Genomic DNA, 285,306 nt, shown 5'->3' with positions numbered 1-285,306 from the left:
AGGTAAGCATTTTTTACATTTTTTCTTTTACATTTCTTAAGGCTAACTTGTCACACTTAAATTATACCTCGTCATTGTAAAGCAATTATACTCCAATAAAGATGTTAAAAAAATAATAAAATAAATTATACCTGGTTTTGCACATATTTAATTAAGCATTGTCCGTATCTTTCAGTGCCATCATGTGTTGATGGCAAGAACTGTGCCTAAGAATATATTTGAATTTTATTTTTGTGTAAGGAAGAAGGAATCTGTACAATTCAAAGTAGTCACTTGGGGTCAGCTGTACATTCATTTAAATGATGCTGCCACTGCTTAACACATTTTTGGAGCTCTAAAGAAAACTATCAAAGCCAGATTGAGCGAGCAAGCAAGCATATCAGGTGTTACGTAGATTTGGTTCTGAATTACTGTTAGTTCCAAAAATCAGATTCACTTGCTACCATTGAGAATCTACAAAAAAAACTTGCCAATTAAAATTTTTCCCTTGAATTCATGCACTTTTCTCCATCTACACTATCACCAGTACTCTTAGCCCAGCTGCCATCATCACTAGCCTGGAACACAGCAGTCATTTCCTAACTTATCTCCCAGTATCCATCCACTCAGCTCTCCTCAGATGCAGCCAGAGCGATATTCTTAGAACGCAGGACTGGTCATGTTATCCCCATCTGAAGTCTTACGGCTCTCGGGACAATTTCAGAACTCTCTTACAAGACCTACACAGCCAGGCATGACCTAGCCTCCCCTACAATTTCTCCATCCTGCTCCTTACTCCACAGGGCCTTTGCACACTCAGTGACCTCTGTGTTCCCTCTCCTTTTACCTTGGTAACTCCTGATCATCCTACAGATCTTACCTTCAGCATCACTTTCTCAGGGAAGCTTTCTTTGACCACAACACATCATCTCCAGGTCTTCATGTACCCCTCCTTCCAGCACTTTGTCACATTTGCAATTTTATATTTCTTCTTTTGTCTACATACTGGCCTCTTTGGTCCATGAGGGGAGGGACCGTTGCTGGTTTTGCTTACCATTTTATTTCCAGGCCCTGATAAAGTACCTTTTATAGGCACCAAATATTTGTGGAACAAATGAACAAATAAGAGTTTCAAAAGAGCTCTAAGCAACATTAGTGTCACTGGAGTAAAAGTATGGTCCTCCATGATGATTGCTTTGAAAGATGAGACAGTACTCACTTGGGTGTACAAATTCTGCTTAAGGAGTTGCCTTTAAACCTGTCACGTTATCATTAGTCCTAACTAAAAAGGCCAGGCTAACATAGCAGGCATTATATGGTGGTGAATAAATGGTGGACTGAGTTAGTCCTAGATTTGAGTCCTGGCCGTCATTTATTAGCTATGTGATTTGTCAACCACTACTTAAAATTCGTAATCTTTAAAACAATAATAGCCCCTACCTTATATGGCAGTTGTGAGGATTAAACATATAGTGCCTATAATAAATACATTTAGCAGTTAGGGTCTCCTAAGAGTTTGAGAGGGGTACAGATCACTGTTCTTAGAGGATCCCACATTAAAAATTGTGGCAATATTTAAATATTTGTAGATCTTCTAAACTCTTCACTGGGGAAAACAGAACATAACACAATGTAAATGCAATGATAAAGTTAATAAGCTAATTACCAGGTTTCCTTTAAATGTGATCCTTAGCGGACTGCAAGTTTTTTTTTTTTTTTTTAAAGTCATTTGCTTATTTTTATTTGAGAATATCCAGGAAAAGTAAGAACGGAAAGAAAATAAAGACCGAATGTTTTAAGTTTTTCATGTAAAATGTGTTGAAATTGTCTTTCTAGCTTTTTAAAATTTGTATTTAGTATTTATAATTAAAGTGATTCAAAATTCAGGAATGTTTATGCCAGTGATTTAAGTAATCATTTACGATAAAATAAAAATATCCTGACACACGAATGTTTAAGTGAAATAAAGTAGTGTAAATGGTTTTTTATAATGGTTTCTTTCCCTAACAACAACAAAAAAAACCAACAAAAATCTTCAAATTGCCTACAGATAAGAAAGAAGTGGTTTGTACCTCACTAACTTTAGGAGTGTTTCTATTACTTTTTAAAATAAAGCAATTAGTTGCTGATGTAACTGAAAAGTTAATCTGGTGCTGGGACAGTTTGACAGACAGACAGATGAGACTTGCCCCTCACCTCACGCGATATTCAAAAGTCAAGTCCAGGTGGACTGAAAGCCTAAACGTGAACGGCCACTGTAGGACGACAACCCAGGAAAATACCTTTATAATCCAGGAGCAGGAAAGATGTCTTCAACTGGACGCGCAACGTGCTAACAATAAAGGAAAAGACTGATACACAGTTGACCCTTGAACATGGTGTGGGGAGGGCGTTTAGGGGCCAACCCTCCCTGCCGTGGGAAATCCCCGTGTAACTTTACAGTCAGCCCTCCTACATGTAGTTCCTCCGTGTCTGTGGTTCCACATCTTCAGATTCAGCCGTCCAGAGATGGTGCAGTACTGTAGTATTTTCTGGTACAGGTGGGGAAACAAGACGCGGACAGGAGGCGACGTGCACCCACTTGGCCACAGACCCGAGCTTTGGGGCGGACAGGGCCCTGCCCTGCGCTTGCCCCAGCGGGCGTCTCTCCCCGGCAGGGGACTGGACTGTAAGTTAGTTATTGTATGTCTCTCAGTTGTGAATGTATATCATCTCATTTGGCCTTGTCACAAGTCTAAATGCGAAGGAAGCGCTCTGTGATTGTGAGACTTCCTGGCCACCCCCAGGGCAGGCCCCGAGCACGATGTTTGGCACATAACAAGCACTGAAAATGGTAAGAGCTAATGTTTATCATTTAATTTTTGGTTTCAGACAGCTTCTAAGGGTTCAGAAGGCAAGTCTGCTACTAAAGCCTGAACTATGTCCTGGTTGCTTTTAATAGTGGATTTGCTACTCTGAAAAGTGCAAGCCATTTAACACCTCTATGAAAATCAGGGTAACTGGCATGTATGATCTCTGAGGCATTCAGCATAGCTCTGACTCTTCTAGTAATCATCAAGACCTGAGTCCTGGGGAATTCCCTGGCGGTCCAGTGGTTAGGACTCCGCACTTTCACTGCCAAGGGCCTGGGTTCAATCCCTGGTCGGGGAACTAAGATCTTGCAAGTCACGTGGCATGGCCAAAAGAAAAAAAATTCCATTAAAAAAAAAAAAAAAGACAAACCTGAGTCCTGGCACCAGCCATGGCTTCTCATGAGCTTCCTCCAAAGCACAGTTTACAAAGAAACCTCACCTATGATTATCTCATATACAAAGTTTCCTTTTGTCCTTAGGAGTTTGAAAACCCTTAAAATCTCGAAGCAATAATTTATCTTGGGCTAACTTAGTAATTTACATACATTCTTACCATATAAATTGGGAAAGAGAAATCTCCTGAAACCAGAAGACTCATGTTACTAAACTTTGAACAAGCTGGATAGACTTTTAACCAAGTTGAATTTCTCAGCACAGTGGCCTGCTGATACCATGATTACTGGCTTTATAAACTGCATTTGCAGAAACTTTTCTTTTAGAAATGTTTCTCATGACCACAAAATATGTACTGAGCACTTATGGAGTGAAGCGCTGTACTAAGTGCTATCTAAAGGACAGAACTCATTTAAATAGAATTACAATGAAACATTTGTGGAAAACATTTAATAATAATAAACTGAAGTTTGCACAGAAGTACAACAACAAGTGCTAAGGGTAATGCTGCAGTGATTGAAGTAACAGGTACAAAATGAGGATTAGAAAAAGTTACAGCCTTCAGAAAGAGGGAGGTCTAGAGTGTTTTGAAAGAGAGACGTTATTCATTTGGTTCTAAAACTGAAAGGAGTGGCTTTGAGACAGAGGCATATATTGTGGATGGGTGACCCTAAGAAGATGCACATAATTGTCCTGTAGGCTATCAATGTCAGTTATCTGGAAGGGTAACCAAAACGTTTATATAATTTGGTAGCAATTGGAGGCTACTACAGATTGCTAGAGAGTAGTTTTTTAAAAGCGGAGACACTTGAGGCAGGGGGCTCTTGAATAATCTGGATGCAGGATCACTGGAGCTGCGAATGAGCATAAAGATGTCAGGCCAAATTTTAAAAAGTAGTAAATCTTGATGATAGGATGAGGACTGAAGGAGCTGGGTTAACATGAGTCTAAGGGTATAAGCCTTGGAGGAGCCATATGAAGACAGCAGCTGTTAAGCACAAGGGGAAACTGAGTCGAACCAAGGAGCTCTTGTGAAGATAGTGAGTTCTGAAAAACTAGTGCGGAAAAATAACAACAGGACTGGTAGGAAGGAGCAGGTATGCAGACCAAAATGAAAGTGCAGATTTGGAGATGCACTGGTAAAAAATGCCAGAACTCCTAGGGGGTGTGTACTATGAAGAAAGAACAGGCCATGGGCAAAAGTTCATGGGCAAAAGGGGAAGAAGCTTCACAGGTGAGAGATGACCCAAAACCATTACCAAGGTTAACATGGATGAGTCCTTAACATGGAAGCCAGAAAGGATGGTATTCTGATGTGTGTCTCCCTGGCTGTCAGTCATGGTTCCTCTGACCTTATCCTGAATTCTCCCAGACTCCTCAAGAGTTACCAAAGGCAGAAAAGATGTGTTCCTCCCATGAGTCCAGCTTTGAACCAATGTCTTCAGAGAGAGGAGAATAGGTTTCAAAATTCTGAGCTTGGGAGCTAGGGTCGGAGATGTCTCCTCCAATCTTGTTGGGATCCGGCAGGCAGTTCACATCTACCTCCAGAGGCAGCTGGGGCTTCAAATATTCTGCTTCAGTTTCACAAGCAGAGTGGTGGAGGAAAAGCTCTGGCCTGGCTGAAGGCTGAAAGGATTTCCCGCTCTGACGACGCGACTTGGCGCGCCTGTTCTGGAACCACACCTGGAAGGGGGGAGAGAGAAACTGCTTTTGGTTGGGTCCTCATGCTACTATTACACCTTCATAGTTCATAATAAGTTCCAGTTTAACATGCCCTGGCTCCCTGCTCCCAAACCTTATGGTTTTCACAGAACACTTCACAAATCAGAGCACCTAGCTTTCTCGGCCTCACCATTCCCAGATGCAAAATTGGAATAATACCTAGTTCTAGCTATACTTTATATAGGGACATCTGCAATGAAAAATGAGGACGCAGAAATAGCAGCACTTAAGAATTTTAGAGAAAAAATGCTACTATGCTTAAAGATGATAGCCCTTAAAAGAATTTGGAAAATTAGTTTTTGAAAGTGTACTCCCTTGTCAAATTATTTAAGTAGGCATTTTGCCCAGTGGACTTCATTCATTTATATGAATAAATTTTTCAGCTCACTATTTCCCCACAAATACCGAGGAACCTGTCCTTATTACTTTAGGCAACAAACGCACCTTGCGCTAGATTTTTCAGACTGTGACGAGAAGCTCCATATGCTTCAGGCTTTACCCCAAGACACTACATCCTTTACAACCCACATTGCAGACCCAATACCTGCCAAGAAAGTGGCCTAGGGGCCCAGGGGGGCAACTTGGTGAGCCAGCAGGAGGAAACACCAACTGTGCCTCATCTGTCCCTTCTTCCTGGATAAGGAAAAAGTGTGAAAATACTTCCTATTACCTTCCTGCTGAGGATTTACTTTCTGACCATTTCAAGAGACCAGCTAGCCTCCTCGGAGGGGCCCTTATTATCCTCAGCAATGAGAGGCAGAAGTCACTGAGCGTGCGGCTGAATTATTTCATTTAAGCCTCACAATCACCGTAGGCAACAGGTACTGGTTTTACAGCCTAGGACACCGAGGCTCAAGGGAAGGAACTTGCCCTACGTCAAGCAAGTGCCACCGGCGAACGTGCCGGCCCGCCGCGGCCGCTCACCTGGATCCTGGACTCCGGGAGCAAAGTGAGCGCGGCCAGGCGCTCACGCAGGTGGATGTCGGGGTACATGGTCCGGCGGAAGACGAGCTCCAGCAGCTGCAGCTGCTCGGGTCTGAACGACGTGCGCTTTCGGCGCTGCGACGCCGACGGGACGGCCGCGCCTTTAGGGGGCGCAGGCGGGCCCAGGGCGGCGGAGGGCGGCGCCGCGGGCCCGGGACCCCTCCCGAGAAAGCCGGCGAAGGCCACCGGGGCGCCGCGCTCCGGACCGGGGCCCGAGGGACGCGCGGGGAGCAGAGCAGCGGCGGGGTTCGGGGGCGGCAGGAACGCCCCGCCGGGGTGGGCGGGCCGGTAGGCGGGGGGCGCGGCGATCTCCCCGAACTGGAGCTGGCTGGGCTCAGCTGCGGCCATTGCTGCCGGACCCCAGTGCGCCGCCGGGAGGGGCACGGCCTCTAGTTATACCGGCCCCGGGGCCGAGGGAGGGGGCCCGGTGTGGCGGCGCGATCAAAGGGGTGGACGCCCGTGTCTCTTCGGGGTGCGATCCCGCCCCCCGCCCCGCCAGACGCCGGTGGGGAATAATCGCTTCCGCTGCCCGTGGGATGGAGGGAGGGAGGCGTGAACTTGGGCCTGGGCCCCCTCCGACCCCTCCCCCGTTCATCCGCCCCGCCAGCCCCGCCACCGCCACCGCAATCCACATCCCCCAGAGCAGGTCTGCCCCGGGAGCGCGGCGGCTAGGGGCCCCTCGAGTGCGTGGGCGGAGTGCGGGCGGAACCGCCCTCCTCTGGGGTCGGGTCACCCGCTCAGGGCGGCGAGGGCCGGGGGCAGCCTCTCTCTCGCATGGCCAGGTCAGTGAGCCTTGCCCGCTGCCCCGTCTGTCGTCATCAAAGGTATTTATTTACCCCCCCTGCTATGTGCTAGACCCTGTACCAGGTTGGTCAAACAGCCCAGCCCCTGTCCTCCGCAAGCCTCCCTAACAAATCCTGAATCAGAAGAAGGGGGTGCAGATAAAGAGACCTCAAAGAGAGGCAGTAAACTCACCTTGGAGGGGAGGAGACCTTTTGTCTGGAATGTCCCTGTAGGCCTAGGAATAAGGGTACCCTAGGCACAGCAGGGTTGAGAATGTGCCTTTCTAGACTCATTTATTGACTCCTGATCTGGCCTTTCTGGAGATACCCAACAATGCTCAAGACGCGTCTGAGCTGGAAGGGAGGAGATGAAAGGGGCACCACCAAGTTTCCACTCTCTCTTGCCTCTGCCCTTTGGTCCTCATTTAAGGTTCCCGTTTTACCCTGATTTGTACTGTGGTTATGGTTTATGTATCTGCTTCCCCTCCTAGATTGTAAAGTCTTAACAGGAACCACTTCTCTCGTTCAAGTCTGAGTGTCTGCTTTGTACATCTACTATGCATAAGGCGCTATGCATAAGGCTCCAATTAACATCTGTTGAATTGGATGCCACTGAATTCACTTTATAGAAACTCATGGTCCAGTATGGGAACCGCTCCACCAGAGTGCATGTCCTCAGGAGAGGAGCCCAAAGGCCTGGGTCTTCTTGCTCCCAGAACCTGAGCCCTGATTTCACCAGGGCCATTTACTGTCACTGACTCAGAGAGGGCTCTGAGTTGGGAGGGTCTCTTAGGCTACAGTCCCCACCTGTCTCTATCCATTCTAGAATGCTACAAGACAGCCTCAGGAAGAGCTTGGATATTTTCGTCCTGGATGGACTTTCCAGGTGTCAAAGCAAAAAGGATTCTTGGGGCAGCTGCAAAGAGGAGCCCTGTGCTTGATGCTCTCCCTGTGGGGGTAGGGGATAGGGTCAGGGACTGTGTCCCAGAGCCCTTGCGCAGCCCCTGAGGCTCTTGTAGGCAGTCCGACCATTCTCACAGCCCGCTGCTTCACCTGCACCCACCCCTTACCCCGTCCTTCTTTTTCTCCCTTCTCCTCCCTTCCTCCTTTATTCCTTAGCCAGGTCATTGGGGTTTTTAGGCAGAGGATGTATGGGATGGGAGGTCAGACCCTCTTATTTTACTATGCTCCCTCATTCTTTCATTAATTCAAAAACCATCTTTGTAGTGTCACTGTGCTAGGCTGTGCTTTACGTATGTACCTATGAAGTAGCTATTCCTATCCCAGTTTTACAGATCAAGAAACACTCCACAATCTAGACGAGGCCCAAATGACTCCAAAGGCACTGTGCCGAGCTGGTCTCCAGACATGACCCCCAGGCCCCCTGCTGAGCTCCCCTGCCAGCCTCAGAGGAGGGTGAAGCCCCCTGGCCCTCTCCAGTCTCGGGGTTGTTCTCTTCCAGGCACATTGGGCCCATTGGGTTCCCAGTCACAGGCAGAGGTGGTGGAGCCAGATCCACGCAGACCCCGAGTTCCACTGCTGTCGCTCTGAGATCAGGAGGCCAACTACGCAAGGAAAGCAGAGGTTTGCCAGCTGCTGGCTGCCAGCTGAGGTTTAAGAGCCAGATGGCCCAGCAACCCAGAAACTCTGCCCAGGGGTCAAGAGTCATCAGAATTCTCCGGCCTGTGTGGAAATCCCCCAGTCCTTTGTCCAAGCCTCGTTCCTCTGCTGCTATCTGCTCACTTGTGAGGGGCCCACGAACCTGCCTGTTTTGCAGTTTTGCCAGGAAAGTGGACCTGCAGACACGAATGGAGTGCCTGGGGACGATTTGATGAAGGAATCTAAACATGTAAGACAGTCTTTTCTCTGTCTTTTAAACTGGTGGTAAGAAATTGCAGTGTTCAATTTGCAGCTTGATAATCCTCCAAACTGACTAAATGAGCATTATCTTCTTACGACTTTTCCTGAGAGTCTGTGTGGAATTGTAATCCTCTATGTTGAAATAAGATTTCAGCCTTTCCCCTTCTCTCCTCCTTTTGCTCTAAAATGAAGTTTTAATGGTGTGTGCTTGCATATACCTAAAAAAAAAAAACCTCACTGAGGAGACAGTAGAAACCCAGGGTTGGAATTTGGAGTGAAGTGTTATAGTTGGAGACTTTATTTTATACCCTTCGGTGTGCTTTATTATTTTTTTAATTATGTGCCTGTATTATTGTTATAAGTTCATTTTTAAAACCTAGTTTTTTGATGACTAAATGCAGTGTGGTATTCTGAGTTGGATCCTTGGAAAAGGAAAAAGAACGTTAGTGGAAAAACTGGTAAAATCTGAATTAAAAAAAAACTAATTTTTTAAAACTGAAGCAAAGAATGCAATGTAATATATCTGAAAAGAGGTGCTACTGCACAGTAGGAACGGTTTTCCCAGTTCTCTTGGGCTTTTCATTGACTATGGTGAGCAATCTGTAAGCCTCTACAGGGTCTCTACAGAGTACGTTCACTCTAAAGTTATTTTCTGCTTCTCTTTTGCTTGACAAACACCTAAAAAATCATAAGTGGTTTTCACTAAATCCAAGTTCTAGATTCCTTACTCATTTACCTTGCTGCGAATGCACAATGAATATTTGTTCATTCTTCTATACCTGTTTCTCCAAATGCAAAATGGAAAGAGCCCGATCCTTGGCAATATCTTAAAAAATAATTATTGCAAGTTCTTTCCCAAAATAGATAATCTGTGAAATTTAAGTACCTTTTAAACAAGCTCTGTAAAGTACTTTCTTCTACCAAAGCAAGTCAGTTTACCAGTTACAGAATAGCAAACCAAAGTTCAGGGTTAGCCGAAGACAAGGATCACTGAGGTCAGGGGTCAGATTCCCCCTCACTAACACGTGGGCTCTGCTCCTCACCACTTGATTTGCTGAGCGCTTTTGGCCATTATTTATATTTGGTCTGTCAGTAACGCCTATTGAAATAGACACACAAAGGAAGGGCAAGGTGAAATAGAAGACAGTTTTCAGAGATGCTTCCTGTATAAGGAAAGCTGGTAAATACAAGTAAAAACGCAGTAGAAAAGCGACACATAAAGAAAACATTATTCTCTGGAGCCAAGACTGGCTCTATAACAGCCCAGGCTGGGGAGGATGAAGCCATGTGGGGTCCCCATCCTGTTCTGCTTCCTCCACATTTCCCACCACGGTTCCTGTCACTGACTCCCCCAAACATCACAGAGGCCTGCCTTTCCTCTCCAAGTGCTAAGTACTCTCTTCCCCTCTGCGCTGCCCTAAGGCCTGGCTCTGGAGCCCTGGGTGTTTATTAAAGAGAGAGCCAGGAAAAGGCAGCCGAGGGGCGTCGATGGCTCTGCTTTCACCTTGAGATCCGAGAGCTGTTTGCCCCTTTGATCCTGGCCTCGCTTTGATTTCATCTCCTCTTCTGCCCAGGCCTCTTCAGTTTCTGAAGTTTATTTCAGAACCAGTGGTTACAAGAGATCGAGAGACAACACCCCCAAAAGGTATTAATGTGCCAGGAAAGTGATAAAATGTTAAGAAGCTTTTTTAGTTGTTTAGTCAGCGTCATATAAATTCAAATAACAAACACGAAACAGATTTTGAACCCAGCGTGTTGAGTTTTTTTAAAGGATGATTCCTTTTCTTCTTTCAGTGATTTTTACCCAAAAGCCTCTGAGCAGGAAAGACTCTTCTGTATGTCTTTCACGACCCCGATTCACATAGCTATGCAATAAAGTTAAAAGAACATTTCAACCTCAGAGAAAGGAAAACATAAATTTTCCAAGTTTATGTCTACACACTTGAAAAGAAAAACTGAAACAACTAGCAGAGTATTTGGTCCTCACACCTGGCATTTGTCTGACATTTCTTTCTGCAATGTGCCTACTGAGCACTTTAAATGGGGCTGGTGCCCCCAAGGAACTGAATTTTTAATTTTATTTCAGTTTAATTGATTTAAATTTAGCTACATGTGGCTAGTGGCTATCATATTTAACAGCTAAGCTCTATATCATCATCCAGCAAATCACTCTTCTTTGATAATTTCTTTTTTCATCTGAAAATTTTTTATTTGGTAAGTGCTAGATTTTGTAGCTTAAGTTTTGAAATTTTCCGTATTTTCATTGTCCACAGTCTGTTTGTCTATACTCCTCTTTGTTTTGGTTTTATTTATTTTTAATTGAATATATAGTTGATTTGATATTTTTTATTGAAGTATAGTTGATTTACATTGTGTTAGTTTCAGGTGTACAGCAAAGTGATTCAGTTTTATATATATAAATATATGTATATATCAATATATATATTCTTTTTCAGATTCTTTTCCCTGATAGGTTATTACAAAATATTGAGTATAGTTATGAGGACCTTGTTGGTTAACTATGTTATATATATTAGTGCATATATGTTAATCTCAAACTCCTAATTTATCCCTCCCCCCTCTTTCCCCTTTGGTAACCATAAGTTTGTTTTCTGTGTCTGTGGGTCTATTTCTGTTTTGTAAATAAGTTCATTTATATCATTTTTTTAGATTCTACATATAAGCAACATCATATGATATTTGTCTTTCTCTGTCTGACTTTCTTCACTTAGTATAATCATCTCTAGATCCATGATAATTTTTTTTTTTTTTTTTTTGCCACGCTGCACGGCTTGCGGGATCTCAGTACCCCGACCAGGACCAGGGATTGAACCTGGGCCATGGCAGTGAGAGCCCGGAATCCTAGACACTAGGCCACCAAGGAACTCCCCCATGATAAATTTTTATATGTAGATACAAAGAGATATTCAGTTGATACAAAATCATACACTAGATTTGAATTCTAGAATCTCATTTTTATTGTTTAAACAGAAGTCTAGATCATCAAAATGATTACCTCATTTTCCTACTGGACAGTCTCCTATAGATTTGGCTGAGCAGTGTGTGAGGTACTCCTGTAGCATTCATGAACGGTGTTTCTCCAAAGTGATGATACGAGAACACTGCTTATGATACCGTGAGTTTCTTCAACGTTGTCAGTTGACTAAACTCCATCTCATTTTGATCATTCTGTTCTCTTCTAAGCAGGTAATGAAACTTAGCTTCAGAATTCCCTGACTCTCTGTGGGGTGTGGCATGGTATTGAATTAGCACGTATCACGTGTCTTGCACAGAGTTAAACTGAACCAGGAGAAGTAAAGAGAGAGGTGTCAGGAGAATACAGAATCTGCCAATACCTGTCTTTTCTGCCCCCAAATAATTTATTACGTGATAGCAGATACCCAAAGTAACCTAAGATCAATTCTGGACTCTGTGTCCCACCCAGCATGTATTGGGTCTGTATTTCCAATATATTGTCATTTACTGGATATATTATAAGCCTATAATAGATGAGAAAAATCTGTGCAAGTAAAATACCACCTAAAGTTAGTCCAATCAAGCACAGATTCTTGGTGGATATAGGATATAATAAGGCACCGTCGAATGGATTCCAATCCATTTTAGTGTGCACCAGGAAGGGTTGTTTTAAATAAACAGATCCACTCTCTCCAGCAATTGGGCATTTACCTCTTCACAGTCCCGGCCCTCGGACTCCTTTGGACAGAACAGTAAGTAACCTTGACCTCCTCTCCTTTCAGACAGCGCTCATGTGCTCCAGGCACCGAGCTGCAGTACCATGAGGAGAATCTCCTTACTGCTGGGCCTTTTGCTTTGCAGCCTGGCTGCTTGGGCTAGTGGCCATTCTGCAAGAATGAAGCCCACCCCACGCAGCTGACCCACCACTCCGAGACCCCAGCCATTGACCCAGACTCAGCCCACTCCCTTTTATTGCCCCCAAATATGCTTTTGCCTTGGGTTGATCACTTGTACATAGTGCCAAAGGGGGCCCTGCTTTTAATTTGGGTTTCTTATTCTGGGATTATTTAAACTCATTAGCACTGAGACTTTGGTCTCTACATACCATTTCCTATTAAAAGGAAAAAAATGCTTCATTGGGAAATGGCTCATTCTAGGCCTGAGACAGCAAATGTATGAGTCTAAACTATTTAGTCATATCTGAAAATGACAAAACTATTAAGCACTACTGAGGGAGCCCTCCCAAGAAACAATCTGAATAGGCTCCTGCTGACCAAACATTGGGACAGTTTGAGCATCAATAAGAATCCTGAAAGTGGACTTCCCTGGTGGTGCAGTGGTTAAGAATCCTCCTGCCAATGCAGGGGACATGGGTTCGATCCCTGGTCTGGGAAGATCCCACATGCCTCGGAGCAACTAAGCCCGTGTGCCACAGCTACTGAGCCTGCGCTCTAGAGCCCGCGTGCCACAGCTACTGAGCCCGCGTGCCACAACTACTGAAGCCTGCACACCTAGAGCCCATGCTCCACAACAAGAGAAGCCACCGCAATGAGAAGCCTGCCCACCGCAACGAAGAGTAGCCCCCGCTCGCTGCAACTAGAAAAATTACCAGCGCAGCAACGAAGACCCAGCACAGCCAAAAATAAATAAGTAAATAAACAAACAAAAAAATCCTGAAAGCAAAAACAAAACAAAACAAAAAGTCAAAAAAAAAGAATACAAAAGCAATAGATTGAAACATACCAAGTATGTTAAAAAACTTTATTTCATAATGATCACAAAAACCAAAAATTGGTCACCTTTGGAAAAACCCTTTATTCTGAAGACTGGTAAACAGAGAAAGAAATAAGTATTTATCCTTCCTTTCCTGTATGACTGAAACTCAAGGGAAACGCACTCTTTTTTTTTTTTTTTTTTAAAGAGAGCATCTAGTGCTTCTTTTATTTTTTTTATTTTTTTATTTTTGGCTGTCTTGGGTCTTCGTTTCTGTGCGAGGGCTTTCTCTAGTTGCGGCAAGCGGTGGCCACTCTTCATCGCGGTGCGCGGGCCTCTCCCTGTCGCGGCCTCTCTTGTTGTGGAGCACAGGCTTCAGACGCGCAGGCTCAGTAGTTGTGGCTCACGGGCCCAGTTGCTCCGCAGCATGTGGGATCTTCCCTGACCAGGGCTCGAACCCGTGTCCCCTGCATTGGCAGGCAGATTCTCAACAACTGCGCCACCAGGGAAGCCCGGGAAACACACTCTTGACAAAGAAAAATTTCTCCTTATAGAGGTGTTTTGCTGATACATGAAGAAGGAATGATAGAGTTAGAATAACCCCGTTTGCAACTTCTAATGAAATAGTGGACCTACGCGGTGATCGTCATGACTGCTAACTCTCCGTCCTTGTAGAAATGCGCATCGCCACCTACGAATCACTCTTGCCAAAATTTAGAACCAGAATTTCATTCAGCCGTTAGAGCTCCCTACCAGTTCCAAAGAAGTACAGGAGCAGGTCCCACGTCACCCACAGGGATACACTCTACAAAACCCAGAGCGTGGAAACCTCTGCACACGACAAACCAACAGCTGCTTCATCAAATAAAGTGCAGAGAGAGAGAAAACCTGAGACCAAAAGAAACCAAAGAGACATATCAACCCAATGCAACATTTGGGGAATGATACCAACAAACCATCTGTAAAATTTCATTTCTAAAACAAGGTGGGACATTTCAACGTTAGATAGGATACGATATTAGGGAATTGCTGTTAATATTTCTTCAGTTATGGTGATTTTGTGTTATATTTTTAAAAGACTCATTGTCTTTTAGAGATACCTGGAAATATTGGCAGATGAAATAATAAGATGTTTGGGCTTTGCTCTCAAAATAATCTATTTTGGGGGTCGGGGAAGAGAGGGGAAATATAGAAGAAACAAGATTGGGTATGAATTGATAACAGTTGAAGTTACGTCATGATCATTCACGATGCTATTCTCTCTACTTTTGTGAATGCTTGAGATTTCTCCAGAATAAAAAGTTTTTAAAAGCAATAGGCAGTATTTTTGAAAGAATGGAAGATAGATACTGAGGCTGAGGACAGAAATACCACTTTGGAGAGGCAGGGTCTGCTGGCCTGAGGTGGCACTTGCTTTATGAACCCAGGGGAGAGAAGATCAGCCGCAGTCACCCCGTTTGGAGCTGGAAGCAGAGGAAGGGGGCGGTGCCGGAGCTGAGCGTGGTCTGTAGCTGGGTCTTCCCTCTGGGTAATCTGCCACCAGCCAGGCTGCCCAAAGCGCAGCCACTGAGTCAGTGTGTTTATTGCACGACCACAGAAGGCTTGGTCATGCTGCTTTATCAAATGAAGGGAGTACTGGGGGGAGAGGGAGAGGACGTGGGGGAGAGGCAAGGCTGGGCTTGGCAGGTGCAGGAACACTTCCTGGATGAAGGGTGGCCGGGCTGAGCCTTGCAGGCGGGCAGACGGGCTTTAGGGAGGCCGTGAGAAGGACTTTGGGAGAAGAGGGCATGAACACAGGTACAAATGCAGGAATAAGCAAGGCCTGTCAGGGAGCCTGGATCCCCAGCACCAGGTATCAGCCTGGCGACAGGGACCCCCATGGCCAGGGACTCCAGGGGAAGAGCTAATACGCCAGAAGAGGGAAAATCAAGCCTCTCATTCCACTGCTCTCGAGGAACTTCCTCTGCTTCTGCAAACAGCTCTTAACCTTTTTTCTCCCCCATCATCCTGGGCAAGTTTCTGGGGACTCTGGGTTGAGTTATGAGGCATCCCCGGGAATTCTGACTCATCTGTTGCTAAGTCTTCCCCAGAGGACGAGTTGCTGGAAGTCGTGCCCACCCTGGTGGCAAAGAGCCAATCAGAGGTCAGCTCAGGACCGTTCCACTGCAAGTCTGGGAGGAGACTCCGCAATTGCAGCCACAGCCCTAAAAATGTCCCTGAGTGGGGTTTAAGAAAACAGCCCCCTTCAGGCCGGCCCCTCTCCGACCTCGGACACTGGGGCCGAAAGTGCCTTGGGCGTGTGCACTGCTGGGGGAGCTCCCCCTTCCTGAGGGGCGACAGGGGACCTCTCCCGGAGAGGCTGAGCTCAGGAGCCCACCCTGGGAACTCTCCAGAGTCGGGAAGACCCGCCTCAGCCTGTCTTCGGTGACAGAAGACAGGCTAACGGTGGGCTTACCAGGCCCGGCCCGGCCTGGAGCTCCCCGTGTGGAGACTGCGCAGATGTGATCTCACGGAACCTTTCCTGCCCGAGTCTCCCTGGGGTGAAGGGTGACTCAGGGAGGGGACAGGCCCGGGAGGCCTGAGATGGCTGGAGTCAGAGCCAGGCTGACCCAATCCAGGGCCTGGGCGTCTGCTCCCCCTCAGGCCACCCGTCCTCATCTCTCAAACCCCTGTCCTTCTCGGGAGTAACTTGGTTCCGCCTTCTGATATTTGTTCCAAATCCCACCCCACCCCCTGCCGGTCCGGGTTCAAGTCGTCCTCCCCCCGGGTCTGCCCCAGCTGCCACCATTCCTTGGTTATGTGTGTGGGGCTCTCCAGTCAATTCATGTGAGTCCTAGTTTCTGCAGAGGTCAAATGTAAACCACAGAAAAAAAAAAAGACCCAATAAATAAATCTATCTGAGGTCAGCCATTTATCAACCCTTTCGGGTAAAACCTTTTCTGTGTAGGCACGTGTGTATGGGTGTGTGTGTCTATACATATATTTATATAATTTCATGTATAGTTTTTCTGCAGTCGGATCTTGTTTCCCTAGCCAGACTATAATTTCTTTGTTTGATATCACTATGCCCCCGTGTGCCTAGCACACTATAAAATCTGTCAGACGCCGGAGAGAAATCACAATCTAAAATCTGTGTGTGTGCCCATCTGTGTGGGAAGTGGCGCTGGACGGGGGAGAGAGACTTTCACACTTTTCCTTACAGACTTTAACAGTATCTGTATTCATTGTACAGCGATCATTCTCAAACTCTCGTAATCTCCTGTGTGTTCTGCATTTGGAAGGACTCAGGATATGTCCGAGGATGCCCCGGGGGAAATGCCTGGATTGCTCCAGCTCTGGGAAGACCCCGCTTTCCTGGAGCCAGCCCTACTTTGGAAGCATCTGACACTGACTGTGGGAGAAGAAGGTGATTTAGCTCACTCCAGGAAGGGCCTGAGTGAGATCTGGTCTGAGCCGAGCCCTCGGGCACAGCTTTTGTCTTGACGCAAAGATGTTTTACAAGCCTTTGGGTTAGGAGAGGTTCAGCAACTTGAGCACGCCTATGCCTCCCAGCGCGTCCAGAGAGGAATGAGGTTGAGTGGAGAGCGTGGTTGAGTGTGCATCTCTTCCTTGGGGGTCCCCGAGGCACCTTGAGTCTGAGGGCTGAAGGGGTGGAGTCTGCAGGGGCCTGGATGAGGAGGGGCTGGCTGAGCTGTTTGGGGAGCACCTATCTCAGACTCTAAAAGGCCTCTCCCTGTTTTAGCCCCAGCTTTTCCTCGAAGCAAGAGCCTGTTCAGGTATATTACTGCGCTGTGCCGGAGCGTATTTCGCAGCCTGGAGCCACACACAGGCAACAATCCCCACGCACAGCCCCATCCGGGTGACCCCCCCCCTTTCTTCGCACGCAGTCACTGAAGTTCCTGACCTGCGCTAGATGGCCTGGGGTTCTGGCCCACGTAGAAGTGTGGTATGAACACCCAAAAGGAGCCCTGAGCCCAAGACCAGGGCACTTGCTCCCAGCCCTCCTGTCTACACGCTGCCTGGGACGCCTGTGTAGTTGTCCGCCTTCCCTGGGAGACTGGCGGAAACTGGATCTGACCTGTTCTCCACTCACCCAACACCAGCCTCGTAGCCGGCACACAAGAGGGGCTCGGTGAACATTTCATTATGATAAGCAGGCGGGGGTCAGGGGGTCTCTGTGGCTGGCACGCTGCACAAGTTCGGGGTTCCCGCCCACTCTGGGTCAAGTCTCCAGCCCCAGAAGGGTGCAGATTCTTGAATCTGTCTTCACTTGAGTCCTCGATTAGTTGCTGGACCTTGGGCGAGGGCTTTCACGTCTCCAGGCTTTGGTTTTCTCCTCTGCAAAGTGTGCCTGTGGAGAGCAGAGGTGCTTACCCCCGAAAGGGCTTTTTAAGCTGGCTAGCCCAGGCCAGGTGCAAGTCTCGGCTGATGCGGCAATGAACACTGCAAAACACCGCCCGTGGAGCATCTGGCTGATCCTTACGACATTCCTGGCAGTGCTGCGGGTTAAGTGAGGTGGAGGGACACCGTGCACTCGCTTTGGCTCTGCCCGTGCGCCCTCCCGCCCTCCGTGGTCCCTCACTGCCGGGTCTACCACGTCTCACCACTGCTTTGCAAAGTCAGTGTTTTCTCAGGTATGCTCATCTCGGCTCCCATCTGGCCTGCGAGCTCCCGGTGGGCAGGGCCCCCGGTGTCTGCCGAGCTCTGGGGCCAGCTCAGACGTGTCTGGGGTTGTATGAGTCCGGGGCCTTGAGCTCCTGAAGGCACAAAGGTACGGAGTATAGCACCCACCCAAGGTGCTGAGACACAAGAGGACAGGGGAGGCCGTCCATGCAGAAGCAACTGTCTGGTCCGTGTCTCTTTCTGGAAGACTCAGTGGGGTTTCTTTCAGCCCCTGCAGGTTTCTGTCAACTGATTTATCTCAAGAGGAACTGGAGGGCTCAGGGGGGCAACTGACAGCTTCTCCCAGAGCCTCAGTTTTGCCAGCAGTGAAATGGGGAAAGTGGTACCTGCCTCCTACCTTCTTCCTGGGGGTTCTTTGATAGTTGAAACTTTTCACTTTTAAAAGGCTCAGATGAAAGGCACTGATGGGATGAAAGGACCTTGGGGCCATATTAAGTTTCTCCACAGTTTTTGAAGCCTCGGAGGGGGGGCTGGAGGAAGTGGTCAGCTGACAGGGACTTGTGAAGCCACCCAGAGGGTGATGCCGGGGGAGAATTAGCATGCCAATCAGCCACACCTAGGGCGTGAGGGCAGCGGGGAGCAGAGCCCTTATCAGGGGCAAAATCTGTCATTTCCCTGAGGAGGGGGGCTTTGGGTAACATGCTGAGGAGACTGGGCCCAAGGGCAAAGCCCAGAAAGGCAAAGCCTTGAGTAAGCTCTCCCCTCTCTGGGCCTCAGTTTCCTGATGTGTAAAAGGAGGAAACTGAGGAGAGATGTGACCCCCAAGCTGGCTGCACACTGTCGTCTCCTGGGGAAATCTTTAAAATCCTGACTCCAGACTGCACCTCACATGGAATAAATCTGAGCCTCTGTGGTGGGACACTGGCATCAGAGTTATTAAAGCTCCCAGGTGATTCCAATGTGCAGCCAAGTTTGAGCACTAGAATAAAGGATTTCTAGAATTCTGTGGTTCGCTAATCATAACCCACCTTCCCACCAGTGAGGAGTCTCTGAGGGACTGAGAAATTCAACCATATATCTGAGTCTTTTTTTTTTTTTTAAATGATGAATTTTAGGAATTTTTTTTAAAGTTTATTTATTTATTTATTTTACTTATTTTTGGCTGTGTTGGGTCTTCGTTTCTGTGCGAGGGCTTTCTCTTGTTGCAGCAAGCGGGGGCCACTCTTCATTGCGGTGCGCGGGCCTCTCACTATCGCGGCCTCTCTTGTTGCGGAGCACAGGCTCCAGACGCGCAGGCTCAGTAGTTGTGGCTCACGGGCCTAGTTGCTCTGCGGCATGTGGGATCTTCCCAGACCAGGGCTCGAACCCGTGTCCCCTGCATTGGTAGGCAGATTCTCAACCACTGCGCCACCAGGGAAGCCCTATCTGAGTCTTTTGGAGCCCCCTCTGTGTGCAGAACCCATTTCCAACCACTTCTCAAATATAAGATTTCTCTAGTACTCTTTTTGGTCAGGTTTTATTCTCTTCCTCAAAATTCTTTTCTAAGACACAAACTTAGAAAACAAACTTACGGTTACCAAAGGTGCAGGGGGAGGGATAAATTAGGAGGTTGGGATTAACATACCCACACTACTATATATAAAATAGATAATCAACAAGGACCTACTGTGTAGCACAGGGAACTCTACTCAATACTCTGTAATGACCTATATGGGAAAACAATCTGAAAAAGAATGAACATATGTATATGTATAACTTAATCACTTCGCTGTACACCTGAAACTAACACAACATTGTAAATCAGCTATACTTCAGTATAAAATAAAAATTAAAAAATTCTTTTTTTAAAAACAGAGTTGCAAGTGGAGAGAGGCAATATAGGGGTAGGGGAGTAAGAGGTACAAATTATTAGGTATAAAATAAGCTACAGGGATATATTGTACAATATGGGGAATATAGCCAATATTTTATGATAACTATAAATGGAGCATAACCTTTAGAAATTGTGAATCACTATATTGTAATCCCGTAACATATAATATTGTACAGCAACCGTGCTTCAATTAAAAATTTTTTTAATAATTAATTAATTTAATTTTAAAACCAGAGTTGCAAGTAGATAATCGCATTAGACGATTTGAGTTTTCAATCTCCTGCCATTTCTCCTGACCCTCTTTGGTGGAAACCTTGGTGAACAGTGAGATAGGGTCCGAAAGCCAGCAGCCAGGAGAGGGGGAGCAGGGATGGCCCACAGCAAGGATCACTCAAAGCATCACAGGTAGGAGGGGTTTCAGCCTGAGGCCAGCTCCTCTCCCGCTCTCTGCCCCGGGAACTCCGAGTCCATAGGCATCATCCTTGCCCAGCAGAGACTTAGGGGGTTTCAGGTTCTCGCCAAGTCCAATGAGGGGGCTCTGGACCTGGCCCAGGACCCTGTGTGTGGAGAGGGAAACTGTAGTGCCTGAGGGTGACAAGGATTCCTTGTTTGACCAAACTTTAGTCAGGCTCCTGAAGCTTCTCCTAGGCTCCTCTGTGCACCTCCTCGTAGAATCCAGTTTTAGCAAGAACCCTGCTAAGTCAGTTTAGCAGGAACCCACCCCCCCTTCAAATGTCTGATCAGGTTCTTCATCCTTCACCATCCCCAGGTGATGTCCAGTCACCCTGGCCTGTCTTAGCAAGAATCTTGTTAGCTTAGTTTAACCAGAATCCCCCTTTCCCCTGATGTAATATTAGTAATTACCTCTTAGTAATTTTCCATCCACTGACTCCTACCCTGCTCCTTGGCTGTAATTTCCCCCCTGCCCATGCCGTATTTGGAGTTGAGACCAATCTCTCTCCCTCCCCTGCAAAATTCGATCATAGTGGTCCCTATTTCTATCAAGATGGTCTTGAATAAAGTCGGCATTACCATCTTTAACAAGTGTCATGAATAATTTTTTTCTTTAACATAGAGGCCGTTCAGAGAGGAGAGGACCTCAGGGGTCTGCCCACAGCTGTGCACTGTGCAGGGGCCTCCGGACTCAGGCCATCACCCCAGACACCTAAGGGAAATGGACAAACAGCTAGTGCTGGGTTTGGAGTTACAGGGACAGAGGGGACAGACAGAGGTGGCCAGATGTCCAGTGGGCTTTTCACTTGTACCAAGTTCTTTGGCACCTGGCCCCTCATGGTGCTAGGATCACCGTGTGCCCCCTTGCTGATCCCACCCCACTGTCTGAAGCTTTGTAGCAGGACCTGAGTCCCGCCCTAGTTGTGCATCATGCCCTACGACAAGGCTTGGCAGACACGAGGCAGCAACCCTCACCCCCACCCCTCTGTTGGGAGATACAGCCATGGTTTTATCAGACTGCTAATAAAAACCCTTGGGATGCAACATACTGGGCTTTTACTACAAAATCTTTTCATGGCCTCTGACCAATAGTGCACTTCACGTAGACCCATGTTAAACCCTCTTATGAGACTTAGCTCTCTTACACATCTACTTAGAAACCAACGGAGACTCAGCACAATCCAGTTAAGCCCTCTTCAGCCTCACTGAAAGGGGGAGGAAGGAGTATCCATGCTGGGCCAGGCACTTTTCTAACTGCTCTGTGCATATAACCTTAGTCGTTTCCCCAATAATCCACTCTTCATGTGCCTTTTCTCCCATTTTACAGGTGGGGAAACTGAGGCTCTGAGCATGTAGATGACCAGCCCAAGGACCCACAGCTTGTATGTGGTGGGGAGGGGTCTGCCCACACCTCCAAACCCCATGCAGTTCCCACCACCACTCTGCGGCACCCAGCACTCCCCTCTAGACGATGGGAGAGCCAGAGCCCTCTTCCTCAGCTTCCCTGCCTTCTTTCATCCATCTGGGAGCATCTAGGAACCAAGGTGTTCCCTCGCACAAACCCCAAAGGGACCAAGTCTTGAGATGACAACCCGGTCCTCAGACAACCAATCTGGGGACAAAACAGATGTTCCCTGGCTCTTCTGGAGCCTGCCATCTGGTCAGTGTGCCCTCCCTCCTGCCCTTTCTTGGCACACTCGCCTCAGAAGTTTAGGATTTCTGAACCCACGAGGCTCCTCGTGAGCCCCAGACACTCTCTGGCCCTGTCCCCACTCCCAGCACAAATCTCATGGGAGACATTCTGGCCTCCCGACCTGACTCATCCAGAGGTGTTCCGGGGGTACCTAACATCAGTTCAGCACTGTCCCAGGCACTGGGAACACAGCAGCGAGCCAAACAGCAAAATTCCTGGCCCCCATGGGGCTCTGATTGAGAGGCGACAGACGATAAGCAAAATAAGTGATTCATTATATAGTAATTTGGTATGATGTTAACTACATAGTTTGGTAGAAGTGTTATAAAGGGTAGGGAAGGAGGATAGGGTGGAGATGACACTCTTCAATAGGACGGTCAGAGAGGCCTGGAACAAACGCTGAAGGTGACGGCTGTGGAGGGAAAATCTAATGCAAAGGTCCTAGGGTGGCAGTGTGCCTGGTGGGTGGCAGGAACCCCAAGTCCAGTGTGTGAAGCAGGGGAAGCAGTAGGAAAACAGGCCAGGGAGGTGATGGGCCCAGATTAGTTAGTAGACACAGAGTAATGGCTTTGGCTTTTCTTGGGGGCCCAAGCCCTGGAAGGCTTTGCTCAGAGGAAGGACTTTGTAACCATAGCTGATAGTGAGTTCTTTTCTGTGCTGAGTTCTGCATTCAGTGCTTTCTTTTTCTTTTTTTTTTTTTTTCGGTCACACTGCCGCAGCATGCAGTCTCTTTTTATAAATTTTATTTATTTATTTATATTTATTTATTTATTTATTTATTTATTTAGGCTGCATTGGGTCTTCGTTGCTGTGCGTGGCTTTCTCTAGTTGAGACGAGCAGGGACTACTCTTTGTTGCAGTGCGAGGGCTTCTCATTGCGGTGGCTTCTCTTGTTGCGGAGCACGGGCTCTAGGCGCGCGGGCTTCAGTAGTTGTGGCTCGCGGTCTCTAGAGCGTAGGCTCAGTAGTTGTGGCGCACGGGCTTAGTGACTCTGCGGCATGTGGGATCTTCCCGGACCAGGGCTCGAACCCGTGTCCCCTGCATTGGCAGGGGGATTCTTAACCGCTGAGCCACCAGGGAAGTCCCCAGCATGCAGAGTCTTAACCACTGGACTGCCAGGGAAGTCTTAATGCTTTCTACAGTTTATCTCACTTCACTCTCATAGCCGCCCTATGTGGTAAGTACAATCACTGTGACCATTTATTTTATTTAAGGAGTGAAATTCACAGAACACAAAACTAACCATTTTCCAAGTGTACAATACAGTGGCATTTAGTACGTATACAGTGTTGTGCAACAATCTCTTCTATTTCCAAAGGATTTCATCACCCTCAGGGAAGACGCTGTGTCCACTAAGGAGTTACTACTCCTTCTCGCCTCTCCCAGCCTCTGGTAACCACCAATCTACTTTCTTTCTCTATGCATTTGCTTATTCTGGATATTTTATAAAAACAGAATCATCCCGTCTGTGATCTTTCACGTCTGACTTCTTTCACTTAGGTGTAATATTTTAAAGTTCATCTAATGCTGTGGCATTATCAGCACTTCATTTCTTTCTCACGTCTGGAAAATATCCCATTGTGTGGTTGTCACCAGTTATTTTATAGATGAAGAAACTGTGGCTTGGACTTCCCTGGTGGCCCAGTGGTTAAGAATCCACCTGCCAATTCAGGGGACACGGGTTCAAGCCCTGGTCCAGGAAGATCCCACATGCCGCAGAGCAACTAAGCCCGTGTGCCACAACTACTGAGCCTGTGCTCTAGAGCCCACGAGCCACAACTACTGAGCCCGTGTGCTTAGAGACCGTGCTTCACGCAAGAGAAGCCACTGCAATGAGAAGCCAGTGCACCGCAGCAAAGAGTAGCCCCTGCTCGCCACAACTGAAGAAAGCCTGTGCGCAGCAACGAAGACCCAACGCAGCCAAAAATAAATTAATTAATTTAAAAAAAAAAAGAAAAAGAAACTGTGGCTTTGGGCACAGGACCAAATAACTTACTCAAGACCTCCTTACCCAAGCTGCTTAGTGGCCCAGCCTGGACCCAAGCCCAGGTCTGCCAGACACCACAGTCTAACCTCACCATGACAAGCCTCCATCCATCCCTTCTCTCAACTCCAGCACATTTATAACCTCCCAGCATAGCGATACACGGTCTCTTTTTTTTTTTTGGCCGAGCCGCATGTGGGATCTTAGTTCCCCGACCAGGGATCAAACCTGCGCCCCCTGCATTGGGAGCGCGGAGTCTTAACCACTGGACCGCCAGGCAAGTCCCTCCTGTCATTCTTGATCTGTGTTTGCAGATGTTTGGTTTCCGGAGGACAGGAGCCGAGACCCACACTTCTGCCCTCCCCTCAGCGAGTGCTGGACACAGAAGGAAATACAGGCTGGTTGGTAACTTGACTCTTCTACAGTTGATTTGATTACAAACCAGCACCAGCAGACGATTGGCTGGATAAATTGTGGTACATTCATAAGATATAATGTGATGCAACCATTGAAAACTGTGATGTGAAGTAACATTCATTGTCATGAGAAAATGAAATATTGCCCCCCCCACAGAGGGTGAAAAGCAAGCTACATGACAAACAATATGGAAAATATACCATTTTCTAAAAATAAAAAAATACACAAACATAGATTCGCAGAAAAGCTTCTGGAGGGGCATTTTCAAAAATATTAACTCTGCTTATTTTTAGATAATGAGATCATAGGTTGTACTCACTTACTAAATTTTGGGGGGAAATACTCCAAGAAATCCGTTATTTTAAAAATCCGTCAGACAGATGGAGTCACTCCCCAAAGAAGCTACATCAAAGGCCGCTTGCTGCTCTGACCCAGTTCTCCGTGAGGCACAAGAGGAGGCCCCTCTCAGCAGTTTTCAAAGGTGCTCCCAGACCAGGAGGCTGGATGGTGGAGTGTGAGGCAGGGAGGGACTGATCCCATAGGGTGGGCTGGTGTGTCAGCTGGGCTGGGGGACTTCGGGTCAAGTATGGGACCTTCCACCAGCTGGCGGTGACTTGGGTCAACACAAGCCCTCAGGTTTCTCATCCATATAGTGTGGGCACTGGACTCTTAGGTCCCTTGCTATTCCAGGACTGAAACCCTTCCCCGGCCTGCAGTGGGAGAAGCGATAATGACACAGCACAGCCTCCTTCTGGAATGCGGCCCCTCTGCCCTTCCCCAGGTGAGCCTGAGAGACTGCATGGGTGAGTGCCTCTTGTCTGGTTTGCTGTGCCCTCCACCCTGCTTAAATAAACTGGGGTATGTTGGTTCAAAGGAGATCTAGACCCAAGCAGAAAGAATTTGTAGCTCTAAATGTACTATCTGGAAAGAGGTCCCCAAGATATTGTGAAATGAAAAAAGCAAATTGCCAAACGAGTTGCTACTATAAGCACATGTGTATGTTTTTAAAGAGGCTCTGTAGTGTATTTACATGTATATATTTGCATATGCATAGAAAAAATTTCAGGGAAGGATACTTGAGAAACTCTGACCTCTAGGAGGTGGGACTGGGGAGTTTAGGAGTGGGGCAGGGGAATTTAACTTTTCACTTTATACCCTGCAGTGCTGTGTGAATATTTTTCACCACAAATCTGTGTTATTTTTGATTAATTTAAAAGTAAATATATTAGAAAGAAGTCAATAGGAATAAAGAATATTCCTTTATTAAGAATGAATTATTATTGGTATTTATATAATTATATTAATGATTATATTATAACAATATGATATATTTATCTTTTATATTTAAAAGATACACCATATATTGAAGTTTATAAATTATAATTAATGTTAGTAAGGATTAGTACATAAAATTCAGAAGGAGTAAAAGTAAGAAGAATAAAATATTGCCTGGTCCCACTACCTTTTGACTATTGAAATGTTCTCTGGGCCTCTCGCCCTGTTACACACCTTTACACAAGAGCTGCCATGGCCCTGCTTTCCAGGCAGCTTTTTAAAAGTTTGCTTTTTTCTTTTCTTTTTTTACCTTTGGCCATGCCATGTGGCCTGCTGGATCCCAGCATCCCGACCAGGGATTGAACCTGGGCATGGCAGTGAAAACACAGAGTCCTAACCACTGGACCTCCAGGGAATCCCCCAAAAGTTTGCTTTTTAAAAAATAAATAGATACAGCCTTGCACACAGCCCTGTGCCATGGGGGAGGGTATAGCTGGCACACTCTTGGTACTTATTTTAAGGCCCTTTATAATGGGGGTTTTATTTGATTATCACCTTTATATCTGCCTCAGCCGGAATCCTGCTGTCTGGCACCTGGAAAGCCGACACCCTAGTCCCTGCTCTGGGGCTTGCACACCACATTTTTCCTGGGTGTCGGGACTTCCTGTTGTTTGAAGATATGCAGTGTGATTGGGCTGGTTCTGACTCTTCAGTTTCTGCCTCTGAAGCCTCCCGTGGCAGCCTCTGGACCTGGTATTCTTAGTATCTCCCCTCGAGCGTTTCTGCTTTTCTCACCCATGGGGGCGATGAACCTGGCGATCCGTGGGCAGGGCGGGTACACTCGATGTCCTGCCACTCACGGTCAGGTTACCCAACTCCCACATCCCGCTGGATGGTCACGGAGACAAAAAGCCAGTCTGTAATTATCCAAGCACAGAACCTGAATTTTACAAAGAAACACAGTGAGTTTTTGCACTAAAATTTCCAGGGAAGTATCTATGTATGAGCTAATTTTTTTTCTCAAGAGTTGTTCACCATTTCAAAAAGCACATTACCAGCAGCAACAGCATTATCCATCTGCATTTTTAGCAGATGTTTTCAAGGTGGTTCCATGTATGCATGCAAGCATCTGACCACTTCATTATTGCCCTAGAAGGCATGCTCAAACAGCCACAGTTTTGTTATTAATTGCTTTTCCTGCATTTCTCCTTTATACTATATTTAGGACATAAAAAATGACTGTGTAGATATGATGTTTTATCTATGGATTTCTTTTAGATAGGAAGAGGGATACTAAAAGTGATCTGTTTTATGAAGAGGTTCGGGGTCTGATAAGGTTGAGATCCATGGCCCTTGGACCTCTAGGTCCCTTAGAGCAGGGATCACATCTGTTTGCCCCTCCACCTGGAATACATGATAGGTGATGAATAAATATTTGTTGACTTAATAACTATTTAGCTATGAAAATAATTTGGGGAAGTTAACACCAGCCCCTTGCTCTGCCTTGTGCATATAGTAAGTGAGCAATAAATATTTCCTGGTTGAATGTGTGAAAATGTTTGAGCTTTTGGGTAGAAGAGGAAGGCTGCAAAGGTTACATTTAAGATAAACTTCTCTTCAGAGATTGTGGGAGAACTTCAGGGGCTGAGCTCTATGAGTACAGTGAATTGTCTCCAACAGATTCACCAAATTTATTCATCCACTGAATAATTTATTCAGTATCTACTATGTGCCAGGCATGAGGATGGTTGGCAGTCCTGGTAGCCATAATGGGTGCCACCTCAAAAATTCCTAAATTAGGCTTTGAAAAAAAGTTAATTTTTTAAAAATTTATTTTATTGAAGCATAGTTGACTTACAATGTTGTGTTAATTTCTGCTGTACAGCAAAGTGATTCAGTGATACATATATATACAAAAGGTTAATTTTAAAAATACAAAAATAGGGAATTCCCTGGCAGTCCAGTGGTTAGGACTACGCTGCTGGGGGCCCAGGTTCGATCCCTGGTTGGGGAACTAAGATCCTACAAGCCGGGCAGCGTGGCCAAAAAAAAAAAAAGAGTATTTGTAATACAGGAGTAGAAGATTCATGTGTTTTTTTAATATAAGAATACACAATGAAAAGATTTTAAAAATTAGCCGTAACCCTTCCTTCCCAGATAATCCTCAGTGACATTTTTTTTTTTTTTTTTTTTTTAGCTGCGGGGCTTGTGGGATCTTAGTACCCGGACCAGGAATAGAACCCGTGCCCCCTGCAGTGGAAGCGTGGAGTCCTAACCACTGGACTGCCAGGGAATTCACTGTGATATTTTAAAATAATGCCCATATAAGATTAGAACATTCAAACAGTACAGAAAGGTAGAAAATGAAAGGTTAAAACCTCCCTCATATATCCCATATATATTGATTTCTTTAGCTATATAAATATTTTAACCTAAAAGAACCATACTATAAATGTGGCTCTGTAACATAGTAACATATTTTTTGAGATCTTTCCATTTTGGGGCATTTTTTTAAAGTAGCTACTAAAACTCCATCGAATGGATGCACCATGATGTATGTTGCTTGCCTCTTACTGCTGGGCACTTTGGTTGCTACTAATTTTTTTTCTATTATAAACGCTGTTGTAATAAACATCCCTGTGCCTATGTCTTGGTACCCTTTTGAGGGGCTCTGTGTCTCTTATCAAGAGGCCAGTCTCAGCCTACAGCCATACCACCCTGAGCATACCTCATCTCTTCTGAAATTGGAAGGTAAGCAGGGTCGGACCTCATTAGTACCTGGATGGGAGGCCACGTTCAAATCTTGTCTCACCTGGCCTGCCCCAGGCAAAACAAGGGGACTGCAAAGGAGATTTTGTCTCTCAAATAGCAGCCTCTGCTGGGCTGGGTCAGGAGAGCCTGCCATTAGGAGATAATGCTAATACGGTTAATAGAACTTGTGTAATAGTGGTTCTCTGGGTGGCAGAATTCTGCCTGATTATTTCTTTATATTATTATATGTTGACAGAATTTTCTATAACAAACATGTACTTCTAAAGTTAAAAAAAAAAAAAAGCAACCTCAACTTTATCTTAAATAGTTTTATGGCACGTCCTGGAGGGAGGTAGCAGTATCTTTGCTGCTTCTTTTTCAAATTTTTAAATTTATTTTTATAGAGGTATAGGTGATTTACAATATTATTTTAGTTTCAAGTGTACAACACAGTGATTCAAAATTTTTATAGATTATACTCCATTTAAAGTCATTATAAAATACAGCTATATTCCCTGTGCTGTACAGTATATCCTTGCAGCTTATTTCTTTTATACATAGTAGTTTGTATCTCTTAATCCCCTACACTTATCTTGCCCCTTCCCCCTTTCCTCTCCCCACTGGTAACCACTAGCTTGTTCTCTACATCTGAGAGTCTGTTTCTGATTTGTTATATTCATTCGCTTTTTTTTTTTTTTTAGATTCCATATATAAGTGATAACATACAGCATTTTTCTCTTATTTCACTAAGCATTATATTCTCTAGATCCATCCATTTTGTTGCAAAATGGCAAAATTTCATTCTTTTTTTTGGCTGAGTAGTATTCTAGTGTGTGAGCGTGTGTGTGTGTGCATCTTCTTTATCCATTCATCTGTTGATGGACATTTAGGTTGCATCCATATCTTGGCTATTGTAAATAATACTGTTATGAACATTGGGGTGCATGTATTTTTCCGAATTAATGTTTTCACTTTCTTAGGATATACACCCAGGGGTGGAATTGCTGGATCATATGATAGTTCTATTTTTAGTTTTTTGAGGAACCTCCATACTGTTTTCTGTAGTGGCTGCACCAATTTACATTTCCACCAATAGTGCAAAAGTGTTCTCTTTTCTCCACATCCTCACCAACATGTTATTTCTTCTTCTTCTTTTTTTTTTTTTGGGCTGTGCCGCACGGCCTGTGTGATCCCAGTTCCCCCACCAGGGATTGAACCCGGGTCATTGCAGTGAAAGCATTGAATCCTAACCACTAGACCGCCAGGGAACTCCCAACATTTGTTATTTCTTGCCTTTTTGGTAATAGCCACTCTGACAGATGTGAGGTGGTATCTCCTTGTGGTTTTGATTTGCAAAACCCTGATAATTAGTGATGTTGAGCACCTTTTCCTGTACCTGTTGGCAGATCTTACCAGGCAGGGCCTCCTCAGGGGAAAGGCTGTGCATATTCTGCATATGAAATGCAAGGGCCCCACGGGTCAGCAAGATGCTTGAAGTACTGGCAAACCTTCAGGGTGCGGTCAGCTGTGGCTTTGGGGTCAGGCAGACCTGTCTGCAAGTCAAGGCTCCTCCACTGGCTCTGAACGAGGGTTTGTGACTCTGTGCACGTAGCTTAACCTCTGTAACTCAGTTTCCTCATTTTTAAATGTGGATGACGATGCTTATTTCAAGCAGCTACTGTAAGGCTTAAATGAGAAATGTACATAAAGAGTTTAGCCTAGTCCGTGACACGTACAACATGTTCAGTAGCTATTATTGGTGTCCTTCAATCATAAGTTCTAATTTTTAGGAAGTTTTTCCTCTTATTGAGCTAAAATTTGTTCCTATAACTTCCTTGCATTGCTATGAAATCTGCATGCTCTTTTTTTTTTAATTTCTTTATAATGTTTTTTATTTTTGCATGCTCTTTCAGTCATTCAACAAACATGAATTGGTTGTTTCCCTCGTGCCAGGGGCTGGGCCAGGTCTGTGAGCACAACTGAGAATAAAGACCAGTCCCTGTATGTGGGAGAAGTACCCCTCCTCCACATGAGAGTCATTGGGATATGTAAGGAGAATAATCACTGCTTCCTTGACATACTTCTTTCCCAGGCTCAGCCTCCCTCTCCCACATCCATTTAGCTGTACTTCTTGCTCTTGTTGCTTGTTGATTTTAATCAAGGCTCAAAATTATCCCTTCTCCAGGAAGTCTTCCCAAACCGCACTAAGCAACCGTGTCCCCCTGCCCCAGTTATCTTGTCAGCCCTTGGGGACCCAGTTTCCATTCTTCCTATTTGTTTGCACTTGCCAGGTTTTTGGTGTGTTCCCACTTTTTTGGAGAGCAACCCAAGGCTTCCAGGCACTGTGCAAGGAAATGGAAGACAGCAGTCCCGAGCCACAGCCAGTGTCCCTCAGGAAACCTCAGGCAGTCTTTGGCTTGGCCACCAGGGAGCTGAAGCGCACGTGCAGGTAAAGGAAGGTTGCGCTGCACGAGTGTGTGCTGGAGCTGGAAGGAGGCTCAGGCTGGATCCGAGATACAGGACCACAAGTGACCAAGCCAACCTGGAAGTCTGGTCTCTCGGCTTTAGTTCTATGCTCTTTGGAGAGCAGTCCTCCAGTACACCCAAGCAAGGGCACGTCCAGGCCTGAAGCTTGTTCAGTTATGGGGGGAAGGGGAGCTCTTAAAGAAAAAGGATAAAAAAATTAGGTACAAAAATGAATGCTTAATTAGAATGAGAAATGAAACCACAATGAATCACAAATGCTAAAAGAGCTGATTAGTGTGACAAAATTGAAATGACACAGTTGTAACAACAGCTATTACTGTTATTTGATTCCCCAATACATCTCTATGCTTATTTTTCTTCCTACATTTTTTTGGCTGCATACTTCTTGTTCGCCATATGATACCAATTTCATAACTTAGTTTTCTACTGAGAGAATGGAAAGATAATTCAGTCTTTCCTCTAGCATGGCTGATCAAAACTTGGTTTTTATATTCATTTCGAAAACTTTCATCATCTGGGCAAACCTGCCCAAAGCCCCAGGCTTCATCCTGGCTCTCCAGCTCCCAGGCGGGGCCCCAGCAGCTGCTCGTCTCGCTGCCCGCATCCCTCTCCCCCGACCCAGGAGATGGCTACAGGGCCGCGGGTGTGGCGGCGAGCCTGGCAGTCCCAGGAGCACACCGCGTGGAGAGTGAGCCCGGCTGGGGCCGCGCTACCGTCTCCAGCCAGCAGGTGGGGCTGAAAAGCCCCTGAAGCAAAAGCCTTAGTCTCGGAGCATCTTTTGAATAGATCCTTGGAATCAGGGGCCTCCATTCCTAAACATTTAACGTCTTCTTACTGTAAGTGGAGGATATTACTTTATAATCATCATCATCATTATTATTATATGAATATGATTATTTTCAATACAAATGAAAATTGTCTTTCATTGCTAATGTTGATTAGATCTCAGTAATGGGATTACGGAAGCGTTTTTTTAAGATACAAATGTCTGTCTTTGACTTCTTTTTTTTTTTACTATAATAAAGGAAAAATGCTCTTTTATTAATCTGATGTCCATTAAATATCTTTGCAGCTGTTACATGAATGTTAGGTGTCTGGCGCATAAATGTATACACACTGCCACAGTTGATAGATTTACTCTGTACACTAGTCATCCCTGTCTGACTTCTTCTATTAGACTCACTTTTACTTTTGAACCTGAAGAAATATATATCATTTCATAATGGAAAGTGCCCCTTAAGAGTGTTTTGGATGTGAAGGCCTGAGAGGAATGATAACAGCAGCTATACTAATCATATCTTATCTGTTCAGGAATTTTACAGTTTCTAAAGCACTTTCACAGATATAAGTTAATTTAGGCCTTTCAACATCTTGTGATGGAACCAAGGCAGAAACAACTTCTACCTTTTATAGATAAAGAGATAGAGGTCCAGAAAATGGTCTTAAGGTCACAACACCTAAAAAGTGACAGGTTCAGTCCCTTGCCCTTACCTACTCTGGCCGGCTCTGTTGCACATCTCTTTGGAATCCATCTCTTCCTTGTCATCTCCCTATGCTGCTCCTCTTCAGGATCACATGGTCTTCTCCTGGGCTAACAACTGCTTCTTTCTGAGCTCCCTACTGCCAGCCTCCCCTCCAGATTCTCCTTCCACCGCCGCCCAAGTTATTTGTGAAACTCCCTTGCATAAAATCCTTCAATGGCTCCCCATCACCTTCAGGACCATCTCTGGCCTACCCTTCTAGGCTCTGCACATCTGACCCCTCCTACCTCTTCAGGCTCATCTCCTGTCACTCCTCCAAGGCTAACCAAACATGCTGGTCTCTCTTAACCCTCAGGAAGTTAGCAAATGGTATTCCCTCTGCCTAGAATTCTACTTTCTTCAAATGTAAACCTGCACAATGATCATACTTATCTCCTCTCTGAAGCCATCTCTAAACCCTCCTGGCAATATGCCATTCTCTTTCTTCTGCATTAGGGAGTTCCAAACACAAATGCCTACAGTGGCCAGGCAGGTAACAATATAAATAGAGTTGGTGTAAAATGATCACTAGCACCAGCTACAGGCCCATGATAAACATCAAGGACAGTGTCTGTCACAATGGGCTGGGGAGATTCTCGCAAACTCGAGAGCACGTGCCCCTTCTTAAGAAGGCAGCCTCTACATAATTCCAGCTCGTGGATGTCCAGCACCAATGCCAGGCCCAGTGTCACCAAATTTCTTAATTTTTAAAGGTAACTCAGAAATCTGGACTTTTACATTAAAATTCCAGATTTGGGGGGAACTCCCTGGCGGTCCAGTGGTTAGGACTCGGCGCTTTCACTGCCATGGGCCTGGGTTCCATCCCTGGTCAGGGAACTAAGATCCCACAAGCCGCGCAGCAAGGCCAAAAAATAAACAAAGTAATAATTCTGTTAAAAAAATATTCCAGATTTTGAAATGCTAGCAACTCATTCAGATTTAAAGCACTACAGGGGCCAACTCTTGCAAGCCAAGTAAAAGACATTAGTGGGCAGGGTTCATCCAGTGGGCCTCCAGTGTGCAATCTTTCTTCTACAACTTTTTGGCTGCGTGGCTTACTTCCCCGACCAGGGTTTGAACCTGAGCCCTTGGTAGTTAAAGCACGGAGTTGTAACCACAGGACCACCAGGGAATTCCCTTTCATCTACATTTTTCTTTTTTTTAAATAAATTTATTTATTTATTTATTTTTGGCTGTGTTGGATCTTCGTTTCTGTGCGAGGGCTTTCTCCAGTTGCGGCGAGTGGGGGCCACTCTTCATCGCGGTGTGCGGGCCTCTCACTGTCGCGGCCTGTCCTGTTGTGGAGCACAGGATCCAGACGCGCAGGCTCAGTAGCTGTGGCGCACGGGCTTAGTTGCTCCGCAGCATGTGGGATCCTCCCAGACCAGGGCTCGAACCCATGTGCCCTGCATTGGCAGGCAGATTCCTAACCACTGCGCCACCAGGGAAGCCCTCATCTACATTTTAATGGAACATTGTACATAACAGTGGCCAAAAGGTACTAAACACTCACTATGTGCCTGGCAGGTCCTTTTCTAAGTGCTTTACGTGTATTCATGCATCCAGTCTTCCCAACAGCCTGAGAGGTGGTTACTATTATTATCCCCATTTTACAAAGGAGGAAGCAGAAGTTAAGTAACCTGCTCAAGGTCACTGAGTTGGTGAGTGCATTCCAGTACTGGCAGCCCGCCTGTAATATAAATGCTTCTCTCGTGATCTCACCTACTGGACCATGATTCCTTTGTGGTCCACAGCCTCTCATCTGTGTATTTCCTACAATGTCTAGTATAGGGGGCACTCCCTAAATGTACATTGAGCTGAACTGATATTGCAGGTAATAGATGTAATTATACCTTCATTCATTCACTCAGTGAGACATTTGGAGTGCCTACCATGTTTCCTGTCCTGTGTTAGGGACTATGGGAGTCCAGGGACATAGCCTTTGCTCTCCAGGTGCTTCCAGTCAAGGAGCACAAAATAATTATCATTACTAAAGTGCAGTAATTATCATGACTAAATTAGACTAACTGCAAAATTTTACCAAGGACCGATTATGAATTCACGAGATAAAGCAGGGAGTGTACAATTCAACCCAGTCTCTGTCTGGTGATCTAACCGTATTTCAGAGAAGATGAAAATATGTGGAGGGAACAAAGGGAAAGGTTGATTTTAGGGAAGAAACTTCAAAAGCATTTCAGCAATGGTAATACTTCATCTGGCAAATGACTGAAAGGGATGGAGCTTAACTGAAATTCACACAACAAAGTTGGTTGATTGAAAAGCACTCTCTTTTGTATAGGAACAGACTTGGGGAAGATATTTGAAAGGTTTCAGAAAATATACCTTTTTGCTGACTCTGTGTCTCCTCACATATAAAAGACAGGAGTGGGGAAATAGAGGTAGCTTCTCTGAACTGTTTATAGAAATCAAATTCTACTGTGACAACACATTCTAACAAATACCTATTGAGATGGCTTGGGGGAGGGAGGCATTACAGAAAGGGTGAAGGACATGTCATCTTGATTGCGGTGATGGGTCTGACAGGTATACGTGTATGTTAAAACTCATCAAATTGTAAACTTCGAGTACTTGCAGTTTATTTGACGTCAGTCATAACTCCATAAAGCTGTGGAAAAAGTATCCTAGACTCTTGCTGTTCAAAATGTGGTCTGTGGACAGCAGTATCAGCCCAGAAAGCTTATTAGAAATGCAGACTCTCAGGCCTCCCTCCTGAGTCAGAATCTGCAGTTTAACGATACCCTTGCGTGGTTCTCATACACATTAAATTTGACCTCTTATAGTGAATGTCTGGAACTCATTTCCTACCGTGAGTTGTTAAAGGAAAATTATATTTCCTAATCTGTTTTAGGTCACTAAGAGCAACTACCTACAGGGCATTCTTTGATGGTTATATTAGGAAGAGGTTTATGTGCTTGATCTAGAGGACGTGCAGATTTTTCAAGAATATTCAATATGTTAAACTCTAAAACAATAAAATGTCAATAATTACCACTGTATCATATTTTACCTGTCCATCATCCTAGGTGTGTTCTGTAGGTTTTAATATTTACACTAAATTTAAAAAAAAATTTTTTTCTGATTACAAAAGAAATGCTTACTGTAGAAAACTTGGAAAACAGAATCTGTAATTCCAGGAAGTAGAGTTATATTTACCCATCTCATTATCACCCTCAAAAGTTATTGAGTACTAAAGATAGAATACAAAAATGTAGTGTATTTATGACTTCTTGGAGGTTAGGCCTTGTGATATGCATATCTTTAAAGTAATTAGCGCTTCCCTGGTGGCACAGTGGTTAAGAATCCTCCTGCCAATGCAGGGGACATGGGTTCAAGCCCTGGTCCGGGAAGATCCCACATGCCGTGGGGCAGCTAAGCCTGTGCACCACAACTACTAAGCCTGCGCTCTAGAGACCGTGCTCCACAACAAGAGAAGCCACCACAATGAGAAGCCCATGCACCGCAACAAAGAGTAGCCCCCGCTTGCTGCAGCTAGAGAAAGCCCATGTGCAGCAACAAAGACCCAACACAGCCAAAAAATATAAAACAAAACAAAACATTAAAAAAAATAAAGTAATTAAAGCTAAATCTAAAGATCCAAGCTAAGTGAAGGAAAATCACTGGGCTTAGAGTACTAGAGTTAGTTTTGAGATGTGGGTTTACCGTAGATCAATGAAGCTTAAGCTTCAGGGCCCCTCACTTGCACAGGCCACTTCCAAGGCCCTTGGAGAGGCCCTGGCAATATATTTACCAGATCAAATGTTTCTGTAAAAGTTTCTAAAGTAAGATATTTAAGACCACTGTCACATTGTATTCAGACTTCCATCACTTCTCTTCTGCATTAAGTGGTGCAGGAATGGCCACTGGTTTTTTGAGACCTGGCTAAGGGAAAAATGATTGAATTAGGGATACATTTCATTTGGGTTTACTGGCGTGCATTTATGGTTTGCAGTCATTTCTGGCTACTGTTAAATTATTACTCACCGTGGGTGTAGGAATGGCTTTCTGGAATACACCTACTGCCCATTATGCCAGCTCAGCCAGCACCATGTCACAGAGGTGCAGGACTAGGGGGCAAAAGAACTCTGTGATGCCTGGCACAGGAATGTGATGCCATGGGCAGCAGAGGAGAAACAAGATTTGAAAGAAAAGGAGAAACTAGCCCATAGAAAATCCTTCCGACTATCAGAAGTAAAAAATCCTTCCGACTCTAAGTAGGGGATCAAATCTCTCAATGCCTAACCTAAAATGGAGGTTCTCACTCATCAGGAATCCAAGTAATGTCATATATACAATTATAAGTGCACCATACTTATTTTTGTTTGTATGGAATGGAATGGAATATATTAGAATTCTTGTATTTGTGGGACACAAACTTGCAGTTGTACTGTAGTGAGTCTTTATGTGAAGTCACATGTTTTATTCATCTTAATGGAGGAGATTCTGTCTTAACATAGCAGATAAATCTTGTCCTGAAAATCGCTGGAGATCCAGTAAAAACCAGGCAAAAAATTGCCATTGAAGCAGCCAGACAGTCCTGAAATATTATAGCTCATATGTGAGAGAAACTTGACACGTTTTCCCAAATCTGACAATAACCCTAAAAACATACACAGCAATTCAGTAATAAGTTGTGAAGCTAAAATTTATAAGCAATTAATAATAAAAAAAGAGAAAGGATCACCATGCTAAAGACTGATTTTTCTATTTTCCTTATAGAAAACATTACAAAATAATTATCATAGGAAAAGCTGATCAAAAGTATACAGCCAAAAAGTGTGGGGAAAATGATCATAAATGGTGCCCATAAAGTCTAGGAACACAGATAAATATACATAATGTTGTCAAGAGCTTTTTCAATCTTTAAAAAATAAATTAAATAATTATGTTCTGGATTTTTGGACGCCCTGTAGAAGTGTCAGGCAGTTAATAAAAATTTTATGGTTATCTGTGTGATGTTTGTAAGTTTTGTTAACTTTTCAAAATGTCACTTGTGAGTTCTTTCTCATTCTATATATATATTCACTTTCCTACCTCTCTGCTCGTAATTTTTGTGTTTTTTACTTAATGAGGGCCCCACAAATTGTAGGAGCTTCAGTTCCCGAAAAAAACAGGATGTGCCCTTCCACGACAGTCTCAGAAGCCACGGAATTTCTCTGCAGCCTCAGTTTCTTCTTAAAAAAAAAAAAAAAAAAGGCATTTGCTCGGCATTTCCTTAGAATTGCCAGAGTTCCGCCAACCACACAACTCTCTACAAATGCGGAGGGTCTGACTGGAGGGGTTGGGCGCTCACCAGCAGTCACCCTCCCAGCACAGACCTTACTCGGGGTCCCTCTGACCCCGCCCGACCCCTCCCCTGCCGGACACCGCGAGCCGCCGGAAAAAACGGTGGGGCGGGGGCCGCTGGGCCGTAGTACCCTCCCTCCGGGAGAAAAGAAGGCCGGAGGGGAACCGGGTGAAGGTGGGCGCGGGCCACTCGGGACCCGCAGGGCTAAGGGTCGGGGCGAGTGGTGGCAGAGCGGGACCGACCGACTGATCGGGGTGGGGGGCGGGGCACCATGCCCGGGAGCCCTAGATCCTACTCAGCGGCGGAAGTTCCGGTGTCGGTAGGCGGAGGTCAGAGGTCAGCAGGAAGTCGATACGTGGCCGCCGCCTGTCCCCGCCGAGGAGGCGCAGCAGGCGGAGATGGCGGCGGTGCTGAACGCAGAGCGACTCGAGGTGTCCGTCGACGGGCTCACACTAAGCCCGGACCCGGAGGAGCGGCCCGGCGCGGAGGGCGCCCCGCTGCTGCCGCCGCCGCTGCCGCCGCCCTCGCCTCCCGGGTCCGGCCGGGGCCCGGGCGCCGCAGGGGAGCAGCCGGAGCCCGGGGAGGCGGCGGCTGGGGGCGCGGCGGAGGAGGCGCGGCGGCTGGAGCAGCGCTGGGGCTTCGGCCTGGAGGAGCTGTATGGCCTGGCGCTGCGCTTCTTCAAAGGTGAGCCGGGCAGGCCCCACCCCCACCGCCTCTGCCCGCCCCCGGGGAGACTGGACCCGTCTCGTCCTCACCCACCCGTGCGGGATCGCGGTGACCGGAGCTGGGCTCTGTCCTTGGGGTTACCCGAAGTTTGTCACTACCCGCTTGGCCACTAGGTCCCACCCGTAGGGGCCTGGAACCTTGGTTTAGCAGTCCGGGTCCCGCCTCCCCGAGGTTACCGGGGCATCTTACCTGATTTAGCTTCTCGGTTTTCCAGGAGCCTGGGTGGAAGAAAGAGCCCTCTCTCTCTTTCCCAGAGGTTCCCGTTCAGGAATTTTTTTTTTTTTTAAACTGTCGCATTCCTTTTCCTGTTTCTTATGGCTTGGCACGTCAGAACCACCGATTTTTGCCCTTTTTCCACAGTGGAAGAAATCTTTCCATGGGTTTCATACATACACTTTCCATTCATTCTGGAGAGCCTAGGACTTGATCACCTGGCAGTATTGATGTGGCAGAGAGGAAGAAGTAAAGTATTAATCCCCTTGGCTTGTCAAACTCTGAAGAGAAAGGATGCTCACCATGTAACTAGTAACTTCTAGATGGTTAAAATTTTACCTTATAAGCAATGTCCAAGAGTGAATTCTCAGATTAAGGCCTAAAAGTACCCTCTGTACTTCTCACAGAATTAATTGTAATAAATCTTGTCTTAGAGCTAGATTGTGGTCTGTGGGTTTTTTTAATTGGGTGATTCACGTAGTCAGATGGTGGTGGTACCAGTCACATGACCTTGTCAGTGGGAAAAACTGATGAGAAGAGATACTTAGATCTTGTGGGGTAGATGAGCAAGGAGAAACATCGGCAAATGAAACTTTAGACGTGGTTGCTAGGTTCCGTATACGTTCCAGAACAGCATATTTATGACACTTTTCCCAGAGGGAGTACCTTTTGGAGTACATATTTTACTAGCTGAAGTTGAGTCGTTGAAAGTAGTGATACATTCGAAAGTTATTTGTTTTCTCTGAAAATGACTCTAATTGTGCAAACTAATGAAAGTCTTTTATAAATTTTCCAGAATATTTGGTCATTCCCTTTCATTGCATTTTTTATTAAAAAGTTTACCCTTGAAATATTCATCGTCATTGCACGATGAGTTCAGCCCTCCGTGCCAGCTTGGGGAATTGGTAATGGCTAATGGGTTTTGGATCACTTGACCCTTAGGTCACTGGCTTGAATTTAGAGTTTCCTGAGGTGATGATATACTACCACTTATGTAAAAATCTGGTGGTTTCTGTACAATTCATATAACTACATTTTACTTAAAATTTTTATTCTTGGAACTTACTTTTCCGGTGTACAATAAGATTAAAGTATATTGTAGCAGAATAACGGGTAAGAATAGAAAATAATGAACTTCTAATCCTAATTTTCGCCATATAACTAACAAAAAAATCAATGGATAATTTTATCTTCTGAGCCTGTCTTATTTGAAGATGGTAGTAATGTCTTCTTTGAAAGGTTAAAACACTCTTAATGTGCAGTAAATTTAGCATTGCTTGGGAGTCAGGAAGCTCTGGATTCTTTTTTTTGGGCTGTGCCGCGCAGCCTGCGTGATCCCAGTTCCCCCACCAGGGATTGAACCCAGGCCACGGCAGTGAAAGCGCCAAGTCCTAACCACTGGACCTCCAGGGAATCCCTCTGGATTCTATTTACCATGTACTCCTAGACAATTAACTTTTCTCTTCCAGACTCAGTTTGTTTATATATAGAGATATAATATGGCTGGATTAAATGAAATTTGACATCTCAGATTTAAGGTTTAGTGCTCTAAACCTAACATTATTTTAACATGTTTGTTGAGTGGTAGGACTCCTAGGGGAACCTGTAATTTGGGACCTAGTTATCAGTCACCTTAAAGAAAAAAGCTACATTGATAGTTACGATTTACTAAGTTCCTAAATTAAGCTCTCAAAGCAATATCCAAGTACTTAAAAGGAGAAATAACAGTCTAGCGATCAAAAGCTCCCTTTCTGCATGGATCATTACATGTTAGCAATGAAGAAGCTATTAGTATATGAGGTTCCTGAGTTGGGATGGAGGGGAAGGATCTAAAAACAGTCAGAAGAATTATGGAAAGTAGGGTGAGTCAAGTGTTGCTGCCTTTGTTTTAATGTGTGAATTTTTCCTGCATAATACTTGGCATTTTTATCAGTCTTGCAAGGACTTTAATAAATCACTATTTTGTGGTTTTGTATCTCACATGAATTAGAAATAACATTACACTTTATCTTTTGCTGTGGAATAAATATGAATCTTGAAAGCATGGGTGTCTGTTTCCATTGAAAATAACTTGGATTGGGAATTAGGAACCCTGTTTCTCATTCTATCCCTGTCACAGTGCTCATAGGCCAGTGACTGAACCCATTGTGTCAATTACCTAACCCTCTTAGTTTTTGAAGGTAAAAGTGAAATAATAGATGAAAATACTGGAAAATGTAAGTTAGCATTTTACCATCTAAGCTCCAGACATTGTTGAATCCTTATTATGGATCAAGTTTTATAAAAGGTTACCACTGTAAATGAATAGTATATTCCCTTTTGCTATTACGGAACTTAGAGTCCAAAAGAGGAGTTAAAGACCCAGTGGCTACTGCAATACAATGTGGAGGATCCAGAGAGCAAATGTCATTCCAGAGAAGGGGGGAGGCCAAGAGCCATGCAAGGGCAAGGCATGCGTGTCGGGGAAACGGCAAATAGGAAGTAGGTACTGTAGTTTGATGGAGAGAGCTGGGAAGGTGAGTTGGTGTCAGATCCGTGGAAGGACTGGAATGCTATTGTAAGTAGCCTTTTTGACAGCAGACAGTGAGGAACCATTGAAGGTTTTTAAAAGGAGGAGCAGAGTTGCCCAGTTCTAGTTTAGGAAGATTAAGCTGGTTTTCTTATCTCTTTGGGTTAAGGAATGAATCAGCTGGCTTTATTGTAGCCTTTATACTTCTTGGATAGAGTTAACCTGGGGAGTTGTGTTTTGGTTTTTAGAGTTCTTGGGGGTGAGTTTTTCCTCCTCTAATACTTTGTTGCCTCACTCCATTAAGCTGGTAGATGGTTGCATTAATTTAAAATTCCAGAGTGATAATTGCCACTAGTGATTGAGCAGATGTTCACTAAATATCAGGTACTATTTTGAGAGCTGTATATATACTGTTTTGTTTAATCCTCTACAAGCCCTTCAGTGGGGGTGTTATCCTGGCTTCTTAGTTGAGAAACTTGCCCTAGGCCCATTAGTTATTAGTAGTAAGAGGTAGAGCTGGTCCTGGGTCTGTCTGATTCCAAAGGCAGTTCTTCCCACTATAAGAGATGAAAAGCAAATAGGAACCTTGCTTTTTGATGGTGTTCCTAGGAAAATATTCAAAACTACCTACCTTGTTGCCTTATCACATTTTAGAACTTCTTTAATATATTTGCATGAAAATGTTAAGAGCGAATGGAAAGATATTGTTTTTCTGCTCATGATCACTTTATCGAGAATCTCTTCAGATATCTGGAAAGGTAAAGTGTGGGAGAATCATCTACTCTAAACTCCTACATAACATTGTTACCCGGTTTCCAATTTTGGTGGTTATGAAAAAATCCCCTCCAAAGGACTGAAGTAAATGCGCCCATCAAAAATATTGATAAATGCTAAATCTCATTGCTACTAATACATTATTAGACCTTTTGAGAGGCCTGCATTTAGCCAACATAATGATTGTGTTTTAGTCTTGGTAAATTGAAAATGGATGTGTAATTCATTAGCAATTGAAAAATGATAATATTCTAATTGTCTTTCCTTCACTGTAATACTTTTCCTCACATGCTATTTGGTTTGGGGTACAGCTTAAATAAGAAAGAAAAGATAAATGCTTCTTTCCCATTATTAGTTTTCAAAATAATGAGTTGTTTCCCTTAGCAGCCTCAAAAGGTGACAGTTTTCAAAATGTTATATACTCATGCATGTAAACCTTTTTTTTTTTTTTTTTTACTTAGGCTCTTATTATTGATGCTCAAATTGTACCATCTTTAGCAAGTGGTAGCCTCTTAAGATGGGCTCCTAAGTTCCTTTGACATGACTAGTAGTCTTCTGTAGCTTCCTTGGTATCTGGTATGATGAGACGTTCCAGATTCATCTTATGCATTTCCTGCCTCCATAGGAATCAGCCATTTCTCCAAAGAGACATGGTTCCTTTAGTGGGAAGTGGCATTTGAAGAGCCGTAATCTGGGTGTTAGCAGTGGGCGCTCATTGCTACTGGATTGGTCGTTATTTCAGTAGACAGATCTAGGGTGTGTGTGTGTGAGGAGAGTGATAAGTTTTTGAGGGTGTGATATGTGAAAGGAAGCTGTTGTTGAATTTGGAGGAACTTAAGTCTAGGACTCAGTTTCTCTGTGGAATTGTTAATGAATTTCCACTAGCATTGCTGTCGATGACACTGTGTTATGTTGCTGATAGCAGAGAAGCAATCATATGGACATACTGAATAGTTCCATTTCCTTTTGTCCTCTTGAAACGTACGCATCTCCAAGAACTTTTATAAATGGCTCCATTAATATTTTAAAATACTGTACAACTGTAATTTATTCTTTGGTAACATAATAATTAGTGTGTGCCTCCTGGACTTAAGTGGACTAGCTTCAGATAATTTCAAGTTTAATTGTTACTATTGAATATCTGTTAAACTTTGAGTTTATTTTTCCCTTCTTTCTTTATTGTCTTTATCTTTAGGTATACATGTATAGCGTAGGAGGATGTAATAGATCTAAGAGACACTTATAAGAAAGAAAATTATAGCCACCAAGAATAGTAATGCCTTTTAAACATCTACTTTTTTAATTTGCTATTTCATATTAGATTTGAGCTGAACTAAAATTTTCCTTTGAATACTGGATTCAAGGATATGTTTATATACGTGTTTGTATATGTGTATTTTTTGTATATATTTTGTATATGTGTATATTTTAGTGTAACTGATTTTAACATTTGCCTGAGGCCTCCCCTTTATTTACTGCACGTGCAGAAAAGTACACAAATCATAAGTGGTGCTTGATGAATTTTTACAAAGTGAGTACACTTTGGTAACCAACAACCAGAAGGAGGTAATGTTTACTTTCATCAGTTAGCTAAAACAAGAGCTACTCTGGCTCAGTATTTAGGAAGTTGAGTTCGAGAGTGAACACTACCTGGGGTACTTTTTCCTAGTTTTGCCACTCACTTGTTTAAAATCTGCCTTCCTTTACTCAAATTGTTGTAAGAATTATATATATATATGTATGTATGTGTATATATATATATATATATATATATAACTCTTAGCAGAGTACCTAGCAGTTGGTATTCTGTGACTGCTTATATTGTTGAAGAGGAGAGATTACCAAGAATTTATTAGAGAGTGTGTTGAATTAATGGGGGGGAGATCAACTTTTATTAAGCACTTTGTACATGCTAGACAGTTTCCAGAGTTTCATACTCATTAACTCAGAAATACTGCATTTATTATACTTTCTTATAAGTAGTATAAGAATGTATCAGTTTTTTTCTCAATTGAACATGGACGAGATGTGGTTTTAATTTTAATATTTCCAAAAGACGGATTTTATTCAAAGTGTATTCTCTGCCAGGCAACAGTGATAGGGCCATGAAAGAAAACAGCTTTGAGCTTAGGCTGCTTTGGGGGAAATTCTGTATCTGGAATGAGAGAAGGGAGAGGTGGTCCTGCTATCTTCCACACAGTTCAGACAATCCCTGGATACTGCTTTCAGTTTGAGGCATCATTCTTTAGGGTTAAAGACAAAATGGAGCTCATTCAGAAGAGAGCAACTTGTATAGTGTGGGAATTCGAATCCCTGCCATCATTATCATAATAGCTGCTCTTTAGTAAGTGTCTGCTCTACTCAGGCACTGTATCAAGACTTTGGAACACATTATTTCTAACCCTCACAAGAAATGTGAGAAGTTATTATCTCCATTTTATTGATAGCAAAACTGAGGCTCAGAAAGGTTATCTGTGTCTGTGTTATATACTTAGTAAATAGCAGAGCTGGGTCTTTAGGAAGTATGTATGAGTGAATAAGCTGGGAATATTTAGCCTGAAGAATAGAGAACTCAGGGCAAATATGATGTACAGTATTTTGTGGCTTTTTTTGAGGTCTGATCTGTTAGATGTGTTTTATTTAATGCCAGGGACTAGAAATAGACCCTGTGGATAAAATTGAGACAGATCTACTCAGAATAAAGAGCTAAAATAAAAATCACAGCTATCCAAACATGGAATAGGCTGTTTGAGACAATGAATTCCCATCACCAGGAAGTGTTCAAGCATACGTTAGCAGTAACTAGGTGGGTATGCTTTGATTTCTTTATCTTAATCTTTTATGTATCTACTTCTGGTTTTTTCTTTGTTGTTACCGTGAGGCTTATATAATATAGTTATACTATAAAATACTATACTGTAGTATAAAAGTACACTATAAGTTAAGCTGATAACTTCCATAGCATACAGTAACTCTATTCTTTCACTTCTCCCTCCCTCACATTTTAGATTATTGATGTTACAATATACATCTTTTTATATAGTGTGTCCAATAACAAATTATCGTAGAGCAAGTGGTTATGTAGAGAGGATTTGAACTTTGGTTGTGCAGTTCAGTCGTCTATCTTTAATATCCTTTCCAACCCATAGGTTTTATTGGCTTTCATTTCATCAGATAAAGGCTAGAAGGAACATTGAAATAATTTGTTACCTTCCTCTATCTTTACCTACAGAGAGAAGAGAAAAATATTTCTCAGTAAACTTACTCTAACAGTTGACATGTGAGACTAATAACCTTTTGTTTAATTAATTTCAGATGGAAGGGTAATCTTTCAGATTACCCTTGATAATCTTGGTAACTGTGATTATAACGCTATTATCAAATTATTTATGCTGTCTTCCTAGAACTGTAAAGTTAGATACTTATGAATTTAATAGAAATGTAATCTAGAAGCCATTTCTGTCTTTATTGGGAAAATGTGTTACCACAAATTTAGTGGCTTAAAGCAGCACATACTGTTTTATAGTTCTGGAGGTTAGAAGCTCAAAATGGGCCTCACGGGGTTAGAATCCAGGTGTCAGCAGAGCTCTGTTCCTTCTGGAGGCTCTAGGGGAGAATCTGTTGCCTTTTCCAGCTTCAGGAGGCCAGCTGCATGCTTTGGCTTGTGGCCCCTTCCTCCATCTTCAAAGCTAGCAGCATAACATCTTCAAATCTCCATCTGACTCTTCTTGCTCTCCCTCCATTTATAAGGACTCTTGTGATTACTTTGGGCCCACGTGGGTAGTCCAGGATAAGGTCAGCTGCAATCTTAATTCCCCTTTTTCATGTAACCTAACATATTCACTGGGATGTAGATTCTGGGGATTAGATGTGGATATCTTTGGGAGGGTGGTATTACTATGCCTACCACATGTTATAATGTCTTATGAGCTGATTACTGAAATTGAGCATATGAGTTTACTCCTTTTACCTTTTTATCAAAGTGAAAACCAAGGCAATTTAAAAGATCAAGTTGTACTATAAAATTTATAAGGAAAAATAGCCAACCCCGTCTCTCTCTTTTCCCATCTCCAAGACCTTCTCCCCCAAGGCAACCACTTTCCATTATTTTAACTGTTTCTTCTGGTATTTGTCTCCATTTTCCTGCTGCTGCTTTTAATTTATTAATTATTATTATTATTTAAATATTTATTTAGTTGGCTGCGCCAGGTCTTAGTTGCGGCATGAGGGATCTAGTTCCCTGACCAGGGATGAAACCCAGGCTCCCTGCATTGGGAATGTGGAGTCTGGACCACTAGGGAAGTCCCTGCTTCTTTAATTTAAAAAAGAAAAAAAGTAACTTACACATGTATGCCTCTCTCTTCCTCCTTCCCAAACTCTTAATTTTATAATATCACATTTGTGATTAAATCAGTGTCAGTTGTTTCTATTTGTGTTATTCATACCTGAGACAGATCATGCACTTTGATTATATTTTGGTTCTTATGCAAACTCTTTGTCTTTTGTGTAGTTAGAGGTAATTATCATTTTTTTCTCTGTCCTCAGGTAAACTCTTTTTTTTTTTTTTATAAATTTATTTTTTATTTATTTATTTTTGGCTGCATTGGGTCTTCGTTGCTGTGCGCGGGCTTTCTCTAGTTGCAGTGAGTGGGGGCTACTCTTCGTTGCGGTGCGTGGGCTTCTCATTGCAGTGACTTCTCGTTGCGGAGCACAGGCTTCAGTAGTTGCAGCACGCGGGCTCAGCAGTTGTGGCTCGCGGGCTCTAGAGCGCAGGCTCAGTAGTTGTGGCGCACGGGCTTAGTTGCTCCGCAGCATGTGGGATCTTCCTGGACCAGGGCTCGAACCCGTGTCCCCTGCACTGGCAGGCGGATTCTTAACCACTGAGCCACCAGGGAAGTCCCCAAACTCTTTTTTTTAAGAGACATCTCTCCTAGATATCCTTAAATTTTTGATTCAGTCTTAGCTTTCTACCTTCTGAGTTTCTCCCCACTGTCATCCTGAAAATTACCTTCACCTCTCTGTGGTGTTGGAATTCCTTCTCCTGGAATTCCTTACTTTCTTTTAGACTTTCTTTTTTTCTGTTGGGAAATTTCTTTCAGCCTTTTTTTCCCCCCATGTTGGGAGCTTTCTCAAATGTCCGGTGATCCTTGGGTATTCATTCTTGTTAAAGGGTGAGGCACTGGAGAGCCAGTTGTAACCTTGAGTACAAGCTTTTATTGTAGATAATGAGGCAGAAGTTTCATCGGGGAACCCTCAACATCAGTAGCTTTCAAACTAGTATGTGTAAGTCTTTTATTTTGGGCCAGTTTTTCATGAAATATTCCTGTCTCCTGCCTGGAATGTATGAATCTAGTTGGCCAGCATTTAGGCACTAGACAGGAGAAGGGAGGGTGGGTGGAAGTTGTTTACCATTTACTAGCGTAACTTTCATTTCGTTTCTCTTTTTAGTCCTGCAGTTCACTCTCAGGCTGGTGTTCTCCCACCTGGAGTATCTGTGATTCGTGTTCTCTAGTATACACATCCAGACCTCTGCTAAGTAGGGGCAGGGTAGCCATCTGCCTGCTTGGGATTGCCAAACAAAATGGGAGGTAGGGGTACCTGCTTTTTAGATAGTTTTTATTTATATACATATATATATTTATTTGTTTGTTTGTTTGTTTTACTTCTTGGCCACGCCCCGAGGCATGTGGGATCTTAGTTCCCCAACCAGGAACGAATCCTAGCCCCCTGCATTAGAAGCGTGGAATCTTAACCACTGGACTGCCAGGGAGGTCCCTAGATAGTTTTTAAACCAAAACCCCTATTTTTATCTAGACTTCAGCGTTTAAAGAACCTGGTACCTTCAATTCCTGAGCCTTTCCAGGGTTCTCTGAATTGGCTTCCTTTTTCCTTTTAGTGGGGTTTCATTGAGGATCAGATGTAATTGTCTGTGTTCAATTCACCATGTTTAACGGGAAGTTGAATTTTATGTTTTCAATCCTTTTAATTATATTTGAATTTTTAAAATATTTAGAAATCATTTGGCTTTTGCATTTACTTCTTCCTTTAGTCCAGGGTCAGTAAACGTTTTCAGTAAAGGGGCAGATAGTAAATATTTTAGGCATTAAGGACCATATATGGTCTGTGTTCATATTCATTGCTTTTTGTCTATTTCTGCTTGTTGTTGTTTAACAATTCTTAAAAAAGATAAAAACCATTCTTAGCTCACAGGCCTTAAAAAACAACTGTGGGCAGAGTTGGTCTAATTTGCCAATCCCTGCTTTAGTCTGTCTCCTTTAGGTAAAATAGATTTTTAACCTGACTTTTGGTCTTCAATTTTATAGAAAATAAACTTTTTAATATAATTGTTACTGGACAGATGCCAACAAGTGATCCCTTTTAGTCCATTTGATTGAAAATGGCTAGCTTTGTACTCACGCTTCTCCAGGTAATAGAGATGGTCATTTTCTGCTTTTCATTGATGTGTTTTCACACAGTTGCATCTGAAAAATAGCTCTGCAGCTTCTTTCCAGCATAATTTATATTTGTCTTTTTGGTTGCCATAGAAAGCACCTTTCCAAATTGATTGAATTTAATGACTTTGTACTAATTAACTCTGTAAGTGCAGGGACCGAGGATGATGCTGCTCTTCCTTACCAGCAGGACTGAAAGAGCTTTCCTTTAGGAATATGGTCTTGGCTAAAGATCTTTGAGTTTCAGCAAGGCTTTTCTGTCTATTGTGGTTATGGTAGTTATAACTTCTTTCCTGCTAACTACGTTTAATGCCCTTGGAACCAGAAATAATTTTAGGAGAGGAAATTCCCTGGCTGTTGAGTGGTTGGGACTTGGTGCTTTCACTGCCAGGACCTGGGTTCCATCCCTGGTCAGGGAACTAAGATCCCGCAAGTCGTGAAACAAGGCCAAGTTAAAAAACAATAATACTAATAATAAATAAAATATATTTTTTAAAAAAGAAATAGTTTAGGAGAAAATTATTCTCATCTAACGCAGAAAAACTAAATAAAACAAACCTTCGTGGTGTGTGAACTAGAGCCATCTGAAGAGTAGGAGAGAAGTAACTTTTCTGTAATACTATAATAGTCTGCCTAATGATATTGATTGTGAAGGGTTTTCATCTTCTGTTTTCGTTGAAGTTTAGAATGTCAACATGATGTGGGCTGTCCTGTACTAAAGGTGGTTGGGATTCTTAGTATATCCTCCTGGGTTTTGTATATTCCTCAGGAGAGAATAATTGATCTGTTAATCTCATCCCAAAGGCTGAAAGCTAAGTTGCCTTGACTTTTTAAAAATGTTTGTTAAAAAAGAAAAAACATATGTGTATTTGATATAAAAGTACATATGCACACTGGAAATCTGAGGAAATAAAAAATGAATAAAGAAAAAATCTGTAGTCCAATCTTTCAGAAATAATTATTAGAATTAACATTTTGATGTGTTTCCTTTTCTTTGGTCTGTGTGTGTGTGTGTGTGTGTGTGTGTGTGTGTGTGTGTGTGTGTGTTTTAAGACAGATTTAGTTCCCAGCTAGAATAATGATGAATAATTTGAAGATTCAGTAATACGTATTAAAGGAAGGATTATAGAGCAAGTCTTAAAACTAGCAAATGCATACAAGATTCTATGGAAAGGCCAGTAAAATTCACAAGATTGGATGTTCTGTTTTGCTCATTTTCACAGAACTTGACCTGTACAGTCAGTTTCTTCTTTAGAGAGATTTATTGGGCGTGGTTTTGGTGTGGTGAGTGCCTGTTAACAAAGCGTGTGCTTAGTTCTGGCGTTCATGGTGGTGAACAAATTTATGTGAGTGCTTGACAAAAACTTACACTTAAAAACATATTGCCCTTTTGAAAAATTAATTCCGTCAGGCATAAAAAGGGCAGATGTTAAAATGACATCCAAAAATCCTGAAACCCCCCTCCCTCTGTTGATGAGTCACCTTTTAGGGTCAAAGTTAGACTAACACCTTGCTGAATAACGGGTACAGTTTCCTTGTTGACTCACCCTCTCCCATGGTCCCCGATTCTAGTTTGAAATAAAGGAGCAAATTTATCACCTCATAAGAAGTGGACCCTCCCTCCATTAGAATAATTTTATAGTAGTCATGTTTTTAAAATATTTTTTTCATACCCACTAGTCCTATCTGTTAGCTTCAGATCATCTCCCTAAAGCAAATAAGAATTCTTGTGTGTGTATGTTTGAAAATTGCTGTATTACATGACTACTCAGAAAAGTGTTTGGTCTTCCAGTGAATAAAGTTTCTATCTGATTTTATCTTTATTGACGTTTATTTGGGTCAAAGCAACCACTTTCATAGAATTTAGACTTTTTTTTTTTAAAGGAAAAAACAAAACAAAATCTCAGGGATCCTGATTGAACAAAACAAGGAAGTTGTATTCTGCTATGCACTCTATCCCCACTGTACACTACACCTTTTTTTTTCTTGAATGACTCACTATACCTTTTTTTTTCTTGAATGACCAGCAGCATATTTTTCTTTTATAAGGCTCAAGATAAAATGAATAGTTAGGGTGGTGCCATTTTGGTTTTAAAAAACAAAAACTTTCTAAATAATAATCTTTCAGTTAATAGGCTGAGATCAAGGTTGGAGCTGTTTTTCAGATCATCACTTTTGGGGGAAGTAAGAAGAAAGTTGTTTGTGCTATGTTTCTCTGAGACATAATTAGCATAAGAAAACTTTTGGTGATTAATATGTACAAAATTAAGGTAGATGGTAAAGGTAGCTTATGGGCATCTTTAAAATTGGAGAAAGGCTTTTTGGTAAAAAGTTGCCACTATTGTTTCACACTTTTTAGCACCCTAACATCTTAGAATACAGAGTTCTGGCAAGCTAATTTTATAAGAAAAAATCTTAACTAATTTTTAAAAAGAAAGATCTATATGTGTAATCACCCATTTTTACATGGTTATAAACCTAGTATCTAATTTTTTATTCTACTTATTTAAATTAATACATCATAAATATATTCTCTGAAATGCTATATAGCCCTTATATTGTCATTTTAATAGCTGTATAATCTATTCAGTGGATTACTATAAGCATTGCGTTATTGTTGAATAATTAGATTTTTAATTTTAAATAATGCAGCAGTGAACAGGTATAACACCGTGTTTCTTGCTAAGATAATTGTTCAAGGCTGTATTTAGAAAAGATTCATTGGGAAGTGAATGAAATAAAGAGCACCTCTTTTAGGCTTGTTTTTATTTTTTATTTATTTTTAAAAATTAACTTATTTATTTATTTTTGGCTGCATTGGGTCTTCGTTGCCGCACGCAGGCTTTCTCTAGTTGTGTCTAGCAGGGGCTACTCTTTGTTGCAGTGCGAGGGCTTCTCATTGCTGTGGCTTCTCTTGTTGCGGAGCACGGGCTCTAGGCACATGAACTTCAGTAGTTGTGGCACACGGGCTCAGTAGTTGTGGCTCACGAGCTCTAGAGCACAGGCTCAGTAGTTGTGGCACACGGGCTTAGTTGCTCTGCAGCATGTGGGATTTTCCCGGACCAGGGTTTGAACCCGTGTCCCCTGCATTGGCAGGCAGCTTCTTAACCACTGCGCCACCAGGGAAGTCCCTAGGCTTGTTGGCTTTTACATGAAAGATGTTGTAAAGATGTATTTTGGTTTTGTAAGCTCTCATCTATTTTGCTTTATTTTGATTATATACTATGTTGGAATTAAACGTAACTACTGGCCCAACCTAAAAAGTTAGAACAAGTCATTTTATTACCTCTCTGACATAATTTTATTTTTTCCTTAACTCTAAAATAATCGTTCCTTTATCTCAATATAATTTTTAATAATTTGTTTGCAGTATATATACCTGAAATATGCACCTAAACACAATTGTATACTGTATTGCCAAGCTATACATTTTTAATTGAGCTCAGTAGTTTGTAAACTCCAGGAGGGCGATGAATCCTAGTGTCTAGCACAATGATTTGCATACAAGGGCCCAATAAATATTTATTAAGTTGAATGAATGAATGTAAAAAAGGGCTTATAATTTCCATCATTGATTGAAATAGACTTCTAAGAGTTAGATTTTAAAATGAGGATTGCCTTTTAGTTGGTAAATACAGACCTATGGATAATCCTGTTCTAAAAACTTTAGGGGAAATTCCTACTCTTCGTGAATTGTTTAGTGATACTGTTTGCTCAGTAGCCAAGACAGATGGCAGGTCCACAGGTTTCTGAGTTGTTTTGATTTTTATTACATAAGTAAGGTCAGTGCCACAGTTTTGTCTTTTTTCCAAATATTACATGAGTTTGTTCTTGTTGAAAAAAATGCAGATAGAAGTACGTATGTATAATTCTCTTCAGTTCCCACCCACAGTTTTGCCAATCACTTCCCCAGAGGCAGTACCTCTTAACAGTTTAGTTTGTTCTTCCACATATTTTCCTTTGAAAGATTAAAATGTTTCTAGTTTGGGGACTTCCCTGGCGGTCCAGCGGTTAAGACTCCACACTCCCAATGCAGGGGACAAGGGTTTGATCCCTGGTCCGGGAGCTGAGATCCCATATGCCACACGGTGTGGCCTAAAGAAAAAAAAAAGAACTATAAAATGTTTCCAGTTTTCAATTTTCTGATCACCACTCCTGATCTTAGCCCCTCCCACTTTCCCATTCGTATCTTTTTAGTGTGACTCCTTCTAGATCTTTTTCTTTGCATTTACATTCATATAAATGTACCTATAGAATATATATGTGGTATGTTGACATGATGTATTTCATCAATTCTAAGACTTACTATTATGTAATTTAAGAAAGAAAAACTGCCAATTATAACTAAAATACAGTAGATTGTAAAAGCTAATCTGATTTTAGAGATGTTAAAAGTGTGGGTGGCAGAAGTACTTAGAATTGAGGATATATATTTTGTGTATGATTGTATGTAGTTTTCTACAGTTTGCTTTTTTCATTTAACAGTGTTCCCTTTATGTGCTTCATTTATACCACAGGCTGAATATGACACATTATTTAGCTGTTCCCTTACTGATGAACTTTTAAGTTGGTTACAGTAACAAGAAAAGAGTGCTGCAAGAATACCCCTATATCCACTTCCTTCTGTGTATTTGAGAGTGCTTATCAAGGGTAGATGATGAGAATTGGAATTATTGGACCATAGGGCATCTACGTTTATAATTTTGGAATATATTGCCAAATTTCCTTCCAAGATAACTGTAAGTTTATACTTTGAACATTAGTGTATGAGAATGGGTACCTGTTTGTCCTGTTCTTAACAACTCTTGATGTTACTTAACTTTTTTTAACCTATCTGATGGCAGAAAGCGTCTTAGTATCTAATGGTTTCACTTTCCATTTCCTTGGCTAGGGAAATTGAGTATCTTGGCATGCTTATTGGCAACTTCTGGTTTTTTCTTCTCCTCTGAGTTTCCTGTTCATATCCTTTAAACCATATTCTTCTCCCATCATCAGTGATTTTCTTTTGGTGACCTCTGTGTACATGGATAAAATTTGTAGGCAATATATACTACTTTCTACCTCCTTTCTTGTTTGTTTGTTTTGAAATTTGGTAATCTCTTATTATCATTAGAATCAACCAGTAATTAACCCTGCCATTTATCAAAGAAGTAGAACTATTCTGTAAGGACTTCCCATTTACCCAGTTTCATACTACTTTGGAATGTTGTTGGTGGTAGTTAAGTCTCTACAGGTCAAATTGGCTTCTCTCGTAATTGCCCATTGGAAATCTGCCAGAGCCAGCCATAATACGAAGGAAGTAAAGGGATCTAACAGTTATTACCATTAATACTATCCTATTACCTCTGAAGTGTCAGGGGACTTTTCAGTTTATTGGTAAACAGACTAAGAGGTTAAATGGTCCTACAGCTAGGAAGTGTCTGAGGTGAGATCTAAACCTAGGCTGTCTGATGCCAAAGCCCCTTCTACCACATCATAGTGCCTCAGTGGGATGGATACTTTTTGAATATAGCCTTTCAAAGTATATGTAATTGTCTCTTATGTTAAAAGTGCTTGATATAAAATTATTTTTTAAACTACTTTAAGAAATGATTGCTGAACATTTTTAACATTTGTAAAATATGTCAAGTGGTACACTAGTATGTGTGTCCCTACTGTAGCTTGACAGATTGGTTTTTCTTTAGTAGCGGCTTTTTTTTTTTTTTAATTTAACTGTAGTTGATTTACTCTTTGAAGTAGTTTTAACATAAATATCAGTACTTAAGCTTTATTTAAAAAAAATTAATTCAGCATAAAGTGTTTCTATCTTGGCTTTGACTATTAAAATTTAGTACTTGAAATTAAAATCTCCCTATAGTGGTGTTTATATATATCACAGGCAATTTGTGATATACCTTACAGCAAAATTTCAACATATAATGCTGAAAATTAGGTATTTTGCCAGTGCTAATTGTTTTCTTTGTATTTATTTTTCTTAAAGAAAAAGATGGCAAAGCATTTCATCCAACTTATGAAGAAAAACTGAAGCTTGTGGCACTGCATAAGCAGGTTCTTATGGGTCCATATAATCCAGACACTTGTCCTGAGGTTGGATTCTTTGATGTGTTGGGCAATGACAGGAGGTAACGGTGTTTTATTGTATAATGAATTTAATGAGAGTAATGTTGAAAAGGGTACAAAGTAAATTGATTAAGATGTAAATAGCTGGCTCATTAGCTTTAGAATAAGAACTAAACAAACATTTTTGCTTGCAGCTTTTGGAGTCTTCAGACGTTTATCTGTTTTTGGCTCGGAGATGTTTATGGCTAAATATTGTGGAAGAAGTTTACTCATCTGTTTATGAACATACGACAAGTACAGCTTCATTTGATTCTTCCTAAATAATATTTAAAAAGCCATTTACAGTATAGTAATTGATTCCCTTATTGGGACATACAGAGTTGTGACAAGAAAGAATATATTAAGCATTTTATTCAGTTAAGGCTAAACTATGATATAAGAAAAGTAAAACTTTGATACCTTTTACTGGTATGGAAATTATCAGCAGTGCAGTTAAATTGTGGTTTACGGCAGTAAGTTTGGTTTGTATGTGGCATATCTAATTTAGTAAATCAGTACATGCTTGTTGAAGTTTTGAACCTTTTGTTTATAGTAGAATCATTCTTCATTTTAGTTATAATTGAGACTTGTTCATATTTAGGTTTAAATGAAATCAAATTCTCATTCTATTAAGAAGAGGAAGTAACTTTTCTTGTTATTCTTTACAGGAGAGAATGGGCAGCCCTGGGAAACATGTCTAAAGAGGATGCCATGGTAGAGTTTGTCAAACTCCTAAATAGGTGTTGCCATCTCTTTTCAACGTATGTTGCATCCCACAAAATAGAGAAGGAAGAGCAAGAAAAAAAAAGGTGAAGTTTGAGGGCACAGAATACTTTATCCTTGAGCAGCCTACTGCATAGTATACTGATGCTTTTGCTTTATGGAATGTCTGTTTTAAATCAGGTGTCTTACTTCCATTGGATCCCCACTTCTTATGGCAATTGCTCAGACTTTCCGATGTGAGCAGGTGTTTTTATTATGAGTTTTGAGGGGAGAGGGTTTGCTGCTTCCGTCTGGCTGTACCTTTAAAATTAACCACCCATCCATCATGGCAGCATTCCCTTTGTGTCATGAGCAAGCACAGTAAGCTCAGCCACCCCCCTCCTCCTTACCCTCTGGTTTCTGAGCAAGCACAGTAAGCTCAGCCACCCCCCTCCTCCTTACCCTCTGGTCTGATACACCCTTTGCTGCTGCCTCCCTTGGGTTTCTAGAATATTCATACTCCATATCATGGTTATCAGCTGTGCTACATGGTAGACCTTATATAGGCATTTCATATTGGCTATGGCTTCCAGATGGCTTATTATTTCCAGAGGTTGCATGGGGAGCTGTGGAATGTGCTGTTTGTATGTTTATGGGATTCTCTGTCATGATCGTGAACTCAACAGAATTATAGTTAGCCCTTTATTTATTTATTTGTTTATTTGGTTGCACCAGGTCTTAGTTGCAGCAGGCGGGCTCCTTAGGTGTGGCATGCAAACTCTTGGTTGCGGCATGCATGTGGGATCTAGTTCCCTGACCAGGGATCAAACCCCGGCCCCCTGCATTGGGAGCACGGAGTCTCAGCCACTGTGTCACCAGAAAAGTCCCCCAGCACTTTATTTATCTAGAGGTTATATTTTCAAGAACTTTGACAGTCCAAAATTTCTAGGTAATGAAAATAATGCTGTAACACCAATTTTCCCTCAGATTATATTATACTTACTTTAGAAACAGTTGGTTCCCTGGTTTCCCACCCTAACCTGGATTGGAAATAACATTAGAAGAGAAAATAGCCTAACAGTGAGGGAGAAGACAGAAACCATGAAAAATAGATGCAAGAATGATAAAAGTGTGGCAGTCAGGGCTAATGTGAAAGTAAACTCTATATCACTGTATTATGACGTGTACAATTTTTATGCTTGCAGTTATAACTCCTGAGTTATCAAGAGACAGAGTATTAGGTATAATTTATTTCTCTTTAAGAGAATAGAAAATATCTTAATACATTTCCAGAAGATACTTATCCAAAGGAACATAGTTTATAGCCAGAGAAAAACTTTTGATTCTTATGAGAATGGAATGAGGTTCCTTTACTGTAATCGATTTATGTGCTGCAGTCCATTGTGTAGTGATATTGGATCATTGAGGTGTAGCTGTGTCTTTGGAAGTAGGATATATTGCTTTTTAAGGTCTTTTTTAAAAAATTTATTTATTTATTTATTTATTTGGCTGCGCCGGGTCTTAGTTGCAGCATGTGGGCTCTTTTAGTTGTGGCATGCAGGATCTAGTTCTCTGACCAGGGATTGAACCTGGGCCCCCTGCATTGGGAGCACAGAGTCTTAACCACTGCACCGCCAGTGAAGTCCCTTAAGTTCTTTTTTACTGATAAATTGAATATTTAAGTTACTACTCAACATGTAAAACTGTATTTTTCCTTTTAAAAATATACCTTTGTCATGAGATGAGGTCCATGTAGAATTCTTTTAAAGCATTTAAGACTAGACTTCCTCTATCCTGAAGCTTAAGCTCTGGTTTATGGAACATCTTGCCCCGTGTACTATCTGTGACATATAAAAAGTAGGTCATGTTATATTGCTGTAGTTTGAGACTTGGTCATGGCTCTGGTGTGTTAATCACGTATAGAAGTTTGGGGAGAAAAGTGGGGTAACCCAGACACTTCTCATGGTAGGGCCATGAAATGGTGTCTTCTCTGAGACCCCTCAGAAGTCTTCTCTTTCATCCCATCGTCAAGCTCCCTGCACTCCTCACAACTCTCAGCCTATATGGCATCCATTCCTAGTGCAACCGAGTCTGCTCTCCCTCGGGAGAGGGGCTGTGGGGGTGAGCAAGAGCTGGCTAAGGGCTGCACCTAGATCTCCAACTGTTCTTTTCTTTTTTAAAATTAAAAGCTTTAATTTTTTTTTAAATTTCAGAAATTATACAGGAATATAAGCAATATAAATGATTTTCCATTTATGTCAGTATATGAAGCACAAACTGAAAACCTTCCTTCCCACCTTACTTTTAGTCTCACTCTTCTCTCCGTAGATAATAGCGGACAGATTTAAGGTATATCTTTCCAGGCCTTCTTCTATTTATTTACCTGCTTTTTCCATTAAACATATATATTAAATGTCTTTACATATTGGGCCATGTAGTCCTATTCTTTTTGTATGGCTACATGGCATTTCAGGGTGGATTATTCATTTCTCTACACATTTATTGCGTGCGTATTCTTTCCCACACTGTGGTAAGCCCTGAGGATATAGCAGTGTGAGATGGGCAGTCTCTGCCCTTATGGAGCATGTACTTTAGTGAGTAAGGCAGATGTATTGCTAGCTTTATCACACAAATTTAATTTCAACCACAGCAGGTAGTATGAAGGAAAAGCTTGTGGTGCTGTGAGCATATCTTAAAAGGGAGGTTTCAGGGTATCATAATGTTTTAAGTGGTACCATACTGATGGACTCCTTTTTCTGTTGCTGTGCAGCAGTCATTGTTTTTGCTGTGATCTGTATATTTTGAGATTGACTCCATATGATAAATTTCTCCTCATGAAGTATGTGTATTTCAAATTGTGATAAAATTATCACATGATTCTCTAAAAAGCTTGTGTCAGTCTTCACTGGGAAATAGTCTTAAATTATTTTTAAACGGGATTCTTTGTTTAGGGTTCATTCTCTCGGTCCTTTACCTTGTAGGAAGGAGGAGGAAGAGCGAAGGCGGCGTGAAGAGGAAGAAAGAGAACGTCTGCAAAAGGAGGAAGAGAAACGTAGGCAAGAAGAGGAAGAAAGGCTTAGACGGGAGGAAGAAGAGAGGAGGCGAATAGAAGAAGAGAGGCTTCGGCTGGAGCAGCAAAAGTACGCATGTTGTGTGGCTTGTGTTTAACAGTGAGTGATGGATTGCCACACTGTTGTGCTTGACCGTTTACCATTGTGTGCCTTGGAATAATTCTCTGATTTGTTTGACTGGGAAGTAGACCAGCATTAGCTACTGGCCATTTGTACCAATGATGTGTTACCAAGGAAGGCCTCATCTTAAGCATCATTTGGTTGTGAATGAAGAATGTATTAGAAGGATTTGGGATTTGCTCCCAGAACCCAGGCACTAGAATAGGAGCTGAGGTTGCTTGCTTGCTCTCTGTCTTTGGGTCCACACAATCTCTTGTCTTTGCTTCTCTCAGCTATGTCTCTGTTTCATTCTTCCTGTTCTCTGCAAATTGTCACTCTGCTTTGGCATATGCAAGGCTATCCTAGCCAAGATTTATGTGGTCTTTGTTTTCATGCATCTGACAGAGACTGGCTGGCATATGAGAGACCCAGTTACAGATTCCAAGGCCAAAGGATCTAGTTGGTTCAGGCTGTGTCGGGTGTCTGTTCCTAGTCTCCTAGTACAGAACTTGGGAGCTGAAGCCATTTCTTATTCAGTAAGGGCTGTGAGAGCAGCTATCTCAGAAGGGACTGCAGAGGGAGCCGTGGGAATAGGAGGAAGGGATTAATGCCCATAAAACACTGTGGGAGGAAGGCCTAGGGTTCTAGAGGTGGCGTGGCATATAGATTAAACCAGAGGACATGCGGGTGCATTGTTTTCTCCCCATTATTTCTGAGTGGTTCCTCAGAAAAGCTTCACACTGCCCCAGGGCCTCAGTCTACCTTGGAGAGAGACTATGACTCCTACTCTTTTTGAGGGGAGAGGGGTGCCCTAGATGGACCCAGTGTCATGTTCTATTCAGGAGTTTGTGAGATTCTGCTTTGTTATTATCTGTTAACAGATGGCTTTGAGGTGTTTATGTTTGGTCACATGACTGAGTTAAGCATGTGGTTCCTCTGGAAAAAAAAAAAAAGAAAAGTAATAGTTTACAGAAATCAGTATCTCTAAACCAAGTGTGCCCAGGTATTATCTTCAGTATTCCTATTTAAGGCAGGCTTTACATTAAACGCCAAGGGCACTCAGATTTTCACTCGCTTTCGTTATACTTACCAGAGCCATCTGTAACATCTTTTAGCTATTCTGCCTTTTCATGTATTTAGGTAGAGAAACCATGGCCAACAGTTAAATATCTCATCTCTGCCATAGATGACAACCCATCCTCTTACAACATCATGTTTAAAGAGTATAGGCTGGAGCCAGACTGCCTAGACTTGAATCCTGGCTCTGGCATCTACTAGCAGTGTAATCTCAGGCAAGTTACTGAACTCCTCCATTTCCCGCTTTGTGAAACCCTACCTCTGAGGGTGGTTGTGAGAACTAAGTGGGTTAGTGCATGGAAGTGCTCTGAACACTGCATGGCACATAGTAAGGGCACAATAAATGTTAGCAGTTACGATGGTGATGATGTGATGGTGATGATGATATGCTTATTATTCTCCCTCTTCATCCCAAATCTTCCTTGAAAAACCTATGTGAAAAATTAGGGGCTGAGTTTATTTTCTTAATCTTTCTCTGGACCTAGGACACACGTTGATTGGTATACATTACTCCCTTAGTCATTTTTAAGAGTTATGCATTATAAAAATCAATAACAAGGACATTCTGTTTTGTCATGCACAATCAATCTCCTGTAGTCAGACTAGTGTATATTTTTTAATGTTTTTAGGCAGCAGATAATGGCAGCTTTAAACTCGCAGACTGCCGTGCAGTTCCAGCAGTATGCCGCCCAGCAGTACCCAGGGAACTACGAGCAGCAGCAGCTTCTCATCCGCCAGTTGCAGGAGCAGCACTACCAGCAGTATATGCAGCAGCTGTACCAAGTCCAGCTTGCACAGCAGCAGGTACGACAGCTGACCCCGAGCGCAGCCTCACACAGGGGTTCACTTTCACTGGAACGCAAGGTCTTTTCTAACAGTTGCTGATGGATTTTGCTTTAGTTAGACTCTCAGGTATAACGTAACTTTTAGATGACCTTTATTAAGGGAGATTTTAACATTGCACTGGCAGTTATGAAAGGAAGCATATGATATCGAAGCAACAAATGATGTGGCCACTATTATATTGTCATAAATGTATTTGGGATTTGTATGGACCTAGTGTTATTCCAGTGAGTTTGACATAGATTCTAATAGTGGTCCTGGAACCATGAGGACTTGGGTGAGGGTGATTCGTGCCCCCACAGGCTTTGCTTCCACATAGGAATATGTGGTTGAGGGGAAGGACATGCGACTGGAGGTCACACACCACTTGGATTCTGTCCTGGCTTCGCCATTATCTTGTTTGATCTCAGGCAAGTTACCTATTGCTCTGATTTTTCCACCTTTTCTCCCAGTCAGTAAGAATGGGCTATAAAATCCTGGTACTTGTCTTGTTAACCTCACAGGACTATCAGAGGAATGAAATGAGAAAATAGTTACTCTGTGAAAGTATTTGGTACATAGGGAAGATAACTGATTTTACATTCATTTTTTTACATCTTGCAGAGGCATAAAATGCCTCCTTAAAGTTAACCAAGCTAAGTTTACGTATTTAATTAATTTTCACTTATAAAGCAGTTACTACCTGTCCAAATACCTGAGTGAAGTAAAGTGTTGCAGGGAATTGCCTGGCGGTCCAGTGGTTAGGACTCGGCACTTTCACTGCCAGGGGCCCAGGTTCGATCTCTGGTCAGGGAACAAAGATCCCGCAAGCCACATGGCATGGCCAAAATAATAATAATAATAAAAAAAAAACCAAAAAACACAAACTATGTTTCTCTGTAAATTTAATAAAATGTTTTTAAAAAAAAAAAAAAAGGAAGAGAAGTGTTGCATTATAGTTGCTCCACATTTCTTGTTAGGTGAAGTAATCTTTGTTGTTTTGCCAAGCTCTTTAAATTCCTTGAAAATTAATATCCTCACCTAAAATACATTTTCCCCTGAGTCTTTAGCATTTAGTGAGCATCTAAAAGGCACTGCAGGTTTTGTATAATCCATGAGAAGAGGAAAAGGATGTCAAACTAGAGTTACAAGATAATAAGTGGTATTTTGGAGGGATTTCTTTTCTGTCCTCTAAAGCCTGTTTCTACTTTAGCATATCACTCCCTGTTTCCTGCTTCTTTGATGGGCACTGATATAATTTTTTAATAGGCTAGCTCATACACACTGTCCTGCTTATAGGTTGCTATCACTTAGTCATAACAAAGTCAGTCATATAGGGGAAAACCAAAAATCTTTGAAACAGAATTGGAAAGCCATAGTTTAGATTGCAGTGAACAAACTCAAGTTTATCAAATTGATTGGTTGTCTCTGGAAAGAGAGAAGGAGAGGGACTGGGGAAGGAGCAAAGGGAACTTCAGTCCCATAAAGTATTAATTTTTTTAAAAAATTTTTTATATATATATATTTTTTAATTAATTTATTTATTTATGGCTGTGTTGGGTCTTCGTTTCTGTGCGAGGGCTTTCTCTAGTTGCGGCAAGCGGGGGCCACTCTTCATCGCGGTGCGCGGGCCTCTCACTATCGCGGCCTCTCTTGTTGCGGAGCACAGGCTCCAGACGCGCAGGCTCAGTAGTTGTGGCTTACGGGCCTAGTTGCTCCGCGGCATGTGGGATCTTCCCAGACCAGGGCTCGAACCCGTGTCCCCTGCATTGGCAGGCAGATTCTCAACCACTGCGCCACCAGGGAAGCCCCAAGTATTAATTTTTATATAAATACTGAGCAAAATAACAAAATGGGAGTACTTGTTAATTTGGGGATGTGGTTACATGGGTGTTTGTTACATTGTTCCTGTGCCTTTCTGTTCTTTTAAAAACTTCCTGGAGTATAGAAGAGAGATTATGTAAATACATAATTACAATCTATTACATGTAATAGATGTATATTCATAGGCAGTGGGATCCCAGGGTAGGGAGTTGTTCATTTTGCTAGAGAGTTTCAAGAAAGGCTTGAAATGGAGAGGGACCATTTGAGCTGACCAATTGATCATCAACAGAAATGCATTTTTTGCTTTCGTGTCATGCAGTGAATGTTCTGAGTGTGCTGACTTGTTTTGGTTGTATGCCCTTCTTCTGGAAGCTGGTACTCTTAGAAAACTGATGTGGAAATTACTGAGAATCTAGGCCTTGGAAGAAGGTATTTTAAACTCTTAAGTGTTTTGCCAACCTGCACTAGCAGCAGAGAGAGGCGTTGCTGATTAAGTAACTGGTTTATAGATGAGATGTTAAATGAAGTGTATATGCAGATATGCCAAAATATATCATTATCCCTAAACCATGAAATTATATTATAAAGGCTTTTTTTCCTATGTTTTCTTTCTTTTTTTTTTTTAACTGTTGTAAATGTATGCTTACTTATTATAACTTAGTGTTTTAGTTTAAAAAGTTACTGAAATGCCCCAACACTCAACAGTAGATTGGATAAATAAATTTTGTATTCTCACAGTGGCATATCCTGTCGCAATGAGAACAAACAAAATACAGTTATAATTACTTGTGACTTAATAGATGAACCTCACAAACAAATGTTGAGTAAAAGAAGCCAGACACAAAAAAGAGTGTATATTATACAATTTCATGTATGTGAAGTTCAAAAACAGGCAAAGCCAAATCTGTAATATTACAAGTTAGAATAGTTGTTACCCTTGGGGGACTTTCTGGAAAGGGGTACCAGGAAGGGTTCTGACATGCAGATAATATCTTTTTTTTTTTTTAATTTTATTTATTTTTTTGGCTGAGTTTGGTCTTTGTTGCTGCGCGCGGGCTTTCTCTAGTTGCGGCGAGCGGGGGCTACTCTTCTTTGTGGTGCACGGGCTTCTCCTTGCAGTGGCTTCTCTTGTTGCGGAGCATGGGCTCTAGGTGAGCAGGCTTCAGTAGCTGCAGCAGGCAGGCTCAGTAGTTGTGGTTCGCGGGCTTAGTTGCTCCGTGGCATGTGGGATCTTCCTGGACCAGGGATCGAACCCATGTCCCCTGCATGGTCAGGCGGATTCTTAACCACTGCGCCACCAGGGAAGTCCCACAGGTAATGTCTTGATCTGGGCATTGGTTACATGTGTATGTTTGGCTAATGAAAATTGATCAAGCTGTACATTTATGATTTGTATACTTTTCTATATGTACATTATAATTCACAGTTCCCCCAGAAGTTACTCAAGTAATATTTAGGCATTTCTTGTAGTATTAATATTTATTCATCTTGATAGGAGAGGAATGTCCTAAAGTAGTTGTCCTTTAGATTTAAGATGTTTTTATTTTCCATTTTGACTCAGAGGACATTTTGATTTCATGTTTATGAATATACATGTTTTAATCATAATTATGTAAACAGTGATGAATTTTCATTAAGAAAGTATTTTGACCTCAAACTCCATTTTATAAGCTTATTTAATTTTTAGGTCAATATTTTTTACATGATTAACACTTTTTAGTTTAATCGTGATAAGAATTTTTCTGTATATAGTTTAGAGTGAAGATTTAATTTATTGATTATTTTTGTCAATATTTGATTTGTTGGTCACTTTGGGGGCCCTTATCAGGTTTCACCAGTTATAGCTTCTGCCTTTATGAATTTTCTTCTGTGACCATTTATTTCTACCAAGTTTAATTTTTCTGATTCAAATTTTATGTATCTGAATTTTATCAAGATTTTCTTTTCTCAATTTTAAGAACAGATGTTACTGTGTTCAGTTTTTACCTATAATGATTTTATTTTGGGTTGATTATTTCTACCTACTTTAATTTTTCCTGGTTAGTTTTTCTAGTGATCCTCAGGTCACAAAAATGTGATCCTCAGTTACAGTTTTTTTGTCCACGTTAATATTTTGACATTTTTAGCTATCAGTTTGATATTGTGATACTAATATTCATTATAGATAGGATAAAAACTGATAAAGTTTATTAGTAATTTCTTGGAGCTACTTGATGGGGCAAAAACATAGGGTCAGAATGCATTTCAGGGCAAATGTCTGGTTTATTAGCCTTCCTGGTCAGTGTATCTTAACTTTTTCTTGACTTACAGGCAGCGTTACAAAAACAACAGGAAGTAGCAGTAGCTGGGGCTTCTTTGCCTACATCATCAAAAGTGAATACAACTACGCCAAGTGATATGATGTCAGTGAATGGACAGGCCAAAACCCACACTGACAACTCTGAAAAAGAGCTTGAACCAGAAGCCGCAGAAGAAGCCCTGGAGAATGGACCAAAAGGTATGGTTTGGCATATGTGCTCTTCCATCCACATGCTGTAATTCAGACCTCATGAAAAGCAAAAGTCAGGAAGTCAGGTTAATTAGCTTTTGAGAGCAATTACATATTTGTGAGAGTTGAATGCTTTTTCACTCTTTAATCTGAATCTGGTGCTTCTGGTGACTCTTTGAATAGTTTAGAAGAGCAAATCAGATGTCCTTTGGACACTTTGGGTTGTCTTGTTTTAGATATTGGTTATCTATTGCTATGTGACACACTGTACCTGAATTTAGCAGCTTAAAATAATAAACATTTATTATCTCTCACAGTTTCTGTGGGTCAGGAATTTGAGAGCTGCTTAGTTGAGTGGTGGTGGCTCTGGTCTCTCATGAGGTTGTAGTCAAGGTGTCGGCTGGGACTGCAGTCATGTGAAGGCTTGACTGGGACTAGAGGCTCTGCTTCCACAGTGATTCCCTCCCATGACTGGCAAGTTCGTGCTGGCCATTGGCAGGAGGGCCTCAATTCCTTGCCCCATGAAGCCTCTCCAAAGGGCTGCTTGAGTGATCTCAACACAGTGGCTGGCTTCCCCCAGAGCACGTGATGCAAAGGAAAACAAGGCAAAAGTGTCAGTGTCTTTTATGCCCTAGCTTTGGAAGTAATACATCTGCACTTCTGCCATATTCTGTTGGTCCTGATGCATTTTGGGTGGTAACCTTACAAGTACATGAATACCCACAGGTGCGGATCACTGGGGGCCATCTTGTAGACTGGCTACCATATATTTACAATATATTTGTGAGACAAAAGTACCGTGTTACCAATAAGAATTTAGATTTTCAAAGGTCTGCTTACCTTTTCATGGACAGCTCATTCATTCATTCAACAATTGGTTGAAGATTTTCTGAGTGTTGGGCTACAATGGTGAAGCAAAATAACACACATAGAATGTAAATTGTGGCTATGGTAAGTACTGTGCTGGAGAGAAAGATCTATTATGATGTGAGAACACATAATATGGGGGATATGACCGAGTTAGAGAGGTCACCAGAGGTTTTCCTGGGGGAGGGGACACTTGAGCTGAGAGATCTGAAGCAAGAGCAAGAGTTTACTAAGTAAAAAGTAAAAGAGAAGTAAGAAGGAGTAAAAAGGAAGAAGAGAACATTTCAGTGATGGTGATCAGAGATGGTGGTGTGGTTCATAAGAAAGTTGATTTCAGAGTTCTTCCTTGTTCTTTTTAGAACAAGTAACAAAATAGTTTCAGAAAAGACCTTGAAATACCTTGGTTCACACAGCCCCCCCTTTTTTTTCCTATTAAGAGCTTATCAGTATTTTCAAATGAATCTTTTGTCAAAGGCTCTGTGAATAACTCTGGAAAACCTGTTGAGTACACATAGATACTGCTCAGTAACAAGACTTTACCCATTTTTACTCAGTCGCTAGTGGTTCCATTCCTATCCAAGTTTTTCTCTTTCTTTGAGTTCTTTTAGAATAGCCCCTCCCCTAGAACTTTGGTTACTCTGAGGTCAAGACTTTTTTCTGATAGAGAGACTGAAGTCAAAGCCCAGCTTTCTTTGTTTACATCCAAAAATGAATTTATTTCAAGTCCAGATCTCTCTTCTTTGTTAGAATGTTTCCCTGTCTCCAGCTAGGAAGTTTCCAAGGTCATTCTTCAATGCCCATATGCAATTAGAGTGTTGGAAAAAATCCTGCTTAAGACTGTGGATTGCATTTGTTACTTAAAGTGGTATGATGACCTCTGAATACCTGTGGCGTTGTTAAATGTAGTAATTTGGGGGGAGACTTCCATGGGGAGGCTTTTAAAGTCCTCGATCTAAGGTAGACCAGATTGCACTTGGTGCCTTCATGTGGCTGAGCAGGTCGTCCTATGCAAATGTTGCTGCCTACAGGTGAAGGCTCATCCTCTTTAGCCTTTGTAATTCCTGTTGCCTTTAGAATCTCTTCCAGTAATAGCAGCTCCATCCATGTGGACACGACCCCAGATCAAAGACTTTAAAGAGAAGATTCGGCAGGATGCGGATTCCGTGATTACAGTGGGCCGAGGAGAAGTAGTCACCGTTCGAGTACCCACCCATGAAGAAGGATCATATCTCTTTTGGGAATTTGCTACAGACAATTATGACATTGGGTTTGGGGTGTATTTTGAATGGACAGACTCTCCAAACACTGCTGTCAGCGTGCATGTCAGTGAGTCCAGCGATGATGACGAGGAGGAAGAAGGTAGAGCCATTGGTCCATATTCAGTAGCTGGGTTGTGTGTTGGCAAACATGGTAGCAGTTCAGATGTCAGCCAGCCATATGCTTCCTAATTAACACTTCCTGGATGGGAATCAGTCACTTCATTAGTGGGACCTTGGGCTGAAAAGATTGTGAGAGAAGCTAGCCTCTTAAGGGACTGGGGCCTGAACGTGAATTTTTTTTAACACCAGGAAGGTCTGTTTGACAGTTTACCACTTTCTAAATGCTGTTTTACTTCCAGCCTTGTGTGTTGAAAAGCCAGATGTGGAAGGCCATTTTGAAAAATTTTAAAAGAGCAAGCAAGAAATTCTGCCAACTCTTGAATTTATTTAAATTTATATTTCTGATATCAGCTTTTTAGGTTGTTATTCTAAGATTTATTTTCTCTAACTAGACAAAATAGACTGTTTCCAATGACCGTCTAAACTATCTTGGTCTAGGAAGAAGGTTGTGAAATGTATTGCTTACTAATTGAGAAGATGGTCTCTCCAGTTTTGTTACTATCCAGAAAAGTTAGAACGCAGGGCTTTTGTACACACCCAGTAAGCACTTATTTGTTGACTTGACTGAGAGTAATATGGAAAGAGTGCCCTGACTGGGAGAATGGAAAAGCACCTTCAATTCTTGGCCCTAACTAACCTTTCAGGTGACTTGTAAACAAACTGCTTATTCTTGAAGAGTGTTGGTAATCACGGAGACTCCGTTGGGATACGTTTAAAGAGGTAGTTGTTGAAGGTGCATGGAGGGGGGCTAAAAGTTCAATCAGCTTTTGATATACAAGTTCAGTTATATCACCAAGACAGTCTAGGCCCTTTAGGGTCGTGTATGGCAACACACACACATGGGCTAGTGTCATTTAGCAGCTACTTTGTCTAACATGGCGTTTTGTTTTCAGCAATCTTTAGTTCTAAGTACCACCAGCAAGGTAAAGCATTGCCCATAAATACTACTAACGGAACCAGAAAGAAAAAAAATGTAAGAATGGGGGGAAAAAAAAGAAGAGGTGAGAGAGAGACCTGAGATTGCAGGGCAGGTGTGACTACCATTGTCTTAAGTGCCCCTCAGCAACATCAGGACCTGTAACTAAGCCATTTACTAGCCTTTCTGATGCACACAGGGACTCATTAAAATCAGATGATTTGCAAATGTTTGGGAAGGGAAGTTTGGTTTTTTTTCTTTTTTAATTTAATATTATTTATTTTTTATACAGCAGGTTCTTATTATCTGTTTTATCTGTTTTATACATATTAGTGTATACATGTCAAGGGAAGGGAAGTTTTTGTTGCATGTGCAAATTACTGTACTTTGTGAATAATAAGAGAGAATTCTCTGTTAAGAAATGGGTTGAGGTAAAATATTTCTCCTGGCTTGTAAGCTAGGTAGCTTTTAAAGGAGATTACTTCCTAGTCTGAACCCTCAGCTGATTATCATTTTGGGGTTGTTGCTGTTGGGAAGAGCACTGGTAAAAATGGCTGGGGTCCAGTGCCTGACTAGAGGTAAGACATCCTTGACCTTTGCTCTAATGTATGATAGCCCTCAAATGGAAAATGGCATTACCTATCCTTGTGCTGTTCCTAATCATAAAATGATTTGCAACTAAAACTAACCCATTAAAACCTCTACATTAACAGTAACGACAGTGAGGGGAGTTCCCTGGTGGCCTAGTGGTTAGGATTCCGGGCTTTCACTGCCATGGCCCAGGTTCAGTCCCTGGTCAAGGAACTGAGATCCTGCAAGCTGTGTGGTGTGGCCAAAAAAAAACCAAAAAAAACCCGCAACACTGAGGATTTATTGCTCCCCAGAATTGTTTCCTAAGAGTGAGCCTGTCTCCTTTTTGAAGATTTATCTCACAAATGGCTTTTAGTCATATGCCTCCTTATGGAGGCTCCTGTGCCACCATGTCTTATCCACATTGTGTATTTTATTTTATGGGGGGTCCTTTTAGGCTTGGTTTAAGATGGAAGAGGAATCCAGTTTTTTTGTTTGTTGCTTTAGTTTTTCTCCATTAGGTCTTGAAAGATTGAAAGATGGAGGAGTTTGTTTCCTCTGAAGAAAACATAATGGTAATCCATCCTCCTGCTGTAATTCTCCACTTGATTATTTCCAGGTCTCAGGTCTTTGCTTAGATTGATGAAAGATGCATTGTTCATCTATCCCAGTAACCTTTAGTTTTACAGATTTTGAACAAAATTTGGATCTTGAATTAGTGGGGCCTGATAACCTGTTTCATGGATATTCTTATGGGCAATAGTCTATAATTTGAATGGGTTGTGTTTCTCATTTGCAAATGGAGGACATTTAATTTTCAAGTAGTATTGCTGTGATAAAGCAAATCTGATTTGGGCCCGTTTATAAGAGTGTCATCTACTTTTTTTAAATAAACTTTTCATTTTAGAATAGGTTCAGATTTACAGAAGTATTGGAAAGATAATACAAAGAGTTCCTGTATACCCGACAACCCAGTTTCCCCTATTATTAACATCTTACATTGTACTGTGGTATGTTCACCATAGCTCATGGACCAATATTGATATATTATTAACTAAAGTCCATATTTATTCAGATTTCCTTAATTTTCCCTAATGTTCCAGGATCCCATCCAGGATGCCACATTACAGTTATCATGTCTCCTTAAGCTCCTCTAGACTGTAAGAGTTTCCTAGACCTTCCTGGTTTAAATTCCTAATAGTGGCCCATTGATAGTCGTCACATAATTGACTCATGTCTCTCTAATTCATTCTGCCATGTTGTAAACCTGAAAGGCTTTTAAAATCTATGCTAAGTATTCCCTTGATTTATTTTCCTTGAGGCTGTTTATATTTAATATGTTAAACTGAGACTTTTAAACTGGTTCATAGTTCTCATTCCTATAGGTTTCTACAGGTATTTTTTTTTTCCTAACCTCATATCATTACAGTTCAGAAAACTATTAACTGGGGCAAACCTAGAATCAGAGCTTATTTTTTGCCACTGAGATCATACCTGGGTTTCACAGGCCTAGTGAAAATAATTGAATTTTCAGAGTGTCTGTGAATGTCTACCTCTCTAGTGTGGCTTTCTCATTTTACTCTTTATATTTCAGATAAATAGAAAAATAATAGTCCTCATAAGCTCCCTTCCCACCTTCCTAAAACAAGAGAGGACTTTCATATTGTTGAGAAGAGGAGAATCAGAGTAACATTTTCCCTGGTCTCAGATCAGTGAGATTCCACCTGTTGGGAGGAATTAGGAATTGAGTGGATGTGGAAGGGAAAAAGTGGGGCTCATAAATAGGAGCAATGGTCTGAGTACAGAGAGGGAGAGAGGATGCTGACTGCTGCCACCACCAGATGTTTGCCACTGGGCTCCCAGGGCCCAGACAATGCTTGGTACATAGCAGCTGCTCAGGTATAGAAGAAGTCAACACATGTTTGCCTGCACGTAAGTTGTAGAATGGATTGAGAGAATTCCTAATGAGCAATTTCTCAAAGGATGGAGTTTAAGATGCCTGAGGCAAATGTGGTTTTCCTGGATCTGTTCACACTGACATGTCTCCATTCTTTCTCACAGAAAACATCAGTTCTGAAGAGAAGGCCAAAAAGAATGCCAACAAGCCTCTACTGGACGAGATTGTGCCTGTGTACCGGCGGGACTGTCATGAAGAGGTGTATGCCGGCAGCCACCAGTATCCAGGGAGAGGAGTCTACCTCCTCAAGTTTGACAACTCCTACTCTTTGTGGAGGTCAAAATCGGTCTACTACAGAGTCTATTACACGAGATAAAGATGTTACAGAGGCTGGAGTCTAGGGTTGGGCAGAAGATGGCATTTAATTTGGAAATATCTTTTGACTTTGGTGGAGCATTGCAGTCTGTGTTTACCCTATTGATTTCGGTCTGATGGTTTGTGACTCTTCTTGGGAATCAGGATTTCCTTGAAACTCTTGAGCATTAGTACTTCGGGGTTAAAGGGACTCCTCAGACTCATCCAGCCCTTTGGTGCTGACCAGCAGAGTCACAAGTGGATGCTGATGTTACATGAGCTACATGTTAAATTTTTAAAGTCTCTGAAATAAAACAGCTCCACATTGACCCCACCTGGCTGATGGTTAGTGCATTGCTGCCTGCTCTATCTGTGTTTTATGAGAGCACATAGTTCCTTTACAGTGCCCTCTGAGTTGAAATCCTGTGTTAATAGTCTACATGAGGTACATCTGACTTTGATCGAAGGTCACCATTTTTAAAACTTAAAAACCTAAGACCTCACGGATTATAATAGAAAAAGAAATTGCCTCAACTTGATCTTGTTCTGAATGACCCAGATTGTTTTTGCTTTGGGTGCAGCTGTTTAGTTTGGAGTTATATTACAGATAATTATTTTCTGAATAATCTTAATATAGAATGTTCAAACCTGATTGATAATTGAAGTATCAAGATACATAGAACACTTCAAACATCCATCTTAGCACGCCTCCACAAACTCTTGGCCCTTTTCTCTTCATCTGGTATTCATAACTACCAGTAGCAATGCAAAATTGATTCATTTTTGCCTTGATTTGGCTTTATAGAGCATCTCAAGTTGAAACTGTTTTCTACACAAGCATATAGTTAGGGATTTTGTAAACTTAAAATGACACCTACTGAATTAAAATATATAAAATCATTTAAATATAATTCAGTGTATGGGGAATAACATTGCACTAATATGGAAATCACTGCCAGAGATAGTCCATTTTCTTTTGATTTGATACTATTTAGGCATACACCCTACATGATTCCAGTGGGGAATTACGAGAAAGAGTTGGAAATGCGTATGCCTGTACTTAAATTTTTTTATAGCTTTAATCTGTATTATGTCTTCATTGATGGAAAGAGGTACATCTTTGTTTTCCTTACTGAAAACAAATATGGATTAATTGCCTCAAATTTGTATAAGTGATTGACTCGTCTGGAGATTCTTGTTTTCAGAAGGGAGGGTGGTATAGATAGAAAAATCACAAAGATGGCAATATACACATAATGCTGTTATTATATGTTGTTACTGAAATACTTAGATTTTTAAAATTTCAAATCACAAATCACTTCTTGTAGGAGGGTTTCCATTGATTAGCTGCAGCGTATACAATTCACTACATATGAGGCTGTTTGTTTTTTGTGTGCTGCATTTCTTTCTGTTTTTCAATACCTGGTTTTGTACATATCTAACTCTGTTGTCTTTTGGTTGTTCAGAAACTGGATTATTTTCTCCTAAGCGATGCTTAATGTGTGCTTTTTAATTTTGATTTCAGTAGTCCCAGCTTATGGATGTCCGTACTGTTACACCAGAAGGTTTGTCAAGCTGTCCATCAGCTCTCATGTGTACATGGTGTAGAAACCTTGGGGTTAGGCACTTCCTGGCTTTTTTTTTTAATGAGAAAACACTGTATTTAAAATGTAAAATAAACTTTTAAAAAGCAGGCACTAATATATATTTCTTCCAGCCTTTGATTACAGATTTCTCCTTGCACATGTTAAGATGAATTATCCTCTAAAAATATTGTTCTTGGGAGCAGTGTATGTTACTTGACATAGAGGCAATTCCTGTCACATGTTCATGTCAGAACATTTTTGGTTTTAAACTTTTTTATTGCCTTTGGCTGTTGATTAGTATATTACAAGTGCGATTTCAAAAAGATCTTGAGAATAATATATTTAATCAATTAAAATGTTTATCTGTATCTTGTTGATGTTTCATTAATATAGTTACTCTTTGAAGCATTAGTTCTATATTTCATCATTTGGGTAGGACAAGAAATGTTTTAAATGATCTTTTCTGTTTTAGAAAGTTAAACAACAACAAACTATTTCTGGCTAATTATTTAGTTTCTGCTGTGAATTACCCTAGTTTGTTAAAATAGGTTAACAGTTTTTCAGACTTCTTGATGGAAGGGAAAGCACTGACTTTTCTAATTGACAGTGATGTTATAAAAGTATTTCCCCTTCCAAACCATTTGTGTACCTTGTTCCTTGAAGACGGAATATGCTGCTTTAAAATATCTCCTGAGGTGTGGCGCCTGGGAAACAGCAATGAGAGGCATGCCCCAGTCAGTGTGATGTGGAGTGCCGCAAACTATTCTAAAAATGACCTCCCCCCCCACAAATAAATAAATAAATAAAAATGACCCCACTGAAATGCACGGTCACTTGGACATTAATTTTTTTTTTCCCCTTTGGAAATTTGGCGAGGCTAGATGAGGTTACCGTCTTTTTTTTTTTTTTTTTCCTGTCTGTGTAGTTTGTTGCTACCATGAAGGCAGATCATGGAACAGTTAAGGAGAGTTGTTGATGTGTGAGCACGTCTTAGAAACCATGCTACCGAGTCTTGACCATCTGTTTTATGGAAGAGAAGAAACAATTAGTTCAAAATAGCAAATGATTGCTAATAGTTCCTTGGGACTTAGAGTGCAGGAGTCTATAGCCAAAGCCATCTTTGTTTGTGTCCCCAGCTTCTTCACAGTTCAGCAACCTAAAAATGTATGCATGTATTCTTGGGGTAGCACAAATCCTAATTTCATTTCCATTCACTAACTTTTCAAAATGTGTATGAATCAATATTGGACTTTTATCTCCATACATTTGCCTAGGGTTCCTCAACTTTCTTATTGAAAGTTTTTTAAGACCAAGTCGATTATTGTCCTTTCAACACCTTTATTTTGAGTTTATTACATTTTTTCAGTTGCTTATTATATTGCTTGATTTGTTTTGTAATTAGAGATGTAAGCACTAGCTCTATTTTTATTAGTTGACATGTCACTTGTAAGTTGCAAATTGATTAGGGTACTTAATTTAGTACAGAAAACTAAGTGGCTGACTTTTTCAGAACTGACACTGGCATTTGGGCTCAGGCAGTCCAAACATGGGGTGAACGTGTAAACTGAGCAGTTAACTCATCTCTGTTGAAAGCTTGTGTGTGGTTGCTTAGTTCAACCCTACGGTGAACTGGTGATTTGCAAGTCTATTTCTGAAAAGAGCAAGTACAAATTTGATTACAAATGCCGATTTTTTAAACCTTTCTTTATGGCATATCTGTACAATTATAACAATTTTTACCCTTTTCTAAGATCATTAATTTAAATATATATATTTTCTAAGATCATTAATTTAAATATATGTTTGAAGATAACATAACTTTGGGGGGGGCCTGGCAAAATGCAGAAATATAAACATGTTTTTCAAAAGGTCTACATTTTGCAACTTAAAATTTCAGGTTGCATTTTGGAGAACATTTCCTGTTAGTAGGTATGGGTCTACTTTGTTCTTTCAATCTGCTCTATGTTCTTCTGTGGAGTGGCTCTTTGGCCGTTTTTTGTTAGTGAACATTTTTGGTTACTTCTGATTTTTTTCTTATAAATGGTGTTCCAGTGAACACTCTCTTATATGTCTCTGCATATGTGCATGACTTTTTCAAGAGTAATACCAAGTAGTGGAATAGTGGAATTGCTGGATAAGTTCTGTGCTTTTTTTTTTTTTTTTTTTGGCCGCATCACGTGGCATGTGGGATCTTAGTTCCCCGATTGAACCTGTGCCCCCTGTATTGGGAGCACGGAGTCTTAACCACTGGACTGCCAGGGAAGTCAAGTTCTGTGCATTTTTAATTTTAATTGTCCTCCAAAGTGGCTGAACTAATTTTCCCTCTAATACACTATGGTGGGTAGCGTCTGAGAATACTGTTTTTTTCTCTTTTAACACTTGATATTATCAGACTTAAGTTTTGGTTAATCCGATGGGTGAAAAATGAAATTTCATTTTGTGTGTTTCCCTGATAACCAGTAAGATTAAGCATCCGTTTTTATTGTTATATGTATTTCTTCTCCTATAAATTGCCTGTTTATGTCCTTTACCCATTTTCAGCTGGGTAATCTTATATTGATTTATTAGCATTTAAAAAAATAGTTCGTATACTAATCATACATTATATATAAGTATTTTCTCCCAGTTTATTGCTAGTCTGTTCATTTTGTTTATGGTGTTTTTGGTGTGTGTATATGTCTGTTTGGTCATAGAAGTTATAAACTGTGTTGTCAATTTTATTCAGTTTTTTCCTTTATGGCTTTTGCTTATTTCCATATATATATGAGTTTGTCTGTGAACTTTGTTCCATCTATCTGTTTGACCATGTATGTGCTAATACTACACTTTGAATTCCTGTAGGTTTAAAATATATTTTGATACAAGGCAAATCTCCTCTGTTCTTTCGATAGTTTTTCTTGGCTATTTTTGTACGTTTCTTCCATATGAATTTAATCATTAGGTTGTCGTATTGATATTTCATGAAAAATCTTGTTGGGATTTACATTACAATACTGTGTTGAATTTCTGGATTAATTGGTGGAGGTTCAGCCACTGATTTTTAGTGTAGTTTAGATTGCCTTTCTAAAGAAAAATGGATAGTTCTTTGTTCTTAAATGGTAATTTCAGTAGAAGAAATGGAAAATACAACCCTTAAGTGGTCTTTCCTGCCATAATTAATTAGAATAGTGGCTAATCTGGGACAACAGAGACTCAAAAATAAAGTAGTTCAGATAAGATAGTTGCTGTCTCATACAGGCCAAAGGAGGCAAGTGTTGCAGGGCTGGTGGGCTGCAGTACTTGGTGAAGTGATTGAGAGCCCCAGATTCCTAAAGTGTTACTGCTCCACCGTCCTGGGGGATGGTATTGTTTCTGTGTGCATGGTTAGGCTCAGGCTTGCTGGGATTACATTCCCCATTCAGCTAGGGTGGGGGGAGGGGTTCATGACTAGTTTTAAAGGGAAAACCCCTATTTCTTTTCATCTTCCATTAGCAAGTACTTAAGTTACATGGCTGTCCCTAGCTGGGCGGTCTTGTGCACAGCCAAAACTTGGAACTTGGAGAGGGGTGAGTGTGTTTATTATGAAAAGGAAATGGATCCTAGTAGACAGTGAGCAGACTTGGCTTTATCAGGTGAGGTTTTTTTTTTTAACAGTATTTTATTTTTTTAAATTATTTTATTTTTGGCTACATTGGGTCTTTGTTGCTGCATGCGGGCTTTCTCTAGTTGCGACAAGTGGGGCTACTTTTCATTGCGGTGCGCGGGCTTCTCATTGCGGTGGCTTCTCTTGTTGTGGAGCACGGGCTCTAGGCGCGAGGGCTTCAGTAGTTGTGTTGTGCAGGCTCAGTAGTTGTGGTGCACGGGCTTAGTTGCTCTGCGGCGTGTGGAATCTTCCTGGAGCAGGAATCGAACCCTTGTCCCCTGCGTTGGCAGGTGGATTCTTAACCACTGCGCCACCAAGGAAGTCCCCAAGTGAGTTTTAAAATATGTAACTTTCATTGATTTTTTTTCCATTATAAAAGCCATACCCATTTATTATAGAAGATTTAGACAGTATACATAGGTGAAAAGAATAAAATTATAAACCTACCACTAGGAGATCATAGTTATCATTTGGGAATTTTCTTTCTGGTCTTTTTTTCTAATTTTCAATTATAATATAATTCTAGTGTACATTAAAGTATAGAGCATAACATGACTACTCATGTACCCAGCACCCCCTTTGGTCATATTTGCCATTTTGCCTTACTTGCTTCAGATCTTGTCTAATTAAATAAAACATTAATGAAAGAGTTTGAGCCTTGTGTACCTTTCCCTGATTACCAATCCTCTTTCTTCCTCCCAAAGATAATCATTATTCTGATTTTTATGTTTATCATTCCATATGCCTTTTTTTTTTTTTAAATAAATTTATTTATTTATTTATTTTTGGCTGCCTTGGGTCTTCGTTGCTGCACACGGGCTTTCTCTAGCTGCCGTGAACGGGGGCTACTCTTCATTGTGGCGCACAGGCTTCTCATTGTGGTGGCTTCTCTTGTTGTGGAGCACGGTCTCTAGGCATGCGGGCTTCAGTAGTTGTGGCACGCGTGCTCAGCAGTTGTGGCTTGCAGGCTCTGGAGCGCAGACTCAGCAGTTGTGGTGCACGGGCTTAGTTGCTCCGCAGTATGTGGGATCTTCCCGGACCAGGGATCGAACCCGTGTCCCCTGCATTGGCAGGTGGATTCTTAACCACTATGCCACCAGGGAAGCCCCCATTCTTTTTTATAAATATATATGTCATTGGATAGACCAATGTATCTTTTTCTCTTTTTATTAGATGAAAATCACATAACATACAATTAATCATTATAAAGTGTACAATTCAGTGACATTTAGTGCATTCACAGTGTGCAACCACTGCCTCTAAAATATTTTCATCTGCCCAGCAGAACACCCATACCCATTAAAAATCACACCATTTCCTGCTCCTCCCATCCCTTGGTAACCGCTAATCTGTCTTCTGTCTCTGTGGATTTGCCTATTCTGGATATTTCATATATAAGGAATCACATAATATGTGACGGTTTGTGTTTTTCTTCTTTCGCTTAGCATATGTTTTCAGGGTTCATCCAAGTTGTTGCATGTATCAGTACTTCATTGCTTTTTATGGCTGAATGATAATCCATTCTTTGGCTAGACCACAGTTTATCTGTTCATTTGTTGATGGACATTTGGGTTGTTTCTACAGTTTGGCTGTTGTGAATAGTGTTGTTATGAACATTTGTGAACAAGTATTTGTTTGCATACTTGTTTCGGGTTCTTTTGGGTATATATCTAGGAGTAGAATGGCTGTGTCATATGATAATTCTATGTTTAACTTCTCGAGGAACTGCCGAATTGTTCTCTGCAGCAGCTGCACCATTTTACATTCCCATTGACCACAAATGAGAGTGCCTATTTCTCCACACCCTCTCCAACACTTGTTGTTATCTGTTTGGGGATTTTTTTTTATGGACTCATAGTGGATGTGAAGTGGTATCTCATTGTGGTTTAGATTTGCATTCCCTTAACAACCAATGATGTTGGTTATCTCTTCATGTGCTTGTTGGCCATTTCTATATCTTCTTTGGAGAGATGTCTATTCAAGTCCATTGCCCATTTTTAAATTGGGTCATTTGTCTTTTTGTTGTTGAGTTGTAAGAGTTTGTTATGTATTCTGAATATTAAACCCTTACTAGATTTGTAAATATTTTTTCCCATTCTCTAAATTGTCTTTTCACATTGTTGATAATGTCCCTTGGATACACAAAAGTCTTTCATTTTTATGAAGTCCAGTTTATCCTATTTTTTATTTTGTTGCTTGTGCTTTTGGTGTCAAATCTAAGAATCTACTACCAAATCCAAGGTCATGAGGATTTACCTCTATGTTTGCTTCTAATAGTTTGATAGTTTTAGGTCTTACATTTGGGTTTTCGATCCATTTTGAGTTAATTTTTGTATATGAAGTGAGGTGGGGTTCCAGCTTCATTCTTTGGCACGTGGTTATCGAGTCGTCCCAGCACCATTTGTTGAAGAGACTATTCTTCATTGAATGGTCTTGGAATCCTCATTGAAAATCAGTTGGAATCCTTGTTGAAACCATAGATGTTTCAGTTTATTTTTGGCCTCTCAATGAATGGATTGTACAACTTCAGTAATAAAGGATATTTAGGTTTCCAATCTTTGCCATTAGAATTTTGCAGTAAATGATCATGTACCTACATCATTTTGCATATGTATCTCAGGGTAATTTCATTTGTTTCTTAAGTAAATCTTTAAATCTCTGATACTTTTTTGGTGCTATTATAGGTTATCTTTTTTTTATCTTTGTCGTTTGTTGTTTTTTTTTTTTTACTTATTTATTATTTTTTTTTTTTTTGGCTGTGCCGGGTCTTCGTTTCTGTGCCAGGGCTCCCTCTAGTTGCGGCAAGTGGGGGCCACTCTTCATCACGGTGCGCAGACCTCTCACCATCGCGGCCTCCCTTGTTGCAGAGCACAGGCTCCAGACACGCAGGCTCAGCAATTGTGGCTCATGGGCCCAGTTGCTCTGCGGCATGTGGGATCCTCCCAGACCAGGGCTCGAACCCATGTCCCCTGCACTGGCAGGCGGACTCCCAACTACTGCACCACCAGGGAAGCCCTCTTTGTCATTTTTTAAATATCAAGTTTATATTGAGGCTTATTGAGGTATAAATTAAAGGCAGTAAAATGTACCCTTTTGAGTTGTACTGTTAGGTGTCATGATGCCAAATTTTTTTACCTTGTCCCATTGGAGTCAGTCCCCTTTCGCTGCCTCCTGGCAACCACTGGTCTGATTTCTGACCCTGTAGATTTGCCTTTGCCAGAATGTCATATAAATGTCAACAAGTGGAGCTTTTTCTGTCTGGATGTTTTTATTAAACATAATACATTTGAGACTCATCCTTGTAGATATACAAGTAGTCTATTTCATTGCTGAGAAGTATTCTCTTGTATACCATAGAAGTATTCTATTGTTTATCCATTCACCTGTTAGTGATATTTGGGTTTTTCCAATTTTTGGTAATTAGGAATAAAGCTGCTGTAAACATTCATGTATAGCTATCTGTGTGGATATATGTTCTCATTATTCATGGGTTAATATTTAGGCGTGGGTTTGCTAAGTTGTTTAGTAAGTATATGTTTAATTTTTTTTTTTTTAACAAACTGCCAAACTGCTTTTCAAAGTAGCTCTGCCATTTGCATTCCCACCAACACAGTTCTGTCTAGTTGCTTCATATCCTCACCAGCACTTTGTATGTCATTTTAAAAATTTCAGCCATTTAATAGGTAAGGCTCTCATTGTGATTTTCATTTGTAGTTCACTAAGGACTAGATGTTGAGCATCTGTTCATGCTTATTTGCCATCCATATCTATCATTTGATGAATTATCAGTTCAGATCTTTTGCTCTTTTTTGACTGGGCTCTTTTCTTACTATTTACTTGTAAGAGTTCCCTATATTTCAGGATACAAACCCTTTAAAGGAATGTGTTTTGCAAATATTTTCTCTCATATTTTGGCTTGTCTTTTCATTTTCTTAACAGTACCTTTTGATGAGCAGACATTTTAATGTAATGAAGTTTTAGTTATCAGCTTTTTTCTTGTATGATTTGTGGTTTCTGTGTCCTAAGAAATCTTGGCCTAACTCAAGGTTTTCTGCTATATTTTCTTCCAGAAGTTTTATAGTTTAGGTTTTATATTTTAGTTTTATGATCCATTTCAAGTTGATTTTTGTATATAATGTGAGGAAACAGTTTTTTTGTCTTTGTACATAAATGTCCACTTATTCTACCACCATTTATTAAAAAGATTCTTTCCTCTTTTGAATTACCTTGGCACCTTTGTCAAAAATTAGTTGACCATATACAGGTTTCCCCCACTGAAAGTAGAGTATTCCTGTGAAACCTTTCATAAGCCAAAGTGGCATAAAGTGAAAAAGCAGTTATGTTAGGACATATCTTACTAACGTGCAAAATAAATCGAGGTAAAGTGCAGATGTTCACAGACACAGTTCACAGCTCTGGTGGCTTGATGCTGAGTGTAGTTTCCAAGGAAGGAGCTTGGCAGTGCCACTCTTACTGCTCAGGGTGCACACTGCCTCTATAACGGCTCAGCTCCCTGCAAAACACTCCTTTTAAAAGGAGTAATAAGAGTAGACATCCCTGCTTTAGTCCATCTTAAAGAGAAGACATTTAGTCTTAACCATTAAGGATGATGATAGCTATCGGTTTTTCTTTATCAAGTTGAGAAAGTCCCCTTCTGTTGGTTTGCTGAGAGTTTTTTTTTTTTCTTTTTTTCTTTATTTATTTTTGACTGCATTGGGTCTTCGTTGCTGTGCTGGGCTTTCTCTAGTTGTGGCGAGCGGGGGCTACTCTTCATTGCGGTGCACGGGCTTCTCATTGCGGTGACTTCTCTTGTTGTGGAGTACGGGCTCTAGGCGCACAGGCTTCTGTAGTTGTGGCACACGGGCTCAGTAGTTGTGGCTCACGGGCTCTAGAGCGCAGGCTCAGTAGTTGTGATACATGGGCTTAGTTGCTCCGCAGCATGTGGGATCTTCCAGGGCCAGGGCTCGAACCCGTGTCCCTGCATTGGCAGGCGGATTCGTAACCACTGCGCCACCAGGGAAGTCCGAGAGTTTTTATTATATGTTGAATATTGCCAAATGCTTTTTCTTTGTCTATGGAGATGAGATATACATGACTTTCCTTTATTGGCCTATTGATATATTGAATTATATTGATTACTTTTCCAATGTTGAGCCAACTTTGCATTTCTGGGATAAACCCTACTTGGTAATGATCCTTTTTATATATCACTGGATTCAATTTTTAATATGTCTGTGTTCATGAGGGATGTTGATATGTAGTTTTGTTTTCTGATAATATTGTTGTCTGGGTTTGGTTTCAGAGTAATGGAGGCCTCATAAAATGAGTTGGGAAGTATACTCTCATCTATTTTCTGAAAGAGCATGTGTAGGCTTGTTATTATTTCTTCCTTAATCGTTGGTGGAATTCTCCAGAGAAGCTGTCTCAGCCTGGAATTTTCTTTCTTTTTAACTGTAAACTTACTTTTTTGATACATACGTAGAGCTATTCAGGTTATCTATTTCTTCTTGAGTGAGCTTTGGTAGTTTGTCACTTTCAAGGTGTGTGTCCATTTTACCAAACTATCATTTACTGATATAAATTTATTCATAATATTTCCTGTTGTTCACTTAATGTCTGAGGATCTGTATAGAGTTGTCTCCTCTTTCATTCCAGTTGGTCTGTATCTTCTCTCTCTCGATCTGATTGGCTAGTGATTTATTTATCTTTTTAGAGAATCAGCTGTTTGTTTCATTGATTTTTTTTTAACATAATTGATTTTACCTCTTACTATTACTTCTTTCCTTTTGCTTGTTTTGGGTTTAATTTGCTCCCATCCCTCCACCCCCCAGTTTCTTAAGGTAGCTTATTAGGTTTTTAATTGGAGATCTTTCTTTGTCTAATCATTTGAAGCTATGAGTTTCCCTCTAAATGCTGCTTTATCTACATCCCATAAATTTGGTATATTGGTAAATTTGGTATTTTTGCATTTATTTAAAATATTTTCTAATTTTCTTTGTGATTTCTTCTTTGATATATAAGTTATTTAGAAGTGCATTGTTTCATTTCCAAATATTTGGAAATTTCCCAAATGTTTTCTGTTGTTGATTTCTAATTTAATTCCATGTGGCCAAAGAACATATTTTATATGATTTCAATCCTTTTTAATTTATTGAGACTTGTTTTAGATCCCAGAATAGTCTCTCTTAGTAGATGTTCCACGTTCACTTAAATAGAATGTGTTATCTGCTCTTGGTGGGTAGAATGTTTTGTAAATGTCAAGCAGGTCAAGTTGGTTGATAGTAGTATTAAAGTATTCTATATCCTCACTGATTTTATGTATGCCCTATCAATTACCAACAAAGGAGTATTAAAGTCTTCGACTAAATTCTGAGTTTGTCTATTTTGAATCCTTTTTTTTTGGTCGATTTTTGAATTATGTATTTTGAAGCTCTATTATTGGGTGTCTGCATTTATGGTTGTTATGTCTTGATGGATTGACCTCTTTTTTACTATGTAATGTATCTCTTCATTCCTAAGTTTTATTCCTTGTCCTAAAGTCTGTTTCATCTTGTATTAATATTGCCACTTAAGCTTTCTTTTGATTAAAGTTTACAGGGTATATCTTATTCCATGTTTTTACTTTTAACCTGTCCATGTCTTTATATCTAAAGTGGGTTTCTTGTTGATAGCATATAGTCGGATTTTTTTTTTTCACACACACACACTATTTTATTTTTACAAGAGATAAATAGACTGACACCAAGCATTGTAAATGGATGACCACAACAAAAGCAACAATGATTGCAATTACCAAACACAAAACACACTCATGCTATGTCATAATATTGACATTCAGTCCAGTAATCCTCCACTGTAACAGCTCCTTTACTTTGCAGTGAAAATTGATTTGTATATTCTTTGCCTCTGAGTCCTTGTGGGATTTTTTTTTTTTAATTCAAACAGAAAGTCACAAAAATTATAATCATCCTCATCAGTTCACTCAGTCCCGTGTAATTAATTTTTTTTCATTTTGATCTTTTGTTAGCACTTTTATGAGTTCATCAGTTTTTCATGAGAGTTCTGAAAATGCTTATTCATTCAGTTCAGCAGTACAGTCAGTTACCAGAAACCTGTACTTGTCAGTCTTTTCCATGAATTCCTTGAAGATGAAACCCTTTTATAGGAACATATTTGCAAAAGCATCAGAGTACACACAGAACTGTCTGTAAATGACAAAAGACTTAAAAATGACCATGGTTAAAGATTTGATGAAAGTTAATAATAATGCAATTGACAAGGAAATTTAGTTATTTCTGAGATATGCATTTTAAAGTAATAACTAGAATTATGACATAACATTATACCAGAACATATAAGATTTTTAGAAATTTCATGTAATGTCTGAAAATATTAACATATTTCCATACAAATAACCCAATAAAAGTTTAGTATTAGTTGTTTTGTTTGTTTGTTTTATACTGCAGGTTCTTATTAGTCATCAATTTTATACACATCAGTGTATACATGTCAATCCCAATTGCCCAATTCAGCACACCACCATCCCCACCCCACCGCAGTTTTCCCCCCTTGGTGTCCATATGTCTGTTCTCTACATCAGTGTCTCAACGTCTGCCCTGCAAACCGGCTCATCTGTACCATTTTTCTAGGTTCCACATACATGCGTTAATATACGATATTTGTTTTTCTCTTTCTGACTTACTTCACTCCGTATGACAGTCTCTAGATCCATCCACGTCTCAGCAAATGATTCAATTTCGTTCCTTTTTATGGCTGAGTAATATTCCATTGTATATACGTACCACAACTTCTTTAACCATTTGTCTGTTGATGGGCATTTAGGTTGCTTCCATGACCTGGCTATTGTAAATAGTGCTGCAATGAACATTGGGGTGCATGTTTCTTTTTGAATTATGGTTTTCTCTGGGTATACGCCCAGTAGTGGGATTGCTGGATCATATGGTAAATCTATTTTTAGTTTTTTAAGGAACCTCCATACTGTTCTCCATAGTGGCTGTATCAATTTACATACCCACCAACAGTGCAAGAGGGTTCCCTTTTCTCCACACCCTCTCCAGCATTTGTTGTTTGTAGATTTTCTGATGGTGCCCATTCTAACTGGTGTGAGGTGATACCTCATTGTAGTTTTGATTTGCATTTCTCTAATAATTAGTGATGTTGAACAGCTTTTCATGTGCTTCGTGGCCGTCTGTATGTCTTCTTTGGAGAAATGTCTATTTAGGTCTTCTGCCCATTTTTGGATTGGGTTGTTTGTTTCTTTGATATTGAGCTGAATGAGCTGTTTATATATTTTGGAGATTAATCCTTTGTCCGCTGATTCGTTTGCAAATATTTTCTCCCATTCTGAGGGTTGTCTTTTCGTCTTGTTTATGGTTTCCTTTGCTGTGCAAAAGCTTTGAAGTTTCATTAGGTCCCATTTGTTTATTTTTGTTTTTATTTCCATTACTCTAGGAGGTGGATCAAAAAAGATCTTGCTGTGATTGATGTCAAAGAGCGTTCTTCCTATGTTTTCCTCTAAGAGTTTTATAGTGTCCGGTCTTACATTTAGGTCTCCAATCCATTTTCAGTTTATTTTTGTGTATGGTGTTAGGGAGTGTTCTAATTTCATTCTTTTACATGTAGCTGTCCAGTTTTCCCAGCACCACTTATTGAAGAGACTGTCTTTTCTCCATTGTATATCTTTGCCTCCTTTGTCATAGATTAGTTGACCATAGGTGCGTGGGTTTATCTCTGGGCTTTCTATCTTGTTCCATTGATCTGTGTTTCTGTTTTTGTGCCAGTATCATATTGTCTTGATTACTGTAGCTTTGTAGTATAGTATGAAGTCAGGGAGTCTGATTCCTCCAGCTCCGTTTTTTTCCCTCAAGACTGCTTTGGCTATTCGGGGTCTTTTGTGTCTCCATACAAATTTTAAGATGATTTGTTCTAGTTCCGTAAAAAATGCCATTGTTAATTTGATAGGGATTGCATTGAATCTGTAGATTGCTTTGGGTAGTATAGTCATTTTCACAGTATTGATTCTTCCAATCCAAGAACATGGTATATCTCTCCACCTGTTGGTATCATCTTTAATTTCTTTCATCAGTGTCTTATAGTTTTCTGCATACAGGTCTTTTGTCTCCCTAGGTAGGTTTATTCCTAGATATTTTATTCTTTTTGTTGCAATGGTAAATGGAAGTGTTTCCATAATTTCTCTTTCAGATTTTTCATCATTGGTGTATAGGAATGCAAGAGATTTCTGTGCATTAATTTTGTATCCTGCAACTTTACCAAATTCATTGATTAGCTCTAGTAGTTTTCTGGTGGCATTTTTAGGATTCTTTATGTATAGTATCATGTCATCTGCAAACAGTGACAGTTTTACTTCTTTTCCAACTTGTATTCCTTTTATTTCTTTTTCTTCTCTGATTGCTGTGGCTAGGACTTCCAAAACTATGTTGAATAATAGTGGTGAGAGTGGGCAACCTTGTCTTGTTCCTGATCTTAGAGGAAATGCTTCCAGTTTTTCACCATTGAGAATGATGTTTGCTGTGGGTTTGTCATATATGGCCTTTATTATGTTGAGGTAGGTTCCCTCTATGCCCACTTTCTGGAGAGTTTTTATCAGAAATGGGTGTTGAATTTTGTCAAAAGCTTTTTCTGCATCTATTGAGATGATCATATGGTTTTTATTCTTCAGTTTGTTAATATGGTGTATCACATTGATTGATTTGCGTATATTGAAGAATCCTTGTATCCCTGGGATAAATCCCACTTGATTGTGGTGTATGATCCTTTTAATGTGTTGTTGGATTCTGTTTGCCAGTATTTTGTTGAGGATTTTTGCATCTATATTCATGAGTGATATTGGTCTGTAATTTTCTTTTTTTGTAGTATCTTTGTCTGGTTTTGGTATCAGGGTGATGGTGGCCTCATAGAATGAGTTTGGGAGTGTTCCTTCCTCTGCAATTTTTTGGAAGAGTTTGAGAAGGATGGGTGTTAGCTCTTCTCTAAACGTTTGATAGAATTCACCTGTGAAGCCATCTGGTCCTGGACTTTTGTTTGTTGGAAGATTTTTAATCACAGTTTCAATTTCATTACTTGTGATTGGTCTGTTCATATTTTCTGTTTCTTCCTGGTTCAGTCTTGGAAGGTTATACCTTTCTAAGAATTTGTCCATTTCTTCCAGGTTGTCCATTTTATTGGCATAGAGTTGCTTGTAGTAGTCTCTTAGGATGTTTTGTATTTCTGCGGTGTCTGTTGTAACTTCTCCTTTTTCATTTCTAATTTTATTGATTTGAGTCCTCTCCCTCTTTTCCTTGATGAGTCTGGCTAATGGCTTATCAATTTTGTTTATCTTCTCAAAGAACCAGCTTTTAGTTTTATTGATCTTTGCTATTGTTTTCTTTGTTTCTATTTCATTTATTTCTGCTCTGATCTTTATGATTTCTTTCCTTCTGCTAACTTTGGGTTTTGTTTGTTCTTCTTGCTCTAGTTCCTTTAGGTGTAAGGTTAGATTGTTTACTTCAGATTTTTCTTGTTTCTTGAGGTAGGCTTGTATAGCTATAAACTTCCCTCTTAGAAGTGCTTTTGCTGCATCCCATAGGTTTTGGATCATTGTGTTTTCATTGTCATTTGTCTCTAGGTATTTTTTGATTTCCTCTTTGATTTCTTCAGTGATCTCTTGGTTATTTAGTAACGTATTGTTTAGCCTCCATGTGTTTGTGTTTTTTACGTTTTTTTCCCTGTAATTGATTTCTAATCTCATAGCATTGTGGTCAGAAAAGATGCTTGATATGATTTCAGTTTCTTAAATTTACTGAGGCTTGATTTGTGACCCAAGATGTGATCTATCCTGGAGAATGTTCCGTGAGCACTTGAGAAGAAAGTGTAATCTGCTGTTTTGGGATGGAATGTCCTATAAATATCAATTAAATCTATCTGGTCTATTGTGTCATTTAAAGCTTCTGTTTCCTTATTTATTTTCATTTTGGATGATCTGTCCATTGGTGTAAGTGAGGTGTTAAAGTCCCCCACTATTATTGTGTTACTGTCGATTTCCTCTTTTATAGCTGTTAGCAGTTGCCTTATGTATTGAGGTGCTCCTATGTTGGGTGCATATATATTTATAATTGTTATATCTTCTTCTTGGATTGATCCCTTGATCATTATGTAGTGTCCTTCCTTGTCTCTTGTAACATTCTTTATTTTAAAGTCTATTTTATCTGATATGAGTATAGCTACTCCAGCTTTCTTTTGATTTCCATTTGCATGGAATATCTTTTTCCATCCCCTCACTTTCAGTCTGTATGTGTCCCTAGGTCTGAAGTGGGTTTCTTGTAGACAGCATATAGATGGGTCTTGTCTTTGTATCCATTCAGCAAGCCTATGTCTTTTGGTTGGAGCATTTAATCCATTCACGTTTAAGGTAATTATTGATATGTATGTTCCTATGACCATTTTCTTAATAGTTCTGGGTTTGTTTTTGTAGGTCCTTTTCTTCTCTTGTGTTTCCCACTTAGAGAAGTTCCTTTAGCATTTGTTGTAGAGCTGGTTTGGTGGTGCTGAATTCTCTTAGCTTTTGCTTGTCTGTAAAGCTTTTGATTTCTCCATCAAATCTGAATGAGATCCATGCCGGGTAGAGTAATCTTGATTGTAGGTTCTTCCCTTTCATCACTTTAAGTATATCATGCCACTCCCTTCTGGCTTGTAGAGTTTCTGCTGAGAAATCAGCTGTTAACCTTATGGGAGTTCCCTTGTATGTTATTTGTCGTTTTTCCCTTGCTGCTTTCAATAATTTGTCTTTAATTTTTGCCAATTTTATTACTATGTGTCTCGGTGTATTTCTCCTTGGGTTTATCCTGTATGGGACTCTCTGCGCTTCCTGGACTTAGGTGGCTATTTCCTTTCCCATGTTAGGGAAGTTTTCGATTATAATCTCTTCAGATATTTTCTCTGGTCCTTTCTCTCTCTCTTCTCCTTCTGGGACCCCTATAATGCGAATGTTGTTGCGTTTAATGTTGTCCCAGAGGTCTCTTAGGCTGTCTTCATTTCTTTTCATTCTTTTTTCTTTAGTCTGTTCTGCAGCAGTGAATTCCACCATTCTGTCTTCCAGCTCACTTATCCGTTCTTCTGCCTCAGTTATTCTGCTATTGATTCCTTCTAGTGTAGTTTTCATTTCATTTATTGTATTGTTCATCTCTGTTTCTTTGTTCTTTAATTCTTCTAGGTCTTTGTTAAACATTTCTTGCATCTTCTCGATCTTTGCCTCCATTCTTATTCCGAGGTCCTGGATCATCTTCACTATCATTATTCTGAATTCTTTTTCTGGAAGGTTGCCTATCTCCACTTCATTTAGTTGTTTTTCTGGGGTTTTGTCTTGTTCCTTCATCTGGTACATAGCCCTCTGCCTTTTCATCTTGTCTATCTTTCTGTGAATGTGGTTTTTGTTCCACAGGCTGCAGGATTATAGTTTTTCTTGCTTCTACTGTCTGCCCTCTGGTGGTTGAGGCTATCTAAGAGTCTTGATGGGAGGCTCTGGTGGTGGGTAGAGCTGACTGTTGCTCTGGTGGTCAGAGCTCTGTAAAACTTTAATCCACTTGACTGTTGATGGTTGGGACTGGGTTCCCTCCCTGTTGATTGTTCTGCCTGAGGCAACCCAACACTGGAGCCTACCTGGGCTCTTTGGTGGGGCTAATGACAGACTCTGGGAGAGCTCACACCAAGGAGTACTTCCCAGAACTTCTGCTGCCAATGTCCTTGTCCCCATGGTGAAACAGAGCCACCCCCCGCCTCTGCAGGAGACCGTCCAACACTAGCAGGTAGGTCTGGTTCAGTCTCCCCCGGGGTCACTGCTCCTTCCCCTGGGTCCCGATGCACACACTATTTTGTGTGCACCCTCCAAGAGTGGGATCTCTGTTTCCCCCAGTCCTGTCGAAGTCCTGCAATCAATTCCCACTAAGCTTCAAAGTCTGATTCTCTATGAATTCCTCCTCCCGTTGCCAGACCCCCAGGTTGGGAAGCCTGACGTGGGGCTCAGAAGCTTCACTCCAGTGGGTGGATTTCTGTGGTATAAGTGTTCACCAGTCTGTGAGTCACCCACCCAGCTGTTACGGAATTTTATTTTACTCTGATTGCACCCCTCCTACCGTCTCACTGTGGCTTCTCCTCTGTCCTTGGACATGGGGTATCCTCCTTGGTGAAGTCCAGTGTCTTCCTGTCGATGATTGTCCAGCAGCCAGTTGTGATTCTGGTGTTCTCGCAAGAGGGAGTGAGAGCACGTCCTTCTACTCCGCCATCTTGGTTCCTCCCTAGTCGGATTTTTTTTAAAAAATCATTTGCTCTTAATGGGAGTGTTTAGACAATTTACATTTAATGTAATTGTTGGTAGATATGCATTTAAATTTATACTCTTGCTGTTTTCTCTTTGTTGCATCTGTTCTTTGGATGATTTTTCCCCTCTTACTGCCTTCTTTTGGAATTCTCCTATTGACTTATTCTTTTATTTTTACTTTTTTTGGTTTACTTAGTGTTTGTGCTAGAGTTCATAATATATGTCTTTAATGTGTCACAGTCTACCTTCAAATATATTCTACCATTTCATGTACAGTATAAAAACATTGTAGCAGCATACTTCATGTCCTCCCTAGTGGCTTTAGAATAGATTTTTGCCTGGGCTGTGGAGGAGAGAAGGATTCCTGGGAAGGAGGTGGGTTTTCACATCTGTTCCCCCAGAGCAGACTATCACTCCTGCATGCATGTGCCGCCAAGGGTGGCTCTCTCCATCCTCCTGGTCTGTACCACTGGAGGCCCAACCCAGAAAAGAGCTTGCAAGTGAGTGTGAGTTCTCCTTTTCTGGTCCTCTCTGCTGTCAAGATTGACACACTAGCCCACACTTGGCCTTTAAAAACTTGTTAAAATTTTAGTTCATTTCTTCTTCCTTATCTCCAATGGCACCCACCTTTTTCTTCCATGACCAGCATAATATGACATGCTCAGTGCATCCCTTTCTCTGCTTGGATGGGTTTATTACCCTTTGGAATTCAGTTTATTTGGTTCCTTTGTAATAGCTCTGAGATGGGCCCAAGGAAAGTTATGATTTTTGAATGTTATTCGGTTTTTCTTCCATTGTTAATGTATTTCTACATCTTAAGAATGGTGAACCTAGAAAATATATTTTTAAAATATCTTTTTTCGTGATTTGTTGCTACTTGTTTTGCATATTGATCTTGTATCCAGGAGTCTTTTTTTTTTAATATTTATTTATTTGGTTGCACTGGGTCTTTGTTGCGGCAGGCGGGCTCCTTAGTTGCAGCAGGTGGGCTCCTTAGTTGTGGCATGCGAACTCTTAGTTGCGGCACGCATGTGGGATCTAGTTCGCTGACCAGGGATCAAACTTGGGCCCCCTGCATTGGGAGCACGGAGTCTTAACCACTGCACCACCAGGGAAGTAGTCCCCAGGAGTCTTTTAGAATAAGTTATTCTATCCTGAAAAGATTTCACATTTTTTCTCTCCAGCCTTAGAACAAGATTATTTGATACTGGTATTGAGACATGACAGTTGCACCAATCTGGTGACAGATTGATTTTTTATTTATTTTTATTGTAGTAAAATATATATAACGTAATATTTACCATATTAACCATTTTTAAGTGTACATTTCAGTGGCATTAAGTATATTCGTGTGTTGTACAAACATCACCAATATCTCTAGAAATTTTTCATTATCTCAAATTGAAACTCTGTCCCCATTAAACAGTAACTCCCCCTTACCCTCTGGCCCAGCCCCTGGTAATCACTATTCTACCTTCCTATCTCTATGAATTTGACTCCTCTGTATACTTCATATAATTGGAATCATGCAATATTTGTTCTGTTTGTTTCTGGTTTATTTCAGTTAGCATAATGTCTTCAAGGTTTACCCATGTTGTAGCATATGTCAGAATTTCATTCCTTTTTAAAGCTGAATCTTACTCCATTGTATATCTGTGTATACCACATTTTGTTTATCCATTCATCCATTGATGGACATTTGTGTTTCCACATCTTGGCTGTTGTGAATAATGCTATGAAGATGGGTGTGCAAATATCTCTTCAAGACCCTACTTTGCAAATCTTTGGGGTATATACCCAGAAGTGGAATAGCAGGATCTATTTTTCATTTTTTGAGGACCATCTGTACTGTTTTCTGCAGTGCCACCATTTTACTCTCCCACCAGAATGCAATGCACAAGAGTTCCAGTTTCTCTCCAATGCCTGTTTTATATATTTATGAAACAGCCATCCCAATTGGTGTGAAGTGGTATCTCACTGTGGTTTTGATTTATATTTCCCTAATGATTAGTGACCTTGAGCATCTTCTCACATGCCTGTTAGCTTCTTGTATGTCTTCTTTGGAGAAAGGTCTATTCAAGTCCTTTGCCCATTTTTTAACTGGGTGGTTTGGTTTTTTGTTGTTGAGTTGTAGACGTTCTTTATATATTCTGGGTATCAATCCTTTAACAGATAAATGGTTTGCAAATATTTTCTCCGATTCTTTGGGTTGGACATACTGATTTTTTGAAGGCTTTTGCTTTCTTACCTGTGGCATAAGCAAGATTGCTGAACCTTTTAAACAGTAAGTGCAGAGGGGATAGAGAACAGATAACACTCTCCACATCCATCCACTGGGCTTCAGGATTATATTGAGAACTAGCTTCAGAGTCCAAGGTCTGATGAGGACAGATTTGTCACAGCCAGCTGGTGATTATACTTTGAGCTGTGCATGCAGTAAGCCTCTCTGTGGTCTCAAAGACCTTTATTTGGCTACTCTTCTGGAGTCTTCTGTCTGCCTTTTTTTTTTTTTTTTTAAAGGCCCTTTTCTTAGCGATCTGTGAGGAGACTGAGAGGTTTCTGCCTGCATCGTCCCCCCACAGTGATTGTCAGGAACCCCTCAGAGTTCAGCCTTTTCCAAATAAGGCAACCAGCAATAGCCTGGAGCCTCAATTAATTGTCTCTGGGGACAGCTGCCTGTCCCCAGAAACCTTTTGCCGTGAACTGGCTGTGAAAGGGGAACAGAATCTTTCCTGGAACAGATTCATTTAGCTCTTTAATATAATTAAATCCCTTAAAGAATTAAAACTTCTGTGGCATCTGTGGCAAACACTGTCTTTATGTTCTATTTATTAATATCCTGTGAATACTATTTCTGCCTAAGGGATTGTATACCTGTGTAGCATCTTGGGGAATGTCTTTATATTACACAACAAAGCACTGAGTACACATACAGACAGGCAATCCATGGGGATCACAGAAAATTAAAGTGAAGATTTTTGTTTCTTCTGGCCCAAAAATGGGTGTACCACAGAATCTGTGTAATGCTTTCTGGCTTCACGTACTAACTGCCAGTATCTGAACAGGCTGCCTCCCTCTTTTCTCAGTTTCCCTGTCTTTCCAAGACAGCCCTACCCACCTACCCTGCCCCCATTGTGTAGGGCACACACGTGCTGCCACCAACTGTGAGATTAACAAAGACGCAGCTTTTCTGGGCTGACTTGTATTTCTTATCTGTGAAATGGGAGGTTTGGACCAGATGAACTGATCTCTGAGATGTTTTGTGACAGAATTTCTTCCCTCCTGGGCAATTTTTTCATGCTGGGAGCAGACATATTTCCTCCTGGTATCCCTACTACGAAGATCTCCATCCTGGCCAGAAAGAGCCCCAAATTCTGGAGACAAATTTAAAGGAAGAATGAGTGGCTAAAGCCAAGCTCCAGACTTACAACAGTCCCCAGAGGGGGAGTGGCCACTGCTGGTGGAGGCCTGCTGCCAGGTCAGGGCAGCATGACTGGGGTCAGAGCCGCCAGACTGCATCCCCGCAGCTGTCCCGAGGGTTGCTGACTCACGGAAATTTCTCAGGCTCAAAGCCTCAGAGCCCAGGGAGTCTGCAGCTCTCTAGTTCCACTCCCTTTTAACAATAAGTTAAAAAAAAAAAAAAAAAAAGGAAATGGCACACCTACATAAAAGCATATAATCATTTGCAGCAGAACCAAAACTAGATTTGGAGCTACCCAGTCATCTTACTCGGAAACTGTGTTTTAATACTCTTGGTTTCTCCAGTCATTTTGCGAGAGGCCTTGGTATGTATGCTTCAGTGGGACTGTACTATTTTTTTTCACCTGTAAATGTAGACCCATGACACTCTCCCCCCCTTTTTTTTTTGGATAGTATTTTTGGTGGCTTTTATGGAAGAATTTTCTTCTATCCAGCGGGTTTTATTGTTAAAGCCAGCTCTCGTGGAGCCATACTGCTAAGCAAAGTAATGACAAGACTGTTGCCTCCGTAAAATGAGGGTTTGGAGGAGGAGGAAAACAAAACCCTCGAATCTGTTTGTACACTTGGGCTGACAAGTGCTTCTGGAGAGAAAGTCTCCTGCTCCCTCTCGAGGGTGTTGGTCCAGGTCACGTGGCCTCAGGGCCCTCCACTTCTTTGCACAACCCACCCTCGCTCCCCTACAGCAAAAATTACGGCCCTGCCGCTGCCCCTTGACCCCCAACTCCAGCAAGTGAGCTCGCTTCCCGCCAACAAGTGAGAAGGCCCTTCATCTCCGCTCTGCATCACCTCACGTTGCTGCCTTGCTTCCCACCGATCCCGTTCCATCCCCTGTCCCCCGGGGCCTCCCTGCATCATTTAGGTTCTCTTCCTGGCCTGGCCGCCTTTCTCTCCCATGTGAGCATGCTCACATCCCATCTCAAAAGGAAAAAGGCTCATGTCCCCTGAGCCCTATGAGCTTTTGCCCAATCTCCCTTCCATCACAGGCACAAGCTACTCAGGAAGAAGTTCCAGGCTCCTTGCGTCTACAACGCCTGGCTAGCTTCTGCCCTCACCAGAATCACCAACAATCTCAGTGGTTAACCACTGACACCTCTGCAACCCGGACTGCTTGGCAACACTGACCCTGTTTACTACTTCCTTCTTGAAATGCTTTGCTCCACTGGCCTCCAGCGTCCTCTCTGGACTTCCTTCTGAGCCTCTGGGCACTTTCACCCTTGCCTTAGCCTCCGCTTCCTCCCATCTGTCTCCTGAAGGCCAAGGTTCCCAGGATTCTGGCCGCAGCCCTCCTTCCCCACACACCAGGGGAGGCGCCCAAAAAACAGGAGCTCCTCCTGCAGGGCTTTCTTAGGTTTAATGAGGGCCTGTGTGTAGTAAACCATGTTAGCAGTTTAGAGAATCGGAGGGAGGCTCCTGATTCAGTCTTTGGACCCCATGGAGAGGCCGTGGCGGCACAAGGACACTGGAAGCCTGTGTGCGAGATGTGGACTCATGGCTGTGCTCTCAGCTCTCACCCTGTCCTCCAGTGACTGACCCAAGCTAGCGCCGCCGCTCTGCTCTGGACGGCCTGTCCCCCTCCTCTAGCTCCCACCAGCTCGTGGCTTCACTGCCAAAGTGGAGTAGGAGTAGGGGTTCCCTAAGAGGAGTGTCCTCTCCACAGAGCAGGACGTGGAGCAGACTTGGGCACTGGGAGAGGAGAGAGGTGCTGGCCGACTGGCGGGGAGGGCCATGCAGGAGGAGACTGGCACGGAGAGCAGGCTGTCAGAGTCTCACTCCTCTACCTGACCCTTGTCACTAGGTGCTGTCTTCAGGTCAAGGGAGGTCACCAGGCTGCCCAAATGCCAGGGCTCAGAGGCAGTTTGCACCAGGGGCCCTATAGCATTAACAGTTCATCAAACAGATGCTCCTCGAGCACCTATTCTCCCGGCGCCAGACGCCGGTGATACTGGGCCATTGAGCCCAGTAAGGGCCCTGCTGTCAGACAGCTGACATCCTGTCAGGCAGAGACAGACCAAGGAAGCAAGGAAACAAGATAATGTCAGATAATGAAAGAGCGACAAAGAAAGTAGAAGAAGGTGATGGGATACTGAGGCTGGGGCCACTAATCTAGCTTCGGGGGGGGGGTCAAGAAGGCTTCTCTGAGGGGATATTTTGTCTGAGGCCTGAGTGCTAAGTTAGCCCATGCAGATAGAGGGGTGTTAAACCAAGGTGTGACATGATCTGGTTTGTATCTTGAAAAGATTTCTCTGGTTGCCATATCGAGAGTGGGGAAGGCAGAGCAGAGGCTGGCCGACCAGTTAGGAGGCAGTGGTCCAGGTGAGGCGCTGGTGGCTTGAACTGCGGTGGTGCAGTGGAGACGGGAGGGTTGAGTTCAGGATAGATTTTGGAGTCAGAGCTGGCAGGTGACAGGACCTGTTCTGAGTGGCAGTTTGCAGAGGACTGCGGGGCCATGATTCATAGCGAGGGCCACCCCACCGGATGTGCTGGGGCCCTGAGCAGTGTTAGCAAGTCCTACGGGATTCACAGCTGCAGACAACAGTACCCACCCCTTTGGAAAACTAATTTATTTATGGCTGTGTTGCTGCGCGCGGGCTTTCTCTAGCTGCCGCAAGCGGGGGCCACTCTTCGTTGCGGTGCGCGGGCTTCTCACTGCGGTGGCTTCTCTTGTTGCAGAGCACGGGCTCTAGGCATGCGGGCTTCAGTAGTTGTGGCACGTGGGCTCAGTAGTTGTGGCACACGGGCTCAGTAGTTGTGGCTCGTGGGCTCTAGAGCGCAGGCTCAGCAGTTGTGGCATGCAGGCTCAGTAGTTGTGGCACGTGGGCTCAGCAGTTGTGGCTCGTGGGCTCTAGAGCGCAGGCTCAGTAGTTATGGTGCACGGGCTTACTTGCTTCGCGGCATGTGGGATCTTGCTGGCCCAGGGCTCCAACCCGTGTCCCCTGCATTGGCAGGCGGATTCTTAACAACTGCGCCACCAGGGAAGCCCCACCCTTTAAGCTGAGTAGGTTTTCAGTCTTAGTCACATGGGAGAAGGAGGGTAAGGTATTGGGGGAGGAGGTTTGAGTGACATACTTAGAAACAATGTGCCTGCTACTCCTGCTCAAGGTGGTAAAGGGAGACGCCACAGTTACACGATGCTATCCACGTACCTTCTGGATTCTACTGTGGATGTGTCGGAAACCTTCCCCAAATCTGCCCTCCTCCTCAATTCCCCATGTCAGCAAACTGTGTCCTCTTTAGAGTCTCCCCTCATCAGCCCCCAAGTCCTGTTGGTTCCCACTCCAACGCTCTCCTCCCAGGGCCGGCCCCTGTTCTCCCTCCGCCCTTCTCCTGGCCTCCCCATCCACCCATCCATTCTCTGCAACGCAGCCAGAGAGCTTTCCAAAAGGCAGATCTAATCATGTCCCTCAGCTTAAAACCCTTTGGATCCCCAGAGGATTCTAGACAAAAGCCAAACTCTGAAAGCCGGCTAATTACAAAGCTCAGCATCATCGGCTCCACCTCCCCACTTCTCCCCACTTGCCTCCAGGACACACCCCCAGAATTCATCCCAGTTACCCTGCAGGGCCTTTCCTCTGGGGACACTTCTACTTCCCCTGGCCAACTCCCGGTGACCTTCAGGACTCTGGAACCCCCTCTGCTGCCCCTGTCCTTGCATAGCCTCCTACCATAGCCCAGGCACTGGGACCAAATCGGCTCTTACCCGCCCTCCTCTGCAGACTGGAACCGAGAATCCTAGAGCGCCTTTCATCTGTGTGTCTCACGGTTCCAGCACAGCCTCAGGGATCCATCACGGGATGAAGGTCATCCCTTCCCAGGAGGGCAGAAGGCAGGATGGCAATAAGAGAAGAGAGGAAGTCTTTTCAGAAGACTTGACAGACTTGGGACGTCGTGATGGGTTTGTTGGGTGACACTGGGTGGCATGGCTGAAGGGGAGTCGCGCCCAGCAGGAGCCACCTGGCAGACCTCAGTGCCACCAGCACTCCAGTGCACACGCAGTCACTGGTCCCCAGCCTGTGCCCACAAGCTGCTTTATGAGCATGAATTTGGGCAGGGGGCGGTGTTGGCGGACGAAGGGCAGAGGTGGTTCCTCCATCCCCTCAAGCCATGTTTCCATGCGGCAGCCCAGCCTGCCCTGTGTTCCTGGATCTCCATTCCCACCTACGAGGCCTCTGGGATCGCCCTGGTGGCTCCTGGCGGTGGGGAGGGGAGAAGACCCGCGGGTGAGTCGGTGTGTCCACTCTGGTAGGTCTCCCTGTGAGTCGGGGCTGCAGCCAGGGAAGCAAACAGGATCAAGCTCGGCAAGCTTGCTCGCTTGGGGCCCTGAGGCCTCCCCTAGCCGGGCGCTTCCTGCCCCAGGGCCACGCTCTCCCTGCCTGGCTCACCTCCTGTTCCTCTCCCCACACCCGCCCCAGGCTCTCCCCAGCACCCCATAGCTCCTCCTGGATTTTCTGAGCTTCACTGCAGGAGGGGTGGGTGGGGAGTAGGTACAATCCCATGAGAGGCAACGGGTCCCTGCGGAGTGAGGGAGGATGGTTATAGAAGCCAGTAAAAAAGGAAGTGGAGGGAAAGACTAGGGGGAGACCGTCCGTGAGTGGAAGCTACCGTCTGAAGTTCAAGTGCACCTGACAGAATAATGATGGTTAATGCTGAGTGTTCATTTGCTTCGTACCAACTATGGTGCTAAGTGCTTTAAGCATGCGCTCATCTACTATCCCCATTTTACGGGGGTGAACACTGAGCCTAAAGAGGTGAAGTAACTTTCCCGGTATAGGCAGCAAATACTTGGCAGAGCTGAGATTCAAATTCAGCCGAATGTAATTAAGACTGTGGTTTCCAGAGTCAGACACTGCCTGAGGTCAAACCCCAACTCCGACCACTCGCTGTGTGGAAACTTGGGCAAGTTACTTAAGTCTCTGTACTTCTGTTCCCTCATTTGTAAAATGGTGATTAGAACCTACCTCAGGTCCCCACTGAGGAGTGAAGTTAATACCCGAAAAGTGCTTGGCAAAGGGCCTGGCACGTGATAAGTAATCCACAAATGTGGTTATCATGATTCATCTTCATTGTCAGGATGCAGCCCTGGAAGTGGCCAGCTACTGTTCTGCTGGGCTAAGTGGACCTTAGCTTAGTCACCCTAGTCCAGACACAGAGGGAAAGGCCCTGCTAGATTTGCCTTCTTCCTGGAGCCAGAAGATGACACATGTGCGTTCTTCTTATCCAGTCACTTGTTGGGAGGCTGAGTGGATGTCACTAGATCCTCAGCCCCGGGACCGAGCCCTCCCACACTCCTGGCGGGCTCTAGTATTGCTATCAGGACCAGTGTTACTGATTTTCCCTTTTGCTTCAGGCTCCAGTACAGTTCAGACCATACTGAGCCTGTCTTTATTTAAAAATTTGATATTTTGTTCATCATGGATTTTTTTGCATGAATTTTCATTTTTAAAATATTACTTTAAAATGTCTATCTTGATAACTGACTTTATTGGCAACCCCTTAAATTCTGAGCCTGAGGCAAGTGCCTCACTCACCCTCATCCCAGGCCTGTCCCAGAGGGCTGATTGAGTGCCTCACAGTATGGCATCTGGCTCCCCCGGAGCCAGTGACCCAAGAGTGAGCAAGGAAGAAGCTGCAATACTTCTTAAAGCATGACCTTGGAAGACACTCCATCACTTCTGCAATATCCTATTCATCACACAGGGCAGCCCTGTTCAAAATAGGAGGGGTACATAGGTACATGAATACCAGGAGACAAGAATCATGGGACCGTCTTGGAGGCTGGTTGCCATACCAGGCAGCCTGACTCATATACCAGATTTGCAGGTCTCCTGCCCTGAGTCTCAGTGGTTGGGAGAAGCCTCCACAGACTGGAACCAAGACCTCCCTTCTTTACCACATTTCCCTCTCTCAGACCCTGAGCAGTACTGACCAGGCTGGGCAACTGGGGCCTGCGTAAGATCCTACTCGCTGGTCCAGGGAGAAGCACCTGACCCAATCAGCCCTCCCCCAGAGTTTCTTAATTTGGGAGAGTGAGTCGATCCCCTGGTGGAAGATGTGACCTGTGGGTAATTATGTCCAGCTGGATGGAAAAATTAGCCATGAGAATCAAGAGAATTCATCCCAGGCCTCAGCTCCCACTGTCCATGAGGCCAAATGACATCCTTGCTCTGCTTTGTCTATTGTCTGGGTTTTAGAACCAGTAATAAATTCCGGCTTCCTCCCAAGTGTATTTGAGTCAGGTTTCTGTCACCTCATCACCTCTTTGTCGGTGGCCTTCTGTGGAAGACGCTGCTAGGGGGTTGCTTCTCAGAGTCTGGCCAACGCGACCTGCATCCAAATCACGTAGGGCTCTTGTCGAAACTGTCGGTGCCTGGGCCCCATCACAGACTCTCGGGGGTGGGTCCAGGAATCTGCAGTCTTCACACTGAAGCTTGGGGCCCTGCAGGAAGGCAGCAGCCGCTTTCTAGCTTTCCTCTGCCCGGGCCTGCAGCTCCTGGTGGCTGGTGCTGATGTGGACTGAGACGCTCAAGATGTGGAGGGGGGCACATGAGGGGGAGGTGGGTTCACGGCGTAGGACCAAGTCGGGTGAGGAGCTGTGGGCATCCAGGCTGAGCTGGGGCCAGAGTCTGAGGCAGGAGGGAGCACGACCCAGGAAGGTGGCTGGGAGGGGGCAAGCTTCTGACTGCACCTCGCCCTCGACGGGTGGTTGGCTGGGAGGGGACAAGCTTCTGACTGCACCTCGCCCTCGACGGGTGGTTGGCTGGGAGGGGACAAGCTTCTGACTGCACCTCGCCCTCGACGGGTGGTTGGCTGGGAGGGGACAAGCTTCTGACTGCACCTCGCCCTCGACGGGTGGTCTTGGCAAGTCACGTCAACACACAGCCTGCTGCCCTGCTCCCCCCACCCCGCCCAGTTAAAAGAGGAGGTTGGGGCTTCCCTGGTGGCACAATGGTTGAGAGTCTCCCTGCCAATGCAGGGGACACGGGTTCGAGCCCTGGTCTGGGAAGATCCCACATGCCGCGGAGCAACTGGGCCCGTGAGCCACAATTACCGAGCCTGCGCGTCTGGAGCCTGTGCTCCGCAACAAGAGACGCCGCGATAATGAGAGGCCCGCGCACCGCGATGAAGAGTGGCCTCCACTTGCCGCAACTAGAGAAAGCCCTCGCGCAGAAACGAAGACCCAACACAGCCATAAATAAATAAATAAATAAATAAATAAACAAATAAATAAATAAACCCAAAAAGTTAAAAAAAATAAAAAATTAGAAAAACTTTAAAAAAAAAAAAAAAGAGGAGGTTGGCCCAATGATGGCAAAGGTCCCCTCTAGCTACAAAACTCAAGGCCCTGGGAGATGCGGGGTTTCCTTTGCAGAAGCTTGTCCTCAGGTTGCTCTGGGTTGCTTCCTGAGGGGTGGGGACCTGCAGGCACCCTCCCTGGCCGAGGGCTGCTCCCTGCTGTTTGTTTGTTCACTTCGCTCCTCCCCAGGGGCTGAGGCTCCCTCTGGGAAGCAGGTGCCAAGGAGCCTGGGCACTTCTGGGCTTAGCCTTGTTTCCACAGCACCCAGCCACCCTGCCAGGAAGATGTGGGTTTCTCCTGGTTGACACCCAGAGGACCTTGGCCTCCTCCATTTCCTGCCACACTGCTGGATCGCACAGAGGATGAAGTAGTGGGACATGCAGTAAACTGGGATTTGCAGGTCCTGAACTCAGCCTTGCATTCAGGCCAGTCCTTCTGGAAGTTTGGGCTCCAACCAGCAACAGGGAACTTGTTAGAAGTGCAAATTATTGGACCCAACTCTAGACCCACTAAATTCTAGGGGTAGGGCCCAGCCATCTGTGTTTTAATAAATCCCTAGGTGTTTCTGATGCACACGAAAGTTTGAGAACCACTGCTTTATCCGTGTGCCTGGGACCCTCCCAGTGTCAGCACTGAATGTCTTGAGTCCCAGAAACCTCTCAGTTCCTGGCAAACCGGGATGGTTGGTCACCCCAGCTTTAGGTCTTGGGTTTCATTTTCTGTTGCTGTGAAACAACACCGCCCCCAGAATAGAGTGACCCAAAACAATATTATTTTGTTAATGAATCTGCAACTTGGGCAGGGCCAGCCCATCTCTGATCCACTCTGTGTTAGCTGGGCAGCTCAGCGTCTGGGGTTTGCTGCATCATCAGAAGGTCTGGCTCCTGGGACTTCCCTGGCGGTCCAGTGATTAAGACTCCATGCTTCCACTGCAAGGGGGCATAGGTTCGATCCCTGGTAGGGGAACTAAGATCCCGCATGCTGCACGGCGCAGCCATAGAAGGAAAAGAAAAAAAAAAAGTAAAAAGGTCTGGCTCCTGTGCTGAGACTGGAATAGTGAGGCCCTTGGCATCTCTGGCTACACGTGGTCCCTCCAGCCTGGTGGCTTCAGGGTAGATGGCCTTTTACCTGCCAATCAGGGATCCCAGGGGGCATGTCCCAAAAGAGAGAACACAAATGGGAAGTCTGTTGGGCTTCCCTGGTGGCACAGTGGTTAAGAATCCACCTGCCAATGCAGAAGACATGGGTTGAAGCCCTGGTCCGGGAAGATCCCACATGCCGCGGAACAACTAAGCCTGTGCGCCACAACTACTGAGCCTGCGCTCTAGAGCCCGCGAGCCACAACTACTGAAGCCCACGTGCCACAACTACTGAAGCCCACGCACCTAGAGCCCGTGCTCCACGGCAAGAGAAGCCACCGCAATGAGAAGCCCGCGCACCACAATGAAGAGTAGTCCCCGCTCTCCGCAACTACAGAAAGCCCGCGTGCAGCAACAGAGACCCAACTCAACCAATAAATAAATAGTAAAAATTTTAAAAAAACAAAAAAACCAAATGGGAAGTCTGTCATCAGAGAACATCACTTCCGAAGCAGTCACAGGCTCCCCAGATTCCAGGGGAGGAAACAGACCCCATGCTCCGCGGAGGGTGTGACGTCACCCCCGTGTGGTGGGAGATGCTCATCCACAGTCAGAAAACCCACTCGGCCACACCTCGTCTCCTGCCCCAGCACAGAAAGCTAAAGGAAGGGAACTCTGATCAGCCAGAGCCCATTCTTCCTCCCTGCTTCCTTCTTCCGACTCTACAAAGTCCATCGAGCACCTACAGTATGCTAGGAACTGGGGCTGGAGGCTAATGTTTCTCTGCAAATTCATTTACTGTTTAAAGAGTCAGGCCTGAGCTCCAGTCCTGGGAGCCTGGGGCAGCTTCAGATGCTGGGAGTGGAGCAGCCTGGACACTGCTAGGGGGGCTGAGCAGCAGGGTGGGCTCTGAACTTAGGGACAGTGAGGGGGTGGGAGAGAGAAGAGGGAGGGAAGGAGGGAGAGAGATTCTGCTATTGCTGCTGCTGCTGCTGCTTTGAAGCTTTTCTGGACAAATGGCGAATTATCCCACGCGGAGGAGGGCTTTAGGTGTTTCAGAGCACCTTCCCTCACATCATCCTATTTGATTCCAAATGGACCATTAGAGCAGTGCCATAACAAATTGCAATTTGTCCAGTGTCTATTTCCTACTTGACGGTGAGCTCCTTCGTGGGGCAGGACTGTCTACAGCCATCTCGAACCTTCAGTGGCCAGCAGAGAGAATCCTTTTGCCATCCGATCCCATATTTTTTCCAGGAGCTGGGTTCCTCTGCAGGTACTAGCAATATGGAACACGGGGCTGTATTACTGGAACTCCCGCCCCGCCCCGCCCCCGGCCACTGCAAGCGCTTTCTGAACTTGTAGGAATGAGAAGAAAGCAGCCCCTCCCCTGGGCTGTCACGGCCAGTCCCACAGCCTGAATTTCAGCCCCTGTGTTGGCCAGAGCCCCCGGGCAGGGCTTAACCTGTGCAACCATTCACGGCTGCCCCCTCCCCACCGCGCAACCTCCAAGGTGTTTGAGGCAGCTGGTGCCTTAGGAGAATCTTCACCTGTCTTCTAGGGGCGAAGGGGTCAGACGCTGGAACCACTTCCCCTGCAGCGATTGGGGCTTCCGAAGCCCAGGTCTCGTCTTACTGGCTTTGGCGCCATCTAGTGGACATGTCTGGGCCCTCCTGGCCCACAGACCTTTCTGTAGCCCAAAAGCAAAACCAGCGACCTACCTGGCCACACGGGTGCCTCTGGACTTTTTTTGAGTCCCAAATCCACAGGCCAGCCGCTCTCCCACGTGGCTTAGCGTGCAGTGGGGTGCCTGCTGGATGCCAAGTCAACACTTTTTCCCCTGAGATGGGCAGGGATTCACACGGAGACTCTCCCCTTCTAATCCCAGCCCTGCACTCAAACGTGTGCACAAAAGTGTGCATAATTAGAGCAGAATGAAACAACCCAAATGTCCGTCGAGACGGTGAACACTGTAGGAAAAAGAAATATGAGGGGCAGAGGGAAAGGTTAGCAGCTGGCAAGAAAGTGGCATCCTGTCAATCAGGGCTCACCTTCTCCTGTTCCAGAAATTGCCTCATGGAGAGAAAAGTAAAATAGGAAGAAAACTGACTTTCTTTTCAAAATAGAAAAGGGAGGGAATTCACCAGCGGTCCAGTAGTTAGGACTCGGCACTTTCACTGCCGTGGGCCAGGGATCAATCCCTGGTTGGGGAACAAAGATCCCATAAGCCACGTGGTGCAGCCAAAAAAAAAAAAAAAAAACCAAAAACAAAACAAGTAAAATAGGAAGGGAAAATATTTTGAATGAGATTAGCACAAGTAAGAGACTATGCCTGCAATGGGAAATGGTGAAATGAGAAACCAATCAGGTGTGCCTTTCATCCAGCAGCCATCAGGAATTTATTGTTGCAGCTGCAGTAATGGGAAGTTCACAGATTTTTAATTTCCTTCTTAGGGAGTGATAGAAAAACCGAATGAGAATGCTCATAGCTCTCTCCATCATAACTTCCCACTTTCATCTCCTTCTCCCTTTCTAGCTTCCCATCCAATTGTTTTTAATATTTAGAAGAAAAGGTAACCACCTTTCGAAGACATCAGTGCAGGTAGACTCAGGATTGGAGAAGTGTGCTGCCAGCTGGCAGGTGGTCCAGCAGGTGCTGGAGGGCGTTCCCAAATGCTTTTGGAAAAACCAATGAACCCCTTTGATCAAGACCTTGTTTGTTTTTGCTTTGGTTTTTGGTTTGGGTTTTAACCCCACCACGTGGCTTCTGGGACCTCAGTTCCCTGACCAGGGATGGAACCCAGGCCATGGCAGTGAAAGCGCTGAATCCTAACCACTAGACCACCAGGGAACTCCCGATCAAGACCTTGTTTTAATTTTAAAACAAAAATACTGATATTTCATCCTCCCAACTCATGGGGATTTTATGGGGATTCAACCTGAGAGGGATTGAAGCATTTTCAAAGGTGGGGGAATTCCCTGGCAGTCCAGCGGTTAGGACTCTTCGCTCTCACTGCTGAGGGCCCGGGTTCGATCCCTGGTTGGGGAAATAAAATCCCATAAGCTGCATGGCGCAGCCAAAAACAAAACAAAACAAAACAAAAAAGCATTTTCAAAGGTGGGACAGAACTGCAAGAAATAAATGACCCAAACAGGGAAGGGGGAAAGTCACTCCTTTCAGAGCATGTCGTCCTAGGATGGCTGTTAAGGGGGTAGAATTATAAAAAGCATCAAGGTAGTGTGAGGACTGGGGCATGGGTCTGGATCTTCTGGTGACTCTCAGTGGCATCTTAAGCAAGGCACTTTCAACTCACTGGCTATGTTTTCCGTAACTTTCAATAAAATCATCTGGTTATAATAGAAAAAAAAAGATGAACACTGATTCTATGGAATGTTATGTAGTGGCTAAAAGGAGTATGCAGGACTGGAAACATCTTCAACAAGCACATCACAGATTAACATATACAGCACAATGCCAGTTACTAAAAGAGACCAACCCAAACCTGACCTACGGTTTACACATCAGTTTGAAAATGTATAGGAGGACTGGTCAGGACACACGGCCTGGTGAAGGGGGGATGGGGAAGTGTGAAGGAGGCCTTTCGTTTTACACACCTTTACTGTACATCTTTTTCAGTTTTTAAGAAGTAAATAAAGAAACAAACAAAAACCTTCTGTTGCCAGTATCTGAGTCCCTGCTGCTCTCGCAAAAGGAACAGCCGTGACCTTCTGATCCAACTCCCAGCCTCCACCTCCCTGGGCCTCCAGGCTCCCCAGTGGCTCTGCCCCCCTCCCATCAGGATGTCCTTCTCAGCCTCACACCTGGCAACTGGAACCGTGCTCTGGCTGTGGCTGCCCAGTCCCTCGCCACGACATCATCCCCAGCCAGGGGGCAACTTCAGAAGCTTATGTGGTCCGGCTGCTCCTGTTGAAGACCCTTCACAGCTCTCAGCAGCGAACACTTGGTGGGCTGTCAGCTTCCACACCGCCTTCCCAGTGGGGGCAATCCGCATTGTGCAGGGCCTTTCCTCCCACTTAGCGGCTGAAGGGCTCCAGCGCTCACCTCCCCCTCTCCTGGGGTGCAGAGCACAGACCAGGCTTGGGCAGAGGGAGCTCCGCCAGGAGCAGAGCCTACAGCTGAGTAATGGCAGCAGGGGCTGAGTCCAGCAGCGCTGCAGCCCAGTGGTGGCGTCGCTGACTAGGCTCCCTTGGTCCCTCTTTGTTTTCTGAGCCCCGGTCCCCTGACTCCCAGGCAGCTCCTCGAGCTGAGCTCCTAGTTCCCTCCCAGTAACTCCTTTTGGGTGTCCCTTTCAAGTGTCACAGGTACCTGTGTGAGGGACCCTGATAAATGTGCTAACCTGTGGTCCATGCAGCTGGTGCAGCAAGAAGTTGCATCAGGACCCAGATGTTTAGAGTCAGCAAATGTGCCATTCTAAAGGCAGTTTCTACAACCACAGGAGATGACTTTGCTGGGGTTTCAAGGTATATATGGGGACATGAAGGGCTTGGTGAGCTCCCACTTGGGCCTTTCCTGGCTTGGCAGGGCCTCACCGGGAAAGGCGGGCCATGGCCACCACCACTGAGCACCCCCCAGGGAGGAGCTGGAGAGACGAGCAGCCGGACTGGGCAAACATTTGCCGGCGGCGTGTCTTCTGTGGGTATTGCCAAGTCAACGGTCACTTTTACAAGCAGTGAGCTCCAGCACTCAGAGGGGCCACTTCCCAGGTGCCCTCACCACCCTCTGAGACCCTCTGCCAGCCCTCAGACCCTCCTCAAACTCATCCCCGCCCGGCCAACCTTCTCCAACCCAGACACAGCCTGGAGCCTCTCTCCTCCAGGCGGCTGGCTCCTCACTGCCCGGCAAAGCCCCTGGGCTGCCAGGCTCAAAACCGTCCCCTCAGATCTTTCCAGTCCTCTCTGCTCAGCCGGAGTTCACGCAGCTCAAGTCCCACCTCCATCCTGCAGCAGACACTTAGACATTTATTTATTGAGCCCCTACCCTGTGCCAGGTTCTGGCGCGTGCCTACTCGTCCCCCATCTCCCCCCGCTCTGAATCTTCCAGCAGCGCCCGGCTTCCGCACCACCTTCCGCAGCTCCCCGGGACAGCCCTGTCTATCCAGCTTCTGTCCCCGGACTGCAAGGCAAGCCCCGAGCGCTGCACTCGCTGAATCCTCCCCTCCCCTGCCTGGGCTGCAGCCGCCCCTCAAGTAAGTGCTTGTCTTCTCAAGGCAGCACCGAGGAGCTGGGACCAAACCCCCAGAAGCAGCAGCAGCAGCAAATCATCTTCTCCCTGTTCTGATTTCACAGTCCAGGAAGCGGCGCCTCTGGCTGGGCTCTGCAAATAAAGGCGATTTTTAAAAACCAGAGGGTGCTGGGGATTTAGCCAGCAAACTGCCTCCCGCACAGCGACTGGGACGGCCCTTCCCCGCCTCCGGGCCTGGACCCCCCAGGGACAGGGCGCGGGGGCGGGAGGGGTGCGGCTCCCACGTCTGTGGGAGGCTCACGCTGGCCCCGCAGACCTGGGTTCGGGTCCTGGCCGTGCCGTGTGACGAGCAACCAGTCACCTCCCCTCCTAGAGAAGGTTTTCTCGGCGGCCGAGACGGGCGATCACATTCCCCTGCTTTTCTCACCCGCGAGGGCCGAGGCGGGCGGGGCGGCGGGCACCGGGCGGGCGGAGTCGCAGGGGCGGAGGGGCGGGGCTCGGCGGCGGACAAAGGGCGGCTGACGCGACGGGCCAGCCTAGCCGGCTGGGCCCAGGCCGGGATGGGGGTGGGGTCGGGGAGAGTCCTTCTCGACCCCCGCCCCGCCCGGGGGCCCCGCGGCCGCGCCCCTCAGCGGGTGGCCGGAGCGGAACCGCGCGCCGCCGCGACAATAGCCACCATTTCCGCTCGGCGCGGCTTCCCCTGGCTTCTCCCTACGGGTCCCGAGCGCCAGGGCGCCTCTCTCGTTTTATAGACCGGGTGTCCCTGTCGATTTCATTGATTCTACAGAAGTTCGGTTTTACCCCAAACGTGCTTCCTTTTTGTGGAAAAGGGGAAGCGGGCGCGAGGCCCGGACGCCGCTTCATGCGGGGGGGTCCTCGGCCGCTGTCGCCCCCGCCCGGCGGCGGCGGCGCGGGGGACCAGCGCTCCCGCTTCCGCCCGCGGCGGCCACCAGAGGGCGCGCGGCGCCGTCCCCTGGTCCTCCCCCGCCCCGGCCGCCGAGACCCGGCCGAGCGCGCGACCCAGGCTCTGGCCGGGGGACTCCGAGGTCCGCGGCGGGAGGGCCACCCCGCTCCTGCGCAGGGCAGCGGGGACGTGCTGGAGGAGGGCAACCGGCCTGGTCTGGCGGGGAAGGGCCTGGAGTGGGTGTGTGCGCCTTGGGGGATAATCGTGCAGACCCTGTCCCGGCCCGAACCTCCTGAGGCCACCAGAGAACCAAGCTGGGTCGCCGTGTGACCTCGGGGCAGGTGTTGGCCCTCCTGGGGACTCGGTTTTCCGCCTGTGGACGGAGAATGAGCACTGCCCCTGCGCGTGCGGGGCGCGGTTGCGAGGCACCCCGAGGCCACCCGGGAGGGGCCCGGCGGGTGGGCTTTCCCAGAGCAGCACGGACGAAGTGGTACAAACTGCCTCGTTACTGTATTTAAAATCGAAAGTGGGTGAGAGTGGGAGCCAGGTCCTCTCATTCCCCGGTGCACCTACCCCCCGGCGCTGCGATGTTGTCGCTACTCGCTACCAGCCTGGGCAGTCCCGAGCAGCCCTTCCTTTGAGCACACTCCGTACAGGGAAATCTGGCATCAGCTTAACAAAGGGATCCCTGCCCTTACAAAATCGCTTGCAGTGGGATTTCTCTCAATGAGTAAGCTGTAGGAAAGTGTTCCTTGTAAATAGAATATCTATAACAGTCCAGGGGACTTGAAAATCAATCCTTTTGTAAAATAAATACTTCCCTGGTAATAACAGATACAGGGCCGAGGGCGGGCATGTGATGGGGGAGCTGACTCAGGGCTCAACTGATAGGTGCCCTGACCTGCCGCTGAGGGTCAGTTCTTTCCCACTCACTCTGTAGCTGGGATTCTGCCTCACCTGGCCTGGGGATACTAAAGCTGGGCCCCTTCCTGCCTCAGTTTCCCCTCCTGACCCCACCTCCTCGCCCCTCACCCCCAGGACAGATTATCTGGCTGCTCCACGTGCCTCTGCTGGAAGAGAACTAGAGACCACACAGGGAGCAGCTTCACTGGCCGGTCAACCCATGTGTGCTGACCAGGGCCTCCCACCCTGGCTGGGTGCTCCTCTTGGGGACTCTGGCTTGGGGACAGCCACCCATTCCCTACTCCCACCCACAGAATTCCTGAACTCAGCGGGGCATCTCTCTGGATGCTGGTGGATGGAGGAGAAGGCATCTCGGGCTCCAGGACTTCGTGTGAAGTGTGGACCATCTGTTGGTCCACCAGCCCCAGGCCACCCTGCTGCAAGGAAAGACCCAGCCACCCAACGTTGGGCAAGTAGGTGACACAAGCCTTCTTCTTCCCTGGGCCATTTGGTGCTGGGCAGAGACCGATGAGTAGCAGGTAGCACTGCTCACTCGCTGCTTTTAAATCCTCTGACCTTTGTGAATTTTTCATCGAGTCCAAAGAGCCAGGCGAACACACAGGCGCTCACCTCCCTTGGCTGAGCAGAGGCAGAGCCAATGAATGTCAGGGTTTCCCATTTAGGGAAACCACCCACCACCTCAGCAGCGCTGGGCCTCCCTGACCACAGCGGCCCCCCTCCCCTCCTCCGCAACTGGGGCAGGCTTAGAGCCTATTCAGCAGCGATGGGCTCCATCCCTTGGGCAGCATGTGCAGAAGGCACCTCAGTAAGCAGATTTCAGTCATTGTTTTCTATTTATTCTTCACTTATTTGTTCTGCACACAGTTCCTGACACCTTTTTTTTTTTTTAATTATTATTATTTTTAACATCTTTATTGTTGACACCTATTTTGAATCAGGCTCTCCAGTAGAGGTGGGGGTGGAGACCTAAAATATATTTCTTTTTTTTTTTTTAATAAATTTATTTATTTACTTTTGGCTGTGTTGGGACTTTGTTGCTGTGCATGGGCTTTCTCTAGTTGCGGCGAGCAGGGCCTGCTCTTCGTTGCAGTGCGTGGACTTACTGCAGTGGCTTCTCTTTTTGTGGATCACGGGCTCTAGGCGCGTGGGCTTCAGTAGTTGTGGCTCGCGGGCTCTAGAGCGCAGGCTCAATAGTTGTGGCGCACGGGTTTTTTTTTTTTTTTTTTTTTAAATGAATTGACATGTTTTTATTTATTTATTTATTTATTTATTTATTTATTTTTGGCTGTGTTGGGTCTTCGTTTCTGTGAGAGGGCTTTCTCTAGTTGCGGCAAGTGGGGGCCACTCTTCATCGCGGTGCGCGGGCCTCTCACTGTTGCGGCCTCTCTTGTTGCGGAGCACAGGCTCCAGACACGCAGGCTCAGCAGTTGTGGCTCACGGGCCTAGTTGCTCCGTGGCATGTGGGATCTTCCCAGACCAGGGCTCGAACCCGTGTCCCCTGCATTAGCAGGCAGATTCTCAACCACTGCGCCACCAGGGAAGCCCGCGCACGGGTTTAGTTGCTCTGTGGCATGTGGGATCTTCCTGGACCGTGGCTCGAACCCGTGTCCCCTGCCTTGGCAGGTGGATTCTTAACCACTGCGCCACCAGGGAAGTCCAAACATATTTCTTAAAATATGTATTATTTATTTATTTTCCTTATTTTTTTGGCTTCAGCACACAGGATCTTTGCTGAGGCGTGCGGGACCTTCTTGTTACAGCGCACGGTCCCTTTGTTGCGGTGCTCAGGCTTCTCTCTAGCTGTGGTATGCGGGTTTTCTTTTCTCTAGTTGTGGCGCCTGGGCTCCAGGGCGCGTGGGCTCTGTAGTTTGTGTCATGCAGGCTCTCTAGTTGAGGCACGTGAGCTCAGTAGTTGTGGTGCGTGGGCTTAGTTGCCCCGCAGCACGTGCGATCTTAGCTCCCCGACCAGGGATCGAACACGCATACCCCACGTTGGAAAGCAGATTTTTTACCACCGAACCACTAGGGAAGTCCCCCTAAAACATATTTTTATAGGATTCATGAAGAGTGCTTCTTACTTCCTGATACTGAGGCGAAGAACTCTGACTTCACCACTTACCAGCTGTGTGACCTGGGGCAAGTCACTCAACCTCTCTGAGACTCAGTTTCTTCAACTGAAAAGTGAGACCAAGGGCACCTTGGTCGGATACCTCCACTATGAGTCTTGGCCATAAAGCTGTGAGAGGTCCCTGTAGAACTTTCTCTGGCCACAGTAGAAAGACAGCCTGAGGCTCTGGGGGTGGAGATTAGCTCAGACCCTCCTCCCCGAAGGCCCTTGGTCTCCCTCCATCTTCCCTCACCCTCCAGGGCTCCTCCAGCCCACCAAGCCTCCTCATCAGTCTCTTCCCTATTGTCTGGAGACATGCAAGCGTGTGCTGCCCGCGTGATTGGTAATTGATTGACTGAATGCCAAGGACCACCGAGGACTCCTGACCAGGACAGGGGCAGATATCCCACGACGAAAGAAAGGGGTCCTCCAGCTCCCCCAAGTCAGGAGGCCCCCCCATATCCCGGCTCTGCCTCTGGTGGCTGTGTGTCCTCCTTTCAGGGCCTTACCCCATCCCATGAGGGTCTGCTCCTCATACCTCCCTGTAGTCAACCATCAGTCAGGAGAATTCATCTGGACCCTTCATCTCCTTCCTTAGAAGTACACCCCCCCCACGCAGGAAAATTCCCTATCACAGTGGGAAGGGCTACCCATCCTCCTCCCGGCCTCCTCCCCACCAAAGTAGCCCACCCAGCAGCCAGGGTTCCTGGGCTTTAAGAAAAAGCTGATGTCTCCCCTCCCCTGCCACTCCCTTTCCTCCCTCTCTTCTTCTCCCTTCCTCCATGCACTGGGCAGCAGCCCAAGGTCAGAGGGGAGACAGACACCACAGGCCTCCTGCCCCCCACAGCAATTCTAATCACCTGATGAGCCTAGACAGAGGCCGCCAGAGGCGGGGAGACTTGCGTGGGGCTGGCACCGTCGAGAAGACACACGGTTCAGCTCACCCACATTTGTCATCATTATTCTTCACCTCCTCTCTGTTATTGTCAGGGGCTTCTTTAATGAACCTTCTAGCAGACAGTTGATGCTACTCCTCCAAGAAGCGACATTCCCCTGCTGAAATGACCATATGATGAGGGAGAACTCCCTCCTCCCGCCCACTTCTGACCTAGTTCTACAAACACTAAAAGTCATCTGGAATACTGCTGGCATTTGCCCCCCACCCAAAGGGCAAGAGAGGAGCCCTCCCCCCAGGGACGGGGTTCTGTCCTCAGGAGCTACATGGTGGAGGGGGTCAGGTGGACCCGGTGTGGAGAGATTTCCCAATGCTTGGGGTCCCTGACCAGCTGGAGCAGAAGGGGAGAGGGCTTTGGGACACACGGGAAGGATGAGTCGATGCCCTGCCAGGCCCAAGAAAGGGAGGGTGTCTATGCTTCCAGGGAGATGAGATGTGCGTAAGGCCACCAGCACCTCTCCTCACTGGGGCAGGCAGAGCCATGGGACCCAGAGGAAATGGGGAGCGGGGACACCATCCTGTCTGGGCCCAAGACGGGCCTCAAGCAGCACACTAGTGCCTTGAGAGTCAGGAGGAGCTTGATGGTGGGGCCCAGGCAGCTGCAGGTCATGATGTTCCAACAAGAGGGACATCCCCAGCCCTGGGTTGGCAGTGAACAGTGTCCCAGCTTTCCACTCCCTCGCACCTGCTGAGGGCTCTCCCCCCTCTCAGGGGCCCTCTCCACTAGCCCCCAGGCCTCTATCCCGCCTCGGTCCCTCCCGGTTCATTCTCCCCTGTGCTCCCTCCAAGCCAACTTATCAAGGCCCAGCCTCCTGTTGCTGGTTTCTCCCAGCCTCACCCAGGCCCTCAGACCCACTCTGGCCCTGCCCTCCACTGGCCTTGGCTGTAATTGCCATCCACACCCATCAAGCTAGAGCTCATGTTGCCTTGTGGGGTCTTGTCCTCACAACACATCCAGATGGGGGCATCCTGAGGGCAAAGACTTTACATTCTGAGAGCTTCCCATTCTGAGAGTTTAGCTTCACGGACCTCCAGGGGTTGAGAGAAAAAAATGGGCTTTGGGGACTACAGTTACAATTCTGGATCAGCCCTGTGATGGTTTTAAAATGTGTTCACAAGTGCTTTGGCATAGCTCCCTTCCAAAGATGGAGCAAAATCCCCTCCCCTTGAGTGTGAGCTGGACTTGACCCAATAACTTGCTTATAATGAATTGGATGTGGTGGAAGTGACATGTGACTTCCCAGACGAGGTCATAAAGAGCATTGCAGCTTCCCTGTGACACCCCCCCGCCCCCAGATCACTGGCTCTAGGGGAGGCCAGCCAGCACATTGTGAGGCCACTGAAGCAGCTTTGGAGAGGCCCGTGTGCGGGTAGCTGAGGCCTTCCACCAGCAGCAGCACTAACTTGCCAGCCACATGAGTCAGCAGCTTGGACGCAAACCCACCAGCCCCACTCAAGCCTTCAGATGACTGCGGCCCTGGCTGACATCCTGACTCTAATTTCATGAGACATCCTGAGCCAGAATGAAGCTACTCCTGAATTCCTGAGCCACATAAAATGTGAGTGATAATAAACGTGCATTGTTTCAAAGCCACTGAGCTTTAGGGTAATTTATTATCCAGCAGTATAAAACCAATAAAGCCACTTATAAGCTGAGCGTGCTTGAGTGTTCTGAGCCTCAGTTCCCTTATCTGTAAAATAAAGATCATAAATGTACCTCAGAGTTTTGAAAGGATTAGAAATAAGACATGTTAATGCTATGCAGCAGTCCCCTAATATGTGGTAGCTGAATATTAAATAATGTTGATCCCCTGTCTGCCCATTCCTTCCACAAACATGCACTGGGTTCTTGATGGACAAGGCATCAAGTCCTGCTACAGTCAAGACAGTCCTGCCTCCACGGCTGGGACTGGAGGTGCTCCTGACAGGTGGACCCATATACCCGCTGGCAGGGAAATGTTTGTCGTGTAGCTCGGAGCTGAAACCTTTCAGCTGGAACACAGAGCTGAGTCTGCCTTTACAGACAGGAGCAGGGTTGCTGGGGCCTGGGAATGGGGGGAGTTTGTCCCCGAATACCTTTTTTGTGCCTTTTGAATTTTGAACTATGTGAATGTATCATCTACCTGACAAGTAAATAAGTCAAATACTTATAAAAAGTGAGGCATAGGGACTTCCCTGGTGGTCCAGTGGTAAAGAATCCACCTTCCAATGCAGGCGACGCGGGTTCGATCCCTGGTCAGGGAACTAAGATCCCACATGCCGCGGGGCAACTAAGCCCACGTGCCACAACTACTGAGCTCGTGCGCACCTCAACTAGAGCCCACGTGCCACAAACTACAGGGCCCATGCGCTCTGGAACCCACGAGCCACAACTACAGAGCCCACGCACCCTGGAGCCTGTGAGCCACAACTAGAGAAGAGAAAACCCGCATGCCACAACTAGAGAGCCTGTGCACCATGACAAAGAGCCCGCGTGCCTCAACGAAAGATCCCGCATGCCTCAATGAAGATCCCGTGTGCCACAACTAAGACCCAATGCAGCCAAAAAAAAAAAGTGAGGCATAACAAAAACAAAAAATAAATAAATCACAACAGAGTAACATATTGTGAAAAAAAGGAAGGCAACAGCCCCACATGGAGTTACTTATGCTAGGCCCTATGTCACCAATCCGAGACTTAATTATGGTTTCGGCTCTCCCAGAAATGGAATCTTAAACCAGTCCATCAGGAAACACCCAGTCAGCGCTAGTGAGGTCATCTGCCTGGCAGAGCCCTGCCATTCCCTAAAAGTGACCTTGCCATAGCCAACCTGCTTTTTGGCCTCGTATAACTGTTCCTGCTCCCTTCTATAAAAGTCTTCCCTTTTGTACAGCTCCTCTGCTAGATTGGATGCTGCCCAATTTGAATTGATTTTTGCTCAAATAACTTAAAATGTTTAATGTGTCTCAGTTTATCTTTTAACAATACACATCTTAGAAAATCCACCAATGAAAGGACCAAAGTGTGATGATCCAGGCAGGGTTCATTGGTGGCGGATGGAATGCGGGGGGCATACAGAGAGCAGGGGGAGCGAGAGGGGGAGACAGAAGCAAGGGAAGCCAGGCGCTCCCTCATCCTTCGGGGCCCAGTGTCCCCCACCCACACTCTGCCATGGGGTCCGCCCACCCACACTCCCACCCCACTCCCCCTCTGCTCCCAATCAACCTCCTGCCCCCCTCGGTTAGGACACCTAGGGGACTGTCCTAGAGCTAGTCACTTACCCGGCTCCCTTCCCCACCTGAGCCCTGAGTTTCTGGTACCTGAGTTTCTGGTACCTGTGGTCTCTTTCCCCCAGGCCTGACCCGCTTACTGGTGAAGGGGAGGAGAAGTGAGAAGGCCGTGTAGAATTGGCTTGGAGCAGAAGTCTTCACTTTTCTGTGAGGGCAGGAAGACCCCAGCTGTCCCCTCAGTACCTCAGCAGTGGAGCTCAGGCCTCTGGGCTGTGCCTGAGGTCCGAAAACAGGCATCCTTCTGGGTCATGGCAATAAGGGACCTAACACTGGTGACCAATGACCTCGTACTCCGACCCCTGGAGGAGAGAACAAGGAGGGCTCTTCTCATCAGTGTGTAGCCTGCCTCACATCCTGTGTGGTCTGGAGGCTGCCTGCAGGCCCAAGGCTGCACCACTCCAGAGAGACCCGAGACGGCCCTGGCTCTCCACACATCCTTGGCTGAATGCATGCCTTGCACACATGTGGAAGAGACACAAAAGGCCGTGGCAGAAAGTAAAGGCAGGGTCAAACTTGCACAACTGCCTGAACTTTGAATGCATTCCTCTGACCTACACACAGATCCATCGGCGAAGGGTGGAAGCCTTACAGGCTCAAAAAGTGTGGGCATAACCTCTGACCAATCACTGGCTCACAGGGACAGCCTCTAGAAAGGCCAGATTAAACATCAAAACAATCTAGGGGCAGGACAGGAATAAAGACGCAGATGTAGAGAATGGACTTGAGGACATGGGGAGGGGGGAAGGATAAGCTGGGACAAAGTGAGAGAGTGGCATGGACATATATACACTACCAAGTGTAAAATAGATAGCTAGTGGGAAGCAGCCGCATAGCACAGGGAAATCAGCTCAGTGCTTTGTTACCACCTGGAGGGGTGGGATAGGGAGGATGGGAGGGAGATGCAAGATGGAGGAGATATGGGGATATATGTATATGTATAGCTGATTCACTTTGTTATACAGCAGAAACCAACACACCATTATAAAGCAATTATACTCCAATAAAGATGTTAAAAAATTTTTTTAAATTAAAAAAAAAACACAAAACATCAAAACAAGAAGAAAAAACGGAGTAGAGAGAGCAGTAGCTGCACACTGCGGGGAGACAGACTCTACAGAACTGGTCTGAGCAAGCCCATAAACAAACACACCCAGCAGTAACAAGGGCGGGCAGCAGGGGTGGGGTGGGGTCCAAGTCCAGAGCCGCTACAATATATGACCTCCAATAGCCACTTGTCAATTAAAAAAAAAATACAGGATATGCAAAGAAACAGAAAATTGTGCCCTGTAATCTGAAAAAAAGGAGTCACTAGAAATTCACTGAGGGGGCCCAGATGTTGGGCTTTGTCTCTCTCCTTCCCTCCCTTTCTCTCTGTTCCAATTTCCAGGGAAGAGCCTGGTCGGGCCAGGTGTCCACCCCAATCCTATCACCTGAGAGAGATGCGGAGGGGGGGTGGGGGGTGCGGGTAGAGAAAATTTGTAACGTCATAGCAGGTAGGAACTACCTCCTTGACCCTACATGGATGAGGATCAGTTCCCAGAGAAAAGAGGGGTCATTGATTCCAATCCAGGCAGTGTTAAAAAATCAGTGGAGACATATTGAAAATTGTAAGTTTGTTTAAGCAAAAACCCATTTGAAGGGGACAGGGTTAAACTGGAAGTGGTTAGGAGCACTCCTCCAGGAGCTGGGGACAGACAGAAAGAGAGACTTATTTGTGGAAGCGAAAAAAGGAAATCATTTGCTTGGCTGTAGCTTACAGCCTAGTTGGCTGTTTGTGATGAGTTGTCTTTATAGTTCTGATTTCAGAACCTTGAAGCATTTACAGGCTTAGATTTTGGTCTGCCTAGGTAGCCCCCAAAGCATTAGAGCCGCAGTCAGTCTAATGGCCTCCTTGTTTAAGTAATTTAACAGTAGACACCCACAAAGGTGTCTGCCACCCTTGTTTCCCTTCTGAAAAGGTAAGCAGTGATGCCCACAGGAGCCCAAAGGCACTCGAATTTGTTTCCTCCCATCAGAGGAGGGCAGCATCCGCTAGCCATTCCTCAGGCAGGTGCTTTGCAAACGTCCATTCTCCCCACTGTGGGGCTGCGTGGGAGTTGGATGGGGGATGGGCAGTGGGAAGAGGGCTCATCACCCCTAAGCTCCTTCGTAGTTATCATGCCTCAGAAATCATGCCATCATTCTATTTAATAATATAAATTGCACTCAAATAAATGGCCGTTGAGTCTTCTTCCTTTTCTTCCCTCTATTCACTCTGACTGTTCCTGCCAATGATCAAGATTGGGCCGTCCGTCCACAGGACATGGGTGGGGGGAGCTCTGACAACACTCAGGGTGGGCCCTGTGTGAAATGCAGCTCCCAAGTTGCAAGGGAAGACAAAAGAACTAGGACCAAGAAAAATAAAAGGTATTAAAATAGGCTTAGCTACTTTGGGGCTTTCCTTTGTATGTATTTTTAGCAAGGATTGTGTGCCTAACTCTGCATTAAAATAGCTGATGCTACCAGTCATTGTTTCAGGCCCTTGCACACTGCAGCCTGGCAGGCTTTCTGCAGCCAAAAGTGAAAGCAGCTGGCAGGGCTAGCCCACCCAAGCTGGGGAGAGGGCATGTGTTTCACCGACAGCGCCCCCCTCCCTCACGAAAACCTCAACGGTGGGAATGCAAACAGAAGCAGGGTGCTTTGGGTATGGCCCAGGGCTGGGAGAGAAAGCTCCCAGGAGGCAGCCATGCTTGAGGACTTAAGCCTCCAAAAAGCACGCCCTGCTGACTGTAGCCAGCAGAGGCTGAAATTCCTCCATTGCATCACCAAGGCTGGCATCCCAGCAAGACAGATGTGACAGCCAGCTCTCCACACCTCTACCAGGGGGTTTCCTATGAGTACTTGTCCCAGGAGACGCGGTCAGGGAAGGCTTTCTAGTCAGCAAGTCCTACCTAAAGATGCCTGAATCTGTCACATCCTCCCCTCTGGTCCAAGGCCAGTGGGGCTCTGGCCACCTGGGAGAAACACATGTAGCTGGGGAGGGGGTAAGAGGGTGGAAGGGGGAGGGGATCCTGGAGACTAGAGTGAGAAGGTGCCTGAGACAAACTTCCCCTTGCCCAAGGGTTTCCAAGTCTTGGCCCTGGAGTGAGTGACTTCCATGCAGGGCTGGACAGAGTCCCTCAGCAGAGTGGGGCTGATAATACTGAGAAGGAACGCTGCCATAGTGTCTACGACTGACTTTGCAATACTGGGGACAAGGCAGTGCCGTGTTGCTGTGCGTGAGGACTTCAGTTTTTACCGTGGGGATGTTAGCATTTGAAGTAACCTTTCCAGGAGCCACACTTCAGAGGTGGCTATGCCAACCGCTTCAAATCTCTTCATCTGCATATGCACCTGAGGGATGTTAAAAATAAGTTTTCTTTGGCGAAACGACAGGTGTTCCGGACGTGTGATTGGCTAGGAAGCCTGAGCAGGCACTTCTGCGGTGAATCAAAGGGATTCTGAAAAGCTGGCAAGTCCAGGTGCTGTGGGTCTAGAGTTCTACTTGTTCCCGTGGTTCCCCTTAGGGGACGATCCTGTGGGCGGTACTATAGGAAGAACAGCGTTGCATTTGCTTCCAAGGGACCACTTCTTGCAAGATATGTCAAAAATCGGGGACCTCGCTGTGGGGCAGCAGCACTGCGATCGCGAGGAGGTTATTTAACTTCTCTGAGCTCCATTTTCTCAGGAGCCTTGCAGGGTAGTTGCGAGGAGTATCGAGCTTTAAAAGATCAAGTTTCTGCAGCAGCGCCCTCGCACTGCGTGGCTGGACCAAGGTCAGAAAGGGCGTCCCGACCTCTTCAGGGCTCTGGGCCTCACCGTCGCCGGTTCCCCGCGAACGCAGGTGGCGGCCGAGCCGCAGGCACCGGGCGGGCGGCCCCTCGCTTGCGGGGACGCGCCCTCCAAGCCGGGGTGCTCCCGGCGCCGCCTTTCCTTCCTCCCCGCCCGCGTCCGCTCCGCGCCGACATCTGCTGGCTGAGCGGCCCTCCCCGCTCCCTCCACCGCCCCCGCTCTGGGAACCCGGAGCTGGCGTCCCCGCTCAGGTCGCAGACTCGGGGGCCCGCCTCTCCCCCCACTGCCCCCAAGCGCGACGCTCCCGAGGTCACCCGCCACTGTCGTGCCCGCGCCCCACGGGGGTCCGGGTAGCTCCTGCCTCCGGCGGAGAGGGACGTGTCTCGGAGGCGCGGGGACTGCCCGTCGGCCCCACCGCCTCAGGCCTGCCGAGAACAGTCGGCCGCGCTCAGCAGCTCCCTCTCTCGCGGCATTGAACTTGGCCCTTCCCCCACCCCCACCCCCACTCCCAGGCACTTAAAGCAGCTGCCAGGAACTGAAATATTAATAGGTACAAACTTCCTGGAAAGATTTGCTGCTCCAAGATAGATGACCCCGCTTTCCTCCATCAAAATAAATAAATGAAGGGCAGCTCGGGGCAAGCGGCCGTGGAGCCTGGAAGCCTGGAAGCCTGGAGCGGCTCGCAGGCGACCCCTCCCCTTGGTGCCGGGGCCGCGGCTGGCGCGCGGGCGGCGGGGCGCCCGGGAAAGGATCTCCTTTGTGAGCACGGCCCGGGCGCGCGCCGGCAGCGCGGACGTACTGGAGGCGGCGGCGGCGGCGAACCCGGGCACGCGCCCGCGCCGAGCTGCCCCGGGCTCCGGAGGCCTCGCGTCCGGCTCCGAGCGGTGGCTCGGGCCTGCACTGTCCCGGCGGGACCGAGGACTGAGAACATTCGCACGCCACTCTGCGTCCTCGGCCGCCCTCCCGGGCCTCACCGCCCACGGCCCGGCGGTCAGCCCCTTTTAGCGGAGCGGCGCACTGGCGGCCACGTGATGCGCGCTCTTCCCCAGTCCGCAGCTCCTCCTCCCGGGACAAAGCCCGGCCCGCCTTCCGCGCTCCTCCGTGGGGGCAGCTGTCATTTAGGATCCTCCACACAAATCCCCAGCTTGAGTTTAATGACACGTTTTGCTTCCTCAGAGTTCTTCGACATTCGGATCTCCCGGGCTTCCCTGGGCCGGGGGGGAGTGGTGACGGAGGAAGCCAACCCGCCTCTGCCTTTCTGCCAGCCTCTCGGGAGGAGATCACAGACCCGCCGCTTTACCAAGACTCTGAGCTTCCGGAGCCCGCTCCCATCTTGCAGATAGCAAAGTTTCAGTGCCCACCCACGACCCAACCTCAACCGGGGGGGTGGTCTGCCCTACCCCCCGCTGCTCCCCAGTTCCAGCTTCAGGCTTCTCAAGGTAGCAACTGCCCTTGGATTTGCTCCAGCTTTTCTCCCTGCCTGGAAGTCATTCATTTAAAATATTTCTTGAGCTCCTGATAGGTTCCAGGTACTATTCTAGGCACCGGGGTTAGAGCAGCAAAACAAACACATACGGAAGTCCCTGCCCTCCTGGAGCTTATATTATAAAAGAAGAGACAGAACGGCATAAGTGAAATATAGAATGTGTTAGTAATTAGGCCTAAAGGCAAAAAGGCAGGGAAAGCGGGTATGAAATGTACATGTAGGAGAACAGCGATTTTTGAGTAAAGGACTGAGTGAGCCAGCCACGCAGATATCTGGTGGCCTACAGTGTTCCAGGAACAGCCAGGAGGCTGGAGCAGAGTAGGGGGAGGCACCTAGGAGAAGCTGGGGATGAAGGGGTCAGGGTGGATGATCCGATGCGGGAGGGCCTTATGGGGCCATTGTAAGGACTTGCGCTTCTCCCCTGGGTGAGGTGGGAGCCCTGCAGGGTACTGAGCAGAAGAAGGATGTGTCTGACTTCTTTTAAAAGCAGCATTCTGAATGGGAACAGACTGCAGGGGCAGGACCAGAGCCAGGAGGCCCTTCAGTAATCTAGGAGCCATGAGGGGGCATGTCCAAGGCTGGTGGCAGCTGAAATGACCAGAAGTGGTGGGATTCTGGAAATACTTCGATGAGGAGACTGACCAGATATGAGGTAGGAAAGAGAAAAAGGACGAGGAGAGTACCAAGGCTTTGGTCTGAGCAACAGGAAGAAAGAGTGGTCATTAACCAAGATGGAGAAAAGTGGCCTTGCCAGTTTGGTGGGTGGGAGTGGACCTCTCTGGAGCACAGTTTTGAACAGGTTAGGTTGGAGGTGCCCATTAGACATCCAGGTGCAGGGTTGAGTAGACACTGGTTAGACAGGTCTGCAGTGCCAGACGAAATGTACAGGCTGGAGATAAAAATGGGAAGTCATCAGCAAGATCTGCTGGTATTTAGAGCCATAATTTTCTGAGATGATCTAGCTCTGTGCTGTCTGATGCAGTAGCTGCTGGCCATATGTGGCTACTGAACACTTGAAATTAGTGGAAATTGTGCAGCTGAAGAGCTAAATTTTAAATTTTAGTTAACTTAAATTTTTAAAACTGATATTTGATTGAATTATTGGAAATTTTTTAATATGTTTGGAACAACTTGGGTATACAGATCTACTTTTTCAGCTGTAGAGTTTATAAAATCTAAATACAGATCAAGAACTTCCAATGAAAATTTGGTGTCCACATTGAGATATGCTGTGTCAAATATACGCTGTGTTTTGAAGATTTAATACAAAAAGTTAAACGTCTCATTAATAATTTTTATATTGATTACATGTTTAAATGATGCTATTTTGGATATATTGGGTTAATAAGATGTTATTAAAATCAGTTTTACCTGCATTTTTACTTTTTAAAAAATGGCTTCTAGAAAAATTTTAATTACACATGTGGTTGATATTAAACTTCTGTTGGATAGTTTCAATCTAGGGAGGGAATGTGGTTAGAGAAGAGAAGGGGTCCACGGATTTATTGAGCCCAAGGGCACTCCATTATGTAAAAGCCAGCAAGATGGGGAGGAACGGGCAGAAAGCCTGGGAAGGAGCAAAGAGACAGGAGGAAAACCAGGCAGGTGTGGTGTCCCAGAAGACCCTAGAAGAGGGTGATACCAGGAGGAGGGAGTGAGCATCTGGCAGAACGTTGCTGCAGGGTCAAGTGATGAGGACAGAGTGTGGACACCGGGTCCAAACCAGGAGGTCACTGGTGATGTTGGCAAGAGCAGTTTTGGAGGAGCAGTGGGCCCAAAGCCTGATTGGAGTGGCTCCAAGAGAGGAAGGGAGGAGAGGGATGGACAACTCTTAGCAGAGTTTGCCTGTAAAGGGAGAAGGGAGAGGGAGCTGGAGAGGGAGGTGGGACAGAAAGAAGGGAGAGGAAGCTGGAGAGGGAGGTGGGACAGAAAGAAGGGAGAGGGAGCTGGAGAGGGAGGTGGGACAGAAAGAAGGGAGAGGGAGCTGGAGAGGGAGGTGGGACAGAAAGAAGGGAGAGGGAGCTGGAGAGGGAGGTGGGACAGAAAGAAGGGAGAGGGAGCTGGAGAGGGAGGTGGGACAGAAAGAAGGGAGAGGGAGCTGGAGAGAGAGGTGGGACAGAAAGAAGGGAGAGGGAGCTGGAGAGGGAGGTGGGACAGAAAGGGCTCTTTTTAGCTGGGAGAAATGGCAGCATGTGTTCCTGCTGATGGGGATGAGCCAGTGGGGAGGGGAGGGCAGCTGCAGCAATGTCCTTGAGTAGATGGGGAGAGCGGAGGCTTTTGCTGGGGCCAGGAAGGCTCCACAGGTACCAGAGAGAAGGCAGAGTTCTCCAGCCCAGAGACAGAGAGGTAGGTGAGGTGGTGGAAGCTTATGGATGTTCTGTTCTGATAGCTGCAATTTCGTCCACTTGATTTGCCTCTAAACAGGCATGCCCACTTTGCAATTATCTACTTGCCCATCCCTCTATCAGAACTCTTCTTTTTACTACAAGACTCAAAGAAACAGCACCTGGGGAATATACCTTCGCTTTTGCTTCCTGTACATCCCAGGGCCGCAGCAGTGCTGGCTCCACTCGTTCCACTTCCGGGACCCCTCTTGCCTCCCTCCACAGGGCTGGGCACTCCTCAGGACACAGGTAAACTCCTGCCATCCTCCCTCTTATCCATCTGAGGAGAGTGTGGTTGGGAGGGGATATAGGATGGGAGTTCTTCTCTCAGTTAAGACATCTGCATTCTCATTAGCCCTACTCTGGACTTGCCTTTCTAGCTGCTAATGAGGATGTGGATATGTTTGTGCTTTACTCCTTTGCCATCCTCTTCCTAAAACCAAAGGTGCTTCCTGTCTTTCCTCCAGAGCCCAGCCCAGTGCCTGGTGGTCTGTAATGAAAAGGAGCTGAGTCTTTGGAAGATTTGATGCTTTAACCTAATATTTCTCAAGTGTGTCTAGCAGGTGCTCATTCAGCAGTTGAAGCTGAGAGTCCCCTGTGCATGCGCTCACCCAAGTCCTTAGCTATGGGAATTAGGCTTGGCAGGGCCTGGAGCAGTGAAATATGTGTAGACACTTTTCCTAAATGGATTTGACCCTGGACCTTTTAAAAATCAGAATGCTTAGGGGCTTCCCTAGTGGCGCAGTGGTTAAGAATCCGCCTGCCAATGCAGGGGACATGGGTTCAAGCCCTGGTCCGGGAAGATCCCACATGCCGCGGAGCAACTAAGCCTGTGCGCCACAACTACTGAGCCCGCGTGCTACAAACTACTGAAGCCCGCGCGCCTAGAGCCTGTGCTCCGCAACAAGAGAAGCCACTGCAATGAGAAGCCCGCGTACAGCAATGAAGAGTAGCCCCCGCTTGCTGCAACTAGAGAAAGCCTGCACGCAGCAACGGAGACCCAGTGCAGCCAAAAATAAATAAATAAAATAAATAAATTTATTTAAAAAATTAAAAGGTTAAAAAAACCCCACTTTGTCACATTAAAAAAAAAAAAATTCAGAATACTTATTAACAACACCCAAGGCCATGAAGGTACTTGGGAAGATGCAGTCTCTTGCCTCTGGGGAGAAACTCCCCCCAGGGAGCCATTTAGATCAGCACACACTGCCCTGGATGCACCCTGCTCCCGTGGGCTGCCTCTGTGCTACCAACCCAGCTTCAGCACCCGTTTCAATGGTGGGCAGTAACCAGGGGGACTGAGGATTTTCTGGTCAGCCCCCTCATCCTAGGTTCCTGGCCAGCAGGGCCTGCCTCTGGAGCCATCTCTGTCCAGGGCACTGACCGCTCCCTCCAGGGTAGATGGGGAGGTCATCCCCCCTCAACCTTGGGCTGCCGTCACAGCCTCTGCTCTAGGAAATGCAAGGTCACAACACATTAGGGGTGGTTATTACACTGATCTTACAGAAAGATTCTTCTCTTTGAAGTGCCTCTTTGGGACTTTTAAGCATTGTTTACTGGTCATTACCCAACTGACTGAGGAGTGAAAAATTTGAAAAACTTAAAGCACTGGTTGAGTGTCACTGATAAATGAATACTATATCAAAGTCATCTCTAAAATTCATGAAGTAAGTCAATGGGGAACAGTGACTAGATTTGTGAAAATATGGTTTGCACAGAATATTTTAGGAAAACATTTTTTAGGACCCAGGATCCTCCTTGGTGTGGAAGTCAATGACTAAAAATTTTATTTGAAAAGCAGTTTTTTAGGAAGACACTTCTGCAAAATGAAGTCAAGTTCGATCCAGTTATGTGTATCTGTCTCTTACATAAAAAGTCCAGAGGTAAGAATTCCAGATTGGATGGCAGCTCCACGATCATAGGAACCCAGGCCTCGCCATTATTAGCTCATGTCTTCTGTTCTCAAGGTTGTCTTTATGGTACAAGATGGCTGCTGGTGCTCTAACCCTCACCTCTCAGTTCCAAGAAGGAAGAAGGTGAGAAGGACAAAAGGGGCTAAGTTCCCTGTTGAGTTAAACCCCTTTAGAGAGCTTTCCCAGAAGCCCCACCCAATGACTCCCACTTATATCTCCTTGGCAACCCCTATCTGCAAGAGAGGTTAGAAATGTAGGTTTTTAGCCTCATCCCTCATCAACTATACAACAGTCAGTTACCAAGGAAGAAGGGGTAAGTGGACACTGGGTAGGCCACAAGCAACCTTCGCCACAGCGTCTGAGGTGAATTCTCTGTGTGGCTTGTCTTCTCAGGAGCCTGGAGGGGAATGGTTCTACACTTGACTTCAGCCCTCAGACGCCCTGTGCCAACCTGGCAGCCAGAGACAGAGCCGAGTGGCCCCTGGGGACTTGGGCCTGAAGGTGAGGGCACATCTGGAGGTGAGGTGAGGTAACCATTAAAAGGAGCAGAAACTAAAATGGCAAGTGATCAGGGTGAGGGTGAGGAGCAGACACAAACAGCGTGTGGCTGCCTGGGTCAGGTGCCACAGGAACAGGAGGGCTCAGGGGGCTGAGGGACGCCTGGGACAAGTCTTCACTGTCGGCCTCAGCCCTGCCTCTGTCACAGGAGAGACTGCCTACTCGGCCTCCATCATCATGTCTTGAGAGCACAGAAGGCAACGGAAAGACACAGAGACACTCTTTCCATGTAGAAGCACTGGATCTCCATGACAACCCCCTGAAGCGGGCAGACAGCTATTACTGTCCCATTTTACAGATGTGAAAACTTGTTCAGTGATACTGCACTCCTAAGAGGCAGTGCCAGGATATTGAGATACTGAGCCCAGGCCCTGGGGCTCTTGGTGCCTTGGGGGAGTTACAGATGTGAGGCAGTGTAGCCCCAGGGCCTGGGAGTCCATCCGGACCGCTCTGGCTGGGCAGGCTGGTCTCTCCCTGCCTTTGTTTCTGGGTGTCTGGGGCCTGAGGAGTGAGGAGTCAGCAGCAATGCTTTTCAGCAGCGGGGCAGGGCGGCCGTGCTGGGGAGCAAGCAGTGTGGATCACACCCAGTCCTCTGGTCAGCAGGCCTGCCCCCTGGACTCGCTTTAGAGTCAGCCTTTCCAAATGGACCAGCTTCTGCCGTCATTTCATGGGAAGAGTCCACAGCAGCATGGCACCAACTTGGATGGTACACAGCTTCCTCCCTTGGGTGACCTGGGGCGAAGGGTGCTTTGAAGCCTCTTCCTGGGTGCCTGCCTCTCCCTCCACTCCCGGACCCGTGCCCTCTCTTCTCCACCAATCGGGGATTTGCTCACTGGCAGCTCTGCCCTTCTCGTTGTCCTCATGGCTCTGCTCCTTCAGTCTCAGCTCTGGGGGCCCCGCTCGCCCGTCTCCGGGTTGTGTCACCCGTGATGCCTTTCTGCAGCTCTTCCTCCTGCTACTATTGCCTGTCCGCAGCTAAAGGTCTCTGGCGAGGATTTGATTGGCCCAGCTCATCCTCGTGCATCAGGCTCCTCCTCATAGGCTGCTGCCAGGCCGCATGTTGGCCATTTCGGGCTAGTCAGCTGTCGTTGGGAGGGAGTGGAGTCCCATGGTCGGCCTGGGGCTGGCCCGTCAGTGGGGGGCTCTGGGCTGGGCAGTGTCACTTGCAGGAGACTGTGGGGGTGAACTGTGAGAGGAACCGTCACAGACGTGTCTGATACGCAGATGCTACGGTGTGGAAGAGTCTGGAAGCTTTTATGGATGAGGTGATACCTGAACTAGGCCTGGAAGAATGGGTAGGATTCCAATGAGCAGAGATGAGGCAGAAAGAACATTACAGGAGGAGTAAAGGAAATAAAGCAGATGTCCACAGAGCAGCAGGGAGTGTGGTGTGGCTTGAGAGGGACTCATGGTGAGGGTGGGGGAGTGGAGGGAAATGAGGCAAAAAGCTGGGCTGAGGCCAGACTGGGTAGAGGTCGCGTTCTGCAGGAGGGGGGAGCAGTGGGGCTGACGCTACCAGAGCTGTGCTCTAGGAAGCAGGGCGCAGGCGGAGGGTGGAGGCACCTGGGAGGGAGCCCACACCTCCCCCTGCATCCTTTGTCATCCATCTTTCTGTGTCTAGGCAGGAGCCAACCTGCTCTTGACCCCGGCACTCACCAGGCTGAAAAGACACTGGCCACTGAGCGCCTGTGGGCTTTCCACCTTGCCAAAGTCCTGGCTGCTGGCCAATGGGCCGTCGCTGGCGGTGACCTGTGTCAGTTCTGGGTCAGAGTTCTCTACGCCCTCTCTTCCCACGCCACTGTGACTGGTGATTGTCCAGATGGTGGTTCTTCTAGCAGCCTGGATCCCTGAGATGCTAGGTGGAGCGGAGCCCTGCCGTCGCCCTCTCCCCCTGCGCTGGGCATATAACGTGACTGAGCAAGAAACTTTTACTGTGAAGTCATTGAAGTTTGGGGGCTGATTTACTGCAGTAGAACCGAGCCTAACCTGACTAATATACCAGCTCTGAGGGGACCTCCCCTCTCAGCAGCACAGAGGTGGGCGGGGCATGGGTAGAGCAAGGAAGACATCAGGAGTTAGTGCCCCGGGGAGGATTTGGCTGGGATGTGTCCAAGCACAGGGCTCACTACTGCTGTGGGGCCACTGCTGGGCGGCGCCTGCATTGCCTAGGCACAGATACCAACGCTGTGGTGGGCAGGAGGCACCTGGAGAGGATGCGGGGAGCCTGTCTGTAGAGGGTCTGCCAAAGGCGGCAAAAGAAGGGGGAGTGTGTCCGATTCACCAGCTGCTCAGCCCAGCAAGGACCCTGTCCCAGGAGGGAGTGAGGCTGGAGGCCAGACTCCACTCTCAAGGGAATAGCCTCCTCCCGCAGCCCTAGGCTGGGAGCTCTGAGCAAGGCAAACTTGACCATATTACTTCCCCACTTCAAAACCAAGGGAAGGTCCAAGTACCCTAGTGGAGATTTCAATGTCATTTACAACCCGGCCCCTTCCTTCTGCTAAGCCAGCCACTCTCTAGACCGTCTCCTCCAAACTCCTTGAGAGAATGCCTAGAATGCCCCGCGCCCGCCCCTCCGTGGCCCGACCCGCTCGGGCTCTCGCCACGCCACCGTCTGCAGGCTCTGCCTTTGATTCACGCTGACCAGTGCTCCTCTCTGTGCTGGAAGCAGGGCCCTGTCGTTATGGCCTGGAGGCCCCCGTCCACAGTCTCTGTCACCCGTCTGAGTTGCAGACAGGGAATGGTTCCCTCCACAAACTCTGTGCCAGGCACGGTGCTGGGTGCTGGTTCAGAAGTGAGCAAAATAAACGTGGCCTTGCCCTCTTGGAACTGACTGTCTTGGGGGCGGATGGATGTTAAACGCATAATCAGACAAATACACCTATAGATTCCGCCTGGAAGGGAAAAACAAGGTGGGAGGGATCTCTTTTCGTGTGGATTGGGGGTTTCGAGGGAAGGTCTCTTGGAGGAGGTGTTTTTTAAACTGAGGCTGAGGCTGAGGGGTGAGGCCTTGCCAGGCAGGGGCGGGGAGGGTGCAGCTGGCAGGGGGAGAGCGCAGGGTGGGAAATGAGCAATGCCAGGAAAGCCTAAACTGCAGGCCCTGCAAAACCCAAGGTGTTCTTGTTTCCCCTGGCACTTCCCTCTCTTGCTTTTCTTTTTTTCTCCCTCTCTCTTTTTTTTTTTTTTTTTTTTAATATTTATTTCATTATTTGGCTGCCCTGGGTCTTAGCTGTGGCACGCGGGATCTTCATTGCTGCATATGGGATCTTTAGTTGTAGCATGCGAACTTCTTAGTTGCAGCATGTGGGATGTAGTTCCCTGACCAGGGATCGAACCCAGGCCCCCTGCATTGGGAGCGCAGAGACTTAGCCACTGGACCACCAGGGAAGTCCCTCTCTTGCTTTTCTTTCTTTCCTCCTTGCTGTTCTCCCACCAGCCCCATCTCCTCTGCCTGGACTATAATAGGTACTGCAGGTGCGCCAGGCACCGTGCCCAGGCCTCATGCCCAGGCCTCTGCACACATTCATCCTCCAACAACCGTGGGAGACAGGTGCAATGGTGCCCATTTTACAGACAAAGTAACTGAGGCTCAGAGAAGTTAAGAGACCTGCCCAGGTCACTGACCAGCAAGTGCTGAAGCGCATATTCAAATCCAGGCCAGGTGCTTGCGCTGCCTCCTCTGGCCCGCAGGGCTCTGGAGCTTGGCCTGTGCCCCCAGAGCGCTGCCTAGCAGGGGTGAAATGCCCTCCTGCCCTCCCTGTACCCTGGGGGGTTGTGGGAGTAGAGGAGGCTGTGACCCCAGGGCCAGGCTGCCCTCTGGGGCCCTGCACCCCACACATTGGTAATGCAAGGCCCTGAAGGTGCAGGCTGTGTATAAGTAAATGGTTACAGCCCCAAACCACTCAACGGCCACTGTTTTTGCTGCCAGGCCCGATTGTGTCTACCAGCATCTCAAAGAAAGTAAAAGTGTCGCCATAAATCAAGGGGGCAGGCCCTCATTCAGGCCTGATGACTTGCTGACAACATCATTTCTGGGATTAAAATGGAGCCCAGGTGAAGGCAAAGCAGCCAGGTCCAATCGCAGTCCACGCAGTTACGGGGAAAGGGCAGGAGCCGGCCCTGCTGGTGCCCCACCATCCAGGTGCTGCCACCACCGACATTCCGTTCATCCGCAACAGTCCCTGGAGAGGTAGGGGTGAGGGAAGCTCCGTTTCTACAGCAGAGACACTGTGGTTCCTGAAGTCACACAGCCCGCACACGCCGAGCTGGGGTTGGAACACTGGGCTCTCTGACCCGAAGCCCATGTTTCTTTCCAGCGGGCCTGGCAGCGGCCGGGAAAGGGAGCCAAGGCCCCGCGTGGCCACCTGTGGGAGCTGAGTCCAAGCCCTGTGCTGGAGGCCTTCTTAGAAGCTTCTTTCTGGGTCGAATGTTTTTGCCAGTGACTGAGCATCTCGATACGCCGAGGGTCACTATGCTGATGGCCGAGGTTGGTGACCTCCAGAGGATGAGGAGGGAAGAGGACAAGTGTAGGGCTGCATAGAGGAGACTCCTGGGGATGAAACCAGCTTTCCAGGAGGTGAAAGCAGCCTCACTTCTTTATATTTCTGAGATCTTTTACTGCCTCCAGGACCAGTCTAGGAGACTGTTGGTCACTAACCTCTTAGTTTGTGTGTGTAATGGTAGTGGTGGGTGGAGGGGTGGGCGGGTTGACCAGTCTCCTGAAGTCCTGTCAGTCTGCTCTCTGTAGACAAGGACCCTCTCCTGCTGTCTCCTGCTGGACCCTGCACAGCTTAACTGACCAGAGTAGTTTCTAGAAGCAGTGCTTGCTAGGTACCATAAAAAAAGACAGCACTGACCCTTCTGGTTCCCCAAGAAGGGGTAGCTTTATGAATTTAGGTACCCGAGCCCGAAGCAGAGCTGAGAAGAGTCACCGTTTCTTTTTTTTTTTCAACTGAGGTATAGTTGACGTACAATATTATATAAGTTTCAGGTGTACAACATAGTGATTCACAGTTTGTAAACATTATGTTCCATTTATAGTTATAGTAAAATATTGGCTATATTCCCTGTGTTGTAAAGAGAGTCACCCTTTCTTAAGCAACCACCATGTTGAGAAACTATTCTAGACATTTTACATCTTTTTAAAATAACTTTGTTGAGTCCTACTTTACATATCGTATAATTCACTCATTTTTAGTGTCCAATTCAATGAATTTTTTAGTAAATTTACCAAGATGTGCAACCATCAGCATAAATCAGTTGTAGAACATTTCCATCACCCCAATAAGATCCCTCACACCCATTCACTGTTAATTCCTGTTTTCTCCCTGCACCGGGCAACGACTATTTTCTGTCTCTATATAGATTTGTCTTTTCTGGACATTTTTTCACAATTGAAGCATAGTTGATTTACAATATTGTGTTAGTTTCAGGTGTACAGCAAAGTGATTCAGTTTTATGTATAGATATATATTTTCAGATTCTTTTCCATTATAGATATTACAAGATATTGAATACAGTTCTCTGTGCTATACAGTAAATCCTGTTGCTTATCTATTTTACATATAGTAGTGTGTACCTGTTAATCCCATACTCCTAATTTATCCCTCTCCTCCTCCCTTTCCCGTCTGGTGACCAGAAGTTTGTTTTCTATGTCTGTGAGTCTGTTTCTGTTTTGTATATAGATTTGTTTGTATTCTTTTTTAGATTTCACATATAAGTGATATCATATATTATTTGTCTTTTCTGGACATTTCTTATAAATGGAATCGTACAATATGCAGTCTCTCGTGTCTGGCTTCTTTCACTTTGCAGAATGTTTTCAAAGCTCATCCATGGTATAGCATGTATCAGTACTTCATTCCTTTTCATTGCTGAATAGTATTCCATCATTTGGATATACCACATTTTGCCTATGCATTCACTGGTTGATGGGCACTGAGGTTGTTTCCAGTCTTGGGCTATTATGAATAACGCTGCTAAGAACATTTGTGTTCTTTACTTTAAATTTGTGTTCTGATACTTTAAATCTGTTATTACTAATCCTCCCAATCCTGTGAGGTGGGTATTATCGTCCTCGCCTTATAGATGAGGATACTGAGGATAATAGATATTAAGTAACTCATCCAAGGGCCCACAGCTACCATATTTCATCACTTCTAGAAAGTACTTTTTCATATTTTCATATTTCTGAAACCAGGATGCATCTAATGAATGGCTCATCATAGCTTATTCGGCAGCACTTCCCCCTTTCTCAGTGGTATGTAAAATACATTTTACAATCAAAGGCATCTTAAATTTGATGAGCTATGGTATTAAGTGGCTGATCCTAGTAGCCTCCCTTATATATAGTTCACCCTTGTGTCAGGACTCTTGGTTGCAAGTGACAGAAATCCAGCTCAAAGGGGAACTTACCCTCAATAATCGGGAAGGATCCTGGGACTAAGTCATTGGACTGAAGGAAGAGCTGCAGAGACGCTGAAAGTAGGACTCAGCACGGTTCGATCTCTGTCCCTATTTCATCTCTGCTCATCTTTGCCTATGGGTTCTCTTCCTCCGTGGGGGAGACCCCAGCTTAATAGTCCTGAGAGTAAAATAACTCCCAATCCCTCTCTACCTACCTCTGTGCATCAATCCTAAGGAAGAACTCTGATTGGCACTGCTTAGTCACATATCCATCACCGTTCTAATCACTGAGGCCTGGGGAATGGTGTACTACAATGGCTGACATGCCTTTCTTCTGGCCAGAAAGTCTGTTACCAGAAGAAGGGGAGTAGGAGTAAGTGAGCTGGGTACCACCACCCTCACTCCCTTAGGCCACTTTCACATGGCATCACTCAGTATCACTGCAGACGTTACAGACTAAGAGGTATTTAGAAAGAATAGCTGAAGTTTATGATTCATTCATTCTCTTGTGAGGTAATGTTCTAAAGAGTTTAATTATACTTCCAAGAACTGTGTCGTTTGAAGGATTTAATAAAGCAATGAAATATGCATGTAATATACTAGACGTAATTATGTTTAAACTTCTCATCAAGTAAAGATTTGTTTGCAGACAGTTCTCTAATAGAAACAGGAAAGAATCTTTTAGGATACTAAACCTGTGAATTTGCCACGTTGAATTTAAGCCCCAAAGTACTGGCTTAGAGTTTAAAAGCTCTACTTTTAAACTGCGTACTATCTCTTCTGCATCTCTCCCAAAAAGATCTGTCATCTTCCTATCTCCACATTTTGGCTCACTTTCCCTTTATCTGAACTTCCCATACCCCATTTCCATCTATCCAAATTCTACCTTCAGTTTAATGCCACTGTCTCTGCAGGAGTCTTCCATAATAGTTCCATCTGAAGGCAATTTCTCCTTCTTCTAGGTTCCCATAGCTCCCTTGCTGGGACCAGTTACATGGCACTCATCAGAGAAGACCTTAGAGCAGGATAATTTCCTGAGCATTGGTTGCGATTTTCCTCCCTGTGTTTTAACTCCCATTTTAGGAAAGTAGCCAAGCCCTTCTGTGCCCTTGTCTCAGGGAAGGTTAGGTCACAGGGCTTGAGACACTTACTTCTAGTATTATTTGGGTAGAGACTAAGCTGCTATAACAAAGAGACCCCAAAGTATAGTCATTCAAACAGGATATAAGTTTACTTCTCTCTCATGTGCCAGCTGAGGTTCAAGAAGGATAAACTGCTCTGCTCCACAGGATTATTCAGGGCCCCAGGCTTCCTCTAAGCTGTTGTTCCTCCGTCTCCTAGGCTGTTATCCTCATCTGCATGGTTGCAGCTGGGACATCATCCCATCTGTGATCCAACCCATTGAAAGGGGAGAGTTTAGAAAAGCACATGCCCAAGGCTTAGCAGTAGCGCACATCACTCACTCACATTCCATTGTCTGGAATTAAATCAAGTGGATACATCCCGCTGCAAGGAATGCTGAGAAATGGCATCTCTAGCTGGAGCAACATGTGCTAACCTAACTCGATTACTCCAGAGGAAGGGGAGAAGATATTTTGAGGCATAACTAGCAAGTTGCCACATTGTCCTTTCTGGCTTTAGTTTTCCCAAAGCTGGTGATGTTGAAGAGATTACGCTGGGTGCTCCAGCCGGTGGGGAGGGGTGACAAGCAGTAAGGCCCAGAGGAGAGAGTCTGGGGAAAGAAGTTATCTGCTGTTCCGGTTATCTGTTGCTGCATAATAAAATACCCCAAAACTTAGCATTATACAATGACACCATTTATTTTGCTCACAGATCTGCTACTCGGGCAGCGTTTGGTGGGGACCGCTTGTCTCTGTTCTGCTCGGCATCAGCTTGGACCTGGACTCAAAGGCTGGGGCCTGGAATCACTGAGGCCTCAGTCACATGTCTGGTTGATGCTGGCTGTTGGCTGGGACCTCACTTGGACCTGTAGGCGAAACACCTACATGTGGCCTTTCCATGTGGCTGTTGGGATTTCTCACAGCATGGGGCTTGGGTTCCAAGAGCAAGCATCCTGGGAGAGAGCCACAAGGAAGCATATTGCCTCTTCTAATCTAGCCCCAGAAGCCACGCGGCATCAATTCTGCCACATTCTATTCACTAGAAGCGAGTTGCCAAGGATGGCCCAGGTTCAAGTAGAGGGGAATCAGATTCTACTCTTTGATGGAAAGAGTGTCAAAGAATGTGTGGACCATGTTTGGAAATTGCCACAGGTCCCATGGAGCCTACTTGCTGTCAGCTGCAGTGAAGGGGGTAGTGTTTCAGAGAGCTGGCTGCTTGTAACACCAGGGAAGGCAGATCCTAGATGTGGGAGGCCCAGCCTCACCCAAGAACCCCAACTTCATAAGAGGCATGGAAGCAACAGCACCTCCAGACCCTTAGGGACCTTGTGAGCTGGGGTCATGGGCGTCACTGCTGATGGTACTGATGAACCTAGTCGCAGGGCAGGAATAAAGAGGTAGATGTAGAGAACGGACTTGATGACATGGGGTGGGAGGGCGAAGCTGGGGGGAAGTGAGAATAACATCGACATATACACACTACGGAATGTAAAATAGTTGGCTGGTGGGAAGCAGAAGCATAGCACAGGGAGATCAGCTCGGTGTTTGCGATGACCTAGAGGGGTGGGATAGGGAGGGTGGGAGGGAGGTTCAAGAGGGAGGGGATATGGGGACATGTGTATGCATATGGCTGAGTCACTTTGGTGTACAACAGAAACTAACACAGTATTGTGAAGCAATTATACTCCAATAAAGATCTATTTTTTAAAAAAAGGGAATATGGATACATACCTTATACCCTTCACAAAAACTACCTCTAACTGGATCACAGACCTAAGTATAAAAGGTAAAACTATAAAACTCCTAGAAGATAACCCTGGAGAAAATCTAGGTGAACTTGGGTATGGTGATAGCTTTGTAGGTACAACACCCGACACTGGCTTGTCCCGTGGAATGGCACGTGAGAGGCTGGGCTGGAGCGGGTTCAGAAGACACAAGTAGGTTGTGTGTGCAGGTGGCTCAGATGCCTGTAACAGAGACTCTTTCTTCATCGCCTGTCTTCCCTTAATCCCAGGACTTCATAGAAAGTTCCTTGTGATCAGTTGGCTGAGAAGGAAAAAATTCAGGTCTGGTTTACAGAAGGTTCTACATGATCTACTGGCACCAACAGAAAGTGGGCAGCCGTAACCCTACAGTCGCACGCCAGGGTGGCTCTGAAGGACAATGAAAGAAAATCCTCCTAGTGGGCAGGGCTTCAAGAGGCACTTTGCCCACTTTGTCTGGGCTGAGAGACGGCCGGAAGTATGGGTCTATATGGATTCATTGGCAGGGATGTGGAAGGAATACGATTGGAAGGTTGGTGACAAGGAGGTCTGGGGAAGAAGTATGTGGACGTGTCTCTCCAAACGGGCATGGAATGCCAGGGTATTTGTGCCCCATGTAACTGCTCACTAAAGGGTATTCACTGCAAAGCAGGCTCTTGCCAATCAGGTGAACAAAGCATGTTCTAAGGATGTCAGTCAGCCTCTTTGCACAGCTACCCCAGTGCTTGCTCAAGGGGCCCATGCAACCAAGTGGCCATGGTGGCTGAGTTTGAGTCCAAGTCTGTGCACGGGCTTCCCCTCACCAGTGCTGACTTGGCCGTCTGCCGTCTAATCAGCCAGCAGCAGATACTAACACTGAGCCATACTGGGGGCCCCAGCCAGCCACCTAGTGGCAGGTTGATTACATTGGACCCTTTCCATAATGGAAGAGGCAGAGATTTGTCCCCAGTGGGCTATACACACATTCTGGATATGGACGTGCGTTTCCTGCTCATAATGTTTCTGCAAGCAACCCCATGCATGGATTGGCGAAGTGCCTCGCTCACGGTCCTGCTGCTCCGCACAACACTGCTTTGGATCAAAGAAGTCACCTCACGTCAGAAGAAGAGCAGCAAAGGGCTGATGCCCGTGGAGTTAACCAGTTTAATCACATACCCTATCACTCAGAAGCAGCTGACCTAATAGAAGGGTGGGATGACCGACTGATGACCTAGGTATGGTGCCCGTTGGGAGTCAGCACTCTGAAGGCGTGGGGTTCTGTCTCACAGGCTACAGTGGGTGCTTTGAGTCAGAGAACATCACGTGGCGCTGTTTGTCCCACAGCCACGACAGCCGGGCCTGGGAATCAGGGTGAGAGTGGCTCCTCTTGCTTTTATCACACCTAACACTCCACTCGTGGTCCCAATTTCTGTATCAGTCAAGGGCCAGTCAGGAGACGGAAGCCACAGTAGTTTTTTTTAACAGAGAAAATTTACTGTAAAGAACTGTTCATTAACACGACATTGTAAATCAACTCTACTTCAATAAAATAAATTTTTAAAAAAAGAACTGTTAAGTAGGTAAACATTTAACTAGTAAGTGAAAGAGTAAAAAGAAAGCTTTAAGGTATCACAAAGGGAGCAACTGCAGGAAGCAGCCGCCACTCTAGAGCTGGGAGAATTAAATTAAAGTGCTCAGAATGATGAAAACAGAAACTCACACGAGAGGCCCAGAGCTGACGCACAGACCTCAGAGAAGGGGGTACTGCTCGGCTGGTGCTGGCGTCTCTGAGCTGGGAAGAAGGGCCCTGTGGGTCTGGAACCCAATCTTCTGAGGAGGGGGCGTTGTCCAAATAGTGCTGAGATCTCCGGTAGGTGAGGGGGGCGGGGGGTTGCGGTGGTACATGATGAGGATGTAGGAGAAACTCTGCAAACTGGGTTGAGCCGCTGCCACAGGAAAGAACTGCTATTGCTGGGCTGAAGAACTGAGACCGGGGTGATGCCCCCAGAAACTGGAAGCAGATGGAAAGCCCACAGGAAGCCTCCGGGAAGAAGTCAGTCCCCTTTGCCCCCTCTAGGCTGGTAGTCTCCTGCCCTGCTCCCCGGTGGGGTCTACAGGGGAGCCAGCGGGAAAGCAGAGGCGCTGCCCCGCACTGCAAAGTGGAAATGGCACAGGGCAACCCAAGGGGTTGGGGTGCGTTGGTCATTCCCGTTTGGAAGACCCTGCTTACTAAACTTGCGGCTGGGTCCATGTTTGTCCTTATATGCTTCCCAAAACCTAACAAAGGTTTCATCCATTTCCTAATTATCTAAATTTCTCCTTCTACCAAGATTGAAGTCAAGACCTGTCTTATAATTCTGATTCTGCCCCTCAATAGCTGTGTGATTGGTGCCCGTCATTTCATAACTCTGAGCTTCAGTTTCCGTATCTCTAAAATAGGGAAAACAATACTTATTGTATTGCAACCTCAGGGTTGCTCTGACGACGTGAGAATGAAAGCTTAGCATGGTGCTTGGCTCATGGTGAAGAAGATATTCAAGCACATCTCTTCACCCTGAATATGAAGCCAAATATCTCCCTTTAAATTATTTGTCCACCGTTTTCAACATTAAATTCCAGGGTCCTAGAACTCTTGGGTTAATCCATCGTTCTTTATTTCCCAAGAACAGACTACTGGGAGGCTTCCAGAGTGTCCCCACCGCTCAACCAGCAGATGGAAGGGAGAGAGGCTCTGCGGAGATCCCAGGTGGCACCTACCTGAAATCCCCAGGATTGGAGGTGGCATCGTCTCTCTGGGTGTGCCCTTTCCTTAGAAAATTATTCCCCTGCTGTGCTGAGGACTGTTTTGACCTGCTCTTTCTCTCAGACTCATTGCCAAGTGCTTGATTCTGTGAGGAGGGAGGAAATGGTCCTGTTAAAACCTCTGGGCAGGGGCTGGGGTGGTACAGAGGCAAAGCTCCGTTGAAGGTGGTGTTCGTGCTTGGGTCCCCACCCAGGTCGTCCCAGGCCTCCTCCCCAGCAAGTGGGAGAAGCTGAGCTGGGCCGTTAAGGCACCCTTGGGAGACAGCCCCCATCCCAGGACCCTTCTACATTTGGTGTCCCCAAGATGACTCCTCCAGGACTTAGGATTCCCTCTCCCCCAGGGGCAGCTCCTCAGGCCTTGCCCTGACCTCATAACTGATCACTTTGCGACAATCCCACATGACTGATTCCTAAGTAAAATCCCGTCCTACTCCCCGGTTGCCTCTCCTGACCTGTATAAATCTTGCTCATCCTCGAGGGCACGGGGAACGCTAACCTGGACGACCGCCCCCCGCCGCTTCCCTCAGCACTAGCTCCCCTCTCCTGAGTGTCCCCTAAGGACTCGCCTTCTCCGGACCAGGAACAGCCTGGTCATCCTTTCTACTAGCTCCCAGCGGGGCGGCTGAATCAAAGACCGAAGCTCCGGGTAAAAAAAAAAAACTTAATCCGGAGCACTGGGAATAGGGCCGGTCCGGGCGAGCCAGGGAAGCGGTCCCCTCCGCCACAAGGGAGGCTGGGGCGCAGTGACTGCGCCTCGGAAGCCTGCGGCGTCCTGGCGTTTTCTCCGACAGCCCTGCTTCCTGATCAGTTTCAGCCAGGTCCAGGTGGGTTAAAGGCTGAAGCCCACCTTCGAGGGGCAGAAGGAGGCGGCTGCCGGAGACGACTGCGGGCGCGGCGGGACCAGCAACTCATGCTCCTCGGGAGCCGCGGCAAGAATAAACGCAGTTTACATGCTCATGGCTTCTCCGTTCATAAATGTTACATTTTCATCCACAGTTTTCATCTGAGGCAGCTGAGCACTAACCAGCTTCGTTTTCCAAAACGCCAAGTGTAACCCCTCGGCGGGACGTGCGGCGTCTTCGGGGCCGCAGCTGCAGCTCGCGGGCCTCCAGATGGCCACGAGGGCGGGCCGGGGGCGGGGAGGCCCTGAGCTCGGAGCCGTGCGGGCCGCCAGCCCCTCGTCGGGGAAACGGGTCCCAAACCTGAGGGCCGGGAGAAGCTGCGGGGACAGCGAGCCCGGGCCCTGCCCCCCGGGGAGGCTGAGGTCTGGGAAGCAGGCCTCATCGTGGGCGCGTGTGGCCCTGGCAGGGACGGCAGGGGGCGTCCAGGATCTTCCCTGCTGGGCGGGCGGGGAGTGCGCTGCAGAGCCGGGACTCCCAGCGCTAGCTCACCTTCCGGAGCTCCAGAAGAGCAGCCGGCGCGGAGGGGCGTGGTCTCGGAGGGGCGTGGACTCGGAGGGGGCGTGTCGGGATTCCGAGGGGCGTGGTCTGGGTGGGGCGGCCTCCAGTGACAGCGGAGGAAGGCGGCGGTGCTGTCCGCCGGCCTGACGTTAGGTTGGAAAGGGCTGGAAAGATCAGCTTGGCGTCGTAGGAAGGTCCCTCAGGCGCTGGACAGTGGGTGGGGAGGGAGAGATCGCAGGGAGAGAGCCCAGGTCAGGAGGCGATTTCAGAAAAGTGCGGAAAAGGAAAAGCCCTCATTAGAGCAACAACAGGGGCAAGGAGCGAAAGGGGTGGGCTCGAGAGGCGAAAGGCGTGGAGGACTGGCCTCCCAACCTGAGGTAGATGGGGTGTGGGCGGCGAGGGGCAGGGAGGAGTCTGAGCGCTCGGTTCTCGAGGCTCCGTCCGTGCCCCGTCCCCCGCTGGCTGCTCCCGGGGGCGGGCTGGCAGCGGCAGCCTTTCCCGCACCCGATTCCCCGAGACTGGGCAGCGCTCCTCCGGAATCCGTCCTTGGCAGGCGCCGCTTCGGGCGCTGAGAGCCGCGAGTCGCGCAGGAAGTGCAGGAAGGAACCTATGCGCGGCCCTCTGCTGACCAGTCTGGAGCCAGCGCGGTCGCCTCGGCTCAGCTGGCCGTGAAGCCACCGAGTTCTCCAACACGCTGTCGGGCCCCACCGGGGCTAAGCCCGGGCCTGGGACGTCTTGAGGGTGCCCTAGGCTGGTGACAGAAGTCCTGGCCACCTCTCTCTCTTCCCACTCCGTCTCGGTCCCCTACACTTGGAATCAGAACTGCTTATTTCAAGTCCAAATGTGATGATGATAACCAATTAAATCAATGCATTGAGTTCTCACTGTGTGTGCGTTCTGGCTCTGTGCTAAGCATTTTTTCATGCTTTTTCTCATAAATTCCCCTCCTCTCCTACCCCTTTCGTCATTTTGGCCAGCACCACCTGTACTATTATTTACTTATTATAATTTTTAATACACTCAAAATGTAAAGAGGTGCTATCTGAAATCCCAGGTTTGATGTACAATGTTTATTTTACTAGTTCATAAACTATCATATATATATATATATATAATATATATATATATATATTATATATATATTTTAAATGTTCACTCATGGGAGTTCCCCAGCGGTCCAGTGGTTAAGACTCTGCGCTAAGAACTGCACGGGGCGGAAGTTCGATCCCTGGTCTGGGAAATAAGATCCCACATGCCCCGCGGCGCGACCAAAAAAAAAAAAAAAAAAAAATCACTCATAAGCCACATGAAATCACCTCATGTCCCACCAGTGGTCCCTGTTTTTTGGACTGGTAAACTGAGGCTCATGGAGGTTAAGTGTCCTGCCCACGGTTGTGGCATTGGCCAAGCTAGTGACCTACTTAACTCCTGAAACTGCCCGCAAACCAGACACAGGCGACTACAAAAGGATGCAACCTGGAGGGGTCCAAACAGAAGGATTCTCTCAAAGGGGAACCACAAACACAGGGATGTGTCCAAGACACTAGGGCTGGGCAGGGATAGGAAGATGGGGATACTCAGCCTCGCTTCTCCCATCTCTGAAATGGAGGTAGTAACAGTCTCCTTCCTGAGGTCCTTGTGAGAACTGAGATAAAGCAGAGTTTAGTACAGTGCTTGGCTTGGCACATAGCAAGCCCTCAATAAATCCCTCCTGTTGCTATAAAAGTTGGGTAAGGAGCTCTGAAGCCATGCTTGTGAGTGGCTCCTCTGCCAGAATATCTAAGATTCCAGAAACTCTGCTCCCCTTAGGCTACCACTGTTAGCGGTTTGGTGCATCTTTCCAGACCTTTCCTATGCATATGCATGTAGTCTCTGTGTATATATAATGTGTACATACACACACGATTTACAAGTGATTTGCGGTTTTGTTGCTGTTTTTGTTGTTAGACTCATAGAAAGAAAAATGCTACGTTTGTTGCACATTTTTCTTTTTTATTTAACAGTATAGTTTGGAAACCTTTCCACATCAGCATGTATAGGTCTCTCTGCCTCATTCTTTTCAATGGCTATATAGTATTTCTTTCTTTTTTTTAAAATATTTATTTATTTATGTGGTTACACCAGGTCTTAGTTGCAGCAGGCGGGCTCCTTAGCTGTGGTATGTGAATTTTTTAAGTTGCGGCATGCATGTGGGATCTAGTTCCCTGACCAGCGATCGAACCTGGGCCCCTTGCATTGGGAGCACAGAGTATTATCCACTGCACCACCAGGGAAGTCCCAGCTACATAGTATTTCTTAATATCACTCCATAAAATTTTATTTAGCCATTCCTGTACTGATGGACATTTAGGATGTTCAAAATTTTCAGCTTTACAAACAGTGCTGGGAAACATATGCTCATCCTAACTTATCTTTGCATTTCTAGGGGACAGGTTTATAGACGTGGAGATTTTGAGGAAGAATATTAAACAATTCTCTAATATTTCCTTTCAGTTCTCTATTAATTTTGTTTTTGATGTTTATTCTTTTAATCAACCTGAAATTAATTTGGGGGTTATGAAATAGTAATGCAACTGCTGCCTCATGAATAGTGCAATTATCTTACTTTTTCACGATTGAATAGTTTCACCGTTATCCAATGATTTTTTAAAAATAAGTTTATTTATTTATTTTTGGCTGAGTTGGGTCTTCGTTGAGGTTCGCGGGCTTCTCGTTGTGGTGGCTTCTCTCCTTGCGGAGCACAGGCTCAGTAGTTGTGGTGCACAGGCTTAGCTGCTCCACAGCATGTGGGATCTCCCCCGACCAGGGCTCGGACCCTATTCCCCTGCATTGGCAGGTGGATTCTTAACCACTGCGCCACCAGGGAAGTCCCCTCCAAGAACTTTAGAATTAATCTGTAAAGCTCCATTAAAAATCCTGTTAGAATTTTTATTGAGATTGTCTCAATGTATAGATTAATGTGGAAAGAAGTGAATTCTTTACAGTATTGAGTCTTTCCATCCAGGAACATATATCTTTCTTACTTTATTCAGATCTTTTCTATGGCCTTCAACAAAAGTTTGTGTTTTCTTTAAATAATTCTCCACACATTTCTTAGGTGTATTTTTTGATGTGTTATAGGTTAGTGGACATGGTAGATAGTTTTTTTTTTTTTTTTTTTTTTAACATTTGATGATTCCATAGTTTTCTGGGAGGACAGTTTTATTTTATTTTTTTTAATTTTGTTTATTTATTTATTTATGGCTGTGTTGGGTCTTCGTTTCTGTGCGAGGGCTTTCTCTAGTTGAGGCAAGTGGGGGCCACTCTTCATCGCGGTGCGCGGGCCTCTCACTATCGTGGCCTCTCTTGTTGCGGAGCACAAGCTCCAGACGCGCAGGCTCAGCAATTGTGGCTCACGGGCCTAGTCGCTCCGCGGCATGTGGGATCTTCCCAGACCAGGGCTCGAACCCATGTCCCCTGCATTGGCAGGCAGATTCTCAACCACTGCGCCACCAGGGAAGCCCGATAGTATTTTTTTTTTTATATTACATATGCATATGTTAATTTATAACCAGCAATTAGTTTCATTATAAATTTTTAACTAATTATTAATGTATAGAAATTATATTGACTTTTTAAAAACTGGAGTATAATTGACTTACAACATTACATTAGTTTCAGGTGTACAACATAGTGACTCAATGTTTTTATACATTACAAAATGATCACCACTATTGACTTTTGTATATCTTATTACCTACCATCTTATTGAGATCTCATTAAAACCAATAATTTTGTAATTGAGACTCTTGGGCTTCCAAAATAAATATTATTTGTTAAAAATAACAATTTTATAATAAACATATCGGTGAATATTTATTGAGCATTTACTATGTGCCAGGAACGTTCCAAGCAGTTGACATGTTTTAATTCATATAATCCTCACAACCCCAATAGCACAAGCATACAAAACACACAATAGCAAACAAATATTCTATTTCTCCCATCTTACAGGAAACAAAAACAAAAACACTGAGCTCCACTTTCCTCTTCATTTACTTTCCATTTCTCTTTATTTTAAGCAAAACTCCTGGAGTTACCAATTCATTTCTTCTAATTCTTTTTAAAAACATTTCCAACTGATTGTTTTGAAAATTTTAAGCCTATAGAAAAGTTGAAAGAATGGCACAATGTAAATTTACCAATTGTTATTTTACCATATTTGTTTTATCTTTTTCTCTATATATGTTTTCTTTTTTTAATTGAAGTATAGTTGATTTACAATGTTGTGTTAATTTCTGCTGTACAGCAGACTCAGTTATACATATATATACATTTTTAAAATATTCTTTTCCATTATAGTTTATCCCACGACATTGAATATAGTTCCCTGTGCTATACAGTAGGACATCATTGTCCATTCATTCTATATGTAATAGTTTGCATCTACTAACCCCACACTCCCAGTCTATCCCTCCCCCACCTTCCCCTCTATATATTTTGGATTAAGCTGCAGCTATTATGACTCTTCACTCCTTCAGCATGAGTGAAGAACAAGTACATTCTCCTGTATAACCTTAATACCATTATCATACACCAAAGAAATTTGAAATTGATATATTATTTAACATATATTCCATACTGAAATTTGCCCGTCCCCAAAGTTTCTTTTTAACTTTTTTTTTTTAATCCAGGATCCAATGAAGGATTGATTAACATGCAATTAATTGTCATGTCTCTTAAGTCACCTTAAATCTGAAACAGTTCCCCGGCCTTGTTTTGGTTTGTGAAATTGACATTTTTGAAGAGTCTAGGCCAGTTGTTTTGTAGTATGTCTCACGCTTTGGATTTAGCTGGGTGTTTCCTCATGATTATATACAGATTAAACATTTGGGGTAAACGTTTGGGTAATGTTGTGTCCTTAGTGTTTTACATCAGGAGTTTATAATGTCAGTTCGTCTCATTATTGACAACGTGAAGTGTGATCATTTTGCTTAAAGCGCCGGTTGCTCTTGCATCCACTCTAATCAGGTTTTGTTCCCTCGATTTCACCAACATGGTTCTTATCAAGATCACCAATTACCTCCACGTTGCCAAATCCAATGGTCAACTCTCAGACCGCCCTCTTCTTGACACAGCAGTAGTATTTGTCACAGAGACCACTCTTCCTTGGAGTACTTGCTTCTTCGGGCTTACAGACATCACGGATGCCTGGCTTTCTTCCTGTCTGCCCACTCGTATCAGCCTCCTTCGGAGTGCTCCCCTCGCTCCCTAAACTCTGAATGTTGAGTCCCTGAGTGCTTGGACCTCTTCTCTAATTTCTATCTACACCCACTCCCTTGGTGATCTCATCCAGCTTCTTGGCTTTTAGACCATACATTTACTGATGACTTCTAAATTTCTGTCTCCAGCCCAAACCTCTCTCTTAAACCCCAGGCTCATATCCAACAATCTACTTGAAATCTCCACTGAAGTCTAATAAGCGTCTCAATCTTAACATGTCCATAACTAAGCTCCTTATATTCCCCTCCAACCTGCCCCGTCAGGTTCCCCTGTCTCAAGCAATAGCAACTTCATTCTTGAAGTTGCTCAGGCCAAAAACCTTGGCACCACTAACTCCTCTCTTTCTCATGCCCACACCCGTTAGCAAGTCCCAGCCATCCTACCTTTCAAAAATATCCAGCATGCCACTTCTCACCACCTCCACTGCCATCACTCAAGTCCAAGCCACAATATCATGTCACATTTAGGTTACTGCCAATAGCTTCCTAAGGGGTTTTCCTTCTTGCTCTACCTTTATTCTCCTCATTTTCCACACAGCAGTTGGAGTGATTTTGTTAAAACTTAAGTCACACCATATTATTCTTCTGCTTAAAACTTTCCCGAGGCATCTCCTCTCACTCAGTGTCCTTACTAGGACCTCTAAGTCCTGCAGGATCTGGTCCCCATTGCATCTCTGATTTCTCGCCTACTCTGCTCACTTTTTCCACTGCACCCATTCCTGTCTCCCTGTGGTTCCTGAACACACCAGGCTTGCCCCCAACAGGACCCCCAGTAGGGCCTGGAATATTCTTCTCTCACATCTGTGTGGCTTGCTCTCTCATTTTCTTTAGGACTTTACTCCAATGACACCTCAGTGATGCCTTCCTGGCCTAACTCCCAACACCCACCTCCCTTGTATCACAACACTTTTCACCATGTTAATTTTTCTCTTTAGCACCTACCGCTATCTAATAAACGATGTACAGTCGTCCCTCCGTGTCTGTGGGGGATTGGTTCCGGGACCCGCCTCGCATACCAAAATCTGCCGATGCTCAAGTCCCATAGTGGGCGCTCCGTATTTGAAGATGAGGAACCCAGGGAAATCGAGGGCTCACTGCATATTTATTGAAAAAAAATCCACCTATAAGTGGACCTGCACAGTTCAAGCCTGTGTTGTTCAAGGACACGAGTTTGAACTGTGTGTGTCCAAGGATATGCGGATTTTTTTCACTAAATACATCCTACAGTACCACACGATCAGTGGTGGTTGATTCCCTGGATGTGGAACCACGGCCGTGGAGGGGCCAACTATGGGACTTGAGCATCCGAGATTTTGGTATCTGTGGTGGGTCCTGGATCCAATCCCAGGGGATTCAGGGGAACAACTGTATTTTACTTCTTTATCCTTTAAGGATTTTCCTTGTCTATTTCCCTCACTAGAATGCAGCTCCATGAGGACAGAGAACTTTAACTTTGTTTTGTTCACTTCAGTATTCCTTCAACAGTGCCTGGCACATGGGAGGTGCTCCATAAATACTGAATGAACAAGGCATCGGGTGGACCTGAACTCCCCCCTGCACCTCTGGTCTTGCGAGATCTTATTTCCCCGACAAGGGGTCAAACCAAGGCCACGGCAGTGAAAGCCCGGAGTCCTAACCACTGGACAGCCAGAAAACTCCCAGAGCTGGAACTCAGCTATGAAGCTATACTGCAAATAATTATTTCCTTTAAAAAAATACATTTTCTCATTGACTAGAACTTTCCAAAGAATGTTTAGTAATACTGGTGAAAAAAGTACTCATAATGACTTTAAGAGAATGCCTCTTACCTATGGTTTCACCACTAGTTATGTACTTACTGATTCAACTGACTGTCGTGATAAGGGTGTTACCTAAATCCTATTTCACTTAGAGACCAATGCTTAATGGCATAAGAATGATAACTATTCAGCAGGGTTTTCATAGAAAATGCATACTACTTAGAAAGATGGGAAGTTGGAGGCATTTTTCTCTACAACTTTGCAAGAAACAATATATATCTGACTTGCTTTATCGGAATTTAAAATTCTAGCCCAGCATTTACTGAATATTATGTGCCAAACCTCACGTTTTCACTTAATCTTCAAAACAATAAATCAGTTACTATATTTTAAGGTTATACAAGCTTAATGTTAAAATCTGAAGGACAGCAGGAACATTCATTCTAGCATGAATGCAATTGATTTTTATTTAGGTTTACTATGTACCAGCACTGGGGCTACAATGGAGAAGACAATGAACCCCTGTTTTGTAGCACATTCTAGTAGGGGTAGAGTCAGGAAGAATGTAATGTAATTTCAGATTTTGATAAATAAGGAAATAAAGCCAAGGGATGTGACAAAGGGTATGTGGGCAGAGGGTTTGGCTACAGCTTAATAAGTAAGTGGTGGAAAGAGAAGATTGACAAGGCCAGATCACACAGGGCCTGCCTCATGAGCAAGTTTAGATGTTAATCTGTGAGCAATGGGAAGCCACTAGAAATTTTTAAGTGCGGAAATGATCTGAAATGATTTATGTTTTAGGAACATTCTCTGGGGGCTGTGTGAAGAGGCCGGAGGGAATGAGTGGATGAATGCAGACTGATTTAAGTTATGGCAATAACTTAGCTGCTGATAGCAGCTCGGACTAGGATGGTAGAAGGGTTAAGTGGAAAGTTTTGGATGCACTTTTGGAGGAAGTCAACAGGATTTAATGGAGGTGAGGAAGAGGGAGGAATTAAGGGGGTAGCTCAAGACTGAGCTGGTGGTGAGCAGCATGTTTTCAAATGAAGAGTTTTCTTGTAATTTCTATAATCTGTCCCTATCATTCCCAATTTTGTCTCCCCTGGCCCCCACTTGTTTCTACTGTCCTTAACTTCTTCTAGTGCTCCCGACAAATTAACTGCTCTTATTTGTATATCTCACACTTAGAGCATGGGAATTAGAAAGCAAGGCCTTGGATTTAGTCTACTGGGGAACAAATTCCATCCCCTCTATTTACTATGTGATCTTGGGCAAGTTTCACCTGTAAAATAGGGTATATAATAGTACCCACCTTACAGAGTTGTTGAGAATTTAAATTGGAGCAGCTTTATACCTTTACATACTCAGCATCTAGCACATCCTCGATATATTCAAATGTGCAAAGTTGATTTCCTCTCAGATTCTAGGCTGTCAGGATGAGAAGGGCAAGAGCTTGGACATTGTTCAAGCACTAACCCACCTGACAGTATTTAGCCAAGGGAAGATTTCCTCCCCTCATTTGCCTAAGAGAATGACATTTCCAAATTCCTTCCTAGAAGTTCTTCCAGCATTCCCTGATTTCCCTAAAACCTTACCTAAAGTTTTTATCTTACCACATGATTTCATAGGGTTTTTCATCTGTAAACTTGTCTTAGACTTTAGGAATATTTTCTGGAAACTTTTACGTATTAATCAGCTATTTTCATAAGATACTTCATATTCAAAAGCTGGTTACCACCTTGTTACAGATGCTAAAAACTGAACTTAATAACGAGAGGTGAGTTTAGCTATGGTCCCCACATATCACTTTGGGCCTAACTCTAATTCACTATAGATTTTTCCTAGGTAAATTCTCATGTAGCCAACTCCAAAGCATAGCAGGTAAGAAGATTTTCAGGGCTTCCCTGGTGGCGCAGTGGTTAAGAATCCACCTGCCATGCAGGGGACATGGGTTCGAGCCCTGGTCCGGGAAGATCCCACATGCCACGGAGCAGCTAAGCCCGTGCACCACAACTACTGAGCCTGCGCTCTAGAGCCCGTGAGCCACAGCTACTGAGCCCGCACGCGTCAAGCCCGTGCTCCGCAACAAGAGAAGCCACCGCAATGAGAAGCCGGCGCACCACAACGAAGAGTAGCCCCCGCTCACCACAACTAGAGGAAGCCCGGGCGCAGCAACGAAGACCCAACACAGCCAAAAATAAATAAAATAAATTTATAAAAAAAAAAAAAAAAAAGGAGGATTTTCAGGCCAGGTTAATAAGCATCAATGGGAGTGGCAGATCACACTCATATCTAAGTCAAAAAATAACCCTGACCTCAAAATTATGCATATTGTTTAGACCCTAGTCAAATAAGAATAATCCTCCCAAATTTCATTGCCTCTTTAGTTAAGTAGGAAAGAGTTATCTACCTTATAGGAATAAGAGAATACCTATCAAGTATTAACAGACCATGGTATATTGAGACAAGCTCAGTACATTGACCAGACATCCGTGTACCTGCTTTGAGTGCCAAGTTCATCTATTTTGTATCAAACATACTTCAATTGGCTCTTAGTAGCTTATACTGCAGTGAACATATGTTCCTGCCAATACTCCAAGTAATACTAGTGCCTGCCTGTAGAAGCCTATACAAACGATCACACTAAAACTAGGATACCATGTCAACAAATTAGAAACAGGCTCTAAAAAAATCTCATATTTCTCACATTGATTTTATAATGACATAAATTCTAAAAATGAAGTTACTGCTAAAAACCTTAACACCAATGTTTATGTTTATAAGCCCAATGTTGTAGCTTATTGACATGAATCTGTTCTTAGCCCATTGATTAGTTCATCTCAGTTCACTTCCAGAGCAGCTTCACTCATATGCTACAACTAATGTCAGAGTTCCCTGTGCTATACTGTAGGTTCTCATTAGTTATCTATTTTATACATTGTATCAGTAGTGTATATATGTCAATCCCAGTCTCCCAATTCATCCCACCCCCCTTCCCCCTTGGTATCCATACATTTGTTGCCTACATCTGTGTCTCTATTTCTGCTTTGTAAATAAGATCGTCTATACCAATTTTTTCAGATTCCACATACATCCGTTAATATACAATATTTGTTTTTCTCTTTCTGACTTACTTCACTCTGTATGACAGTCTCTAGGTCCATCCACGTCTCTACAAATGACCCAATTTCATTCCTTTTTATGGCTGAGTAATATTCCATTGAATATATGTACCACATCTTCTTCATCCATTCCTCTGTTGGTGGACATTTAGGTTGTTTCCACATCCTGGCTGTTGTAAACGGTGCTACGATGAACACTGGGGGAGCATGTGTCTTTCTGTTTTTGTTTTGAACTTTTTAAAAATTAATTAATTAATTTTGGCTGCACTGGGTCTTCGTTGCTGTGCGCGGGCTTTTCTCTAGTTGCAGCACGGACTACTCTTTGTTGCGGTGTGCAGGCTTCTCATTGCAGCGGCTTCTCTTGTGGAGCACGGGCTCTAGGTACACAGGCTCTAGAACGCAGGCTTAGTCGTTGTGGCGCACAGGCTTTGTTGCTCCGCAGCATGTGGGATCTTCCCCAACCAGGGCTCGAACCCGTGTCCCAATCAGGTGGATTCTTAGCCACTGCGCCACCAGGGAAGCCCCTTGTTTTAAATTTTATCTTTTACACAGCAGGTTCTTGTTATCTATTTTATACCTATTAGTGTATATATGTCAATCCCAATCTCCCATTCATCACACCACCACCCCCTCCCCCCCTGCTTTCCCCCCTTGGTGTCCATACGTTTGTTCTCTACATCTGTTTCTATTTCTACCTTGCAAACCGGTTCATCTGTACCATTTTTCTAGATTCCACATATATGCATTAATATACGATTTGTTTTCCTCTTCCTGACTTACTCTGTATGACAGTCTCTAGTTCCATCCATGTCTCAGCAAATGACTCAATTTCATTCCTTTTTATGGCTGCATAATATTCTGTTGTACATATGTACATCTTCTTTACCCATTCGTCTGTCGATGGGCATTTAGGTTGCTTCCATGACCCGGCTATTGTAAATAGTGCTGCAGTGAACATTGTGGTACATGACTCTTTTTTGAATTATGGTTTTCTCAGGGTATATGCCCAGTAGTGGGATTGCTGGGTCGTATGGTAGTTCTACTTTGTTTTTTTAAGGCACCTCCAGTGTTCTCCATAGTGGCTGTATCAATTTACATTCCCACCAACAGTGCAAGAGGGTTCCCTTTTCTCCACACCCTCTCCAGTGTTTACTGTTTGTAGACAATTTTTTAACGATGGCCATTCTGACTGGTGTGAGATGATACCTCATTGTAGTTTTGATTTGCATTTCTCTAATAAGAGATGTTGTAAGTCTTAAAAGGTTCACCATCCTCTTTTCACGTTAATCACCCCAATGCTAAATAAAACACAGTGCTAAGAATGAACTATAGGTGCTTGATTAATAACTTCAGGGTTAATATACAATATCTTAAAATAGCCAGCTTTCTGATGCACTAATTTTTGAGCTGAAGACTGTTACATTTGCAGTTAAATTACCATTAAATATTCAAAGTTTAATAACAGATTATGTTTATAAATGTACTTTCACTACTTATACAGGTTTAACTATTTTCATGTGATTCTGCTGGCCAGCTAGGTTTGGGAATTGCTGGTTAAAAGTACACATATCCATAGTCAAACTCTGGTTTTGGAAAATAGATATACCACCTTCAAATTTTTAAAAATTTGGAGGAAAGCCAGTAGCTCCAGTTTCCTTCCCATACAAAGCTTATACTTTCCTCCTCTCTCAACAGTATCAGATAAAAAGTGACAAAATGCTTGATACTAAAATTATTCTGAATATGGAAATTTCAAGTAAGTTAATTGTACAGACAAGGCTGATAGTAAAGACCAAAAGCAGGTATAGTTTAATGTATTTTAATAGCAAACTTACAGGAACAGCACAGAAGACAGACAACATTAAAAACATGTACTTGCATATAGGACAACTCAGTTAGAAAAGTATAGTGAATGGATGGAATCTACTGTATGATAAAAATGCTACAAACACCATTTAGTTGCAGTCAATAAGAAATTTACTTGTTTTAAAAAAATCCAAATGCTGGCATTGTCCAGAAAAATTTAACAGGTTTATTTATAATTGTTATAAAGTTGAACTGCTGAAACTTGTTCACTGAAACATTTTGACTTGCATTAATGCTTTATGTCCCCGCATTTATATTAAAAATTCACACACAAATGAAAATGGAAAAACTGCCAATACCTGATTTCTGTCCCCCATTTTTCCACCTGCAATCATATACTTAGGTACCTTTTGACCCCACGGGAAAAAAAAAAAAAATCTAACGTTCAGATCTACCAATAACAGGAAGAGAATTTTTTTTTTTTTTTTTTTTTTTTTTTTAAAGAATGAAATGTTTCCCATCATAGTGGATTCTTAAGCACGTTCTCCACGTATGCGGCGTGCTAGCTGGATGTCTTTTGGCATAATTGTTACACGTTTGGCATGGATAGCACACAGGTTGGTGTCTTCAAAAAGGCCAACCAGATAGGCCTCACTTGCCTCCTACAACAGGAATAAAGAAAAAAATATTAACAATAGTTAAGTTACATCTGTATCAGTTAAAAAGATGAGGTTTTTGAGCCCTTAAAAAACCTACTTCAGAAGATGTTGACTATTTTACCAAATGCTTACATTTTAAAACCTGTGCGACTAGGCTGAAAGGCAGCTTATGAAAGTGAAAACTCAAGTCTTTATCAAATAATACAAGTCAAATAATTTCACTACTAAAAAAGTTTAATTTTTTAAATGTTATATGTGATTTTTAGTAAACTTAAATGTGTCTTGAGTAAAGCAAAAAATCCAACTTAAATTCTAACATTCATTCTCATCCTCACAAAGATAAATGGAATCATGTATCTAATCCAAAGTAATATACTCTCCTACCCTGCTGTGTCCTCCTTTTTCTGAATCTTACTCACACTTCATTATACCTGTTTGACCACTGGTTTCCATCATGGTCCTCATCTACCTTTCCTTTAACACCTCAGTTTCACCACTAGAGTGCTGTTGGGTCCCAGAACACACCAGATTTGTGTCTTACTTACACACATTGACCTATTTTGCCGAGATATGCCCCCATGTCCCCCACTAACTGTACCTTCCTCTATGCACCCCTATCTGTAATGGCATTTTTGCTACCTCCCAGCATTAACATTGATCCCTCTGGTTTTTCTCATTATACTCTAAGACTTTTCTGAAGGCATCTTCTTATCCCTACTTTCACTCAAAAACTGGTAGCTACATGAATCATTCACCAACACTTGGCATGTAAAGAGGAAAAAAGGAGAGCTTCTACTTATAATTAACTCTTAAATTGTTAGTACATCTTACAGCTGTCTGAAAAGCTGAAGAATCCTTTAGTCTAGGTTAAAACATCTGCTTACTCATTTTGAAATGTACCTACTGTTTTACCAGTCCAGTCATCAGTCCAACTGTTTTAGTGGATTAGGAACACACTAAATGAAAGACATTATTTGGCTTCTATATAAGCAAGTTATTTCTCTGTTTGAGATATATTTAGGGGAAAAAACCAGATTTTTGTAATTGCTATTTTTGTCCTAATTAAAAAAATTATTTCCATTTTGGAAACTTTAGGTAATAAAACTAAAAGAGAAATACACAGAATACTTGAGCAATTCAAGCCCAAAATACTACATAACACACAAGATACAGAGATGGGAAGAACCAGATTTGCTTTTTACAAACATTTTGACTTTGCCAATAAAACTCGAGATGCTGCTTTTAAAAGCACTAACACAGCAACAATTAATTCAAATGGTTTACGTTATTCCATCTTACAAAAAAAATTATTTCCTACATTTATATCTTCATTCTTTTTAGCCTAATCTCTCTCTTCTATAAAAATCTGTTTCACCCAAAGTTTACTATCCCCTACATGTCTTTCTGCAGCATTTGTTATCAAGAGCTAAGTCTTATTTACCTACCCTTTATGGACTACCTCAAGATTATTCCATGAAGGAGAAAGCAAACACTCCTCTTGCCCCTGGTTCCCAGGTGCAGGTAACTTTGAACTCCTAATTCCTTGGCAATCACATTGGCCTTGTACACTAGCCATCTTTTAATGACCTTAAATTACTTAACAGAGATCTCTAACCCTAACTGAAATTTGCATCTTTTCTTTTTTTTTCTTGGCTGGGATATGTGGCTTGCAGGACAGTTCCCTGACCAGGGATTGAATGCGGCTCCTCAGCTGTGAAAGCGCGGAGTCCTAACCGCTGGACCACGAGGGAATTCCCGAAATTTGCATCTTTTCTATGCAATTAGTTCCGTGTATCTTACCTATTCCAAAGAATATATTAAAAGCAAAAGTCCTTAATGTTCAGGGATTAATTCTTGGGATATTCTAGAAATGGGTAAAAAATTTAGGAAACACAGCATACTGTAGCCTACCTACTCTTACGGGTTCACAACACACATCAGATACTAGGACTGAAGTTCCTCAAGAAAGAAACTAGTTTCTTTTTTGTTTCACCCAGCGTATCTCAGGATTATGCAAATCTAGAAGGCTTCTACAAAACACAGCACTATGAGCTGCTATACGGACAAGCCAACAGGTCCTCCAATTCTGAGACCATTTAAGAGTGGAATAGTGATCTACTGGCTCCCCTAGTACTACTCAAATGTGGCATGTGGCAGCTGGGCCTCTCACTGCCATCTTACAACCTGGCTATAGGTTTTATAGAGTTGTGTCTGGTCAGCTCTGGGAGAAGAGTCAATACTCATAGGGAATTTAACCATGACTCATATATTTCTAATTCTATTGCCAATGTGCCAAAGTCTCCTAAACATTAAGGCTATGATGGGAATTAAAGACTGACACATTAATTTATAGCCCAATGAATGTAATTTTGAGATAACAGCAAAAGAAAAAATATCTTATAACTGGAAGGAAATGTTAATTTACAACATTTTGAGTATGTTCAATATCTGACTCTTTCACCACTTCAAACCACCAATGTCCATTTTTAACACGATACCTTAGTTCAAACTCTCAGATATTAGGGGCAAAGGCTAAATTTCAAGTTAGCTAATTCTTGATTATTTATGGCAAACCTAGACTAAATTCTCTCCCATCCTCACTGGACTACTTCCCCTCCTCATTTAGTTGTATTAGAAAAGTTGTAAACTGTGTAATTCTAAAGGCAAAAATAGTGACTTTTGGAATTCTATTTCAACTGCTCTCTTCTATTGCCCTATTTCCATTAGCAAATTCTCCATCTCTGTATCTTTAAGAGAACTGATGTATAAAAAAGGCAACACAAAACAAAAAAAATTTCTAACAAAGATTACTCTTCCAATAAAGAGCTACCTAATGCAAGAGTACTACAGGCAGCAGAATTGAACATTTTGCTCAAAACCAATACAACCACACTTACTGACAAATATAAAACACACACCTTAATAACAGCAACGTGGAAGTTTACACATGAATTTTAAAAAGACAACAGTCTTTTACTCAGACTGTTCAGTAATCAATTTACAAAGCTCTATCATTGACACTTAAGCTCAACAATGTTGGACTTTCAAGTATAGTGTGTTCTTCAAGCATAGCCCTGCTAACTGTAACTACAAAACAAAATTGGCAGCTTTAGAGCAATGCTTGAGAATATCAATAATATTTCTATATTTAAAATTAGTGGGGAAAATGTGATTAGCAATTGTAGTAATAAACAAAATGGGATCTAAAGATAGTCAATGATTAAAACAGAAAATAAAGGTTTTAAATAACAGCACTGGAAGATTTTAGTAGTTTGAAATTTCAGTAATTTCAATTCATTGAGAATTTAATGGATGCCTACTCCTGGAATTCACCAATCAAATGAAGTTCAGACTAACCATAGAAACAGCTCAACCAATTACACTTCAGGGTAGAATCCACCTATCAAATCTTCCTCACACATAAAGGAAAAGCTTGGCAACAGCAGCCTTGAAAAATCCTCCAATGGAGTGTATGTAGATTCTGGACCCTCCCCCAAAAGAGATTCCGATTCAGGTCTGTGGAGGTGCCTAGCAATCTGCAATTTTAATCACCTCAAACCCCACACTCTGAAGGAGGTGGCAGTCTTACCATACTTTGAGTTACAATGATCTAACGAATGCCAAACTCGTTAACATCATAGGTTACTCAAGTGATTGATGTTAATTATACCCACATACCTAATCAAATATCTTACTTGTGGGCATTTCAAGTTTTAATCTTGGCACAAACCACCAGTATTTTCAAATACATAACCACAGCTAAAACAGTACTTCTCAAAGTTCTGACACACTGGAGCTAAGATTAAATTCACTATGTTTCCCATTCAAGTGGAAATCCATACATAATCCCCTTTAGCAAACTACAAGTCTTCCAATTTCTCTTTACAAGCCTAGTATCTTTTTCTCCTTATCGTCAACCTAATCCTAACTACCATTCATGCTTCTTTTACCTCAATGCACAATTCTTTTATGCTGCCTATTCCCATCCCAGATATTATGTTCTCTCCACTTGCAACCGCCTCTTCAGGTCCAGGAAGCCATTTATTCTAACATTCCATTTATATCAGTCACTGTTTGAAACTAATTACCAATACAGACCTTTAGCCCCATGACTTCCTGATGTCCTGCAGCAACTGTAAGCCAAACCAGAAGGTTCTTTTTCCCTTTAAACACTGCAACGACTAAAATTTTAAAATCCTATGTCTGCTTGTATGACCTTGAGCAACTTAACCTTTCTGACATCTTAACAGTGAAATAGATAAGACCTACCTCATCTGCTTGTGATGATTAAATTTAACAAGCACATGCAAAGATTTAGAATTGTTCTTGGTACAAAGCAGGAACGGCCAACTCTTAGAGCTTTTCCCACCCGCCATTTTACCTGCAAAGCACCAATAGCTGCACTCTGGAAGCGCAGATCTGTTTTGAAGTCCTGAGCAATTTCCCGCACCAGACGCTGGAAGGGAAGTTTGCGAATCAGAAGTTCAGTGGATTTCTGATAACGTCTAATTTCACGGAGTGCCACGGTACCAGGCCTTTAAAACAAAACACAATAAAGACATGGTTACCAAATACATAAAAAACATAAAAGAGTGGTCATCAGCTTTAAAAAGACGCAGTCACTTCTCAAAAAATAAATCACCCAACTATTCTTCAGCTTCTGTATCAAATTTCACTATTAATTTATGACCTGAATATTCAAGTCTGTTAAGAGTAACACAATACCTTTAAAGCAAAAAGCATGATATTAAAGTAGATTCCTGGCAGGAGGTTTAATCAAAGTCCCCTTTATTTTCTTCCTCTTTAACATATATATCACTAACTTGTTATAATTACAACTTGGGAAAGTACTAGGCCACAAATAAAGAAGTCAAAATTGTTCAGACTCTTCTCAATTTGGCAGCACTCTCCTCCTTGCCACTGGCACCCCCAATTCTTCTAAAAGCCCTACCAGCACAACCCAATGAGTTTCCTTTAAAAAATACACTTATGGCATTTAAGTCTGATTTCTCAGAATACCTTTGAATACTGCACACACCTTATGAATGATTAAATGTGAATACTCTTTTATGGTGTATCTTCCATATGGAAGTTTTCTTCCTTTCTTTTTTTTTAAACTAATTTTAAGCAAGAAATTTACCTCAATTCTGACTTATTTCTTCCACTTTTATTTTAGGCTAACTGTAAAATCATTTGCAGAGGACACCTAAATACAGACAACTTCTGCCCTCTAATGGCAGATGCCCTTAACAACACTACTCAGGGTAGTTCAAAACTGTGCTAACACAAGGAAATAAACCAATTCAAGTAAATGAGGGACTTACCTAAAACAAAATGACCCCCAATCTTGATTAAATTACCGAGAGAAAGAGTATCCTCAAAAATGTATTTAAAAACAACACTTTACTATTTAAAAAATACACATTACACCTAACAGCTAAATAAAATGTTACCCTATCCCATTAATGTTATTAGTGATATAACCTCTCCTTTGGGCTATGGGCAAGATTATGGCTTCAAAATTAAACATGTTCCCAATAAAACCTAACACTAAATTATATATATATTTTAAAGTATTAATAAACATTCAAAAGGAAAAATTATCAGTTTCTCTAAAGCAAAAAGTATGATTATACATGTTTTTATTAAGTTATATAGATACTGCTTCGGGAGATAGGCTTTGTCCCATTTTTTCCCTCCTCTTGTTTTAATACCTGTAACGATGAGGTTTCTTCACCCCTCCAGTAGAGGGCGCACTCTTGCGAGCGGCTTTTGTAGCCAGTTGCTTCCTCGGTGCTTTACCACCGGTCGATTTGCGGGCAGTCTGCTTTGTACGCGCCATGGTATAGAGACCTCCTTACTTACCTACCGGCATCAAAACACAAAAATCACCATATGCAACTACCAAACATACAAGTTTTCCTGCCACTACCACCGCCCCCCCCAATCTGGAAATTATGATCAGTATAAAAAAATAATGTCTGTAACGTTACATAATTTGAAAGTGTGCAGATTACGTCTACCACCCAAATATGACTTCCTGAAACAAACTGTAGTACTAGAAAATTGTTAGCATTAACACCAATCATCTCTCAAAAATGCCAAATCTGAGCGATAAACGGCAAAACAAAAAGACCCCTAACAGCCTTCGCTTCAGTTTCTTTAATTAAAGTAGAAATTAGAAATGTCTGTAAATATTCGATCCACTAACAAGTCAAAAGAACGAAGCCACAAACCACAGAAAGGTCGAGTCAAATTACAGCAAGAAAGGTTTTGGTCACCCCCCCGCCCCCCCCCTTTACGTCTGGCAGTTGATAGACTGCTGTAAATATCTGAAAACATTCCTGCTTTTGCATCTCTACAGTTCTGTTGACAAAAAGGCGTCTCAAAAAACAAGAGGGGAACAACAGCTACCACCAGCGAGCATTCTACAAAGCACCGTCCTGGCGTCCAGTCTTCAGAAGCTTCGCAGTGAAATAAAAAAAAAAGTGCCCCGCACCCAGGCTTTAATTAACGCACGAGACCTGCCGACCAGTCCACCCCAAGCACCACATAAACTTTTGGTTTCGCCTCCTCCGGCCCCTCGGCACAGAGTCCCCCAGCCTGCCCGCCTCGCTCCCAGCGTCTCGCGCAGGCACAAACTCGGCTCCCAGACCAGAACAAAATGGAAACAATCGCAAAACGTATCCGATTCCCTACCAAAGAGACAAAACACCAAATCGCTCGAAAATAGCCCGATCCCCTGCCACGTGCCGCCCTCCAAAATGCAAAAGTTTTTTTTGTGCATTTCAAATGTATCAAGTTTCCGCTTCTCTAAAAAAGGAGAAAAAAATGTTTCTCTTTAAAAAATTTTCCTCCTTTTTTGAAATGGGGAAGAGAGAAACGGGGGAAAAAATATGGTCGGTGACCAGAGAAGAGAGACAAGATGGTGAAGCTTAGCAACAACTGTGGGGAGGCAGCAAAAAGCGAGTTACCCCAGGGTGGGAAGCAGCGGCGATTTCCACCCTTTTCCCGCTCGAAAACTGGGGTCCGGGGTCCGGGGGCGGTAGTTAAGAGGCCCGCGCGGGTCGTGGTGAAGGTCTGGGGTCCCGGGAAGGGGCGGCGGGCGGGATTTCACCGAAGAAAGAGGAGCCAGGGGCGCGGGGAGAGAGAGCAGGCTCGGCGACGCGGCGGTTGCTGCTGTTGGGCTGAGGCGGCGAGAGACTCGGGAGCCGCCGGAGCCGCCGCCGCCTGAGAGGTGAGGGAAACTCGCTCCTCACCTCCGTTTCTGGGCCAAAAAGTTTGTGGGCCAAGCCAGAGGGACCGTGGGTCCCCTCACCGCACCGCCGGGGCCCGGCCCGGGGTTGACGGCAAGCGGGGCTCGGTTCCGGGGAAGCGGGCAGACGGGGAAACTTACCCCCCTTCTCCTTCGGCTGGAGCTCAGCGAGCGAGAGGCGGCGCTGGCGTCGGAGAGCGACAGCGGCGCGGCGGCGGCAGCGAACACAATTGAAAGATGGCTGACACCGAGGCTATCCCCCAACACACGCCGCCCCGCCCCCGCGCCGCGCGCCAACCAATCACACACAATGGAGGGAAGGCTCGGCCCCGCCCCCGCCCCCTCGCTCGCGCCCCGCCTCCGCCCCTCCCCCCGCGCGCCCGTTCGCTGGCGCGCGCTCGCCCCTCCCCCGCGCGCCGCCCGCTCCCTCCTCCCGGCCGCCTCGCGCAGTGTGTGTACAAACACAAAAGACACGCCGAAGGGCCGCCGGCTCGAGCCGAGACGGCTGCCCGCCCGCCCCCGTTTTAACTCCGGCTCTCCGGCCCCGCACTCCCACCCTGCTCCGTGCGCACACGTCTTGGAACTCGGGAAGCCCGGGTTTGGGGCGCCGAGGGGGAAGTGAGGGGGGAGGGGCGGGCGGGAGGAGGTGCGGTCGGTGAACGCCCGGCCTGCGGGCGTCTCGGGCCGCGGCGGGGAGGGAGAGCTCCGCTCCGGCGCGGGCCCAGGCGCGCGTCCCCGAGGCGCCCCGGGCGGCGTGGGGGCGGGGAGGAGGGCACCGTCAGCCGGGTCGGTGCACCCCAGTTGAAAACACTACCCAACAGGAAGCTTGCAAATAGCAGCCTAGCGTCCCGCGTCCACTTTCGGATGGGGCTGCTCTAGCCGCTGGCAGGGCTGCCGGACGGCAGTCTTCACGCTCTCTCTCCGGGCCAGGTGCGGCCGGCCCGCCCGTAGACAACTTTAGTCACTCAACACACCGGCCCGGGCCGTAGCGGGCCCCGCGGTGCGGGCTGTAGGCAGTCCGCAAGGGCTCTGCCACCTAGGACGCCCGGCCCCGCGCAGGTGGCATCTCCAGGGCCGAGGGGACGGGGCTCGCCTTCTTCCTGAGCCGGGATGCCTGATGCAAGATGGCTGTATTTTGTAAGCCTCTAAAACAATGTGTGGAATACACAGCTAACTGCACCAGAGCCTGACTACCAGTCCTGGCAGCTTGTCCTACTAGCAAGTTCGGCCTTTTAACCTTTTCAGTATTCGGTAGAATTGCCAAATACTGGATAGTCAAGTGTTGTCAGCAGCTTCTGCATAGTTTAGATGCGGTGGAAAACGGCAGAAATAAGGAAAACGTGGTTTGGGGATTATCACATTTATCCATTTTCCAATTCTCAGTAGCATAGGAAACAGACTTCAGGTTCAAGTCATCCACGTTGTCAGCTCATTGGCCTTAGAATATCTGTACCGTCCCTAGATGGTTTTGACAGCACTCGCAACTATGTGTGAAGGTTTTCAATAGAAGTGTCATGAAGACATCCCATAGGATAGTGAAGGAGATAAATTTCATAGATGGAGGGCATAACTACTATTGGTAGTCTGAAGATCTTATAAAGCATCTTAGTCATAAACATTATCCTGAAACGGATATATGGAAATCAGATATGAGAGATTATCCTGAAACGGATATATGGAAATCAGATATGAGAGAGGGAATAGATTTGTCCAAGGACACTTGAGTGATGAACAGACCCAGAAGAAACCAAAAAAAATCCAGGCCTCCTGTTTCATTACTAGTTAATGAATGTTAAGTGTCTGTGGTTGCTCTGCAGAATACATGCAATCTGCAAGCCTGTCTTAAAAGCACATATGCAAAAAAGCTTAGGCTGAGCTGCCAGCGAAGACTTCCTATAATTTGGGCCAAGAAGAGGTTTCTTTGCTTGTTTTATGTTTTGTTTTGAGGAAACCAAAATATTTGTTGGTTTTTTTTCCAGGAGTTTTCCAGGAAGGCTGTTATATATCAATTAAATTCATCATATCTTCAAGAAATGTTCAATGACACTGGTAACATTCTCTTTATATGCTAGATTTTTCCATAGCTTCTATTTTTTGTCTTCAAAATATTTCTAAGGACAGGAAAGACTATTTTAGGTGAAATAGTTCTGATCTTGGATTATCTGAACCTACTCAGCTGTCCATCTGTAAAACAGGAGTGATATTTATCTGTGTGAAGATAGGCCACAAGTTTTTTCTAGTTGTAGGATCAAGTACGTTTAGCACCTAGGTAGGTGCCTGGTTACCTACCTAGTGCCTTCTGGAAGTTTTCTCACTGAGTGAATGTTTATTGGGTGCTAACTGTGCTTGGCACTGTTCTGGGTGCTGGAAGACAGCGGTGAACAACACAAGCCCTCATGGGGCTTATGATCTCTGGAAGCATTGCTTTGCACAGGGAAGTAGCACTTGGAAGAGCGAAGGAAAGAGGTCCTTTGGAGTCCTAAGAGTGGCAAAACTGTAGCTGAGGGGAGAAGAGGACTTTAAAGTCAGATGATGGGGGAAGGAAAGCTGTCAGGGCAAAAAGGGATTCTAAAGGGGGTACCAGGGTCAGTCCTGAATTGGCTCTACTTCTAGAACTATTGGGCTAATAATGGCTTCAAAATTTGGAGTTTAAAAAACAATGGAGGGACTTCCGTGGTGGTCCAGTGGTTAAGGCTCCATGCTCCCAATGTAGGGGGCCCGGCTTCGATCCCTGGTCAGGGAACTAGATCCCGCATGCTGCAACTAAGACCCAGTGCAGCCAAATGAATTAAAAAGAAAAGAGAGGAAAAAAAAAAACAGTGGAGAGGAGGGGAGCAAAAGCTTTTAAGTTAAAACATTTTCCCTAGAGTAGAAAGCTTATGGTCACTAATTCAGATTTGTTTATGAGTAAAAGTTTAAAAAGTAGAATGGAAAGGACTTTAAAAGCACCACTGTTGATATCTGTTTAGCTCGTGAGTCAGTCCAGTGCAAAGATTACTGCCTCAAGGAGCTGTTGCTTCTGGCCACTCAGTTGCAGTACCCATGCACACTTTATCACATCACCCTTCCTCTTTATCACATTGATTTAAATCTGTCATATTTGTTTACTTGCTTGTTATGTCTCTTCCCCAGAGAATGTCAACTCTAGGACAGCAGTGGTCTTATGTCTTTCTTTCCACTGCACTAGCACTGCCACCTCCACTCCACCCCCAGTGTGGGGCTGTCCCCATTTGTTGAATATTAGGTGATCTCATCCAGTCCCATGGAATTGTCAGACATACACAAAAGGAGAGTAGTATAATGAACCTCTAGGTACCCATCAGCTAGCTTCAAAAATGATCTACTCATGACCAATCTTGTGTTTCATCTACACCTGTACTCATTCTTCCTACCTCCCCCCACTCAAATGATTTTGAAGCAAATTGCAGGCTTTACATCATTTTACCTGTAGATATTTCAGTATGTATTGTAGGAGCCAGATTAATGATTCATATGCCCATTAAATCTCTTATCATCTATGATTCTATTTGCCCTTTGTTGAAAACTATGTCCTGAGACTTTGGATCCCAGTCCTCTTTCCATAACTGTCCCTCCTTCAGTGTCGCCCAGTAAATGGCATTATGATTTACTTAACTGCTCAAACCAAAAAATGTAGGCATCCTACTTAAGCCTCCCTTTCTTTCACTCCCATAGTCCTATTGGTCCTACCTCTGAAAAGCTTCTCAGAATGACCTACTCCTTTCCTCCTCTCCTCACCTCTCACCTGGCCCCCAGTTACTTCCTATATGACCTTTCTCTTTCCACTCTTGCACCTCTGTATTCCATTCTCTACACTGCATGCCGAGATTAGATTTATAGAATGTAAATCAGATTAAGTCACACCCTTGTGTAAATGCATTCCGAGGCCTCCCACTGCTTTTGGTTAACATGCAGGGCCTAGCATCACCCCTGCCCTCTCTCGTGGCATCCTGCTCGCCCTCCCTGGTGGTATTCTGCTCCAGCCCTGCTACCTTATCTTTCAAGCTCTTCCCTCCTGAGGGTCATTTCACTGTGTTTTGCAGCTTGAATGCTCTCCCCAAACTTTTCACAAGGCTGGCTCCCTCATCTTCTAAGGCAACTTTTCCACTTTTCCATGTCTCTTAGAAAAAGATCCTCTTTGTACGGTACACTGAGGAAAAGTGAAGGGGATTTGGAGCGATTCAAATAGAACTTGATTAAAACTTTCCATATATATTTTTATATTACATAATCACTATGAGAGAAAATAATTACATTTTAAAGAAGATAATAAATATCAAACTTGTGTAAAACTCCCAAATAAAATGTTTTCAAAGTTTTTAATGGGAAATGTTGAGCTTACATCCATGAGCATAATTTTTTATATCAGGTTTTATACTTGAAATGGCCACATGCCATTCCTGATCAAGATTTTAGGATGAAGAGCTCTTCAAATTCTTGATGATCTTACTGAAAAACTTCAAATTAATTGTTTTCAGTCATTCAAAAAAGTGATAACTGTTGAAGTTATATATTTAAAATTCTTGCCTTTCTTTCATTGACAAATGTAAACTTGGAATTTCTTGTGAATGGATTTTGAATCTAATTAAACTTTTTAAAGGTCAAGTATTTTAAAATTATGATACAGCTCAAATTTGCAAAATGCACATGTTGCTAAGCAGTCACCCTGTAGGTGCCTTGGTCACCACCAAAAAGAGTCTAAAATAGTGAGAAGTACCTGGTAGTAGGACAGAAATTCAAATCTGCACCAGCAGCCCTGTTCAGCCTCCTTGTCCCCAGCCCCGACTGGCTGCATTTTGGGCTACACCAACGCTCCTTGGGCACCTGGCATGGTATTCCTCTGTCTCCTTGTGCATGACGGGCAATGTTCCCTGCTGCAGAACTAAAGCAGGGACGAGGGGCTAGAGCACCTCCTGGGCTGTGCTCAGCATATCACATGGAACAGTGGGTCGTGGGCACCGCTTATCTGCTCAGCTCTGTGCCAACCATGGGGCACAGGTCAGACCCATGCCTCTCAGGCTGCCCTCCAAGGAGCCTTGGAAGGGGCTGCTCACAGCCAGGAGCCCTGGGCCATAGGGCTGAGAGGACCTATCTCCTGGTACCTACATAGCCCAGAGTGAAGACCACTGGATGGCTCTGAGGTCTCAGTTCCAATGTCACCCCTCAGAGACCCACCCTGTCTTCCTTGCCCCCCACCCCTCATGTTATACTCGGTCACATTTCCGTGCTTATTTCCATCAGCAGTTCTCACAAGCTGATGTTTTGATTCATTTGCTGATTAGTGGTCTCCCCAACTAGACTGTAAACTTGATGAGAGCAAGGACCTTGATATTTTATACACTGTTCTGTCCCTGTCAACTTGCATAGTACCCAGTCCATGCTGGACACTTAATAACTATTTGATGCATAAATAAACAAAAAGTGACCATAGTTTATAGAGTTTTATAACCAATTTTTAAATGTATTTTGTTTGCAGGATATTCACATCTGAAAACATGTACCTCTTAGAGTTAATGAGCTATGATATCTTTCTCAGTATTCTCATCAGTATAAGGAAGGTAAATATTTTTCTCATGGTGAAGTTGTGAGGATGAATTGTGCTTTTGACCAGGGCTGACTGTCACTATTAATGTTTTTTTTTTTTTTAAAGATTGATTGATTGATTGATTGATTGCTATGTTGGTTCTTCGTTTCTGTGCCAGGGCCCTCCCCAGTTGCGGCGAGTGGGGGCCACTCTTCATCGCGGTGCACGGGCCTCTCACTATCGCGGCCTCTCTTGTTGGGGAGCACAGGCTCCAGACGCGCAGGCTCAGCAGTCGTGGCTCACGGGCCTAGTTGCTCCGTGGCATGTGGGATCTTCCCAGACCAGGGATCGAACCCGTGTCCCCTGCATTAGCAGGCAGCTTCTCAACCGCTGCGCCACCAGGGAAGCCCACTATTAATGTTTTATAAATTTTGAACACTCATTAAATGACTAATGGCATCTATTCTTATCATTATTTTCTGCTCACCAAGCAGCCTTGGGATTGCAGTTGGGCTCCTTATGTAGATTGGAGGTGACTTCCCCGGTATCCAGGAGATTGTCACATTTCTTTGTAAATGAATAAATGGGTGTCCCAGTTCTACATCAGTCTTGGTGAAGTGAGTTGGTGTAGGTCTGCCCTGAAGAAGGACGGCCAAGAGGTTAAGTGGTTTCTAAGACCACAAGGCCCAAGCCAGGCCTTTGAACCATTGTGAATTCATACATATAAATGGCACCTGGTGAAGCTTGTTGGACGTTAAACAGCCTTTGAGACACTCCCCAACCCCTTCCTTCAAACTCCAACATTCTAATATAACGATCTTGACACTTGCTAAGTATTAATAAACAGGTGAGAAAATTCTATTTCATAAAAAAGCCTTTAAAAGAAAAGAGGATTCTCTCTTTTTAAAAAATCCCCCCTTTTCCAAGAACTGGATTAATTGTCCAAGGTCAAAGAAAAGTAAGGTTCAAGAAGTATACTGCCTTTGGGACTTCCCTGGTGACGCAGTGGTTAAGAATCCACCTGCCAATGCAGGGGACACAGGTTTGATCCCTGGTCCAGGAAGATCCCACATGCTGGGGAGCAACTAAGCCCGTGCGCCACAACTCCTGAAGCCCGCGCACCTAGAGCCCGTGCTCCGCAACAAGAGAAACCACCGCAATGAGAAGCCTGCGCATCACAATGAAGAGTAGCCCCTGCTCTCTGTAACTAGAGGAAGCCCATGTGCAACAACAAAGACCCAATGCAGCCAAAAAAAAAAAAAAAAGCACTACCTTCTCCTCTGGGAAAAAGAGGAGTTATGCTTCCTTTGACAGACAGAATATTCTACTCTATAGAGCTTGCCTGTCAGAAGGACAAGGACTTGAATTACCAGGGAACCCTGAACTGCCTGGTACCATTTTTTAATGGTTCAAGCAGTGGTGTTCCCCTTTTCTAGTATCAAAAAAAGAGAGTAAATTCTTTCTTCTATAATCCCCTTTCTCACTCCTAGCATTTATAAGAATACCTCAAATACCAGACAAGTTAACATCCCTAGTATATTAAGATTTTTTTCTTTTTAATAGACTATTTTTTCCCAATTATATTAAGAATTTAAATTATAGAACACATGGGGACTTCCCTGGTGATCCAGTGGCTAAGACTTCACGCTCCCAATGCAGGGGGTTCGGCTTCGATCCCTGGTCAGGGAACTAGATCCCAGATGCTGCAACTAAGTACACGCTGCAACTAAAGATCCTGCGTGCCACGACTAAAAAGATCCTACACGTGGCAACAGAGATCCCACATGGCACAACTAAGACCCGACACAGCCAAATAAATAAAGATATATTAAAAAAAAATTATGGAACATATGTTATCAGACCTTAAGTATGAAGTCTTTACCTGGAAAGGAAAATTTCTAAGTCACCTCAGTCTAAAAATTCATGCACCTCCGCTGTATTCTTAGATGGCTTGTCCTACCCTGGGCTGGAATGAGAGAGCTTAGGGCTCAGATGGCTCCCTGTTGAGACAGTAAGTTTCCCTAACACCACTTCCAACACTGACATCCACCAACAGCAAGAGCCATCCTGGACACACTGTCCCCTCATAGAGGGAACTCTTTCTACTCAAGCTCAGCTCTGCTAGGGTTTCCAGATAAAATGGTGCCTGGGACATATTTATACTAAACAATATTTTGTTGTTTTTCTGAAATTCAAATTTAACTGGGCATCCTGTATTTTTATTTCCTAAGTCTAACAACCCTTACCCATGCTAAGGGGATATTTCTCTCAACTTTCCATGACCCCAGCTCCCATTGCTCAAGCTTCTCTAAGCTTCTTTAGCAACTGAATCTGGCTTCCTTTCAATGGGCCGGCAGGGCTGGTGTCTGCTGGCACTCTTGCCACACCCATCTTACCCTTTCTAGAAAGCAAAATGTTCCATGTAAGATCTCCACACTCGAGGAGTTTCCAGGCCCTCTCAGGTCTCTTCTGGGGCCTTTAGAACCCTCCACCGTCATGGCGAAGTGCCTTAATAGCTGAGGTTATTACTCTGTTCTCCCTCCTAAATATTCTGCCAAGAAACTACCCCAGGAAGCAGTCTGGAGTCCTTGTCACATCCTGCCAGTGCTGTGAGGTTTGACAGCGCTATCTGAGTTCAATTCCTACTTAGTCCTTCCCCCAGCAGAACCTACCCAATGATGACTGGCACCCATGGCACAGCCAGGATCAAAGGAGACCAAGTAGGAAGGGAGGGGACTTTGGAGTCAAACAGGACCGAGTTTGAATCCTAGCTCTGCCACTTATCAACGGAGCGTTAACCTTTCTGGGTCTTAGTTTCCTTGTCTGTAAAATGAGCAAAATTACCTTAAAGTGTAATAATAATTCTACCTTGCCAGGTCACTAAGGATCAGAAAGAATAAATACAGAGCACCTGACACAGAGTACGGGCTCCACAAATGACCATCATTGTGTCAAACCTGTCTTTACTACTTTCAAAAGGTATGATCTACTATGTATCATTGCAATTTAAAGTAGCTGTGTTAATAGTTCCCAAACACGTGGGCAAACTGTAACCTTTTTTGAAGCATGAAGGTGCAGGTTAGCTTTAGAGAATTGGTCATGCTTTGTTTAGCTTCAGTCCCCTGCTAGGTCACTGTCCCCCCAAGACATAGTATGGGCCCAGTACTTCTACATAAGGTTTAGGAAGAAGCTTAATTAAGCAATAACCACATTATTAGAAGCCCCACAATGTCCCCCAGTCTCTGAGGTAAAACAGTAGTTGCAGAATCAGAAGGGAGGAAGATCTTTCTATGCTGGATCCACAGGAGTGTTAACATCTCAGAGAGAGAGACAGGGAGAGAGAGAGACTGACTCTGCCTAGGTGATGTTTTGGCCTGTGAGTCGTGTCCTTCCCTGGATATTCTCTGATGACCCTTGGGGGTCATCAAGGACACCCTGCTGCTACTCCCCTTATTCTATGGAGGAGGCTCTCCCTGACTTTATATATGACTCAGTTATCTTGAAATGATATGTTTATGTTTCCTCCAAGAGTGATCAGCTTTTCCTTGCCTCTGGGTTATCTTGAACACCAAAAGTAGCTTCTTCACACCTAGTTACCAGGATTCGCTGATGAGAGATCTGTTGTCATTTCGGAGGCAAAGCTTCTCTCCCTAGGTGCCTTAAACTTATTAGGAGATGAAGAAACCCCGACACATTAAACATGGTTTATACAAAGATTATTACATATCTTTTATATGCACTATTGCCCCCCTACACATTTTCATGCGTGGGCATCGGCTCCCTCCATTTCCTAATCAGACCAGTGCTGGGAAAATTTAGAAGTTAATATATGTGCCAGGAAATGGGAAAAGAAAATTGAAAAACATTGATTTAAATAATTCTGGTTAAAAAAGTAGGTATTTGGACTGAATAGATCTTTTTTTTTCTTACTTTATTGCAGTATATGCTTTCCAAATGTTTATTTTTATAGTGAGACTGTATTACTTCTATAGTTAGAAAAAATGGAAGTGCAAAAACTGGGAAAAGGCACCCACGGCTCCTGTCAGAGTGACTGGGAATGGCAGACACAGAAAAATGGCTCTGCTCCGGGGTTTGCCTCTTACAAATGTGTGCCCAGGATCTGCTAGCTGCTCACTAGGTGTGAACAAGGGCAATTCAGGTCGGTTCAACAAGCATCTATTGAGTGCCCACCGTGTGCCTGGCACTATGCTAGGCACTTGCTACAAAGGCAAAAAGATAGCCCTTGTCCTATTGAGAAAGGGATAATCTCAACACGGTGTGATGTGTTCTCCCTTCGAGGCATTTCAGGAGTTCTGTGGGAGCACCAAGGAAACCTCAGGGTCAGGGAGCATTTGGGAAGTGGTGACACCTAAACTTTCTTTAAAATATTTTCAACATTTAAAAATACTTAAAATATTTTCTTATAAGGAAGAAAATTATTACAGATAACTACTTCTAACAGTTTGTATTTTCAAATATTTTGACTTCTTTCTATACATCAACATGCATAAACATGATATTCATATGCAAACTTTTCTTTTGGCATTTTTTACAAAAAATAGGAATTAGCCCTGAAGAATGAGTAGGAATAGAGCAGGTGAAGAAGAGATGGAAGGGTGTTCCAAGTAGAGGGAATAGTATGAGTAAAGGTAGTGAGGCAAGCATTTTCATGAAACCAGGACACATATATCAAGACAGGAAGTCTCAGGAGAGGAGGCTGGAGAATGACCAGAGACTTGGTCCTAGATGGCCTTGTCTGTCAGCCTAAGACACTTGGGCTGTGGGGAGGGTTAGGGAAGAGACATGATCAGGTTTTGTATGAATATCACATTGGCAGCAGGGTGAGTGGTGAGTTTGAGAGGGTTAAGACTGAAGGCAAAGAATTTGCAACAATATGGATGGACTTTGAAGGTGTTATGCTAAGTGAGGTAAATCAGACAGAGGAAAACAAATACTGTATGATCTCACATACGTGGAATCTAAAAAGAAAACCCCCAAACCCAAAACCCCCAAACCAAGCTCCTATGTACAGAGGACAGACTGGTGGTTGTCAGAGGTGAGGCGTGGGTTGTTGGAGGCATGGTGTGTGTGTGGGGTGGGTGAAATGGGTGAAGGGGGTCACAACTTCCAGTTATAAAATAAATGAGTTATGGGGATATAATGTATAACATGGTGACTGTAGTTAAACGTACTGTACTGCACATTTGAAGTTGCTAAGAGAGTACATCTTAAAAGCTCTCATCACGAGAAACAAAGTTTTGTAACTATGTGTGGTGACAGGTATTAGGTACACTTATTGTGGTGATCAATTTGCAATATGCAGATGCCCCTTGAATTACACGGGGTTGGACTGCGCGGGTCTACTTATAGGCGGATTTTTTCAATAGTAAATACTACAGTACTAAAACAACCGTGGTTGGTTGAATCCGCGAATGTGCAATTGTGGATACGGAGGGCCAATTGTAAAGTTCTACACCGATTTTTGAATGCCGGGGTATGTTACCCCTAACCCCTGAGTTGTTCAAGGATCGACAGGATATAAATATTGAATCATTATGTTATACACCTAAAAGTAATACAATGTAATACGTCAATTATACCCCAATTAAAAAAATTTATCTCTATTCAACAAGTATAATTGAGCATCTACGAAGTACCAGACACTTAAAAAAAAAAAAAGACTGAAGGTAAAGAAACTCATGAGGAGACCTCAGGAATGCATATTTATTATTATTATTATCATCTTTGGCTGCGCTGCATGGCTTGCAGGATCTTAGTTCCCCGACCCGGGATTGAACCCGAGCCCTTGGCAGTGAAAGTGTGGAGTCCTAACCACTGGACTGTCAGGAAATTCCCAGGAATGCATATTTTTTATACGTAAAGATATAGTCAATTTCACCTCCCTTATCAAGAGGAATTTAGCTTTTTAGCAAAAATAGTTTAATGATTTGATTTTATCAAAGTCTAAGGGATTACACATCCCTGCTTATCCTGTGCTTTCATCTGATGGGCTCCATCATCATCATCATCATGTAAAACAATAATAATAAACATAGATAATATTTATTGAGCATTTATGGTATGTCAGGCACTGTGCTGAGTACATTAGATATGTTTTCTCAAATAATAATAAGTATATATTATTCTACCCCATTTACAGATGAGGAAACAGGCTAAGGAAGGCAGGACTAGCAAGTTGCAGATCTGGGAGCCCATGCTTTCCTGCCCACATGATTTGCAAACTTTAGTCACAGTTATCGGAAATTTACCTTGAAAATCTTTCAAATGGCCACATTTCATAATATTTTTACCTACTAAGAATTGGTCAGTTTTTCTAGGGTGTCATGCAGATATACTAAGAACATCACAATAAGTTGCTAAAATCCAGAATGTAAACCATAATGCTTACTATTAAAAGCTGTAGTAAGTTTCAGAGATTAGCATCTAAATGCAAGAGTCATTCAGTAAAGAGGGTGAATATCAACCATTGACCATGTATCGGCAGTTAGCCTATTAGCCTAGTACTTAGTAAATACCCTTCTATCATTTTAGAGGTGCAGTGCCTGAGCCTGGGGAGCCCCAGCCAAGAAGCCCCAGCTCAGTCACTCTGTACCCGTGGAATATGGTTTTCAGAGCTGCCAAGTGAGGCTGAAGGGCCAGCACATTTGATCCAAGCCCATTAAATGGACAAAACCAATGTGAAGGGCCTGGCTCTTTGTAGGTACCCTGTAAATACTATTTTCCCCTTCCTTTGTCAATGAATTGCTGTTTAGTTGGTATCTAGCCACTATTTATTGTTGTATTAGAAAATAATAGAGTCGTTCCCATATATTACATCCATAAGTAGCGTTGAAAAGACCAGTGTGTGGCAACAATGCTTTCCAAGGTATTTACATAGAAATCAGACCCTTCGCATGAGGCAGTGTGCCTGGAGCTGTTTGGAGTTTGGCTTCAGACTCAAATTCACCAAAAGACTTTTCTTCTGAAAAAGCTCCCCTAATTGGGATTGCTGCATGCCGTTTATTTGCCTGCCGTAGTTTTGTTTCCTAGCAGTCCTCAGACACATCATTGGAAACTGTGGTTTAGAGCATCATTTAAGTGCTTTTTATTTTTTCCTACTCATCTGACTTAAAAGATAACCTTTGTCAGTTTACCATCGTAGTATATCATCTGTTTATAATCCGTTTTGTACCTGTACTTCCCCTTCTAAAACAGGGGGCCATTACTCAATGAAATTATCATGAGATTCGTTCCAAAACTTCACCTCAACACATCGGTTTGTTGGTGGTGATGACGTGGAACAGATACCCTCATGCATTGCTGATGGTTGTGTATGTTAGCTCAACTCTTTTGGGAAGCAATTTGCAATATGTATTGAGAGTCATTAGCATATTCATACTCTGAGCCTGGAATTCAACTTGTAAAAACTAAACTAAAGGAAAATTTTAAATATAGAAAATGTATTACAATGGTATATATTGTGGATTTATTAACAGTGAAAATTATAAACAAATATAAATATGATTAATGTATTTTAGTAATCTTCTGAATGAAATATTACCCTTTCATTAAAATGCATGCTTTAGAAATGTTTATTAGCAATGTTTTTTAAAAAAATGTAATGTTGGTTGGAGAAAGTAGAATGTAAAATTGTGTATTTATTTTGGTAATATGCTGGGAAATTATACACTGGTATATATACCTATACAGCAGGATGGTGGTATTATGGGTGCTATGTTTTTCTTCCTAGTTTAGCAGAATTTTAATAATATGATTATATTTTTTTATAGTGGAAAGATTTTTAATAAAAAACTCTTACAAATACAATTAGAACCATATGACATTATGATGAGAATTTTTAGAACTAAAAACCCCAGGATACATGGCCTGACTTATGGTCTGGCAACAGGACACAGGATTTGAAATTGGAATATTCCTGCAGATCCAGGACACGTATGTACATGTAAACTGGCAGTGATGGCTGTAAGCCAAAAGTGAATCAGGTTACAGGGCTTTTGGAGGGAAGCCCTCCAGGCACTGTATTGTCAGTGACTCAAGGCCACCCATGGTGCCTTAGTCCCAGGGTGGTGCAAGCTGTCAGGGGACCAAATAAAATCGATACCCTCCTGTGGCTAAAACAATGAATCTTTTGAGCAAGTGTCCTGTTCCAGAAACTTCTCTGTTGGTGGTGTCATCATTCTATACAAAGGCAAGTCCTAACTAACATAAACACTGGTACAGAAGCATTACAATGCCTTACCCATAATTTAGAAGCTTTTTGGTGGAATTCAGATGATGACATTCTGCTACTTTTCCCCTCTCCCAGCGCATTCACCGAGTTTGTCCTGGAAAAGCGCCTTCCTCCCAGCCCCTGCGTTAGGCAGCGCAGCGAGGATGGTGCCTGGAGACCACGCCAGATGCTCATTGCCGTTGCTGCTTTCTGTTCCCCCCCGCCCCACCCGTCTCTTTCTCTCTCTTTCTCTCTCTCGCTCTCTCTCTTACTACTGTTACATACACTCCAAATTAAGTTTTCATTAAAAGAGATTGCTGAATGTCCTGAAGACTGATTCAGTCATTTGTTCATTTATTAAAGGATTAATTTAAATGGGCATAATTTATTACGTACTGGAATTAAAGACCACAGAAAAACATCCCCTCCCCTCCCCCTCAGTTTATAGGTTAAATCAGAGTCACAGAAACTGCTGGGGAAAGGGGGGCAGGGTAGGGGTGTCTGTGTGCTTAGGACCCTGATCCCATGAGCCCATGTAGAAAGGGCTCAGACGGGGAACTGCCTGCAGAGAGTGGGCCTCAGGGTTGTGCCCGAGGAAGGCCTTCAGAGGGCTGGTGACTTACTCTTAGTGCTGAGATTAGCTGGAAATTTAGAGGGAAATTCAGAAAGGGGAAGGAGGGCTTCCCTGGTGGCGCAGTGGTTGAGAATCTGCCTGCCAATGCAGGGGACACGGGTTCGAGCCCTGGTCTGGGAAGATCCCACATGCCGCGGAGCAACTAGGCCTGTGAGCCACAACTACCGAGCCTGCGCGTCTGGAGCCTGTGTTCCGCAACAAGAGAGGCCGCGACAGTGAAAGGCCCACGCACCGCGATGAAGAGTGGCCCCCGCTTGCCGCAACTAGAGAAAGCCCTTGCACAGAAACGAAGACCCAACACAGCCAAAAATAAATACATAAATAAATAAATTTTAAAAAAAAGAAAGGAGAAGACACTGAGGACAAATGTCACATACTGGACAATATTGTTTGCTAAGTGAGGGAACAGTAGGACTTTCGCTTTTTCTTCCTTGATTCGCCTCTGGATTTCTCCTTAGGGTGGTTCTGCTAATAGAAAAGTGTTCATGGCCACTTGCCTAGGAGGCTTTCTAGGAATTTATTGACCGGAGTTCTTTGATGCCTGAGATTTGATGCTTACCAAGAGTCAGTCTGAGCAAATTCCTAAATATTAGACCTGAAGACAACATTCACAGGGCCAGTAGATGATGCTAATCCCTTCTTTCCCTACCAGAGACTGCCAATAGCACGGGCTACCTCTAGCATGTGGGATCCTAGCTCCCCGACCAGCGATCGAACCCACGTCCCCTGCATTGGAAGGCGGATTCTTAACCACTGGACCACCAGGGAAGTCCCTAAAAAATTTTTAAATGAAAAAAATTAATTACAAAGCAGTCCTACATTAGAAAAACATTTGGAAAAGAAATAATAGATCAAGAAAGGAAAAATCCACCCGTAATTCCATCACTCTATTATGATCTCTCTTAGCATTCCCAAACCTTTTAGTTATTAGTTCAGCTTAGTGCTCTAGTGGGTACATAGGGTCAACGTGAAGGTACACAGAAAGTCTAAACTTAAAAAAAAAGAGTAGTTTTTGAGAATAAAATTAGGAAAAATTGTTGAGATTAGCCATCCATAGAAATGGCCCAATTCATCACACTGTCTGAAGTAAGTTTGCTGGGAAATTTCAGCTTTCTCATCGGTAAAATGATACTTGAATTCCCTTCCTTTTAGAGTTGTTGTGTGATTAAAATGAAATAACTTCCTAAGCATCATCCCTTCATGTACAACTGGATGGCCCTCAGGCTTCTCCCATCAGAGATCAGGGTCAAATCACTTTGTTATGGGCTGAATTGTGTTCACCCCAAAATCTACATGCTGAAGTCCTCACCCCCAGTACCCTGGAGTGGGACTCTATTTGGAGATAGGGTGTTTGCAGATGTAATTAGTTAAAATGAGGCCATACTGGAGTAGGGTGAGTCCGTGACCTGATAGGATTGGTGTCCTTATCAAAGCGGGAAATTTGGAGACAGACACACACACAGAGAAGAAGAGGTGAAGAGACAAAGGGAGAAGACGGCCATCTACAAGCCAAGGGAGAGAGGCCTGGGAGAGATCCTCCCCTGACAGCCCATAGAAGGACCCAGTTGTGCCCACACCTTGATTTCAGACTCTGGCCTCCAGAATTGTGAGACAATATCTCCTTCTTATACAAGGCACTTTTACTCATTTCATGATTGGTTCCAGGGAGGAACTTCCTGGAGAAGCTGGGCAGGTCAGTGAGAGCTCAGCCTCTCTCATGGGGCAGTTGGTTTCCAGGCTGCCAAGGCCCACCCAACACCCAAGAAGGTTGGTGATATCCATGTGAGGCCTGTGAGTTTTGGCACACGGTTTCCCTTCATCTCTGGCACAGACTGATCCTAGCCTAGAATAACCCACATTACCCTCCCTCTCTTGACCTAGACTTGACCACCATTCCTGAGACAACAAACATAGGCCTCATACCTTCTTGAGATTTTGCTTCATCAGAACTTCCTTTGGCCAGAGGCAAGCCAGCTGTGAAACACTGATTACGCAAACCTGCAAACTAGAAACTCTACAGGGCGTGACAAAGGATGCAGAATGTGGACAGAGCTCCAAAGAAATGGCCTGACTTTTCCTTTCCCAAGGCAGAACATTAGGAGATACAGATAGGACATCTTATCCCAGAGTCCTCTGGCCTTTTCTTGTGGTTAACTTAACCTTCCTTGGTGTCTACCAAGAGAATTTTCACTATGAAGAAGAGGGCAGCTGGGTTAAGCAACAGAATGTAGTTTGGAGGTGGGAAGATTTAGGAGTACAGAGTCAAACAGCTAGGGCAGACAATCGGGGCAACCTAAATATGAACAATATATTAGATGATATGGAATTGCTGTTAATTTTATTGGGTGCAGTAATGGTACTGGAGTTATATAGGAGATTGTTTTTATTTTCTACAAGGAGAGGGAGAAAGGGAGAGAGACAGAGAGAGAAGAAAGCAAATATGGCAGAGATGAATTGTTGAATCAAGGTGTAACTTCTCTGTTTGTTGAAAATTTTCACCAAAATGTTAGGGGTGGGGAAGAAAAAAGGAAAAAAAAAAAAAATTCAGGGCAGAGACATGAGAGTAACCAGGAGAGAATTAAGAAGAATGACATAATTTTGAAACAGAGGTAGGAAAAAGGCTCTGGAAAGAGGGAGAACTTGGAAGTTGGAGAAAGTGGACGGAAAAGCGTGGACCACCGTTTTCATCCTTCATTCAGTTCCTCTGTGTCCGGAGGAAGTTCTGATGAAGCACAAGGAACCTCAACAAAATCACCTCAAATTTCTGTTTTTACTTTGACACTGCAACATAAGAATGAAAATGCAAACTTACTTTGTACAGGAATACTAACTGTGCAGGAATACTAACTGCATAATGAGATTGCTGAGATGAAAGGACAGCCTGCCCACTGCTGATGGACCGGGTTGGGTATCTAACCGCGAGGTCACCCGCTATGCTGTGAATCAGCTGCAATCATTTTGTAGATAAGAGTGGCCGTTAGAGAGAAGATTAAGCAGAAGACACTGGTCAAGAGAGAGGTGAGCAGTCCAGCCAGGAGAGGCGGAGCTGAAGAAACCAGAAGCCCTGGGAGAGCAGAGCAACCTCCCTTGGGGTCTATCCGGTCCCCTAAGGCTCCTGCTGCTGCACCCTGTTTTCTGCTCTTGAATCTAAGAACCTGCTGTTGCCGGCTGTGTCCCCATGACCCCTCCCGCCCGCCCACCCTCTTTGGGCCAAGCAAACTCCAGCAGGTACCGGTCTCTCGTGACCCAAATCACCTGGCCTGGAGCAGCATACCGTCCTCGCTTGTGGAGTTACCCAGCCACCCCGTCCCTGGGCTGCCAGAAGACTGGACCCACTCGCACTTTCATAACCCCATCTGTGTGGATGGAAACTGTGCAGTTCACGGCTGTGGTGCCAGCTCCTAGCAATCCCTAGCAGATGGTAAACACGCGAGGACAGTCTTAGAACGAATGAGATGCACCTCAGCTGGGATCTTTCTTTTTCTCAGCATTTTTCACCTGCCTCAGGGCTTCCTTCCTTGCCCGGGCTATTCTAATAATTTCTGCAGTCCCTCACCCTCCCTGCCTCTCCCGGCAGGGAGAATAGATGACGTGTACTGAGTGCACATGATATGGCCAGCCACTATGCTGAGTGCTTTCCATGTGTTAAGTCCTTTAATCCTCCTGAAACCTAGGAGGCAAATCCTGTTATTAGCATCCCCGTTTTACAGATGAGAAAGCTAAGGCATGGAGACTAATTTACTTGTCCAACGTCACAGAACAGTGATAATGAGGATTCGAACTAGGCAGCCTGGTTCCAGCGTCGAGGTCCTTAACCCCTTCTTAGTTTTGTGATAATAAAACCCAGCTGTGCTCAGCAGACTAAATAAAGAGCAGAGAAAATGCTTTATCCTTCCGAAAAGAACAAGACTAATTTTTTCTGGAAGCATGTTTGTGAAAAGGAGTGATCAGTCTCTAGCTCTAGTGCCTGCACAGTCACTGCCTCCTAGTTGGCCAAGAAAACTGAGGGAATTGGGTGTGAATTCCACTGGCTCCCACCTGCAGACATCTCCATTGGACCACCCTCACCTGCCTCCTCAGGCTCAGAGAACTGGGTATCCTCTCGGTTTAGGTGACCTGGGTCCCTCTGGCATGCTCCGGGGGCTGGCCTCATCGGATGCGTGAGCCAGGGTCCTGGCAGAGGGAGCTGGCTGCTGAGCACCACTAGGGCTTGATGGAGAGACCGTCCCCAGGGATGTGGGCAGGGTAGGAGGGGGCACCTGGGCACAAGCAACAGCAGGGAGCCGTGGCTTACTCTAGGCTGAGGGGTAAGGGGCGTGGGGAGAGGTGACACTGTGAGGAGGGGCTGCCTGGGAGAAGGGGAGCCTTAAAGTCAGGCGGAGCAGAGCTGTGTTTGGGGGCACAGAGGACAGAGGAGGGAGGGTCTTGGATAAATGGAGGAGATATTCCTTCATGCCTGTATTATCAGCCTCTCCCCTTTCTTTTTTTTTTTTCTTTTTAATTTATTTTTGGTTGTGTTGGGTCTTCGTTGCTGCGCTGGCGATTTTTCTAGTTGCAGCGAGCGGGGGCTACTCTTCGTTGCGGTGCACAGGCTTCTCAGTGCGGTGGCTTCTCTTGTTGCGGAGCACGGGCTCTAGTCACGTGGGCTTCAGTTGTTGTGTCTCGCGGGCTCTAGAGCGCAGGCTCAGTAGTTGTGGCGCACGGGCTTAGTTGCTCTGCGGCATGTGGGATCTTCCCGGACCAGGGCTCGAACCCGTGTCCCCTGCACTGGCAGGCAGATTCTTAACCACTGCACCACCGGGGAAGCCCGATGGAAGTGTTCTTGACTAGTGGTGGTCACACCAATTGACCATGTGATAAAATTGCACAGATCTAAATACACATATACACACACACACACACAAATAAGTGTGTGTAAAATCAGTGAAATATGGATAAGGTTGATGGATTGTATCCATGACAACTTCCTGGTTGCAATATTGTACTATAGTTACCTAAAATGTTACCATTGGGGGAAAATGGGTGAAGATCTCTCTGTATTATTTTTTAAATAAGTTTTATTGAGCTATAATTCACATCCCATAAAATTCACCCTTTTAAAAATATTTTTATTTATTTACTTATTTATTTATTCATTTTGGCTGCGCCAGGTCTTAGTTGCAGCACGTGGGATCTTTTTAGTTGTGGCATGTGGACTCTTAGTTGCGACATGCATGCAGGATCTAGTTCCCTGACCAGGAATCAAGCCCAGGCCCCCTGCATTGAGAGCGTGGAGTCTTACCCACTGGACAACCAGGAAGTCCCAGAATTCACCCTTTTAACATGTACAACTCAGTGGGTTTTAGTATATTCACAGAGTTGTTCAACCATCACCACTGTCTAATTTTAGAACATTTTCATCACCCCAAAAAGAAACCATGTAACCACTGTAATCACTCCCCATTCCTCCTTCCTTCCTAACCCCTGACAACCACTAATATACTTTCTGTCTCTATGTATTTGCCTATACTAGATATTTCTTTCTTTGTTTCTTTCTTTTTGGCAGCACCACGGCATGTGGGATCTTAGTTCCTTGACCATGAATCTAACCTGTACCCCCTGCAGTGGAAGCTCGGAGTCCTAACCACTGGACAGCCAGGGAATTCCCTATACTAGATATTTCATAAAAATGCAATCATAAAATGTGTGGCCTTTCATGTCTGACCTTTTTTACTTAATCCGTCCTCAAGGTTCATCCATGTTGCAGCAGGTATCAGCACTTCGTTTCTCTTTATAGTCGAACAATATTTCATTGTATGGATCTGTTTCCACATTTTGCTTATCCATTTATCAGCTTATGGACATTTGAGTTGTTTCCATTTTTTGTCTATTATGAATAATGCTGCTATAAACATTCATATGAGGTTTTTTTCTTAATTTTTATTTTATTTTTGGCTGCGTCGGGTCTTTGCTGCTACACGCGGGCTTTCTCTAGTTGCGGCGAGCAGGGGCTACACTTCGTTGCGGTGCGCGTGCTTCTCATTGCGGTGGCTTCTCTTGCTGCGGAGCACGGGCTCTAGGTGCGTGGGCTTCAGTAGTTGCAGCACACAGGCTCAGTAGTTGTGGCGCATGGACTTAGTTGTTTCGCAGCACGTGGGATCTTCCTGGACCAGGGATTGAACCCATTTCCCCTGCATTGGCAGGCGGATTCTTAACCACTGCACCACCAGGGAGTTCCCTCATATGAGTTTTTGTGTTTGCAGTTCTTTTAGGTACATACCTAAGGAGTGGAATTGCTGAGTCATAGGGGAACTCTACGTTTGACTTTCTGATGAACTGCCAAGCTGTTTTTCAAAGGGTCTGCTCCATTTTACATTCTCACCGCCATATGAAACTTCTGATTTTGTCACATCCTTACCAACATTTGCTAGTGTCCATCTTTTTTATTATGACCATCCTGAGTGTGAAGTGGTATCTCATTGTGTTTCTGTATTATCTGGCCTTCTATCTTCCACTGTCATTCTTTTCCCCAGCCCCCATCTCCTGTCCTTTGGCCCCCACAGTCCCATGTGCATGCAGGCAGCTATTAGAGCACCCAGGACACCGTGTGTCACCTGTGCACGCACTGGACTCCCCTACTAGGTCCAAGCTCCTGGAGCATAGGCTGCCTCTTGCCCACGTGCTTGGTCATCCATCACATTGCTCAGCACACAGCAGTCACTTTAGGACTGTTTGTTAGATGAATGCATGGGTGAACCTCCCCAGAAAGGAACACCAGTGGGGTAGGAAGATAAGGAGCCTCACCTAATGGCAGGTGGCCTCATGGAGGCTACATGGAGGTGGAATGGAAAGTGCTTTGTGAGCAGCAGAAAGAGGGACAGTTGGAAAGGAAGAGGGAAGAGAGGAAATGCCTTGGGGCTACCGCCTGGGGACTGAGAGCCTCAGGGACTGCAGGACAGTCTTCCTCCACTGCTGTCCCGGGTGAAGAAGGAAGAAAGTGGAAAAGTAAGGGAAGATACAGAGAATGCAGTCTGCCTCTGCTGTTCCTCCTTTGCTAAACTCAGCACCTAAATTCTAAATTTGGAAGCCCTTTATTTACTGAAAAGATGTTCAGGAAGAACGGCCTCAAACACTTGGCACTTCTTTTCTCCTTGGATGGAAGGAGAATCCCTCTGAGCAAAGGTTGGACAATGGCTTTGCTGTGTCCATGGAAACCTTTCCCTCTGGGAATAATGCGTCTTCCCGATTACATGGGTATTTTGAGTGTTCTCCTTTTCGGAAAAGTTTAAGAACTATTCATATAAATGCAGTCTTTTCTAATTATAACTTTATACTTGGGTAAAAGTTCATTCATAGCGGAGCTGAAAAAGAATAAATTATAGGACTCAAAGACAGAGAAAACTCCCTGGAAGAAAGTTTGAACTTACTTAAAAATAGTTGAGTGAAATTCATTAGTTTTCTTTTTGCTTATATCTATTTTATAAATGTTTTAGAATGAACATGTCTTATTTTTGTAATAAGAAAAAAAAAACAGTACTCTTTTTTAACTAAAAGAATTGCTGATCAGTGAACATGGAGTAAAGATTATAAGTAAAGCAGAGGAGCTGAGGCCACCTTACCCAGATTGGGGGCTTACAGGATAAGGGAGTGTGTGTTTTCTATGCTGCATAACAAATGACCACAAACTTATAGTGGCTTAAAACAACTCCCATTTATTATCTCACACCCTGTGGGTTAGGAGTCTGGGTGGGCATGGTATAGACTTGACCCTCTGCAAGGCTCTCATCATGGTGTCAGCCAGGCGTCAGTTCCTCTGGAGGATTTAACTGGCAATGGATCTATTTTCAAGGTCACTCACCATTAGCAGAATTTAGCTCCTTGTTGCTGTAAGCCTGAGGACCCAGCTTTTTGCTGACTGTAGGCTGGAGGCCATGCTCATCTCCAAGAGACTGCTCACAGCTCCTTGCCACGTGGGCCTCTCCACAGGGCCTCTTACAACATGGCAGCTCACGTCTGCAAAGCCAGGAAGGGAAACAGCTAGCAAGAATGGAATCTTACATAACATAACCTGATCACAGACTAACATCCCATCACCATCATATTCTAGTAGTTAGAAGCACCCCACTCAGGAAAGGGGATTGTACCAGGAAGTGGGAATCATGGGGATGATCTCAGAGTCTGCTACACAAAGCTCAAAAATTTTTGTGGGAAACACATTCCCTTGTCACTCAGCATTCTGGCACATTCCAAAGGCTGCTACTGTAAGCACCCATGATTCTCCGCCTGACAACTTTCCTTCCATACCACCGACAGACATCCTGGGGAATTAATGTCGCTAGAAGCCGGCCTCAGCCAATGAAGGATGGGAAGTGGAGGCTCCCCCGCTACTTTTTTTTTTTTTAGATTTTATTTATTTATTTATTTATTTATTTATTTATTTATTTATTTATTGGCTGTGTTGAGTCTTCCGTTGCTGTGCGTGGGCTTTCTCTAGTTGCGGCGAGCGGGGGCTACTCTTCGTTGTGGTGCAAGGGCTTCTCATTGTGGTGGCTTCTCTTGTTGTGGACCACAAACTCTAGGCACGCAGGCTTCAGTAGTTGTGGCTCACGGGCTCTAGAGCGCAGGCTCAGTAGTTGTGGCGCACGGGCTTAGTTGCTCCGTGGCACGTGGGATCTTCCCGGACCAGGGGCTTGAACCCGTGTCCCCTGCATTGGCAGGCGGATTCTTAACCACTGCACCACCAGGGAAGCCCCTCCCCCGCTTCTTAACCCCTTGGGTAGGAAAACCCAGAGGCGTGTTCAGTACTGTCTCCCAGAGTCCCCAGCAGGACTGAGCCCCAGTTCCAGTCACCACAGAGCTAACATGCTTGATAATGTTCTTTCCTTGGCTTCCCTCTCTTCCCTGCCTCCCTTCCCCACTCCCAGTCTTCCTCAGATCACCTCTTAAGTAAACTAGTTGCACTCAAATCCTGCTTCAGTGTCCCATTCTGGGACAACCCAACCCAAGACAGTGGGAGTCAATATTAGACTGGGTGGCAGAGGAAAAGAATCAGTTACAAGTTGAATTTAGTATTTTACCTGGAGTGTGTTGTAGTCCATTTGGACGGCTGTAACAAAATACCACAGACAGGGTAGCTTATAAACAACAGAAATTTATTTCTCACAGTTCTGGAGGCCAGGAAGTCCAAGATCACGGTGTGCACAGTTTCAGTATCTGGTGGAGACCCGCTTCTGGGTTGCAGATTGCTGACTTCTTGCTGTGTCCTCAGGTGGTGGAAGGGGTGAGCTGGCCCCCTGGAGTCTCTTTTATAAGAAAACTAATCCCATTCATAAGGACTCCATCTTCACAACCTAATGACCTCCCAAAGGTCCCACCTCCTAATACCATCACCTTGGGTATTGGGCGTGAACATGTGAATTTGGGGGGAGGGACACAAACATTCAGACCGTGGCAGAGTCCAACAAAAGGGACCTGAAATCAGCAAGGACTTGGAATTAGAGAAAGAGCCTAGCGGGCCTGGGGGTGGAAAGGAGGAAACTGAAAAATCAGACACAATCCTCAATAAGTTAGTGCAAACATAACTAAGCTGGGCATGGTTACCTTTCCCATCTAGAGACAGAAAATATCTAAGATTCATCACAGTGTAATAAAGCAGGTTTTTGCACCCTAAACCGCTGCTCCTGAATGGGGCAATCTGGACACATCACAGAGGAAGGGCACAGAAGAGACAGCCAGGTATTGGTCCTCTGACAATTAGCAAAGTATTGCCACTTCCTTGTTAACTGTATCCTGATTTTCCTTGCAAGTCTTAAAGATATCTCAAAATCAATATATCCTAAACCAAATCCATGATTCTCCTTGCTACACTCCTGCTTTTTTTTTTTTTTTTTGGCTTGTGGAATTCCAGTTCCCCGACCAGGGATCGAACCCCAGCCCCCGGCCCTGAGAGCGCAGAATCCTAACCACTGGAGCGCCGGGGAATTCTCACCTGCTTCTGTCAGTATTCCATCACGACCCACCCTGTTGCGTGGGCTAAGCACTCAGGCATTGGTCTGGTTCCGTCTTCTCAGAATCCATCACCAAATCCTGCCCTTCTACCTTCTCAATTTCTGTTGAGTCCGTCCATTTCTCTCCGTGCCCACCACTCCGACTGCCTTAGTCCAGCCCTGCCATCTCTGGACTCCCAAACTGTGTCACTTGCTAATGGGCAATCCCTCTGGGAGGAAGTCCCCTCCTGCAGCCTCAGCTCCCCTCCTTAGGCCCCCATTCCACGCACCCAACCCCAAGATGCACACAATCTCACAGTCCCACAGACCATGTTAACTTTCTGCCATGCTTATTTCAAATCTTTTCCTTCCCCTTTAAAATAAATCAAACAGAAAACAGATGTGGTTGAAATTCTTTTGAACTTTTCCCCTCCCCCTCACCCCTATTCTCTTTCCCTTGTCAGAGGCACTACTATCAAGAATTTCATTGTGTTTCTTTCCCATTCATGATTTTATGCTTTTAATATGTAATGTGTGTTAAAAAAAATCAGTGGTTATGTTCCTTTTGTTTTTTGAAATTATGTAAGTGACACTGTATTGAGGCTAGAGGCAGGAGAAGACGTGAAGCTTTGGGGGCAGAGGATCAACGTGTCCCTGAGTTGTTACCACAGAATTAACTGGGTGCCCAAATGCCTGAGGCCTTCTTTGGGACATTTTCCCCCCCTTCCACCTTCAGCCTGTTATAGAGGAGAGGATATGGCTAAATCAACCTCAGCTTTGTTGCCTCCAGATACTGAGGGAGGGCATAAAAAGGACGCAAACTCTCTTCTAGGTGGTAATGCCAGCCAATCTATACACTCACTCCAGGTTGAGAATTATACCTTGCCATGATAAAGGGTCCAAAGAACATTGTCAACTCAGTGTCTTTGGCCAAGAGTGAAGTTACTGAATCTTAAGGGGCAAGGGATCTTATGGCCTCATGTTGTCAACACACTTGTCAGCTCTACCTAGAACTGATCTGGTCCAATGAGCTCCATCACAGTAAAATTTAGAACCTGCTAATACCACAGTGGTATGGACAACATAGAATTGTTGTTTGTTTATCTATAGAATCTATACTTTTGGGGGGTGAGGGAGGGGTGGAAAATGAGGAAATGGAAAGGACGTGACCTTTGAAGTCAGACAGACCTGGGTTCCCCTCCTGGTGCTGCCTCTTCCTGTGTGTTGCTTAAGCTTTAGTTTTCTCTTCCATAGCACAAGGAGAAAAATCCCATTATACGAAGCAGTAGAGAGAATTCAGTGAAAGCACTGAGCGCTCTGGGACATGATCGGATCTTCTTTATCTGAATTTGAAGAGAGTGAAAGTTCTGGTTCTGGGTTGTGCCTGCGAAGGGCAACATACAATGTGAAGATCAAATTTGGGCGACCATTCATCAACATGGTCAGCTGGCCTCCGCCACCTTCTCACGGCCTGCCAACAGAGGGAGCTGGCTCTGTCTTGATCCTATGGAGTAACCACAATGATGGTTCAGCATTTGCAAGTGGCCTCCTTTAGTCCTTCACTGTATCACCTTACCAATCCCAGACCCACAGGCTATCATTCACATGTGGAAGGAGAGCAGTTTTCTGTTTTCAGAGAGCCATGAATACCATAGGCTCCAGGTGACTATTCAGCTCTGAAGTGTCTAAGGTAGCCTGTTAAACCCTGGCCTGAGTGAAAGAGGCTTCAGACACTGCTATCAGACGTGTCAGGGATCTCTTTCTCCGTGGGAACTAGATTGGAGAATCAGAATCTCTTCTCCTTCTCCACAGCTGAAAGAGCAGTTCTGTCTACTGGCCTCCAGAGCCTGTCGTCAGGCTACAATTTGGCCTTTCATCTTAGGAAGGTCAGAATGGGTAGAACAGCTGGGTTCTGTAATTCCACCCCCTGCTCCTTCTTCACTCATGTGTAACTTTAGGCTGGATAAACATTGCCAAAGGAAACATACATTATTCAGGGAATGTGAGCTTGTAGGTCTCACGCCCACAGCATGTATCTGTATCACACACTCACCGAGGAGGTGTGTTGCTGATGATGAGTCGGCCATCTTGTTTCAAACAGTAAGACGCTAACAATAATTGGAGGAAGATGCCCAAGTCAATTCTGTGGATTTTTCTCCTCCTAGGAAAACACAAAGACATTTTGGTGCACAGAGTTCAAGGTGATCACTTCTCCACCTAACCTATTCTTTAAGTCTTTTCAAGCTGGTTTCAGAAGGCTTTCATTAAGTCACCCAGTTGTGGGTGGGACCTTATCTTCTGGGAACTACTCCCAGGTACCTGAAATACCGTTTGAGAGCAAGCAAGACATGTTCCCAAGCCCCAAGGGCTTCTTTGAGGCTACAGTTACACTTCACTATGTGCTGATCACACATGGATTTTGGGTTTGACATATAAACCTTAGCAGGCTGTTGGTTAGTGATTCAAAAATGTGAAATCATAAACTGTACGATATTTATCTTTCCCTTTTTGGTTATAGCACTGTTGCCCTGGAGCTAAGGTGGCAGATATCAGAAATGTTTTACATATAGTCCATGTCTTGTATTGTGTGCTCATTCTCAGATTCGGGCTTTGGCACAGATTTGCTAAACACGCAGATGCCAATTAGGAAACTAAAATCCAGTCATTACTCAGAGATTAAATATTTCAACAGTGCCTCAAACTATAATTAAAGACAGTGAGCTTCGTTATTGGGAAAACAAAAACACAGAGAGGCAGACAACTATTTTTGGCATTGTTCTTATCTTCAATACAATCTACACTTTATCAACTTGTTTACAGTATCTCCAACCTTACAAATCAGTCTGAATAAAGTGCCATAAAATGACACATTTGTGAAATGGCCTAGGGAGAAGCAGGGAAGAAGCAGGCAGAAGAAGAGGTGATGAGAACAAGACAGAGGGATAGAATTCTCCCACAAAAAAAGGTTAAGAAAGAAAATGAAATAATTAAAATCTGTCATCTGTGTTGAATTTTAAGGGGTAGTACAATTCAATTTTGACCCAGATTTACTCTTTGTATTTTGTTGCATCATCCAGTTTATTATTTTTTATTTATTTTATTTTATTTTATTTTAATTATTTATTTTATTTATGGCTGTGTTGGGTCTTCGTTTCTGTGCGAGGGCTTTCTCTAGTTGTGGCAAGCAGGGGCTACTCTTCATTGTGGTGCATGGGCTTCTCATTGCAGTGGCTTCTCTTGTTGCAGAGCATGGGCTCTAGGTGTGCGAGCTTCGGTAGTTGCAGCATACAGGCTCAGTAGTTGTGGTGCACAGGCTTAGTTGCTCCGCGGCATGTGGGATCTTCCCGGAACAGGGCTCGAACCCGTGTCCACAGCATTTGCAGGCGGATTCTCAACCACTGCGCCACCAGGGAAGTCCCTATACAGAACTTCTTTGTACAGCTTACAGACTTTGGCAAGTTCGTTTACCCTAAAAAATGGGGGAGGGGGATACTTTCTTGCTAAAGTAAATAATGGGATGGAACCTGAAGTCTACAGATGTAGAATCGTCAGTGAAAGGCAATTGAATTCTAATATCTGTTTACCTCCGAGCAGCGTTATGAGAATAATTAATGTTTACACAGGACTTAGAGATGTTCAGCTGAAAGGGGCTTTAAAAGAGTTGAAATGATGATGATGACCCCTGGGACTCTTTCAAAGCCTCGTACCAAATTTCATAGCACCCTCAGGTTTTCTCAGGCTGGGAAGAGGGTCGAGGGCTACTCCTCTGATAGTGGCTAAGAGGTGACTTCCCAACAGCGCTTGGGGTTTTCAGGGAACACAAACTTTAAGACTGGATGTGTTGAAAATCTCAACATAACAAACTCTTGGCTTCCTGAGCAAAACTGAAACTGGAATGCTCCTTTTCATCCTCCCGCAGGGATGTTGGACTCTAGAGCTGGTTCTGTGCTTCACTTCTGATATCATCCCCTTTGTTGTTATCACTCTCAGCGATAACAGGATTGTGCCTGCAGGTACCTGGATTAGAACCTCCATATTTGTGTTATTACAGTTCAAAGGCATTTTTGGTCTGAGTATATATATGTCTGAGTTCTGCTCTTCAGGAAGCATCCTCTCTCTGTCTCTCTTATAGAATATCTCAAGAGGTCTCTTGTTTACCAATTGAAAATCTGTTTGTGACCCAAGCTAGAGAATGTTGCATCAACATCTCAACTCAGGTTTTCTCTAGCCCTCATTTTCCTTGGTAAGAACTTTCCTCTCTCTTTTTTCTTTGCTTTATTCCTGCATCCTTGTTTAGGCTGACTTAGCTTGGTACCACTTTGGTTTATGGTTAATAATTCATTCACCATAAAAAAATATTTTCTCTGAATCCGTAACTATGACTGCCTATTATAGATGAAAAGAAAAGAGCTCCAGTTCTTTTACAGGCCCAGGCAGATGTGGATACGGTTATAATTAAACAGTAAATCAAAACAAGATACTGTCAGAGCATGCCTCAGATGTGTTGGGAAAAGTCAAATGTCCTCACCTGCCAGCAGGAAAGAAAGAAAGAGGGAAAAAAAAAAAAAAAAGGCTAGCCCAGTCAAGCTTGACCAGACAGGGTTTATACGTGGTATGATCATAAAGCCACTCCTGGTCTGTATTTCCAGGAATAAAAAAACCAGAGTACAAAGAGCCAGGGTCACGTTCCATACCAGATGCTTATTCCTTTCTTAGCAGCAAGATCAGGTCAAACCATTTCCTGGTTGGCAAGGGGCAACTTTGGTTAAACTAATGCATGAGATTAGAAGTCCTCAGCCTGCTATGACTTGTGTGCCAAGAAAGTCTGCAATTTAATTAAAACAACAATAACAAAAATCACAGAAAAAGACTCCACTCCAGACCCTAAATTAGAAGGTGTTGGTTCTGAACCTGGATCTGCCATCAGGTAATCAAGATCTCAGGGCTACTTCCTCTGGCCTCGAAGGCTCATTGTTGACATTTGCCCTTGCACAGGGACATCAATGTGGGTGGCCCTTGATTCCTGACTCAGACTTTAGGAAAACAAACAAATAAGCAGTGGAGGAGGCCTGGATTCTCAGTCTCTAACTGCCCTTTGAGCCCAATCCAGGATATGCTTCTGTGAAAGAAGCATCTCTCTCATGGTCGAATGTAAACGAACGATAACTTAATGATGCTTCCTCCCTACATTACTGTTATAGGAAAATGTTTTCTGAGGTGTACACAGCTGGCTTATTACCTTTGGTACACAAATCTCCCAGTAAGTTGATGACTGTCTGTCCTCATCATAGGATCTGATTCTGGAAGAAACCTTACAGATAATACAGTCCGAACTCTAATTTTTCTATGCCTTCTTTCAGACTGTTTCAAGGTAAAGGGAGCAAAGGATTTGCCACAGTTACAGACCCACAGTCTGTAACGTGTCCTCTAAGTGTGGCTCCCAACAATCTGGCAGCCACAGCATCGCCTGGGAACTTACTAGAAATGCAAACTCTCAGGCCTCACCCCAGACCTACAGAATGGGAAACCCTAGGGATGGGGCCCAGCAATCTGTTTTAACAACCTGACCTGATGGTGCTGAAGTATGAGGACCACTGGTCTATAGGAAAAACATATTTATAGAGGCAGAAAATTGGGGTGGGGAGGGATGCTTTATTGTCTGCCTTGAGAGTGATTAATATTTGTATAAATAGCCATTTTTCTCCTTTCTTTGCAACTCAGTTTCTTCGTGTGAAAATTTAAGATTACCTTATTTTGCTCTATTAACCAAGAGAGGGCTGATGACGTAATGGAAGAGCATTCTCTTCCTACCCGTCTTTCATCTCATGATGGAGCCAAGATTCTGCTCAGAGAGAGGCACTCCTGCCAGTACCAGCCCAGGAGGCTGCTAGGCAAAGAGCTTTCCTGTATGATTCAGAAGCAGCCTGGGCAAACTGAGGGAAGAAATCTGCAGGAGGACCGCCTGGTTAGGAAACACATGGTAGAGAAGTCCACATACGATCAGAGGGGCTGAGGGCCTGGGGCCTCGCAAAGAAAGGACAGACGTCCCCAGTAACCTTCCATGGGCTGTTATCAGAATAAATGATGATAAGGTGGGGTGTGCCCAGAGGGCTCTGAGTTGTCAAAGAAAGGCACAGTATAAGGACTATTCATAGTGACCTGTATTTATTTATTACATGTGGGTGACATTTTCCTATTTATCTTTCTGCCTTGACAAATCCATCTGAGAATTCTTTTTTTTTTTTTTTGGCTGTACCACTTGCTTACAGGATCTTAGCTCCCCGACCAGGGATCGAACCCAGGCCCCCAGCAGTGGAAGCGGGGAGTCCTAACCACTGGACTACCAGGGAATTCCCCAACTGGGACTTCTTGAGGAAGTCCATTACTTGGACTTCATAACCCTGCCACCGGGTACCTAGTGAAGTCCTTCAACACTGACCGTGTGTGGAGACAAGTTAATTGCTTATTGAACTTGCGGCAGTATGGGCTGATGGTTCGGCATGGGAATCAGACTGCTTGTCTTCTGCGTTAACTAGAGAGGCGGAGAGTTATTTAACCTCTTTGGGGGGACTTCCCTGGTGGTCCAGTGGATAAGAATCCGCCTTCCAATGAAGGGGACGCAGGTTCGATCCCTAGGCGGGGAACTAAGATCCCACATGCCTCGGGACAACTAAGCCCACGTGCTGCAACTACTGAGCCCACGTGTCACAACTAGAGAGAAGCCGGCGCGCCGCAATGAAGAGCCTGCGTGCTGCAACAAAAGATCCCGCATGCCGCATCGAAGATCCCACGTGCCACACCTAAGGCCGGATGCAGCCAAATAAATAAATATCAAACAAAACAGGGACTTCCCAGGTGGCCCAGTGGATAAGACTCCGTGCCCTCAATGCAGAGGGCCTGGGTTCGATCCCTGGTCAGGGAACTAGATCCCACATGCATGCTGCAACTAAGAGTTCACATGCCACAACTAAGGAGCCCGTGAGACGCAACTAAAGAGCCCACCTGCCACAACTAAGACCCAGGGCAACCAAATAAATAAATAAATAAATATTTAAAACAAAACAAAAACTTCTTTGTGCCCCAGGATTTCTGCAGGAAAAAAAAAAAATCAGTAATAATAGTATCTGCCTAGTAAGACTTAAAAGAGATAATCCATATAAGTGCCTGGTATGAAAGCATGAGTAAAATCAAAGTCCCCTGCTTGCACCTGCGGCTTTGGTTCTGCCATTCTGCTCTTCAGAGCCTCCCTGGGCCTCGCCCCCATCCGTCGCAGAGGTTGCCTGTGCCGCCTCTTTCTCCAGAGCGCGCCTCAATCGCCGCTCCTCCCAGAGCCCCTCTCGATCCCCCATCAGGCACACAGCACTGTGTTTTTATACTTTTATCGTATTCATCACATTTTCCCTCAGATTTTATAATGTACCAGGGACCTCAGCTTACTTGTTCTGTTTCATTTTCTGTATCCCTCTGACGTGCCGAGTGAGAGACGTCCTAGGCTGAGCATCTTGGTGTTACGAGGTTTTCCTGTCACAAGGACTCAAAAACCCAGTTCAGGTTGGCTTACAAAGTAGAAGGACTTTCTTGCTCATGAAACTTAAGATTCCTGAGGAAATACATTCAGGCTTCATGGGTGGTTCCATCAGGGCTCAGGCTCTGTGTCCCGGGATTCCCTCAGCTCTGGTTTCTGAGGTGTCACCTCTGTTCTCAGTACAGCCAGTAGCAACAGGCTGGGCTACAGACTTCTCAGTTCACGTCTTGGGGGGGAGAATGCATTTCCCTAAACAGCAAATGAAAGTCTTTAACTTCATTCTGGTGAGGCCAGTTTACATCAGATACTCATCCCTCAACCCGTAAGGGATAACTGAGGCAGGGGGGTGGGATCACTCCGGTCAGTCAGAGCCTGGCCGGGAATGAGGGGGCGTCCAACTCCTCCCAAACTCCCGCTGCTCCACAGTGGGGATGCTGAAGACAAGTTTGGGGCTGTTGAAGAAGGCAAGGATGCTGGGCAGGAAACCCTTTATTACCCACCAGAGTACACAATCCATGCAGATTAAATAAAAGAGTGTGGAATAAATAGCAGTGTAATTTTTGATCACACTCATCTGCTAGTCTTTACAATATCTTTGTCAGGCAGTTTCTGAGTAGCTCTTTAGATTACATTGAAGTGCAGCAGCAAAAATCTTTGGACTTGGAACATTTAGAACTCAAAGTACCTTCTCAAAGCCCATTTCTATATCTTTTATTTATTTATTTGACTTATTTATTTTATTTATTTATTTTTGGCCGCTTTTGGTCTTCGTTGCTGTGCGCGGACTTTCTCTAGTTGTGGCGAGCGGGGCTACTCTTCGTTGCAGTGCGCGGGCTTCTCCTTCCAGTGGCTTCTCTTGTTGCGGAGCATGGGCTCTAGGCGCTTGGGCTTCAGTAGTCGCAGCACGTGGGCTCAGTAGTTGTGGCAAGTGGGCTCAGTAGTTGTGGCTCCTGGGCTCTAGAGCGCAGGCCCAGTAGTTGTGGCGCACGGGCTTAGTTGCTCCGCGGCATGCGGGATCTTCCTGGACCAGGGCTCAAACCTGTGTCCCCTGCATTGGCAGGCGGATTCTTAACCACTGCGCCACCAGGGAAGCCCCTATATCTTTTATTTCATTTCATCTTTTAAATCTCAGAATTGGATTAAACATATCCTCATTATTCAAGCAAGTCTCTCTTTTATTTAGTTATGTTTATTCATGTAACAAGCACCCATAAACCCACCCCCAAGAGACACATGCCTTCCTCTACCTCAAGGAACCTGTCATCCTGAATCCTGTGTTCTCATTTATTTGCTTGTCTTTTCATATCATTTTATTTCATCTCTATGTATTCCTACAAAGTACATTTTTATTCTGGTCTTTTTTGACTATATAAAAAGGGTCTTATAATAAATGTAATTTTTTGGAATTTAGTTTTTTCACTTCATATATTGCTAAGATTCAACCATATTGTTACATGAAGCTGTAGTTCATTTGTTGTAACTGCTGAATCACATTCCATTGTGGGAATAAAATAGAGCTTATCCAGCTATTCTCCTTTTGACTGGCATTTGAGTTGCTATGGAGTTTTTTGTTACAGTGAAGAGCAGATAGGATACTTGTGAAAGAAGATCAGCAAGGAGAAACTTATGCTGTAGATAGCAAAAACTATTGTGAAGCTATAGTAATGAAAGCAGTGTAGTGCTGGCCCAGGGATAGACAAATTGACCAACGGAATAGAATGGGATGATATGAAATGTTTCTGTGTGTCAGAGGTGACATTTAAAACTAGTGGGGAAAGGAGAGACTACTCAATAAATGGAGTTGGATAAAATTATTATCCGTATGAAAAAGGATTAAGTCGAATCCCTACCTCAGACTATAAGTAAAAATTAACATTAAATGGATTAAGATCTTATGTATAAAAATACACGTAAAAACTCTAATTAGAAAATGCAGGTGAATCTTTTAGAACCTGGAGTTGGAAAAGACGTCTTAAGACACAAAAAGCATTTAACCAGAAAGGAAAAACTGATAAATTTGACTACATACAAAGTAAGAACATTTGTTTGCCTATAGATTTTAGGCAAATAATTTCCAGGACTAAAGATTATTCTGCTGTTTTAAACCCCACCCCCATGATAAACATTTTATAATTTGAGATTAGATATGAATATAAATAAAACTGCAGCTGACTTCATAGTCTTAAAGAGACCCATTGTTTCCTCCAAATTGCAATAGTCTTACTGTAGCCAAATCGCCCTCTTCACTGGATGTGGCTCTGCTTAACCAGGTGTTCGCCTCTTGCTTCCTGATTGCTCTCTCACTCCCACTTGGAGTATAAACATCAGAGTCTTTACACGCTGGAAATAGTGTTGGGAGAAAAAGCTTAAAATCGTCTGTATTAAAACAAATGGGATATTATGCCTACCCCAACGTAAAAATTTGAAATTCCTAAAAATAAAGTTTCCAAAGAAGGTAATAAAAATTAATAAACATTCCTTCCTCAAGAAATTAAAGATGATACAAACAGATGGAGAGATATACCATGTTCTTGGATTGGAAGAATCAACATTGTGAAAATGACTATACTACCCAAAGCAATCTACAGATTCAATGCAATCCCTATCAAACTACCACTGGCATTTTTCACAGAACTAGAACTAGAACAAAAAATTTCACAATTTGTATGGAAATACAAAAGACCCCGAGTAGCCAAAGCAATCTTGAGAAAGAAAAACGGAACTGGAGGAATCAGGCTCCCTGATATCAGACTATACTACAAAGCTACAGTAACCAAGACAGTATGGTACTGGCACAAAAGCAGAAATATAGATCAATGGAACAGGATAGAAAGCCCAGAGATAAACCCATGCACATATGGTCACCTTATCTTTGATAAAGGAGGCAAGAATATACAGTGGAGAAAAGACAGCCTCTTCAATAAGTGGTGCTGGGAAAACTGGACAGCTACATGTAAAAGAATGAAATTAGAACACTCCCCAACATCACACACAAAAATAAACTCAAAATGGATTAAAGACCTAAATGTAAGGCCAGGCACTATCAAACTCTTAGAGGAAAACATAGGCAGAGCACTCTATGACATAAATCACAGCAAGATCCTTTTTGACCCACCTCCTAGAGAAATGGAAATAAAAACAAATATAAACAAATGAGACCTAATGAAACTTAAAAGCTTTTGCACAGCAAAGGAAACCATAAACAAGACCAAAAGACAGCCCTCAGAATGGGAGAAAATATTTGCAAATGAAGCAACTGACAAAGGATTAATCTCCAAAACTTACAAGCAGCTCATGCAGCTCAATATCAAAAAACCAAACAACCCAATCCAAAAATGGGCAGAAGACCTAAATAGACATTTCTTCGAAGAAGATATACAGATTGCCAACAAACACATGAAAGAATGCTCAACATCATTAATCATTAGAGAAATGCAAATCAAAACTACAATGAGATATCATCTCACACTTGTCAGAATGGCCATCATTGAAAAATCTACAAACAATAAATGCTGGAGAGGATGTGGAGAAAAGGGAACCCTCTTGCACTGTTGGTGGGAATGTAAATTGATACAGCCACTATGGAGAACAGTATGGAGGTTCCTTTAAAAACTAAAAATAGAACTACCATACTACCCAGAAATCCCACTACTGGACATATATATACCCTGAGAAAACCATAATTCAAAAAGAGTCATGTACCACAATGTTCATTGCAGCCGTACTTACAATAGCCAGGACATGGAAGCAACCTAAGTGTTCACCGACAGATGAATGGATAAAGAAGATGTGGCACATATATACAATGGAATATTACTCAGCCATAAAAAGAAACGAAATTGAGTAATTTGTAGTGAGGTGGATGGACCTAGAGTCTGTCATACAGAGTGAAGTAAGTCAGAAAGAGAAAAACAAATACCGTATGCTAACACATATATATGGAATCTAAAAAACAAAACAAAAAAATGGTCATGAAGAACCTAGGGGCAAGACGGGAATAAAGACACAGACCTACTAGAGAATGGGCTTGGGGATACGGGGAGGGGGAAGGGTAAGCTGGGACAAAGTGAGAGAGTGGCATGGGCATATATACACTACCAAAAGTAAAATAGATAGCTAGTGGGAAGCAGCCGCATAGCCCAGGGAGATCAACTTGGTGCTTTGTGACCGCCTGGAGGGGTGGGATAGGGAGGGTGGGAGGGAGGGAGACTCGGGATGGAGGAGACATGGGGATGTATGTATATGTATGGCTGATTCACTTTGTTATAAATCAGAAACTAACACACCATTGTAAAGCAATTATACTCCAATAAAGATGTTAAAAACAAAAACAAAAACATTCCTTCCTCAAATATTTGTTGAGCACCAACTATCCATCAGACACAGTGCTAGAAGATACAAGTACAAAAATAAATAAGATGCAGCCCTGTCCTTAGGGAGACTACAGTGTGTCGGGGAAGACAAGGAGATGATAGGGCAATGAGAGTCCTTGGCTCTGTTAGAATTGTCATAGGGTCCAGTAGGGCACCAGGGAAGAGATGGTCCATCCCACCAGAAAAGGCAGGGAATGTTGAGGAAAGGTAGGCATAGGAGAAGCTTGAAAGATGCAATAGAACAAAAACGTGTAGGTGTGAATAATAAGGTAAATATAGAGAAATATAAGTAGCCAGAATGGCTGAAGGATAGAGTCCAATGGGGAAGGTTAGATGAGATCATGATGCAGCATTAGGCAGAGGCCGGTGGGTGCTTGAACTTTCGCCTAGAAGCCCCAGGGTGCCACTGAAGAGTTTTGAACAGGGAGTGACATCATTAACTTTGGTTTCAGGGAGATCACTCTGGAGTGTGGGTGGAGGGACTGAGGATGGTGGCTGAGAGCCCACCCAGGCCAGAGACCATGACAGCTGAAACAAGGTGTTAGCATCAGGGGAGGAGGGGCTGGGAGAGGTGTGAAGGATTTGGACATTGATTTGATTTCAAAGAAAAGGTAGTGGTATTTCCAGGAAGCCACTTTTACCCTAAAATAAGTCCTAGATAGTGTCAAAATTATAGCACCTCTTGCCTCACGGACAGCAAACAACAATTTCAATGCACAAACAAGGTATGTATCCAACATTACAACAATCACACAAAGGAATGTAACTCAGGGTAACAGGTTCAGGCCTAACGTCTTTATCTATATCTGTAGTCCATGAATATGCTAGGCATCCAGCCATTTTCATTGGGGTTTTCTACTTATGCAGATATATTCGGTTGGCTAAAAGTTTCCTTCGTTTTTTGTTTATTTATTTATTTATTTTTGGCTGCGTTGGGTTCTCATTGCTGCGCGTGGGCTTTCTCTAGTTGGGGCGAGCGAGGGCTACTCTTCGTTGCGGTGCGCGGGCTTCTCATTGCGGTGGCTTCTCTTGTTGCGGAGCACGGGCTCAGTAGTTGTGGTGCACGGGCTTAGTTGCTCTGCGGCATGTGGGATCTTCCTGGACCAAGGCTTGAACCCATGTCCCCTGCATTGGCAGGCAGATTCTCAACCACTGCGCCACTAGGGAAGTCCCTCCTTCGGTTTTTAAGTAAAAATAAAAGACATATTTTGCATTTCACCAACAACTTTATTGAACAACATATTCACCCTTTTGTTCCACTACCTTCTGCCATTTTTCAGGCAACTTCATAATTCCATCTTCCCAAAACTTTTTATCTTTTTGAGCAAAGAACTGTTCCAGGTGCCTTTTACAGTCTTCCAGGGAATTGAAATTTTTTCCGTTAAGAGAATTCTGTAAAAACTGAAATAAATGGAAATCCGAAGGTGCAATGTCTGGTGAATACAGTGGATGAGTCAGAACTTCCCAGCCAAGCTGTAACAGTTTTTTCGTGGCCAGCAAAAAAACATGCGGTCTTGCGTTATTCTGATGGAAGATTATGTTTTCTGTTGACTAATTCTGGACGCTTTTTGTCGAGTGCTGCTTTCAGTTGGTCTAATTGGGAGCAGTACTTGTTGGAATTAATCAATTGGTTTTCCAGAAGGAGCTCATAATAGAGGACTCCCTTCCAATCCCACCATATATACAACATCACCTTCTTTAGATGAAGACCGGCCTTTGGTGTGATTGGTGGTGGTTCATTTCACTTGCCCCACGATCTCTTCCGTTCCGCATTATTGTACAGTATCCACTTTTCATCCTCCATCACAATTTGTTTTAAAAACGGAACGTTTTCATTATGTTTCAGTAGAGAATCGCATGCGGAAATATGGTCAAGAAGGTTTTTTTTCCTCTTAACTTATGTGGAACCCAAACATCAAAGCAATAAACATAGCCAAGTGCGTGCAAATGATTTTCAACGGTTGATTTGGATATTTTGCATATGTCGGCTATCTCCCATGTGGTATAACATTGATTGTTCTCCATTTGATCGCTATCAACTTCAACTGGTCTACCTGACCCTGGAGCATCGTCCAGCCAGAAATCTCTAGCATGAAACTTCACAAACCGCTTTTGACATGTTCGATCAGTCACAGCACCTTCTCTGTACACTGCACAAATCTTTTTTTGCGTTTTGGTTGCATTTTTACCGTTCTTGAAATAATAAAGCATAATAAGCCAAAAATGTTGCTTTTTTTCCTTCCATCTTCAATATTAAAATGGCTACACAAAAATTCACCAATTTTGATAAGTTTTTTTTTTTAAATGCATGCTGATAGGACAGCTTTCATAATACAATCTAGCAAAATTGTTTTGAATGAAGTTAAAGACAATTAACTACTACTAGAGCCATCTTACGGAAAAAAAACAAACGAACTTTTTGGCCAACACAATATGATGCAAACACACAAGCATTTTCCAGATTCATGCAGATAATAACAGAATATCATTATGCATTCATAACACAGACATTGACAGGCTGCACATGGAACCCAGATATGTAAAACGAAAGGCAAAGAAAAGGGATCTGGCAAGAAGTGCATTGAAGATAAGACACAACAGAAACGAGTCCCTGAGTTTCCCTGCTCAGCACTCAACAGCCATCTTGAGGCAGGAAGAAGATGCTCAAGATTCACCAAATGTCTTCCTGTTTCTTCCCCCATGATCATCTCTCTTCTAGATGGTGGTTTCTCTGTGAGGATGCCACGTCATGGTGAATAGGCAGGGAACCAGCTAGCCATTCTGCTTCCTCAGTGTCTCCCACCTATTCTCTTCTTTTCGCTGTCACTGCCTGCAGGCCTTCATTCCCTTTGACCTTGGCAACAGCCTAATGTAGGACCTACTGGTAGGTCTTGATGCTGTGGAATCAGCTATCAGTAGGGAGAGCTACTCACTAAAGTGTGGCTCTTGTGATTGCTTACGCCTCTGATCTCTCCCCAGATTTATTTTTCTGAAATATAGATCTGATCATGTCTCTTCTGTTCGAAACCTGCTGTGGTCTCTCCCTCCTTCCTTGCAGATTGAGGTCTGGATTTCTCAGCTTGGAGTTAAAAGCCTTATCCACCCCTCCAGCCATTCTCTTCTATGGTTTCCACGCTCTTCCCCCACCTTGCATGCTTTTGCAGTAACTCAGACTTCTTGCACTCCTGAACCCTGTGCTCTCTTCTTCTGTGCCTTTCTATCGTGTGCATGTGTGTATGTGTGTGTGTGTGTTTACCTAACCAGCCTATACAAAGCATAGCCATTCAAAACCCAAATTCTTTGCCTTTCTCTCTCTCTTCCCTATATGCCTATAGGATGTAGTTCGTATCTGTCTGTTAGAATGCCTATTACAGCATCTATTGGTCTGAGCTGTTTTAAGAATGATTTTTCATTTATTATGGTTTTAGAGCGTCAGGAGAGTAGGCCCTTAACTTTTTTATTTTGGTATCTCTCTGTCCAGTCCCCTCTCTCTCCCTTCTCTTCTCCTGCACTTAAGAGGTAAGAAATAAGCGGTTGTTAAATTGAATTGAACAATTCACTCACACTGCAGGTGTCTAAATCTCCAATATGAACTATGAAGGTAATGGAGGCTCATCTTGACATAGTAAATTCCTTTGTGTTTATTGACTCTGCATGTGGGCATGAAGAGGACAAGAAATGTCATTGTGTTCACTTATTACCTTATCCCGCAAGAGGCAGAAAGAAGACTTAGCTCACCAGCATAGGTCCTAACAATTTAGAAAAAATATATATGGTAAAGCGGATTTTGATAGTGTGTGGAGGGAAAAAATGTGTTTGTTTTTATGAATTAAAATGAACTGAGCTCTAAAATACCCTGAGGAATTGCCTTTGTGGTCAGCGTCTCTGGTTTTTTTAATTTAGAATCCCCATAGGTTAATATCCAAGAACTCATACAACTCAATAGCAAAAAAAAAAAAAAAAATCCCAAATAATCTAATTCAGAAATGGGCAAAGGATCTGAACAGACATTTTTCCAAAGAAGATATATGAATGGCCAACAGGTACATGAGAAGGGCTCAACATCACTAATCATAAGGGAAATGCAAATCAAAACCACAATGAGATATCACCTCACACCTATTAGAAAGGCTATAATCAAAAAGACAAGGGAAAACAAATGCGGATGAGGATGTGGGGAAAAGGGAAATTTTGTGCACTGTTGGTGGGATTGTAAATTGGTACAGCCATCATGGAAAACAGTACGGAGGTTCCTCAAAAAATTAAAAATAGAAGTACCACATGATCCAGCAATCCCACTCCTGGGAATATATCTGAAGGAAACAGAAACACTATGTCGAAGAGATAACTGCATCCCCATGTTCATAGCAGCATTATTTACAATAGCCAAGACATGTGAACAACCTAAATGTCCATCAGCAGATAAATGGATAAAGAAGTTGTAGAATACATACAATGGAATATCATTCAGCCATGAAAGAGAAGGAAATCCTGCCATTTACAACAACATGGATGGATCTTGAGGGAATTATGCTAAGTGAAATAAGTCAGACAGAGAAAGACAAATACTGTATGATCTCACTTATATGTGGAATCTAAAACACAAAACAAAAAAGTACTCACAGAAAAAGAGATCAGATTTGTGGTCAGCAGAGGTCAGGGAGTGGGGTGGAAGAATTAGATGAAGGTGGTCAACTGTTCAAATTTCTACTTACAAGGTAAATGAGCACTAGGGATGTAATGTACAACATGATAGCTGTAGTTAACACTGCTGTGTGGCATATTTCAAAGTTGTTAAGAGAGTAGATCCTAACTAAGAGTTCTCATCACAAGGGAAAAAACTTTTTTTTGGTACCTCTATGAGTTGATGCATGTTAACTAAACTTATTGTGGTAATTGTTTCACAATATATGTGAGACAAATCGTCCTGTACACCTTAAACTTATACAGTGCTATAGGTCAATTATATCTTAATAAAACTGGGGGGAAAAAGAAGAAACCCCACAGTTAACCATACTTCAGCCTCAGCCTTTTTAAAATACTAATCCTAGGGCAAGCTAATAGGTGTATCTAGAAAAGAAGTTCCATAGTCAAATAAGTTTGTGAAATATTGGATTAAACAAAGATAACAGAATTTCTCAGGGCTTTTATCATGTTAATGAACTTTGTGAATCTCTAGGAGCCAGCATATGGTATGTGAGTGTTCCCAAATTTATTTGAAAATGGAATTCTTTTATAATAGTGCATTGTAAGAACCTAGCATTTCATGGAACACACTTTGGGAAACACTGCTCTAATTTAACACTAATACCTGAAGACCGTATATGAGTTTTTTGCATCTCCTAATAGCAGCACATAATATGCGTTACTCCTCTCCTTCCAAGGTCCAGAGGATTTCAACAGTGATTACAGGAGAAATATGCATTTTATATCCTTTATGAATCCTTTAGCCCAGATACATGGGTTGTAGATTTTTAGTAAATATTCAGAGGAAAGCCCTCTACTATTTTATGGAAAATGAGAGAATTTTTGTATCATTTCCAACCTTATCTTCTTACCCAGAGCGGCACAGATTGTCTTTCAAGGCACTGGGTAATTAAAAGAGAAGTTATGTGTTGAAATCACTGTCATATTATAGTAACAAGGAGAAAGTTGTTTATTTGTATACAAAGCAGTCTGTCTTACCCTCTATTTGAAATATGTTAGAAGACAAAAGTTATTTGTGGGGAGAGCCTAAACAGCTAAGACTTTCACTATCTGGAGCTTTCAGGAAACATGCTGTTCTGGATAGCTGAGTTTTCTTTATTGTTAGAGTTTAACCTATATTCTCATGAGTTTTCAAAATTCTACCTTTTGGGTAGATCTTTTCTAAAATGTGTATCATGCCACCTTGTCATCTTAACTAGGGTATACTCCACATAACTGAGTCTTTCCTTCAAGGCTTCCACTCTGCTGTGATATAGGAAGATCTCTAGGGTCTATAGTGGTGTGTCACGCTGTTTGACCCATCACAAAATCTCCAAATCTTCCCTGGCATTAGTTTTGTCTTTTATATCACTCTAGCCAGCAACTATTACTTCTCATTCTTGTTCCCACACCAGACTCTTGCAGCCCCCATTTCACTCTTCATTCTTGCCTCCCCATTTCATAGAATTTACTTCATATTAATTTACTAATTTTCCGTAGCAGACCACCACCCTTCTTAGAATTCTTTTTATTTTTATTTTTTTAATTTTTGGTGACTCCACGTGGCTCACTGGATCTTAATTCCCCGACCAGGGATTGAATCCAGGCCCACGGCAGTGAAAGTGCCGAGTCCTAACCACTGGACCACCAGGGAATTCCCTTAGAATCCTTTTTAAAACATAAAGAGTCTAGGGTTCTGTTGTTATAAATTATGCTGAAAATCTCTTCATGTTTATTGACTATTTGGTTTTCTTTTTCTATATCATTTGCTCATTCTTCTATTGGGTTGTCTGTCTTTTTCTTTTTGATTAGGAAGGGTTTCTATATATTCCAGATACTAATCCTTTTTAGTTATGTGCATTGCAAGTATCTTCTCCTAGCATTGTCATTTTGCTGGTGACATCTTTTGTCCTTTAGAAGCATTTCCATTTTCATGTAATTAAATGTATTATTCTCTGCCTCTATGGTCCCACTAGAATCTAAGTTCTCTGTGATGAAGAATTGTCTATCTTACCCTCTTCTTGTTCTCAGTGCCTAGATTAGTGCCTGGCATCTAGTAGATTCTCAGTAAGTATCTGTTAAATGAATGAATAAATTAATTAATGGATAAAAAAAGGAGTCTAGGGTTTTATGAGATAAATTCACAGACGTTAGCTGTGTAGAGACTTTTGGGCTTATTTTATTTTTTACTTTTAAAAAATGTGTTCTTAGGTAGGTGAGTTAGGCAGACAGCTGAGTTATTAAAATAAATTTAGTTAATTTATTTAACCTAGAATCGTAATTCAGTTGCCCAATGACCCCTGACATTTTAATTAATAAGGTACAACACCTTTCATTCAAAAAATCTCAAAGGATTTCACCACATGAACTTTGACCACACCCTGCGGTACAAAGATAAATTCGAACAACAGTTGTAGTGTAGTTCTTCGGCCATTCAGAAGCAGATACACAGAGCAGTCAGATGAGTTTCCTGAGTTCACCCAGTGAAACCTCTGGGGAGTAAGAAACATCTGATTTTTTCTGTCTCTCTATTCACCACATAACATTTCCTCTTCAGGTGCAAAGTAAAATTAAATAGTGAAGGTTATTTCTTTACTAAAGATAACTCCAGTTAGTGGACATGATGGTTAATTTAATTTAATTTTTACTATTTATTTTTTTAACATCTTTTCTTTTAAATTTTTATTTATTTTATTTTTTGCTGTGTTGGGTTTTTGTTGCTGCGTGTGGGCTTTTCTCTGGTTGCGGTGAGCAGGGGCTACTCTTCATTGTGGTGTGCGGGCTTCTCATTGCGGTGGCTTCTCTTGTTGCAGAGCATGGGCTCTTAGGCGTGCGGGCTTCAGTAGTTGTGGTGCACGGGCTTAGTTGCTCCTCGGAATGTGGGATCCTCCTGGACCAGGGCTCGAACCCGTGTCCCGTGCATTGGCAGGCGGATTCTTAACCACTGTGCCACCAGGGAAGCCCTATTTTTTTAACATCTTTATTGGAGTATAATCGCTTTACAATGGCATGTTAGTTTCTGCTGTATAACAAAATGAATCAGCTATACATAAACATATATCCCCATATCTCCTCCCTCTTGCGTCTCCCTCCCAGATGGTTAATTTTAGATGTCAACTTGACTGGGTCACGAGGTGCCCAAATTATTTGGTCTAACGTTATTCTGGGTGTCTCTGGATGAGATTAACATTTGAACCAGTAGACTGAGCAAAGCAGATTGCCCTCCCTAATGTGGGTGGGCCCTGTCCAATCAGTTGAAGGCCTGAATAGAGCAAAAAGCCCAACCCTCCTCCCAGTAAGGGAGAATTCCTTCTGCCTGACTGCTTTCAAATTGGAACATCAGCTTTTTCCTGCCTTCAAACTCGAACTGAAACATTGGCTCTTTCTGAGTCTTGAGCCTGCTGACCTTCAGACTAGAACTATACCATCAGCTCTCCTGGGTCTCCAACTTGCCCACTCGCCCTGCAGATCTTGTGACTTGTCAGCCTTCATAATTGCATGAGGTGTGAGCCAATTCTTTATAATAAGTCTCTCTCTCTCTCTCTCTCTCTCTATATACACACACACACACACACACACACACACACACACTCACACACACATATATATATCTCCTATTGACTCTGTTTCTCTGGAGAACCTTGACTAATGTAGTGGACATACTCTAATGTCAACTAGTTAAAGGAAAAAATACTCCCAAAGACTTATCACTTCTCCAGCAGGAAAACCCCCTTTTGAAAGGCTTGGCTACGCAGAATTCATAAAGGATTGTGGATTTCTATTGACTAGAGAGAAATTAAATTTCAGTGTTGAAAAAATTCCAGTGCTGAGATAGTAAATTTCTGGAAGATAGGTGCTTTGCCAGTTTTGTTTTATAGTTCTAGTACACTGAACAGCACGGCAGAAATTTTGAATGTAATGACATTATTTGATGGTGATGTAAGAATGATGATACCAAATAAGCCTTTGGAAACTACTGTTGGCATGATGATGCAAACAAGGTAATATCTAGGGCAATCAGGAGTGATAGAATATATTGATGTAAGTCCACCCTAAGTGAAGATGCTTTCTTCTTGCTGATACTACAAAGAGGTGGGCTTCTACATTCAGCACTGACTGTGGGTCCAGCTTTTTATCTCTGCTCTGCGCTTCTACCTTACTCTCCTCTTCTACCCTCTCCAGAATCAGAGCTAAAAAAAACACCTCTTCGGGCTTCCCTGGTGGCACAGTGGTTAAGAATCTGCCTGCCAATGCAGGGGACACGGGTTCGAGCCCTGGTCCGGGAAGATCCCACATGCCGCGGAACAGCTAAGCCCGTGCGCCACAACTAAATTAAATAAATTAAAACAAAAAAACAAAAAAAAAACCAACTCTTCTACCTCTCAACTCCATCTCACCCTTGACGGGTCCTGTTTTCTTCCACCCAGTAAAGGAAGGAGGGTGGAGCTGTGCCTTCATTGGCAGCCAAACATCTCGGGTGCTTGCTTCAGGCTCCACCTCCCACACCAACCACCACCCAGTGTGGACTACACAGCTCTTACCCAGAAGCTGTTTTTCCATCCTAGGAGCTGACCTCATTGTTCCTGGGTTGGGAGCCATCTACAAGGCGACACTTACCAATTGGGGAGTCTAGAGCAGTTTTGCGTTTGTGGCACTGGAGGAGTCATCTTGTCCCATTGTCTTTTGTCATAAAGATGGCATTAACAACCTCCTTTCGTCTTCTCTGAGCACGAACATGGCTGAAAACACGGAAGGGTGACTTGCATGTCACACATGGATGTAGTCTGTGAATTCACTAGTTCAGGAGCCTTGCTGTCATTTATGAAAACTGCCAGAGTTGTACGGCTCTGCTTCCTGTTCTTACCGACCAGCAGGACATTCTGGCTCAGTTGAGCCCCTGTCATGGGCTGCCACACAAACGTTGTCTGGTGCTGTCATTTCCTGGCAGTGAACAATATTCCCCATTGCCTCAGGATGCTCTCACAGTGTCCTTCTCGTGGTGGTTGAACCAGTCTTCAAAAAGCAAATGTATAGCTAGAGTCAATCTTTTGGAGAAGATGGGCAGAAACAAGGCCAGTGTGGTTTATTGCAAAGAACACCAAATACAGTTCTAAGAGCACAGCTACACTCTTTTGATAGTAGAGGAACTAGGCCCCCACCCACTCACCACTTAGTGTCACAACCCTACATGTGTCTTCCTGTCCCTTCCCTACCTAACACCGTGAGGTGGGAAACGTGTTAGTGGTTGTCTCTATTTTATCATAACCACTGACCAGCCTGGCCACACAACACCGTCTACTGGACACCACCACACACTCTCAGCCATCCAGCCAGTCAGCTGTGTTTCTAGATTTTTTTCCACTGCTGTGCATTGTTTTCTTGGTCACAGCCCTAACTTTAGGTACATCAATTTCCTCATTATTTAAATGTATTCAGTAATGATAACCCAAGTTGAATCTGCATCCTTAGGAGAGAAAGGGTTCTATTAGTGCAAGTTATGTCTCTTCAGATGTATATTGGGAATAATTAGACTTACTACCTTAGTAATTCATCAAATATCCAGCTAATATTGATTTAATGTCTACTTTGTGTGTGTCATAGTGCTAAGTGCTTATTGTGAAGATTTAACAACAGATTATATACTGCTCAGGAGATTTTTGTCTTCGAAAAGTTAATAATAGTTATTTCATATATTATATGACAAATGCCTTTTCAATACTTGGGATTTATTTTTAACAATAGGAATTTAAATGCAATAAAGGGATAAAGAGTGAACAATTTCATTCAGACTTCAGGTTTTGGAAGGACTAGATATAATGTTAGTTAGTAATAAACAATGTGGACTTCCCTTATTAGAAAGATACATACTTAGTGAGACATTTACTGACTCCAGGGTCACCACGTCACCCTCTTTGCAAAACACTGGTCTCTAGCACCGCATCTTTGTTATTTTGTGTAATTTTTATCTCCTGGCACCCCCATGGAGGCACTTTCTCATTTTTCCTCCTGTGTAAGTGAAATAAAGGCAACAGTGTCTACAACTTCAGAGGCCTTGAAATTTTATTGTTGTTCATACCGCCACAGTTAAAATGATTTCTGAATTTTTTGTTGCTTTCCCTTCAGCAGAGTTTCATTTGCCAAGTACCTGAGCGGCAGCGAATTCGATTCTGTGGGCGGATGTATTTGTGTTTAACAGGCAAAGATATCTCCTAAGAACCCTCCTATCTTCACACTCGTCGCCTTTATATTTTTCAGGATTTGAGGAATACCATAATCTCAGCATATTAAATATGAAGGGGCTCCTTCGGATTCCCAGAGCCTTAAAGTTAGGCTATGCAAAAATGTGCGAGTGTGTTTCCATGGTGCGGAATGAAAGTTATGGCAGGGTTTTTCGAAGCAGCATTTCTATAAGCGTCACTCCTGCCACTGCCTTTCACAAGGGCCCACTTGCTGTGAAATATTTTGAAAACAGAGCTGAAGTGAAGCTAACGCAGAGCGCAAACAGGCGGAAGTACGAATAAACTGAGCGTGGCTGGCAGAAACCGAGAGGTTGGCAGTTTCCGCAAAGGAAGAGAATGCTTGGTAAACCGGGAGGAAAAAACCGCCCAGGGCTGTTGTTTAGAAACCTCCCGACCTCCGTTTCCCTTGCCCCTAAGGTTGGGGGAGCTCCCCAGAGCCGAGGAAGCAGGCCCCCAAAACCGCTTCCGGGACTGAAGCTTCCCTCCTCACGCCCCCAGGGAGCAGCGCCTTCTCAGGCCACGATTCCCTGCGACCCAAAAATAACTACACAGACTTGAGGAAAAGGGCCAAAGCCTGCGGCACAGGGAGGTGCTTAGTTACCGACTTATCGCTTTCAGCCAGAACGCTCGAAACCGAACCCCTCGCTAGCCTTTTATAGAGAGTCCCTCGAGCCCCGCCCTAGCAACTTCTCCTAGCAACGCCTCGCCCGGGTGCTCCGCGGTCTTATCGGCCTCTGCCAGGCTCTTCCTGTTCCCCTCCCCCAGGCAGCAGGCTCGGGCGCCCCAAGTCACGTGACTATCCCCAGGGGAGGAACGGGAAGAGCGGAAGATGTGAGGGGCGGGGCGCTGGAGGGCGAGCTGAACGTCATCAAGATACGCCGAGCTGGTTGTGGCGCTTAGCGCTTCTGGGAGTCTTGAGATTCGGCGACTGGGTGAAATGGCGGAGGCTGCGGCCCTGGTGTGGCTTCGGAGCCCCAGCTTCGGCTGCAAGGCGGTGTGGTGTGCCTCCGCCCCGCGCTCCGTACGCGATTTTATCCACCTACACTGCCAAGATCAGGTGAGGTTTGTGGTTCCTGGAAGGAATGGGAAAGCAGGACAGGGGCAGGATTACGTGCGGTGAGGGTCTGTCGGGGGCACGTCTATTCTTTGCGGTTCTCAGTTTTTGAGGCTGAGGGTTAGGGTTTTAAGGTGCTTCAAACTGATGATGAGGCCTGCCTTTGCTTTTGTTTTGTGGTGGTCTTGTCTCACAGAAGGGAGAAAAACCCCTCCGCTCACGGGCGTTTAGTCCGGCCCTCAGTCTGGACTAACAGAATACACTTTGGTATTTATCCGTAAATGAGGCAGTTGGACCAGATGATTTTTAAGGCTCATTTCCTTACGTTCACTCTGTGCTTATATGACGTGCATTTATTGTCCACTGATAACACAGCCCTCTGAGCTCCAACCTAGAGAAGTATGTCATATCCAAACCCAGGCCAAAGGATGGTTGGGAAGGAAATGGATTTGTCTGGTCACTGGTCGGGGCCAAGCACTCACATAGGTCATGTCGAGGGCATGATTCTTAGGGCCTGTCATGTAGATGTTTTCACTAATCATTATGATGCTCTGATTTGCCCAGGCATATTTTTGAAAACCTATCATTGACTTCTAAAGTTACATGTGTGATTTACTTAATTATCAAGTAAGCAAGCTTTTAACAACTATAAGATATTAAACCTATTCAGTTATTTAAAGAATATGCTGGTCTCGCTGAATCTAATTTTAATTTTGACATTTGATCTCCTCTAAACCAAATCTTTACTTGGATTGGTTCCATGAAGAAGCAATGTCTGTTTGCAAATAATGTGGTTTTTCAGTTTCCCCATTTTTCTTCCTAGACTTCAGTCCAGTTTAAAAACTGTCAGAAATGTTTTTACCATCTGAATGGGGAAATATTTTCCAAAATAGTTGGATTTTAATATCTCTGAAAATAACTTTTATCTGATGACCAGTTTTCAAACTTACTGACAGTTGATCCAAAGTGAGACCAGAAAAAAATAAGATCTTAATTATGAGGAGTCTTGGAAAAAATAATTTAAAATAAGCAAGAAATATAAACGAATGGATTCATTCATATACTTAAGACACATGGCCATAACAAATATGAACAAAAACACAAAACTTATAAAAGGGCATTTGATGAGATACTGGAACGAATAAAAATAGCTCAAGTTCATGCTTATGCCTTTTAAAACAGAACTATTCTGACACATGATAAAGTTAGTAGTGTTAGCTCTCCCTGAGAAAGTAAAAATCAACCTGGCTCTTCATCAGGCTGGGATAACACACAGATAAAGCTAGCTGCAAAGTTAATAGGAAACGGTGTTTCTTCCAAGGACATGGTACAGTGATGAAATGTCATAATGACTTCCTTGAAAGTCTGCTTCTTTTTTAGTCTTTGTGAAACCTTACCTCAAAAATCATAGACTATAAGAATAAACTGATGTTGGAAGTTATATCAGTAAGAAGCATCCCACTGTTTCCTTGAGAATCTAAGTCACTTTGATGTAGAGAAGCACTCTTGATTTCCCAGGTGCAGAGCTTCAGATTAGGGGTTTCTGGACACAACATTCCACATTTATCTTAACTTTGTAGTTTCCAAGGAAACAGGAGCCTGGATCTCCTTCACAGTCTAGACCTGATGTTGACCCTTATACACACAGCCCTGCTTTATTGTGAGCCTCTCAAAACATTGTTTCATTTAAATTTTACCTAAATTCCATCCGCCCCAAATCCTATAACTATATCTTTTTATTTGTTGGTGAGATACCTCATGATTCCTCTGGTGTGCAGTCCCTCTCTTGTTGTAGAGAGTCAAGAAATTTGAGTTGTTGAACTATATGTTGTCTCTGGTGACCTTCGGCTGATTGGCCTAAGATACTTTGTGCTTGAAATGCTTTATAATGGTTAAAAACAGTTAAATTGATTCTAAATTTTCTTTGTTATTTTTTTCTACTAGTGATTATTAACTGACAAGAATCTTTAACAAGTAGAAAATGCAATTTTGTTAATCAGTTGTCTCGTTAAATAAGCAGTTCTGTTTGGAAATGAAGTATGATGCATGTTGTATAATCTTTCAGCCTTCATGTTAAAGTCTTTTAAAGTTATTTAGGATTTTAGAAGTACCATACCCATTGGATATATAAGATATTAAAAGAAACTAAAGTAGCTTTTAATTTATAAACAGTAAACATATAGGAGGTATATTACATGTCTCATTTAATTTTTACAGCTCTTTAAAGTGGACAGTATTTTATAGGCAAGAATAGTCCTTCATGTTAATTGCATTATTGCATATAGCCTGAGCTCCCTTGCTCCTCTCTCCTGGTATCATATTTGCCTGGGAAAACTCCAGTCAATTTAAATCCAACTCTCCACCTATTTTACCTGGCATCTGGGCAGTGACCGTGGTAGGGGAACTAATCACGCAAACCAGTCTCACTACAAATTCACAAACACCAACCTTAGTGGTGCTTGGCATTTCTACTGTATTTCTCTAATCCAGAGCATGCTTCCACTGGGTTGCAGGACTGCTGAGAATATTGATCTAAGTAGTCCTTGGGCAGCTGGACAGAACCCAGGATCTCAACACATCTTTAGTAGCTTTGCTCATTTTCCCTAGAGTGCCATCCAAATATTATTTGTGTATACCATGGTGTGAAAAGGGTTGAGAGGCACTGCTCAGTTCATCGCTCTTTCACTCTCCTAGATTACTTTTTCACATCTTCTCTCTTTAAATCTCCAAGACTTCTTCCATCCCAAGGACCATACTTTGTACTCAAGCGGTAAGGAGAGAATTTCTGCATCGTCACACCAGTGCCTCTGGTAGGTACCCGCTGTATATTCAGCCTTCTTGTCTGTTACTGTGGATGAACGGTCATTATTTTACAAATAATTTGCAATTATCTTCTACTTTGTACAGTAACCCCTCCCCCTCACCTACTGAAAGACTTATTTTGGCATTAGTTCTTTCTCCCCTGTATTTTCCAGTGTTTTCCCTTTTTACAGCATCGTTCCTACCAGTGCGCAAACGTGAGCCCACATCCCTTCTAGCTATCAACTTATTTTCTCTGATTTTCTTTAAAAAAAATATTCTTGAAGATAAAACTTTTCTCCTTTAGAACCCACTCTAGTTAGGCTTTTTTGTTCCCATCACTCCAATAGAACAGCTCTTTGTCTTACTGGTCAGTATCTTCTATGTTGCCATATCCAGTGATCAGTTTGCAGTTTTCATCTTGCTTTGTCTGTCAGTGCCAGTTTGCACAGTTGACCATTCCCCGCCGGAGTACACTTTTCTCACTTGTCCAGATATCACTCTCAGTTCTCTTCCACCTCACTGGCCTCTCCTTTCCAGTCTCTTTTGCAGCTTCCTCCTCATCACCCTGAACTCTAATCTTGGAGGGGCCCCTCCCTCATCCCAGTGATTTCATCCATACTCCTGGCTTTAACTACCATCAGTATGCTGACAACTTTCAAATGTAAATCCCCAGTGCAGACTTCTTCCCCAAACTCCAGCCTTGTATAGCCACAAGTCTACTCGGCATCTCCATCTGGCTGTGCGGTAAACATCTCAAAGTAAAATATCTGAGATGAGACTGATTTTCTCCCTCAAACTTCCTTTTCCCTCTTAATGAATGACAACTCCATTTTCCCATTTATCAAACCAGATTTTTGGAATCATCTCTAATTCCTCTGTTGATCTCACTCCCTTCACCCAGAGCATTAGCAAATCCTGTTGCCTTTACCTTCAGAGTATCCTCAGAATCTCACATTTCTCATCATCTCTGCCACTACTGCCCTGGTACAGATGGCCTCATTTCTCACCTGGATTATCACAATAGCTTCTCAATGATCTCTCTGCTTCTATAGTCTTACTTTCAATTTAACAGCTAGAGTGATACTTTAAGAGCATGACTCAGATCTCACTTTGTTCAAAACTCTACAATAGTTTTATTCAGAGTAACATCCAGAGTCCTTACAATGGTTTTGAAGGCCTTGTTACTCCCCTTTTTTGTACTTCATTCTAGCCTCATTGGCTGTGTTGTTGTTCCTTGAATGCTCTAAGTTCATTCCTGTTGCGTTTTCTCTTGTCTCTGTCTGGAATGCTGTTCCCCCAGATAGCCACATGGTTCATTCTCTCACTTTCTTTAATTCTCCACTCAAATGTCACTTGATGAGAGAGGCTCTCCTTGACTATGTATATTAAATAGATTACCACCACACCCATCCGCATATCTTATCCCCTTTACCCTGCATATCACTACTTGACATAATATATAATTTGTTCATTATTTGTCTTCCCCCGCTAGAATGTAAGCTTCATGAGGCAGGATCTGTGTTCACTGTAGTATTCATGGTAGTATCCCAACGCTTGAAAAGTACCTGGCAAATAGTAGGTACTTAATATTTGCTGAATGAATGAATGGGTCCCATTGAAATAGCTGTATGATGTGGTTCAGAATGAATGTTCATAGTTTCCACTTCAGGAAGATGCCGGCAATGCATTTTTCCTTTCTGTTCCTATTTAGATCTCTCTTTTCTTCATGTTGCAGATTTAATTGTCAACCTCCTAAGTTCCATATAACTTTGGAGAATACTCCTCTCTTGTCTCATTTTATGGCATTAGAAACTTGTTTAGAAAGACTTACAGTTTTTATATTTTCTTTTCATCATTTGATCTGAGAATTTTTTTGAAATACATAGAGTGGGTTTGGGGGAGTGTACTTGGGCTTCTGCAGTGATTGGCTGGAACTCAGGGGGATGCTGGCAGAAGAGATGAGACACCAACTGCCAGCTGGTCCTAAAGCTGTTAAAGCTTATGTAGGTAGTATATTAAAAATCATACTTTTGTCTCCTCCTCTCCCCTCTTCTTATCCCTATCTACACTTTTCAAGATGTCACTTTTAAACTTGGGGCCACTCAGTGTTCAACTTGATACTATCTGTTTTAAAAAGTCAGAGGAAATGGGACCTTCAGAGTTACTAGATCTGAGCCCTGAATAGTCTTTTACCTTGACCCCTATTTTCTATTAGAGAAGGAGAAAGAGCAGGTTTTTTGTTTCTGTTTTTTTTTTTTTTTTTTTTAATTTATTTATTTATTTGGCTGTGCCTGTCTTAGTTGCGGCACGTGGGATCTTCATTGCCGCATGCGGGCTCTTGCAGCATTCGGGATCTTTTTTTTAAGTTGCATCATGCAGTATCTTTAGTTGTGGCATGTGAACTCTTAGTTGTGACGTGTGGTATCTAGTTCCCTGACCAGGGATCAAACTCGGGCCCCCTGCACTGGGAGTGTGGAGTCTTAGCCACTGGACCACCAGGGAAGTCCCGAGAGCAGTTTTAATTTTCACCCAAAATGCAGAAAGTTCTTCTGTATATCATGATTAAGTATTAGGAAGAAATCATACCTAGAATACATCATATAAAATGAGTTTTTTCTTTTAGTAGTTTCTATTTTTGCAATTCAACAAATATTAATTGAACACATACTATCTCCTTGTAACTGGAGTAATAAAAAGATAAGCTAGGTCCCTTCCTGCAAGAAACTTGTATTGTCTCATAAACAGCATTGAAAGAACCCCAAACTTGTCTCTAGGATGTTCCAGTGGAATGCTACTTTGTGAAATGCAATGGATCACTCGTTAACACCAGTGACACAGTGCAGCATGGAGCTCTTTATAGTTTGGAACCCAGACTTCGTGGTGGAAAAGGAGGTAGGACATGAATGTTGATGGCTTAGTTGTAACACATCTGCGTTCTGTAGCCATATGTATTAAATTAACAAACTCCTTGGTGTCTGTAATGTACCATACTCGATTTGCCTTGTGAAATCCTTTGTTTGCTTATCTAATTTTGCATATTTTCTCTCTTATTCTTTTTGAGGTAGATACCGTATGATAAAATTCCCACCTTCTCCAGCTGGATCGCTCTTAGGCACCCTAGGCTCTCAAACTCTAGGGAGGATTAGATGAAGAGAGGTGATTGTTATTCTGTCCAGTTTGCAGATGAGTGTCAGAACAATCAAATCTCCTTGTGCCTTTCTCAAGACTTTTGTCTAGTTATTGTAGTTCCAAGGGAGGTCTAAAGCCACTTTATGAAATACAACGGTTTACAGATTGAGGTAGATTAAGGTCCTGATTGTAGTAACTCATCTTAGAAGAGAAAAAAGAAACTAAAAGAGCAAAAACTGAATATGAACAGTTCTTGGTGTTTCTCCTGATGCACTAACATAATCCTTAGGCGTTCTCAAAATCTGTGGTGATTCAGTTTGGTTTTCAAAGAGCTAACATTTCAGATTATAATCATCCTGCTGTTTGAAATTGTGTCAATAAGAATGAAGCTTGTCGTATCAGCCAGTGACAGCTTAAAATTGCCTCCTTGCAAAATCTCACCATATAATTTTTAAAATTCTTAATCGTGGAATCTTGGGATTTCTGGCACTGGGTAAAGCCCTCTAAAATAGCCCAGTGGTGCAGGTATTGATACAATATTGCAGAAGTATAAGAGGAAGTGTAAAAAGCATGAGATTGAATCAGATTTATCAGTACTCTTACCTTTGCTACCTGGGTTGGAATCTTGATGTACATTTCCTTTAAAACTGAAAAGAAAGTAGAGATCACCTGTAGTCTTGTGATATAATACTATTTTCACAAATTTGGCTTTTGTCCATCCTTGATCACTTTTTTAACCTGCTTTCTCCAAACATATTTGCTCAGGTTTTGGCTCTATGCTCCGAGCACTTGGTGCTCAGATTGAGAAGACAACCAATCGAGAAGCTTGCCGGGATCTCAGTGGAAGGAGACTGCGAGATGTCAATCACGAAAAAGCGTAAGATGCCCGCCTGTTTTAATTTTTTTTTAAGAAACATACTTTTCTATCATTAGTGATTGTACACATGCCATGCATATCAGAAATGTAAACTTGAAATACTTATGCTCTAATTTGTTGTTATCAGATTTAACTTTTTCTGTAATTTAATAATTATCTTTGGGTTTTAGTCAAGTCCATAACAGTATGCTAGTAGTAAGCATGGCACACCTTTCTGAGGGAATATCACAGTATGAACAAGAGTGCATTAATTTGTCTGGGTGGGGTGTTTTATATATAAAAACACATGTGCCTAATATAGCCATTCAGTTACATCTCTTCTCTCCCATCCCCAGAATGGCTGAATGGGTAAAACAACAAGCCGAGCGAGAAGCTGAAAAGGAGCAAAAGCGCCTGGAACGATTGCAACGGAAGCTTGCAGAACCCAGGCACTGCTTCACCAGCCCCGACTACCAGCAGCAGTGCCATGAGATGGCCGAGCGCCTGGAGGATTCCGTCCTCCGAGGTGAGAATGAGGATTCCATAGTGCCATCAGCAGGCGTCCCTGAAGCCAGCTGTTCCACACAGAGGGCAGTTCTTAGGCCATTTTGGGTTACAGACTTCTGAGAAACTGATGAAGCTGTGGAATTCCTCCCCTCAGTAATGAATACAGTATATCTTACAACCCAGGGAAAAAACCCATACACTCACACAACATTTGACATACTTGACCCCTGAACTCTGTGGGCTCATGGGCCCCAGGTAAGAATACTTTCTGTGCTTCATGGGAATAAGCTAAGTCTTCAGGAGGTGCCTAGACCCCAACATTTTGCTTCCAGTTTTAGGTCTCTTTTTTAAAAAACGTTTTTTAATGAGAATGATTTTCATTAACTTTTATGTTTTTAGCATCCAAAGCATTATGCTAGGGCTATTGTGCATTCAATTGAATAAGGAGTCTTTTCTATCAAAAGGGTTATGGCATAACAGGGGAAAGACAGTTGTATGCAAATAACAAGCACAAGGGGATGAATCGTTAGGTTTGAGGAGAGATAGGTATGAATCTGTCAGCCTCAGAATTACAAATTGGACATGGTGCTTTAAAAATCCGGTTCAAGAGCCAGAATGCTTATCTTAAATCTGTGTAAATTTGAGATTAGTCTCATTTTAACTGGATTAAATTTTGGTATGTTAAGAAATTTAAATCTAGAGCTTTAGATTGCAGCTGTTTTGCAATCCAGATTATTTATAAATTCTTTAATTGAACTTAGTCCTGATAGTAGAAACTGAGTTGTTAAAATGTCTGGTTAGGTATGCAGGCTGCCTCCAGCAAGACGGTATCAGCAGAAATCCGTGAGAGTCGGAAACGGCCTAACAAATCAAAAACAGACAGAACAGCCAGTGCAGAGAAAAAGAAATGCTTTTGGTAAGTATGTTCATTTTCATTTCAAATAGATCTTTGAGGACTGAAGAAAAAAAAATTTTTTTCCTTCTGTTTATCCCTCTGGAATATCTTGTTCTGAAACTTACCTACTCTATTTTTTTCTTATCTACCTGGAATAAACATACTATTAAGTAAAGTCTGATGGAAGCTCAGAAATTTTCCAGAGTGCTTCAGTTCAGGTTTCAGTGATTCTCACATTGTATACATTAGTAATGGTTTCTGCCATAAGTGCCATTCATAGACTCTAAATGATAACTTTTTTCCTTACAGTGGAAAATCACATATTTATACTTGAATTACTGTTAGGTGTTGAAAGAGTTAACTTTCAAAAATTCCAGGTGGAAGCCATGGCTTTACTTTCCAGGTTGTTCTGTTTTCTCTGTGGTTTTTCGTAGTCGTCACTGAGGTCTTTGGTCACTTTGCCAGACCTCTCTTCACCACTTTTGCACTTGCAGGTGAAAAGCACAACAGTACTTTTTCTTACCCATTCTTCTTACAGTTCTCCCACCCTTCCCAGTTGGTCCTCTGGTTACCAGCTCAGTTCCCTTGGGCCGAGTTCTAGAATATGATAAGTGCAAATGGATCTTGGTTTCCTTGTTGGCTTCCCCTTTGGGGATAGAAAGATAATTATTAACTAAACACCATGTAACTCTTGTGAGTCCAGCATAGAATTTTTTGTGTTCTTTCTGAAATGTGAATTAAATGTTCCTGAGAGAAAAGATAGTAGTATTTCCTGTGGGTTTCTCTTTTTTAAGCCAGGTTTATTGTGGTATAATTTATATATGGTAAAATTCACCCTTTTTGAACAGTTCTACAAGTTTTGAAAATTTTATAATATACAGTCATGTAACCATCACCAAAATCAAGCTATGGAATATTTTCATCACCCTAAGAAGTTCCCACGTGTCCCTTTGCAGTTAATTTTCTTCCTCCACCTCCATTCCTGGCAACCCCTGATCACTGGTGTGATGTTTGTTCATATGGTTTTGTCTTTTCCAGAATGTCATCATGTCTGCTGCTTTCACTTACAATAATGCTTTCGAGATCCACAGATGGTATTATATGTATCAGTAGTTCGTTCCTTTCTATTGCCAAGTATTGTTGCCTGGTATGGCTGTACCACAATTTGTTTATCATCCATTCTCTAGTTGTTAGAGGTTTGGGTGGTTTCCAGTTTTGGGCAATTATGAATAAAACAGGATTTTCTTTCTTTTTTTTTTGGCCGTGCCATGTGGCATGTGGGATCTTAGTTCCTTGATCAAGGATCGAACCTGTGCCCCCTGCAGTGGAAACTTGGAGCCCTAACCACTGGACCGCCAGGGAATTCCCAGGATTTTCTTTTAACTGTTTATTATTTTATCTAATTTCCAACAGTTAAAATTCATACAGTATTGGGGAAAAAAGTTTTAAGCAAAACCAGTTTGTTTTAAGAGAGTCACAGCTTTTAAAAAGAGATCCTGTTGGATCTTTGGCATGTTGCTTCCCGTCTCACTGAAGTTTTTTTTCCTTTTATACCTCTGGAATATCTTGTTCTGAAACTCACCTACTCTCCATCTCAAGCTAGCCGATACCTTTATTCAGAGTCTGTTTCCTGGACAAACTGCAACTCTTTTTTTTTTTTTTTAAGTAGAAGCTGTAAGTGGTGTTAAACCTTTTTGTTGCTTCTAATAGGTTGGGCATGGAAGGACTAGAGACTGCAGAAGGGTCTGGCTCTGAGAGCTCCGATAATGACAGTGCAGAAGCACCTAGTACTTCAGGAATGAGCTTTCACGTTCCCCAAAATGGCAGTGATGGTGTTGAGATGGCAGCCGAATTTCCTAGTAGCTCTCAGCAGGCAAGAGTATTGAGTGCAGACTCTAGATCACGAGAAAAACTACAGACCCCTGTGACGGACTCTGGGAATGATATTTCAGAAGACTTGTATGCTGAGCTGGGAGAGGCATCTACCCAGGAGTACATGGAAAGGAAGATGGCTATAGAAACAGAGAAAACCCAGGAGAAAAATGAGGCAGAGAGTAAAGAACCCTTAGAAAAGGAAGCAGCTGGAGTTGGACTGAATAAGGAGCAGGAGACCAAAGAAATGACTGATGGGGAAAGAGCTGCCAAGGGAGCACCTGGAGAAGATAGAGAAAACATACCTGTTGCCAAGCTGGAGGAAAGCCAGTCAGGAAACACAGTAAGTAAATTTGGAGGGTTGATGTCTAAAGCCAAATCAGTTTAATCTCTGTAGTAAGTCATTAAAATGAAAAGATGTGCTTTTCCCCATCAGCTGCTTAGTGGAAAGGCTTGTTTAATAATCAGAAGTACAGATGATGGTGAAACTTGCCATGTCCCCCCAAAAAATCCTTAGTTTTTATTTTTTTTAAAGCTCTGGAATTGGTACTATTTTGCCACTAGGTGGTGTCCTTGGTTCCGTGTTTCATCAATTCTAAGATGCACGTTTTTCACGTTTTAATACCTCTGAATTTGGATATATATCACGGTATAGTTTAATTGGTATTGTTATTCTTTCTTAATAACGCATGCACTAATAAGGCATATTATGATAGATGGCATTTTTAGCTTTGATAAAATTTACTTATGTTCCTATCACTAAATTTCTAGTTACTTAGTTTTTCTTTCTCATGTGAGTTACTGTTTGAACACAGTTGTCAGTTGGATGTGAAGATCTTTCCTGTAGAAGAGGAGCAGCTCCTTTTTAAGTTATCATTAAATCTTAAGCCCCACACTCAACCTTTTAAAAATTTATTTTCATTGTGCATGCTTTTCCTTAAATAGTTATTTGCCACCTTTAGTGGACTTAACTTCCAGCAAAAATCTTTAATGTTTACTCTTCAGTCTAATGATTTGCTTTTTAGGATAGATGAAACCTGAACTACTTGGCTTCTTTGGTAAACACAAAGCTTATCATTATTTATTTAACCAGCACCTTCCCTACTTGTGCTGGTTAAACAAGCAAAAATGCACATATTGCCCTTTCTAGGGAAGATAGTGAAATTTTTTATGCTAAGGGCTTTAAATTGACCCTTACACCACCTCTGGAGTTATAAGCATGTAGCTTTTATGTTACTCATATATGCTAGGAGTTTATCCTAACCAAAGTCTTGGAAAAATGAAGAAAGGAAAATAGAATAAAACCTGATTTGACTTTCAGTCTCTGAGCTTTTAACTGTGGAAATTTTGTTCTTGATGTAGTTGTAGCTGTTGTATTCATAATAATCATGTACAACCATGTGTGATTCTCCAAAGACACATAAGTGGTGGTTTAGGATTTGGCCATATATAAAGAAGCCAAGATTCACTCCAGATATCTTAACAAAATGGGCTTTTTTTTTTAAAAAATAAAGATCACCTAGAAAGATAGTTTGTCCCTAGAGCTCTTCAATATTTTTAAAAAACAACTTACTGTGAGAGCAAATTACTGACCTTTGAATATGTTTTCTAAACCCCCGGTGGTGAATGCTTTCGTTCTTTGCAGAGCACCCGTCATTAGAAGTATTTAATTTTGTCTTAAAGTCTATCAAGGTGCTTGGTGGATAGAACAGTTGCAAGTCTTTTGAACAGCATTTAAATTTGTCAAGTTACATAAGTGAGAACTTTGATAATCACAGTTATTTGATTAAAATGGAAAGCTTAGGATTATGGGGTTAGTAGATTCACAGGCATAGGAATCTCGTTAAAATGAGGCTTTATAGGGTGCTTTTCTCTGGTCATAGTATGGGGGTAGGTGAGGTACATTTTGCTATTTGAATTTTTACTGGAAAAATCAAAAAAGAAAAGTAATATTAAGAATCTGTTCAAGAATTCTGTAACTTGTTACTCTTCTGAATACTTGTTTCTAAGTTTATAGATAAAAATTAATATTTGTTAATTATATGTATTGACAATGTGTAGAGAATAACATGATTATTAAAATTCAGTAGTAAGATATGGCATAGTAAATGAAAATTTCTTGAAAAACAGAAGGTCGATGACAATTGAAGAAAGTTTTGTTCAGAGGAATGGACGTATTTAAAATTTTTCTTTCTTTTTCTTCTTCTCAGGATATTGGTCAGGAAACTGTAGATTTACTGGCATTCAGCTCTGTTGCAGAAGTGGAGTTGCTGGGTTTGGAGAAGCTCAAGTGTGAACTCACGGCCCGGGGACTGAAGTGCGGGGGCACTCTCCAGGAGCGGGCGGCGAGGCTCTTCTCTGTCAGAGGACTGGCAAAGGAGCGGATAGATCCAGCTTTATTTGCCAAGCCTTCGAAAGGGAAGAAGAAGTGAATTTCATCAGAGCTGATTTCCTGTTTCTTTATAGGCTAGCGCTTACAACCTGTATAATGTTGACTCTTGGACATTATTCTTGTTGCTATTAAAGGTGACTTTTTAATAACCAAATTCTAACTGTCCTCTTTTTCATTATTAGATTTACAGAATTAATTTGTGAAACCCTCTGGGCCTGAAGTTTTTTTTCTGGGAAGGTTTCTTATAACTTATTTCTTTAATAAATATAGGGCTATTCAGAGTTTGGGTTTCATCTTGTGTCGTTTAGGTAAATTATAATTTCAAAGAATTTATCCATTTGACCCCAGTTGTCAGATTTGTGGCCATAAAGTTATTCATAATAGTCCTTTCTATCCTTTTAACATCTTGTAGGAGCTGTAGTGGTAACTTCTTTTTCATTCTGATACTGGTAATTTCTGTTTTCTCCTTCTTGATCAGTCTAGCTAGGAGTTTATTGTTTTGTTGATCTGTTTTCAAAGAGCCAACTTTTGGCTTTGTTGATTTTTAATTGTTTTTAATTTCATTGATTTCTGCTCTTTATCATTTCCTTTCTTCTACTTAGGTTGGGTTTACTTTACTCTTTTTTCTTTATCTTCTTAAGGTAAGTCCTAGGTCATTGATTTTAGACTTTTTTTTCTAGTATAAATATTTAAAGCTGTAAGTTTTTCTTTAAGCACTGTTTTAGCTGCATCTCAAAAATTTTAACATGTTGTATTTTCATTTTCATTCAGTTCCAAGTATTTTCTAGCTTCCTTTTGAATTCTTTGACCCATGGATTATCTAGAAGTATGTTGTCTAATTAGCAAATGTTAAACTTTCAGTTTATTTAAACTAAAAAAAAAAGTTCACCCATTTCTCCCACCCTGTACCCCCCTGCCTCTGACAACCACCAATCAGTTCTCTGTATCTATCAGCTTGAGGGGATTTTTTAATTAAAAAAAATTTTTTTTTAATTCCATGTTTAAGAGAGGTCATACAGTATTTGTCTTTATCTGACTTATTTCACTGAGCATAGTGCCCTCAAGTTCCATTCATGTTGTTGCAAATGGCAAGATTTACTTCTTTGTTACAGCTGAATAATATTCCATTGTATATACTTACCACATCTTCATTCATCTATCATCCATTGATGGACACTTAGGTTGTTTTCATATCTTGGCTATTATAAATAATGCTGCAGTGAACATGGGGGTGCGTATAGCTTTTCAAGTTAATGTTTTCGTTTTCCTCAGATAAATAGCTAGAAGTGGAATTGCTATATTGTATAGTAGTTCTAGTTTTAATTTTTTGAGGAACCTCCATACTATTTTCCATAGTAGCTGCACCAATTCATATTCTCACCAGTAGTGCATGAGGGAGGGTTCCCTTTTCTCCACATCCCTGCCAACACTTGTTACTTCTAGTCTTTTTGATAACAGCCATTCTAATAGGTATGAGATGATATCTCACTCTGGTTTTGATTTGTATTTCCCTGATCATTAATGATGTAGAGCATTTTTTCATGTACCTGTTTGCCATCTGTATGTCTTCTTTGGAAAAAAGTATTCAGATCTTCTGCCCATTTTTATTATCAGATTTTTTTTTGCTGTTGGGTTATATGAGTTCTTTATATATATTGGTTATTAGCCCCTTATCAGATACATGATTAGCAAATATTTTCTCCCATTCAGTAGACTGCCTTTTCATTTTGTTGATGGTTTCCTTTGCTATGCAGAAGCTTTTTAGTTTGATGTATTCCCATTTGTTTATTTTTGCTTTTGTTGCTTTTACTTTTGGTGTCAGATTGAAAAAAAATCATTGCCAAGACCTATGTCAAGGAGCTTACCGCTATGTTTTCTTCTAGGAGTTTTATGATTTCAGGTCTTAAGTTCAAGTCTTTAATCCATTTGAGTTAATTTTTATGGATGGCGTAACAGAGAACAAATGTTTGTTTTTTCTCCTAAATATTTTATTGTTGCTGGTTTCTACTTTTAATTCCACTGTGGTCAGAAAATAGCCTGTTTATGATTTCAATCCTTTTAATTTTATTGAGACTTGTATCATGACACAGTGTATGGTCTGTCTAGATGAATGTTCCACGTAAACTTGAAAAAGCAGCCTTAGAATCCTTGTCTGCTTGTTCTGACACTTGGATCATCTCAGGCTCAGTCTTTGTTGATTCTCTTGAAAATGGATCTCATTTTCCTGATAGTTCACATGTCAAATCGTTTTAGGTTGTGTCTTGGATATGGTGAATGATGTTACAGAGATTCTGGATTCTGTTATATGCCTTCAAGAGGATTGCTCTTTGTTTGTTTCCTATTAGGCATTTAACTTGGCTGGACTCAAACCCTAAACTCCTTTTCTAGGTGGGCAGCACCTCATATCTCAGTTGCTGCTCAGAGTCTGCCCTGTGCCTGTGTGGTTCAGGGGGCAGAGTTATGTAGACAGAATTTTTGGCTTACCTACTCTGGCTCTGCCTTCCAGGACCTCCTCCCTCACTTTCCTGCAGCAGTGATTTCCCTGAATTCTTATCAACAATACTCTGCAATTTTTCCATCAGAGTTCTAGCTGCCTGGCAAGGTATAGAGTAGGGACTAAAAACTGTAAAAGTGGAAGACTTCCGCAGTGCTGTTCCTTTCTTTGAAGTGTGAACTCTGCCTGCTTCTGGTCATTCTCCAGTGTATTCAGTTAGTTGTTTTTTGTATTTTGTCCAGAGTTTATACCTATTAACAACAGGAGGGTTGGTCCAAAAGAAGCTGCTCAGCCGTATTAGGAGCAGAACCTCTAGTACTGCATTACAGATGTGTGTGTATCTATATCTTTATAAACTGAATTGCAAGAGTCCATATATTTTGAGTTATGAAGGGATGATTTTATGTGGTGAAATTGTTCATACACATGTATTAATGGTTCCTAACAACTCAGTAGGGTTGTCTATAAAACTACAAGTAAAATTATATGCACAATTTTGTGTGTATGTGCTTTTATTCTGGAGAAAATGAAGCATTTTAGTGTAGTGATGGAGAACTTGGATTTGGAGATATTTCCAGTCCTAGCTCATACACTTCACAAGCTATGTGGCTTTGGAAAAATTATTTAACCTCTCTGGGAATCAGTCTGTTCAACTGTAAAAGGAATAATGGTAGGGTTGTGAAGATTACATAAGGCATAAATGTAATGGGCTAAACTCTGCACAGCATTTATTAGATGTGCTTAGCTATTGATTTTGTCTGATTTTTCAAACGGTGTTCCTGTAAAGGAGAAAGCCACTGCCATAATTCCCTTCACGGTATTACCAGGGGCTCTCTGTTTATATAGAAATGTGGTTATTACACAGAAAACAGCTGTTCAATGAAATGCCTTGGGCAAAACTGGACAGTAAATAGTTACCTAAGGAATCAAAAAGAAGTGCGTTTTTTTCTTTATTATCTTCTTTCAGGAATATTTTGGACATTACCTTGTTTCATGATGATAGAAACAACCTTACGGAGACACCACTCTGTTTTTCCTGGTTTCCATTAGTTGCTATTTTTTTTACTGTATCTTCACTCCACTCCCTTCCCTTCCCCTTGTAATGTGTCAGTTTTTATTTGGGCCCAAATTAATGTTCCAGTATCATACTACATAGTCTGGCCAGTTCTTTAATTATTACTATTTTTTTGTTTTCTGCTGGTATTCTTAATTTCTTTCTTTCTTTTTTTTTCTTTAAATAAAGAGTATATGGGTGGTGCACTTTCTGAACCCTCACATACCTGGCAATGTTTTTCTGTTAACTTTGCGTATGTGATACCGTGACTGGATGTCAAATCCTTAGTTTACAATCTTCTCCTTTAATTTGCTTTTGTTTTCTGGGATAGAGTATTGCAGAAGAGAAGCTTTCTGTCTGATTTTGACTTTCTTTTGTATTGTGTACAATGTGAATTTTTCTCCTTAGATAGATACCTCTATATCTTTTTCTTTATCCTTTAAATTTTAAAATGTCACCATGTTATTTCTAGGTGTGGTCTCTTCCTTAATATTTCTTGGTGTTGGGTAACCTTTTTGAGGTCTGAAGACTAGCCTTTTAATTTTAGACCATTATTTTCCTATTATTTGATTCTTGCCTTTATTCTCTGCTCTGTTTCCATGGAACCTGATATTTTGCCACATCCAATCTGCTGTTTACCACTCCTCCTGTATTTGTCAACAATTAGGTTTTTCCCTTAGAGAATCTTTCTCATTCTCAGATTAGTCCCTCTTCATGCTTCTGTTTTTAGGTATGTTCTCTTGAAACTCGGTATGCATATGCTTTAGGGTCTTCTATGTTTACTGTTTCTCTTTCATAAGGGCACCTTTCCTCTAATCCCTCAAATTGATTTCTTTACAATTTTTTGATTTTTTAATATGTCTGCATGTGCATGCATTTAGGTCTACTAGGATGGGATTAGATATACAAGAGATTCATTGAGGGCTGGGGCTGGGGGCTGGTGCCAGAGAAGGTAGGGAGGGGCTTCAGATCTAGGTTTGACACCCATGGAAGGAGAGGGAAGAAAGGAGATACAGGAAGAATCTCGGACTATACAGTTCCAAGAAAGATTCGGCCAGGCGGATGGAGAGTGCTCAAGCCAAAGTCATCTGTTGGAATCCAGCATCTCGCTGAATGGGCCTGCCTTAGTACCCCACCATGCTCATTGGCTAGAAAGAGTCCCCGGGAAGTGTAGGCTGGGGTGAACTTGGTGGATCCAGGGGGCAGCCGATGGGACCATCAGTCAATGATGCTCTCCACGGGGGGATCTGAAGGGTATTTATTCATGTTTGCCACAGTATGTTCTTCTGTTGCTTAGGATTATTTTTCTAGTTCAGGTAGTTGAAATCCGTTTTCTTCAAATTATGTGGGTACCTGTGCAAATCTTAAAAAGCACACTCACAGGGGGAAGGGGAGAGTTTAGATTTAGTGGAGGTTTACTTTGTCAGATTAGAGGTTCTTTGACGTGTGCGAGATTTGGGCAGCCATGTCCAAAGAAATTTCTGTTGTGGCAGCATGAAGTTGGCTGGGTCAGTGCCCCTTTCCCAAGTGACATGGTGATGCCCTTCAGTTGCCAGCTCGAGCTGTGCCCTGCTTCACTGAGTGTGGAAGTGTGAGCAGCCCTCACCCTGCTCCCCAAAGCAAAATAACCTTGACTGGCAAAGTAAGAAGATCATAATTCTGAAATTGCCCCTTGAAGCATTAAAGACCGGAAGTAAGGAGGTTCACAATGAACAGAGACTGACCATCTTGACGTCATTATATGTGGCTGTAGTTTGTCCAGCTCTCACTGGTCCACGGGTGGGGATGTTAATGAGCTTCTGCTGGGGTCCATTCCAATGGTTCACACTTTTATTTTTCCCGCTTTATTGAGAAATAGTTGACATACATCACTGTATAAGTTGTAGACGTACAGCATGATGATTTGATTTACATATATTGTGAAGTGATTACCACAATAGGTTCAACTAACATCCATCTTCCCAAATATATACAATAAAAGGAAAAGAAAAAAGGAAAAAAAATTCTCTTTGTGATGAGAACTCTTAGTATTTACTCGTAACAACTTTCCTACATGCCACGCAGCAGTGTTGGCTATAGTCCTGTCATACGTTACATCCCTAGTACTTAAAAAAATTTTTTTTTGATTTTTGATTTACAATGTTGATTACTTTCGGGTGTACAGCAAAGTGATTCAGTTATATGTATACATTCATTCTTTTTTAGATTCTTATATAGGTTATCACAGCCTAGTACTTTTTAATCTTATAAATTTGTACCTTTTAACTATCTTCCTCCAATTCCCCCTCTCCCACCCCCCACCTCTGGTAACCACAAGTCTGATCTCTCTCTCTTTTTTTTTTTTTATGAACTTGATTTTTTTTCCTTATATATAAGTCAGATTGTGAATTTGTCTTCCTCTGTCTGACTCATTTCACTTACTTGCTCACGCTTTGATTTGAAGGTAGCAGCCTTTCTCTCTCCTCAGTTTCTAGTACTAATACAGAGTTTTCTTGTTACATTCCTTTGGTGACTTAAGTGGGAGTTTGCAAGAAGGAGTTAAATGTATGTTCTCAGATTACCATCCTGAACCAGCCCCTGTTAGTGGGTTTTCTAAATTAAAAGTGCCTCCCAGAAAGTCCAATATTTTAATAGCAGGTATTAACAAGTCTAGGCTGGCTCTGATCAAAATCAGGAGGGTACCAACTGTTAAACTTCATGACACTCCTTGTGTGTCTGAACTAGAACACGGGGAATCCAGGTGTCACTGTGTCACACAGGCCCTGGCTCTAAGCCATCTGTCTGTCAACCTGTTTCTGGGGAGAAGTCTGATTCAGGTAAGGAATCAGGACTAGTAAGGAAGAGAGTGAGGAATTAGGAGTGTAGACAAATACTCAATGAAAATGGGCATTCAGTACGGAGAAGGCCCCCAGTGCTGGATACCTCAGTTGACCAACTAGATCAGTTGCTACACTTCGAGGTTTAGCATAGGAATGACGATTAGTCTAGGAAGGCCTGTCATGTCTGCTTGTTGAAGTTCTCATCTTTCAAGACAGCTCACGTTGCCTCCTCCGATGTGGGTCTCAGTGAAAAGAAACGGTGGGCTGATTTTAGAGTTCATTCTGCAGACCTATAGTTTCCAAACATCAGTTGTGCACGTCTATCAGTAAAACACTTGGGGGTGTGTACCCCAGATCATGTCACTTATCTATTTAGAGCCCCATCTGCCTCTGAATAAAAAGCCCAAGTGCTTGCTTACAATCCCCCGCAACCCCTTCACAGTCTGTGCCCTCGCCCCTCTCTGACCTCATCTCCCTGCCTCACTCCACCTCAGCCAAGGAGGCGTCCTTGCTGTTTCTTGGACAAACCCAACACACCAAAGACACTCTGCTTCCAGAGCTTTGCACTAACTTCCCTCTGCCCGGAACAGTCTATCTCCAGATATCCACAGGTGTGGCTCCTCACTTCTCTAATTTAAAAAGACAACTACCCCTCCCCCATACACATCCCTACCTTTCTCTCCTGCCTATTCTTTTTTGTACTACCAATTTCATGCTATTTAATTTACTTGTTTATTAAATATCCCTCTCCCCCCTCCCCCCATAGAGAGAAGCTCCATCAGGGCAGAAATATTTGTCTGTTTTCTAGTACCTGGTACATAGAACCTGCTCAAAAAATATTTATTGAATGAATGAATGTACTACTGCCCTAATATGATGTATTTTATAAAAACAATAAGCATAGAATTCCAAATATATTCATCATCCATCATATGGCATATCCCATGGAGTGCCTTTGAAACCTTTGCTTGTAAACGTAGGTGCCTTTGAAGGTCGCTGTGGAAAATGACTGGAACTTAATATTTTATCAAAATAAAATCTGAGAGCAATCTGAAGTTGGGCAGGAAGGGCAACCCTACAGAAAGGGATTCTGTTGCTCACCGCCTGCCAAGCAACAAAACACTGCCAATTTCTGGAGGAAGAAAGACTTTTCTTGTTGCCAGTAGGGGGTGCTGGGCACCAACAAATGTCGAGCAGGAGCAGGGGCAGGATGGGAGCCTGCTCCGAGGTGAGGTGACGGACAGAGGGTCAGGTGCAGCTGGCCTGGATTTGGCCAGGCTCTATCCGTTCTGATTCTGAGATTCCCGTATTGCATTTCAGCTTTCACTCTACCGGGTGTTAATAAATCATTTACAGGCTTGCTGAATATCCCAGAGCTACTTCTCAACAAACAGCTCTCTCCTAATCATTTGCTGTTGTTTTCTGCCAGAGGAATTGGAGTATCCTTGTGTAACAATTGCTTTATTTTTGTGTTATAAATCAAATTAGGGGAGGCGGGTACAGCTGTATTTTGTACACCTCTGACATATTTATTTCTGCCTGGTGCAGAGCCGGCCTCCTGTCCTGAAACGCAGAGACACAAGAAAATATACCATCTTCTCTTCCTTCTCTCTCATCTCTGCAGAAATGTTGTTGGAAGGTTCGACCACAGATTTTTTTTTTTTAATTAATTTATTTTATTTTTTGTTGCATTGGGTCTTTCTCGCTGCACACGGGCTTTCTCTCTAGTTGCGGCGAGCGGGGGCTACTCTTCGTTGTGGTGCTTAGGCTTCTCATTGCAGTGGCTTCTCTTGTTGCGGAGCGTAGGCTCCAGGCGCACGGGCTTCAGTAGTTGTGGCACGTGGGCTCAGTAGTTGTGGTGCACGGGCTTAGTTGCTCCGCGGCATGTGGGATCTTCCGGGACCAGGGTTCGAACTCGTGCCCCCTGCATTGGCAGGCGGATTCCTAACCACTGCACCACCAGGGAAGCCCTCGACCACAGATTGAGTGAGAGGGGACTGCAGGAGAGGGACAGAAGGGAGAAATTAGGCTGGGGGTGGGGAGGACAAAATCCCAGCCTCTGCCCTGGAAAATCAGAGATAAGTGGCTGCCTTTGTTTAAAAGGTAATCCCCCAAGTCACCCTATGTGAGTGTTGAGGTAGATGGGGTTCCTCAGAGATGCCTCTTCCTCTCCTCCTTTCACTTGGCGGAATTAGGGAGGCTCCTGGAACTGCCTGGAAATCTTGACTGGTCACAGCCTGGCATGGGGAGGGAAACCCATCTGCCAGGCTCCTGGGGAGCTGGCAGGTCTGTCCCCTTCTCTATGGAGCTGCCACAGAATCCCGGGGTGTTCAGGGTGCTGTGATTCTGGGGGTGTGGCTCCTCAGAGGCTGTAAGATGGCCCCAGGCTCCAATTTTGTCTTCACCTAAATAGCCTTAGTGTGCGAATTGACTGACGTTACCACAAGCAAATACCAGGCTTTTGACTTAGAAAATGATTTTACTTGAATAAAGTGTTATCTCTTTGTATATTGGAGTTCTATATAAGATTCAATTTATAAAAACAGGGTTTATTGGTAAAGCAATTTTGAAAGCTTCAAGACATTAATTCTTTATATTGTTATTTTGGAAACATGACTTTTGGAAAAATGGATAATCCAGAACAAAGTGGGAAAAAAGAATGAAAACTGACCTTGAGATTTAAGAATGAAATATTGTAACAGTTGTAATGTTAAAAGAGGCCAGATTTAAAAATTGCATGTATAAATTACAAAATCGTTATGTAAAAACAGAGCACATCTAGGAAAAAATGACTGGAAAGAAATACAGGTTGGGACTTCCCTGGTGGTCCAGCCGTTAAGACTCCGCCCTCTCAATGCAGGGGGCCTGGGTTCAATCCCTGGTCAGGGAACTAGATCCCACATGCCACAACTAGGGATCCTGCGTGCTGCAACTAAAGATCTCGTGTGCCAAAACTAAAGATCCTCCACACCGCAACGAAGATCCTGCGTGCTGCAGCTAAGACCTGGCACAGCCAAATAAATAAAAATAAAATAAATAAATATTAAAAAAAAAAGAAATACGGGTAAATGTTTACCAAAATTGTCACTGGGGGATGTGAAAACGGATTACTCCCCCTTCTTCCCAATCTCATATAGTCCCTAAATATTCTATGATCTATGATAAGGTTACTTTTTTTTTTTTTTTTGGCAACTACTAATCTGTTCTTTGTACCTACAAGTCGTTGTTTTATTTTGTTTTAGATTCCATGTATAAGGGAGATCATACAGTATTTGTCTTTCTCTGTCTGACTTATTTCACTTAGCATAATGCCCTCAGTGTCCATCCATGTTGTCAAAAATGACAGGATTTCCTTCTTTTTTATGGCTGAATAATATTCCATTATGTATATATGTGTATATGTATATAATTTTTTAATATAATTTTTAAATTTTTTATTTATCTGTTTTTGGCTGTGTTGGGTCTTCGTTGCGGTGTGCAGGCTTCTCATTGCAGTGGCTTGTCTTGTTGCGGAGCACGGGCTCTAGGCGTGCGGGCTTCAGTAGTTGTGGCATGTGGGCTCAGTAGTTGTGGCTCATGGGCTCTAGAGCGCAGGCTCAGTAGTTGTGGCGCACGGGCTTAGTTGCTCTGTGGCATGTGAGATCTTCCCGGACCAGGTCTCGAACCCGTCTCCCTGCATTGGCAGGCGGATTCTTAACCACTGCGCCACAAGGGAAGTCCCATGTATATAATTTTTATAACAATGAAACATGTTATGGCTCCTTTGCTGGAACGCCACTTTGGTTTATTTCGATTTTATTTAACAAATACTCGTTGAGCACCTGCCCTGTTCTCTACTCTCCTCGGCCCTGGGGATGCCTTTCTCACAGAGCTCAAATCCAGCAGCCAAAGTAGGTGTCTATAACATGGTTTAGTAGTTTTTTATCAATACAAAGAAGGTGCAATAATGAAGCGTATTCATAGGCGACACAGCACGAAGGAGGACTCATTCCATCTGGTGGCGTGAGGCCAGGTCACTGGGGAGGCGACTGGGGGCCTGGGTTTTAAAAGATCTTCCACGCCAGACAAAAAAATGGGTATAAAATGACAGCGTTCTTACTAAGAAGTAGCACGTGCATGCCACACAATGTTTCATAAAATCCTTCCCTGTCCAGTGGTAGTGACAAGGCTGGCTGAGGTGGGGACGCTTAGCTGCTGTTCTTTGCCCCCGTAACCTCCAGCAGACCCTCCCAGGCCTTCCCAAATAAAGAGACAATCTGAGTTGAAAACGCTGTTCAAATGCTTTAATTTGCTCCTCACCACAACCCTTCAAAGGATATTGTTATCATCCTTGTTTTACAGACAGGAAACTAACGCTTACAAATACGAAAGGCCCAGCCCCAGGGCACACAGCTTTGAGACGCCCAGCCCCAGGGCACACAGCTTTGGGACGCCCAGCCCCAGGGCACACAGCTTTGGGACGCCCAGCCCCAGGGCACACAGCTTTGGGACGCCCAGCCCCAGGGCACACAGCTTTGAGAATGCCCAACCCCAGGGCACACAGCTTTGGGACGCCCAGCCCCAGGGCACACAGCTTGGAGAATGCCGAGGCGGGGATGAAGCTGAGGACTTTGAGGCCACGCTCTTTCCACCCACCTTCCGGCCTCTCCTGTTGACCCTCCCCGCGCCCAGCCTGACGAGGTGGAGCTCCCTCCACAGGGCGGCCTGGAGCGTCACTAAGCCAGGCCGACGCAGCTTCGCCAGACACACCCACCAGAGGAGAAGGTGCCAGAAAGGCCCAGGCCCTCAGGACCCCTGATTACTCTCTGCCCCTGTTGGGCCCAGAGGGTTTCAGGGTGAGGCCCCGTCCACACCTCCTCCCCCTCCTCCTTTGCTATGAGGTGGCCTAGTGTCCACCTGCCCCCCTTGCCCTCAGGATCCACCTTGTGCCGCTGTGGGACAGAGTCGCATTTAGCTGGTGAGCAGGGCCCATTCTGCCAGCTGTAGACAGCAGAGATTCACCGCTTATTCAACCTCTAAAGGCTCAGTCCCTTACTTTAAAATAGGGACTGTAGTCCCTGCCTCATAAAGTGGTCTCCAGGATTCAACGAGATCGGCTCTCTAAAGCACCTGTCACGGTGCCTCGTGTTTTCTAGTGCTTGGGACTGCACTTGCTCCCCTCTGCTGTCAGACAAAAGCCGGGAGTCAGGAGATGCTGAGCTCCTGAACCAGACCACACTGGAACGCAACCCTGCAGACGGGGGTCTGATGCAGTGTCCTGCGTGCTGAGACAGGCCGGGTTTGGAGACTGTAAGTGGCCTTATGTGTGGGTTTTTAAATCTTGTTGAAAAAAAGATACATCGTTTTTGAATACAACGACGTTAAAGACAATTCTGAAAATGAAAACATGAAATACTACGCTAGCACAACTTATTTTGGAATGCTTTCTTGTTTACTGCATTTCGTATTCTGTTATTGTCATTTGTTGTTAGGTCACAAACATATTGACCTCTCTCTCCCTCCCCTTTTCCCCAGTCCAGTCCATGGCCAAGTCCGGAATGACCTGGACGGCACATCTGCCCGCTCCTCTCACCCCCATGGCCACTGCCTAGTCAGGCCTCCACCCCTCCGACAGGCTGCCCTCAGCACTTTAGTCTTCGAAGGCCTCTCAGCTTCGTCTCTGAAGCCCCAACCCTGCTGTTCATCCTCTACACAGCAGGTAGAATTATCCTTAAAATGTTTTCCTTTTATTGTGGTAAAATATACATAACATACAATTTACTATTTTAAGTATTTTTAAGTGTACACTTCACTGGCATTAATTACATGCACATTGTTGTGCAACTGTCACCACGGTCCACCTCCAGAACGTTTTCATCTTCCCAAACTGAAACTCTGAACACTTTGAACTGTAATTCCCCATCCCCCCTGCTTCCAGCCCCTGGCAACCACCATCCTACTTTCTGTCTTTATTAACTTGATGACTCTAGGTACCTCGTGTAAGTGGAATCACACAGTAGTGGTCCTTTTGTGACTGGCTTATTTCACTTAGCATAATATCCTCCAGGTTGTAGCATGTGTCAGAATGTCTACCTTTTTTAAGGCTGAATAATATCCCATTGTATGTGTATACCACACTTTGTTTATCCATGAGAATTATCTTTTAAAATGCAAATCAGATCGTGTCCCTTTTTTGCTTAAGACGCCTTAGTGGTTTCCCATGGCTCTCAGTCAGAGCCTTCCCACGGCTGGGATGCCCTCCTCCAGCTCCTGCCCCTCGGCCTCTGCACTCTGGCCACGCGGGCCGCTTCCTAATCCCGGAACATGCCAAGTCCTTGCCCAGCCCCACACTCACGTTGCCCTCTGCCTGGAACCATCTTCCCTGCTCCCTTGGCGCTGGTTCATGCTCACTCCAGATGTTGCCTCCTTGGTGAGGCCTCCCCAGTCACTCTCTCTTTCATCACCCTGTTTACTTCCTTCACATTATCTGGCTTCTTCGGTGGCTTGTTTATTGTCTGTCTCCTCTCCTTGGAATGGGAGCTTCACAAGATGTAGGCCTGGCCGTCTGCGTCACTGCCGTGGGCTCAGTAAAGATGCTCTGACGAGCGCCTGGCTGAATGGGTGCTGTCGGGCTGTCTGCAGGGGGCGTGACCGGCCGTGATTTAGTGTCACTTGCTCACTTGTCCTAAATGCGCTTTTATAAAAGTACTGATATTAGAAGGTGGTTGTGACCTTGCAAGGGGATGCACTTGACTGTTAGGAACCCAGGTTTTCTCCCTCTCTTCCTTGTACCCACAGCCTCCTGATCATGTAGCTGGACTGAAGGTCTCAGTTTCTCCTTCTGTCAAATCAAGGTGGGGCATGCTGACAGCGTGTGTCTCCTCCTGACTTCCTAGCACTTTGTGACGATGTAGGGAGGGAGAGAAGCTGAGAATATCGGGTAAAGAGCTTTAAAAAGAAATATATCAAATCTTTTAACTAGAGGAAGAAAGAAACCAAGAACAACATAAATAAATTATTTGAAAAATTTCCCCAGAGAAAGAGCAGAATTTCCACTCATCTGCATTTAAAAGTTTGTAATGAGGGAAAATCTGTTCAATAAACACAAAAAATAATTTATTTTCAAATTACACATATCTATAGAAACACATAAAAATGCATAGTTAGAGAAGGATGAAGAGATCTTAAAAGGAAAAGCCCTTAATTTAACATGCTGGCAGAGTTAAGTGATATATGTACCGGCATATTTTTTTCTGTGTTGCAAATATCTCCTCCTACTCTCAGCTTGCCTTTTCATTAATGGGGTCTTAAAATAAACATACATACATTATTCATACATTATTGAATATAACATACATACAAACAGAACAGTGAATACATCATACAGTACAATGTGAATTTTTTACAAATGAACTGTGTGACCAGCATCCAGATTGAGAATCAATATCACCAGCATCCCCAAAGCCCCTTTATGCCGCCTCTGGTCACCACCCCTCCAAGGTAACCACTATCCTGACGTACATACATGGGAGATGAGGAAAGTTCTCTTTGGTGTGTGCTTGTGTGTGGGATTCAGTGCATTGATTTGGGCAGTTGTTATGAACTCATGTTTGTTGCATTATGGCAGTCTATTACATGACAGTTTATCCATTCTATGATTGATGGACATTTGGATAGTTTCCAGTTTGGAGGCATTACAAATAGTGCTGCTGTGAACATTCTCGTACGTGCTTTTGTTGAGCACCAGGACACGTTTCTGTTGGGTATACACCTATGCTGGTCACAGGATGTGTATATCTTCCTCTTTAGGAGACACTGGGAGAAATACCAACACTTGGTACTTTTTGTCTTTTTCATTACAGTGGAAGGATGCTGGTATTGTATTGTGGTTTAACTTGCATTTCCCTGATGATGAATTGAGCATCTTTTCATATGTTTATTGGCCATTTGGATAGCCTCTTCTGTGACACACCTGTTCTAGTTTTTTGCCCATTTTTCTGTTGGATTGTCTGTTCTTGTCTTATTGTCCTTTCCTTACTGACTTTTGGGAAGTCTTTCTATATCCTGAATACCAGTCCTTTGTCAAATATATGACTTGTGAATATCTTCCCCCACTCTCTGGCTTGATTTTTCACTCAGTGGTGGCTTTTGAGGAACGGAAATCTTAAATTTAATATAGTCTAACTTATCAATTTTTTTCCTTTGTGGTTAACTCTTTTCTGTTTCTGTTTAATTAAAATATCTTTGATAAGTAAACATCTCCAATTTTAATATAGTCAAATTGAGCCATCTTTTCTTTTATGATAGTTCTTTTAGTGTCTTATGTGTCTAAGGAATCTTGCCCTACCCTACGTTCATTGAGATATAAACCCTATGTTCTCTCCTAAAAATTTTTTAGTTGTGCCTCGCACATTTAGGTCCATAATCCACCAAGAACTGATCTGGGGGGTTGATAGGGAGAGGGATGGACTGGGAGTGTGGGGTTAGCAGATGTAAACTATTACATACAGAATGGATAAACAACAAGGTCCTACTGTATAGCACAGGGAACTATGTTCAATATCCTGAGATAAACCATAATGGAAAAGAATATAAAAAAAGAATGTATGTATATGTATAACTGAATCACTTTGCTGTACAGCAGAAATTAACACAACATTGTAAATCAACTATACTTCAATTAAAAAAAAGAATTGAGGGACTTCGCTGGTGGTGCAGCGGTTAAGAATCCTCCTGCCATTGCAGGGGACACGGGTTCAATCCCCGGTCCGGGAAGATCCTACATGCCGCAGAGCAACTAAGCCCGTGCGCCACAACGACTGAGCCTGCGCTCTAGAGCCTGGGAGCCGCAACTACTGAGCCCACGTACCACAACTACTGAAGCCTGTGCGCCTAGAGCCCATGCTCTGCAACAAAAGAAGCCACCACAATGAGAAGCACATGCACCACAACGAAGAGTAGCCCTCGCTCACCTCAACGAGAGAAAGCCTGTGTGCAGCAATGAAGACCCAACACAGCCAAAAATAAAATTAATTAATTAATTAATTAAAAATTTAAAAAAAGAATTGATTTGTGTGTATGATGTGAGATAAGGATACGAATTTACGTTTTTCCATATGGATACTTCAATGATATGGCACTATTTGTTGAAAAGAACATTCTTTCTTTATTACAATGCTGTTGTACATTCGTGATAAATCAAGTGTTCATACATTCATGGGTCTGTTTCTGACTCTCTCTTTTGTTCTATTGCTGTACCGTCTATCCCTACCAACACCATGCTGTCTTAATTCTGTGAAAGAATTTACTTTTTAATGTTTTATTTTAGAACAAAAATGTTTTTAATTTGTATGGAAACACAAATGACCCTGAATAGTGAAAGCAATCCCGAGAAAGAAGAATGGAGTTGGAGGAATCAGGCTCCCTGACCTCAGACCACAGCACAAACCTACAGTAATAAAAACAGCATGCTACTGGAACAGAACAGACAGGTACATCAGTGGAACAAGATAGAAAGCCCAGAAACAAACCCACACACCCATGGTCAATCAATCTATGACAAAGGAGGCAAGAATACACAATGGAGAAAAGACAGTATCCTCAACAAGCAGTGCAGGGAAAACTGGACAGCTAAGCGCAAAAGAATGAAACCAGAACATTCCCGAACACCATACACAAAAATAAACTACAAATGAACCAAAGACCCAAATGTAAGATTGGACACCACAAAACTCCCTGAGGAAAACATAGGCGGAACACTCCCTGACATAAATCATAGCAAAATCTCCTTCAATCCGTCTCTTGTGACATGTGATGAAGAGGGGGGCTTCGACTTTACTGTTTGTTTTTTTTTTGGCTGCACATGGTCTTAGTTGCGACATATGGACTCTCTAGTTGTGGCATGCGGGATCTTTAGTTGTGGCATGTAGGATCTAGTTTCCTGACCAGGGATCGGACCCAGACCCCCTGCATTGGGAGCGTGGAATCTTAGCCACTGAACCACGAGGAAAGTCCCTCAGCTGTACTGTTTAAAGTTTTTAAAAATCACAACACAAATATCAGCGAGTTTCCTGGACATTCCTTAGTAGGTTTGTCCTTTCGCCACCTTTCCACATCTGGTATGCCTGCAGTGCTTAACCCTATGAAAACGCCACCATCTTAGGTCTTAGATGAGCTCTAGGGGATCCATGAAAAACTTTAAAGACAAGTTGCCCCTCCAGATATAAGTGAGGATATTACCTCTTGATATTTTCTGCAACTGATGTCTAAAATTATCCTTTTTCAACATAAGAGAGTCCAGAAGAGATAAAACACTAAATATGAAAAATAACTAAAATTATAAGGAAGGACAACTTAAACAATCCTGAGGTGCTATTATAGTGATAGCTCCTCAAGAAATCTACTTTGAAAATCCCCTGCACTGTTGAGAATTCTGGGAAACAGATACACTCATTTCATTGCCGGAGACTTAGAAAATGTGAGCATTCCTTTGGAGGGCAACTGGGCAAACAGAGCATCAAAAATGCCAGTACCACCTATAAATCTACACCTGCCTCCTGTCAGTAAAAAGGAGAAAAGTGCTGCATGCATAGAGATGTTTATAATAGCAGTGCTTCCAACAGTGAAAACTGGAAACAAACTATGGTGTCCCCATGTGACGATAACATGGAGCAATCAAAATGATGAGTACAGTAACTACATAAAACAGGGAAGAGTATGAAATTCTATTAAATTAAAAACAAAATCCATCTCAAAGAGCTATCTGCACCTCCATGTCCACAATAGCCAAGGGAACAACCCAAATGTCCATCAATAGATGAATGGACAAAGCAAATGTGGTCTAGACAACAAAATATTATTCAGTCTTAAAAATGATGGAGAGAGGGTGGGAGGGAGATGCAAGAGGGAGGAGATATGGGGATATATGTATAGGTATAGCTGATTCACTTTGTTATAAAGCAGAAACTAACACACCATTGTAAAGCAATTATACTCCAATAAAGGTGTTAAAAAAATAAATTAAACAAACAAACAAACACAAAAACAAAATCCATCAAACTTGGGTATAGATTATCTACTAAAATTTGGGGTATATATGGATCCAAATTGTAAGGTAATAAAAGGAGGAATGAAAATTGTAGGATTATAGGTACAATTAATTTTATCCCCCCACCCCATTTTCAAGTTTCAAAATGATCATCAAAAATCTGGCTGTTTGAGGACTTCCCTGGTGGCGCAGTGGTTAAGAATCCGCCTGCCAATGCAAGGGACATTGGTTCAAGCCCTGGTCCAGGAAGATCCCACATGCCACGGAGCAACGAAGCCCGTGTGCCACAACTACTGAGCGTGTGCTCTAGAGTCCGTGAGCCACAACTATTGAGCCCACGTGCCTAGAGCCCATGCTCCGCAATGAGAAGCCACCGCAATGAGAAGCACGTGCCCTGCAAGGAAGAGTAGCCCCCGCTCGCCGCAACTAGAGAAAGCCCGCGTGCAGCAATAAGACCCAACACAGCCAAAAATAAATTTTTAAAAAAAACCTTTAAAAAAAAATCTGGCTGTTTGGGTGTTTTCAGCTTAAAAGTAAGAGTGGGGAGCAATGAGTCCCCAGCCTGGAGCAGGTAGCCTCTCTTTCCACTGCCCTGCCTGGCTAAAGCCTACTCATTCTCCATGTACCGTATAAAATGTCAGCTCCTCACAGAGACCTGACTCCCTGTCTCCCTAAATTAGACCCCAGATACGCACTTTCATTTTCTCTCCAAGTGCTCTATACTTCACCTTCTCAGCTCTTCCCCCTTCCCTCTAGAACCAGATGGCTTGAGTTTACTTCTCAGCCCCAAGTTACTAACAAGTTGCTCACCACTCCGTGCCGCGGGTTCCTCATCTGTGAAGTGGGGGTAATGACAGCACCTTCCTGAGAGGGTCGTGGTGAAGAACTGCCGAACTGGTACTTGTAAAATGCACTGTGTTCTGGGATCGCGGTAAGAACAGCTGTGGACTGAATTGTGTCCCCCCAAAATTCATATGTGCAAGCCTTAACCCTCAGTGTGATGGTATTAGGAGTTGGGGGTATTAGGACTTGGGGGTCTGTTTTTTTTAAAACAGCCTTATTGAGATATCACTGACATAGAAAAATTGTATATATTTAAGGGATACAACTTGATGTTTTGATGTACTTATATATTGTGAAATGATCACCACAATCCAGCTAATTAACGTATCTATCACGTCTATGTACTTACCATTTGTATGTGTGTGTGTGGAGAAGATTTAAGCTACATCCTCTTAGCAGATATCAGTTATACAATACAGTATTATTAGCTATAGTCACCATGCAGTACATTAGGTCTCCAGAACCTATTAATCTTGCATAACTGAAACGCTGTACTTTTTACCAACATCACCCCACTTCCCCCTCCCCCCATCCTGGCAACCACCATCCTTCTCTCTGCTTCTACAAGTTTGACTGTTTTAGATTCCACATAAAGTGAGATCATGTGGTATTTCTCTTTCTGTGTCTTGCTTATTTTGCTTAGCATAATGTCCTTCAGCTCCATCCCACTTATTCAAATGGCAGGATTTTCTTTTTTGTGGCTGAAAAATATTCCAATGTGTCACCCAATTCTTACCAACAACAATCCCCAACCCTTGAACAGCTCTTGACAACTTTTGTCTGCAAGACCGTTTTACGAACGCTCTTTCAATCGAATGCTTGGAAGGAAATTTCTTTGTGTGGGTTAATGAATATAGCTTATGCAGCCAAGAAGCACTTCCTTCTGAATGTTTTTCAAAATTGTAAGGTCAGCAAAGCCAGTCTGTAAACTCTCAGAAGGTCTATTCTGACATCCCAAGGGAGGATGGGACTCTTCCCCAGCAGCACCCCCCTGGCGTAAGGTGTGGTGGACGGAACCGCAGGTGCTGGCTTTACTTCATTTTCTCATCCTCCAATCTTCATGAAGTAGGTTATTCTTTCCCCCATTTTGTGGTGGATCAAACCGAGTTATCAAGAGTGCTTAAATAACTTGCCCAAGCTCCTAAGCAGGCAGGTTATCGTCAGAATTTATCTGTTTTAACTACAGAGATTGTGCATTAAAAACAAAGCAAAGCAAAACAAAAATCTCATTTTTATGATTACTAAAAGAAAGCCTTCAGAAATTCTGGAAAATACAGAAGAAATATAAAGATGATACTAAAAATCACCCAGATTTCTTCAGTTCAGTAGTAATCATTGTTAACACATTGGTAAATTTCCTTTTTTTTTTCTTCTGTGTGTGTTGACTGAAATCATACATTTTATTTTTTTCATATTCTTTTCCATTACGGTTTATTACAGGATATTGAATATAGTTCCCTGTGCTATACAGTAGGGCCTTATTGTTTATCCATTCTATAAATAATAGTTTGCATCTGCTAGTCCCAAACTCCTAACCCAACCCTCTCCTGTACCCCCTCCTCCTTGGCAACCACAAGTCTGTTCTCTATGTCCATGAGTCAGTTTCTGTTTCTGTTTCGTAGATAAGTTCATTTGTGTTATCTTTCAGATTCTACATACAAGTGATATCATATGGTATTTGTCTTTCTCTGTCTGACTTACTTCACTTAGTATGATAATGGCATTATTTCATTCTTTTTTTATGGCTGAGTAATATTCCATTGTATGTATGTACCACATCTCCTTTATCCATTCATCTGTTGTTGGACATTTAGGTTGTTTCCACGTCTTGGCTATTGTAAATAGTGCTACTATCAACATCAGGGCACATGCATCTTTTCAAATTATAGTTGTCTGGATATATGCCCAGAAGGGGGATTGCTGGCTCACATGATAACTCTATTTTTAGTTTTTTAAGGACCCTCCATACTGTTTTCTATAGTGGCTCCACCAATTTACATTCCCATCAACAGTGTAGGAGGGTTCCGTTTTCTCCACACCCTTTCCTCCACACCCTTTCCAGCATGAAATCATACATTTTAATGATGATACATATTCCTTTTTTTTTTTTTTAATTTATTTATTTATTTATATTTACTTTTGTCTGTGTTGGGTCTTCGTTTCTGTGCGAGGGCTTTCTCCAGTTTGTGGAGAGCGGGGGCCACTCTTCATTGCGGTGCGCGAGCCTCTCACCGTCACGGCCTCTCCCGTTGCTGAGCACAGGCTCCAGAAGCCCAGGCTCAGTAGTTGTGGCTCACGGGCTTAGTCGCTCCGCGGCATGTGGGATCTTCCCAGACCAGGGCTCGAACCCGTGTCCCCTGCATTGGCAGGCAGATTCTCAACCACTGCGCCACCAGGGAAGCCCCATATTCCTTTTTAACTGACATTGCATAGTGTGAGCTTTCTTTATGCCATTTAAAATTCTTCTGAACATGGTTTTTAATGACTATTTAACAATTTATTTTGTGTATTTATCTTTCTTTTGTTGGGCATTTTCATTTTCTTAATGTTTTTGGTAATTGTATGAAATGCTGTAGAAAATCTTTGTGTTTCAACTGTTGTCTAAATCTCAAATTATCTCTGTGGGACAGATTCATTTAAAAGGAGACTTACTGGGGCAAGTTTATGAATATCTTTAAGGCCCTTGATACATATGACCAAATTACTGCTGAAAAGGTGGCACCTGTAAATGCACCTGGCACCTTCTCACTGCTCTCTGCAACATTGACTATTAACTTCTCAAAAGAAGTCTTTACTAATTTGGTGCCTGAATAATGCTACCTTCCTGTTTTTGGGGTTTGTTTTTGTTTACCGAAGTTAGTTGATTTACAATGTTGTGTTAGTTTCAGGTATACAGCAAAGTGATTCAGATATATATTCTTTTTCAGATTCTTTTCCATTATAGTTTATTACAAGATATTGAATATAGTTCCCTGTGCTATTCAGTAGGTCCTTGTTGTTTATCTATTTTGTATATAGTAGTTTGTATCTGCTAATTACAAACTCCTAATTTATCCCCCCACCTTTCCCCTTTGGTAGCCATAAGTTTATTTTCTATGTCTGTGAGTCTGTTTCTGTTTTGTAAATAAGTTCATTTGTATCATTTGTATCATTTTTTAGATTCCACATGTAAGTGATATCATATGCTACTTGTCTTTCTCTGACTTCCTTCACTTAGTAAGATAAGCTCTAGATCTTTCCATGTTGCTGCAAATGGCATTATTTCATTCTTTTTTTATGGCTGAGTAATATTCCATTGTGTATATATATATATATATATATATATATATATATATATATATATATACACAATGGAATATTATATATACATATACACTGTGTATATATATATACCACATCTTCTTTATCCATTCTTCTGTTGATGGACATTTAGGTTGCTTCCATGTCTTGGCTATTGTGAATAGTGCTGCTGTGAATATTGGGGTGCATGCATCTTTTCGAATTATAGTTTTCTCTGGATATATACCCAGGAGTGGGATTTCAGGACCATACGGTAGCTCTATTTTTGTTTTTGAGGAACCTCTATACTGTTTTCTACAGTGGCTGCACCAATTTACATCCCACCAACAGTGCTACCTTCCTGTTGATTAAGCCTGTCCTCTTTCGACTGCTCCATGCTCCATGGATGGGATCCTGGCTGAAGGTAATGGGGCCACTGCCTCTTGGATCCCTTCTTTTATTTTTTTTAAAAAGCCCTTCCATAGTGCTTTCCATGTCCTGGGAACTGTTTCAGTGCTTAACAAATACTAATTCAAATAACCCTACAATGAAGGCTCTATTGTCATCCTCCTTATTCAGTAGATGTGGAAACTAAGGCACAGAGAGCAGCTCAAGGCCACCTGACTTGTGACAAGGTAGAGCTGGGCTCGGTCTGGGAGCAGGCGCTGGGGCCACTCAGAAGCAGGGAAGGGTTCCTGCTGTGCGAAGAAGCCAGCACCTCTGATTTGGGTCTCAGCCACGCATCCCCTGACTCATCACCCTTCTTTCTTTTAGGCCCTGTCGTATTTCTTCAGGTGCCTTGAGCACAGTTCATGGACACTGTTGCCAAGCCTGGATACATTAATGGGCCTACAGGCAGCCTGGCCAGTATCCTTGGGGTGTCAAGAATGACACTTGCTTTGTAGTCAAGGCTGTGGCACAGACAGGTCATAAGGAATCACAGCCGTGAGTCACTGTGCCAGGGCCTTTTCCAACCCCAAAGCTCAGTGGATGGCAGGGCTACCTCTACCAGTCAGCATGGAAGTGTCCCAAACCCCAGAGGAAGGGAAATCTGACATCGACTGCTCACTGGGAAGCTAGAGAGAATCCACATTAGCCTCACCTCAGCCCAGCCACACTTATCACCCCGTGCAGCTGTCTGTTTACTAAGGGTGGACTTCCTACTGCTGGGACCCTGTCTGTGTCTCCCCAGCCCTGAGGTGTCTGGTGATTGATAGGTGCTCAGTGAATGTTGATTGAATGAATGAACTGCGGATGGGATGAGCTGGCTGGCAAGAAGCTGCCCACCTACTGAGATTAAGAGATTGTTTACCCATGAGATTAAGGTGCTGTGGGCACAGCCTACCCTGGTCAGGGGGCCTGCATTCAAATCCCAGTGGTGTCCCTGACATTCAGGCTCATGGCCTTGGGTGAAATTAGTTTGTGTGTTTTGGCCTCAGTTTTCCTTCTCAAAGGCCCCCATTGTTGTGAGGGTGGAAATGGAATGTATGTGATGGCAGGAGCCCCAGGTAGATGTAAACGATGGGCGCTGATCCTTTGGACCGGGATCTTGGAGCCACAGGGTCTGCTCTCAGTCTCGTTCCTTCGGAGCAAAGGCGGCACCATTAGGGGTTCCAGGGTTGACTTTGCTGCGCTCCTCATAAATGCTTTTCCTGAAGGGGGCTCTGCCCTCTTGACAGGGCTTCAGCCTCTGGGAGGCAGGAAGCGGATATGCCAAGACCTCTGGGGTCTGGCTGGACATGTTTTACATCGGGTGAGGCTGGACTCCAGGAAGTTCTAAACTTCCCTCCCACTGTTAACAAATTAAGAAGTGGCCACGGGGGCTTCCCTGGTGGCGCAGTGGTTGAGAATCTGCCTGCCAATGCAGGGAACACGGGTTCGAGCCCTGGTTTGGGAAGATCCCACATGCCGCGGAGCAACTAGGCCCGTGAGCCACAACTACTGAGCCTGCGCGTGTGGAGCCTGTGCTCCGCAACAAGAGAGGCCGCGATAATGAGAGGCCCGCGCACCGCGATGAAGAGTGGCCCCCGCTTGCCACAACTAGAGAAAGCCCTCGCACAGAAACGAAGACCCAACACAGCCATAAATAAATAAATAAAATTAAAAAAAAAAAAAAAAAGAAGCGGCCACGGTGATGTGGTGAAGTCAGAGGAAGGAATAGGGGACCACAGAAGCAAGGGCCCATCTCTGCTGCATCCTTTGTGAAACTCCTCCCTCCACCCTTCCCCTGTTTCTCTTTCCTGGCATTCTCCTACGTAGGCCGAAAGGGGTGGCAGGGGCTCAGCCTCCCTCAGCCTCCCTCCTCTGGCCTCCCTCAGAGGGAAATGGCTTCTCATTCTGGGACAAGGCAAACAAGTCCTTAGGACTGAGAGACCCGCCTTAGGGCTTTGGCCTCAGGGTCCTGTCCCCAGACCGCCTGGCAGAGGTCATCCCACCCACTCCAGCTGGAGCCTTCCTTCTTGCAAGGACTCTGAAGGCTTTGAAAAAAAAAAGTATTATTCTGTTTATAGATACCCAGTAACAGGCCATGTTAACACACGGCAATAGCAACATCTTCCTCTGAGAGGCTGCCCGCTGTAAGTGGTCGCGAGCAGGTTAAGGGGCAAGGGCTGCGCTGTGCTCTTTTGCAAACAGCATGTCAGTTTCAGCCCCGAGTCTCATTCGCAATCTCACTTCCTCTTCAGGCTTCTGTGGGGCACACTGGTTGCTTTCCTTCTGCAGGATTTCGGGCAAAGTGTTGGGCTCCTACATCCCACTCCTTCAGTTTGTCCACCTCAGAGGCTTCTCCAGGCTCTGGGGAAAGTTGGGGAGGGGAACCCTTTTCTTAGAGAAATCTTCCTCAGGAAAGAGTCAAGGGGCTGCACAGTACTGTGGTTAGTGCCCCTGGGGCAGCCTAGAAGCTGCCCTTGGACAAGGGACTTGGGTGATGTCCAGGGATGTCTCTTTTGCTCACAGAGCCCTGGTCAGCCTCCCACTGAAGATGAGGCTGAAATGCATGCATCCTCGTACACGAAGCACGCTGACCTAAATTCACAATGAGGAGACATGGCCTCAGGTCTTTGCCAAAGAACAAATTCTGATAGTGAAGACCCACGGCTCTACTTTCTCCAAAGTAATAGGTGATTCCTTAGGTTGGTCCCCTTTGAAGGACTGACTCTAGAGCAAACAAATATTATTTGGGAACATAAAATGCTCAACAATTATAATTAGTATTCTCAGAATGATTTTTAATTGAATATATAGTTGATTTCCAATATTGTGGTAGTTTCAGGTGTACAGCAAAGTGATTCAGTTATACATATATATATTTTTTTCCAGTTCTTTTCCATTATAGGTGATTACAAGGTATTGAATAGAGTTCCCTGTGCTATACAGTAGGTCCTTGTTGTTTATCTATTTTGTATATACTGGTGCGTATCTGTTAATCCCATCCTCCTAATTTATCCCTCCCCCAGTCCTTAGGTTGCTTTTCGTTTTGTTTATGATTTCCTTTACTGTTCTAAAATAACATTTTTAGAGAATTTCCTGAAGGTCCAGTGGTTAGGACTCTGTGCTTTCACTGCTGAGGGCGCCGGTTCAATCCCTGGTCAGGGAACTAAAATCCTGCAAGCCATGCGGTATAACTAGAAAATAAATAAATAAAATAAAATAAAATATTTATTTAAAATAAGAAACAGCAACAGAAAGCCTAGGCTACTAAAGTCATGAATATTTCAGAATGTGAAGCCACAGGCACTGACAATAAATATAAATAAACAAACAAATAAATGAATGAAATGAAATGAGAAATGTAGAGGTTCAACCAGGTCTGGATATAGAGAACAAAGACCACAGAGTGGGGATGGACAGGGTTGGAGGATGAAATTTTATTAAAAGAAAAAAGAAGAGGAAGAGATTTCCTAAAGTTAACTTCAGATGAGAAGGGCTGACAGATCTTGGAGTAAAGAAGGCATTCCTTTTTTTTTTTTTTAATTGAAGTATAGTTGATTTCAAGTGTTGTGTTAGTTTCAGGTGTACAGCAAAGTGATTCAGTTATACATATACATATATATATATATTCTTTTAATTAATTAATTAATTTATTTATTTATTTATGGCTGTATTGGGTCTCCGTTTCTGTGCGTGGGCTTTCTCTAGTTGCGGCAAGTGGGGGCCACCCTTCATCGCGGTGCGCGGGCCTCTCACTATCGCGGCCTCTCTTGTTGTGGAGCACAGGCTCCAGACATGCAGGCTCAGTAATTGTGGCTCACGGGCCTAGTTGCTCCGCGGCATGTGGGATCCTCCCAGACCAGGGCTCGAACCCGCGTCCCCTTCATTGGCAGGCAGACTCTCAACCACTGTGCCACCAGGGAAGCCCCCATATATATATTCTTTTCATATTCTTTTCTATTACAGTTTATCACAGGATATTGAATATAGTTCCCTGTGCTATACAGTAGGACCTTGTTGTTTATCCATTCTATATATAATATTTTGCATCTGCTAATCTTAAACTCCCAGTCTGACCCTCTCCCACACCCCCTCGCCCTTGGCAACCACAAGTCTGTTCTCTATGTCTGTGAGTCTGTTTCTGTTTCATAGATAAGTTCATTTGTGTCATATTTTAGATTCCACACATAAGTGATATCATATGGTATTTGTCCTTCTCTTTCTGACTTACTTTGCTTAGAATGAGTGGCCCAGGGTTTATTTTGGACCCATAGCTTTTTTTTTTTTTGGCTCTACAATAAAGAATATTTACATAATAATAGTAACATAAATGTCACTTACTTGTTTTCAGCAAAGGACTAAACAGAATGTTAAGGTTACTAATCTTGCCATTGCAAATGCCAAGGTGTAGCTAGTACAGAGTTGGGAGACCAGGGTGGGTGAGGAGGTGCAAGACGTGGTCGCTTCATAGTCTAGTTTTATGTGATGCAAAAGTAAGACACTGTCTGCAGCTCAGGGAGCAAGAAATAGAGGTTTTCGTATATTTAAATTTGCAAAAGTGATGAAAATAACTAAAATTACCAATACATTTATTAAAAATTTGAGAGGAGGATGGAATCCAGAATGAGGGGGGAAAAGAGCTAAATGCTTGTTTTTCGTAGCAGGGAGTCAACAGATACCTCTAAGGTAAGAAATCAACCATACTGTTTATGGTTTGGGAGGTAAACTGTCAGAAGTGATGTTTGAAGAGTGGGGAAGGATGGAGTGGAAGACTATTACTTTTCATTATAAATCTTTCTTTGCTATTTGATTTAGTACCATAGATATGTCTTTGAATACACACACACACACACACACACACACACACACACACACACACACGGCTCATCAGCTCCCACCAGGAAACTCTCAGAGCTCCAAGAGCAAGCAGCAGGCCAAATGCTCAAAGGACAGCTTAGAGCTGCATTGCAGAGGAAGCAAAAAGTGTTTCCAGGAGGTGTCGGGGCTGCTTGGTGGCTGGAGTGTCACATTCCCTAATGAACATGCAGGAAGCGGGTAAAACACGCCAGTGGCTTCTCACCAGAGTGGATGGCAAAAGCTCGTTTCCTTTCCATGACAGTTGCAGTGCTGAGCTATTAACAAAATGCTGAAGTACCTGGGAAAAGGATCTGGCTCAGCAGGACAGAGCTAATCCTAGGGATTCCCAAATGACTCCACACTCGTTGTTATGTATTTTGTTTACTCAGGCCACCTTTCCAATTACCCGTCAGAATGTGCAAATGCTTCCTCCCTGCTTTATCAGGTATGAGAGGTAGAGAATCAGGTAGAGAATAGGATCATGATATCAGTACCATAATAATGATTATGATAGCAAATATCAATTAATGATGTCAAATATCAATACCACCGCCCTCCATTAACACTCTCCCCTGGACTGGTTAGAACTCTGGCTCCACTAGGATGAACTTAGTACTGACAGCCTAGAAAATATGATCTGATCCAGGCCTTAAAGAATTTTCCACCTAGAACAGGTGATCCTAAGGAAAAGGCCAAGGGAGTCCGCCTGTGCCCCTCGGCCTCGCCACCCGTCTCTGACTGTCCTCGCTCGTCCGCCTCTGCCCAGTCAAGCCGGGCGGCAGGCCCGAGCAGGCCTAACAGCAGCCCCTGCCCCTCCTCAAGCCCCTCTGCCGGAACCCTGGCTGCCGCCATCCTGAGGCTGCAGATCCTGAGACTCCAAACTCAACCACCTCCAGAGAGGCCAGCACCCAGCCTTCATCAACTACGACCAGCCAAGGCTATGTTTTACCAGAAGGCAAAATCATGCCAAATACCTTTTTTTTTTGGTGGTGGAATTGATGTTAGGATGGATGAAACCGAAATTACAAGTTTCTTTGCTAGATATGGTTCAGTAAGAGAAGTGAAGATAATCACGGACTGAACTGGTGTGTCCAAAGGCTATGGATTTGTTTCATTTTATAATGACATGGATGTGCAGAAGATAGTAGAATCACAGATAAATTTCCATGGTAAAAAGCTGAAACTGGGCCCTGCAATCAGGAAACAAACTTTAAGTGCTTATCACGTACAGCCACGTCCTTTGGTTTTTAATCCTCCTCCTCCACCACAGTTTCAGTGTAATCCAAACACTGGAGTAATCCCAACACTGAAACTTACATGCAGCCTCTAACCACGATCAATCAGTGTGTTCAGGCTTATCCTCCTTATCCAAATTCACCAGTTCAAAACGTATGGACACCAAGGGGGGAAAACCGCGGTGGGGTGGGGATGGTGGTGTGCTGAGTTGGGAGATTGGGATTGACATGTATACAATGATGTCTATAAAATTGATGACTGATTAAAAAAAAAAAAGAAAACAAACAAAAAAACAAAATTCACCAGTTCAGGTTATGACCAGATATCAGCTGTGGGTTTATAATTATCAGATGCCACCTCAGTGGCCTACTGGGGAACAAAGGAGTTAACGTTATTCCTCTGGATTATACAGCTGTTAACTACCACTGTAATGAAGTTGATCCAGGAGCTGAAGTTTTGCCAAGTGAATGCTCAATTCATGAAGTTACTCCATCCTCTGGAAATGGCCCACAAAAGAAATCTGTGGGCTGAAGCATACAGACGTTGGAATCGTGTCTATTTAATCCAGAGAACAGACTGAGAAACTCCCTTGTTACTCAAGATGACTACTTGAGTAGGATAAGAGTTCATCACTTTATTTTTATTTATTTATTTTTTTAAAAAATTTTATTTATTTATGGCTATGTTGGGTCTTCGTTTCTGTGCGAGGGCTTTCTCTAGTTGCAGCAAGCGGGGGCCACTCTTCATTGCGGTGCGCGGGCCTCTCACTATCGCGGCCTCTCTTGTTGCGGAGCACAGGCTCCAGACGCGCAGGCTCAGCAATTGTGGCTCACGGGACTAGTTGCTCCGCGGCATGTGGGATCTTCCCAGACCAGGGCTCGAACCCGTGTCTCTGCATTGGCAGGCAGATTCTCAACCACTGCACCACCAGGGAAGTCCTAGAGTTCATCACTTTAGAAGTGAAGAGTTCTTCATCACTTTAGAAGAAGTTGGGCAGTGCTTAAGTCTGTTTGATCTTCTCTGCTGACTTTCTAGTCTCACAGGAAGTTGCAGATTTTGAATAGTAAGAAGAGACTGAAAGTTTTTCAACTATTATAGAAATTTAATTCTGAAGTTTGATAAATCACACTCAGACTTTTCTATACAAGTTATATTAGATTGCCTAGTATTATTTTACATTGAAACTTTTTCATTAGACATTTCCTTAGAAACTGATTCTGTGTTCAATATATAGTTAAAAGTAAAAAAATAATTGAGACTGAAAGGAATAACTTTAAGATTTATCTGTAAGGATTTTTTTAAATTGACATTTTAAGAGTTTAAAAGCAAATGCTGATTTTCAAAAAAAATTGTTTTAGAAAACCTATTTTGAAAGGTCAGAATTTTGATAGTTTAAATACAAGCACTTCACTTCTCCAACAAGTACCTGTGAACAGTACAATATCTATGATGTTGTGCTTTTATGATTTGTCCAGAAATTTACCACAAAAGCAGAGTTTTTAAAACTGCATTTTTAATCAGTGGAACTCAGTATATAGTTAGCTTTATTGAAGTTTTCCTTATCTAAACCCAGTAAAACAGATTCCAAACAAACAGTCCAATCAATGGGTTTACATTTATTAGTTCAAAATATTTTATCTTATCTAGAATCCACACATAGAGATATCCGATTGGGATGGTAATTAGGATAATTAAATTCTGGGCCTAATTTTTTTTAAAGACTCCAAAACAAACTTAACTTTATTAAGTACATAAGCTTCCCGATAAGTTACTATTCTCCTTTTTTTCTTTTACTTTTTTTTCCCTTGGAATGCTAAACTCAATGGCTGTATCTTAAGTTGTGCAAAATATTGGTATTAAAGAAGGCTGAAACTTTTTTTTGTTTTTTTTTTAATTTATTTATTTTTGGCTGTGTTGGGTCTTCGTTGCTGTGCACGGGCTTTCTCTAGTTGAGGTGAGCAGAGGCTACTCTTCGTTGCGGTGCGCGGGCTTCTCATTGTGGTGGCTTCTTCTTGTTGCGGAGCACGGGGTCTAGGCACACGGACTTCAGTAGCTGTGGCTCGCAGCCTCAGTAGTTGTGGTGCACTGGCTTAGCTGCTTCGCGGCATGTGGGATCTTCCCGGACCAGGGCTCGAACCCGTTTCTCCTGCATTGGCAGGCGGATTCTTAACCACTACGTCACCAGGCAAGCCCTGAACCTTTTTTTAATGTTGCTTAAAAGTAACTCAGAGTACCTGAAAGGAATTGTTTTTATAAAAACATTAAAATATTAGTTATTTGTTAAAGAACAGATAGATTTTTATTTTTGTCTTTTAGCCTATTATATTTCCTTTTTTAAAGTAAAATATGTCCAGGAGAGTCAAGGAAGTTTTGGCATTTCTAAACCACAAAAGTTGTTTAGCAATAAGCATATCCCCAAAATATACTAGATTTAGAGTTAACAGTCCATTTTTAGATCAGCTAGGTTCCTCGTTAGACAGTGTAAACCGTGACAAACAACTAGAGATCCAGAGCTCCTTTGCTGTATCCACAGTCTTGCTTTTCCAGTCTGTAGCACCATTCTTCCAGGAGGTTTGCTCCTTGAACAGGTGATGTGAAGAAGAGAAGTATCAGTATAAACAATCTGAGGGCTAAGCCTTGGAAAGGTAGCAATGGGATAATACCTTTCTAAGGGAAACACTTGTATCAGCATCATTTGACCTGCCATGGACATGAGTTTAAAGTGGCTTCCTGGGTTTTCTTTCATTGGCCAGCCCCTTCACTAAAACATGGAAACTCCATTTTTCCCTAACCTAATGAATCTTCCATCGGCCATATCATCAGTGCCCGTTGTGTTACAATTCCTAATAATCTTCATTCTGAATCTGAAGGGAAGAGTCTTTTAACTTAAGGATTCCCAAGAGTGCTTTCTTATGCCTCAGAATTTGAAAGTGCCCTGAAATTTGTTCTTTTTCAAATTCCCTGTACTTTTTTGTGTGTGTGTTATAACATTCTTACATGTATTATTCTATGATGAAATCTCCAGTTTACTATAAATGATACCTAAATTCTAAAGAGCCAATTCTAATTATCCCAATATGACCTTAAGAAAAGTAAGGGAATAAATTTTTATTTGTGTGCTGTTTTGTTGGACCGAAGTATTTAAAAGGGTAGAAAGAAGAGACAAAATTCTGAACCTTTCAAAATGGAAAATTAAACTTAAAAGTGTGTTCCTATTACCTATGTTGATATTGTCTTTGCACAAATGAATAAATAGAAATAAAGAAAAAAAAATTTTTTTCAAAAGGATTTTGACCTACTTATTCATGTCATGTTATCTAAAAAGATGGTGGGGATTTGGGTGGGGAGTATGTGACAAGATTTAGATCCTTGAAGTTCAGAAGTGTAAATATTGTTCAGTTTCTTAATCTGGCCAAGTTAGTTTATAAAAGCAAATCTTGACACACTGAAAAAAAAATAAAGAAAAGGCCAAGGGAATCACATGAGATCAAGAGAATCAGGACCCAGCTCTGGCCCTGATGACTCCTGGCTGTGTCTCCAAGGGCAGGGAGGCAGTGGAGGATGTGTTGTCAGGTGAAAACAGAACATGTTACCACACGGATGTTATCGCACACCTGGGCTTGTGCAGGTCCAGACGTTCTGGAAGCTCATACAAGATTTAGTATTGCTTTGGGGAAGCAGAGCAGAGGTTAGAAGTGAGCACAGGAGACGCTTCTCATTGTCTGTCCATCTGCCAAGTTTGTCAACTTTAAAGTTGTATGTGTTGGTTATTAGTTTCCTGAGTCAATAGTTGCCTCAGTCTGGACTAAGATCTCATGTGTCTAATTTCCATCCAGATACTCTTCTCTTTTTCCCCTGCTGCCCACCCCCTGCCTCTCTCTTTTTTCAGCAAGTGCAGTTCGAGCACAAACTATCTGCCGGGCACCATGTTAGGCATGATTACACCTAGAGGGTGTCCGTCCCTCGCTGAGCAGGCGCTCTATGGGGAGAGCTGCACCCCAGCATCTCTTTCCAGAATGTCACAGGGAGTGTCATCCCCCTGTTTTCACGAGGGACCAAGGGCATCCAGAGAACATAGTGATGAACTGGGCAGGGAGAGATGGGGTGCTCAGAACATTAGGAAGGGTTTTCATAAAGGAAGTGAAATTTATGCTGAGACTTGCCAGATGAGAACATTTCAAAGATAAAAGAGAGATGAAGAATGAGCCACTAGATGACCCTCCAGGGGGTGTTCTGTGAGAGGCCTGAATGCTGAGTGGAGGGCGGCTGTGAGGGGCAGGACGCGGGGGTGGGAAAGCGGGCTGGGCCTCGGGGGAGGAACCCCTGTCTGTGCTCCGTGTGGCCACGAGAGTGACAAGTTAGGCGTCACCTGGGCAGAGAGGCACGGTTCAGAATCAGCACCCTGGGCTCCTGGGTCCTATGTCACGGTCCTTGAATGTGAAAATATTCAGAAGTACTGAAGCTGTGGGGAAAGACACAAAAGGGCTTTTTACCAGAGGGAGAAAAAAAAAACCTTTCTGTTTGCCTGCTCTTACTCTCACATGTTCAGGGAAAGCCCACCAAAGACCTCAGGGGAAAAATTCTTTTCCCTTTTTTTTCTGGTCACTTTATTTCCTCTCATCACAGGCAATCAGGAAGCTGAGGAACCCTCTGGAAAGGGCTGGGTTACGGTTCTCCTTAATGGTAGGATGGGATGCTTTTCTCCCACAGGACTGCTATCGCACTGCCACCCAACCCTGCTCTCCTCCACCCTCGTGTGCACGCGCAGAAGCTCTAACATTCAGATTCCTGGCCCCGGGCCCCCATCCAAGCCCTTTAAGGAGGTCTGGGCTGGGGTCCAGGAATCCGTAGTTACACCAGCTCCGCAGATGATTTGCCCCCAAGAGCCTCCTGTGGAAAAACACCCAGACCTGGCGGAAGGTGGGAGGTGCCCGAACAGGGGTTGTAGAGAAGCTGTCTGGGGCTGAGGGGAGGGGAGGCATGGGGGGGCCCACCCCTGACACTCAGGGGCTGCGGGCTTTGTGGCTCCATGATGGCCAAGCTGTGCTGGATGGCTGGGCCGGGTGACTCCAGGTCAGGGAAAGCGGCTGCAGGAGCCGTGGACCGGTCTGGGGAAGACAGAGCAAGGCTGCCAGTCTGGGTTATCTAAAGGCCACCGGGGGCGGGGAGGAGACTGGTCGTAAATGTCCCCAGTCCTAACGCATGTGCATGCCAACAACATGCCAACCAAACAGACGGGAGGCGTAGTAATTGCATGCTTGTACAGAATTCACACGATTACACTTAGAGCATTCACAACATACTATCTCTGGGGAAAAAAGTCTTCACAAACTTTTCAAACCCCTAACAACACAGGTTCGTAAACAGTATGCACTCCTTCTACCTTAGAAAGGTCTGATTCAGACAGTTTTGTAAGTAGTCTCCCCTCCCACAAGGTCAGTGGAGGCTATTTTACAATTTTTCCACTTTTCAAGCCCAACCTGACCCCACAGACTGCCTGACCAGACTCTCCCCCAAGATCCACAGTCGGAGGGGAGGCCTGGTTCCCAACTCTGCATGACAAAGGGCAGCTGCCCTTCCTCCCTGCAACTAATAGGTCCCTTGAAAAAAGTCTCCCAATCCACATTCACCACTAGCTAATTGCTCAATTATTTTATTTCCCCAACAAAACTCTTCAGTCCGCTTGGAATCCACATTCAGGACTAGGAGCCTGTGTCCAGGAAGCCTCAGGAGTCTGGGGGACTTGCCCTCTGTCTGTCTGCCTCCCCTGCCTCCCCTGCCCAGCCCAGACTCGACCCTGGATTGACTGAGTCCCCAGCTTGCCTGGGGCTTATGGATGCTCGCAGCCAGCTTCAGGGGGTCCTGCAGGACCATGAGCTGGAAATAGTTTGAAGGTGTGGAAAGATTTGGGGCTGGGAATCGGAAGACCTGACTTTATGCAGGCATCCATCATTACCTGTGTGAGCTTGGAGATGCTGTCACCTCTCTGGGCCTCAGTTTTCTTAGCTCTAAAAACCAGGGGGCAGGAGAATGGATGGGATGGTCCACTTCAGCCTTAAGCCCTCTGATTCTACAGAGTAGCCAGGAAAAGGCCGGGGATGGGGCACCTTGCTGGACAAATCCTCTGAGGGTGACAAATGCTCCCAGGCTCTTGCGCCTTAAAGGAGATTGGGAAGGATTTTCAGTTTCCTAACCGTGGACCATCTGCCCAGACACCAGTGGCCCTAGGAGCTCCCTGACCACCGGACCCCAGAAGCCCATCCACGAAGGCAGGACTGGTCCCGGTCAGTTCCAGTTCCCATGAAGGATTCAGCCCTAGAGTCGGCTCCGTGCTGGGAGGCCAGCCCAGGAGCCCATTGAGACACCTGGGAAAGGCAGAGAATCCGGCAGAGGAGGGTGCTTCCACTTTACTTTCTTATCTGAAAAACTAAGTTTCAGTTTAACTGGTCAGTTACCCCAGGTGCAGAAGCGGCTTCTGGGCAGAGAGGCACGGTTCAGAATCAGCACCCTGGGCTCCTGTGTCCTATGTAACGGTCCTTGAATGCGAAAATATTCAGAAGTACTGAAGCTGGGGCTGGGGGACTTGCCCTCTGTCTGTCTGCCTCCCCTGCATCCCCTGCCCAGCCCAGACGCGACCCTGGATTGACTGAGAGGTCCTCAGCCCTGAGGCATCTCCTTGGCGCACTGGCTTGTCAGGGAGCTGCAGCACAGGGGCCCCGCAAGGCCCCATCGTGAGCTTCCAGCCCCGGGGAGCTCCGGGGGGTCTAGATGTTGGGGGCCTGGAGAGGGGGCCTCGGCTTGCAAGGGCAGCCTGGGTGTCATATCCTTGGCACCACCCTGGCCAGTGATAAGCCACATCTCTTCCTCTCACCCAGCAGCGAGCGTGGTGGGCTACTGCATATTTATGGAACAACTTCCAGGGACTGAGGGCCACAAGTCCTGGGTCTCCTGTAAATGTGACACTTCTGCACCTTTTGGCCTGACTTAAGGCCCAAATGTTTGCATCAAGTAAGTCCTTTCCTTGCTAATCACTTGCAAAGAAAGGCAACAGCTCTCCTTTTGAAGAAGGCTATACTTTTCACAGGGAGAGCAGGAGGGCCCCCTCAGGCCGGACCCACAGGTGGCGCCTTATATTTCAGGGGGTGTTGGGACAATGTGATATATGAACTCCAAGATGGGATTTGAATTCTGCCTTGTGAATTACACAAATGCTGAGGAAACAGAGGTGCAAGAGGAGGAAAGGGGAGCAGAGAAGCAGTAAAGGTCATGATTGTGTTGCCCCCTGAGAGGCTCCCAGCTCTCCCCCATCCATTACCCCTCCCACCCCGTTCAACTGTCAGGATTTCTGTATTTCCTCTTACCTTGTCCTGTGAACACGTTTGACAGAATCCTTGTTTCCTTCCCTTCAAATAACCCGAGCTCTGCCACTTACTAGCTGTATGACCTTGGGCAAGTCAGGTACCCAGTTTTATGCCTCAGTTTCTTCATCTATAAAATGGGAACAATAATGGCAAATTGTGAGGATAAAGAGTTAATGTATATAAAGCACTCAGAACAGTGTGCAGCCCATAAACAATATTAGCCATTATGATTATTATCAGCATTATTATTTCTCCCCTTCCTAGAATTCAAAGCCCCCCCCCACCTTACTACTAAAACCCAAGCAAATGCACACGCGCAGGTATATGCATACGTCTCTATATATATATGTACGGACATAGGCGTATGGTGGCAATTTGTGCTCTCATCCGGGGGAATTCCGCCCTCGAGCATCAGAAGGTTCTCTCTTCCTCTGCCTGGGACATGTGAGGAGCACAGAGGCAGGGGGATGGCATGAGAGACCTGTCAGTGACACAGCATACCCACAGAGGAGGCCAGACTGCCCCCTGCTGGGAAAGGGCTCAGGGATGCTCCCTGCGCACTGGGCCCCTCGGCCCCCAACCACCGTCCTTGTCCTCTTCCACCGTCATTGCTCACCTCCCACGTGACAGGACAGGGGGAGGTAAGGCTGTCTCATTTTGGGAAAGGCTTCCTCCTGCGCATACTCAAATCCCCTGTGCCAGGAGGGGCATCGGGGACTTGCTGAGCGAGCGCAGGCAGGTTCCTTCGCCGCGCGTGTTCTGACTTCGCATCTGGAAGATCTGCGGATGCTGGCACCTGCCTCCTAGCGCTGTTGTGCATACACGTTCAGGGCCCCGAACACTGCCTGGCACAGAGCAAGACTCAGGAAATGACTGCTCTTCTTGTCATCGGAATTTTTAGAAAGGTGCCCCCGAGACTGCAAGAGCAGGCAGATGGTAACCAGAGCAAACCCTCTAGGGTGCTCAGGACACTGGGCGCTGCAGCCAGCGTCTTACGCGTGTAATCCGTTCAATCTTCACACTATCCTGTGAAGTAGACCTGTCATCGCCCCCTCCTTCAGAGGAGAAATTGAGACACTGAGAAGTTAGGGGACTTGTTAGCAGGTCAAATAGCCAGCAAGCAGCAGGCCCCCTACTTGAGCCCAGCCAGCCTCAAATGTGTGTTCGAGGAGGCACTGGGGGCTCCCACCCACGTGACTCTGGGCAGCTCTGTTGTTCTGAATCCGGGCACAACCTGGGCTCAGACTGCGCTGGTGCTGTGAGCCCGCGGCAGGCTCACTGTGCAGAGGGCTCTCCGGAAGGATGCTGCACGCGGGGGCTCCCTCACTGCAGTCCTGTGGTTGCACAGACATTTGCAGAAATCGCTTCTCCTGGGACTGGCAGAGAGCCGAGCTGCCAGCTTTCCTGTCTTGATAGCGTCTAGCTTCCTTCTGTCACGGGGAGGACGGGGTCACCTGAGGGACTGTGGAGATGAGCGGGAGGGGGCTTGCAGGGACTGGAGAATGGAGGGAGGCGACTCAAGGGGCTTCTGTGAAAGTGCCCCGAATGGGTCCTGGACCGGAACAGGCAGGAGTGCAGAACACGTTCCCTCCTTCCTCTCAGTGAGCAAACCTAGATCCAGACTGGCCTGCAGGAAAGAGATTTAAACAGCCGGCTAATGGGACACTTGTTTTCACAGAAGCGGCTCACTTTTTCATAGACTAGGACTGGGGTGGGGTCAGGGAAATTCAATAGGCACTAAAATTATTATTGAGCTGCCAGACAGCAGCGGTCAGAGGCCCCAGGCCCGTGTGGCATCCAGACAGCCCTTTGTGCCCTTTCTAGACAGCCCCCTCCTCGGGGCTCAGGGACCTGTCTGGCCGCTGAACTCCCAGGAGGTCCGAGGGGTGTGACCTCCCTCCCTCCCGGGCTCCCTCCCTCCCACCCCCCAGGCCCAGCCCAGGCCTGGCTATAAAGCTGGCCCAGCCTGGCCCTCAGCACACCCAGCTGGGACCCTCCCGGAGCCTCCTCCGGGGACACGTCCTCTCTGCCCCTCCCTCTCCCGAGCAGCACCATGCGGCCCCTCTGGCTCTGCTGGGCGCTCTGGGCGCTGCCCCTGGCCGGCCCCGGGGCGGCCCTGACCGAGGAGCGGGTCCTGGGCAGCCTGCTGCGGCAGCTGCGCCTCAGCGAGGCTCCCGTCCTGGACGAGGCCGATGTGGAGGGGCTGGTCATCCCCGCCCACGTGAGGGCCCAGTACGTGGCCCTGCTGCAGCGCAGCCACGGGGCCCGCTCCCGGGGGAAGAGGTTCAGCCAGAACTTCCGAGGTGAGGCCCTCCCTCCCTGCTGCAGCCTGGTCCTCGTGGTGGGGGGCGTGCTCTGGGGAGGCGGTCTGGGGGCGCAGGGTCCACAGGGCGATGGGGAGGGACCATGGACTGTGAGGAAGGCTGGGCCCGGGCCCCTGGTCTCTGTCTACACTGAGGGCCCCACCCCTCGGGGCCAGGAGGAGCTGGACCAAAGCTAAGGCATCAGAGAAGATGAGGATGGAGAAGAGAAAGCAGAGCCAATGGGAGCGTGTGGGTGTGGCGAGAACACTGGCGCAGTCTCAGGGAGCGGCGTAGGGTCAGGGCTTCCGGGGTACCATTTTCACATTGCCACTAGTAGCCTGACCTTGAGCAAATGGTTTTAGAATCATCTTTTTGCTTCTCTGTTTGTTCCTCCGGAGCACTGGTGTGACTGTAGCTGACCCATCTCCCAGCGCTGTGAATATTAAAGTGCGTTATTGCGGATGAAAAGGTGTAGGGACAACACTGTAGCGTAACGCCGAGCTCTTCAGCTGTCAGGGATGCAGCCATCCTGAGTCCTATTCAGCCTGTTACCTCCCTGGGCCTGGACTCACCTCCTCCGTGGCCAGAGCTAGACCCAAGGCCAGGTGTCCCCAGGTGAGGATTCTGATCTTCAGCATCTCAGCTGAGGTAGCCCTGTCGGCACTGCCAGCCTTCCCGCTGGGCGGGCGGAGATTGTTACAAACAATGCCCAGACCTACAGGGGGGATAGGCATTGGCCCTGCCACCCTCAGAGCTCCCCTGGTGCCCGGAGGGGCCCCGCTGACCCCGCTCGTGTCCCCAGAGGTGGCCGGCAGGTTCCTGGTGTCCGAGGTCTCCTCGCACCTGCTGGTGTTCGACATGGAGCAGCGGCTGCCGCCCCACAGCGAGCTGGTGCAGGCCGTGCTGCGCCTCTTCCAGGAGCCGGTCCCCAAGGCCGCGCTCCGCAGCCACGAGCGGCTCTTCCCGCGCAGCGACCGCGCCCGGGTCACCGTCCAGTGGCTGCACGTCCGCGACGACGGTTCCAACCGCACCTCCCTCATCGACTCCAGGTGGGGAGGTGGCGGCTGGGGTGCGGGGCGGGGATGAGGAGGGGAGCTGGGCCCGGCGCGGGAGGAGGGGTGGCCTGGGGGAGGAGGGGCGGCGCGGTCCCGGCCGGGCCCCTTGGGGGGGATGGGGGAGGGGGAGAGGGCTCCCGCCCCGGGGCCACCCCAGCCGTCCCAGTCCCCACCCCTTAGCGCGGGCCTGTGTCTCCGTGTGGTGTCCTAGGCTGGTGTCCGTCCATGAGAGCGGCTGGAAGGCCTTGGACGTGACGGATGCCGTGAACTTCTGGCAGCAGCTGCGCCGGCCCCGGCAGCCGCTGCTGCTGCAGGTGTCGGTGCAGCGGGAGCATCTGGGCCCGCTGGCCTCCAGCGCCCACAGGCTGGTCCGCTTCGCCTCGCAGGGGCCGTCGGGCGCCGGGCAGCGGGAGCCCCAGCTGGAGCTGCACACCCTGGACCTCAGGGATTACGGGTAGGTGCAGGGCCAGGACTCTAGTAGACTGGGTGGTCCACGCCCACCGCGGTGGGGTCCAGCTGAGGGGCAGATGCAGATAGCACCAGGATGCAACTGATTCCCCACTACATGTTAAGAGTTTCTAATGGTAGAAATTTTTATTATTCAAATATTTTATTGAAAATATCTTCAGGGAATTCCCTGGCATCCCAGTGGTTAGAACTCCTCGCTTTCACTGCGGGGGAGCGGGGTGGGGGGGGCAGGTTCAGTCCCTGGTCGGGGAGCTAAGATCCCGCAAGCCAACCGACTGGCAAAAAAACCCAAACAAAACCAAAAACCGAAAACCAAAAACCAAAAAACTTCAGATATTTTCAACGAGCTTTATGTTGTCATTGATACATATACATTATTGTAATTATCTGTTTTCACTCTACCTTTTTCCCTGATTAATTCTTTGAAAAATATTAGCATTAGCGGTTACTAAGGTTGAACAGCTTTCCTCTGGCATTAGTGAATTCTTTCTTCTTGGGACAAGTTAGCTATTTGGAGTGGATGGAGCTGTGCAGTAGAGTGATTAATAACAGGCCTTTGGGATCATACAGCCTGGGTCCATGTAGCTTTGCCTTCTACTGCTGCAGGAACTCTGGCATGTCAGTTAACACCTTTGGGTCTCTGTGTCCTCATGTGTAATAGGAATAATACTGGAACCTCTTCAAGGTTCATCTGAGGATGAAATGCAGGTATCATCTGAGATAATATATGTAAAGTACTTAGTTCAGTGCCTAGCATAATAGGAAACCTTTAGTAAACAGTAACTGATTTATAATTTATATTTGGATATGTTTATTCATTCACCACTTATCACAAATAACCAGTTCCTTTTTAATATGAGAGATGAATCATAAATCTCCCTCCAGATGCTCCACTAAGCCCTGCCCTGAGCCCCCTGACCTCTGCCCTCCCAGCTGACCTCTGACTCTGCCTCTCCTTGCCCCCCACAGAGCTCAGGGAAACTGTGATCCTAAGGCACCAGTGACCGAGGGCACCCGCTGCTGCCGCCGGGAGGTGTACATTGACCTGCAGGGGATGAAGTGGGCTGAGAACTGGGTCCTGGAGCCCCCAGGCTTCCTGGCCTATGAGTGTGTGGGCACCTGCCAGCAGCCCCCAGAGCCCCTGACCTTCAAGTGGCCATTTCTGGGGCCGAGACAGTGCATCGCCTCAGAGACGACCTCGCTGCCCATGATTGTCAGCATCCCGGAGGGAGGCAAGCCCAGGACCCAGGTGGTCAGCTTGCCCAACATGAGGGTGCAGAAGTGCAGCTGTGCCTCGGATGGGGCGCCTGTACCAAGGAAGCTGAAGCCGTAGGTGTGGGGTGCAGCCATGGAGGCCTCTGACTAGACACATGCACAAAGCAGGTCTTAACATAGGTCTTAATTTTCTACTTAGCAAGTTACCCCTGCCCCAATTGAGTGCCCCTATTTTACCTTTCTCGTGTGTTCTTCCATTTCTTGCTCTCCTGTCCGTCACCCACCCTAAGCACTTACATGAGTAATTAATGCAACCCGATTGCAGAGCTGTAGAAGGAAATCCCAGCCTACTTGTTAAAGGATATAGCTGAGCATGGACAGATTGTCAGCTAGGAGCTTCTGTTCTCTAGCAGATTCTCAACCGAGGATGGGACAACAGACCCTACAATGAGAAGTGGGAAAATAGACTGATTTACTCTATTATGTGATGAATTAAAACAAAACAAAAAATCCCTCTGTTTCCCCTAGGTGGGGAGGAGGTCTAAAAAGAACCCCCATTCACCAAAATGTTGATCCACTCTGGGCTTTTGTACATATACTTGGGTCCCCAGTCCCCTGAGAGAGTGCTAGAAGGGAGGATGAAGGGCTTTAGGCTAGGGGCAGTGGACAGGGTATCAGGACACCTGGTTTCTGGATCTAATAGGGCCATAAACTGTGACCTCAAACAAATGCAGAAGCCTTTGGGCCACCATTTCCTTTTAAAAAGGAGGATTTGGGATTCAGCTCTAGGACTTCATTGCCCTGGGGATCAGACAGCCCTAACCTCACCCACTCCTCTGCTCCTCCAGAGACAGAGCATTGCCTGTGCATATTTAGGTTATTTCCCCCACTGTTTTAGAGAACTTATCACCGGAACCCACATGTATTTACGTGTTTGTTTTTTTTAACTTAGCAAAAAGAAAACAATCAAATGTAGATAATCTGCTGAAATAAAAGTGATGTTTCACTCTGTGTCTCTGTATTTAATTTCTAGTGTCCTTTACGTAGGAGAGAGGGAGCAATAATGGGGAATGAGAGCGACATAAAGATCTGAAGAATCGGCGTGACCAAGGTCCCCCAACCCCTAGGTGGCGCTGAAGACTGTAATAACGGTTTAGATTCTGCTTTCATTTGTAATATTTATATCCCTCCAACTCTCATTCCAAAAATAGTATTGTAAACAATCACTCACATATGCCATCTCCTTAGAAAGCACTTCAACCTTTGCAATAGTGGTTCTGGGGACAGGGCAGGCAAGCGAATGTTTACTGAGCATTCACTCTGAACCTGGGAGCTATGCTAGGCAACCTCATATATATTATATGACTTAATTCTTGCAACTACTCCTTGAGGTAGGTATTATTATTCCCATTTTTCAGATGAAGAAATCAAGGCTGAGGCAATGCAAATCTATGGGGTAGAGATCAGCATGCCCCATGCTCTGCTGATGACACAGGCATTATTAAACATGTCATTTGGAAGCTGCCACATCTGGCAACTCCCCTACATTTACCTTTCCCGTTCAGCGGGGTTTCCTTATGCCTGACTTATTGAAGTTCATGGATTTTCTATTTTGGCGTACAAAGCTAATTAATAGCAAGTGAATAGCAAAGGGGAAAAGGAGCTAGTCTATGGACAGCCAGGACTTGAGGACTTGGCAAGAATATTGTTGGAGATGGGGAGAGAAGATTTGTCTCTGACTTTTAAATGTCTATTTTACCTCTCTAAGACATCAAAATGAAGAACTGCCACTTGGCATGTTGTGAGTACCAGTGCATACAGTCGCTTTCTCTACAAGAAGGATATCAAAATCATCTAAAGAATTCTACCAGCTTCTCAGTGATGTATCTGTGGCTCTAAAAGGTCTGTGGACTCCCAACCAGTCCCATGCAATCAGCAGCAAGGATGGGACTGCTCACATCATCCCATGCAAGCTAAAAATATCTAGGAGATCGGCTTCGTTTCAAAATGTAAGGATGTGCTCATCCGCACAGGGAGACAATGTGGTAGACAAAATGTTCTCCCCAAATACGTCCATGCCCCCCAATCCTTAGAAACTGTGACTATGTTCTGTTACATGGCAAAGGGACTTCGCAAATGTAATTAAGTTTACAGACCTTAAAATAGGGAGATTGGTTTGGATTATGCAGGTGCACCCGATCTAATCACATGAAAGCAGAGAACTCTCTCCAACTGGAGGCAGGAGAGATGAGGCAGAAGGGGAGGTCAAAGAGATTCAAAGCTTGAGAAGGACTCAATCTGCCATTGCCGGTTTGAAGATGAAAAGGACCATGAGCCAGGGAACGTGAGTAACTTCTAGAAGGTGAGAATGACTCCCAGCTGACAGCCAGCAAGGAAAAGGGACCTCAGTCCTACAGTCTCATGGAACCAAATTCTTCCAACAACCTGAACGAGACTGGATGCCGATTTCCCCCCAGAACCTCCAGGTAAGAACCCAGATCAGCTGACACCTTGATTTGGTACACAGAAGCCAGTTGGGTCCACTCAGATTTCTGACCCACAGAATGTGAGATAACAAATCCGTTCTGTTTTAAGCTGCTAACTTTGTGATGAATTCTTATGGCAGCAGCAGAAAACTAATACGGACAGTGAACCAAATCCCATTAGAAATGAGCTGTAATTACAATTTTTTTCCACTGAATAGATAAAGTAACAACATTAAAGATAATTTTGAATGAATTGAAAACCACCCATAATCCCACCATCCTAAAACAAAATTGTTTCGGTTTTTGAATCTCCTGTTCATACACAACCTGACCTGTTTACATACAACATCAGTACGTACCTGTTTTAAAAAATCAAGGTTAAGGGAATTCCCTGGCGGTCCAGTGGTCAGGATTCAGCGCTCTCACTGCCAAGGGCCCCAGGTTTGATCCCTGGTTGGGGAAAAAGCCCGATCCCGCAAGCCGCGTGGCATGGCCAAAAAAAAAAAAATCAAGGTTAAGGTGTGCCTTACCGCATATGAAAAAGAGGTGTAGAGTCATATTCCAAAAGAGTCACATTGATTCTCTTTAGGTGGTAGGATTACAGGCAGTGTTCATTTTTCCATTTGATCTAATTTCTAATTGTTCTACAATATAAACATGGATTATTGGTATAAGAACAACAAGGCAAAAATGCATGCAAAGTGTGACTCCCTGGAGATTCCTATATCAGGAAGGACTAGGAGTCCAGGGGACCTGCCGTTTGACTGGCTGGGAGCAGCTCAGGATTCGCCCTCCTTCCCTGGATCATCTCCATTCTTAGGAAGATAAGCCTGCTATCCGGAGACAGACCAGGAAGGATGCCCTGAAGCCTTGAGAGTGAAGACCCTGGACAAGTGAAGGCAGAAATGAAGCACTGTCCACTTTGTTGGGACAGCTGGAGATGAAGAGGGGGCAGGACCGTGGGGTGGGGGGTGAGAAGGGAGGAAGGGCAGGAACAGCCGAACCCATCTGACTGGTGGATGAGAGGATCAGAGGAGAGGAGTGAGGTGGTCAGTCCTGGAAGCTTAGTGAACTCCCCGTTTTCTTTCTGGACTTCTCTGTCTGTTCAGATGGAGTAAAGTGATAGAGTAGGCACCCAAGAAGACAGGTGCCAGAGAAGGAGAGTATATGTCCATGGCAGGATGGCAGCACCAGGCTTCCTGAGGGTATATCCTAACTGGCTGGGTGGGGAGGACGGGTCTTCTCGTCTCGTCTCGTCTCGTCTCGTCTCATCTCATCTCATCCATCCAACACTTGTACCCAAAGGAACTTCACAGGCATCAAACGTAATGGCCATGGGAGCCACAGCAGGGGCCGCTGCACAGATGAAATGAGCCTTTAGAGTCAGCAAGGTCATTACAAGAAAATGAAACGGGATTGCCTACAATTAAAAAATATATTTAAAACTTCGTACGCATAAACTTTAAACTTTGGAGATGAAAAAAAGATCACAAAGTACCACAAAAAATAGCCAGTTTCTGGTCAGGAGTTCACATGTTCAAGCTTAGTCAGGAGGACCAAGTGCTTTGGCTGCTCCCTGTCTTACGTGGCCTGCCCTGGCTGGGAATCAAGCCAGCACTGGGGGCCACCAACTCGGCCTCCTTTCCCAGGCTCTCCAGTCCTCCTCATGTTTCACCTCCACTCCTGGAAGCTGAGGCAGGAGTTACCAAGGCAACCAGGTAAGGGATGGATGTGTGTAAGGGGGCTGACAGGTGTGAGATACTGGTGTCTCCTACACCTCGCCCCACTCCAACACACACACACGCACACACACACACTCGGCACACAACCTTTTGTACTGCAGGCCAGAGCCAGACAGCCAGGGGGCCCTGCAGCCTCCCAGTGGACCATGGGGAAGCCGAGCGTCCCTCAGAAGCACAGGCACCGTTAGGGAGCTCTGGTTCCCGTCCCCAAGGTCCTCATGGTGTAGGTGCTCCTTCTGTTAGTGTGCTCCACGGCACCTTTCCTAAGGGCTGTGTCAGAAGTCCCCCTCTTCCTTCAGCTAGTTTGAGCTGTAGGGTTTCTGGTGTCAGAGCCCATGCTGGTGACAACTAGGCTGGGCTGCAACATGGCCACTACGGGAAGCATTTAAGGCTTCTACACACTGAACCACGAGATCGCACTTTTAGGGATCCAGGCTAAGGAAATAGTCAAAGAGTTAGGCACATTCTCACAGTAGTATGAACAATAATTTTAAAAATTGATATAGGTTTTATGAAGATAAGGACTTTTGTCTGTTTTGTTCGTGGCTGGATCCCCAGAAACTGGGCTCAATAAATATATATTGAATGAATTAATAAACCTAATGCTGATCTTTGAGAGCATGGTTAAATTAGTACAGTGCATCCATTTAATGGAACGCTAAGTAGTCACTAAAATCTTGTTTTGAATAACTTTTCAGTGACATTGGAAAATATTTATTGTATATCTAGTATAGAAATTTCAAAACCACATGTATATCATTTATTTCCAATGATGGAAAAGGTATGTATGCATACAAAATAACGTGTAAGGAAACACACCAAAAAATGTCTGCAGAAAATGATCCTTAGGAAGTATGGCTATGGGTGATTTTGACTTTTACTTTTTTTGTATTTTCTAAATTTTTTCTCAATATACATGTATTACTTTCCTAATCAGAGAAAGTTATAGAAATGTAATTTTGCTTCATAGTAAATATTTGGTCCTCACATTTTTAAAATTAATTAATTTTTGGCTGCATTGGGTCTTCCTTGCTGCCAAAGGAAGCGGGGGGAGGGCTACTCTTCATTGCGGTGCACGGGCTTCTCATTGCTGTGGCTTCAGTAGTTGTGGCACGTGGGCTCAGTAGTCGTGGCCCGTGGGCTCTAGGCGCGCGGCTTCAATAGTTGTGGCGTACCGGCTTAGCTGATCCACAGCATGTGGGCATGTGGGATCTTCCCAGACCAGGGATCCAACCGGTGTCCCCTGCATTGTCAGGCGGATTCTTAACCACTGCAACACCAGGGACTCACTTTTAAGGGTCCAGAAACTCAAGAACCAGGGACTTGTTCTCCTGGACGTGATCAACTTGAGGAACACTGCAGAAAGCAGCCCACTGCTGGGGGTGGGGTGTGGATTATACGGAAAGGCCTGTAGAAAGACTGAGAGAGGCGGTGGGGAACCAACGGTCTCTCCTGCTGTTCTGAGACGCCTTCCTCTTGAGACGCCATCTCCTTCCTCTGTCACCTGTTCCCCGTAGTACTTATATTTACTACTGATGAAAAAGTAAACATCACATTTGTGGAGGGTTTTAAAGCAAGTGGCAGTGGTCGGGGTTACTTTAGAAAGGCTCTAAGGAGCCCATCATTTCCTAAACAGAGGAACTGACCCTATTCGCAATCTAGTTAATAAGACCAATCGCGTGAACCACGGAAGTTCAAGTGAGTAACCGCGCTCCGCCGCCGCCTCCCTGCGCGGGCCGGGAGGGAGCGGGCGGCAGCCGGGGGCCTCCCAGCTCCAACCCGGATAATCCCCGGGCGCACCGAGGCGCCTGGCTCGGAGCCCACAGGTCCCCAAGCTCCTGTCTGAAGCCCCGCCAAGAGCGTCGTCACATTCGTCCCCTCAAATCAGCAACCTGGAGAGCTCCTCTTGCCGTCGAGGTGCGGCTCATGGCCAGCACCAGGAATAACATTAGCCAGACCTCTACCCGGCCTCAACCCTGAGCCCCAGGCGTCTTCCAATGGCTGGGCTCCCGGGCCCGCAGGGCTGGGGCCCACTCGAGTCGGAAATCCCGGCTTCGCGCGCCGCGTCCGAGATTCCACCCGCCAATCCCGTGTGCAGGAGGCGGGCACGCGGCCTCATCCCGGCCGCGGATTGGTCTCCCTGGAGGGGCGGGGACACTTGGGCCCCTGCGGCGCAGTCGGTGAGTGTGAGTGAGGAGGGGTGGCGGGATCCGGCCCGGAAGCTGCGGGCAGCTCCCGGGATCCGGCTCTGGGGCTCTGCGCCCGCTGGGCCCTCCGTTCTCCACTCTTCTTTTAGGGCACCTGTGGGCCGACTTCTGCGGCGGCCCGGCAGACGCAGAGCCTGGAACCATGAGCGTGGGCTTCATCGGCGCTGGCCAGCTGGCCTGTGCCCTGGCGCGGGGCTTCACGGCCGCAGGTAAGTGCCTGGAGGCGGGAGGCGGATGTGCGGACGGTCCCTAGCCTACCCTGTGAACCGCCCTCCACCCCACGAACGTGAATGAATGAAGAAAGGGGAATTTGTGTCTGCTGGGGGAGAGGAAACTCCTCTTGAGCAGCAAGAGAGTCATGCCCGCATAAGGGATTGAGCGGGGAGAAGGACACTAGCAGCCCTCTCCACAACGGTCAGAACGTCGTGGGTTTTGACTCTGCTTTCCCAGGGAAAGCATGGGAACCGGGTGGGCCATGATCCCCAGTTGAAACGCCCTGTCTTCTGCAGGCATCCTGTCGGCTCACAAGATAATAGCCAGCTCCCCGGACATGGACCTGCCCACAGTGTCCGCGCTTAGGGTAGGTGGGGCAGGGGGGTAACTGGAGAAGAGGGTGAAGGCCCAGGAGAAGGATGGCCTGATGAGCTGGTCCATGGTCGGCGCTGACCTACCCACCAGGAGCATCATAATCTTCCACCTTCCATGGTGCAGCTCAGGGTGGTGGGAGCGCCCAGACAGACAGACTTGGGTTCCAATCCAGGTACTGGGGTGGTTAGAAGGTTAGTTGAGGTTTTATGTATGGAAAGCACCTGGCACATAGTAGGTATCCAATAAAATACTCACTTTTTTTCATCCACTGGCTAAGTGGCCTTATGATACTCGGCTACTCTGAGACTCAGTTTCCTCATTTATAAAATGGAGATCACAGTAGCCACTTAGCTGAATTATTCTGAGGCGTAAAAGAGCATGTTGGGAAGGAACCTGGCAGGTTAGTTGCTCCTCTGTATAAAAAAAGAATATCCCAAGTCTTCTCCCCAAACCTGAGCAGTGTGGGAGGGGACGTCTAATGAGGCGGGCGACAGGCGGTGTCTGTGCCGGGGACGGCTGATGTTACCAGCACTGGAGGGCCCTGCGTCTGTGTGGAGTCTTAGAGAGATGGGTGTCCTCCAGCCCACCCCTGGACCACACAGAGGCCGCACGCTGATGAACAAGTGTCTGGAGTTGGGATATGGCCTCGCTTCCGACCATTGGGCACTACTAGCATTTCACCTTTCCCTTTGCCACTTTCCAGCCATGGAGACTTCTTACCTGGCAGAGAGGTGCCTTGGGTGCCAGAGAAGTGGTGGGGATGGGGGACAGCTATTTCCTGGTTGCCATGGGGAAGCTTGTCCGCGTCCAGCACCTATGCTCACTTGCCCGGTAGCAACATTGGAAAACTTTGTTCCAGTGGCGGTAGGGGCAGACCCTGAGGGGCTGGGGCAGGGAATTCCAGGCTTGTCGGGGGGTTCAGCTGCTCCTTGGGAGGCCCTGGGCCTAGTGAGGCTGCTGCACACCGTGAGCCCAGTGGTCTTCTCCCACAGAAGATGGGTGTGAACCTGACCCGGAGTAATAAGGAGACAGTGAGGCACAGTGACGTCCTGTTCCTAGCCGTGAAGCCACACATCATCCCCTTCATCCTGGACGAGATCGGGGCCGACGTTCAGGCCAGGCACATTGTGGTGTCCTGCGCGGCAGGTGTCACCATCAGCTCTGTCGAGAAGGTGCCCATCTCGGCCCTGGCAGTCCTGTGTGAGGGGAGGAGGGGTGGGTGCTAGTGGGACTGGCAACTCACTCGGCCCTCTGCCTTAACCCCAGAAGCTGATGGTATTCCAGCCGGCCCCCAAGGTGATCCGCTGCATGACCAACACGCCCGTGTTGGTGCGAGAGGGCGCGACAGTGTACGCTACGGGCACCCACGCCCTGGTGGAGGATGGGCAGCTCCTGGAGCAGCTCATGAGCAGCGTGGGCTTCTGCACTGAGGTGGAGGAGGACCTGATTGACGCCGTCACGGGGCTCAGCGGCAGCGGGCCTGCCTATGTGAGGCCCTCATATACTTACGCAGCCTTCCGGGGACCCAGGGGCGCAAGATGGGCTGGCAGGCAGGCCTGGGCTGGGGGGGTCTTGGGCAAGGCAGGCTGGTGGAGGAGGTCAACCCTTGGAGCTAGTTCCAGTCATCAGGAGAAGTAGACCCTAGGGCGTGCACCTGAGTGCCTGCTGCCCCAGGGCTCAGTGAGTGTCTCCACAGGCGTTCATGGCCCTGGACGCGTTGGCCGACGGTGGGGTGAAGATGGGCCTGCCCAGGCGCCTGGCTGTCCGACTGGGGGCCCAGGCCTTGCTGGTCAGTATCTTCCGCCTGCGTGTTCTGGACCACAGGGTGGGGATGGGGTTCTTAGGGGTCACTGGGCCGGGGCAGGGCTTGGTGGGGAAGCTGGGATAAGGATTGGGGAGGAGCGGTGGGTGTGGAGAAGCTCATCTCAAGGGGCACCAGCAGTTTTCTGCTCTAGTGCTTCCTTCCCGCCCTAGGGGGCTGCCAAGATGCTGCTGGACTCAGAGCAGCCTCCGGGCCAGCTCAAGGACAATGTCTGCTCCCCTGGGGGGGCCACCATCCACGCCCTGCACGTCCTGGAGAGTGGGGGCTTCCGCTCCCTGCTCATCAACGCGGTTGAGGCCTCCTGCACCCAGACACGGTGGGTCTCTCTCCTTTTCTGCCCAGGCCCTCTACTCCCAGCCAGCCCCAGTGTGGGCTGCACACCGTCTTGCAGAATCTGCCATCTTTGGTCCCGTTACCAGTGCTGGGGTCTGTGCTCTGTTAATGACCACGGTTTATTAGACGTTGTTAGCTAAGGGTTTGTAGGCCTTCATTTAATTCTCACACAGTTCTGATAGCTGGGGTTAGCTTGATTCACAGATGAGGAAGTCGAGGCTTAGAGATACAGCTTTCCCAAGGTCAAACAGCTAGTAAGTGATGGAGGCAGGATTCGACCTCAAGTCTTTGACCTCCAGTCCTGTGATTTTTGCACACTCTCCCTCCCCATCTGATCACAGATAACACTTAAAGCTCTACATCTATGTAGGAACCTCTACTCAGTTAAATAGCACTTCTAGGAAGCTTAGGGGAGTTTTTGGTTTGGGGTTCTAAGTTTGGCTGGTACCAAGTCAGCAAGGGTTGGGGGTTAAGTGGGTGGGGAAGCCTCGTGCAGCTCTGGCTCCTCCTTCAACCTCTTGGGGCTTTGTCTGCAGAGAGCTGCAGTCCATGGCCGACCAAGAAAAGGTCTCCCCAGCTGCCCTCAAGAAGACCCTCCTGGACAGAGTGAAGCTGGACTCCCGCACAGTGACCTCACTGACCCTCTCGAGCTCAGGGAAGCTCCTCACAAGAAGCCCAGTCCCAGGAGGCAAGAAGGACTAAGGCAGCCTCGGTCTGCCCTTCTCTCTGTGACCGGAGCCCTCGGATGAGGGGCGCTGTGCAGTGCAGGGGTGGGCTCAGTCAGTCTTCGGGTCCTTGTGATAAAACCTCCTTAAGTCTGTTCAGACCAAGCAGCACTAGTTTCCCCTCCTGTCTCGGGTTAGAAGGTGCTCTGAAGGGGTGGTTGATGCTGGAAACCAGATGCACACGGTTACAGGAGAGAGAGGCTGGGACTCCAGTCAGAGCCCCAGCTCCATAGGGAGGTCTGGAGACCTTCAGCTGATGACCCCTTCACCTGGGGTCCTCCAGCTGGAGCCCAAGGCAGGGTCAGTTTGTTGCCAAGTCAAGGAGGTGAGAGGTACAAAACATGACAAGAGCTTTTCTCTTTGAATTGGTAAATGGAAAAGAAGTGAGTGACTTAGAATTATCACAGTTAATCAGAAATGCACATATTAGACTGTTACATTTAACTCTTGCTTCAGAGGTATACCACTGAAAGTGTGTTATTCAGTGCTGCTAAGCTTAGCTGCTTTAATAAAGCTTTATTTTTTACTACCCTGCTTTTCTTATGCTTTATCTTAAGTCATCATTCTAGAGAACTCGAGGCCCTCTCCAGGTGCTCCAGCTTCGGGAGAGTACTGCCTAAAGGCAAGAAGTAGGGATGAGAGGAAATAAGGGGCCAGGCCCTGAGAGCTGTAATGACACCCTGCTCCAGCCCGGCCCCTAGGGTCAGGGTCAGGGTCAGGAGATTGTGTTCTAGGATGGGCCAAAGCTCAGGGCAAAGAAGAGCCAAGTGGCCTTGGTGGGGGGCTGGCCGCAGCCCAGACACAAAGGAGGAGGCTGCCTGCTTGTAGTGGGCCAGGCACTACATCGGATCCAGACAGGTGCCCTCCGAGGGAGGAACTATTCTTTTTCTCACTTTATAGAAGATGCTGAGGCCTGAAGGGGATAAGCAGCTTACTCCAGTTGAGTTGTTCAACAGTCGTGGGGCCGTCTACACAGCTGGACTGAGCCTGCAGTCTCCCCGTGCAGGCCGTGTGCCTGGCGCTTGTCCCCACCAGCTCCTGCCTGTGGCATTGGCTTTAGCGTCAGCTCTGAGTTCACATCTTAGTTCCCACCGCTTTCAACTAGGCGACCTTGGAGAAGATACTGAATATCTTGGACCTCAAGGTTTCATCCCTAGAAATATGGAGGTCATGCTTCATCAAAAGGTTCTGGTGGGTATGAAATGAGATCGTGTAGAATTGCTCAGCAGAACATCTAGAACATGTGGACCCTTGTGCCAGTGGAGCTCATCCTTCACTCTCCCCTGAGGAGGGAGGGCAGCTGGGCCCCAGCTCCAGCTTATTCCTAGGGGGCCAAAGTAACAACGAGTACGACAATACTAAAAGCTGTCATCTTTAAGCCCTCATTATATGGCAGCCCCTTTGCAAACCCTCTACATAAAGTCTCATGGCCTTAGGAGCTGGGTATAATTAAGAGTAAGAGGTTAAGTAAGTGGCCCAAGAAGATGATAGACATTTCACCAAAGAAGATTTACAAATGGCAAACGAGATGCTCGACATCATTAGTTATGAGGGAAATGCAAACCAAAACCCAGTGAGATACCACTTCACACCCACTAGTGTGACTTCTAGTTAAAAAGGATAATAACGACTGTTGGCAAGGATGTGGAGAAGGGAGAACCCTTGTGTATTGCTGGTAGGGATGTAAAATGGTGCAGCAACTCTGGAAAACAGTCTGGTAGTTCCTCAAAAGGTTAGACAGAGTTGCCATGTGACCAGGCAATTCTACTTGTAGATGGCTACCCGAGAGAAATAAGAACAGATGTCCACACAAAAACTTGCTCGTGATTGTTTGTGGCAACATTACTCAACATAGCCAAGAAGTGAAAACAACCCAAATGTTGAAAAACTGGTGAAGGGATAAAATGTGTTATACCCACACGATGGATATTATTCAGTAATAATAACATACAACATACAAACCCCAAAAACATCATGTTAAGTGAAGGAAGTTGCTTGCAGAAGGCCACAGATTATATGATTTCATTTACATGAAATGTCCAGAAAATGCAACTATAGAGATAGACTGGTTGCCTAGGGCTGGGGTGGGAATGGGACGAGGACAGGGTTTCTTTTGGAATGATGAAGTGATTTAAAATCAGATTATGGCGATGGTTGCACAACTCTGTACATAGTTATTGAATTGTAAACTTAAAAGTGCATGAATTTTATGGTATGTAAGTTACACTTCATAAAACTTTAAAAAAAGGAAATAAGCAGTTCCCTTGTGGCATAGTGGTTAGGATTCTGGGCTTTCACTGCTGTGGCCTGAGTTCAATCCCTGGTTTAATTAGCTAGGAAGTGGTACCAGGACTCAAATCCAAGTCTGATACCAAATTCTGTCCTTTCTGCACCAAGCCTGCTGGCAAGCTGTCTTAGGTGACAGGAGACTGCCCTTCATCTCCGCCCCCCTGCAAGGCCGCCTCCTTCCCAGGCCTAAATCCGCCAACATACATTTACTGAGGACCTACTAACTGCCAGGCCCTGGCTCATGCTTTGGTGTGTAGGGTCCACCTGGCTCAGGTGAGTCCTCACCTGCTCAGGACCCCCTGCCCTTTGCTTCTGAGCTTCGACCAGGTGTGGTCAGGACTAGATTTCACCCACGGTGGCTGCGGCCCCAGTCCTCCAGGGCGTAGGCGATGAAGGCCACCCCTTGGAAATCAGTTCCGGTCGCCTTTCTGCGGGGCCTCAGGCCTGCCTCTCTCAGCTGCCCGCCTCCTCACAGGGCTGACGGGCGCGGGGGCTGGAGCTGCGGAGGACACCCTGGACAGAGGGTCTAGAGGCTGGGGCCCGAGCCACCAGGAAAGCCCGTGAATGCCTCCTGACGCCTTTTAGGAGTGAAAGCTGGTGTGAGAGGCTAGGGCAGCCTTCCCAAGAAGCACGTGCGCAGCACTCCCTCTGCGCCAAGCGCCCTGTGAGGCCTGGGCGTGCCGCAGTCAGGAAGACTTGGTCCTTGTTCTGAGTTGCACAAGGGCCGAGGAAAGATGTGGACACAGGGAGGAGAAGCAGAAAACACGGGAAGGCAGAGGGAAAGGCAGCACGGAGATGGGTAAGTGTGAGGAAGGGCGCCAACTAACCCCCTGCCTGCCCTCCCCCATTCACTGCTCCCACGTGGACTCTGGGGGCAGCTGGGCCTAGAGCAGGCACAGCCCTCGTTTCATAACTGGCTTCTCTCAGGACCCCCCAAACACTCCCTCATCTATTGCCTCAGTTTTGCTCTCCTGTGAAATGGGGGCACAGACCTCCGGCCCAAATGTTAGCAATAGTTACTTTGGGGAAGTGGGATTGAGGTTGCCTTCTCACTTGATTTCTTTCTCTGTTTATTTTGCTTTAGATTGTTGCTTGCAATAAGCAGGCATGATCTCCATAGTTAAAAGATTTTAAAACGTTTCCACTGATCCCCACCGGCAGGCCGCGTGGGGCGCAAACACACCCTTCTTCATCCTTGTCCGCACGTGACCATTACTAAGCAACGCTCTGGGGAGGGACACCAGAGAGCCTCACTGTGCTTCTTCCCTCACCGTTTGCGATGGTGTAGACAGGCCTTTCTGCATATCTAATCAAATACTTAAAGCCCTGACCTGTGCTCTGCTTTTACCAATAAACCAGAACGTAGGCAGAATGGATATCGTGTCTACGTGAAATCAGTAGCGTTTTGAAAATGAAATGCACCTCTTTTCAAGGTCCAAGCCAGTGTGGATAGCTTGCTACCTTTATGTAAGAAAAGGAGGAAATAGGAAATTGGATGAAGAAACTCTAGAAGGATACACAAGACACCAAGAAGGGGTACTTGTGGGGGGACAGAGGGAAGGAGGCTGACGGGAACAGGGACAGGAGTAACATCTCATTATAAACCTTTTTGGAGTGTACTGATTTTGGAATCATACGAGGCCGTTACCTAGTCACCAAATACATTCTGTAGACCTTCAGGGGGCTGCCAGGCTGCCCTGTCTGTGCAGTGCTCTAGCAGGACGCGTTGCCCCAAGGCGGTCGGTCAGGGCCGGAGCGACCCGAGTGCCCTACTCTGGTCTTGCGCTGCATCCAGGACACTCCGGGCGTGAGCGCGTCCTCCTTGGCAAAGGTGGACAGATGGGTGCTCTGGGCCCAGCCTCTTCCTGCCACCTGAGCCCACCTTCTGTGTCGCTGTGGGCAGGAGCCCAGCTCTGGGCTCCTGTGGAACCTGGGACTCCTCCCCGGTGACACTGACCACGTCGTGTGGTAATCGTCTGTTTTCCTGTCTGTTTCCACCAACAACTTGGGTGCTTCCAGGTGTGGGGAACAGGCCATCCCTCCCGGTCCTAATGCTTGACACCCAGTAAACACAGCTGAATGAATGCATACAGTCATGAATGAATGAATGACAACTCTTCCGCTTAAGTGTCAGTTTGGGCTGTTACTTGCTGTGCCTCGAGAAGCTTCTGGTTTACTGGGGTGAAAGCCCTGTGCAGCTCCCAGCCTGACCCTCAGCTGTTGAGTTCCGACTCTTTTATTCAATCAGCAAGTGTTTGCTGAGCACTTCTGAGATGCTGTGCTCGTGCTGGATTGGCTGGGATGTGGGGAACTCTTCGTGAGTTTCTATCCTGGCCGCTCTGTCTCGGGGGCACCTCTATTAGTGCACCCTGGCCCTCCCTCAGGGCTGCCTGGGAGCTTTTCCAGCATGTGGACACCTCAAAGCCATCTGTAACTTCATACAGCTCCGGGGTTCCTTAGGTAAGAGCGAAGCACCTCAGGAATGTTTAGGTAAAATGGGATTGGGATGGAAATCAATTTCATAACAGTTTTTAGTTTTAGGAGGGGTTACATGGATAAGTGTTCTCTCTTCCTTGAAGATAAAAACAACCAGGAATGCACTCGGTGGGCTGGAGCAGCAATATCTTTGGTTAGACATCAGAGACTTTTCCTGTCAATCAAGATACGTTGATAGTGGTGACCTGGAGAAGCTGAGAAACCCCAGCACCTCTCAGTAACTGGTCACCCTGAATTGTAAGACCTGAATATTGAACTGGAATTTCATGTGTAGTATGTTTTCAATTACATCACAGTAAAGATTGTTTTCCTTCTGCCAGCTTGGTTAATGCATTTCTGGTGCATTCAGAAGGAGCAAAGGTCTGGGTTCTAATCTTCACTGGCCAGGTGACCTCATGCAAGTCATTCATCTGCTTTGGTTTCAATTTATTATTATTACATTAAAATGGAAAAATAATAATAATTGCATGTGCTTCTCCCAGGGTGGTCTTTGCTTTGGGTAAAGCCTTAGTGAAGGCTGAGTCACCGCGCAGGCTGGCGGCACCTCGGCAGATGACAGTGTTGCCCGGACACAGTGGTGTGTCTCCCTCCCCTCCCACACCCCCACCCCTTTCTGCAATCCCACACCGCAAGGTTTCCTCTTTCCTGAGATGGGAAGCCTGGCTGACATTCCTTGTCAAGCAGCTTCTCATTTATAACCTAAAACAGAGAAACTTCCTTAATAAACTAACATGTATTTTCTTCCTAAGTGCCAGGCACAATAGTATATATGCAATATACGTGAGCTCATTGAATCTTTAATTGAGTAATTATGATGTAGTTATTATTTCCCCATTTTACTGATGGGAACACTGAGGTTTGGAGATGTTAGGAACAAAGCCAATGAAGGGAAAAGCCTGGGTGCTAGAAACCAAGACTCTTTTTCTGAAGCACTGAACGTCCTGCCTCAGGTGGGCACGGCCTCCCTCCTCACTGCTCTAACTGAGGGGCCCTCCTGCCAGAACACAAGGAACGACCGGAAAACTAGGCTGAGGGGGGATGCAAATGGGGGATAATGTGCAGGGGTCCCTGGTGGGTGCCCAGGAAAAGGACCCAGAACACAGGCGGGGTCAGGACTGGCCTCATTACAGCCTTCAGCGGGGGTACGGACCTTTTTTTGAGGGTACCAAGCCACGGGAAAGCCACCCAGAGAAGTAGGTATTTTAATTTTTTCGTTTTAGTATGGAAGCAAATATAACCATCATTTTGAATGAAGAGAAAGGAATGAGAAATGAATATTTACGCATCTCCTTTTCCAACGCCATTGCCCACATCTCCCCCAAAAGGCTCCCCTTGCCCTACACACATGGGCCTGTCTCTGCTGAACCCCGTGCCCCCCACCGTATTGCTCACTCCATCCCTCTACTGCCTCCCCTCTCCTCAGCCCTCTGCCCCAGCCCTTCACTGGTCCTTAGCATCCTGGACCTCACTCTGTTGGTAATTTTCTTATGAACGCAGTAATTTTCTCGTTAGTGGTGCTATTGAGCTGGCAAGGTGCTGTCACCCATCACATCCCATAGGATTCTCACAAGATCTTGGGAAGCAGGTGGGGAGGGTACGAGTATCCCCATCTCACACGGGAAGAGCTAAAGCAACTGGAGGCCTTAGGTGCCAGCTTTCGGATTCCAAGTCCTCTTTCCGGTTTCCCCCACTCATTTCACAGATGGGTTCTCAGGGACAGTAGGTGGCTCCTAAAAATACCCTTTACACAGTAGGCCCTGAGGAAAGCTTGTCCTGGCTGCCCGGGCCAGTCAGGCCCCCACGGCTCAGCTGCAGAGGAAAGGCTCCCTCGCGCCACTAGAGGGCGCCAGGCGCCAGCCGCTGAGCGCCCAGGCCGCCCGATTCCGGTTGCAAAACGCGGAACGCCTGTGCCCTGGGGAGAAACTCGGTCAGAAACACGGATCCAGCTCGGTGCCCCGCGTGCCAGCTGCAGCAGGTGATTTCATGCATTCACATAACAAAGCAGCTTAGTGTTGGTTACAGAGGGAAGCGCTTGAATCGTCTTCCTCTGAGCAGCCTTTGCCCTCTTCCCTCCGCAGCAGCATCCCTGGTGGCAGAAGCGGGACACCTGACAGCCCACACCTGGGTCCCTCCGCTGGGCATCCCGGTTTGAGGGAGAGGCGCCTTCTCGAGGGCCCCTGTGTCCAGGCTTCTCATAGGTCGTCTCAGTCAATACACACCAGCTTTGCTCAAGAAGAAGCCTTGAATAAATAAGTACTAGGGATATAATGTACAACACGGTAAAGGTAACACTGCTGTACGTTATAAATGAAAGTTAAGAGAGTCCTAAGAGTTATCGTCACAAGGAGAAAATTTTTTTCCTATTTCTTTAATATATTTAATATTTATATGAGATGATGGTTGGTCACTAAGACTATTGTAGTAATCGTTTCATGATGTATGTAAGTCAAATCATTACACTGTACACCTTAAACTTGCACAGTGCTACATGTCAATTATATCTCAATAAAACTGGGGAGAAAAAAAAAGCGGCCTTGAGAGTCAGATCACTTAGCGGTCCTGTGACCCTGGGCAAGTTACTTCCCCTCCAGGCACTTATCTGCTGCATAAGGGTGATACCAGTCCCCACCTTGAAGGGTTGCGATGAGGATTAAATGAGATAAAGGGCTGGGCTTGGTGTCTGGCAGGAGGTGAGTGCTAAGGACTGGAGGTGCTGTTGTTTTTACTATAATTGTTCAGGAACCTGAAGCTCAGAGAAGTTAAGCAGGAGGACAGGTCCAAGAGCCAGGGCCTGTTGGAGCCAGAGTCAGGCTCAGGTCTGGGTGTGCGCATGGCCCCTGCTCCCTGGGCACCACTGACTCCAGACCTGGTTCTCAAACCAGTTGGTCACCTGCCTTTTTAACTAAGGGAAATGTAGAGGAAACTAGCATCTTTTAATTTCCATTTCCAATTTTATTACTCTTGACTCTCCAAAATCTGGACCCCAGACTCACCCTTACCCATATGCCCTCCACGGCTTTTGCGCATCCCCTTTCCGGCACTGGAAATGCCTTCTCCCTCTCTTTTCTCTTCTCTAAATGTGGCAGATCCTCATCTCCCACTAAAACCTCAGAATCAGAGATTCCAAGCCTCAGCCAGTGTGGGAACCACTGCCCAGCACTTGACAAATGGTTGTTGAATTGAGCTGATTGTGGCCACAGCCAACGTTCCCGGGTATCCATGGAGATAGACCAGAAAAAAGATGACGACCAGAGAAGAATAGCTGCACGATCACCAGTCAACACGTATTCACTTAGAGCTTATTACGGGCACACGAAATGCAAATTATTCTGGTACCAGGACTCTCCATGGTTTGGTGTCAGTATCCTGAGCCATTCAGGGCAGAGAGGGAAGCTGGCTCTCCTGTAACCTTGTACTTCCTCAGCTGTGTGGGGATTAAATGGGAGGAGATGTAAGAAGCATCTGGCTCAGTCTGACTCGCCTGACTTTGTCAGTCATTTATTCACTCTGCACGTCTGGAGCACCCCTGTGTGGCGGACACTGGAGCAGCAAATGTACCCAGACCTGATCTCTTCCTCCCCTGATGGGGTTCCTGATCTAGTGGAGAAAACAGATATGAAAGAAATCGCTGCAAGCTCCGCACTACAAGGTGATAAATGCTGTGATGGAGACAGTAAAGACTTGGGAGCCGAGAGGAGGTGTTTGGGAAGATCTGGTGAAGGAAGTGATGTTGGAGCTGGTTCTTGAAAGATAAGGGGAGTTTTTCAGATAGAAAGAGGTGGCTAAGAGCAAAGGTGCGCTAAGGAGTGACACCCAGGTGATGGGCACTGCCTGTGCCCAGGCCTAGAGGTGGACAGAGGCCAGTGTCTCTCACCTGGCAAGAGTGAAGGATGTGGGACTTCCCTGGTTGTACAGTGGTTAAGACTCCGCACTCCCAATGCAGGGGGCCCAGGTTCCCTCCCTGTCCAGGGAACTAGATCCCACATCCATGCCACAACTAAGAGTTTGCATGCCACAACTAAGGAGCTGGCGAGCCACAACTAAGGAGCCCACGAACTGCAACTGAGACCCAGCACAACCAAATAAATAAATAAATATTTTAAAAAAAGAAAAAAGAGTGAAGGATGTGCTGGAGGAGATAGGCGGGAAGACAGGTGAGGCTGCACCATGCAGAGGAGGGCCCACTGAAGGCAGGTGCAGCCAGGGAGGATTTTAAGCAGGGAAGGATCGGGTCTATTTTTGCTTAAGAAAGGAAATTCTGGAAGCCTCTGGGAACAGTAACTTGAGTCTTGCAGCCATCTGGGTAAAAGACAAGCCAGCCGAAGAAGGTGATCCACTGGCTTAAGGACCCCTCCCCCTCTTCCCCCAGAACAGCCCCCTCCATAGTAATTGATTGTTTAAAACTCAATTTGTGAATTAATGTGCAGATAAGCTGAAGCTCCTCCCTGCCCACAGGCTTCATTCAGGCCCCGGTGCTCAGCAGAGCACAATGGCTGTCGTTTAGTAGGTGCTGGATGAGGATTGTTGAGTTAATGAAGCAAACACAGGTCAGATCCAGGAGGCGGGGGCAGGTAGGGGGGATGCAGGTGTGGAGGCCCCACCGAGGCTCCCAGCTTGGTGGCTCCAGGAGCTGACCTGGGAAATACTGGGTCAGGTTTGAGAGAAATAATAAAAATAACAGCTGCCATTCGTTGAGTCCCAAGTAAGGGTCAGACCCAGGGCTGGGCCTTTGCACAGTCTCCCCAAATCCTTGCAAGCAGCCCTGCTGAGTGGGTGTTTTGATCCCCACTTTTACAAAGAGGAAATTGAGGCTCACCCATTTGCCCTGGGGCTGTGGCAGGCAGCAGAGGAGGCCAGAGCCTGTGCTCACCCCACTCTGCTGTCAGGGGTTCCACTTGGGGTGAAGTGAGGGTTAGGTAGAGACCCCTGAGGTGCAGCCTCAGAAGAAGCTTTTAGAGCCAGGTGTGGATTTGCGACCCAGCACCATGCTTTAGAGCTGGGCAGAGTTGGAGCTTTGTGGGCATCTGTGTGGGAAAAGCAGAATAGTAGTTTGCTAGGGCCGCTGTAACTAAACACTGCAGACTGGGCGGCTTAAGAAACAGACATTTATTGTCCCATAACTTTGGAGGCTGGAAGCCCCAGATCCAGGTGTCTGCGGGGTGGGTTTCTTCCTAGGCTGGTAGACGGCTGCCTCCTCACTGTGTCTTCACGGGGTCTTCCCTGTGTCTGTGTTCTACTTTCCCTCCTTATAAGGACACCAGTCAGATTGGATTAGGGCTTATGCTAATGGCCCCATTTTACCTTAATTCCCTGTTTAAAGGCCCTGTCTCGGGACTTCCCTGGTGGCCCAGTGGTTAAGACTCTGCGCCCCTAATGCAGGAGGCCTGGGTTTGATCCCTGGTCTAGGAACTAGATCCTGCATGCAGCAGCAAAGATCCCGTGTGCTGCAACTAAGACCCGGTGCAGCCAAATAAATAAATAAATATTTTTAAAATAATAATAAATAAATAAAAGCCCTGTCTCCAAACACAGTCACATTCTGAGGCACTGGGGGTTAGGGCTTCAACATGTGAATTTGGGGATACAATTCAGCCCATAGCAGGCACAGTCTGGGGATCATGAAGTTTCAAGGGCTGAGGGAAGAAGGACCAGAGAGAGCCTGGGAGGCAGGAGAGGACGTCCTGGGAGTGTAGTGGCAGCTCGTAGGACGGGGCGGAACAGAAGCCCTGAGGCTGGCAAATGACGGAGGCCCCGGGTGATCCAGGGAGAAGGGGCCAGGGTGACCGGGGCTGTGTTCCTGAACCCAGAACTTTGAGAAATGGGTGGATGTTCAGGAGGAGGAGGATGTGGCTGGAGTGGCCACCTCCAGCTAAAGCATCAGTCAGACCTGCTTCAGACAAAGGTCAACGCAGTTGTGGAGGCACCTCTGGTCAATTGCCATCGGGGACTGTGGTGTCTTCATCAGTGGAGGTGAAGGACACTCCCCAGAGCTGGGGGCCGGGGGCGCCTGCTGCACTGACCACGCCCCTGCTGGCGTGACCAGCTGCAAAGCCAGGCCACAGGGAAGCAGGCTCTCTCCAGGTGTGTCCACTCCCATCAGCGCGTAGTCTGCTTCAAGCACAGCCCAAGCCTGGGACAAAGGTGGTCCAAGCATCACTGAGCCGCTGAGCTACTGACTACAGGACCCAGAATGCCAACCCAACCCAGGTGTGTGAACTGTTTCTGAAGGGGCCAGTTTGGTTCCTTTTCTTTCCCTATCCTGTCCATGTCTACAATCTACCTATAGCCGCTCCCATGTGGAGACCAAGGGACCCTGGCCTTGTTATTAGACGCATTCTGGGGGCCTCAGGGGTACCTGCCAGGAGCACCCGGCCTTCCCACTAAAACACAAACAAAGCATTTCCTGGGATGACCATGAGCGCCTCTGTGGTCATCGTGCAGTTACAGAGCCCGAGGTCCTGCCCTTGGTCAGCTTGTAGTCAGGGAGGGGTTTGCACACCCATGCACACACACACACTCACACACACGTGCACACCCAGAGGATGCTTCTGTTTTACCCAATTGCTGCTGACGCCGAACTAACACATCTCAGGATCTTCTTATGAAAAACAGCAACAGTAAAAATGGAGTGGAAATAAAACAGAGACACATCTTGGATGATTCCCAGCTAGAGGAGACTGCCATGGTCAAGAACCAGTCTCTGGAGGGATGTGAAGATTATGCAGGTCAAATCCCTCTTTGTCCAGAGAGGGTCCTGGGCTCCCCAAGATCACACAGCTCGAAGGCTTGTCCTGCGTCCACTCCCTCTTTCAGGCCCTCTTGGTTTGAGTTCAAGCCACGAAGGCCAGCCCCAAGTCTACCCTTGTCAATGCTGACCCGCAAACAGATGCTGGGCTGCTCCCACCCGGTGCTTTGATTCGAGGTGGGGACTCCGGCCTCCCACACAGCCTCCATCCTCTTTCGGGAGGCCCCGGGAGGGAGTTTCCCATGCAGGAAATGAGAGGCTGGTCCCCTGGCAGCCCTGGGGACCGGCTCCCTCCTCACTTCACATGTTCTTTCATTTTTAATTACAGAGCAGAGGCAGCAAAGCCTCCCAGGCTGAGCCAGAAATAGTCAGCTTTTTAATTCAATTTTTGTTCTCCTGATGGAAAGCCTTGCAGGCCCACTGCATGGAACACGGAGTGAGGGGCTCAGTGCAGCCTGGAGCTTGGAGATGCGGGGGATTCTGTGACCTAGACGTTGGACTCCAGCCTGGCTCCGCCTTGGCAGGCCTCAGTTTCCCCATTTGTGAAGTAAGGCATTGGGTCAAAGCTTCCCCTCAGGTCCCTTCCCTCACTAAAACTCTGTGAATCCTGAACGGGCCTTCACTCCGCACATGTACAGCTTTGCAGGGCCTCTGACCTGTCTTCCATTTCTGGGCTTTCCTCTTTCCTGGAAATGGTCAAAGTGTTCTCCTTCCCTCCCTCCCCACGCTTCCAGCACCAGCCTGGGGCTCTCTGGAGTCGGGTGGGGTAGGGGATGTCTCCTGCTTCTCTAACAGCTCCTTTTGTCCCATCTGGCTTCCTCCCTCTCCTCCACCCACAGCCGCTAGTTATTTCCCAGTTTGCCCTTGGCCCCTGCGCTCAGCCCGGCCCTTGCCCTTCTGCACAGGTGCCTGACCATCTCTCCTGCTCTTACCTCCTGCTGCCAAGGGCCCACGCCTGACCTCCAGCAGGTTCCTGGGTGTGGCCTCTGGACTTACCCATGGCTTCTCAGACTGCCTGTGTCCACTCTCTGCCCTCCCATACGCCCCACCTGCGTGTCCCTATTCCTTCCCTGCCTCAGTTAATGGAGCCACCCCCTTCCTGGTCTGTGCCCTGGGGCCCAGGGGAGTGCAGGAGGATGGGGCCTTGCCGCAGGGTGGGAAAGACCCTCCTCCCCGCTCTCCGCCCAGGAGCTTGACCCTCCTCCTTTCTCTGTGCCTGGTGCAGCTTTCTTGCTCCAAAAGATGGGAACAGATACTTATTTTTGAAATTCCAGGATGTCTATCCCTCAGACCCAGAGTGCAGAAGTGTCTTCATTATGAGCTGGTGAAGAGTCAGGTCAAAGTCAGGTCTCCAGACTCCTGCCCCTGGGGTGTCCAGGGCTGCTCTGCATACCATGTCATGCCCTGTCCCCAGCCCCTCAGCACCTCAGGCCCTGGGAGCCCTCTGTGGCCGTAGCACAGACTGATTTCAGGAGGACCTGCCACCCTGGGGCTGAGGGAGGCCAGGCCCCTGATGCTGTCTCCCTCACCAAGCGAGGCCTCCACAAAAGGCACAGGGTGCCCTCCTGTCAGGAGATGCCTCGGTGGAGGGTGACTCTGGGAGGTCCTGGGTGGCCAGAGTCCTTCCTGGACCCAGGGAGGCCGACCACTTAAATGAAGAGCTTATTTTCCTGAGGAGATGAAGTTGAGCCCACCTTGTCACCAGACACATCCTGCAGGCTCTGGGTCAGCCTTATAGCACAGAACCAACTGGGGCCACTGTGTGGGGCTGGCACCCCATTCCTTGCTGGAGCTGAGCCCTGGGCAGGTGCAGAAACTTCCCCGTCAGCAGCGGGGCTCGCTGCTCAAAGAAGAGTCCTGCCCACGGGCACGGGCCTGACACTCAGAGGGCTGCCAGGTAGGAAGCCCACAGCTGGGAAATGGTCAGCATCTTACACTGGTGGCTGTTTGTCCAGGAAGATGCCCAATCCACCCTTCTTCTCTCTTCCAGTGCTGTGGACCTGTAAGGAAAATCTAGTTTATCTCCCTCATTTTACAAAGAAATTGAGATCCAGAGACGTTCACAAAGCTTGCACAGGGACTTCCCTGGTGGCGCAGTGGTTAAGAATCTGCCTGCCAATGCAGGGGACACGGGTTCCAGCCCTGGTCCGGGAAGATCCCACATGCCGTGAAGCAACTAAGCCCGTGCACCACAACTACTGAGCCTGCGAGCCGCAACTACTGAAGCCCGAGCACCTAGAGCCCATGCTCCGCAACAAGAGAAGCCACTGCAATGAGAAGCCTGCGCACCACAACGAAGAGTAGCCCCCGCTCGCTGCAACTAGAGAAAGCCTGCACGCAGCACAGAAGACCCAACGTAGTCAAAAATAAAATAAATAAATAAATTTATTAAAAAACAATAACAACAACAAACAAAAAACAAAGCTTGCACAGCTAAAACTCCCACTTTTTAATTAACTCATTCATTCAACAAGTATTGGAGTACCCACCACAAGGGCTGGACGTTGTTCTCGGCACAGGGACACAGCAGTAAACAGGTAGACCAAGTCACTGAGCTCCTGGAATCTACATTCTAAAGTGGAAGCAGTCAATAAACAGTTAAACAAATGGATGAAGAAAGTAACTGTAGATAGTACTAAGTGCCATGAAGAAAATAAACCAGGGTGATAGGAGAGATAGTGACAGGAAGAGACGGGAAGGGTTGCACAGGTATCCATGAGTGGGCAAGAGAGGGCCTTCCGAGGAGGTGACATTTGCTCTAAGTCCTGAATGATAGAGCTAGCTAACCCTGCAAAGGTCTGAGTGCAGAGCCTTGCAGGCAGAGGGAACAGCTAGTGCAAAGGCCCTGAGGTGGGACCAGCATGGCATGTTTGGGGACAGTAAGAAGGCCGGTGTTGTTGGCTCTTGGGGAGCACGTGAGGAGTGGTGGGACCTGAGGTGGGAAGATGAACCCGGCCCAGGGCAGCCTGGGCTTTAGTGACATGGTAAGAAATTTGAATTTTATTCAAAGGATAGTAAGAACTCATTGGAGGTTTTTTGTTTGCTTACTTGTTTTTTGTTTTTTGAAATAGACTTTATTTTAGAGCAAAATTGAGTGGAAAACACAATAGACTTCCCTTATAATCCCCTCCCCCTGCCCCAACATGCACAGCTTCCCCTTTTATCAACATCCCCCACCAGAGTGGTACATTTGTTACAACTGATGAACCTATACTGATACATCATAATCAACTAAAGTCCATGGTTTGCATTGGGGTTCGCTCTTGGTGTTGTATATTCAGTGGGTTTAGACAAATGAGGAATGACATGTATCCACCATTATAGTATCATACAAAGTAGTTTCCCTGCCCTAGAAATCCTCTGTGCTCCCCCATTCATTCCCCCACCAACCCCTGGCAACCTCTGATCTTTATATTATCCCCATAGTTTTGCCTTTTCCAGAATGTCATATAGTGGAATCATACAGCATGTAGCCTTTTCAGATCGGCTTCTTTCATTTGGTAATATGCATTTAAGTTTCCTTCATGTCTTTTCATGACTTGATAGCTCATTTCTTTTGAGCGCTGAATAATTCCATTGTCTGGAGGCACCACAGTTTATTTATTCATTCACCTATTGAAGGACATCTTGGTTGCTTCCAAATTTTGGTGATTATGAATAAGGCTGCGGTAAACATCCATGTGCAAGTTTTGTGTGGACATAAGTTTTCACCTCCTTCGGGTAAATACCAAGGAGCATAATTGCTGGATCATGCAACAAGGGAGTATGTTTAGTTTTGAAAGAAACTGCCAAAGAGTCTTCCAAAGTGGCTGTATCGTTTTGCATTCCCACCAGCAATGAAGGAGAGTTCCTATCGTTCCACATCCTCACCAGCATTTGGTGCTCAAGATTTTGGCCCTTCTAATAGGTGAGTAGTGGTATTTCATTGTTGTTTAATTTACATTTCCCTGATGACATACTATGTTGAGCATCTTTTCATATACTTATTTGCCATCTGTATATCTTCTTTGGTGAGATGTCTGTTTGAATCTTCTGCCTATTTTTTAATTAAGTTGTTCATTTTCTTATTGAGTTTTAAGGGATTTTTTATTTTTATTTATATTTATTTATTTATTTATTTATGGCTGTGTTGGGTCTTCGTTTCTGTGCGAGAGCTTTCTCTAGTTGCGGCAAGTGGGGGCCACTCTTCATCGCGGTGCGCAGGCCTCTCACTATCGCGGCCTCTCTTGTTGGGAGCACAGGCTCCAGACACGCAGGCTCAGCAATTGTGGCTCACGGGCCTAGTCGCTCCACGGCATGTGGGATCTTCCCAGGCCAGGGCTGTAACCCATGTCCCCTGCATTAGCAGGCAGATTCTCAACCACTGCGCCACCAGGGAAGCCCCTAAGGGATTTTTGTATAGTTTGAATAATAGTTTTTTTTAAATTTTATTTATTTATTTATTTAGTTTTGGCTGCATTGGGTCTTTGTTGCTGTGTGTGGGCTTTCTCTAGTTGCAGCGAGCGGGGGCTACTCTTCGTGGCGGTGCGTGGGCTTCTCGCTGTGGTGGCTTCTCCTGTTGTGGAGCACAGGCTCTAGGCTCGCGGGCTTCAGTAGTTGTGGCATGCAGGCTCAATAGTTGTGGCACACAGGCTTAGTTGCTCTGCGGCATGTGGGACCTTCCCAGACCAGGGCTCGAACCTGTGTCCCCTGTACTGGCAGGTGGATTCTTAACCACTGCGCCACCAGGGAAGTCCCTGAATAATAGTCTTTAATTAGATGTGTCTTTGCAAATGTTTTCTCCTAGTCTGTGGCTTGTGTTGCTGTTCTTTCTCTCTCTTTTTTAAAAACAATATTTATTTATTTATTTTGGCTGCGCCGGGTCTTGGTTGCAGCATGCGGACTCTTAGTTGCGGCATGCATGCCGGATCAGTTCCGTGGCCAGGGATCGAACCCGGGCCCCCTGCATTGGGAGCGTGGAGTCTCACCCACAGGACCACCAGGGAAGTCCTATGTTACTGTTCTCTTGACAGTGTCTTTTGCAGAGCCAAAGTTTTTAA

General features: G+C 44.8%; 9 protein-coding genes and 1 pseudogene across 20 annotated transcripts; 6 read left to right on the top strand and 4 right to left on the bottom strand.

Annotated features, from left to right (window-relative positions):
- Positions 1 to 4,586: 4,586 nt before the first annotated feature.
- On the bottom strand, positions 4,587 to 6,278 carry MIXL1 (Mix paired-like homeobox; the record flags this gene model as incomplete). 2 transcript variants are annotated; one of them, XM_082427996.1, is made up of 2 exons in its annotated part: positions 4,587 to 4,928; positions 5,871 to 6,278. In XM_082427996.1, 2 exons carry the CDS (start codon positions 6,276 to 6,278, stop codon positions 4,602 to 4,604), a joined length of 735 nt encoding a protein of 244 aa, XP_082284122.1. In that variant the 3' UTR covers positions 4,587 to 4,601. The 2 variants fall into 2 exon arrangements, with proteins under 2 accessions (XP_082284122.1, XP_082284123.1); XM_082427997.1 differs by having other exon boundaries at positions 4,587 to 4,907.
- A 31,688-nt stretch (positions 6,279 to 37,966) lies between these two features.
- ACBD3 (acyl-CoA binding domain containing 3) lies at positions 37,967 to 72,435 on the top strand. The gene is made up of 8 exons (XM_082427036.1): positions 37,967 to 38,326; positions 54,297 to 54,438; positions 55,084 to 55,224; positions 58,099 to 58,257; positions 59,994 to 60,168; positions 64,321 to 64,507; positions 66,440 to 66,724; positions 70,292 to 72,435. Exons 1-8 carry the CDS (start codon positions 38,041 to 38,043, stop codon positions 70,501 to 70,503), a joined length of 1,587 nt encoding a protein of 528 aa, XP_082283162.1. The 5' UTR covers positions 37,967 to 38,040; the 3' UTR covers positions 70,504 to 72,435.
- Positions 72,436 to 99,779: 27,344 nt separating this feature from the next.
- Positions 99,780 to 253,008, bottom strand: LOC309644252 (uncharacterized protein). 5 transcript variants are annotated; one of them, XM_082427922.1, is made up of 3 exons: positions 248,306 to 253,008; positions 106,392 to 108,882; positions 99,780 to 106,207 (listed from the first exon to the last, which is right to left on the bottom strand). In XM_082427922.1, the coding sequence occupies exon 2, from the start codon at positions 107,534 to 107,536 to the stop codon at positions 106,787 to 106,789; it is 750 nt and encodes a 249-aa protein (XP_082284048.1). In that variant the 5' UTR covers positions 107,537 to 108,882; positions 248,306 to 253,008; the 3' UTR covers positions 99,780 to 106,207; positions 106,392 to 106,786. The 5 variants fall into 5 exon arrangements, with proteins under 5 accessions (XP_082284048.1, XP_082284047.1, XP_082284046.1 ...); XM_082427921.1 differs by lacking the exon at positions 248,306 to 253,008 and having other exon boundaries at positions 99,780 to 101,531; positions 102,025 to 106,207; positions 106,392 to 109,094; XM_082427920.1 differs by lacking the exon at positions 248,306 to 253,008 and having other exon boundaries at positions 99,780 to 102,151; positions 102,594 to 106,207; positions 106,392 to 109,094.
- Positions 114,836 to 172,446, top strand: LOC309644316 (uncharacterized protein). 4 transcript variants are annotated; one of them, XM_082427962.1, is made up of 6 exons: positions 114,836 to 121,412; positions 121,679 to 123,950; positions 124,221 to 124,351; positions 124,534 to 125,091; positions 125,610 to 125,796; positions 126,007 to 133,450. In XM_082427962.1, exon 1 carries the CDS (start codon positions 118,665 to 118,667, stop codon positions 119,385 to 119,387), a length of 723 nt encoding a protein of 240 aa, XP_082284088.1. In that variant the 5' UTR covers positions 114,836 to 118,664; the 3' UTR covers positions 119,388 to 121,412; positions 121,679 to 123,950; positions 124,221 to 124,351; positions 124,534 to 125,091; positions 125,610 to 125,796; positions 126,007 to 133,450. The 4 variants fall into 4 exon arrangements, with proteins under 4 accessions (XP_082284088.1, XP_082284087.1, XP_082284090.1 ...); XM_082427961.1 differs by having other exon boundaries at positions 114,836 to 119,483; positions 123,791 to 123,950; positions 124,534 to 125,796; XM_082427964.1 differs by lacking the exons at positions 121,679 to 123,950; positions 124,221 to 124,351; positions 124,534 to 125,091; positions 125,610 to 125,796; positions 126,007 to 133,450 and adding an exon at positions 172,145 to 172,446 and having other exon boundaries at positions 114,836 to 119,483.
- On the bottom strand, positions 133,506 to 138,820 carry LOC309648285 (uncharacterized protein; the record flags this gene model as incomplete). Its single annotated transcript, XM_082436782.1, has 5 exons — positions 133,506 to 135,596; positions 136,408 to 136,538; positions 137,844 to 138,058; positions 138,225 to 138,459; positions 138,809 to 138,820. The coding sequence occupies 5 exons, from the start codon at positions 138,818 to 138,820 to the stop codon at positions 135,272 to 135,274; spliced, it is 918 nt and encodes a 305-aa protein (XP_082292908.1). The 3' UTR covers positions 133,506 to 135,271.
- Positions 149,759 to 157,975, bottom strand: H3-3A (H3.3 histone A). Its single transcript, XM_082428190.1, has 4 exons — positions 157,836 to 157,975; positions 156,154 to 156,304; positions 154,821 to 154,974; positions 149,759 to 150,442 (listed from the first exon to the last, which is right to left on the bottom strand). Exons 2-4 carry the CDS (start codon positions 156,279 to 156,281, stop codon positions 150,314 to 150,316), a joined length of 411 nt encoding a protein of 136 aa, XP_082284316.1. The 5' UTR covers positions 156,282 to 156,304; positions 157,836 to 157,975; the 3' UTR covers positions 149,759 to 150,313.
- On the top strand, positions 205,770 to 218,549 carry SDE2 (SDE2 telomere maintenance homolog). 2 transcript variants are annotated; one of them, XM_082427259.1, is made up of 8 exons: positions 205,810 to 205,945; positions 208,674 to 208,752; positions 211,519 to 211,636; positions 212,639 to 212,750; positions 213,086 to 213,255; positions 214,038 to 214,152; positions 215,842 to 216,346; positions 218,214 to 218,549. In XM_082427259.1, exons 4-8 carry the CDS (start codon positions 212,650 to 212,652, stop codon positions 218,433 to 218,435), a joined length of 1,113 nt encoding a protein of 370 aa, XP_082283385.1. In that variant the 5' UTR covers positions 205,810 to 205,945; positions 208,674 to 208,752; positions 211,519 to 211,636; positions 212,639 to 212,649; the 3' UTR covers positions 218,436 to 218,549. The 2 variants fall into 2 exon arrangements, with proteins under 2 accessions (XP_082283384.1, XP_082283385.1); XM_082427258.1 differs by lacking the exon at positions 208,674 to 208,752 and having other exon boundaries at positions 205,770 to 205,945.
- Positions 245,567 to 246,561, top strand: LOC309648281 (deleted in azoospermia-like pseudogene; annotated as a pseudogene). Its single transcript has 2 exons — positions 245,567 to 245,641; positions 246,019 to 246,561. The product of its transcript is annotated as a deleted in azoospermia-like pseudogene (transcript).
- Positions 253,009 to 255,823: 2,815 nt separating the features above from the next.
- LEFTY2 (left-right determination factor 2) lies at positions 255,824 to 265,115 on the top strand. Its single transcript, XM_082450252.1, has 4 exons — positions 255,824 to 256,096; positions 256,899 to 257,145; positions 257,363 to 257,605; positions 258,589 to 265,115. The coding sequence occupies exons 1-4, from the start codon at positions 255,847 to 255,849 to the stop codon at positions 258,950 to 258,952; spliced, it is 1,104 nt and encodes a 367-aa protein (XP_082306378.1). The 5' UTR covers positions 255,824 to 255,846; the 3' UTR covers positions 258,953 to 265,115.
- A 120-nt stretch (positions 265,116 to 265,235) lies between these two features.
- PYCR2 (pyrroline-5-carboxylate reductase 2) lies at positions 265,236 to 269,266 on the top strand. 2 transcript variants are annotated; one of them, XM_082445038.1, is made up of 7 exons: positions 265,236 to 265,478; positions 265,779 to 265,849; positions 266,850 to 267,029; positions 267,124 to 267,345; positions 267,554 to 267,646; positions 267,832 to 267,995; positions 268,549 to 269,266. In XM_082445038.1, exons 1-7 carry the CDS (start codon positions 265,412 to 265,414, stop codon positions 268,712 to 268,714), a joined length of 963 nt encoding a protein of 320 aa, XP_082301164.1. In that variant the 5' UTR covers positions 265,236 to 265,411; the 3' UTR covers positions 268,715 to 269,266. The 2 variants fall into 2 exon arrangements, with proteins under 2 accessions (XP_082301164.1, XP_082301165.1); XM_082445039.1 differs by lacking the exon at positions 265,779 to 265,849 and having other exon boundaries at positions 265,251 to 265,478; positions 268,549 to 268,864.
- The last annotated feature ends 16,040 nt before the right edge of the window (positions 269,267 to 285,306 follow it).

This window comes from Balaenoptera physalus (genome assembly GCF_965194825.1).
Source record: "Balaenoptera physalus genome assembly, chromosome: 1".
Taxonomy (NCBI): domain Eukaryota; kingdom Metazoa; phylum Chordata; class Mammalia; order Artiodactyla; family Balaenopteridae; genus Balaenoptera; species Balaenoptera physalus.
The sequence above is the reverse complement of the archived record's forward strand: the minus strand, read 5'-3'. Positions and strand labels throughout refer to the sequence as shown.

What these genes read in the sequence shown, in the direction of transcription:
- ACBD3 (XM_082427036.1), top strand. Translation starts at nt 38,041, where the DNA reads ATGGCGGCGGTGCTGAACGCAGAGCGACTCGAGGTGTCCGTCGACGGG. An exon ending in TCCAGCTTGCACAGCAGCAG is followed by an intron (nt 60,169 to 64,320) that starts GTACGACAGCTG and finishes CTTGACTTACAG; the next exon opens with GCAGCGTTACAAAAACAACA. An exon ending in CCTGGAGAATGGACCAAAAG is followed by an intron (nt 64,508 to 66,439) that starts GTATGGTTTGGC and finishes TGTTGCCTTTAG; the next exon opens with AATCTCTTCCAGTAATAGCA.
- LOC309644252 (XM_082427922.1), bottom strand. Translation starts at nt 107,536, where the DNA reads ATGAGAGGACCTGGCTCCCACTCTCACCCACTTTCGATTTTAAATACA.
- LOC309644316 (XM_082427964.1), top strand. Translation starts at nt 118,665, where the DNA reads ATGAAGGGCAGCTCGGGGCAAGCGGCCGTGGAGCCTGGAAGCCTGGAA.
- H3-3A (XM_082428190.1), bottom strand. Translation starts at nt 156,281, where the DNA reads ATGGCGCGTACAAAGCAGACTGCCCGCAAATCGACCGGTGGTAAAGCA. An exon ending in AAGAAACCTCATCGTTACAG is followed by an intron (nt 154,975 to 156,153) that starts GTATTAAAACAA and finishes TTTGTTTTAAAG; the next exon opens with GCCTGGTACCGTGGCACTCC. An exon ending in CAGCTATTGGTGCTTTGCAG is followed by an intron (nt 150,443 to 154,820) that starts GTAAAATGGCGG and finishes TTCCTGTTGTAG; the next exon opens with GAGGCAAGTGAGGCCTATCT.
- SDE2 (XM_082427258.1), top strand. Translation starts at nt 205,826, where the DNA reads ATGGCGGAGGCTGCGGCCCTGGTGTGGCTTCGGAGCCCCAGCTTCGGC. An exon ending in GATGTCAATCACGAAAAAGC is followed by an intron (nt 212,751 to 213,085) that starts GTAAGATGCCCG and finishes TCCCATCCCCAG; the next exon opens with AATGGCTGAATGGGTAAAAC. An exon ending in GGAGGATTCCGTCCTCCGAG is followed by an intron (nt 213,256 to 214,037) that starts GTGAGAATGAGG and finishes ATGTCTGGTTAG; the next exon opens with GTATGCAGGCTGCCTCCAGC.
- LEFTY2 (XM_082450252.1), top strand. Translation starts at nt 255,847, where the DNA reads ATGCGGCCCCTCTGGCTCTGCTGGGCGCTCTGGGCGCTGCCCCTGGCC. An exon ending in GTTCAGCCAGAACTTCCGAG is followed by an intron (nt 256,097 to 256,898) that starts GTGAGGCCCTCC and finishes TCGTGTCCCCAG; the next exon opens with AGGTGGCCGGCAGGTTCCTG. An exon ending in ACCTCCCTCATCGACTCCAG is followed by an intron (nt 257,146 to 257,362) that starts GTGGGGAGGTGG and finishes GTGGTGTCCTAG; the next exon opens with GCTGGTGTCCGTCCATGAGA.
- PYCR2 (XM_082445038.1), top strand. Translation starts at nt 265,412, where the DNA reads ATGAGCGTGGGCTTCATCGGCGCTGGCCAGCTGGCCTGTGCCCTGGCG. An exon ending in GCGGGGCTTCACGGCCGCAG is followed by an intron (nt 265,479 to 265,778) that starts GTAAGTGCCTGG and finishes TGTCTTCTGCAG; the next exon opens with GCATCCTGTCGGCTCACAAG. An exon ending in GCGGCAGCGGGCCTGCCTAT is followed by an intron (nt 267,346 to 267,553) that starts GTGAGGCCCTCA and finishes GTGTCTCCACAG; the next exon opens with GCGTTCATGGCCCTGGACGC.